The sequence below is a fragment of the Enoplosus armatus genome, chromosome 4 (assembly GCF_043641665.1).
Source record: "Enoplosus armatus isolate fEnoArm2 chromosome 4, fEnoArm2.hap1, whole genome shotgun sequence".
Taxonomy (NCBI): Eukaryota; Metazoa; Chordata; class Actinopteri; order Centrarchiformes; family Enoplosidae; genus Enoplosus; species Enoplosus armatus.
The window spans coordinates 27267625-27534051 of record NC_092183.1 but is presented as its reverse complement, the minus strand read 5'-3'; the positions used below and the strand labels follow the sequence as shown (position 1 = coordinate 27534051).

At 42.9% G+C, this 266427-nt stretch overlaps 4 protein-coding genes and 1 pseudogene across 9 annotated transcripts; 1 reads left to right on the top strand and 4 right to left on the bottom strand.

The window, feature by feature from the left end:
- Positions 1-4227: 4227 nt before the first annotated feature.
- On the bottom strand, positions 4228-33142 carry loxl2b (lysyl oxidase-like 2b). Its single transcript, XM_070903942.1, has 14 exons — positions 33077-33142; positions 30218-30577; positions 29832-30007; positions 17917-18128; positions 14677-14893; positions 12504-12687; positions 9743-9894; positions 9232-9399; positions 7933-8098; positions 7248-7488; positions 6037-6152; positions 5786-5922; positions 5571-5682; positions 4228-4408 (listed from the first exon to the last, which is right to left on the bottom strand). Exons 2-14 carry the CDS (start codon positions 30564-30566, stop codon positions 4338-4340), a joined length of 2301 nt encoding a protein of 766 aa, XP_070760043.1. The 5' UTR covers positions 30567-30577; positions 33077-33142; the 3' UTR covers positions 4228-4337.
- A 5465-nt stretch (positions 33143-38607) lies between these two features.
- On the bottom strand, positions 38608-43033 carry cyb561a3a (cytochrome b561 family, member A3a). Of its 5 annotated transcripts, none has more exons than XM_070903947.1 (7): positions 43017-43033; positions 42250-42406; positions 41277-41481; positions 39466-39674; positions 39190-39344; positions 38930-39098; positions 38608-38834 (listed from the first exon to the last, which is right to left on the bottom strand). In XM_070903947.1, the coding sequence occupies exons 2-7, from the start codon at positions 42385-42387 to the stop codon at positions 38808-38810; spliced, it is 903 nt and encodes a 300-aa protein (XP_070760048.1). In that variant the 5' UTR covers positions 42388-42406; positions 43017-43033; the 3' UTR covers positions 38608-38807. The 5 variants fall into 5 exon arrangements, with proteins under 5 accessions (XP_070760048.1, XP_070760046.1, XP_070760044.1 ...); XM_070903945.1 differs by lacking the exon at positions 43017-43033 and adding an exon at positions 42904-43003; XM_070903943.1 differs by lacking the exon at positions 43017-43033 and having other exon boundaries at positions 42250-42657.
- Positions 43034-51043: 8010 nt separating this feature from the next.
- hdr (hematopoietic death receptor) lies at positions 51044-59427 on the bottom strand. Of its 2 annotated transcripts, none has more exons than XM_070904217.1 (10): positions 59303-59427; positions 56816-56969; positions 56470-56598; positions 56252-56363; positions 55997-56088; positions 55689-55784; positions 53713-53753; positions 53311-53565; positions 52654-52690; positions 51044-52382 (listed from the first exon to the last, which is right to left on the bottom strand). In XM_070904217.1, exons 1-10 carry the CDS (start codon positions 59324-59326, stop codon positions 52045-52047), a joined length of 1278 nt encoding a protein of 425 aa, XP_070760318.1. In that variant the 5' UTR covers positions 59327-59427; the 3' UTR covers positions 51044-52044. The 2 variants fall into 2 exon arrangements, with proteins under 2 accessions (XP_070760318.1, XP_070760319.1); XM_070904218.1 differs by having other exon boundaries at positions 53476-53565.
- Positions 59428-76282: 16855 nt separating this feature from the next.
- Positions 76283-232508, bottom strand: unc5db (unc-5 netrin receptor Db). Its single transcript, XM_070903772.1, is given in 19 exon segments — positions 76283-76544; positions 78580-78758; positions 80927-81091; positions 83226-83375; positions 87801-88028; positions 95036-95207; positions 104313-104397; positions 107715-108077; positions 112075-112260; positions 115008-115040; positions 116481-116645; positions 122626-122793; positions 123580-123760; positions 133525-133628; positions 135831-135974; positions 159428-159643; positions 222675-222720; positions 222722-222798; positions 232424-232508. Coding segments are annotated over 19 exon segments (3009 nt in total).
- Positions 149627-150789, top strand: LOC139283703 (piggyBac transposable element-derived protein 4-like; annotated as a pseudogene).
- Positions 232509-266427: the final 33919 nt, after the last annotated feature.

Below are 266427 nucleotides of genomic sequence, written 5' to 3'. Positions count from 1 at the left end.
TGCTAAGTCAAAGGCATCTGGCAGTAGTGGAAAGTAACACAGCACATTTACTCCTGTACTGTAACTTTGATGTATTTGTACTTTACCTGTGTATTTGAATTTAATGCCACTTTAACCTTCTACTCCACTACTTTTTAGGCTGATATGGTTTTCAAAGTTTTGTATAGTTTGTGGACAGCTGTGGCTCAGGTCGTCTCGTATCAAAATCTAGTAATAAGACTTTATTTTAGTTTATATTGTGTTCACTCAGCACCTATTCCTAAAATAAGGTTGTGTGAAGCTGGGGCCATGTGTTGTTCATACTGTTTGCTCTGACACTGATGGCAAAAGGCAACTTGCACAGTGCACAGAGGACTGTTGGTTGGGGGCCATTAATAGGCGCCCAACAACATATTCTTAACTGGTTAATCCAGCCATGCATCCTGGACAATCGTGGGGATTTTATAAATACTAAGTTCATGTGTTTCAAACCCCTTCAACGCATCCCATTCTCCTCTCAAAATACTCCTAAAAACATACATATTTAAACAAGATTTTATTTCCCAGTATGAATATCTACATGCTGGTTAAGGTAGTCCAAATATTGGAATCTGCCTATAAAGTACCCACCATGGGTACATTTTTAATTGTATAATGTTAACATTAAGATATAACATGGTAGGGACGGTGGGGATATGGCCCCTTCCACTTTTCTGATTACCTACCTCACCACTAATTTGATAGTAATTGCATATGTGTCTAAATCAAAGTTAGCCCCGTCACGTTCCCTCTGGATGAGAAATAGAGTTTCTGTTGGTGCTTGTTGGCTTTGCCCCCGTCTCCTTCACATGCAGCGATGTGACGGCTGGAGTGCCCTTTGAATCAGAAAGAGCTCAGTCAGAGGAGCGAGCTGGAGACGGTCCAGGCTGCAATCATGAGGTCATGGTGCTGATATCAAATGAGACGCGTTGGTTGTTCAGTGATAGGAAACACACAGCTGTCCTGGGCCGGGCCAACTCACTGCAGACCAGGAACTGTAATAGTCCTGCTAAGGTTAGCACTGTACAAACAGTTAGGCATATTAACGTTATACTAGAAGCTAGTACGCTTGGCTAACATTAACTGTCCTTGTTCTCCTCATGTCGGAATTATACTAAATCCCTCTGATGTAATTGGTAAAAAACAATTTATCCCACGTGAAAGACACAATCAAACCTATACCCTTGCGTGCACTTTCCTCTGATAATGAAAATAAAATGAATATAAACCACACTGAACAGCAAAGGTTTGGTTGCTCCGTAACTCAGACCTTTATTATAGCTTAACACACAAAGCACACTGTTTCTTACGCTCAGTTCAAGTATACTGTTAGTATACATAATGTAGCTGTTCAACATGTACTGTGCCCTCAGAAAACAGAGGGCCAGTTTGATAGCACCATTATAAAAAGTACCATAAAATAGGATTCACACACGCTATTGTACGAAACGTAATCTTTAGTAAGTAGACTGTAAACTGTAAAAAAACAAAAAAAAACAAAACAACTTCAATAACAGTTAAAGTTACTCGTGTTTTGAAAAAGACACAGGGAGAAATGCTCTTCTGTTTCTGTTTCCTTGTCCATGGAAAGCAGTGAGAGGAAATGGCTGAAGCCTTCCTTTATTTGAGAGCATGCAACTGTAGAACAGTCCTATGAGCTGACACTGGCAGTGGAAGGCCTACGACACACTTCAGGAACATATAGATATGAGTTTTAAATGTATTAATCAGTTAATATTTTATTATTCGAAGGAAGACAAATGACAGGGACGCAGACACACAAAGTAAACAAACTTGCTCCGGTAACTGTAGCTTACAAGCCAAGGACAGACAGCAATTTGTTAGCAGCGGTGTTGCTAAGTTTTTAAGCTGTAAAATGTGCTACAGCTGACAAGCTAGTTAGCTGCCTACCCTGCAAACCGCCCTGCTGGTTAGTCGCTCGTTCAGCTAAGCTAAGGTCCATGCCTGTACAGTAGATAGGAAGAAGACGTTGGAATAAGAAAGCTAGAAAGCTAATGTGAGGAAGTCTTTCGTGTTGTTTCTGGCTGTTAGCATACGATAGATGATTTTTCTGGTTTAAGGCCTGGTCACACCAGAGAGTGGTACAGCACAATTAGTCCGTGCATCTTAATATTTGAAATATTTGGTTCTAGGAGTATAGTGACTGTACTCTCAGAGTTGGTTGGTGTGCTGCTGTAGCTGCCTGGTGAGCTAACCGCTAACGCTCTAGTCAGTCACAGCTCCCCGGAGATTCTCTTTATTTTCTCTCTACTGTTATGTTCACTGCCCCCTGGCATTTTGTTCACAATTTTACACCATCTCATTCAATAAATAGGTTACTGAAGAGGGAAAATAATGAAAAAAATAAGCTAACAGCCGCTAATGTCAGTAAAAACTAATAACGGTCAGTTAGCCAACTCATACGCTTATTAGCTTAGCACGGTCTCTAACAGGATAGTAAGTTCATATGGTTTATTCAAAAGATGTATTTGCACCATCGACTATTGTCTCATTAAACAATTGTTAAATGGTGGGGGGGGGTAAATAAAACTGAATGGTGCAACACAGCTAATTAGCTACGATAGCTTCCTCCATTTTGGACTCTATGGCTCTCCATCCCCTTAAAGGTCAGCACTGTTTTAAAGATGGCAAATTTGCAGGTCAAAGTTCACCACCGAGTTAATTTCGGTTGGACTTAAAGTGATATTTTCGAACAAATCTGCCATTTGCTCACAGTGTCATTTCAGCATGACATGGTTAAACATTCGAGCATAGTTATTTGGGAAATTATATGACACAACTTCTGATGACACTTGCCAAAAAAAGACTATCAGACTGAAAAGCAGTGTTTCACTGTCCTGTCTGGTGGAAAGTTTCAAGTCAGAAGTGAGTCGTGTCCTACCAGTAACTGCACCCTGTGGTTATGTCACGGTGTACTGACACACCCTGAAGTACACTTCTACATCACTGCGGCAAGATGAGAGATGAGATGAGTTTTACAGTGTGTTAAATTGCTTTTTAAAGATGGCAGATGAATATAGGATTTTTTTTGTAAAGGCCCTAAACAAGGAGAAAAGAAACATGAGGTCTCATTTTAGCTTCAAAGGCAAAATATTGCTACATATCTTAAAGAAAGAAGAGTTATGAATATATCAGAACAACAAGACAATGTCCGGGAGCTGAAACTGATCTCAGTCAGTTTGAAAAAGCTTCCCCAACTTACTAAATTTTGCACAATGACTGGAAGGCTATACAACAGTGCTGGTCAAAACTAAAAACCTGTTAGATAATGCACACTAATGTTAATTATAGATAAATCTGTGAGAAAAAAATTCACCCAAATTATTATTTTTTTTCTGGACTGAGATTGCAATGTGACTTCCTTCAGGCTTTATGCAAAGAAACAGTCTTGTCCATGTAGTTTCCAGAGCAACTTCAGAGAGTATATGCTCCAGTTATTAAAAAAAATTAGTTTTGGGGCAGTTTAAGGCACTTCAGCATGTAACGTTTCAGCCTGGTGGTGAGCACTTGCAATTGGTGACGAACGGGCTGTTTGCTTTTTGAGGACTTGCTAGTGCCACAGCTTGAACTCCTCAGTGAAGATGTGAAACGTGTTCCTTCAGCTTAAATAACTGACATGCAAAAGAAACGCTCAGTCTGCCTGAGTAACACAAACTCAGTGTATGTGGACTTTAGTGTGTAAGAGGCACTTTATGAAACCAGTGAGAAGTGGTAGAATACTGCATTTATTTCCAAACACAGGCTGCTGGTGCCGTTATCGATGATTCCTCTCAATCCTCGGGCGACCTGGCACCGACATCCGAACTCTCCGGGGGCTTTGCTTTAAACAAAAAGCGCTGCAGCAGGGTTCTGTTAAAGTGCTGCACTTCAAAGAAGACACATTCTTGGTGACATTCTCCAATGCTGTTGCACCTTGTGTAAAACACCCTGCCACTTCCCAGCAGGGTTATTTCATCACTCATTCAAACCAAAAAAAGTGACAGGGCTCGCGGAGTGCTTCACTGTTCTCTTGATCTTAACCAGGGGAAGACTGGTAGTGTTAGTAAGGCTGTAGCTGCCTATGTTTGGACAGGAGGGGGGATCAAATATTCTTTCTACTGGGGGGGGGGGGGGGGGGTGTGTGAAAGAAAGCTGCTGCCTCATGGATGAGGGAGCATATAAAAAGTTGGTTTGACCAGGGCAGGGCTGGCAGGAGGAATCCACCACAGATGGAGATGTGTCGTGGTCGGTGGGTTTCAGATGGTCTCCCTGCCGGCGGGGGGGCGACGGCCTGTCGACTCCTCTCCTCTGCTTTGCCTTTACCTGTGGGTCACCTGGTTGTTGAGGAGGCCTGGGAACGTCTGTTCTGTTTCAGTGCTTAATGAGCCACCTGGCAGAGACAGACAGTGACCACTGATCAAGTTCTATATTGTCTCTCATGGCTGCTAGCAATAATACTGTAATATATGTATAATACTAGAAGCTTCTTTCTTGACTTAAATAAAATAATCCTTACTTGCAAGCTTTTTCAAGAGCTCTCAACCGCATTCCACAGTCTTCATCAGAGCATGGAGTCATACTAAGACTAGACTAAGGTTATAATCTCCTCTTATCATAAGACCAAAGTTTCACGCAAGTCATGTGACGACAACTGAAGCGACTCCATGATAACTGAGGAAACTCCCGTCTGCCTGATGAAGACCATGAAACGTGGCTGACAGCTAGTGCGTTGACCTTGAGTTGAAACTGTTCTGTCAAATACAATTTCTTTTTTAATATCATTTATATATATATATATACAATTTCAAATACGTTGTAAATAAATATTGTTAAAAAAAGTAAAGTAAGCAAAAGTATTGAACAAATTGCACAATTTCACAAATAGTTCAAAGTTACATTGACCCCCCCCCCCCCCCGAACATAAACACTACTTATACGTTATATTAACGTACATCACCCCTGTCCCCCCTGCGTTACATTAACGCACCCACCCCCTACTGGACACTTTACTTTATTCTTGTCACTGCACTGTTGTTATTTATCTTATCTTATTTTTATTTTTATTCTTATTCTTATTTTAGCTTTTATATTCTACTTATTTGTTATCAAAACAATAGCACCTTCAGACCACAGCAAATTCCTTGTAATGTATGTTACTTGACAATAAACAGTTTCTGATTCTGATTCTGAAGTTAAACTTTCAGCCACTGCTCCTTTCAGACAGTGTTCAGCTTCGATTTTTAGGTTGTTTTTTTTTTGACAACATCTGACAACATTTCATTTTGAGTAAGAATGTAAAACTTAAACGATATAATAATTATTACATATATAATATAATACGTTTTGTTTGTTTCGGCCACCACTCAGACTACTGGTGCAATGCATTGGCATGTATTTTGTGTTCTTAAAACTCACTGTTTCGTTCCACATGACCCCTACAATGCACTAAAATTGCGTTAAGTACTTATTAATGACATCAATTCTTGGATGATCCATATTAAAAGGACAGTAGATGTTACAGATATTCCTCCATATCATTTGCGAGCTCTTACCATTGTGGCAGCTGTACATCCACACACGATGGCCGTCGTATCGACATCTGCATTTCATGATGTTGTTGCTGTAGTCCGACTCGGGCACTTCATAGTTTGGATTAATGACTATCTGTGAGACGGGAGGACACGAACAGGTCAGGGACGGCCGTGAAAGGCTGCAGCGTGTCTTTGTATAGAGACAGAAGAACAAACGGAACACGGGACAATGTTACCTGGAAAATGTAATCTCCAGGTTTGATGTCAGTTATGTCGATCCACTGGCAGTCGATGTCGTGCCGGTAGGTGTCCCAGCAGCCCACGGTGATACCCTGCTCCCCAAAGTTAGCACACTCGTACCTCTTTTCAATACCTGCAACAAAACCATGTGGGAAAAAAAGAAAAGAGTGTTTTTGCCACACTTGTGAAAAGTAACAGCTTGTTCCCATCTTGAAATTGAAGTAGGAATCCTATTGTTGCTTCTCACCTTCATCACACTCTGAGTCCTCCAGGCAAAAACTTGCTTTGTGTCCCTCTGCCACTTTGGTCCCATTCAGGGTGAACAGGTCATAGAGCGTAAACACCTCCATGCTGTGATAATGCCTGCGCACACAGACAGAAACGTGGTTTTACAAACCTAGCCAGGCTGAAAATGCAGTACAAGAATAGCACTTCTTGTTGTCTACTGCAGCTCGAGCTGAAGAAAATGTTCTTTCAAATAAGACAATCGCACATAGGAAACCTGTAATCCACAACAAAATGGTTTGATTTTGGCCTGAGACGCTCCACAACCACAAAAATGTGGGACTTTTTGCGGCACTATGTACAGTAGCTTTAGCTTACAGTGCACAGTCAATTACAGGGCGGCAGAACATATGGAGGGGAAAAGTGCTCCAGAAACACGGCATGATGGCAGCTGAGTCATCTCTCTTTCCTTGAATTAAGTCTAATTTGAGATGTCATTTGTGAATCACTCCAACGTCTCCTTCAGTTATGTCGGAAAAACAACGTTTTGTGTGGAACAAAGTTCGAAGGATGCTTGTGCTATCTAATGAAACTGTGATTTATGTGTTTGGAATACACACTGGTTACAACTGCTTATGCAAATTATCTGTGTCTGTGATTAACAGAGCTATTGTCTGATAAATGTTTCTAAAGATATGAATCTGCCTGCCACCGTTTCCCACAGGGCACACATGCATTTCACTTTTTTAAATATAAACTCTTCCCATCACTGCAAGTATTGAATTGAAACATTTTATTAGTTTCTGTTAGTAGCCCGTCCATCATGCAACTCCCCCTAAAAAAAGTGCCATTTATACATTTCTGCTTATGTGCTGATTAAAGTAACAACATATAATGTGTTTTAGAGGTGCTGGTTGGCACGTTATTGAACTTTGGAGAAAGCCAGGCTAGCGGTTTCCCCCTGCTTCCAGTCTTTATGCTAAGCTAGGCTAATCGCCTCCTGGCTCCAGCTCTGTAAGTATCGCACAGAGGCGAGGGCGGTATCAATCTTCTCATCCGACTCTCGTAACGATATCCATAACCATATTTTCCAAATGTTGAACTATTCCTGAAGCAGAATGCAAAACATTCCTCTGGAGGTTTAACAGAATGACACAAAGATTGCTACTGTGGAATGAACATACAATGAGATCAGGGCATATAAAAAGAGTCCTTGAACTCTTTGACACTGACCTGTGGCAGTCGTGCCACACCCAAGAGTGCCTGCCGGCTTTGGGCCGGAAGTCAGACTGGCCGTTGTTGTGGATCTGGGAGGAGAAGCGCAGCAGGCGGCGGTAGGAGTTAGCCGGCACCTGGTTGGAGGAGGAGGACAGACAGTTCTCCTCGTACGCGCACTGCAGCATGAACATGGGCCTGTCCTCCATGTAGGTGGTCTGCTCCACCACCTGAGGGTTCAGCACCAGGTCAGGAGCCGCTGTGGACGGGAGGACAGGAGGGGGAAAAAAAAGCAGACGGAGACAAAACTTATTTAGAAACACGGAGGAGTGGCTCGTGTCGAGTAGATGAGCGGTTTCTGTTTCAAACCGCAGAGCCCTCTTTTGATCCGGGGAGGGATGTTGGAGTTGCAGTTATGCAAACATTCCTCCAGAGGCAGAAATCATTTCATTTGTTGAATTAAAACTCAACATGCAGAGCAGAAGAGTCACAGCTTCTCAGTGTCAACATGTGAACTGACAAACTGAATGGCAAAGGCTCTTGTCAAAAGCATAACTAAAAGTGAAAACATCAATTAACTTCTTTTCTCTACTCATTCATTCATGACCATTCAACGTTCAGGATCTTAAAGGGGCAGCAGACACCTTTTTTACCTCTCAAAAGCATTCACCGTCAACAACATACGCATTTTGGGTTGTCTTACTCTCGGAGCAGGAGACTCCGGCGGCGTTGCGGCCGCCTCCTTTGGGGCAGCTGAGGTGGGCTCCGTGGTGCAGGCAGTGGGACAGGGACATCTCAGTACCGGAGCAGCGAACGCCGCTCATCACCACAGCGTCGGCACTCACCTCTCCTGGCCAATACCACGTCTCCTGGTGTGGAAAACACGAGCTGACATTAGGGTGTCGTCCACCTCCGACGCACTTTGATTCAATGCAACTCTTTCCGATTCCACACATATTCAGGGGTACGTTTAATCCCACAGACTTTTTCAAAAATGGCACATACTATAATCCACTTCAGATATGATCATGGTGCTTCACTGATCACAGCCAGTCGATGTGGTTTTAGTTTTATTTTGCAGGAGAACTTCTTACTTAAGCACCATGCTTATATCATTATTGCTTTCTTATTTTGTAACTTATACACTTATGTTATTGTCACCACTAGCACCTCGCTGGTATGGCACTAGAAGCAAATGATGGTCCATATTTATGCTTTAAAAAATACTAAAGAAAAAATCAATCCTAACTTATAAATGTTTTAGACATGTAGATCATTTATTTCAAGACAGCAACCATTTGGTCCCCTTATATCCTCTTTTTGAGGATATCAACGGGAATGTTCACAGTGATACCAAGAATTGTAGTGAAGACAGGTGATTCTCCACAGTGACCACTAGAGGGGCCTGTGTCTCCATGTCTCTAATATACATCTTTTGTGACATAACATTAGAGTACGTCATAGTAAATGCACCCCTATTACAACAGAGAGCCTTTCTCATTCCTGCCTCAAGGTAAACCTGACATCCTATAATCATACAGAAACCATTATTTTACAGTCTCCACTCATGAAGCTCTGCTCTCCTTTCCACGGCTCTGCAAACTCTTTCTACGGCTGTCAGTATGAAAAGAGGTGCATTTCACATTGTCTGCCAGTTTGAAAATGTCAATGAACTTTCATTTCCATTTTAATGTTGGTAGCAAATCTACATGAAAAATACAGCCATATACTTCCATGTATTACATAGCAGAAAGATAAATATAACAAATATAAGCAGGTACACAAAAAGTGTCTGAGCCAATGCCACCAGGACTGATCCAAAAAACCTTTCAAGAGAACATTAAACACTATACACACCGTTTGTTGTTGTTCTTAAACATATTTCATATTGACTTATTTCATAGGTTGTAACATTTGAACTGAAAGAAAAAGACAGTCCTGCTACGTTCAGAGCAAAGCCAAACAGGCTGACTTCCAACCCGCCGGCTGCTGTGACTCCTACCTGGAAAGCGTTGCTGGCGAAGCCCAGGCCCAGCTGCCTGCAGACCACCATGGCCTCCATGGTCCCCCAGCCGTCACTGCACACCGTCCCCCACACCAGAGAGCCGTTCTTCTCCATCAGCACCTCCACGCGGCCCTCATAGGGGTTACGGCCTCCACTCAGACGCAGCTACGGGCATGAAAAAAACACAAGAGGCTAAATCCACACTTTACTTTCACATGAATCTGTAATAGTATGAACAAGCTCATACTGATGGCTGTGATATAGATATATATGAGGTGGTCTACAGACCAAACGTGCATAAAAGACATGGAAAGACAAAATCTAGTCTCCAGTTGTAGTTGGTACTACAGATCTATTAAAATCATTCAAATACTATATTAAAAAAAAAGTAAAGATTTATGTGTGTGTGCATTAGAAGTGCTGTTCCGTTATGCAGGACGAACTGGTCCACATTGCATTTCGAGTGTGTGTTGCCGCAGTGTTTGACAGAAACAAAGCTGAGGCCCACCGACTCCTGGAAGCCCATAGCAGGGACGTTACATCTGACGGCCGCGTCCTCCTCATGGCTGCAGCCGAGAACCTCCTTGTTGAAGAAACACTCTGTGATGGACTTCTCAAATCCAGAGCACTCCACCTCATTCATATGCACCGGGCCCATACCTGAAAAACACGGACAAAAGAAACTGCTCGGAAAGGACGCTCGGGGTTTCTTTTTCGCTTCCCATTGAAACTGAGAGCGGAAAAAAACAAACCAAATGATTGTTATGGCTGATAGATGTGTTGTGTCTTGATTTCATTTCATTTCACCATTTCAAAATACAGCTCTGGGGTACAATCGAAAAACTTTTCGAGAGGAATAGTTTGCATTTTGGGCCAGCATGCAATTCTCCATAAATCCACAGCTAGTTAACTTTTTATTTTTAATCTGCTGCTGGCTGTAGCTTCATATTTAGCAAACAAACATTGGAGTGGTATCGATCTTTTCATCTGACTCTTGGCAAGAAAGTGAGTAAGTGCATTTGCCAAAATAAGAGGTTCTCTACTAATTATTTATTAATTAGGTTATCTGTATGCTTCACGTATGCTATGTGCTAATAAGACATGCCTTCATCTCTAATGATCTTGCTGTTTATTATGGTGTACTATTTCTGAGTTTTGTTTTTCTCTGTGAAGGGTTACAGAGAGCCACTGATGAGAACTCATGATGGAAAAATGATTTTGGAAAAGGAACATTTTCCGTGTCTAATGTTACTGGAATGTGCAGCATGTCCCTGTTTGTGAAGAAGGAAACATCGCCTGTTCAGAAGTACCATGCTGTATGTTTTTGCCGGTTATTGCTACACCCTGAGAGAAAAATGCACTTCCATAATGTATCCTGATGAAAGGTGAGCAAGGGCTTTAAAACACTGTATAACACTGCTGAGTGTGTAATTTAGAAGTGGGTCATTTTATTTGGGTGGAGGGTCCCAAACCTCCAAAACCTGCAGTAAAAGTCTCCATGCAGCTGGTGATAAAACCCTGCTGGTGCAGTCTGGGAAGAGACTCCCCAGTGGCTTCTTCTGGGCCTATCCTAAACCCCCAGGAAGCACATTCTTTGTCCTGTATTTTTTCAAAATAAAATGCCCACAAATTTCAAAAAGTGACACCTAATCTGGCAAACAAAGAAAAGAGAAATGTTGGAATGATTGCTATCAGGAGTTATTTTCAATTCATCTACCAGCACAGTTAATCTATTAAAGCAGGGTGAGAATAATCTCTGTGTGGTCACAAAAGTAAGCTTCTCTCTGTTGTCAGGGAAAGCTACTGGCTAACTGGCATCTGAACATTTTGATAATCAGCTGATCTAGCTATCCCCATTAGCCTACAATTTGGAGTTAAAGCTGCACAAATCAATATTTTAATATTATAATTTTTTATCTTATTTCATTTATTTATTGAGTCCAAAAATCTGGACGAATAAAACCAAAACTAGTTGTATTTAAACAAACCAGTTCTTATGTTTTGTATTCAAACTTTAAAGCGGCTCTAAGCAATATGTTTATGTCAACAATGGATGAAATGACTGTAAGTGATGTGAGAGCTGTCGCTTGTACTGACGAACCCATAGAGAATCATGGCCTGGATCTTCAGTTCCCCGCAGCTCTACGGAGCGTTTTTAGCCTCCTTCAGCTCAGTGTTTTGGCTTTCGGGCCCACAACTGTGCTGTTTTGGTTCACTCTCTGATCGACCTCTGACACAGCAGCTAGGGCAGCTGTTTGCAGCAAAGAAAAAGCTTTGAGAAACCCATTACACGCTGTCTGTCTGTTATTTGGTGCTGCGCAGGTAAAGTTAGCAACTAGCTGGTGAACATAGTGGAGCATTTAGCAGCTAAAGAGCCAGATATTTCCTTCAGGAGCTGGTGAAGACCGAAAACAGAGCTAAAGGGAACTTAAGCATTGGAATTACAGTTGTCAATAGATGAATTTAATAGATGGAACGTATTGCTAACATATTACCATAACACCTTTGTAATGCTGTATTGTCAATGACACCACCAATTGGCCCAAAACAGAATTCCACGTATAAAGAAATCCACGGCAACGGCAAGCCACATTTTATGCCACGACATCTGAACAGAGAGTAATGGGTTAGAGAGTTATCTTTCAGCACAAACACTTGTCTCTAACTTCCAAATGGAATACACAGGGATCTTCACAAATCCTTGCAGAAAGATACAAGCTCACACCAGCTCAGGAACGGACTCCCAGTCCTCACGGACCTGCACCACGTAGCTAATCCTGTTCCACCGAGTCAAATCACTTTTTACCATCAGGTCTGTGAGTTCATGATACTCTGCTTAGTGGCACACAGGGGCGATAGGAGGAGAGCGCTTAAAGGATAGAATTACTGCCTGAAATGTTTGGGATATGTGGTTTTGCTGCACAGTCATAACCTTCCATCCTGCACCGTGTAGGCAATATACATGGACAGTTGTTCCAGCAAGGAAAGTTTCAGGTCTACTTCAGGTGTGCTCAGCCCAGGCTGTTTATTTATGCTTTTCCCCACTTGTTGCATTACACAGCTAAAGAAGGTGTTGACTTAGAGTTGGAGTAGGGAGCAGCATCTGTTTTAGATTAGGCTTATCTTAATGTTTTAGTTAGATTCAAAAAGCCCTTTGTCATCCCTGCTGGGAAGCCCCCAGTTCTGAATGTGCAGCAGGGAGCGGCTGGAAAAGGAGTCCGTTGACTTTTCTTGCACAAACAACTGCGAAAATGTAAAATCCTGTATACCTTGTCCCAGGCGACCTCCAGACAGCGCTTCTATGGCCGTACCGAAGCCCAGCTCTCGACACACCACGGTGGCAGACAGCAGGCTCCAGTTGTCGTCACATATGGTGCCCCACTCTCCGTTTTTCAACACCTCCACCCGGCCCTCGCCTACGATGGCCCCACCACGAAGACGGACCAGCGGTTGCTGAAGAGGAAAAAAACGGAGACATTGTGAAAGGCATCGCTGTAAAACCTGTAACGCTCAAATTCTAAAACCACATATTTAGGTTATTCTGGTCCTTTCACAAATAACAGACTTTGCTTAAAGTTTGGAAGCTCCGCTCTTCCTTCTCTGTGATGAGAAAGCAGAGGCAGCAGGCTGGGTGGCTTCATGTTTATAGAACATGCTATTAATGCTGCTCTCCCATTAACTGTTTAGACGAACTGGAAGTGTTTCATTTTACAAGTAAACACATTAGTTTAATCGGACTTACTGCTATTTGTAAGTAAAGCCCAGATGTCTTAATGTGTGGGCCCTGTTACATCCTTCCTCCAGCTGTATACATCCTCCACATAGTGGCATGAACGTTAAAATCTTATGAAAGTATTCAGCGTCCAAATATGTGACAAATAATCCTATAAAACAAAACAGTAAAAAGGATAGCATCCATTACACTGGGATACATGTATTCCAGATATATATATCGTTTTGAAATAGAGCATGATTAAAGATTATCTGAACTATATAACACCAGCTGAATACAGTTTATACAGGAAGTACACAGGAATGTTTAACTATTGTTAAAGAAATAGGATGCTTGATTATAAAATACCAACTGTATCCACACTGAAGCTCATTGCTGAAATAGGACAGGAGGTGTCAGCTTTGACACCAAATGGTCAAGTATCTGGTTTTGGGATGCAATTCCGCTGAGTCAGACATGCTTGAGCACGCTGGAAGATTCGGGTCTTCTGGTTTCAGTTTCCAGTTCATCCCAAAGGAGATGGATGGCGTTTCAAACTGAGAAAACCATTTCTTTACGGACGCAGCTTTGCATTGTCATGTCATGAGGGCCTTCCTCAAACTGTCGCTTCCCTTATCTTGTAATGAGGTTTCTTGCCCAAAACCATCACCAACATCCCCAGACCAAACAGTCATTCAATGCACACCTGGTGAACAGCTGCATAGGAAAATGAAGTCATGCGCAAAAAATGGTTGAAACACCTTTTTATTTTTTTTTCAACATCCCCAGACCAAGACAGTATGTGAGTGTCCACATACGTTTGCAATAGCTGATACAACACCAAATCCCCTCCTAACTGAAGCACGTTTGAGATAGTTTCAAATGTGATGTCAAGGCTTTGCATGAGGTCCCTTCAGCTGCCACGGCTGCAAGACAAAAGCAAACATTTCAGCACATTCTCCATCCTGGATTCTCAGGTCTGAGCAGAGAACAAAGCAGAGAAATCGGCCTCTGTCTGAGCTTTCAACTGTCAACTGCATGGTCCTCTTTTGGAGCGACTCAATGTGTGAAAATGGCCCTAATGATGCAGTTTAACTGACTCTGGGCCCTCGCTTTGTGCTCAAGGACATTTGAGAAGAAGAAAAGTGAGCCGACACTGGCGTTGCTTCCTGGAGATCCATGTTTTTCCTTTCCCTGTCCCAAGAATTTTACTACATCGTGTCATCTTTTGAACCCCCGAGACGACGATAATTCATTTGGATGAGAAATGTCCAAAGGAGCCACAGCTGCAGTTCACAAAGTGACGCTGAGTAATGGACGTCGGCATTGGCTCGACGTCCAACCAAAACATTTCAGTCGCCCTCCCTCTACACGAGAGCCAATGACCTGACCTGAACTGAACTGAACTGAATCAGCACAGCTTCTTCCTATATCAGCTTTGTTTAACATTTCAGTTTATTGACCCCATCCGCAGACATCACACATATTTCATATTGCCACTGACAGGAGACAATACCAACTTCCTGTTACAGCGGCTCATTATACAAAGACAATTATTTCTTATTTGTCTAAAGTCTTTTTCATGTAGAGTAAGAACTGGAAAAGCCCCAGTCTTAATTTGTGGAGCCAAATGAATTAGTTGTGTGTTTTAGATTCAGAATATTCTAGATGATGACGACAGGCATTCATTATTTTAATGAGTTGTTTGGCGACTTCCATGGGGACTTTACCTCGTGCCGGAAGGCCTTCCTGAATCCTGCCATGGGTGTCGGGGCAAAGGCTCTGCCGGGCACGCAGCTCACCACCACGGGCAACCCTTCGACACAGGTCCCGTTGGACTTGAGTGATGTAGCCTGGCCCAGTTTACAGCTGGACAAATGGGCTTCATTGCCGGTGCAGTTCACAGAGTAGTCCCAGTAGGTGGGCTTTCTCCGGCGAGCAAACATCCTGGACGGGAGGAGGAGAGGGAAAGGAGATCAATAAGGTCTTTGAGGGGATGAGAGGTTAACCGTTTTAAACAAAAGGAGTTGGTGGAGACCAAGACAGAGCAAAAAAAAGAAAGTGATAATACGATGTATGGTACATGACCAGATATATGACTCCAAATCAAAGCTAATGTTGCTCTTTGTCTGCTTGATGTGTAAAAAGGCAACTGTCTGGCATGACAACTCGGAAGGCCATATGTCAATCATGTGTGTGATGTCTGTATTCCTTTTTTCAATTCATTTTAATACAGTTCTTTGATTTGTACCCTGAAATTTGTGTAGACAAATGTCTTATTTGACTAATTAGAATGCTTTACCTTCACCATAAAACTAGACAGGGGCAATGACATTTTCACATTGTATAATTAATACAAAAAGTGAGAGGCCTTCCATGTGAACTTGAACAAACTGAGGTTAATGACTCTTTCTGAGGTGCTACTCTCTTCCTCTCCATTTGTTAGTGAGCCCACATCGTGTAGCCTACTTAATGAGCCTCGTCTGCAGAACGGCCTGTCCCGTCCTTGTGTCTCATGTCTGAGGTGTACGTGAAAAAAGAAAGAAAGAAAACAAAACAAAAAAACGGATTAAAAATGGGACAGGCAGCATTTGTTTTTCATCTAGGAGCTGGCGAGTGGGAAGCTGCAGACTGGAAGCTATCCAAAGCTTCTAAGCCGCAGCCAGAGGACTGGCTCTGCTATCTCCTCGAATGCAATATGAACACAGCCATGATGCATATCAGTCAATGATTGAATAAACCGGTAGTCCCGAGGCTGTGAAAGTTGACTTGTTACTCTACACTACTAATTCTCGACGTAATGATAATGCACACAAGGTCGATCCATCGATTATACATGCCAACGTCAATATGTTTGTCATGGTTACTGCTACTCAGCCTGTGAAAACAGTTCTGAAAGAGCTTTGTCAAATCTGTAGCTCCAGTGACACTTGATGTGTCTCGGCTTGGGCTGCAAGTTTATAACAGAAAACCTCAGTTGCAAACTCGGTGCATGGATTTTGAAAGACAGGAATATTTACCGGGCAGGGAAATACTAAGGGCAAGTGTAGAGCAGTGGTCACTTTTTTTTTCCAGTAATGGGTGGTGCACAGGATTACAGTTAGAATTCAGTAATGTCTCCCCGGGAGTTATATGGGAGGCTTCATATCATGTTAGTGTACCGCAACGGCTGGATGTATGGGGAGGCAGCTAGCCTCTGCTAAAAGAGGAGGATACAGCGTCCAGTAACTCCAAAGTTCTGTCTTCACATTGTTTTCGTCTCGGCTGGCTTGCTAGCGCTAGCTGCTGGTCTAAGATCTAAATTCAGGAATCATCTGGTTTCGTTGTAGCTTCACTGCGAGGACACACTGGGTGCTAAGCTAGCTGTCTGGTCTGTAAATCCCTCCAATCTGTAGTTTGGCTTCTTTTCAAACCGCAACGTCTCCTTTTCTATTTCTATGTGTGTAAAATATAAAACAATTTCGACTCTTTGACTCTGTCTTCATTGTCTGGCACAAATCTCGCAAAAATGGAGGCGCATCATCACTGTTATCTGTTTTACTGAACACATAATATTATAATGGTACAACACTGAGGACACTGTGGCTTGAAACTGAAAATCTCCAATTTAGAAAGCTGCCCGAACATTACAGAGAGCCATGAATTCTTCAGCATCAGGACAAACTCATGAAACTGCAGACGACAGCCTGTAAAAACATGCTGCACGTTTCATGGGGCGAAAACGGGAGCAGGCTGACACGTAGATGGAAAGTCAAGGAGCCGCCGCGCTCTGCTGTGGTTACCTAAAGCAGAGGGAACCTCCAGCCCAGCAGACTGAAAATTCAAGGTTAACTTGAGGGCTGGAAGTTATATTATTAACCTGTGGCCGTTTGACTGCAAGCTTCCTCATGTAAGCAGGATCTCGACCCCTCAGCAGCCGCTCACACATTACGACATCTTTGTGGAATGCGCCGACGTCGGATATACAGGAGTCAGGTTGGGTTTCAACGCGTAAGGGCCTGTGATGTCAAGCGTATGATCCACACAGTGGAAGACATACGACTCAAACATTAAATGTTCACATTCATGCAACATCTTAACAGTACGAGCAGTCCTGGAACTAGAACGTGGAAGTTCTAGTGCTAGCACCTGAAGGCAGCACAGAGGGTGGTAAAAGGTTAAAAAAAAATACAGAACATACAATATTAAGCTAATTTTGGTCAGGGCCCTGGTGAGCTCACTAAGCTTTAAACATTGAGTGTCAACTTGAGGTTGGGAAAGTAACCCACCACGTAGTGAAATGCACACAAAAGCTCCAGGTTCTTGCAGAGGGATATGTATAAGAAATCCAAATATAGTTCAAGGTGCATAGTCTTAAAGCTGCACTAATCAATATTTTTTTATATTAACAATGCATCAGAGGACTATGAGTACTGTGTGAGGTCTCAGCTCTATGAAGCATTTTAACGTCTTTCAGCTCATTGGTTTGGTTTTATGGCCCGTTATTTTATTGTTCACATTTTAATAGCATTTAGTGCCAATGTGCCAGGCTGTACTGTAACTGAACAGAGGCCGTGAATAATATCTCATAATCATAGGTAAAGTGTATAAACAAAAAATATCCATGGATAAGAAAAGCAGGAGCCAGAAGAAAAAAACGAAATGGCCAGTTGAAATCCTGATTCGGGAACAGCCCTAGTTTTTGCATCCATGACAGGCACAGAGGGTGACTGGTTAACATGTAATTACCAATTTGAGGGTGTGTTAAACAAATAGGGGGAAACAGATCAGAGTTGACTATCTGTCAACTCCCCCAGAGGCAGATTAGCCAACAAAACACTGATTCACAGCATTCAGTTGGCGGGCCACATCGTTCCAAAATACCGTGAATGTACATGTATAGGTGGCGCCTCGATCGATGGATCAAACCTTAAATCCCCTTCTGCTCTTTGAGCTCCCCAGGACCACACATACAGCAGTGGAATACTCACTTGTAGACTCTGGCATTGTACTTCCTCTCCCCAGGGAAGCCAAACATGCCACAGATGACTCGGCTGGAAAGCTGGGTCCACTCGCTGTTACAGATCTGCTTCCATTTGCCGCCATCCTTGACCTCCACGTAGCCCTCGGTCACGGGGATCCGCTTACGGTACGATGACAGGATGGCTCGTATGCGCACGTCCTCCACTTGAATGTCAAGGTTCTGTGGATCAGAGATTGAGAAATATATCAGTTTTGCACAGGGGCTAAAGAGAGTGTTTTCAGTTTCTGGCTAGACAGACCTCCGCAATCTGATGTAAACAGGTTATACATATACAGCATTTCCTGTTACATAACATGCAATCAAAGCTACCCCCCAGTCCAGACTGCAACCACAGCTGCTCAGCTCTGTGTGCGCTCCTTGTAAATCTTCCCCAGGTTGCTCAAACCTTTTACTGTTTTTTTGTTACAGTAAATCACCTTATTAATGCTAAACACTGTGACCGGCTGCCCTGCGACTGGTTGTGCCTTTGAAAGCCAAAGGTATCAGAGGGTTTCCATGGTAACATGTGCAACGCTTTTTAGTGTGCCGCTGTACAGCAGCCAGTAAAAGGAAAAATGCACAAACACAGCATTGTGAGTACACATGCAGTGGGAGGCAATTAAGAAGCTGCCTTTCCTTTCCAGACGCCGCACGTCTACATCATCATCGACCACAGGCTGGAGCAGCACAGGCCTTGGACAGTCCCATACTACATAGACAGAACACCACAAGTCATTCTGTGTTGGTGCCCTTAAAGGTTTTACTTTGGCGAGCCCTGCTGCACGACTTCCCCTTTGAGGAATGATAATGCCAGAACCCTCCATATGTTCCTATAGTGGGTTCCCTCTGGTGCACCCTGCTGCACATTCACAACGCTAAGTGATGAACGATGACTTCCTTAAAGCCACTGTGTGTAGAATCTTTATGTGATTTTGGCATCTTTCTAACTATTTTGATATATATTTTTGTTGGTAGTAAATGGAAAAAATAGTGCAGGTTAAATGTCCATGCTTGTCTTTGACTTTTTGGATACTACCACTGGGGGGCGCCAACATCTGAAATGATCACATTCTAATCTAATTAAAGGTGGGCTTGACAACATTTCTATTAACAATGGATCAAATTAATAATGAATAAATATGAATTGGCTCGTAGTGTCCAACCCACAGAGAATCGTCCCCCGACGCTGCGGTTCCCCTCGGTTCTAGTGGGCTTTTTTTTTTTTTTTTTTTGCATCTTTCAGCTCAGTTTTGTTTTTATGGCCCACAACTTTACTGTTGGGTTCACTCTTACTGCTGTTATTATTCCTGTTTCCAGCAAATAAAGCGCTCTGATAACTGTGCACTGCACCAAACAGCAGACAGAAAACTGGAAATGGATTGATTGATCGACAAAGTTCATAACCAGACGGTAGACGTGGTGAATAGAGTTTGGAGTTGGTTGAGATGAAGAAAAGAGTTACAAAGAGAGCGAGTATTGAGCTTACATTGGTAACAGTGGTAATGTTGTTCTGTGTCTGCTAGATGTGTATATAGGCGACTGTTTGCTAACACATTCGCCATAACAACTCCATAAAGTGATATTATCTCAGTGCTCTGTTTACAGCTTCTTCTGCTGTCGCTAAGTGGCCGATAGTTTTATTTCATTAAAGCTCCTTTAATCGCACAAAATCTTCCATCATGCACCCCCCTCCAAATCTACATTAGTTGCATTTTACTTTGCGTAAATTTTACACATCTATTTTAGAAAAAGTTCAAGAGCCAGCTACATGTGTATGGCGTAAGTTGTAGTACTTTCGTAAGTTCGTATAAGTTTACATTTGGTACAAATGGTCAGGGCTTACAGTGAATTATAAGCATGTGCTTAAATGTTAGCATGGTGTCACCCAACATGGTCCCTGCTCAAGTGGGTCCCTGTCTCATCTTTCACTTTCACTATAGTAAATCTGTATAAAATGTTAGCATGTGTTTTTTTTTAAATCTTAGTTGGTAACTGTGATAGACCAATCGAGAGTGCTTGACTAATGATTGACTTCCTCAGTTAAAGGCCTGTAAGCTCGCAGGCAGTGTGAGGCTGCCTTTCCTCTCGGGACCTTTTTGCAGGGATTAAATAAACATTTTCCTCTCCCATAGACCAAACCAGCATTCTTGTGCTACGTGACAGTGCAGGCTGAGAGGAGGGAGCTCCGTCTGGCCAGGGCGGAGGGGGGTGGAGGGTGTATGTTGCTGCGCTCAACAGATGGGCTGGTACAGATTCCTCTCATATACAGCCAAGACGAACCTAGACATCGAATAATGAGAAAGGAGGGTTTCCCAAATTGGCAGATGCCGCCAGAGTCAAAATTACAAATCTTCCAGTCTATTTTCTATTTTCTCCCAAAGTTAACCACATTCATAGTCAGAGGCAACGAGGTCTGGACTGCAGAGGATACCAAACTGTATGAAGGCTGAACTCATGGAACGTGATAATGACCGGAAATGCAGTGATGGTGACCTTGTCTGGATCTACTGGATATACAGTACATGACTTGGTGGCAGACATGCAAAAAAAAAAAAAAAAAACAGCCAAACGTTGTGAGTCAGGTTAGCAAGGAAACCCAGACTGTTTAAACATTTAACCAAACAGGACGTTGGGGTACTGACAAAGATTGCTACGGACATGCTTGTACTCAAATATCAAGATGTGAATGTCTGATAAACGCAGAAACATAATACTCTCTCATTTGACCCCAAGTCTTGGGGTGACAACATGCCAAACCTTTATTGGTACGTATAACTCATATAAGAGTCTGAAAAAACAGCTATTTGTTTGGAGGTCAAAGACCCAACTTGTTCCTTGGTGGGTTCACGTTAATTCATTTCCTGTTTATCAGATGGTCCTTACGTGTCAAACAGCCATTTGACTGCAGAAAAAGAAGATATTTCTGACATGTGCGTCTTGTTTCGGCACACTCTGGGGAAAGTGGTGGGAGGGGGGGCTTTCCTGAGTCTTTGCTTGTCCAGGAGGAAAAGTGGCACAGATGGAAAAGCCATTAGTGGGATGAGTTGTACGGGTTGGGTGAAGGGGCCTCAATCTGTTGCAACTCAGCTCTGATTCTCAGAGGCTACTTCGAGGTTGGAACACACATTTTTCTATCTCAAAAGCTCCTTTATTGCTTTTCAGCCTTCGATTTGGAAATACCATCACACTCTGGTCATGAAATCTCCGTCACTTCACTTTACCGGACTTACATATGCATGGGAAGGAAGTCACAGGTACAAGCGGCAAACCATTCTTTCCTAAAACACTGCAGCTGTCATGTAACATCAAATTAGTTGAGCAGTTGGGCTAAACTGGCTAAAAGATGCTAAATCACTCCATGGAGCTGAGGGGCTATATTGTTAACAAAACAAATATTGGTTCATTCATAATCTTTGTGTGTGCATACTAAATAATTATCCAGCAGTGATCAGAAGATGGCAGCTGTAAAGAACCACATGAGAATATTTTGCATTGAATGCAATTTGCTGAGATCACGCGTAAATGAGTCTCAGCATCCAGACTTTATTTGACCAAAAACATGTTGCCATGACTTACGGCTGCAACAGGCACTTACTGAAGTGATTTAATGCCAGCTTGTCTGAGAACCACAGGACATAAATACAAAGACAACTACAGCTGGGGAACAAGCTATGAATCACATCAAAGCAGGAGAGTTGTCGCTATTTCTTAAGGCGGCCACAGACTGAAGTAATCCTTCATTAAAGAGTAAAAACAAATGAATCAATCAATCAAACATCGTTAAATTGATGAACCTACACAGTAATCATTCCCCTATTCTCTCCCTGCAAATACACACTTTCATTTTAAGTTTTTAATTTCAGCAGGTCGACACTTTGTTAATATTTCCACGATTGATGATTGGAGTTTTGGGGAATAACTTGCAACACGTACTGTATGTTAAAAACCAACTAACCCTCATAACATCGTAGGCAATATGAACGAGAGAAAGGTCCTACAGTAGGTGGCCCATCTGTCCCTGTGGAACGCAAGGGCAGCATGGAGGGCAGATGGTTAAAGAGACCATCTCTACATGTATACTATCCACAAAGGTTTGGGGTGATTGGCCCATTGGTTAAGTTACCTGTCATGAACAATTACAGGAAAGCGTCTCTTTGAATTTTCCCTTTATTTCCCAAGATTCTCTTGACAACAAGCCTGAAACAACAAACATGCCTCCTGGCGAGGTTTTTTGGCATGCTAAAACATAGTGTTACAGTAGTACCATAGTACCATAACGTCAGCAAAGTTTGTGAGTTTGTGAAGCTTGTTACGAAGCAATAGCTACCAAAGGCTTGCTAACATTAGCTAACATTAGCCACCACAAGCTGCTGGTCGTACTAGACCAAGTAGCAGCAAAAGTGTGCTATGTATTGGGTTCAGAATTGGGTCAGATTTTTGAAGTAATCACTCTTTTTTTCCATAATGGCCATCAAGTGATGCCTTCCAAGCACAACTTCACTGTTGTGCTAGACAATATCTATTTTTTAGTTTGCCAAATGACTGTCAACACTAAGAGTTATGTTGCAAGAATATTCAACTGAGGCTGATCTTTTGGACCACTATTTAGACTTCCTCTCAGTTGGAATGACAACATGTCTCAGATCAGGAACCTGTTTCTGTTAAAAGAAACCCTTTTCAAGTGTTCTCATACTGTTGTTATGCAAAGGGTTTCAAAATGGCAACCCTGAAGGGCAGGTTCTTTCTAGCTACACTGGACGAGGGGAAGTCCCTGAAAAAGGGGGGACTGCCAAAAGACCAAAAGCCCATCAAATATCAGTCCTGGTCTTTCTCACTCCTTACAAGTCACTCTGGACACAAACCACGGTTATGCACTTTTGTTTCGGTTACCTTATCTTGCCCACAGTCGTCTGTAACTACTGGAAGACGAGTGAACCCAGAATACGCCTTCGTTTTTGGTTACACAGTATATAACTCCTCTACAGTCCACAGCGCAGTAAAGACTACATTTGCCAGCAAAAATAAAGTGCAAGGAGCTTAGGAACATATGGTTCCAATAGAGGAACAGCAACTCTGTGCCAGCAGAAATCACCTCACATCCACAGACAGCATACCAAGACACTGGGTTCATATACAATGAGGTGTTTAGTCGCAGGCCTCTTTCTAAGAAACTGAATGACCATGCAGTGGTTTTCAGGTACGCCTACTGCCAACGAGTCCCTATCTGACCGATCCGGACTTCAAGAAATGAAAACACGTCTAATTAATATCCAGACTTTCTTGAGAACTGATTATTCCGCCAGCTGCGACACAAATTAAGGATTATGCATTTGCGGAGATGGTGTTTACAGAATGCGGAGGACGCTGTGTCGCAGCGTGCGGTTCCTCCTTCAAAATCCATCAAAAGAGCTTTTGTTAACAAACTGAAAGCAGATGTTCCACAGCGTCGTGACAAACCCCGAACTGGGGCGTAAATTACAAGGACAATGATTGAATGGAAATGAACTGCTTTTATATGGCATTAAAGCTGAAGTGACATTAAAACATGTGGAAAATAAAGACGCACTTGGGAGTGATTTCAGGGTACAAGGACCTGGCTTTTAGTCTCATTTTGTATTTCAAAGTTCTTGGCATTGCAAAGTAAATCATTATTGTAGCTGACAAACCTACTAAATACACAACAGCTGTTCAGACAGATGTCCAAATATTCAGAAATGAATCGACACTGCGGCTGTGTTTTTTTCTGTATGTACAGGTATGGCAGGATAGATAAGCGATCTGTATGTGGAAGGTTTTCTGCCCAAACACAAAACCTTTGTGTGCACACAGGTGGCACTGAGGTATGAAAGCAGGGTTCCATTTGCCAAAAAAAAAACCCTGCATACACAAAGAGCAGTTATTTGTATCACTGTGGTTGTATTTGTCCTTTCCAATGTAAATCTTGACATTTGTAAACAGATCTTATCATGCAGTATCTGAAAAATGACCAATTGTCGCCTGAATCACTTTTGTAGACAGGTCCAGTGAGGTTAAAAAATCTCAACGTGGGAGTGATCACCATGTTCACCATCTTAGTTTAGCTCTTTAGCTTGCTAATATTTGCTAATATTAGCAGCTTTGCAGGTATTTAGTATTTGACAAATTGTAACTGAAAGGTCAGGTATCGTATAACTTGTTACAGTTCATCCCGAGGGGGACTTGAATGTCTATTCCAAATTTCACGGCAAAATCGAAACATTATACTCAAAAACCACAAATGTCAATTTCATGGTGGCACTAGAGGAAAAGTCAAGTCGTCTCGGGGTGTTTGTACAAAATGTCACTGCAAACCATACAACAGCTGTTGAGATATTTCCGTCTGGACCAGAGTGATGGACCAACTGACATGCTAGCGGCTAATAAAAAATCCCAACTCAAGGTCCACTTATTAGCTTTTTTCCAGAACTTGTGACCGGAGTTCAGTTCTCTGGTTTGTCCGGTCTTCATGATGACTGTGCGTCATGTTTGAAAGCTCCATAAAAAGCTAGTAGGTGGACCTTGAGTCAGGATTGCTTTGTCAAACAGCAGTAAACTTTGATGCGTGACCGTTAAGCCACCATGGACGAGAAGTCCTCAAAGTGCAATGAAAATGAAATGATAACAGCTACTGAGCTCACAGGTCAACAACGCCATTCACTGATGAAGACCTTGTGACAGGTTGAAGGCTCCATGAAAAGCCAGTAACTGGACCTTCAGTTGGGAATGAGTCATCAAAGGACTATTTCAAGGCCAAGATTGAACTTTTCTGCTTGGTTTTAAATGTGAAGTGTATACACTGGCCGGATAACAAGTGCACACATGGGACACATGTTACACGATGTGACAGAGAAAAGAAAAGACGAAGAACAGCTGTGGAGAGGAGCCAAAGAGAAAACTAGCAGACAAATGACCACGCCGCATTCCTCTTCAACAACACAGCCGATTAAATGTGACAAATCTGTTCTGCAGATGACTAGGAAAGCATAAAAAAATCAAAGGCATTTTATCCCTTTGACATGATGGATGCATGTTTGTCAGCCTCAGAGAACAGTTTGGATTCTTTCTGCCCGGACACAGTCAAAAGTCCTAGAAGACCCAGCTCTGCCCCGGAGTGTGATCAGATCCTTCACGCTGATGTCACGTGGACAGCTTCATTTTAGAGTCTCCAGAGGCTAAACATGCAGCCCGCGTTGCACCGTGGGAATGTGATGCCTCGGGAGCTTTTACATAGCTGCAGAAACATCTACCAGCTATGTGAAAAATAACGAAGCCATTTTGAGATTGTGACACGCAGGGCAGCCATGTGTTAATCCAAGTTCATAGTGCGAACGTGCCGAAGAGGCTGACGAGGCAATTTCTGGCGGTTTACAGGGAGGTTTACAGGGAGGAAAGTGGAAGATTTGACATCAAGGCCTCAGAGGGGAAAAAATGACTAAAGAGAGGAAAATGGGAGTTGTAAACTCTGCTTGGGGTGACTTCATGACTGCTTGTAATGTACTTATGGGAGAGGGAGCAGCGGGGGGGGGGGGGGGGGGGGGGGGGGCAGCAAAAGAAAAAAAGCAGAATAAAATGCAAACAGAGAGGAGAGCTTTGGTTCTATTAATCTCCCACAGTCAGGTTTCATCGCTACCTGTTCTGGCATGACACCCACAGAAGATTTGTCGGAACAAGAGAGCCGACTGAAGAGATAAACTGAGCAAGGCAGCATGGGATGTGGCCTACAGGCATCTGTTATCACGAGATCTTCTTCCACTGTCCAGAACGTTCATGGTGAGCTACGCTTACATGTTGTGCGGGCTTTCAGTGAAGGTTTAGAAAATCAGATAACAATAATGTACGGCTATGAGCGCACAGTAATAACTGAAGGCGACTAACGATTGTTTCCATCATCAATTAATCTGCTACTACTCACCTGGACAATAAGAGGGCACAGTTTAGGGAGAATGGGATTGTGAAAAGTGACTGAGACACGTTCCCCCAGTGGAAATGCCTTTACAAAGCAGACCAGACCAGTTTGTGAGGCAAGATTGCACAAGCTTTTCTAAAGCTTTTGATGACTTTTAATTGAGGACGTTTGCACCAAAAACGATCACAATACTCCGCCCTAATTACATCTCTCCAGTTTTTCTTCACTGCTGACAGACGTTTCTGTAGTGCCCCATTGTGCAGCCAGTCTCCACATCAGCTGGCATTGCCCCATAAAGTCAAATGAGAATATTCCTCTTTCATTGGCTGCCCCTCAGAGGCTTCTTACTGCTGTTTTTGTCCCTTTCTGAGTGTTGACTTGAATTAATCAGGCTGAGAAATGTGACTGCGTCCCTGTTCATATCATTTGGATAAATGAGGCAGCCTGTTGGACCTGGCGTGGAAGTGGGCACAGCCAAACATCACATTTCATAAACCCTGGAATTTCTTCATGTTGATATTGGTTTGAAATGGAATGCAATGCATGCGTGTGCTCGCGGGTCAGACATCAGTGACTCTCAGCAGCCACTTCTGCACGAGTTGGAAATGTTGCGGCGAGGCAGCAGACTTCCTCAGAGCACGACAGGAATATATAAACATGGGGTGTCAGTCTGTGTTGTGTGACTGTACAGCTGACTGAGACACAATGCTAAATATGCAGTCACTGGAGGAGTCCGGTGCAAACCCTGCAATGATCTCCGCTGGCCACCAAAGGGCAATTTCACGGAACAAGTTTTCAAGTTGCGCCAAAAAAGCCGGCAACGCTCGAAATGCAACGCTTTTACTTCAACAATATGGGAAGACAAAGCAGTCTCAGAGAGGAATCTGAGCGCAGATGTCAAAGGTCAGCGACACGCGCATGCGAGGCTTCGTGTTTCACCTCCCTCTTAGCTCACTCTCTGGGTATTTCCTGTGCGGCTGACTGGCTGGCCGTTGTGCTGAGGTTACCAACACCTGAGAAGGCAGCGGTGCCTCCTCGCGCAGGCTCCTAAGCACCCTGAAAGCCTACTAATTATGCCACACCACAAAACCCCCAGCGACATGTCGTCATGGCTGAAAGTGCCTGGGTGAGTCGCCAGATTACCACTTCCAGATGATATGGTCGGGCCCGGCTGTGTGGCATGCGAGGGGAGCCCGCGTGACTTCTTTTAGTGAATGGAAAAGCTGACTCTTTTTTTTTTTGTTTTCAGCGACTATCTCAGGTTGAGTCCAGACGTCTAGACCTCTCCAGCCGTGCTCTCTGGAGATTCATAATCTTTACAGTTTGTCTCTGTAATCGCAGGAAGTCAGCTAGATATATCCGTTCCCACAATGCAGCTTTAAAAAGGGGAGCTCCACTGATGTTACACATGGAGGTCTGTGTACAGGTCTACTGCTGTACTATGTGAAAAAAATGTATTAAATCTGTTGTGGCTCCAGAGGGAGCTGTGTGAAGCCTGATAAATGTCCTCAAGTCATGTGTGGAGGAAGAAAGACGTGAGCTCACCAAACCTCTGAAGCCCGCTCCTCAACTCTGCTTGAGGCTAGCGGCTCCAGCCTTATATTAGCCGCTGCTAGCAGAGCACACCCGAAACCTCCCACCAAACTGTCGGCGATTCAGTTACATTGTGGGCAATGTATGCGCCAGGATTTGACATAGAGGACGAGGAATGCATGTAATAAAAAAAGACGGCATCACTGGTTCTGCTGCAGCCGCTGTGAGTCAATGTTACAGGAGTGCAATGCGAAATCGGCACAGTACTCTTTTAAAGCACTGGGTAGATCCAAACTTTAGACCTGCAATAACTGATATTTTTTTGGCCACTTTGGGCCAGCGGAAACAAGTTGTGAACACAACATATATACATATCATCACCTTTTAAGATGAACATGTGAGCTAACAGTCACTTATTTACACATCCAGTAGTTACAGAGCAACATTATTCTCTCTCTTTTAGCTCTGTTTTTGGCTCTTCAGCTGCTGAATGCTCCACTGTGTTCACGTTGCGAGCCGGACAGCTAAGCAGTGAGCTGAAACTCACTATAAAGCTCCGTTAAGGCGAGTTGAGCTGCAGGGGTGATGATTCTATGTAGGTTCATCACTATGAGCGACCCCTTTCACACTGTTTTCACACTGTCATTATGAAATATGTGCTTTAACAAACTCTACAGTCAGAGGGAGGACATCTGACAAGCTCAGGGAGTCCGTGAATAGCTTTTCAATTCAAGCCAACCATAACAAGCCCTAAATCCTGCCAGTTGCTTTTGGAAAAGAAAAAAAAAGCTCTGCTGAGCTGTCCACACATGTCTTTGAGGGCATTATGAAAAATGCTATATTAGTTTCTAAACTCTCCAAAGAGGCAGGGGAGTGGGACAGAACGAGAGAGCGGGGCAGAGAGTTAGCTCTGGTCTGCAGTTTGCTCATAACATTGGTATGTGGATTCATGAGGCCTGCACACTGAGCAGAGAGATAACCCTCTGCCTGTGGTGGCAATTAGCTCGGAGCTCATTGGCCGGCCCAGACAGCGACGCTCGGCGGAGCCTTTCAAACGTCCGGCCAGACAACTCTGACAGTTATGACTGCAACACCTAACAATTACCAGTTTAACTCCACTTTCACTGACACACTTTCACTGCAGGCTATTTAGAGAGGACTGTTATTAAAACAGAGAGCCAGGACGGTTTATTGACTTTAAGTGTACAGAGCTGTTTCCAGCCAATAACCAGGAAAGATTTATGATTTAAAGCGGCACTGGGAGTACTATTAAGACTGTGACAACAATTGTGTAATGTTTTTTTGTGACTCTGGAGGAGCTTTGTCAAGTCTGAAAGAAAAACTCCAGTGATGTCATCAGGCTTATCTCACCCTGGAGCCTACAAATGCTTATAGAAAGCCTGCGCTACAAACAAGCACCTACCTCCGGGTCTAAGGAGTGAAGCCAATACGGAGGTGCCTTAAACCTGCGTTCTTTCTAATGGCCAGCAGGGCGACTCCACTGGTTGCAAAGAGAAGTCCGATTGTGTAGAAGTCTATGAGAAAGGGACCCTACTTCTCACTTGATTTATTACCTCAGTAAACATTTTCCTCATGAGTTCATGGTCTCAGTCGTTAGTTTCAAGTCTTCTTCAATACAATATGATGTTGATTTTGTAAATTATGGTCCCATTTAGAGTAAAATAGACAAGATAGCAGGGTATGCTTCAGGGCGTGGCTACCTTGTGTTGCTACCATGGCAACCTGTCAATCAGGATAGAGGCGTTTGGTTGTACAAAAAGACACTCTAAGGAGTCGGCCGTTCATTTTTTCCAGTAAGTACGGTAGTCCGCAAACAAAGTTGCATCATGGGAAATGTAGGATCCAGCAGTTTTGGATTTCTGGATCGATCTGTTTTTTTTTTTTTCACATTATAAAATGCTGAGAAGAATTCTCTAATAAATTATGAAGTTGATGAGAAAATGTATTATGTAGGTGTTAAGGCCCTAACAGCAAAATAAAGTTCTAATATCCATCACTGATAACAGCCTGTGAGAGAAAACTTTCTTAATGAATAGCTGTGATACCTTGTGCACACCAGGCCAAATATGGCATGAGCATTGGGACTTTTTCCACAACGGTTCAATATGACCATAACTAAGGTCTTTGTACAGTAATCGACGCCTATGTCTGAATGACAAAACATCATGACTTTAACAGACAGATGAAGGCAGTGATCTCACCGAACAAGGTTATTTTAAGCGGTGTTTATACAATAGGACTAAAAGCCCAGCTGTCAGCGTGCATCTAGCAAAGTGTCAGCAAACAAATGTCCTTTGGGCAGACAGTAAAAAAAAAAAAGATGTCATGACAAAAGGCCTACAAAGCCTTTTGGGCAAAACAAGTGCTTGATGGAGTGCGCAAGGTTTCAGACACTGCAGGCTCACCTCTACGTGGTTGGGCAGGGTGTTGACAAACTTAAATCCCGGGATCCTCTTGTCGCTGCACACCACGCCTACGTCTTCACTGTGTTTGCAGTCGGAGACACCAATCCCGTTGGAGGGACACAGCGCCAAGGTCTTCTCTTTGCCAGTGCAGTGGAGATTGTCGAACCAGATGGGTCCTGACGAGACAATAGAGAAATTCATCAGAGCTTCCATGGGGAGAATTTTGTTTCCCTTTAGTAGTGGAAACAACAAAGGGGAAATGGATCTCTTTGGAAGGCTGAGCTAGTTTTCTAACCCCTCCAATGAATAATAGTCATGAATTGAAAGGTCATGCACAGGGGTTACATCACTATACCGCATGTTCAGCAGTGCTTTACTGTACCTACCTTCTCCTTTTCCATATTTCGAGGATGGCGACCATGAGACGGCTTCCAGGTAGCCCAGCTCCCTGCACACCACCTGAGCGGCGTGGATAGTGAAGTCGTCATCACAGACGGTGCCCCACTCGCTGTTGTAGAAAACCTCCACGCGGCCTTCGTTGTGTTTCCTCTTATCCCCTGCCAATCGGAGCTGAATCCTGGGCGTGTCTGGCGTCAGCTGCGGGGCGGTGTACTGTTCCTGCTCGGGGTCGGGGTAGCCCGGTGGGTATCCGAGGTGTTCATGCTGGGCAAGGGCCAGCTGTAGTAGCACTAACAGGATGGCAGCGCGGCAGGGCAGGCGCTGGGTGGGCAGCATTTTGGTTGGAACTGATGAAAAGACAGAAAAGAGAGGAGCACTCATTAAAATTCTTCAGGTGGTTCTTCACGCTGGTACTTGCTGTTTATAAGAGAGGAATCAGACTGAACAACAAGTATGGGAGGGGACATTAAAGGGGCACTGAGAACCCCTAATGATGTCATCTGGGTAATCTTCATCTGGGCTTGAAGACTGCAAATTTGTAACAGAAAGCTTGTGGCACAAGTTTGGGAGTGGTCATTTATCAGGCATGGAGACAAAAATACACCATCAGTTTGCATTATGGGACGTGTAGGAGTTAGTGTTTTTGACACTTGACCCACACTTTCGATTAAAAGTCTCGATATCTCTGCCTCTGCAGCTTTGATTTTTACCATTCCTTTTTAGATCTGTCTCTTGTGAGTCCCACTAAACGTATGAAAGTACAATTCTAAATTGTCAAAATGGCCCTTTAAAGAGCCATCAATGATGCGACCCCGCAGTTCCCCTTAGCGTTTTAGCATCTTTCAGCTCATTGTTTTGGTTTTGGAGCCCACAAATGTACTGTTTTGGTTTCCCCCTCTCGGCCCTCATCAACGTCATTTCCAGCTACAGCAGGCAGCTGTTTTTAATGAAAAGGCTCTGATAAACCCACTGCATGCTTCCTGCCCAGCATCAAACAGCAGACGTAGTTTAGCGGCTAGCTGGGGAACATAGTAGAGCATTTGTAATATATCAATAGATGATATCCATTCATCAATCCATTCTCTGTAACCACTTATCCTGTGCAGGGTCGGGGGGGGGGGGGGGGGGGGTCAACAGATGATATAAATAAGCCAAATATTAATTTATGTGAAACAGTTGCGCAATTATTAAAAAACTGTAGTTTTCTTCGGGTTAAGTTTGGAAAATGATTCCAAGAAAAGTTGGACTCAAGCCTGAAACAGACACCTGCAGGGCGATGTAATGCCAAACTCCCATAGGAAAACACTGATATATGGCTGGGCCTCGGCTTCTACCCTACCTATAAGGAGAAAGAATAAATCACAAATCCGAGTCAAAGCCTGATGTAACCAAGAGTTCATGATCGGACAAAAATGCGACTCAAAACACGCACACAACTGAAAATCACCCGCTGACTCATCAACAGCTGTGTTTCCACGACCCATTAAATGTTAAAACCTCGAAAATCGTGTGCTTTTTGTGTTGAAAACATCTGGCAGGAGACGGATGATCCTTCAACTGCAGGGTTTCTACTTTCCTCATTGTAACGTGGCAGTGGTTACACAAGCTAGAAACAACACGCACATTACAGAATGAACAGATGGAATGAAGCCCGCAGCCTCTGGGTCTGCTTACAATGCGTCCGTCCAAACAGCCATGTTGTCATGAGAAAAACATGGCACGTACACACAGAACTATGTAACTATGTTGGTTCAAGTAAGGCAACACATTTACGTTTACATTGCCAGACCTGCTCGTTTCTGAACGCATTTCGAGCTCAAAAACACAAATGACCTCTTTCATAACATCTCTACAAACGTTCAGGGAGGATGAGGACTGGATGAGGCTGCAGCCATTTAGCAGCGTCTTGTCAAACAGAGCAATGTAAGCAGTATGTTCTGGCTGCCCTTTTCTTTAAGCACAGAGCAAAATACCAAGAGACCATGAAATCTGAGACCTCTGCTGCCTTTTGCTACTGAAACACTGACAGATGTTTCTGGACTAAAGAAAGCAAGCTCGTAAAGGATGTCTTCAAACCAACACTACATAGACAAACCCCTCTTTAAAACCGCTTATTGTCAGCGTTATCATGCTGTAAGGGTGGTCAGGAGGGCTTATATATACATGTGTATGCTTTCACCGTCATGGCAGCCAGACACACGGGTCCCACCTGCTGCTGGAGGGGATCTATGCTTTGGCAGAAAAGGTCAAAATGTCACTTTATAAGAATGTCAACTGCTCCTCTCGCGCCCTTTTCTGAAGCGCCTGGCAGGAGAGCTTCGCTGGCCGGCAGACACAGAGGAAAAGGGCTGGACTGTGACATTTTCTCTTTGTCCTCCAACACCTTTTCCAAAGCCATTCTGATCAGTACAAGAAAAACACAGGGCCTGATTCATATGAGGAGGTATCGTAGGTAAACATCAAGGGCTGCAACTAGTGATTATTTTCATTATCGATTAACCTATTGGTCATTTTTCAGAAAACACTGGGGGGAAAAAAGCTCATTACAAGCTGAGAGAGGCCAAGGTGATGCCTTCAAATCGGTTATTTTGTCTGACCAACAACCGACAAACAAAATCTATTCAAATGTCAAAAAGATGTATGCATTATGTAATTCCAGCACGTTTGACCAAGTCCTTAAAAACTCCCTAATACTAAGACAGATTTTTAGAAAGACAGAGCAAACCGAGATGCAGCCACTGAAGAAGACCACAAACGCATCATCATCGCTGGCCATCACATAGACACAGAAAGTCTGAAAAACAAAGGCTGCAGCTTTCACTGTTCCATTCTCTAGTTGGACTTACGTTCCTTCTCGCGGCTGAGGACCGTCCCTCCTGAGGCTGCAGCAACAGACACAAGTCAGCCCGCTGTGTAGGCTTCAGACCGGAGCCCAGAGTCGGCCGCTTCTTCTTCTCCTCCTCCTCCTCCTCTCTTAAACTTTCACTCCTTCTGATGCGGCCGGTCTCAGGCTTTGGACCGGAGCAGCGGGGGCCCCGCCCACTGACGCCCACCTTGGCGATGACCTCACCGGAGATGGCCCGGGACGTGGAAAGTAGCGCGTCCGACCTGAACACGGATCTGATAGTTCTGCGAGGACAATGCTGCCTTCGGAGACTGTCGGGAAACAAACAGCTGTGAAAAGGGCCCGAAGTGCACGACCATGGAAAATAGGGGGAGTGGGGGAACATCTATATCCTGGTGATTCCAGTAGCCTATGCGCAGTATGATATGCATAAACCAATCCAGTTTGGGGGTCAAATATATTTGTTTGAGGAAATTCAAAAAAAGTAAGCGTGTCCCTTTACCTTCATTTACACACTACACTCGTTTTAAAAGGCCAATTTAGAGCAGCTATAATTCATTTGTAGCCTATATCAAAGTCGAGATGACATGAAAAATTCCCTCTTAACCCTTTTAGACCCCCCCCTCCCCCCCCATTCATACTGTGCACCTATCTAACAATATATGAAAAAAAAAAACAAAAAAAAACAAACAATCAATTTCTTTATATTCTTTTATCAAAATCCATTTTCTTCAATTTCAATTTTCTTCCTGTAAAACTAAATATGACGTTGATGTAAGAACTTGAACATCGTGATATCAGCTGATTGGTTTATGAGCTCTCCCTCCTGCCTGTCAGCGCATGCGGCTCTCTGCGCCATTACGCACGGAGCAGAGGCTGGAGCACGGAGCCCTTATTGTTTCATCTACTGTGTGTGTGTGTGTGTGTGTGTGTGTGTGTTATACCGGACGGACCAGGGTGAACAAATAGCAAAAAAAAAAAAAAAGTTAACGTTAGCAGAGATAGCAGAGACCAAAAAGACTTAAAAAAATATATGGGACTTTAATTCATCAGGTGGCCAAAAATGCAACTGGGAGTGAATGCCAAGATTGCTCCATATCCACTGGACGCATAAATAGACAGCCGTTTTCCAATTAGTTCGCCACAACAGCATAAAATATGAAAACGAATATAATGTCTTATGGTCGCAGCTTGTTTCTGCTGCCCCCAAGTGGCCAAAAAATCTGCGCACGCCACAGCTTAAATGTCTTTGATGAAGTTCAGCCCGACAGGCCTCAAATCAAACAAATGAACAAACAGTGTTAAAAGTCTATCACCACTTTTATGCTCCAAAGGAAAGTCTGTCAATAAGTTATGGTTTATTCCCACTTGTTTTCTTTTTTATTACAATGCTAAATGTAGCTAGCAGCACTAGCACGCTAAACGCTATACGTTCATTTCCTGTCCTTTCATAGAAGTATGATATAATCTCTGAGTCTTTTCAGCGATCATATATGTACGCCCCCCCCGGGATTTCTTTCCTCAATTTTGGACATATTAGAAAAACCTATTTTATAATTCTGCACAATAATTTCCTCGCTGGATTAATTATTATCTGTATATACCAAAACACATTTATCCTTAAAAAACTTTATCCTCATGGAAATAATCATCATCATCACTTCATCACTTGCATCAGAGTTGCAGTATTTCATACTAACCGTAAGGTACCATGCTTTCTTCAGTCTATGACGGTGGGTACGTGCAAAGAAAACGAAGCAGGAGTATGAATTTTTGTTCTCTTTAAAATGTCGCATCGCTCCCTCTAAACTCATTAGCGGTAAGACATTCTGAATATGCTTTGTTGGATTTGCAAGTGCTTTTGGCTGGAAGATGACAATTAAACTAATTGGAGCACGTTCTTATTTTGGCTTCTGTCTCGTTTCAGAACTGAGAGGCACAGAGCCGAGACCCACTTCTAACAAGTGTCCATCAGACACACATGTAGTTAACTGATATTTTAATTCATTTGTTACTGTTTATTACTTAACATGTGGCACAATACATTGGTAGATAGTAACATTAACAAAAAAAAAATCACCTTTACTCTCCATACTGTCTGTCTCGGTTATGTCACATCTCTGGGGGTTATACCACCCTCTCCAGTCATACATTTGTCTTCTACTATATTTCCAAAAGTACATGAAGGCAACTTTGTCCTGCCGTAGGAGGATTTCTGCCAGCCAATCTCTTCTCCATTTGGCACTCTTTGGAAGCAAATGTGTACACTGCATGTAGTTTAACACTGATTACAAGTATCCCTGAAGTGTTACTGGAGTGGACGCCACTCTGCTGCCACCTTGTGTAAAACCAGATGTGGCAAACTTTGTGGCACACTGGCCAAATAAAACAAATTCACTTAATGTTCCGCTTGATGTATGAAATGATGTGTTAGGCCGCCTTCTCTTCATCACAATATTAACAAGATGGATCATTAGTGACTCTGCGGTGCAGCTTTGGCAGTATATTGCTTTTTTGTGAACAGCAGGAAATGAGCGTGTGTTGGTGAGGATAGCTGTGGTTGTCTGAGGCAATACAGATCAAGGCTGCACTACTGCTGCGGTTCTGTTTTGGGTTTGTTGTGGGACTTCCCGAGCACTAGTCTCGCCTTTCAGAAGGCAGCTTTCTTCTTCATCTGCAGCTTTCATTGAGGTATTTGTGGCATCTGATGATCAGACTTTCACTCTCAGCCTTTGCTGCCATCAGTGGAGATGATGGCAGCAGTGGTTCACACAGCGCTGCCAGAGTTACATGAACTCTCTCCCCTCCTTCACTTCTGCACAGCCGAGTTGTCACAGAGCCCAGGGTGCGGCCTTCGCTGTCATCTTTCTCGTCAAGGGCAACATGCCACACAAATTGGCATCCTACCTTTGCTCTCAGTTTCACATTACACAGCCATTATAATCAGGCAACAAGCTAGGTTGCATCTTCCACATCCAGATGCATGGAGACAACCTGGACTAGAAACATGACTTGAAATGGGAATGACTGAATAAAAATATATATCCTGTATATAAACAGATTACTCATAGTTAAAGGATTGGACAATTTCGGGAAATATGCCTTTTCACTTTCAAGACTGAAAGCGGGAAAACAGCTGGCCTGGCACTGTCAAAAGCTAAACAGAAAGAGCCTCCCAGCACCGCTAAAGCGCACTAATTAACACATTACATCTCATTTGTTCAATCCGTACAATAACTACAAAAAAGTCTTGGTTACAGAGGAAGTTATGTGCCGGATGATTTCTTGGCCAGGAGCTGGAGTCTAAACCGGTGGCCGACACACGGTTCCAGGGAGTCACTACGCCAGGTTATAAACAGTCCACCACTGAAACACATCCATGTTCCCCTCAGGATGATTTGTAATAACTTTTCATCTTTGTCCAATACGTTGGTTTAGGACCACATACCTGCTAAACGAACGACATCCCCATCAGCCTCAGCTGTACTTTGTGCTTAGTACCAATTAGCAAATGTTAGCATGTTAGCACACTAAAATGAGATGGTGAACAAGGTAAATGTTACACCATTGTCATTGTGGGCGTGTTAGCATGCTGACGTTAGCATTTTGCTCGAAGCACCACTGTGACTAAGTGCAGCATCACAGGGTCGCGTCTAGACGTTAACCCTAGATTAGTGAAACTCTTGCACGCAGTTTGGTTGGTTGGTTAGGTTTCGGAAAAGATCATGGTTTGGGTTGAAATAATAAGTCAACTTTGACTTGTTTCTGTGTTGATGCTTGAAGGCGCACTATTTTTTACGCCAGAACCAGGCTAGCTGTTGACCCCTTTCCAGTCTTTAAATTAGGCTAAGCCAATCGGCTAATTGTTCGATATTTACCATACAGACACAAGAGCAAATAACTGCTCTTTTAGAAATTTACAGAATCGCCACGTTATGAATCATCCTCAAGTCCTTCAAGGTTACAACCAAGTACCTGACCTCCTCCAAGGCCTTCCACGATACCTTCCATTAGAATAGGAGCTCTGAATCTACACTCAGTGGTGTCCTGCTAGAACTCAAAAAAGATGGAGTCTGTCTAATGTTTGTGTCAGTGAGACGTCTGATGTGTTTCAGTGGTTTCACTCACACAGTTCCATGTTGAGCAATGTGGTGCACACAGACTTCCCCCCTGGGCTTTTCTCTACTTCTGTCTTTTGTGGCTTTGGCAAACAAAGTACTTCAGCAATGATTTGAACTGGACAGGCTGTCCAGAGTTTGCTGTCAGTTGTGGTGGACCAGGAAGTGTCTGGGAAGAGAATCGGCCTAATCACACCAGTGGCCACCTTCTATGTTCAGTCCTGTTATGTTTCGACCATAGAGCCAGCTCATCCCATAGTTGAGGGAGACATTGCAAGGAGCCTTGAGAGGATGTTGTCGGCAGTATCATTGTTTTGCCGTTCTTCTGCTCACAGCACTGAGTAAGAGAGATGTTTACTCAGACAGCCAGATTGTTGGCTTTCATTACAGTTTCGGGAAGATGAAAGCTGTTTCCATGGTTTCCCGGGAAGACCTAAATGAGGCTCGCTTCAAGCAGGTGGCCCCAAATGTGATAGGTTCTTTCATGTCGACTTCAGACGATTTATAAATCAAAGCGCATTTATGACCGGATAGTTCGGGAAAACCACTGTAAAGACAGAAAAGGGTAAATATTTTTCTGCAGCTGTTCATGGTCGACATGTAGAATACAGAATCAAGAGGGATGGGAACATTTCAATTTAAATATTTGTGCAAGACTTCATATTACCGTGCAACTGCAAACTCCAACCAGACAACTAACAATGCATATTCCTACAGTTCCATACTAATTCATGATGGCAAAAGAAGCGGCAGTGGGCATTAAGTTAATAGAAAAAGCAACGTTTGGTCCTAGACCTTAGTCAGGCATTAAACTCTCAATATGAAACCAAACCAGATTGAGATCTTTTTTAAGCTTAGTAACACACATCTGTGGTCAAATATGGCTTTCTTCAGCCACAGAAATACCTTTACACTAGAGTGACAGGCTGAAACAACCAATCGAAAAAAAGAAACAACTGGCAACTTGGCAATACAAAATAAGTAGTTTAACCAACAATGCGTACATTTTATGCATGTACTCTTTGATTACAGAGGAAGTTATGGGCCGGATGATTTCTTGGCCAGGACCTGGAGTCTAAACCGGTGGCCAGGCATGATTCTAGATATAAGAGTTGTTAAACTTCGCAAGTACGACTGTTTAGAAAAGATAAAGACAGGGAAATGTTGCCACATTAAACTCAAAGGTTTTAGATGATTTAAGGGCATTACAGCCAACTCATAATACTTGTTCCTGCTGTTGTGTGCTAGCTAAAAGTGTCCTTACGGGAACAGCATCACCCTCAGTAAATACACGGTAGTTAGCAAATCCTACAGCATATTGTCACAGGCCCAGCTATAGCTTTACTGCATGATGTAAAAGCCACAGTGCATCATGGGAGAGATTATGCAGCGCAAGAGAGGACAAGGTCATAGCTTTGATGAAACACATATTTTTTTTATTCTTTGGGGAAAAAGCTATCTTAAATATCATTTTCAAATAAATATTTACATCCATTACATAGATAATCCTCACACTGTTTAGCTGCTTGTACATTCAAAATAGAACTTTTTTTTAGGCCACTTGTCATCTGTGATGGTCGAACTGGTTTTGCATGGACAGGTTTGAAATTTCCTTCATTCATTTTCTTCTTGAAGCAACGGCTGTGGAAGAGCGTGGATAAGAGCGATTATTACAAATACTTGATTATTATCCCCTAATCTCTTATATTGCATATCGACTGCACTGATATTCTCACCGTGTAAGCCACATCCCCAGGCCTGGAATCTGGTCGCTGCCAGTTATGGTTGGACAAAATCTTGAGGACGACCAAGCCGAAGGCTACGATCAAAACTCCTAACGAATTTCCTATCAAAGCCTCGGATGGAAGGTTAGCATATGGCTGAGTTCCACTGTCGTTTCCTTTGCTGCGGAGAAACACATTTAAGAGGGCTAATTTTATCAGTTTATCTTTAGAGAAAATATTAACAACAAGTGTCGCAGAACGATGGCACTCACAGAGCAAAGAAGAGCTTCTCGTTGATTCCGGAGATGCAGGACGCGATGCTGAGCGTCAGTATGCTGCCTCCCATCCACACGTGGACGGGTTTCAGGAGTCTACGTAGTGATGTGGGGGAGCAGGGCAGGAGGAAGCCAGCCACACCCACCACCCACTGGATGGACCAATAAACAGTAAACACAAAGGCAGACGACCAAAGCTCAATCATATCTCAGAATGAGGAAAAAAAGAGCCATGCCACCTTATTGCACTTGACTAATCGAGTGATTCTGTACCTGTATGGCGAAAAGTGCTGTCGCTGTGAGTCCAATCCAGCTGTGCAAGGAGTAGAGGTTGGGGATGTTTTTGGCGTTGTGGAAGTCAAACACGGCACAAAGCCCCACGATCGACAGGACCAGGGCGAGGAGCATCAGCGCAGCATGCAGCAGCTTCCAGGGGAGTTTATTCTGACCCCAGGTCAGGGGGACGCGGTACAACACGGCTCCTGCAACAGAAACGAAGCAAAATGTGTTTAAAACTGATGCATCAACATGTTCCTTTGTGCACTGTAGTTGTATAATGTCTTGTGTGGCATAACCCTGATGGTGTCATTTTTTAACAGAAAGTCTGCGTTACAAACTGGAGGCATGCATTATGGGAAATGTAGGATCTGGTGCTTTTGGAGCTTGACTCATACTAGTTGAGATATTGACTGTACATCTCAGCTTTGTTTCAACTGTATGTTTTATGATTGGAGTGACAAATAAAACTTAAACATAAACAATACCTCACCATGTAAATGAAGTGTAGCAGAATTTCCTTATTTTGACAAATCCCCTCACAACCCCTTACCCTTACAGGAGGTGTTTCAGTCGCATTCTTCAGTTATCCGTCTCATGCACGTCTGACAGAACAGATACGCTTCTATTTTAATCAATCCAGCTGCCCACACAGGCCACATGACAGCTCGCATCGACTCGCACCTGAAGTGTCTTTTTGCGCTTTAAGTCTTATTTTGTTCTGTTGTGACTGCATGTTGGGCTCTGAGCGCTGCCAAAACATCGGTGACCTACACTCAGTACTGTGCCTGAAGGCATCTTGTGTAGACACAGACAGAGCGCTGAAGCTGCTGCTCACGCTACGACTCATGCGTAGACGCGCTTGTTTGATTCATCTTGCAACCCTGTAATGTAATGAACTAATGAAATGAAAAATGGGATCGAATCCTCTATGGAGGGTCCTGACCCCCCAGGTTGGGAACCACTGCTTCAAACAATAAAAATCATATCATACAAGGGATCAGTATGTCATAGTGTGCGTGGAAAATGATGTGTCTTATGGTCACTATGGTCATCTAAGTCTATGAGATTCCCATTTTAAGTTTAAGTTTGTCCTTAGTTAAGTTTATATACTTTATATATATATATATATATATATATATATATATATATACATACATAGAGAGAGATAAAATTCAGGAGAAAAAACAAACAAACAAAACGATGGACTCACACATGTGGAGCATCATGACATGTCTGCAGTACATTTTACACTTATCTGTTGACATTTATTACCACTGCTGTCTCAATTTGTGACAAATATCAAAACCTGCCCTGAGGGGCTGCCCTGTGTCCACCCACCATGCATTAATTACCAACTTTGACTTTTCGACACACTAATGCGTACACATTTAGGCAGCAAAGTGCTCCCAAATTGGACTTCAAATGTGATTTTATTTTGCAGAAGTTCCTACCATGTGTGGAATGATTGTGTTCGCGCGAATGCATCCAAAAAGAGACGGACAGATAGTAGCCATCATTACGATATCATATAACCATGGTGGAGATGCATTACAGTTCCTTCAATTTGATCACATTGGACTTAACATCAGAAAATAACTGACTGCAATCACTGAGGTGTGGCACTTTAAGCAGAACAGTCCCTGTGAACGTTACCTCACATCTATGATACTTAAATTATACACCTGGTCTCTACGAAACCTGTCATGTGTAATTACCTTAATACACTCTGACTATCACAAGGAAGAACAGAAGTGGGAAACAGAAGTGAAACCCCTGTACGATCCAAATTAGAAAAAGGCCCTCACCGTTGCCGTACAGCACAACCAGGCCTGTTACCATCAGAACAGGGTGCCAGTTGAACTGCAGGGCCGAGCCGTCCCAGGCGAAACCGCCGCGCCACCGGCTGTTCCACAAACACACGCACACCATGCAGGCCAGGCCCAGGCCCAGGCACAGCAGGTAGCATATGTAGAAGCTCACGATGGACCTCATCCTGGAGAGATCTGCAGGCTAAACCAAGAAAAACGACCAAATCAGAGCAGACAGGGCAATCCCGACATGAATTAGTCACTGCCAGTAAGCACTGGTTGGGTCATTTGCAGGTCAAAGGGCATCTAAATATCTAGATTAAAACTGGGCGGACTTTGGTTAAAAAGTGTGAGGTCTTTAGACCTCTGGGTCACAAGAGTTCACAATGGTTCACAATTCAATAGCTATATTTTAGTGTATAGCAGATACTAAGTACACAATGAAATATAGTCATTTAATTGCTGTTGAAAACATGGCACCTAGATGTCTAAAAAACTTTTCTACTAAACCTGGCCCGGTTTTAACCTTGGCATACGGAGTCATGCTGTATGCACCAAATCAATATTAAAGACCTTCTTGCTCGTGCTCTGTCAGTTGCGATGGATAAAAGCAGCAGCTAAAAGCCACAGCTGAATGTTAAAGCTGAATAAAATCAATATGAGAAACAATACAAATATAAAAAGCATGTGAAAACTAACCGAAACAACCTTGTAAACAATCACAACTTTGGAAAACTAAACTGCAGTAGAAGTGGCTGGATGATTTGTCAGTCACTTCTCTCACTGCCACTATTTCACTTTACATCACATCAAAGTCAACACTTTATCACGAGCTGGCCTTACCTCGTCCACAGCCGCTGTAACGCTGACAGCACTTCCTGCTCTACAATACTGAACTCAAGTCCACATCACGCAGCAGTTATTGCTTGATCTCATGATTTCCCCTGGTCAATCTTTGACTGATACTCACAGCGTTGTTTGCTCTCACTTCGTGTTTCTCCGGCGCAGCGGAAGTCTCACTTCCACATTCGGTTGTGTTGAGGTGGCCGAGGGGGAGGCAGTCAGAGGTGGAGGGACAGCTGGGAGGTGAGGGGCCCGCCTGCTGCATCTGCTGCCTGCAAATACGGCTGAAAGTGGGAGTGGGACACATCAGTCCGTTTGGGTGTGGTGTCATTACAAGCATCCAGCCAACAAAACATTTTTGCAACGACTTAAATTGGAGTGAGAGCTCAAAACCTTTGTGCCCCTTTTCAAACGTGATAAAGTTGCCAAGTTGGTGTCATAAAACGTCAATGGAAAGAGGCAATTGCTTTCTGGCAAAGGGGCACACACGCAGCGTACATCTTCAGGTCGACATCCATGTGACTTGTGACGCATTTAGCTAACCAGTTTCAACTTCTAAAACGTTTCTAGGTTTAAACCATTTTAACCAGCGTTACACCGAATTAAAGAGTGTAACACACATATTCACTTAATGTCACCATTTATGTTGCGGCAGGTGCGTGTCCTGTCTGAGGAAGGCAACACTGAATCTGCATGTTTTTCGTCGTCCCGAGTTACGTACTGCTGCTGGCACAACTTAGTCTCCACATTTTACGTGTTCACAAAGCGTGTAGTCGTGTACCTCATTTACAAACACTCCACACCTGTAAAGACGACTGACCGCCACTAAAATGTCGAGGGTAAAAGCCGCGTTTACAGGTGAAATAAACATTCATTTCAGGAAGAGACATTTACCTAACCCACTTCCTTATTGACAGCGCAAGGCCTTGTGGGAAATGTTGTTTAATCTGTCACCGCCCTGCACCACATTGTGTAATCAACACTATCTAATCATGATTCTATAATTCCACAATTGACTTGAATAAGTCAAAGTTCCTCCAGTTCCTCTGAAGCTATTTCCTTCAGCTCTGAACGGCCAGCCTCCATATATATATACAAAATAAGATAATAAAACTTTATTGATCAACCAGGAGAAATACGGTCGCTCAGCAGGGAAAATGAAAATAGAATTGAAGCGCACACATGAAATGTTAAAACAAACAATAAAACAAGGGAAATAATTAAATAATACAACAATAAAGCTGTAAACTGCATAGCCAATAAATAGGCCTGGGGTTGTGTAGACATATTATTGATGAAATCCCTCAAAGAACTGCTTTGGCTCGCAGGCTGTATGGTAGTTGGCTGTGTGTTCATCTGGTTAAAGGGACCCCACTGAAGGAAGGGGGCTATGGCTGCATGGTGGCTGACCCGTGGAGATCTGTTGTCTTTCAGCTCCACCTGGAGGCGGTATTAGTCAGTGTCTTATTTGCTCCTCCGTGCAGCAGTCTGCTCCACGCATGTGAATGGTCTTAGATGCTGCTCTCAGTGTCTCCTAAAAAGCACTATTTGTAGTTGTCTTTTCGGCACAAAGTGGACTCCTTATGAGTAAACATAATACAGGGAAACTAAAAACAGAAGAAAAAGTAGATTTATGGCTAAAGGTTTTTACATAAAGTTCCAAAAATTGTGCATTACTTAAACACATCACATTTATCAATTGCTGATGAGGCTTTCTTGCTCCCCTCCGCATTGTTTATTTGCAACCTAAATAATAACCTCTTAGGAGCCCCCAGGGGGAAAAAAATAATGTTCCCCCATTGACCCCCCATGTTTCTCCTCCTGTTTGTCCGTTGTGTATGTATTAGTTCGTAAACCGTTTGTGGTAACTTGATTAGGCTCACATTTATTTAGTAAAATGTATAATAAAGTCCTTAATATTTAACATGAACTCAGAGCCCCTCTATAAAAGGAAGGGCCATCACATACATGTATATATATGATATTGCAAATCAGCATTATGGGTCAGCTGTTTGATTTACTGACTGTATTATCTTTAATATTACTTACTAAATGTATTTTAATCGTCAATAATTGTATTTCATCGTGATTTTTTAGTTTTTTTTTTTATAGTTCAGTTCAGTTCAATTCAGCCTTTATTGTCCCATATGGGAAATTTGGCTTTGCAGCAAAAGCAGACTCATCTGTCAGTCAATTATAACAAATATAATCCTAAATGTCACAGATTAAAAGAGAAATCATTTACAAAGAGTAACAACAATAAAAAATAAGAAAGGCACAATAAGAATATCATGGGACCACTTCTCCCATTTTTTTCTCTGCACCAATGCTGTTGTGATTAATCACCAGTCAGACGCACCAGGTATGCATGCATACAAGGTAGTTCCTGTTATCTGGCTGCTTCACAGTCACAAAATAATGCCCACACCACGCATAATCCCCCCCGCCCCGGTTTGTGCTGCAGGTTTGTGCCGTTGTGTGTGGACTCTGTGTTGTTTTACTCCGCAGGTGCAGCAGATGGTGTAAGCTTTCCTGAGCTCGCATTAGCCGAAGCGCAATAAAGATGATGGCACACATTCAAATACAAGCAAGCTCTAACCACATTTTGCTGCAAAAGAGTGTGGGAGAAGCAAGTGCCTGGGTTCTCTTTTTTTTTTTTTTTTTACCTTAACCGCAATTTGGTTTCAACCTCAAACACAGGACCAGGCTGAATCATTCATACATCCGTTCTCAGAAAAAGTCACAACAGTTGCAGCTAACACTCAAATGAAACGGAAGACAATAAAGTAAGTGCACTACATAGTGAATAGGGTGATATCAGACACAGCCTTCATTTTGTTGCAGGGAGCAATAGCTTGAACCCATAGCCTTGTTGTCAACATGAGGTTGTCAGGCAACAAGGGAAAACACCTGGCCAAGGAATAGTCCAGCCCATTGCCCACAGCCCACTGAGAAGGGACAGAATACGAACGGCATTGGTGAGGGTTAAATGGAAACCAGGTGATTGTCTTTGAATGTCTGCGCATTGATTAGCTGGATGCAAATAACCGATTGCAGATTCTTTCATTTCCTGTCATCACTTGGTTTGGATTGTTTTTAGTTCCTGTGTTGACTGGCGCGAAGATCTCTTTATGTGATTTGCATATTCAAATTGGTTAGCTTGCCTGTGAAAGCACACCGTGTCACCAGTCTGAGTCGCTTCTTGGGGAGACTGTCCGATTCTGCTTGCGGCCCCGGTCAAAAAGCTCACCGTCCACACAGAAGTGTAGGAAATGCGATCGCCCACTGGGAATCCTACTGAAACTGACATCTGGGCTATTATGCTGCTGAATAAGTGGAATGAGCGATTCCTGTCCTGAAGCAAATGGAAGAGTCAAATCTGATGATGTCATACTGATCTACAGCGTGGAGCCACTCTGTTGGCAGTGAATAGAAGGCTGACTTCGGGAATCAGAAATTACCCCCTCTTATTCTGACAAAGTCATCCTGAATTCTGTCACAGTGACCTTTCCTACCTTTTACAATCTATTCTCCGCAGAGTTGTACATCAGTATAATAAATTCAGATCAAGGGACAGGGAAAATCTCCTCTTGTTTCCAGCAAAGGAGGTAGTATATTATACACTCTCTCCTTTAACTTCATATTTTAGAGCTGAATTTCACTTCTATTGTCCTTTAAGTCCTATGGAGTATCCCTGAAGGTCCAAAAAAGTAAGATTGAATGCCTTCTTATTCCCCTCTCATCACTGATTAACAGAGCTCTTGGTATGAAGACTGGCAAGCCTTTGTATTTCCTTCTTACTTGGCCTGAATGGAGTGATCATCATCATCAGCCTTCATCAAAATCAGGCCCTATTCACTCAAAATTGCACATGCCCAGCATCCTTTTGGAAGAGCACTTACATGGATGTGGGAGGAATTGTGTAAGATCATTCACTGTTTTTAATCTAATGAGCTATTCTTGCATGAACGTAGGTGCAACGGTCGTGAGAATGTGATTTCAAATTGAAGGGACTCTAACTGAACACTGCTGTATCATAGGTATTGTGTTGTGGGAATGAGAAACAACCCGAGAGTCCTTTTTCTAAGGGAACCAATAATAATATGGCCACTGGATGTCAATGTGATCCCAGAGGCCTTTTGGTACACGATCACTCACACTAGAGGTTTTGGGTCCCTGCCTCCAGCTCCATGAAGTCCTTGGCAGCTGTGGAGAGCCAATGGAGCTGTTATCACAGAATGGGAATGAATTCTCTGGAGTGGCAGCTGGGCTTCTTGGGGTCTTACCAATAATCACAGGAAACTGCAGTCGGATGACTGAAATAGTGAAGAAAGATGCTCAAGGAGTCAAAAGGTGTAGGGTGTTTCAGGGAGCGAGAGTCCTGTTGAAGGATTGATGAAATCAGATTTTAAAGCTACATGAATTGTTAGTTGTTACATTAATACTTTTTTTGGCCACTCAACATTGACATATTATCACCCCCTAAAGTGATGGCAAATGTGTTGGCAAACATTGGGTTATTTGCACATGAAGCAGATATAAAGCAAAATCAGCATTCATTTGGAGTCGTGTTTCTGTCCACCCAACAAACTTAAGCCCAATATTCACTTCCCTTTTAGATCTGTTTTGCTCTCCACCAACTCCTGGGGGAAAAATTTGGCTCTTTAGCGGCTAAATGCTCCACTATGTTAAACAGTTAGCCGCTAACGCTGTCTGTTTGTCGTTTGGTGCTGGGCAGGTCTTGTACAGTGGAGTTTTAGAGCTTAGCGCAACTGCCTGTTGCGACTGAAAATGATGAGAGCAGCAAGACTGAAGATAAGTAAGGTAAGTAAGGTAGAATGCAAACTATTAAAGGGTTGGCTCACTCGTATTACAAAGACAGATTTCTGCCTCAACTCAAATACAATGGAGGTCAATAGATTTAGTTGCTCAAAGCTTGGATAACCAGTTTGTTGGGACTACTTTCCACGGAATCAATTTTCCGATTAAAAACTGTTGACAGCATGAGACTAAATAATCTCAACGCGAGATCCTCACACTAGCTTTTTCTGAGCTTTCAACCACACCTCAGTCCTCATCAGCGAATGGAACGGGCTCAGGCGCTGTTATCACATGACCACATTTAAGTCACGTGATAACAGCAATATCACGAAATGGGTGACGGGACGCCACCTTGAACTCAGACTGAACTCCTGGTGATCCCAGCCAGTCCTTCTGTTCCGCACATTAGTATTCAGCTCAGCTTCGCCTCACTCTCAAAATCTGGGCATCGTGATGGATGACCAACTAACTTTCACTAAGCATGTCACATCCATCACTCGGCCATGTCGCTTTGCAATACATAACTGGGGCCCAGGGAAAGGTTCTGATCATACATTCATTCCTTGTAACCATTGGCCCGGATTTTCACCTTTTAAATTGCACATTTTACAGGCTGCATTCACCACAAACCAAATTCCATTCACTTCCATTATATTGTTATTATTATCATTATCATTATAGAAATCTCAGACATATCTCAAAACATGGGCACATAAAAGCAAACTATCTACAAGGCTAAATATGAGGTACCTGAGATGACAACTCAACCCTTTTATAGCAGTGACATGATCCAGTTCCTTTAGAATTATATGTGTGAACATGCAACAGAACAACAGTCTTGATTGCTTGCTGGGCGTCTACGTCTTGCAGTCGCAGTCTCTACTTTATTTTCCTGGGAATTGCAGGATCAGTTTATTTCTTTTTTTGTGACATGCCAGGCCAGCAGGGGCTTCATCCCCCTCATGTTTGCACCTGAGCTCTGCAGCCAACATGCACATCTTATTTCCATTTGCTGTGCTCTTTGTATATCACAGAAAAAACAGTGCGTGGTCTCTAGCAGAGGTCACCGTTCAAAATGGGGTTTGGTTGTGGAGCGGACTTACCAATGAGGGAAGCTGATATAGACATCGAAATGGCATTCATTTTTATTCAGTTGCTTTTGGCCAGAATACTGTACAGTGCCATACTCAGAAGAGCCTGCCATTAAAAGGCCACATGACAGACCGCTCTGTCATTGACAGTGTCTTCATATCCATGGTTGAAATCTGACAAGCAGTTTTTAGACAGTGAATTGGTTTCTGATTAAAGCCCAGGTGCTGAACACCATCATCATATCGTTTTCAGTAATCAGACAAAAAAAAAATCCTCCGAGCTGAGGTTCAAAAGCATCAAAGCATTTTAGCGTCATCAACTGAAGTCTTTGAAATGAACATTTATAGCTACTGTGTTGGAACAAGCAGTAGTGGCCACGACCTGATTGAAGTGGAGGGATTTCAAAACCTCAACACTGTTTCATAAAATGCAGCGATTTAAGTTGGTTTTGCCATGCTGGCTGTGTCAGTCGGGTGTGGTCTGCCATACTGGGCCAGAATGAAATATCTCAACAACTATTGGATGGATTGCCATCAGATTCTGTGCACAACTCTCCAGATGATGAATCCTAATTACTTTTTTAATCTGAGACTTTTCATCTAGGACCACCAGCAGGTAGTGGTGTGCGATACTGCAAGATTCGGTATCGATACGATACCAAGTAAATACAGGGCCAGTATCGCCGATACCGATACTTTTTAATAATTAAGGTTGATACATCATCAAATTGCTAAATCTGAATGAATTTTCATGACCATTTAAGTGTTTTTGTGATTTTTCCTTTGGATTATTAATTAGTTAAAACCCAGGACAGAATTTGGGGAAAGTTTATAGCTAAATAGAAAATACTTTATTATCATAATAAAAGTTTTTGTTCAGAAACAATAGAACAGTAACAAAGCAATTTCCCCCCATACATTGTCATGTCTGGATTTTTTTCTTAAATAAACAAAGTGCACAAAATTATCACTCGAGAACAAATTAAAACAATTTTTCTTTTTTTGAGGTAGAGTGTTCAGAAAGTACAATACAAAAATTAAATAAAATTTCTCCCTTCATTGCGCTTCTTTTCTGGATTTCTGGACTCTGTGCTGCTTGTGTGTGTGTGTGTGTGTGTGTGTGTGTGCTCGCTTGTTTGCCTGGCGCCGCTGAGTCACGTGACGGTACAACGTCAAAACACAAGAGGGGGGAGGAGGAGCACAGTGCGCCTGCTCCGCGCTGTGGCAGCAGCGGCACTTACACAGACACAGACAGACAGGTCGCCTCTTTGATGACACCGCAGCAGTGCATACAGGAGAGAAACTGAAACTAAAGTATCGATCAATATCAATACCAACGTTGGTATCGATATTTGGATCGATCCGCCCACCACTACCAGCTGGTCAACATTTTATCTCCACACCTACTGGGTGGATTAGAGCAACATTTTGTACAGACATTCATGTTTCCCAGACGAGAAATCCTTATGACCTTGTTGTTGTTACATTCACTTCACCACGACAATTGAGGGACAAAAACAAGCTTTGGACTGAAACTATTTGGTTTTGTTTACAATGAATATTATAGTCTCACAGAGCAGCTAGCTAACTACTAGGACTTCTTGTTACAAAATCACAAGTGAGCCTTTCAAACAGATCCCTTCAAATTAAATTCATATGATTCATTTTCATCATCCTTACTGCACCACACTGACATATTATGGATCACATTTTGGTGGTCTTGGAGGAATTCCTCAGATTTAGATGCATGTGTGTACAGAATTTATGTGTTGGAGTTGCGTTTGGATTCCTGTTTTGATTTCAGTGTGAACAGAAACAGTACAGCTATGTGTTATCCTTCATTGTGGTTTCCTACCATCCAATAGCATTTATACTGGATGATATGTATATAGGTATATATATTTTCTACTTGAAAAATACATTGAATGGCAAAGGCAGAGCCCCTTTTACAGGGCAGACTGATTTCAATTTTTGAAGTCAAACACATTTGTATTTCCTGTAACAAAGTATAATACGGCCAGTGAGCAGCCGAGCTCCCGGTACCTTCAAATCACCTTTTCCTGAGTGGTAATTTGGCTGGTACGCTAGACGGCCGCGACAGAGTGTTTGATCATGTTCTCAGCGAGCATTAGGTTTGATGCATGAGAGTCAGAAAGCTGATTTGTTACAGCAGAGGCATCATTTAGCTTAATGTTTCTGTGACACCTCTATCAAATGCTCCGGCTTTGAGAACACACCGTAGGGCTAGTATCTGAATTAATGTACACTGTTATCCCATCAACATTCATAATGGTAATGTGGGACAAAGACACTACGCAACCTGCTGAATGAGGAATGAAGGAGAAAATGAGGCAGCAAACTGCAGAAATGATTGGCAAGGGGCGTCTGAGCAGGTCATGAAGACAGATTAACGTGTGGATGTCGAATTTATGTAATTTAACTCCAGCTACAGGACCAATGAGAGGTAATCAATGTAGAGTTAAACATTCAGTTGTTCTGGCCAATCCCCTGATACCTGTCCCTGAGAACACCTTCGGGATGAACTTAACCACAGCAGAGAAAGGAGCATCCACCCATCAACCTTGGCCAGTAGCAGGAAGTGCTAATCTCTACGAGCTCAGCAGGACGCTACATGTCCCCTGCTGAGTCACGGTCACAACATGTAGCAGCTGCTATCAGGGCCAAAAGGTGCACAGTGCTGAACAGAGGTTGTATATGTGCTGTGTGATCGAGAGTATTGCTCAGTGGTGTTCTTAAGGCCTAATGTGCTACGACAGCGGGAGTCACAGCAATGAATAACAAGTCCTGTATATGACAAAACAATCTCACCTTGAGAAGTACTAAAGACGGAACATTCAGGAGTTCTCTGGCTTTTTATCCACGCTGTGGGCATGGCAACGTCGGCCAGTCCACCACTTTGGTCCTGACTGAGATGTCTCAACAACTATTTCATGGATTGCCAATTGAACAGTTAGCTCAGTCAGTAAAAAAAAGAAGTAAAGAAACAAAAAGGGGGAGGGGGTGTTTATTGTCATCATCATTATTACTTCTTTACACAAAGTTAACACTTTTGTTTTTATTCTTAAGGCCTTTTGTAATTCAGCTTTTGCACAGAAGCCAAGTTTTTGAATTGGATATTTCAGTGCCTATGAAATTACAATTATTCTGTAAAAAACACACAACAACAGTTGAACAGCTCTGTGAAACTAACTATCCAAATAAACAATAGGCGTACAAACACAAGACCTGCAAGTGAGAAGGAACGCAAAAACATAAAAGAAGCCATTCTGTAACACTGTGATTGACTTCTCAGGAAGGCAGACAAGGCACTTAGTACTACAGCGCATCAGAGGCCCCCAGTAGAACCTTTTATGGTTTTGTAAAACCTCCAAGACGTCATTGTTGTGATCACGATTATGACAGAAGCGTAACAATAGACCAGAAGCACAACACAGACGGGAGGTAAAACAAAAAAACAACACATGTATTCTCTTTGATCAGGTGCAAGTAAACCAACAGGCAGGGTGAACCACGATCAAGACAACACTGTCAGTCAATGAGTATACAATACAGTCAGGCAGAGAACATCCTATTTAAATAAAATCAAAACATAACTGCTCTCCACCATAATAAATTAATATACTTTTCATTATCCCATTCATCCCTCGACATTGCCGTGACGTAAAAATCAATAAGGTCTGATGAACGTCACAGGCGCTATGTGAAACAATCAACCTGTCTTGAGATTTGGGTTCATTTTCCTTGTAAGTAAAACACTCTTTGTAATGAAATACTGCACTATCAACACTCCGTGCAGACCTGAGGGGAAATAAATCCCTTTTAGTTTTTGGAGTGTGTGTGTGTGTGTGTATATATATATATAAGGTCAAGCAGGCAAGACCCTGCCTTGCCCCACCAGGGCTGTGCAGTTGTGCAGTACAGTAACGTGCCCTTACTGAAGCAAGAGCAGCTCCCGCAGAGCAGGCACTTTGTAAGAGTTTGAGCGACCACTATAGGTGGCCTTGTGCCGTGCTAATGACAGGTGAATACAATTCACCTGTCATTAATTCTCTGTACTGACCACTGTCAATAGCATTCTCCTTGATAGTCTCTGCTGTTTGCCTTTGATTCAAATCAAGTAATGTTTTCAGTAGGTCATTTAAGCTGGCTTCTCTGCCCTCTTTCTCCACCCAAACATTCAGCAATTCATGGATCCTGTCTTGATAGGGAAGGCCCTCTTTGCTTTTGACCACATTGTCATTAATGCCAAGGTAACGGAAGAATCTCTTGTGGTAGGTGATGTCCATTTCTTCAAAATACTCAAAGCATTTCATCAAAGACTCTACACCTGCAAAAAAAAAAAAGAAAAAAAATACAGAACTTTATTCAAGCATGCAGCCTCACTCAGATATGTAGTTCTCAGTGTAGTGAATGTTTTACATAAGTACACCTGACAGAATCACAACAACCAGAGTGTGGCATCAGTGAGGCTGAATATCCACTGTTGTTTTTAACCAGTGTGGCGGTGAGTCACACTGATCCATGTGCGTCTGACTTCTCTAACATAAGGAGGAGTCCAATGTTTGTGAAAATGAATGAAAATAAAAAAAACACTTTACCATTCAAAGGAACAAGCTTGGGGAATTGCTCATCTTCCTGAAATGACAAAAATATTAAGTTATTAATATCCAACGAAGTCTGTTGAAATTCTTCACGAGTCATAAATTGTAATCCCTGCCAAATGCAATGAATCTCTTATTCAGTTACCCATGCTCCCTTGCAGTTGCTCCAGTGAGTAGAGTTGAAAATCATTTGTTTGCCAAATGCAAATATATATTTTTTTCTTTTTACTATAACCGCTGTGATTTCCTGCATCAGGCCACAGTTCAAATCTTTTACCACAATGATGATGTAATAAATTGTGTGTCAGTCAATTTCAGAATAAACTCATAAGTTGTGCAGTATTCATCATTTCTTCAGCAAATACGGCACAATATGAGAAGGTGAACACAGAATGGTTTTGAAATAAAAGTCAGTGTTGTGTAGCTTTTAGCATTCTCATGTAGAATGATAATGCATTTGCGATATTTTAACGAGGCAGCTGTGTTGAACGGTTTTCATGCACTTTGTCTGTGTACTGTAGAGAACCAAAGTGGGGAAACTGGAGGTGGAGCACAGTCAGACCAGTCACCCGACAGCTGATGTTAAGACAGCAAAGCATTACGCGATAGGTGATAAGGAAAGAAGCAGGGGTGGGAATGAGCTGTTGCTCTCACCCTCCTGTTGGGCCGCCTGGGGAGCGTGGGACTGGCTCGGGGGGGAGGTGTGGGGTCAGAGACCGGGCCAGTTAAACTGTGCTGGGAGTTACTGGCTGAGCTGTTGAGGCTTTCACACAGCACTTTGCGCTCATCCTCCGTACCAGTGGAGGATTTAGCTCTCACCAGGGGGCGGGGCAGCATCAGATTGGAGCAGCTCCGCCTTCGGGTTTCTCCGTTACTTCCATCCTCAGTGGGACAGTTGTCACTGTAATGCTGGAGAGGATGCAGAACATGTTCAAACAGACATCCTTATGTCTTTATGTTGGAGAAAGAATCATATAAAACACCTTAATATTTCTCAGTCTACTGCTCAGTGGGTGCCATCTTTGTTCATTTATGTCATCTATATAGGTGACTCACCTGTCCAGCTTTCTGCCCGTCAGACGGATTCCTCTGAGAATCTGAACAAAGAGTGTGAGGAGAGGATTATGCAACTTCAAGAAATTACCCATAAGTCCACGAGCAGCTATTAGACTGCACTTGCGTGTGACTTGAATTTACATTAAGGGGTAAATCAACACTGAATAACAAAGAGCAGCACCTCTGGCCACACTAATCTGTGGGAATTTCACAGGTCAGCTCTGAAACCTGACCTGGATTGACTTCACATGGCTTGCCATGCATTTTACTTTACTTGCCAACAAGTGAAAGCAGTCCAGCTTCAAGAAAGTTTGGTCTGAATGATAACAGCACACCCTCACAGCCAGTGGTTTAAAATGTTTATCATTATGTGGGCCTACCTGCTATTATCCTACCAAGCCTTATTCCAGCATCGTCAGCAGTCGTAGTGTTAGCACATCATCTGCTATAGCACCTGCTGCTGTGTGATCGTCAGCTGAAACGATCGACGTCACGCCTGCCAGTTGCAGTCCCAGTTAAGCAGGTTTTTCTGTGACCATATGCCTCACTGCTACAAAAACATGCAGCATGTAGGCGAGGCTGTGACGTCACCGTTCATCAGTTTTCATTCCTGAGCCATTCACTGTTAAACTCGTTACTGTGCGATAGGCCCTGTGATTCTAATTAACTACAGTCTCACTGGGCCAATCACAGTCGACACTGTGGCCATATAGGGACACACATTTGAAAGGGAATGTTCTACCTGGAAAGCTCTGACAGTTTGTCCATTGTTGTGTTTTACCTAACCCACGCTCGCCCTGTTAGCGTGGCATATATATTGTAGCTTAATCCATGGGTGTCAAACGCAAATCAGAAGCCAGAGCTTGGCGACATGCCTCACTGGGCAGCGAAGAGCGGATGAAAACAGTACGTCGACATTGTAAAAGCAAATTCGGCTAGCGTCCGTGGAAGCACGAGCCACATAAACCATGCCACTGATTTACAACAGTATCACCTGAGTGTACTGCATGCATCACTGGAGTAAGGACAAACAAAGCACTGAAGCAGATTTAGACCTGTCAAAGCTTTAACAAGCGCAGTAGAGGCGTTTATCATCACACACGACAGCAAAAAAAAGTCTATTTAAAGTGCTCGAGTCCTGCTATAATGTTCCTTAATATGTGAAAAATAATAGCTAGCTATTTTAATCATTTATTAATTATATTTGCTGCTTTTCTTACTGCTGTTTGGGGGAAGCAAGCAATCTGATGCCATTGCCTTGGGAGTTATGAAATTGTGATGGGATTGTTTTACTATTTTCTGACATTTTATAGATTTAATGATTGTTGGAGAAAATAATTGACTGATTTATAGATCATGAAAATAAATCTTTAGCTGCAGCCGCAGCAACTGTTCACTTAATTAACTTATGTAAGTTATGACACGGGGGAACTGTTTGACTTTGTGGTTCCAACTGAACAGCATTTATTAATGATGCATCAGTACCCAGAAAGGTGTCCTGGTATATCAGTGTCTTCAGTTTCTGCATTCTACACCAGATTATCGCTAGACTTAAAAAGATCAGGCCCCGAGATGACACTTCATTTCCTGCTATAAAAAGAATGGGAGCTTTAGACTTTAGCAAGACAAGCAACTCCATTTTGGTTGTCCAAAATGAAAATGTGTCATACTGCACACTGCCAGGTCTTAATTTTCATTGTTCCATTTAGTGTATGCCGATCGTGGCGGGGCAGAAATTCAACTAAAGCCAATTCTTTAAAAAAAAAAGAAAAAAAAAAAGACATACATATGAAAATGGTTTTTAAACATAAAATGTTTAGTCACATTGAACAGCACTTTCCCCTCGTACTTATTTCACCATTTAGAAAACTCGGGAATGAAGACAAGGATTTGAAATATTTCCCAGCCAGTACGCAGTTTTTGCACATTTTAAAAGATGCAGCGTCACTTTGGTATGTTTTTCCATTTCCACCTACCTGTTGCTCTACAGCGTCTCCACATGTACACGCCTACTGCCACAATTACCAGCAAAACAGCAAACAGTGAAAGTGGCACAATCACCAAGGTATTTCCTGATTTAAAAAAAAAAAAACACAAAACATAATTGACAACCATGAGCACCATAACACATATAACAATCTGGTCATGATTAGGAACAATTGACTCCCTACTGAGCCATGTTTGCTAAAGAATGTCCGTGTTCAAGTCATATTTGTGGGCTGAAAATCAAACTTTTGAAAGAGAAAATGTGGGATATACTTTTAGCTTCCACTGAGACACATACCTGAGGCAGAGCCAGCGCTGGTCTGGATTTTCTTGCACTCAGTGTTGGTAGTGGAGGTGCAGTTCCTCACTATCTCTTCATCTTTTTTACACCTAGTTTGGAAGCAGGCAAGAAGGTGAATTGAAAGCATGAAGCAATTAAAAATGAGGTTGTCTTAGGAACAGACTCAAAAAAAAAAAAAGATTGTTCTCCCATCATTCACTTTGAAAGGACCAAACATCAGGCGTGTTGTCCGTCTGGTTTGCACAGACTCACCTTGAACACTTCTTGCACACTTCACATGCTTGGTCAGGAGCACAGAATCTTCCCGATTTGCACTGACATTCAGTATCTTGAGTTTGGGTACATCCCCTGACAATGTCCTGATCTGAGAAACACACATCAAAATGTTACGAGTTCATGCTCAAAGCACTTTGAAAGGGTTGAATATTGTTTTTTCCAATCGGTAGAGTGAAGCCGTCAAGCAGAATTACCTGAGCGACACTGTGTGCACTTGAAACAATGCTTCAGTCCATTGCTGTGCTCAGTGTATGTCCCATCGTTGCATTCCTCACACTTCCCCTTTTGTTCTGGTGTGGTGCAGGGTGATACCATACGTGTACCTAAGACACACACACACACACACACACACACACACACACACAAAAGAAATCTCTTAATACACCTACTTAATTGAGCCTTCAACTGCACCTGACATTCTAGCTAAATAACCAATCACGATCAAGCTTAACCTAGCTCTGGTGATGGATTTCTGAGTCGAGCTGGTGACAGAACTACAGTCTCTGTGGAGTAAATCAAGTGTGGCTCCATGTGGCTTACCAGCTTCACAGTTTAGACAGCAGATGTTGCCGTTCAGGTACTCCATGTCTTCTCTGCAGGCGACATCCCGCTGTGTCCTGCTGCCTCCCGGGTCAAGGCCAGACTGAGGAAACGCCCCCGTTGTTTTGAGGAGCCCGATCAATACCAAAAAAACCTTTGGCAAAAAGAGATGACTGCAGTCAACATGTTAAGGACAAATTATCTAGTTATTGCTTTCTCCCCTTTTTTGTTTTAGTAGCAGTTTTGATGATTTACAGAGCTGAAATGATTAAACAATTTATTAATTGGTAGAAAATGCCTAATGTCACAAAAACACCTAAGACTCATTGGCTTCAGCTCTGCCTGTTTTCTTAGAAAGAATCTTTGAGTTTTGGAGAGTGGAGTTGGACAAAACAAGACCTTTGAATATGCCAACGTCTGCTCTGGTAAATTAAAACGGGCATTTCTCTATTTGATAGACATTAGACCAAACAATTAATCAAGAAAAATATTGGCAGACTTACCACTAATGAAAATAATCGTTAATTGCGGCCCTAATTTTGATAATTGAGTACTTGTTTAAGTCATATTTAAGTGAAAATGAAAGCCATTCTCTGGTTCCACCTTCTCAAGTGTGGTTTGTAACCTGAATATCTTTGGAAGAAAATACTAAATACTTGAGTCACCTTGGACATTTTTCACCATTTGATGACATCTTGTAGATTAAGCGCCTAATCACTGAATTGAGAAAATAACCAGCATGATTCCTCACAATGAAAATAATCCTGAAAATGAAGCTCTCACCGTTTCTTTTGGTTGTTCATTTTATTTTAAAAAAGTGCTATACCTTAATAAATAATTACCACATTATTTGTTTTATTTATTGAGGATCTATACCGCTGACATGAGAAAGGCTCCAATAATGTTTAAAAACATTATTGTTTTAAATATTAATGTAGCAGGCATTCATCCTGAATGTGTTGGATGTGTTTTAATCATTCATATATGTGTGTGTGCTGGCAGTCAAAGTTCTAATAATCCAAATCCAAACAAAGATAGGAGTCATTTTCCCCCCCAAAGCTTCCTCGTTTTATGGATATATGAGTAAGAGGAGGATGAAGAAGACCGTGCCTGACCAATGGAATGCACTCCTGATCAGGCCACAAGCTAATAAACTGAGCTGAGCAGGTGGACGTGAGTGAAGAAGGGGATTTCCTTCAGACGTGCTTGAACTCCATTTTCACGTAGTGTTGTGAAAATCAGCTAAATGTCGTGAAAATGCCTCCTTAAAACTTACAGCAGATCATGCAAGAAACTCATGTCAAAACTCACACAAACTCATGTGAGGATGTGCCCAAATACAGTCAACACCTGGCCAGGTTGAAGGAATAACCAAATAAGGCAATCAATAGAGCAACACACACACACACACAGTTTGGCATACTTGAGGCATTACAGGCATTTTTACCTCCCACGCCTTCATTGATAAATTAAAATGGCGTCCTTAACACATATTTAACAATAACTTAAAAAAAAAAAAGTTACATTCCGCTGAATAAGAATAACAGAAATATATAAACTCCATTAAAAACAATTGAATGCAACCTTGTTTAGCGACGCAGAAATACGTAAGAAAGTTCAACAAAACAAATCCTCTGACTCTTTAGGAGCCACGCTTTAAATCGCATATAAAAACACAAAACGGCACTTCCGTTTGATCCCATAAGAAACTTTCTAGTGTAGTTTCCACCGTCGTTTACGCGAGGGGACGTGACTGCGTGATTCTCAAGCATTTCAACTGAGTGACGCTGTTGGGCGGATTACCACCGCACCGAATTGAAGAGAGATTACCAACAATTCATAAAATATCATTTGCCCCGGAATTTAGGAGTTGCACCTGTGCCAATTTCTGAGAGCACTTCAAATTGACCCCTTCTTAAGAGGAGATTGGGGCCGCACGCCAGGAGGGCACCGGGTTTAAAGTCTGAGCGTAATGTGGGTTTTATTTGTATATGGTTATTTCATAACAGAAAACAAGTCATGTTTGTTGGTGTTAACTGGTCCCCAGCTGTTCAAACTAGACTCAACTCACTATCGTCTCTGAGGGCAAAAAGAGTTTGAATGAACGAGTCGGTTTTTGAAGCCTCCACGAGGAATTTCGCACCTCCGGCCAGGCGGCGTGAGAGGGACTTTGACGGATAAACGAGACATTCTGCGAACGGGCTTGTGTCGCCACAAGGCTACAAAACCCCGGTTTAATTTCCCTCTGTCGAGAATCTCAGCCAAGTTACTTTGACCCACTTCCCTGAGAGCGCCTCGCCGCCTGGACACACACCGACCGAGAGTTAACTAGATGATGGAAGCTCGATGACGCAACACAACTACCAAGTCAATGGATTGTTCTCCACTTTCAGGAAATGCTATCCTCACGGGAGCGACACAGAACTCCTTTAATGACTCCGTCACAGCGCCCAGAGCAGAGAACGCCACCTTCTGAATGACACTTACCTTACAAACCCGGGACGCGGTCATGCTTCAGCGGAGATGTCAGACTCCACAGACTTAAGTAGACTCATTCCAAAACTTTTAAATCCTCTGACAGCCGGTGGCGCGTGCTCCTGACTCAAAAGTTTTAACGCAAGTGTGACGACTTGGAGGTAATGACAGTGACGTAGAGCTGTCGGCTGGGCGGGGCCACACCTAGTATCCCAGGGCAACCATCCGTCCCACAGTCATGGGGCCAATGTGCACAGAAAAACCAATACAACAAGTAAAAGTCCTACATTCAAAATATCCCACATATCCTTATTGTTATAACCTATAATATTTAAAACGTCAAAAACATACAATAAGCCCTTTGCCTCTACCAACCTACTGTAGACTGAAGAAAAGGAAAAGAGCTGCTTTCAGATTGACTGTATTGATTATCAAAAAGTAGTTGCACCATATAAAAGCATTACTACATCATAAAATATAGAAATATAAAATATTACAGTGAACAAAATATTCCGTGCACACAGTCATTAAAATATACTAGCACCACAAAACATCATTTCAGTCAAGATTTTGAACATTAAAATATCACTGGGCAATCCTCAGTGTTTGGAATAAATGTTAGTGAAAAGTAGTTATATTCGACCAGCAAAAACAAAAGAACAGCAGGCAAAAGATTTTCAATCTTGGCAAACACTGAAAAAGTGCTATTTACATCAATTCCATCATGTGAATGTGTGTTTCCATCTGTTTGACAGTTGCCGGTGTTAGCCCGATTCTTTTGTTGGAAGCCCAAGAATAAACTGGAGCAATGTTCAGTTCACAGATGTAAACTTTATTTCGGTCACAGGTAAAGTAAATGCAGCGCTGGGCTCGGAGTGACAGAGCTCTCGCAGGATCTCAGTCAGAAGGAGCCCCGATGTCCGAAAATGATTCACATTTATCTTCTCGGGCTGGGCCTGCCCTGTACAGAGGTTGGACTTACTGAAATAAATCATGTGTGGATGTTGGTGGTACGGCGTAAATCTAACTGATAAAATAGAGGAGTTTCAGCTATCTCCTGGTATGAAAACCAGTTCTAACCAGTCATATTATCTTCAAGGACGTACATTGTGCTCAGTAGAAAAGTACAAAACAAGATCATAAGTTCAGTGGAGAAATACAGAATACATACAATCAGAATACATGATAGCTCGAAACATAGCCAATTATAACACCGGGGTTCACCGTCGAAAGACGCAAGTTTGTGGTTTGCACTTTGCACATTGCACTTTGCACACTGCACTTTGCATATTGCACATCTGCTCCTGATTGGTCTGTCTGTCTGCCTGTCTAGCTGTCTATCACACACGCTATATATAGCCTACTTACAGCCTACGGCAGTTATAGTAACAACATTACAGACTGTATATATTATAAATATATAGTGGGAATTTATATTGTGTATAGTAATGCTTTTATATGGTGCAACTACTTTTTGATAATCAATACAGTCAATTTGAAAGCGCCTCTCTTTTCCTTTTCTTCAATCTACAATAGGTTGGTAAAGACAAAGGGCTTATTGTATGTTTTTGACGTTTTAAATATTACAGGTTTTTGGTTATTTTGAATTAGAAATTGTAGTTAAATGAACTTCATATCATGGTAACTCTGCAGAATTATTTTTAAAAAATGTGGCCAACCAAAACAATAAGGCAATAAAAAGTATGGGATATTGACTGAATCTTTAAAAGGCTCTATATAGAACCATTTTGTTTAGCAACAAAGAACCCCTGGCTGCATATATGCAGAAAGGCCACTTAGAGGGTTAAATTACAGAAAAGGTGGTATTGCACATTATTATCTTGTACCATAACATAAAAAAAATGGTTGTGTACCAAAATTTCACGACATATTCAAGCAGTATTTTAATGTAACTGGTTGAGGTGGAGCTCATCATAACTATTGTGGAAACTGTACCTGTAACTGCAAACACTTGTGTGTGGGTGTGCAGGGCCTTCCATTTGTAATCACGCATCATATTTCATATGTCGATCATAGATTTTGTGTGTAAAATCAAAGAAACTAGTAACTATAGCTGTCAGATAAATGTAGTGGAGTAATAAGTATAACGTAAATGTAGTGGAGTAAAAGTATAAAGTAAATTGAAAAGTACAGTACAAGCACCTCAAAACTTAGTACAGTGCAGTAAATATACTTAGTTACTTTACAACCCTAGTTATTGTCTTTTCACTTCATGTCTGCACCATGTATTACATTGTTTAGGTGGATGTCTGATCTCTGACCACATTCACAACAGAATGTACGGTGTGAAGGACTGCCAGAGCTGGAGGAAAATGATAGACTTTCACTGTCCCGCACAGCGCTGGGACCAGCTGGTCTATCACTGTTACGATAGTCACTGTGACGGGTCAGAGTGTTTATAACAATATGATATCATGACTAATAAAACTCGTCACACATTGAATGGAGCTGAAGTTGAGTGCACAGTGAAGACTCATTTGGTTTCAGTTACACTATTACTACACTCTACTATGCAGGATTTTCATATGGATCCAATATGGATGAGGTTCAATAAATCTGATATAAACAAGATTTGTCTGTGACATGGGCTTATTATTGTGTTACAGGTGAATTATAATAAATCGTATTATTAATAAAATATATATTATATAGTTAGGTAAAAAGTTGTATTTTAATGTTACATTACATTTATTTAGTTGACACTTATCTAAAGCAACTTACTGTAAGTGCCACCGGTAGCCAGTGCAGGGTGCAGAGGAGTGTAGTTTGGAAGAACTTGGGGAGGTTGAAGACCAGCCGAGCTGCTGCATTCTGGATGAGCTGAGCAGCAGAGGTCGGATGGCACGTGCAGGCACGCCAGCCCGGAGCGAGTTGCACTCGTCTAGGAACGAGATGACGAGTCTGGACCAGAACATGTGAGGAGCGAGCGTATCCTCCTCATGTTGTGGTGGATGAATCTGCAGGAGTGGGTTGTTGCAGCGATGTGAAAGACAGTTGGTCATCCCGTGTGTCACCTAGGTTCCTTGCAGTCCGGAGAGGTCGTAGAAGGGAGATGCCTTCCCCGGAAGGAAGAGCAGCTCAGTTTTTGTCGAGGTTGAGCTTCAGGTGGTGAGCAGGCATCCACTGAGAGATGTCAGCCAGACACGCAGAGATTTATGCTGCCATAAGACCACGGAAAAGACAGAATTAGTTGAGTGTCATCTGCATAGCTGTGGTCGGAAAAGCCATGTGAGTGAATGACAGAGCCTTGGTGTAAAGAGAGAAGAAGAGGTATTGATGAGGGTGGTGAGGAAGGGAAGGCGGTCTGGCTGAAGAAGGTGAGAGGGGATAGGGTCAAGTGGGCAGGTGGTTGGGCGGTGGGATGTTACCAGGGTTAGTACCTCATTGTGAGAGAGGGGTGAAAATGAGGTTAGAATGGGAGATGAAGGGGAAGATATAGGACAGATAGTGTCAGCAGGTGGGTGGGCAAATGAGGAGCGTGTGCCATCTATCTCTTTTTAAAAGGGGTTAAGAAGGCAGATCGGGAGAAGGGAGGAGGGAAGGGGGAAGTGGGGTTTGGAGAAGGAAGATTTAATTTTTTGGAAAGAAAGAGCTTTTAGTTGCAGATAAGGAGGTGGAGAAAGAGGAGAGAAGAGATTGAAAGGCACGGAGGTCTCGCGACCCTGCTGAGAGGTGAGAGGACAGAGAGAGAGTCCAGGGAAGAGGACAAATACTGGGATATTAAAGGTAATAAGTCAGATGTTAACTTCTCTGTCTGGAAGTCACAGAACAGTATGAGTGGGATGCCATCTTCTGGGATGTTTGACAAGAGGACGTCTAATTCCTCCAAGAATTCCCTAAGAGGACCTGGTGGGCGGTAGAGCACAACAATGTTTAATTCCACCGGATAAGTAACAGCGTGAAATTCAAAGGAAGAAGAAAGTGGAGTGTGGAAGCCGGTAGAGGGAGATTATCAACCCAGTGCCACCCCCTCTGCCGGCGGGTCTTTGGTGTGTGCGTGGGTGAAGGTGTAGGCTGAGGAGAGGGCTGCAGGGGTGGAAGTTTTCTCAGGTGTGATCCAAGTCTCAGTGAGAGCAAGGGAGTCCAGAGAGGCGCAGCCAAAGATGATCTGACTCAGCGGGAAGCTGACTGGCAGTTGTGTGTGGAGAGAGGTGGGATGGGTAAGATTAGAGAGGTTACACTGATGTTGTGAGCTGAATGAGGACGGCATCACTGGGGCGAAGTGAATAACTGTTCAGAGCGGTTCCTCTCTGCTGCCAGGCCCTGCAGGATAATGGGGAAAACAGACTATCGTACAAAGCCTATCATCACAAACTGCATGAAGTCAGCCATCATCACAGTTTTCAGCAAACCTCACTCTCCTGTGCGTGCCAGTTTAACATTATCTAATGAGCAGTTGTCTGCAGCACACAGATAATGCGGCCTGACAGGAAGGGGTGGCTTCAACTGAACATCCTCGGCCGGGATGTGGAATACGTGTTGATGCAGGCTGGAGATGTGATGGGATTGAAATAAAGCTTGTTCCTCGGTGCTAAGCTAACATGTAGCTGGAAGAATTTCAGCACCATTTACCCGTGTACGCTGCTGGAGCTTGTGTTTTTGATGATAAGGCTGGGGAGGAGGCTAAAACCTCTGAACCACGTTTTCCAAGATAAGACATGAATTTTGTGTTCAGACGGACTGTACTGCTTCCTGCTCATCTGTTGCACCGAGGTCAAGATCAATTCTAATGATATGGAAAAATGTTTTTTTCTTCTCTTACAGGGTCTTCTGTGTATACTGGGAGGAAGTTTATGTTGTGTGGGGTTAAGGGGATCTTTTTGACACACAGTGCAAGGGGATATGGAGGGCAAGCCCACATTAACTCAGTTTACTCTCCTTTGCACTGGAGGAATTGTACAAACCTTATCAAAAGGGAAAGAGAACCTGCAAGTCTGTGAAAGTACATTAAGCAGCACATGTGAAAACCTAAATCAGTCTTGTATGGTGTAAAGACAGATAGGAAATGGGCTGAAAAGGAGCAGCTTGCTTTTTAGTCGTTCTTTTGTCAAGACAGATGCAGCATCAAACAATTGTATGCGCAGTCACACTGAACAGAGCTTAACTACCTGTTAATGTGACACGAAATGTTAGTGTGCATCATAGTGATTAGCATCAAACTGATGGAGGCTGCATGATGATGGAGGCTTGTAAGAGGAAAAACAAATACAAGCCAGTGACTCTAAATCCACTGAAATGCTGTTTGTTGCTAAATATATTTTTTACATCCCATTCATCAAGACAATGAGTCACTGAATGCAGTATTACCCATTACCCATTATTGAAACGCAACGTAATTTGTTTGCTCGTGTCTTCAGGGTAACATTTGATCTTTAAGCTTTTTCTAGCTAATACAGCTCAAACAACATTCCTATTCAATCCAGCAGCGTGTCGTTGCACGGCAAAGTTGCAGAGGGGAGGCGGCTGAGACTCAGCAGGCAGAGCCGGGCGGCCTTCAATGGCAGGGCTGGCGGTTCAATCACCGGCCCCAACATGTCAAAGTATCCTTGAGCAAGACGCTGAATCCCATGTTGCTCCCGATGCTCAGATGTTTTAATAGTCCAAGCAGCCTGGCTTTATATTAAATAAATAAAGTTCTGAAATAAAGTTCTGAAATAAACTTCTGAAATAACCCTCAATTTTAGTTGTCTTCTCCACAGAAATTAATTCAGTGCAGGTATATTATATTTTAAATATATAAAAATTCTTACACCCTTAAAATCAAGAGGGCTTCATGGCCCCCTGTGGAGCTTTGGTGACCATCAAACTACTCCAGTAAAATTAAACATAGAGAATTCAGATCCTTTCTTGAGTACAAAAACTAATAATCAGTATATGAGGGAAATGATCCAGAAGGGTACAATTAGTAACCCTGCTTCTGTATTTGTTTGGAAGAATTTCTATATTGGTATAAACACAGCTATTAGCCAGGATTTCTTTTTCTTTCAAATAAAGGTGCGAGGGGTGACTCTGAAAATATTGCACAGGTGTTATCCAGTTAATTCAGGTGTTGTAAAGGCTAAATGTTGACCCTCTTTGTTCCCTCTGTCACCACACAGATGAGACAACAACTCATCTGTTCTGGGACGGCACCTTTAGTCAGACTATTTGACCTTAATCTCTTTCTCAAACAGAAAATTAGATGCTCAACTCAATTTACTGATGAAAGGCCTGTCAAGAAAATGTATGTTATTAATCTTATTTCTTTATTTGCAAAATTCCATATGCACTTCCAGCAAATTTGCAAAACAGAGACCCAATCTCACTGTCTTCACATCCTACTTTAAATCCTACCTGGACACACTAAAATACTGCACAAACCCTTGATTTCCTGGAGTTTACGTTGGCTGCCTGGCAACCTCACAGTGACTCTGCTGCCAGCGAAGAATAGTCCCACACATAAACTCACATAAAACGTCAACCTGTTGGTTTTTGTATGGATTAAACAACCAAGATATGACATGTGAATCAGTGAGCTTTAGAGATGCTGCTGGGTGGATTTTGTTACCTTTGGACAGTTTCCAGTCTTTATAGTCCAGGTAATATGTGAAAATTATGTTCACGTTTTCATAAAAGCATGAAACTTGGTACAATTGTACAGTTTGGGAACAACTGAACATTTTCAGGAATGGAGCCATCGCAAAAACGCTGGTGTGAAAGTGAAAGTGAAAGTGAAATTGCTTTCCGCCATAACCAAATGATGTGTTTTGCAGATCATATTACCCCTTGCACACATGAAGAGGCAGAATCAAGGATGCTACTCCATGTAGCGGATGCTGTATGAAAAGGAATTTAAAATATCCCCCCGTGCACTGTGGACACTGTGGCCACTGTGCATGTGTCAGAGCTGGACACTGAGGAGCTGTTGGTGGCATCTGGGACTGGCAAGAACTTCAGATATTTATATATGAAATTGTCAAGTCTCCCGCCAAGGTCCTGACAACTCCAAGGCCCTTCCTGTGTTCTATGGCTTCGCTGGCTTTGACACAGTATCTGCATTTGCAACCAGGAGCAAGAAGACAGCATGGGATACCTGGAATGCTGATGACGTGGCGAGAGAGGCCTTCACGGCTCTGTCAAAGGCTCCAAAACTCATTCCAGAGGAGGTCATTTCCATTGTGGAGCGTCAGTTAGAAAGAGGGGAAACGTACGTCTGAGATCATTGCAGTGACCTTCCCCCTGTCCATATACAGTATGCCACGCGTATCAGACGCAAGGCGCAGAAGGTGACCACCGACCCCTCTCACCCTGCTGGCTCCCTCTTCAAACCCCTTAGGGATCATTTGTGATGACTGCAAGTACCGCAACACACAGTCAGCTAGATGTAAGCTAGTTCACGCCATAGCTTTGCACCAAATATCATCTTTTCAATCCAATATCTGTGGTGAATGCACTTTTCGTGGCGTCAGGCCACTTGTGTTCCCTCCTTTGAGAAATTCATAATAGGCTGTGTGAACCCAGCCTATTGACGTGTGTTTACTACAGTGTATATGTCTGTCCACCCTAACCCTCCATAGTAGAGCTCTGTAATAGACTAGCAACCTGCCAAGCCTTTACCTTGCCGTTGCACAGTGCATGCTGGATAAGACTCCTGCCCCTCATGCCCCTGCACAGGACTGATAATGGAATCTGCTTTGATCTGAAGCATTCAAGTAATAGTTTGTGCTTAAACCTTTTGATTTCAAGCAGTTGTTCCACCCCTCCATCTTGGTATGTTAATAAAAACATCAACTTACACGCATTGTATGTCACCTTGGGCGCACAAAAGTGTAAGTGCTTTCAGGCTGAATGAGGACGGCATCACTGGGGCGAAGTGAATAACCGTTCCCAGCGGTTCCTCTCTGCTGCCAGGCCCTGCAGGATAATGGGGAAAACAGACCATCGTACAAAGCCTATCATCACAAACTGCATAAAGACAGCCATCATCACAGTTTTCAGCAAACCTCACTCTCCTGTGCGTGCCAGTTTAACATTATCTAATGAGCAGTTGTCTGCAGCATACAGATATGCGGCCCGACAGGAAGGCTGCGATGCGGAATACGCGTTGACGCAGGCTGGAGAAGACGTGATGGGATTGAAATAAAGCTCGATCCCGCAGTTTCAGCCTGTTGGTCGCAGCGCTAAGCTCACTTGGAGCAGCAGCAGAACCGGTGTTGCAGTTTTGATGCCACAGACCGGACGGAGCTGTTCTCGGCTCATAGTCAGAGACGGGACTCGTCGTTGGGTGACTGATGGGTTCATGGGCTGCCAGGCACACTGAGAAATAGTGACTGCAGGGATCATGCAGTCAGTCTGTGAGCCTACTGTGCACTGCTCATCAACATCTTATTCTAAATTGCACAATACAACACCGCATTTCTGTTTTTCCAATTTCATTTCCACAATCATTCGGAGTCAACTGCGTGTGGAAGAATTTCGGCAGCGTTTACCCGTGCACGCTGCTGGAGCTTGTGTTTTCGATGATAAGGCTGGGGAGGAGGCTAAAACCTCTGGACCACTTTCTCCGAGATAAGACGTGAATTATGCAGTCAGACGGACTGTACTGCTTCCTGCTCATCTGTTGCACCGAGGTCAAGATCAATTCTGGCGATATGGAAATATAATTTGCTCTCTTTTCTTACAGGGTCTCCTGTGTATACTGGGAGGAAAGCCGTGTTGTGTGGGGTTTTAGCGAATAGGGCATCAAGCCTAATAAAAGTACATTAAGCAGCACATGTGAACCCTAAAACAGTTGGCGTAAAGACAGGTAGGAAATGGGCTGACAAAGATTAGCTATGACTCTATCCAGTGTGCGAACAATAACATGGCTGTCGGGGGAGGTGGCTCTTTGTTTTGTTTTTTTAAAGGGGGCGCACTTGCACATGCCTCAAGGAGAGGACTGACATGTGACTCTTATTGCAAAGAAACATTCCTAGCTGCAAGCATGTAGGCCTACCATCAAATCTGATATATAATAACCACATCAAACCTCTACATGGGCATCAAAACCAAACATCACCGTATGATACAATACAGCCAATTAAAGCAGGGCACAGTATACTCTGCAGAGTGAACAGCACAAATAAGACACAGCAAGAAGAGCCCATAAACACACAAATGTATGAGCATTAAATCAAAAACAGAACTGCTTGCAGGGGATCCAGACCTCATCAACAACGGTTAAAGTCACATACAGATGATAATTTCTCTGTACAAAGCAAATGCGAGGGTATATAGCAACACACACGCGCATGAGCACTGTAAATCTCAACAGAAATAGGCCAGGCTGCCTGCAAGGGATCCAGTCCTCATCAACACCCATCACATACAATACGGTGCTAACAGAGAACAGTTCATCGGGAAGAACTCTTACCTTAAAACACAGGCCTGGGATCAGCTGGGATCTTTGCTGTTTGTCCGGAAGCCCATGATGTGGACGGGCGATGACCTGATTTAATGTGATGAAGGACGTTGGGTTGAATCTCTGAGAATGCTTTTTTTTTTTTTCTGATCCTTGAATCAAACTGGCAAGAATAGCATGCAGGGAGGTCTGTTTATTAAAGCGAATTAGTGATGAATCGCCCTCATGCATGAATCATACATCAATAATGATTGATTTTACACATGATGATGGAGATACAGAAAAAACAGACATTCACGGCAAAAATAGCATATTGTCAATATTGTAGAGACGCAAAGTTTCACAAATCATGTTTCCATGGGAGCTCATGTCTTATCAAGAGGAGCCAAGCCCCCCCTGTAGCTCACACCCTGACTCTACCACTGGTGCTTTTGAGTCGTTCTTTCGTCAAGACAGATGCAGCATCAAACAATTGTATGCGCAGTCACACTGAACAGAGCTTAACTACCTGTTAATGTGACACGAAATGTTAGTGTGCATCATAGTGATTAGCATCAAACTGATGGAGGCTGCATGATGATGGAGGCTTATAAGAGGAAAAACAAATACAAGCCAGTGACTCTAAATCCACTGAAATGCTGTTTGTTGCTTAATATATTTTTCACTGTATTTCTTCACTCAGGGGCCATTCATCAAGATAATGCAGTTATTACAAATGATTACCAAAGGAAAAACAAAACAATCTCATTTGTTTGCTAGTGTCTTCAGTGTAATGTTTTCTCTTTAAGCATTTTTGTCGAGCTAATACAGCTCAAACAGCATCCCTATTCAATCCAACAGGTTGGCGTTGCACGGCAAAGCTGCAGAGGGGAGGTGTGTGTGTGTGTGTGTGTGTGTCTCTCTCTCAATGAGAAGCAAACTGTAAATCGCGTCGGATAAAAACGCTATATAAATGCAGCCAATTTAGGGATGCTTTATTTATCCAGTGAAGCTTCTCTAACAGCACTGCTCTCTATGGAGTCACATCTGGGAGCTGTCCAGCACCACCAGCACCACCAGCAGTCTGATCTGTGGGCTAAAGGCCTTGCTCGAGGGTGCACCAGTGATGCTGATGTAGAGGCGAGCACTGCTCTTTCACTCCCCCCCCCACCTAAATTTAGGTTACAGACATCTAGACATATTTTACAACATATAAAAGTACACTGCTTTGAATAATCATTTGTGTCTCATAGAAATTACAATAACTGGTTGAAAACTCTTGAAAGCACATGCACTTCTTCTCACAAATGAAAAACAGCACTCACTGTATACAGTAACTCGAGGTTGTACTGACCATGGACTATGCTTGTTGTGACCAGCGTATGTTGAGTGAAAGCACCTATATGCTCAAAAAATGTAATAAATGTTATTATTAAGACGCTGCAATGGATAGGGGAGAGATATCAAAATAGGGGCCCCAAACTTTTGCATAGAGCCACCAAAAAGCTAGAAACAGCCCTGGTAGCGATTAATGTAGGCTGGAGCCTGTCAAGGAAGTTCACAGGTTTAATCCAGTAGCCTGTCACTGTTGTGTAAGTGGATATTAGTTGGACAAACCGGTCCTTTCATCAAGCCGATTCATCCAACCAGGGTCCTATATTGGCTTAAATGCTGGCTACTCTGCTAATGTTAGTAGTTGGAGCGACAACACGCAGTAATTCCTGTGCCTCACGGCCACACTGTGTAAGAAAATCAATGAATACTCTCATGATTGTTGCATTAATGTTGCTGCTGTATTTCAGCGCTGATTGACTTCTTCCTTTTAAGGGATAACGTGTGAGGTTGTGCCATTCCTACAAACACGAGGCACGCAGTTAAATCATTTTGCTCCTCTGCGATCTACGCTTAATGGCCTTCATCCACTCACAAGCCACAAACCCAACTCTTGACTTTCAAGCCACTGGTGGTTTGGGACCGAATCCAGGACACTCCTCCAGTGTGCCACATTACTGACGCATTACTCATCCATTCAGGTGGATTAGTGAGCTTGCTTCCTGGACTTAGGTATGCACAGAGCACACAAGGTTTTTTTTCTGCAGTGACATTAGGAAATAGCTCCGGTGTCCGCTGATGTTCACAGTAAAGCCCCCACCTTCAGAAAGTGCAGGAGTCGTTGTGATGTCACTTGACTCAGCGTCGGTTGGGGCCACAGAGTTCGAAAGACGTGAGCTTGCCTGACCTCTGTGGCCCGCTCCTCCACTCTGCTTGAGGCAAAACGGCTCCAGGCTACATCATGAGCATTACACACCCGGCCCAGCTGCATTGTGGGTAATGTTTTAACAAAAAGAAAACACGTGGAACAAAGACGATGATATGTCTGGTTCTCCTGCATTGATTTTGATGGTTTTTAGACTTTCCAAAGTGAGTCCAACAATGTCACGAGAGCAAAGTCAATACAACGTTATATTGATTTAGTATTATTTTAAGATGTCTAATCCGTGTCATATTCAAACCGTGATAAAAACAACCGTGCACACTCATAAGGCACACCATTCTTGATCATTCTTGCTTTCGTTAGCTAAATATCTGTGCAAATGTTATGCACATGCAACAATTAACTCGAGACCATCTTGCGGTGGGATCACACCAGCCACGACGCCACATCGGGGTGTATTGGGTGCGACGGAACACATGACATGAGAGACGTGAGTTTTGCGAAACAGGTGAGCTGTGCCAGATTTATTCAACATGCCTAATGTCTTAGAGTGGACGGGAATGACTGAAACTGGGATACAGTGATCTGCGACTTAAAACAAATCTGCCCCCTGTCCTTACTTCTGGTCTTCAAACTCAACTACATACCCGTGAAGTTTGTGGACAGTTTTGTGATGCTATCATGTTGACAAAATCTGTACACAGATAGACAGACAGACACATAAACACCTGGCAAAGTACTCAAAACCGCTTCTGTGGTAGTTCCCGCTACAGTAGGTGTCTCCATGACGACACACTCACAAGGTGAAAACTGGTCACCAGCCGCGACAGCGTGTGGCTTTGTGCTGAGCTGCTAACATAAATTAGCCCACAAATTGTAAATCACCAACTTAAAAATGCATGTACACAAGAAGTCACTCAAGAAAAAAAAGAAATGAGTCATTTGTTCCCTCACATGAAGTTGTGCACACGTTATGTTCATGAACTCAAAGCTACACTAGCATCCACATGTGGGCTCTCCATTCCCCAAGAGGGGATGTTATCCACCCCTGCCCACTCCCTGCTGTGCTGGGCTTGATGTTTCACAAGATCAGAGCCGAAATGCCACAAATCGCCGCGGTACATAGTCTACATTAACACAACTTGTTCCGTACGAGTTAGATTATTTAGTTAGAGCTGAATTTACGGATATAGTTTCACTGCATGATGCAAAATAACTAGTGTTTAGACAGGTTGAGATCTTTAAACTGTACATTTATTTCCAAAAGGCTGCATATACATTTGCAAATTCTACTGTACAGAAAACATCCAAAATGTCCATAATTATAGATACAATATACCACAAAGCTGCCCTGGCATTTACCAAACATAGATGTTCAGCACTAGAAAAGCTCTGCAGCCTATTCAATATTATAATCTTAAATACTTTTTTCAACTAAGACCTTTAAATGTATGTCAGTATGATTAATTGTTCTTTTTTTTCATCCCCATCTGTACCCTACAACATTCACCATTTACAGTAGTTAAACAAGGCACAAGAATAGTGATATGAAGCTGAAGGCCATGCGTGGAGCAAAAGAAGAGCATGAGACCGACCAACTCAGGTGACAGGAAATCATGGACGCAACAGTGAACCTTTAATCTCATGAAAACAGGGTTAGTCTTACACCAAAGCATTATACACAGTGAGAATATGTTTGTGTACGTGTGTGTGTGTGTGTGTCTGTGTGTGTGTGTGTGTGTGTAGGCTCACTTTCAAAGAACAGAATTCTAACACATTTATGAGACACAGTGGACACAGCTGAAACACATCCAGGATGAAAGGTGAGTGTTGAGTGCGATGGGGCGTGCCGCACGGACAGGACGCTCTCGACGCAACATAAGCCACCGCTACGCGTAACAAAAGCACACATTTCCATTTTTTTTTTTCATTTTTTTTTTTTTTGGACACTCTTTGCTCGCAGGAATGAAAAGGAGAATCCAGTTAGTCACAATTAAGGAAACAATCATATTGAGAGAGAAAAAACCCCAAAAAACTTTCACTTACCAGCTTAAATTACATGAAAGATGAATATAATTCGATTAGAAATGCATAGAGATGATGCAGAGAAATAAAAAATGGCAGGAATGGAAACCATTCACATATATCAGGTCAGAAATACTCAATAAGTCACCGTGTCATTCCTGATAAACCTCCAAAGGACATATTCATACATTAAGCTCTCTCAGCTTAAAAAACAGCCGACGGAATTTCAATTAGAATAGAAATGTTTTGGGGTCTGTGGGCGAGAAATGAGAATTGTGGGTTGAGTTTATTTCGCCGACAGTGAGAACTTTATTCATGTTAATTATGTATATCAATTATTCAGGTCTCTGATTTTGTTATAGTATCCAATAGCGTGCCAAAAGTCCCAGAGTTTTCCTCTAGCTCACCGCCTTTGACTCTCAATACAGCTGAGATTCAAAGAGACTGTGATTAGTCCTGATTTACACAGCGAGGTTGGGAAATGCCACCAGGTTCACTGATGTTTACCATAAAAACCTTCACCTGGAGGATTCATGGTACGTGAGTAAAGAGTCACTGCTGTGCTGAACAAGCCAGGGGTGGCACGCTTTGAGTGGCGGCAAATGCGATGGCATCGTATCAGGAGCCAGGCTTCCATCCAAATGTGGCACAAACTTCAAACCAAATTCACAGAAAACCTGCGAAACGAATGCGTCTGTCCGAGACCAGGTGAACAGCTGGCGGCGCCAACTCCCCAGTCAGGTGCCATTAATTCACTGCAGAAGAAGAGGGCGCGATGACGACGCAATTAAGGAGCGCCATGTCAAACCTCAAACGGTGGAAAACAATGTGGTCAACGCGATGGACATGTGGGGTCATGGAAGTGTACGGTGTACGCATGTTTCATGTATTCATTTGAGGAAAGTGGACGTTGAAGTTACATGTACGTCATGATTTAGTCTGTCGCCATTGCACTTGCATTTTGCTTTCATCGATTTGTCAACTTTTCTACCTCAGCCTTGTTTTTTCCCCCCAAATTTTTGGTGTTTCCTTCCTTCACATAAAAACAGGTGGTTTATAGGTTTATAATAATGATTTACAAGACCAGTTGTCCAGTTGTATCGTCAAATGTATTTGGGCGCAAAACCAACATTTAAATCCAATATAATCACCTGTCCTCCAGCTCTGCTGCTCGTCTTCGCTGGAAGTACGTTCAGTCTACGGTGCTGGCTTATAGCAGGCAGAGAGCTGTACCCCCCCAGTGTTTGCATAATGCTACGAGACCAGTTTAGGAATGTACGGGTTTGCTGAGGTCCCAAATGAGGCTAATCTCCATGTAGCAAACGCTTCAGACAAAGGAGCAGATGTGTGATTGACTGTAGAAAATTCAGAAATGTCTTCCCTCCTGCTGTCAGTCAGCTCTGTGTGTGTGTGTGTGTGTGTGTGAGAGAGAGAGACTGGCTGGCTTTCCTCTGTTTGAGTGTAAACTAGCGAGCCTACTATATTAGGAAACCAGAATATACTTCGTATACTTTGGTTTGAGTTTTCGGCCTCTGCTAAGATATGTCACTGATCTTTTTTTTTTTTCCAGTGTCATTTCTCAACACTGTCAGCATCACGAATTCCCCAAGGGTGGAGGCAGATATCTCAAAACCCTATTTGAATGGCTAGACACCACCGGGGGTTAAGTGAGAGAATATGTTCCTGCGTGATTTGGGGTGGCCTTATTTACCCAGCGTGCATCTCTCTGGCAGAGTGAAGGCTGCATGTTGCTGAATATATTCAATGTTAAAATGTGAATAGTTTGTATTAAGATATTATAAATTCTTAACTCAATGACACCACGTGTCCTCGAATCACTGGCTAAAGCTCCAGCTGGTTCGGTTGGGTACAATAACAAAATCAGGGAGCGTGTTTAGGTTAAAGGTTTAATGGTTTTCTATTAAAATACGGCAGATTTGGCTTATTTTGGCCGCCTCTTCGTTTACGGCGATTCAACACAGAAGGTCATACAGGACTGTCGGCCAACTTTTCATTCACCGTCACCCAAATATGTTTTTGCTTTTTTTTTTTTTTTGATTTCGAGCCTCACATGCCCAGAACACCCTTCCCCTTATCTGTCTCTCAGTGTGATGTGTGTTTGGTGTTGATTTGAACAGATATGTGCAAACTCATAGTCCATGTGACCTCTGTAGCCAAGAAATGTCCGTGTGTGTGTGTGTGTTCATGTGAGGGGAAGCCGTGGTGCGGGTAGTCGGGTGTGTCAGGGCCTGATATGAGGTCTATGTGACGGGTGTTAATGGTGGAAATTGGGTGATAAGAAGCAGCGATACGCTCCCTGCGGTGCCAGGAAATGATGTTTTACAGCTTCCTCCCTCTCTATCTCTTGGTGGAGGAAACTGCAATGAACTGTAATGCTACGGTTAGAAATCTCAAAACCAGGCCCGACACCCCCCCCACCCCCCGTTTCACACATGGGAAGTCACCCTCTGACCACGCTGTCCTTCAAAGTTAAACTGGGGCTGATATTATATATATATATTTTTTATGATTTTGTGTATGAATGATGAAACACTGGCTGTCCATCAGAAGTTCCATATTCTCAGAACTTCCAATATACTATTCTTTTTTTTTTTTGAGAGAGAGAGAGATGGACATGGGAGAATTCAAAGATACTTGGCTTTGAAAGTTCACAATCACAACATTTAAGCAATCAGCAGCTTCCTTTTAAAAATATAATATTGGACGTCAAAAAAGTAGCTTTTAAGTCCTCATTCATTCGTAGACTCTGGGGATATGGTGAGGGGTAAAAAAAAAAATCCGATCTAGTGTCTCTGAATTGACGCCACAGTTGTATCACCTTATTTGCATACAAGAACTTTAATGAAAATGCATCCAGCCGCCGTGTGGGCCGCTGGGAAAAGGAGGGGAGATGACAGGGACAGTCCCAGGGAAAGGGGGGGGGACAAAAAAAAGGAGCTCCCATCTCTTCTAACACCAATTCAGAAAATAATGGGCACAAAAGTTCAGGAAATAACCCCACAATCCCTCCTCCTCACCCACTCACCAAAATGAACGTACAGAGGGGCGGCTTTAACTTCAAATAAGGAACAAATGAATGAAAGATTAGCTTAAAAAAATCGAGTGGGACGGCAGAAAAAGATTTACAGTCCATCCTCAGACGGATCCTTGAAAGAGAGGGGTAGATCCACAGCAAGTTCCGGCTCACCTCGACCTGTTGTGATTGGTCGGCACGTTGCCCCCTCGTACCGCCCCCTCACAGGCAACGTGATGACCTTCCCGCGCACCGCCAGCGTGTTGTCCATCACTGGCCGCGCATGTACACAGATACATGCCTCAGTTTGTCAGTTTTCACTCACTGTTTTCTCCCCCCTCAGCCTGTGTATTCAGGAGCAGAGTCCTCCGTCTTCTGATTGGTTCGTTTGCCCGTTACGCACAGACTGCCCGCCTCTATGTGATTGAAGTCGGACTCCGGCTCATCCGGGTCCTTGAGGGAGCTTTTGGAGTGGATCTTGCCAATCTCCTCGAGGGCGCTGGCGAGAGAGTCAAGGTCGGCAGTGTCCTGGTGGCGAGCCTCCCACAGGCTGAGGATGACCGCCGACGGACTCCGCTGCTTCGCAAAATAACCCAGGTTTCTGTAGAGGGGCACACGAAGTTGGATTAATGAACAACACAGGGAGAGGTCGCTCTCGGGGGGCAGAACGCAGGGAAGATGTTCAGTGTTGGCTTCAGATATGGGCTGCATCCTCGCTGATTACGTATGCATTTATCTTGTAATGGAGTCAAACTGAATCTGTAAATAATTCCAGTGGTTTTAATTTCCTTTGAAAGTGTATGGAGTGGGATTTTGATGGACAGAAAACAAGGCCAGTAATTCTTCTGGAAAACCAGGCCACAAATACAATTTTTTTGTTTCAAAGAGCTGGTCACTGTAGGTTTGAGCAAACGTTCCTCATACAGAAGCATTTGTTGGGGACTATTTTCAGCAGTGCATTAATACACATGCAGTGCTCCAGTGAGCATATACAGGCAGCAGGACGGTGTATGTGGGAGTAAGCATGTGTGTTCATGGTAATGAAGGAACTGTGTGGCTTTTAATAGTTTAATAGTTTTTGGACAACAATGGAGCTCTACGGCACAGAGAAAGAAGAGATATCAGGCTTTGGAGACACAGACACTGTAATTATACTGTTAATGGGATCAAATCATTGTTGGTTTGGGGCTTTTCATTGCGTTTGTTGACAATCAGGAAAATATAGAATATCAACAGCCTTTCCTTTTATAGTGGGATTCAGTCAGTGTGGAAATCTATATATGATGTATATACATTTTGGGAATATATTGTTAATTTTGACAGGATCAAATGATGAAACATTTCAACAACTGCAAATAAACTTCAAAGCATAGATAAATACAATATGAGAGCCCAAAATATGTGCTTTCTAGGTTTCCAGGAGGGGGAGGTTTCCACCTACAGCTAGGTGAAAGTAAGGTAAAAGTAAAGTAACCCCTCGTACTGTATTTCACACACTGGTTCCATTGTCCTGTGTAAAATGGAAAACACGTTGCGATAATTATATCTATTAAAATGTATACCTAATTAGAGAATGCACCGTGTGTGTTGTGCACATGTCCCACAACACTCACAACAACAACAGTCCTAAATCAATACTAATCAAACCCATATGGGTCCTTGGGTGCTCTTCATTTGACTACAAAATCTACTTATTATGCTTGTAATTGAAAATGCATTGAGCACGAAATGTATTGGTACAGTTAACAAAACTCATCTGGTTTCAAATGTAGGTAAAACAAAAGTATTTTAAGGCCATTAAAAAACATAATCAAGAATAGAATTACCATCACAAAAGATGAGCAATCACTGGCAAGCACAGTTTGGTTCGGATTTCATTCTCAGGTGCAGCCAAAATAAAATAAAAGACAGCTTGTTGCCATGCCAATACCATGCCTTTTATGTGTCATTGTGAATCCATTAGGGGGCAGTGTTTCCCTGCAGCTCCTCGGTACCTCAAAACCATCCAGCAACATAAAAGGCCGCAGCCATTGGTCACATCAGGCTCAGTTCAAAGCCGCCCAACTTGGAGAGGAAAGCTTATCTGGATAATTTGGAATCCCAAAGGACTCTTAGATACCAGCGTCTCATGAATCATGCACTTAACAGGAGATTATAGCTGCCACAAGCTAAGACCAAATATAGAAGCAGAGACAACAACTGGATTGAGTAAATATGAGCATAGTGTCTCATCATAAATGCTAATTTTTAGTTGATAAAAAAAAGGACAAATGGGTGAGAAATAAGTAATCACATATATGTCAGACCGACTGATGGCCTTTGCCTTTGATAAGGCACTACTGTTGTTTGGAAGGATCGCATAACAAGGCCAGCACCAAACCACAATGCACATTATGAGCAGCACAGCATTCAACAGACAGTACGGTTAAATAATCAGTCCTGTTTACTGCAGCTGAGGGACAACATGAAGAATAAAAGGGACCTCACGGCGAGCTGCATATGAAGCCACATTCACGAGGGTGTCAACACTCACAGGGTCGTTACTGTTCTCGGCCACGTGTGCCCGCTGCGAGGCCATTACGACAAGGGGGGCACATATCGTGCCATCTCAGAGAGGATGCACATCATACACTCACCGATCTAAGTGGAGTTTCTGGGCTAAGAGTTGCCAGTCCTTGCCCTTGGCGTTGGCAGTGTCGAAGGTGGCACAGATCCTCTGGCGGATGGACAAGGGGATTTTGAAGGCCTTGGGCCCCGTCTGGGACGTGATGGTGCAGTCTGTCTGCATAAAAAACGGAACCGACTCCTTTTCAGTCTGGAGGAACGGAACAGAAACAGACTATAATCAGACCAGGGTCAGGTAGGATTTGTGAATGTCGTGTCGTGCTTCTTTTAACCAGCCTGGAGAAGTTTCCTGGGTCAGACAGGTATGTTTAGCATGTTAACACATCAGTACATAGACTGGGACAGAGGCGGAGACATCTGGTCGCCTCTCGTCTTGTGGTCAAAATAATCTTTTGATTATTAAACACTCAACCCTGCGGATTTTAAATGTTTGGAGTTTGCTCAGTTCAGGTGAACTGAGGCTGTGACTGAATTCAGATCAGTTACAGTAGATTCCAACAGTGACCGGTTGGCTTGTATATGTTAGAGCGTCTGCCTCCTCCTCTTCCACTGGCCAGAACCCCTCTAACCACCTCACTGGCCAGCCAGGCGAACACGCCTCTAACTCATTTGTTGGTCTAAATTTCTATTATTTTCCATTTTACTGATTGGCTCCCAGACATGTCACACAGTTACTTTCACTATAAGCAAAACACCGTACAAGAAACACACTCAACACAGTCATATGTATTTGGAACGTACTGTAAATATGAGCATACACACACTGACAGCAAAGAAATGGGTTCCCTATCAAACTTTGCTGTACTGTAGTCAACAGGAATCCCAGCTGACGCATCCTTTGCTCTACTTCCACAAAGGAGCACGCAGACAACGTTAAAGCCGGCTCACGTGCTAACAGGTGATATGCCTTCGGTGCTCGGGATTTAAGGCCATTTAAGTGTCACTTTAAGAACACATCAGAAAGAGTTTGGATGCTTTTTGTCCCTTTCTTCCAACAGGATGTGCCTTCTGTTCCTGAAAGATGCTGTCAGTAAGTCACGCTATTATTAGCCTAGCCGGGCTATTATTAGCCTTATAGTAATGTTAGCTTTTCGCTCAAGTGGGGCAGCAGAGGTGCTGGACTGAACAGAACATTCGTTCTAGTTTAGGATAAGGTTATGAGTGTTTCGTGTTAGTTCAAATTAGTTCAAACTTGCTTTTAGGAAAAAAAGGGTTAAAAGTGACAGCCCTAAACAGGATAGCAATGTGTGTTTCTATCCACCAGGTTTTTTTTTAATGCAAATTTCAAGATGCACAAAAAAACCCTCAAAATATCGCAAAAAAAAAGAGTTTTCACGCTTGGCTGAAGTGGAAAAGTTGGTGTATCGACAAAACAGCAGGTCTGTGTGGGCCGAAGAGGAGACTGTGACAATTCTCATTTTAACAAACAGAAACGCCATCATGTTCTTCTTTCACATGATTTGTTTCACACGAGTTTTGAGGTTCGACTGGTGCTCTTTGAACCGACTGCAGAATTAATGTCTCTAACTGTTAACAGTAATGTATGAAAACCCGGATTAATTCACATTTTATTTTGCCAGTTTTCTGGAAATCCAGTTACACAGTGTGCTAAACGTGGATGAAAACTTGGTGCTGTGTATGCAGATAGGTATCCATCTCCATCTCAAAGCGGTCATGTCTGTTTACTGCATGTGCCAAAATGAATGTGGACACGATTTGAATTCTCCTCACAGCTCCTGTAACTGCCGTGATTTCTTCTTCCTCTCTCACAAACCCTAACTGGTCGTGCAGGCGGGATTAAAACAAACCGTAAAAAGTAATTGCAAATAATATTTCACCTGTGTCTGACTGTAATGCCACGAGTTTATATAGTGCTGGTGGCCTTGAGGTAGGACGAGCACGCTTGTGACTGGTTGTGAAAAAGGCAGTTGGGTAAAATCAATGAGGAGCACTCTCTTCTGCCTTAACAACTCCTGTCAAGGTGCTCTTGAGTGAGGATTTCTACCTCCTCGCTGCTCCAGTGGAGCTGCTCAGCGCCTGACAGAAGACTGTTGTTACGGCGGGCAGCTCCCAGGTGTTACCGCATGTGAATGCGATGCAGGCTATTTGCTGGAACACATGCCTCCCTGGGCAAATAAAGGTTAAAGAATATGTACAGTAAACGTGGCGAACAGCTGCATCTCTGATGGCCATGTTTAGTATAAATCTGTGGAGAGAAGAAAGAAAGTAAGAGTGTCCTCCTTGCTCTATAAATACACAGTGTAAGCTCAGGAGAGCTGGCCCTGCTGTCAGTGGACACACTCCAGGAAGGTTATACACACACACACACACACACACACACACCGCCTCCCGCCTCACCTCGGCCACAGCCGTGTAGACCTGCAGAATCTGCTCGTGGCCCTTGACCTGCCGCACGCTGATTTTGCAGGAGAGCTGGGCGGTGGCAGGGCTGTATCTCTCCAGAGAGAAGGCACAGTGCAGTGGCTGCTGGTTGCTGCACCACACTTGGGGGAAGGAGAACTCCTGAGGAGGCAGGAGAGGGGGCATCAGAAAAAAACAAGCACAAACACACGGCGGCGTTGACGCATGCTCCAAAACGAGACGATTCGGCTCCCGTTTTCCTGCATGTGGCCACGCTGTCACATGCACAGCCACTTGCACACGGCAAGATAAAAGGTAAGAGTTGGCTTTGAAGTCTCGGCGGCTTGATATATTTATGCGCGGAAATAACTATTGTGGAGGAGAGAAAGGCGAAACCCTGATATCATTTGCAAATATAGCCTGATTCCCTCGTACAGTAACTCTGATGGCAGGAGCGGCTCGCGGGCTGAGCACTGTAAGACGTGGGAACGACGAGGAACAGAGAAAAGATTGCCTTTGATGTATAATTAATTTCCAGAGAACGGGCACATCTGTGGGGGAACGTCCTTGACCTCTGCGAGTCTCCGTCTCTGCCACATCTGCATATTAAAAGTGACCTGTAAACGATGCTTGGTGAGCCGACTGATGGCTTAACCCTTGTGGCTTTGATCTTGGCTGCCCAGTGCAGCTCACAGCAGCAGATAATGGAGTCTGGGAGCGGTGGCCGAGGAGTTGGGGGGGGCTGACGGACGTGGAAAGCTCGGATGCTCTTTAGTACTAAAAGCTGACTTGATGTATGGCACGACGCTCGACTATTATTCTACACCTGCTCCCCCAAAGCAGGTTCACGTTGCCTGCCTGTCGTCCTGAGGCCCTCATAAATAAATATATGGAGGGGGTGGGTGTCTTCGAGACGCAGAGCTTTCACCCTGCATTCAGATCTTTAGGCAGCAGCAGCGTGCAGCGGGGACACAGCTCAGCTGCTCTGCAAATGGCAACAACAGGTACAAAACGGCATTCAACGCCTGCCGTGGTGCGTTTCATCCAGTGCTGTTTGCATCTTAAGGCTCCTGCAAGCAAAACAAACACAACGCGATTAATCCCAAGTCACGTCCGTCTTTACGATCCCCAGGAGAGAGATGTGGGTGGCAGCAGGAGTCACGCTAAAGGAGCAGTTTTAAAGCACAAAAAACGGTTACACACACAAACACGAGTACGAAGTCAAAGCCAGACGAATGTTATGAGCTGAGGAGAAATTATTTTCATCAAGCCAGACTCGACTTGACTCGTCTTCTTTGTGGGAGCATATTCGCAACAATGGCTACCAAACCTCACTGCCTGACACACTGCCCCTGAAGGCTGCCGCTGTGCCACGTCAGCGTCCGACGGCTTACAGTGGCTTTTAAAACGCAGCTGCGCGCTAAGCTGGACCTGATGGCTGTGTCACAACGCCATCATTTACAGTCTGGTTGCATTTTGATGATCCCAAAAATGCATCTTCATCAGCCGAGTACAGATGCTCGCCATACCTTAGAACATTTGGCCCCTGCAATCCTAACGATCTGCTGCCGTATCAATTCTTATTTTTGTAAAATATGAAAACGTGGAAATCAGTCTGACAACACATACAGGAAAAAGACCATACTAATCACTTAATAACATTTATGAATGCAGACTTGATAATTCATTGGAAAGTAAGAAAAACACAACCCTTTAAATAAAATCTGATTATTTGACTGAAAAGTATGTTTTTTTAATAATTCATAGAAAAGAAAAAAGGTCTGTTTGTCCTCAAAGAAGCGCTGGTACGCTGCCTCTTCACACTGAAAGGGGTCTGCATGCTGCTTTGCAAGAAGGAGGTTGAATCTGAGTGTGATCAGAGGAAGCGTGAGTACCATTTAGCTTTCTGTATTGGACATTTTGTGAACAGTTGTGTTGTTTGAAAATGAGACCTTCTAATTGGTTATTCAGTGATCGCATAACTGTGTCAGCAATGTGTGGGTTATCATTGTTATTGCTGTTATTTATTATCAGCATCGTTTTCTTGTTTTGGCATGGCTGCTCGGGCTGGTGTATGACCGGTACAACTGGAAGCTTGGAGAAGTGTCTTAGGTTAACTAAACCCATTAGTTACAGTAAAGCACATCCCATAATATACAAAGTAAATATAGCAAACTGGAGAATCTCTCAAGCACGAAGACATCACAGCACTCCACACGCCACCGCAATGAGCTCTTAGCGGCAATAAAACAGGGTCAGATCAGCACATTAGCATCCGTCACCATGCCACGGCTACCTGACATGTGGTAAAGGGTTTGATGCTCCACAGGAACTGGGGGACATCCTGGATGGACACCTGGAGGCTGAAGGTGTTCGCTCGGAAAGGCAACATCTTTGGCTCCTCGAGGAGCTGACCCCCCCTGGTCTTCTCTGCAGCCACCACTCCCTGGAGGGGGGGAGGAAAAGGGAGAAGGGAGAAGAAGAGAGAGAATGGAAGGAAAGGTGTCAGAAAGAAAAAGGGGGATAAGAGAGAAAGGCAATATAGAAGAAAACACTAGGAGAAAAGAGATGAACGTGAGAGAAAACTAAGAACACAAGAATCCTTTGCTTCGCTTTGAAGACACACCACGTTTGCATATCAGCACCAGCACCTGTTGCCAATCCTTTCCTCTGTCACATCCACTAATTGACTCATCACAAATATTAACACGGAAACAGGCCGCCAAGAAGTGACGTCAAGCCCCTAACCCGCTGAACAAATCATACACAACTTGTGCTCACATTAGCATCGCATTTGCGGCCCCAACATGACAGATTGAAGCTTGAATTTGATGCCGAGGGGGAAAAAAAAGCGTGCGTCGTGTGTGTGTGTGTGTGTGTGTGTGTGTGTGGGGGGGGGGGGGGGGGCAAACGTCCATCTCCCAAATTGAATTTGTGATGATGAAAGAGCACTTTGATTGTGGCTTGCAGGTATTCATCTGTCATCATTGTTCAGTGTCCCGGTGGGATGGTTCCGTGTCTGGCCTGTCTATCCTTAGCTATCTGAATCACAAAGGGAAGAGACTGGGAACAGAGCTGTGACTAATGCCAGGCCACGCTGATTGATTCTGACTGAAGTGCCCGTGCTTGTGTGTGCGCGCATGTGTTTGCAGAAAAGCGCGGCCGGGGCGTATTGCTTATTGTCATCGCTGTAGGTGCAAAGACAGTCAGTTATTGGCAAAATGCAGATGAAAGACGTTCATAGGAAAATCAACGCTTTCTTTTTCGTTGCTTTTCAGCTAGCTTGGATCTGTGTTAACATTCGCCTGTTTGAACTCGTCCGAAGCTGTCTCGGTGCCACGATTGAAGTCTTGTGTGGACTGTGGCTGTTGCCGATCTGCCGTTTGACACGTCGCACATGATGATGATGATTGATCGTGTCTTGGATGACGTTCCCCAGCTAAGGGAGTGTTGCAATGGCAGCCACAAATGCGAAATCCAGACAGAGGAATTGCAAAGTTGGTGGCGTGTTATTTTGTGAGTCCAGGGTCCCAAAAGTAAAAGTTTTCTGCTTAGACAATGTTAGGCCACTGATCGCTGAGCAGCGGCACGTTCAGTCGACCAATCAGCAGCCAGATGGAAACGCAAATGAGTTGTGAACATGAGTCCCTAACAACCAATCACTGATCGACATTGTCGGCTTGATACTATGCCTGATCCTCACACAGCCTACATCAAGGTTTTAAAATCAGAGGAAGAGTTCGCTTCATATCGATGTCATTATTATTATATTATTCATAGCATCTTGAAAGATTTGCATGTGACGTAATCTAGCAACATCAGGCTTTAGCTACTTTCCTTTGAAAATAGTTCCAGGAAGTTCTTGGCGGGCAATTAGAATGCGTAAATATATATGTATGTATATATATATATATATCTATATATATATATATATAGATATATATAACAATACATCAATGGTAAATACAGAGAGCCAGAACAACTCCCAAAATGCATTTCAGGTAATATATAAGAGAAATCCAATTACCTAGCTCCCTCCTTTGACAGGTGAAGTCAGCATGTGTTAATGTGAAAGGAATTCAGTCTCACAACACACAACTACAGAAGGGAAATTAATTATGACAGATTTTTTTCAACCTAATATGAAATACATATATCGACACGTTTTGACTCATCTGAAGCTGTCCTGATGGCTGTGACCGTTTCCTGATCTGCTGTTCAACACGTGGCACGCAATGTTTTACAGCTGAGCACAACGTCGACCAGAAATTTGAAATCCAAAAGTTGAATAGTGTAATCACAAAATGACTACTGAGATGAAAACCACTGTGTTCACCATTTAAAAAAAAACAACAGATTTTTTGTGTGTTGATGATTTTAGAATTCAGGACGTTGTAGAAACTATCATTCGCCAAGGCTAAAGGCTAAAGGTTGAGGTGAACAGTATTTTCTGGTAGCATTTACACGGGAAGGTAAAGTCTGTCAGCAGAATACTAATATTGGTGGTATTTTCAGGTAGGAAGCTTGTGTCCATTGTCTCTCTGAATGCGGTGACCTTGGAAAGGGAGGGGCATTATTTTGGCCCATTCCTAAGCAACAAGACTTGTCTTTGTTGTTACAGCTGACACAAAAACCCCCCAGCATTTTTGGTGGTGAACTGAATGTTTATCTGTTCATTTTAAAGTGAGATGAATGAGTCTTTAAAAAGTGAGTCAATTTGGATATAAATATTCAGAAAATGTGAGTTGTTGAAGGGCCTCTCTTTTAAAAGAGACAGCAGCATTGTGCAGTATCACAGACTATATCAGAAAACTGCCAATCATAATCCTGCCTTGGTCTTAGCCGAAGAAAATGTCTCCCTCGCTTCAAGTGTTTGCCTTGCATCAGGCTTCCTGTTGATCCAGAAGTCGGTCTGTGATTGTTCCGGAACTTGGAAAACACACAGCAGAGATGTGGTGCTAATAGACAGGAGCCCAAGGGACGCGCAAAAAGTCTGGCATCTGCTCGGCAGGCTGGAAATTCATAAACCAAATCCAGAATGCATTTTAAAGCCAGCTGCCACTGACGGCTGCGACATGACAGAAAGGCGGTCGGGAGGCAGAGTCAGTCACGAGGCTCGCGGGGCTCTGTTCAGCTCGGCTCAGCTCTTCTGTTAGTCTAGTCCCTTCGGGGAGGAACGGGAAGCTTGATTTCCCCAATGTTCACTGATGAGATCTCAATGCTTAAAAACCCTATAGGTCGCTGAAGGATAATCAAATCAAACAAGATAAAAGAAGAATGATTGGTTAACATTTGAATGGCAGTGATTACAGTACGGCAGCCTTTGTCTCAGTCTATTAAAACCTCTGGAAGAGAATCTGTCAGGCTGTTACTGAGTCCCCACTATCAGCTCCGCAGCATTGTTTCGCAGTAATGAATCTCACATGGTTTAGCTGGTAGGCAGCACATGCTGAGGTCCCCGTTGCCTCAGACAGCCCAGGCAAGAAGCCACATACACACAAGATGTTCAGTTTGAATCCAGGCCATGACCTACAATATGTACTTCCTAATGGAGTAGAAATCGCTAAATTCCTCAAATGTTTGTGAAAGAGGTCAGGGAGCCAAAGTTGTGATGTGCACTTGCAGAAAGATTGCTGATTTTGCTGCTTTGAATCCTGAACTGCTGGTGGTGTCAGGCTATGCAGATAGTTTTGTTTTAATTTGCCCATATTTTGAGAAATCTGCCTCTGAGATTTCTGCCTCCACCCCAATACAATGGAGGTGAATGGAAGTTAATTTGTGGTGCTTACAGCTTTGCTCTGGATAATCTACAAACATTACTGTTTCCAGTTTATTCCTTAGTCCCTATGGAAGCTTTGGACTTGGTGTGTTCTGTGGATTATCCAGAGTAATGTGGACACTGGAGCAAGACATTGCAGACGCAGAGCAACATCAGAATTCATTTGGAGAATGTCAGTCCAATATTCGCTATCCTTACAGGTTTTGATTACATCCTCCACCAAACTCCTGAGGGAAATGTCTGTCTCTTTAGCCGCCAAATGCCCCACTATGTTCTCCAGCTAGCTTTTTTTTCTCTCTTTTGCTTAAAACAGCCACCTGCCACTGGAAACGAGGCTGATGAGAGCCGTGAGAATGAACCAAAGCAGTAAAGTTGTGGGCCACAAAACCAAAACAATGAGCTGAAAGACGTGGAAACACCCCGTAGAACTGAGAGGAACTGCAGGTTCGGGTGATGAATCTCTGAGGGTTTGTCCCTGTCAAATTACACACAGTCATTTCATCCATTCTTAATATGAAAACGTCGCATAGTGCAGCTTTAAGTCTGGCCTGCAAATGTTTTGCCATCAGCTGCAGGTTGCAAATGTAACTGTGAGGGTTTCGTTTTATATGCGACAGTGTGCACAACGTTACAAAGGGCTGCACTTTACACGACACACATTCTGCTTTTGCAAAACGGGTCGTACGAACTTTGACGCTGATGTCATTGTCAAGTGCAGCCAAAGAACTAACTACCATGAAAAAGTAATTTCCAGGGTAAACAAATGAACTCAGGCATTGGCAAAAGGAGTAGATAGTATTACCCTTCTTGCATTCTTGACCACGTGAAGTCCAGAGCTAATATGAAGCATTAGGGAATGTGGTGTTTGTAAGCACTAGCATTAAATTAGCTTTTGCCCTATTAATTATCAGTTTATAACCTGAGACTTGGCTCATGAAATCCAAAGTATTTGCTAGTTAAGCCGTTACTTCTGGCCACATCCTCTTTATGAATACATGAAAACTGTGGGGAACTGTGAAACACAGTGCTGCTGGAAATAACCATGACTCAACCTCTGTTGGACAAACACAGAAAAACAATGAGACACCCCACCTGAAAGGCGTGTGGCGTGTCGTCCACACAGTACACCCGCAGGCTGTAGCTCATGGAGCCGGCCTCCATGCTCCCAAACACAGCCAGCTTCAGCCTCTTGACGGCAGCCTGCGTCAGGGGCTCGCCCACCAGGGCATACGAGCCCGGCTGGTCCAACAGCAGGTGGCAGCTCGCCGAGTCCATCAGGCAGTAACAGGAGGTGGACTCCTCCTCCGCCGACATCACTTCCTGCAATAAACAACAGAGGTGGTCCCCATGAAGACAGAGTGGGTCTCTTTCTGATGTTAGCAGCCTAAAGCTGCTTTTGGCGAAAGCTGACCCCATAACTCTCAGCTAGAACACATCACAATAAATATTCTGTATTTTTCACTCTTGCATTTGTTCAGATAGATCAGATATCTTCTTTTACTGTAAGATTTGAAAGCGTTTCTAATTATATATTCTGAATGATTTTTCAGTTTAGCTTCAGGAGATTATTTTAGCAGTTTTGAAAGGAGGAAATTGTCCTACTTTAAGATACTGAAATACTGGCTGCAGTGATACTAAACAAAACTGGTACTATCTTCAAATAGTTGCCTGTTATCACTCATCTAACTATTCTTATTCTCTTTACCGCTGGGAATAAAATGGAGCCCCAAAAAAAGATCATTTGCATTTTAATATCAACTTCTTATATTCAAACACTCACTACAAAGTTCTTGCACCAAAAAGTCTTATGGACAGGCTGAGCCAGAACACTGAAACACTTTCAAACAAATCTGAGGGCACACTGTATATATTCAACATTTGCGCAAAAATAAACCAAAATGCAGCATATGACAGTCACTACTGTGATCAAATGTCAGATTACTATATATATATATATAGATATATATATATATACTGTAACGAATCTGTGAGCTCATGCTTTATTTGCTCTGGCAGACGCGTCTGGCCCCCTCCCATTCAGACAGATTTCCATCTGGCCTGATTCAGGTTGAGCCATTCACAACCATTTATCTAATGTGGGGCGGGTTTAAGTGCTGTTGAGGCATTTTCTACCAAACAACCAAGATGGCTGCCGCTGATGTGGAACGTTCTGGATCAATGGGTCAGTATTAAAGGAACTGGACGGTAGTTCAGGTTACGTACAAATGGCAAGTGTTTGCTTCTAAATCCTGTCATGCCAAACGTCTGTGTATTATGTTGAACTAGAAGCCATGTGAATTGGATGTTGGAGCTAGCTACCTAGCCTGGCAGCCTACTGCTACGTCGTGCTCTGATTGGTTGTAGCGTCCAGTTGATAACACAGTCTGCGCCCGTTGATAACGCCCCTTGGAAATCGACAGTGAACTGAGAGGTTCCAGACTAATATTGCACTGGCGAATTGGTTTGCCGATGCAGGCTAATCACCTGCACTAATCAAGAATATTTGAAACCTCAGAAAGATTCAAACTGATATTCACCACTGTCATGCATCATCTGACCAAAACTCATAACTGTACCACTTTCAATAAGTATGCACAAAGGCTTATCTTGCACATGTTTACATTTGTATGTTTATTTGTATTGGTTGTAAGCCACTGATTACAACTCGCATTGCATATCAATAGGTAAACCTGGGAACAACCTCCAATAGTCGCGAACAAACCGACTTCATCTTTGTTTGAGACTTCCCAGACCTGCATAGGAACCCTCCAACATGCTTTAGCGCCTTGTGTTACTCCAAGCCTATTGCAGAACTAAATATTCATGCCCAGAGCTACATAGATGGCAAATGAACATCTGTATACAGTAGAATGTATTATGGATCGAGTTCTGGTACATTGCTGTTGAATAATGGTTAGGTAACCTAACGCAGGCTATAAGCAGTCTCCCGAGAATGTGAAAAGCCATTTCCTACATGAGTGATGGTGTTAGTACATGACAGAACACAAAATAGTCATTACGAACAATATAGAGTGTTTTATTTATGAGATGACAACAGCAGCTGGGTAGCACTTCATTATTTCCAACTGGAATTAAGGAATCTTTTATATCCTGTCTTTCATTTCTTTCCCTCCCTTTCCTTCCCTTTCCTTCCAGTCATTAGAAATTGAACACAAGACATTATAACAAACCCAGCAGGAAGTGGGAGTTCTATTGTACCTATGGGAGGTGATGGCAAGCCAAAGGAAAAATCTAAAAGTGCTAACTAAAATCTGTGTTTTTGCAGCGGGTGAGTGTTGAATGCTGTTTCAAGCACTCTCGGTTGAGCTCATTGTCGTGATGGAAATGAGGAAGTGATGTGTCACCCATGCCAGTGAAAACTCATTTCAAGGGAAACATACTTGAACAAAAACCTCAAATAATATAAAATGTATGAATAGTAAAGATTTGTTTTAACCTACTTGGGAGCCAGAAGGTGAGGTTTGCCTGCAGTAGGATACTACAGGGAGAGGCAGGCACCAAGTGCACCAAAATCAGCTTCATATGTCCTCCCGTCGTTTATCCCAACAATCTCACATCATCGTCGCACAGCATGTTGCAAACCCCCATCCCAGCAAGCGGATGGATGCCCATGAAATACATGTGATTACGCAATTTAAAGACAGGCTGTGAGACCAGACAGTGTGCTAAAACCCAGCCCGAGGAGCAGTATTTGTACCCTTGCAAATAATCAACAAATTAAGCGGCAGTGTGGCGATCAAAAGTCAAAGGTTTGCCGGCCGGCATGCCCTGCGACGCCGAGTCAGGATACTCAGTGTTAAAGATTTGTCGAAAGGTATTGCGAGACAGGTAACCAGGCACTGTATGCTCAATGAGACGCAACATACAATGTGACCACTCCGTTCAGCCACATTCATGTCAGGTGTTGGGAATCCTCCTGTGAACACTTTGTTTTGTACTTGTGCTTTGTGCATCCTCATGAGCACGGCTTAACACCCTGCAATATGGCACTGAATAATAATATCGTGTGGCTGGGAGTGCTGAGGAGGTAGTGCGTTTCAATGACAGCTGAAATAAGGGTATTTTAATGGCACTGTGCATTTGCAGGTATTATGCATCGTCAAAACCCTCCTCTTCCTCTCTTCAGGTTAGACCTCACTGGTAAGTCATTATTTCTAACCAAGAAGCTCTGAGGATCTCTGCGCCCTTTTAATATTAGAGTAAAATCTCAAAGAGACATGAATCTTGTATTTATTCATATCCCCCTCTGGTCTCCTTCCCTTCCTCATTCGCAACACTTGCACATCTTGAGAAATTGTCCTCTTACACTGAAAAGAAATCTGTTTAGCAAACCTAGAACACTTCTGAAAAGCAAGGTTAGGTAAGCATGAGCCTGAACACAAAGGAACGAGGAAAAAGGATATACAAACTGACATGAAGTGGTGACACCTCTGTAAGCAAACAAGACGTCGGCAGAAGCGCTCTTCAAAGCGACATTAATCTCTGGCTGGATGACCTGGAGAGAGTCGACATGGTTTCTAATCTGCAGGAGCGTCGGGTGGCATCTCGGGAAAGATTACAAAGATATGGAGGAAGATTGAACAAATGAGGAGAGGGACGATAACCTGCAACCTCTGTCTACTCTATTTTGGCATCCACTTATGTAAGATGTCTCTACGATGTTAATAATAATGTGGAAGAAGATTGATATCAATTTCATGTCTGTATGTTAGCCAGCTACAGTACCTTTGGGCTTGACTTTGGTGTCTTGAAGCCAGCTCACTTTAACCCGTTTACATCACCATGGTAACCTATAATGCATTCAATTACTGTGTTAAATTCTCATTTAAATGGGGAGTTGAATTCAGCAGTTCAGCGGATAAGTTATAATAAATGAGTGAGTGAGTATTATAATTGTTGTCCAGTCTTGATTACCGTCCAGCAGATTGATTTAGCAGAGGTGATTTATAGAGAGAACAAAACACAGCTGTTTGAAAGTGCCTTTACCTTTAATTACAATCAAATATTGTTGTTGTTTTGATGTATTCATTAATTGTTTATTTAATGTCTGAATGGAATCTCTAAGCAGATCACTTAAGAAAATAGTGTGTCTCATTTTAAAATTCAAAACATCGAAAAAGCTAGCCTGCATCGGCAGACCAATTCGCCAACGCAAATTAGTCTGGAACCTCTCAGTTCACTGTCGATTTCCAAGGGGTGTTATCAACGGGCGCAGACCAAAACGCCTCTGGACGCCGCGACCAATCAGAGCAACGAAACGTATGACGTAGCGGTAGGCTGCCAGGCTAGGTAGCTAGCTCCAACATCCAATTCACATGGCTTCTAGTTCAACATAATACACAGACGTTTGGCATGACAGGATTTAGAAGCAAACACTTGCCGTTTGTATGTAACCTGAACTACCATCCAGTTCCTTTAATACTGACCCATTGATTCAGAATGTTCCACATCAGTTTCTTCCATTTTCAACATGATTTCTGACAGAGATTATTTCAGTGTAGAGAGATTTGACTCTCTTATTCCATCACTGTAGGTCAGGATAACATGACAATAGGTGGCTCACTTATTCAAAATACTTTGGTCAGAAAAGCCCAAGCAGCTCAGTTAACTGAGCCAGGATCAGCAGTGTTCAGAAAGAGAGAACCGATTCAAAAACATATGTCGTGGAAGACTGATAAACTCTATGTTTAGCCTCACTGGTCGTAGATGTGCACTGAGAGGGGTTTAGTGTTATGTTACATGCTCTAAACATGATTGTCTGCAAGTGTGTCTGCTTTGACAAGATAAGATAATTGGAACCAGGACTAAAAGACTTCTATATATATATATATATATATATATATACTGTATATATATACACAAGGTTACCAAACCAAACCTGACAAACTTCAGGAAGAAACTGGTCCTTTAATTGAAGATGAAGGTCCATTATGTTGCCTCTTAGCTCGAGGTAAGACAGTGGTGCATGCAGAGGCCACTGCAGCTCTTGAATATTCTTTACAACAGCAATCTCCGCCGCTTAGAAAAACATTATTCAGGACAAAAGCAGACAATGTAGAAAGCAGGCAAATCCGGCTGGTTTTCCTCTAAATAACAAGCTCTTTTAAGCGCTGACAACCACCACAACAGCCAGGGGCAAACCTGTGGCATTCATTATTCTGACCCATGCTCGGCTTGCCAAAACTTTACGTCAGATTTACATTTGCATTACCGCCTGACTGATTCTTCTCTTCATTATTCGCCACCGCCCTTCCTTCTCTTGTCTTGTTATCATCTTGCTGGTTACTGCTCAAAAATACAAGCAAATAATGCAAAGTGACGACAGCGATTGGGCTCGTTATGTCTTTGGGTTTGGGATTAAGCTCTCGGGACTTCATCCCGACTAGCAAAAACAATCTACTTCACTGGGGGGTGGGGGTGGGGGGGGGGATTAGAAGCTGACATTGTTGGAAGACATTCACATGAAAAGCTGGGAAAATACAACGTGTCCTGTTCCAAAGCATCAGAGCGAAACTAACTAGAAACGCAACGGTTATGTTAGGTGTCGATGCTGTGTTAGGTGTGTGTGGATGGATGTGTGTGTGTGTGTGGGTGGGTGGATGGATGAGGGTGGAGGTTTTCGAGGAGGTCAATGTCAGCAAAGAAACAATTTCCATGACTCTCCTCCTGATTGCCTCACATCTAAATTCACCGTGCCATGTCTTTCCTGATCCACTAATCGATACTTCCCTTGTCTAACGGCCCCTTATACCCCCCTGCTGTAACCCCCACCACCACCCCCTCTGACTGACAGCAGCCATGCCTCTTCCTGGCCATTACACGCTGTAATTGTTTCTTTTATTTTCCTCCTGCCGGACCGGCAGTGTTACCTTCATGTGGCCTTATGTCACCCTCTGGACCCGCAGAGAGCATAAGGCCGGATCAATCAGCTCACCCACAAAGCCCCAACAGTCCTTGCTCACACATAACTCACCAGTCACATGTGACTAACTGGACATTTTACCACATAAAGCACATACATAAAGGTCAGCGAACGGAGGGAGAAAACAATGGGCAACGACCCATGGCGTCTTGTGGCAAAGAAAAATTACTTTAACGTCCATTGAGAGTGGCATCCACTCACTGTATGGAATGGTAAAAAGAAAAGAAAAAAAAACGTGGGGAAACAGATCATCAGGGTGTTAACAACCGAGTAAATAACAGTCGATCTTGATGTTTATTGACAGTCGACGTCATTGCCTCTACCAGCGAGTAACACTGTACGCTGTGCTCGGTCCTACTAGCATTCAGATGCCTTAATACCAGCTAGATTAACATACCATCATCTAATCGGACAAATATTCACACACCTGCTGTGTGAAAATATGCGAAATGAAAGAAGATTTCATTCCTTTCAATAAAGATCACAGGGATTATGGATATCGACAATTAAAAGCACCATGGAAGTGGACCAAAACGACAGAGGAAGAGAGAGAGTTTACATTTTATGGCTGATGGCTTTCATATTTCAAGGCATTCTTTGACAAACGGCATTCAGATGTGCATAAGAAGGTGTAATATGATGAGTTGTAAGCCGCTCATGAAATGATTAATTCAAATGACTAAAATCTGTCAAAGCTCATTTGGAGCTGTGTTTCGGGCCAGCTCACAAATGCATGTCCAATATTCACTCTCATCAGCTCAGCTCAGTTTTGGTCATTTCCATGTTGGTTGGGTGTTAATTCTCTGTGGTTTTGTCACGACGAGCGACCCCACACTACACTATACACAGTCATTTCATCAATTGTTAATATAAAAAAACATTGATTAGTGCAGCTTTGAGCTTTTTGACGACGGAAGCCTTCTGCCGGTTGAGATATTTGCTGTAGCTGCAATAGCTAACTAAGAAACAGGCGTGACACAGGTGATCGGTGAATTAGCCACTGTTATTTAGGGACTATGTGCATTGACTCCAGCCCTCAATATGATGACAGTTTTTATTTTTATGTGGTGACTGTTCTTTTCTAGTGTTTACTTTGCCTACAAAATCAATGCATCTGCACTTCAATATCATTTACAGTCTAGTCTTGGGGTGCAGCAGCCTTTGCACTGCAAGCATAAACAGTGGAAGTGGAGTTTGGTGTATTTTCACCCTGCCTTCATTCCTGTTGACATTCAGCTACTACAACAACAACAACAAAAAAAAAAAGAATAGAGCCATTGAGGAAAAAGACCGAGGAGAGCCAAACACAATGTCCGAGCCGAGCTGAGCTGAGATCCTGATGGGCTGTACTGTACTTGACAGGTGTGGGCCCTGCAGCTCTCACCTCCCATTTGCTGTCCTGGGTTTTCCTCTTGAGCTGGATGTTCCAGTTCTCGGCGTCCACCTCGGCGCAGTGAGCGATGGTCATAGCGACGGGGCAGAAGAGGTCCAGTCCCGGAGGACCATACGTCACCTCTGGGCCCAGGAGGATTTCACAGCCTTCCAGTGTCTGGACACTAAACACAGTGTGACACACACACACACAGAGAAAGAGACACACACAGATACATAAAAAGTCCAAGTTGAAAGACATAGCCTGTGTGCGGAAGACTCTGTTAGACCGTCCTGTAATTGTGCCTTTTGATGGTTCCTTCTATTCAAAGTGCTTTCCAGCTTCCTACTTTTTGCAGGTGTAACCCAGGTTATTTTTAGTTGCCAAATTACGTGCATTCCCTGAATGCACCGTTAGCAAACTAGCGCAGCGTGTAAGTGTAAGTTCAGTTTACCCTGCATACGCACACACACAGTCACCGGGAGCACGTTGCTCAGGCAGGTGTAGAGGAAGACTCGCAGACGGGGAGAAAGATCACGAAGCGAGACACTTGCCGTGGGACTGGACAGGTGAAGCTGGCAGTGTTTATCAGGGGAAACCTTTGTTGTGCTGCGGCGTGACTGTATGGAAGAGCGGTTGTCGGCGTGGAAAAAACTTGTCGTCATTTCTCATTATCCTGGTGAGTTAGCTACACAAGATAATGAATTAGCATTTTCAGTTCTGTATGGCATATTTGAATTTTATTTTGTTTTGCTAGTGACATTTTACTCAAAGAATTAAGCTCAACCAAAACCAGTCAGGATGAAATTGAAGTATGTTGATTCACACGAAGCACAGTGTGTTGCTGTGCTATTTAGCTGCTCGCACTTGTTGACTAATGGCGGCCTGGTGGCTAAACTTAGTGCAACGTGCACGGCTAGTTAAGCACGTGTAAGCAATATGTGTGTATTTGAAAGGTGTTTAAAGTTAATGTGTGTTGGAAGATGTAATGGGCCAAAATGTGTGTTATTTTGTAACTTTAAAGGAGGAAAAAGAGAGTTGTTACTGAAATGTTTGTTATTGTTAATGCTCTCTATGTCAAAGTAAGAAATATTATAGGTACTGAAACTGTGAAAATTGAATATACATTGACTGTTCTGCACACTTGTGCAGGCTGGGTTTTTTTTGAGGGACTATTTTTTGTCTATCTATTATTGCTGGTTGGACCATCATTGCTGCTTGTGAGAGCCTTGGAGATGCTTGCCCCCTTCCTGAGGGGTGGTAGCAGCCCAGTCAAGGCGATCTTGTTCAGAAAGATCACATTTTTTCCATCTTTTTTTTCCTGAGATCTCAGAGTTTATCTATTTTTGTTTTTTGTTGGGCCCAACAATCAGTTTTTATTGAAGGGACACTGAAACAGACTAAAACAAGGAGGTTTATTAAGAACTGAGGTTCTTGTACATGTTTTGTTGAAAAGAAAAAACAATTATGTTTAAGGTACATTTTGGAAGTGCAAATGAATAACCTTCTATAAGTATATTTTCTACTCCCTTAAGATCAGTTATTGTGTGTGTGTTTCTGTGTGGTGGAGGTCTTATTACTGAACAGGTCTGAAAAAAGCTACTTTATCTCTGATAAAAAAATAAACCTCTCACTCGACGAAAAAAGGTGAAACAGATCAGCCACATTGTGACTGTCCATGGCCGCCTTGTTAAGATTGTAGGCTGTGATCATCATGTGGCTTTCCATATTCAACAGTTTCTAATTATTATCTCAGAGTTATTACATGTACTTAATATCTCTCCTTGAGCTGCAGCTGAAATGAAAGAAACTCTTGTGGACTCTTGCTCCTCCAGTTCAAGTTATTGCTACACAGCCGGGCTGCTGGAATTAGTTCCAGCGCAGGTGAAAAAGTCACTGCGGTTTGCCGGCGAGTTGGAGTGTGCTCATTAAAAGCGGCTTACAAACAAACAGGTCTTGCCAGTGGATGGTAGCAGCAGCAGCAGCGGCGGTTGGTTTTTGAGAAAAAAGGGTAGGCGGGATCATGACAGAGGAGATCAGAGATCTGAGAGTGTTGATTTGTTAAGACTTCCTCCTTTGAATGAGAAGTGATTTATTTAACTTACAGTACGCTACACAATGACTTAATACGTCAAAAGTCAAGAATGAGGAGGAATGCCTGATGGTCTAGTACTGGATTAGTGCAGGATTCAACACAATGTGCTGTAAAAGATAGCCTGCATGTAAAAGAACAATCATTATTCCAACTTGAGTCTTAGTTTTGTCTGAGATCTGGAAACACAGCGACATTGCTGCAACAAAGTTCAAAGGGGCATGAAACGTGAGCGGGCCCGATCATCTAAAGCACATTATTTGGAGGTAAGGCCGAGTCCAGAAAGACAACAGCACTGTGTGAAAAACAAAGTACCCTCATTCATTTCAATGAGACCACTGAGTTGGTTTAGGAAAATGGGCAAAATGGGGGTTAGGGTTAGTAGATACGACAGTGCAGAGATAGAGGGGTATGACATGCAACACAGGTCCATGGCTGGAAAACTGGACGTTGTGGTGGCACCTTAACCTTTAGGAAATCAGGACGCCCCGTCTAGCAAAAAAGTTTAAGTTGGCCCGATTGTTTCCGCAACGCAAAGCAGCTTCATTCTGAGTCCATCACTGAGTCCAGACTGAAATATCTACACATCTACAGACATTCATGGTCCCCAGAGGATGAATCCCAAATGACTTTGATGAGGTCAGAGTATTTGCTTTTCCAGTAAAATGTCTCTACATCTACTTGATAGATTGTCATAACATTTTTGTACAGATAATCATGGTCCCCATAGGATGAACCCTAATGACTGTAGTGACCCCTTAACTCTTCCTCTCTCAGGTCAAAATGTGTTCATATTTTTATTTATGACCAAATTCCTGCAAAACTAAAGACAGTCCTATAAGCCTGTACTTTGTACCCGACAACTACAGCAAGTACGGTAAGTCAAGGTTGAACCAGGAAGTGGGTTTCCAAACTGTGACGGATCCTTAGAACTGAGAGTTTTCTCTTCCAATGAGTTTGGCTAACTTTGGAGGTTGGTTTATAATTGTCTAACTGCCTCTTGGCTCGTCGGATGTCTATTTAGGGATGTCGCCAGAGAGCTCATTGCCTTTCTGTAAAAAAGGAAATAGTTGACTCGTGTTGCTGTGTAGCTCGCTAGATACAGCATGGCACCAACACCATAGCGGTTAGGGGTTTGTTTCTCATTGAGTACAGCCATGCTACAAATGGATATTACAGTAGCCTATCTGAATTAAAAGCTGCTTCATGGTAAATGCTCTTTCTGGCTACTGACACACACTCCAGACTTCCCAATTACCGCCTCAACATCTGACCAGGGGGGCAGGGGGGTGCAGGTACTACCTCATTACACAACCACCTCACCCTCTTCCTATGTCTCTTGGCTCACAGTCAGTTTCTCTGTTATGTCAACAGCAGCCCTGACTGGTCCGGAGAGAGCTCTTGATTCCTCAGCCAACAGCGCTGAGCCTGATCACACATTTAATGTAAAGTGTAGGCGAGGAGCAGATTATCTGCTCCTTAAGTAGCCTGCAGCTCAGGCCCGAGAGTCCGGCGGTGAACCTTAAAGAAGCACCCGAGGCTAGCGGCCTCTTCTTAATTCCACTTGTCATCACGATGAAGGGCTCTATACGGCAGCTCCTTGAGCCCCTCGATGAGGTGCATTATTCAAAGTGAGCGATGACTCACTCATCGGGGACCCGGGGAGCCGTGCAAAGTGGCAGATTGGGCCGGCAGAGGAGATGGCGGGGCTTAATAAATGCACACATTAGCACGCGCCATTAGCTTCACCTTTATTTGCTTGTAGTCTCCCACCTGTTTGTCCCACTGTGCTTTTGTCCATTTTTAAGTTGAAGCAGACACCTTACAGTATGCGGCGCATGGATACATTAATCAAACAGGCGTGCGGAGGTGAAGCTTCATGCGTCGCCGCCATCTCCAGCAAAGATAATGTAGTTTAAGTGCTCCTGCTATGATCATTCATAACACCTATCTTCTGCCAGTGTCTCCTTTTAACAGCAAAGCATTCATTAAAACAACTTCAGTAATCAAGGAGTGACAACGTTACTTGATTGAAGGAACTTCTCTGTAAAACATTAATAATAAGTTAAACTAATCACCGACCTGTTTAAAAAAACATCACCAGGCCCTGTGCCTTGATTGATAATACCATAATAATGACTATCCAACTAACTTTGATACCACTTCATCTCTAATCCCAGACGTTGCCGTACTGCAACCCACTTGACTTGGAGAAAATGAGTGTAAGCAACAAGGCCAATCACTTGAAACAACCCACCACGCTATTTGGTCACTTGTCATTGAGAGTGCTGCTCAGATAAAACCAAAAATAAACGTCTGAAATCACTGAACATGATGAATAAATGCTTGAAGCACTTGTGCTCTTGGCATGCAGAAAGTGGTGCGCTTTGCCAAGTCGAGGCATTATTGTGTATTTTTTCAGACAGTGACTCTCTTGAATCCAATCCAGAACAAACATTGGATAAAAAAGTGAGTGTTGAGTGATCATACATTAGTAGTATTACTACTACCACTATTAATATTGACCATAATAATACGTGACATATGCCACGGACAGGATTTGAGTGTCTTGTGGTTTAACTGCTGTTTCAGAGGCTTTTCCATCCCGACTAGAATAGGATTCTCAATGTATACATATGCCCGTGTGTGTGTGTGTGTACATGGATGTTAGCTGAGTCATGGGTTTATTTCAACAGAAAATGGAAAAGAAAATGGAAAAGATGTCCTTTTTGATCCCCATTCCTTTAAAACAAACTTTTAAATGTTTAAAGATCCCATAGGTGGTACTGCCTTCAAACCTTTAAATGTGTCATTAATGCAGGTTTTTTTATTTTGAAGACATGGTTGATTTGTGGTGGGGCCTTAGGGATTGTTAATCGATGTTGGGCGAGTCAGCCCAATCAGTTTTCACTTTATTTAACGCAAGTTATCTCAGAAACTTAAAGGCTGAACAAGCACATTTATTCTTAATGGAGGATTTTCAATTCTGAATGCTCTATGAGCTGTTGTCTGGCACCACCGTCAGTCCAAAATGAAACGTTTGGCATTACAGATCAAAAGCAAATTTTTTTTTTGGATTTCCATGATGTGATTATTTCGACAAGTACAGGGGAATATCGCAATCTAATTAGCCACGAAAACAACTAGTGTTTTTGTAAACAGCATCCCCAGCAAAATAAATCAGAGCAGAGTAGCAAACGGGACGACATGCTACTTGAATATAATAAAATATATGTATTAAAAACAGGGGAGATTAGAAATCGAGACATGTCGCCAATAAATAAAGAGTTCTTTGGGCAGTTGAGTTAAATGAAGGCCACTATGTCAGAATGTACAGTAAGTTTACTTCTTTGAGGTTTCAGTTCTCTCTCACAGTGTTTTTGAATAACTCAAGAATAAAAAGTGTGTGAGCACTAACCATAAATCTACAGTCTACATAAAATTATGAATGGGATGCTTTTGAGCAAGTTTAACTAAGGTATTAGCTGGCTATTACATTTCACTTATTCACAAAGAAGTGCTGATGTAATGAGAGGGTAAGCCATATAACATGTTGTCCTCAACACTCTGTAGATGGATGGATTCATTCCTCTACCTTGGGAACATTTCAGATGAAGATGGATCTCAGTTTGAAGTTTGACGGCTCTTATTCCTGAAGTGTAACGTCACCTTGGCGGGGACATAAGAGTTGTGTGCTCTGGACTGAAACCACGAGTGATGTGTCCATCCAGAGATGTGAGCTGTGAGACCTGTGGACCATGAGAGCTGATGGCTTAAAGCAGGAGCTGCCACTTCCAGAAAAAAACAAACAAAAAAAACCAAACAGATCAGCCGGGCCAGCCGACCGCGGGCCTGGACTCTGCCTAGAGGGCCAGGCATCCAAGCAGGAAGCCATGTCACGCCTACGCACTGCTGCACTTCTACTGACAGCCATGTATATTAGATCATCATTTCAGCCCTCAAACTCTATAGAACTGATTCCGCAGAGCTCTGAGAGTTTCCTTCCTCTGATTTATGAAATCAAACTCAACCAGAAGCATCTCGACAACAATAAATAACCTACAGTACTGTGTCCCGAAAGTTCAACTGGGCCTCTTTCATCAAGCACACATATGGAAACGAGTTTCATCATTAAAAGCTCTTTTCCTACCAGGACAAAGCTGTTTCTGCCTCAGTGGGTTGAGGGATTTATCTTACAATACAAAGTGCTCATAAAACCTCGGAGGAAAAAGGGAATATGTCTGACCTAAGCAAAACCAACCCTACAAAAGATTTAGATGGGCCTTTGAAAAGCTCCAAGAACTCATCTTTTAAAAAAAAAAAAAAAAAAAAAAAAAGGGTCAGGGCGTGGAGAAGTAGGTTGGACAGGGATTGGGGGCTGGACGCTGCGGCGTAGGGAAAAGACAGGAAGCAATTCTCTGCATGTCCTCTGGCCTGCCAGGATGCAAGACAGTGATTGACAGCTGGCGAGATGACAGGCACAACAGACCACAGGGAGAAATATGGGTGTCTACAGTAAACATCGCTCCGCTCACACAGTGCGGCAGACAAAATAAGCCCTCGAAGAGCACCTCTGTGGTCAAAAACCAAACGCTGTCAGGTTGGAGCCCGGGAACATTTTCAAGCATTTCAAAAGGTGGAAAAACCAGTGGGAGAAACAAGGTGCTTTGTGCAGGCAGCTGAGAATCTGTAACAGGGGATGAAGGAGGCTCAAGACCTTCTTGTAAAGATTTATAAAGGCATCATGGATTACACATGCGCGTGTGGCAAGACCTATTGGTTCATGGGTTTCTATGTACTGTATAGCATATTGTTGAAAACAAAGTAGAGCTGCTCTGCATGCTTTGAGGTCACTAGAAAAAACATGTCTCTCTGTCGTGACAGGCGTAACTTACTCCTTATGGTGCACCTTTTCATTTTACCGCCCGCCACGGCGATCCACAGCGCCCGTCATTCTCACCCGCTAATGTGTGTGCTTTTTGTGGGGTTCTCCTTTCTTTCGCGTGTTCAAGCGGAGCGGTGTGAATAAACAGTGACACTTCAGAGGAAACTGGAAGCCCTTGTGGCCCTCGCGGAAGAGCGTGCAAACCCCCCCCCACCCCCCCCCCCCCCCACCAAGGAGAGAAGCTCAGTCCATCCAAGGGTCATTACACAGCTGTGAGCAGAATACATAATGCTCGTGCAGCCGAGATGAAAGGCCTCAGGAGACGTCTGCGCCTTCCATTCCACGGTGCATGTCCATCAGTGCACCGCGCTCCATTCATCGCGGCATTCATCATCATTTAAACAAGCTTCCCGGGTCGTGACTCTCTCCCAGAGTGCCACATTGTTGACACCGAGTGGAGTACATAACTACATATAGACTCTCGGCAGAGCTGCGGGGACGGTGGAGAGGATTGGCAGATTGGAGGTCTGACTTTGCTTCCTACGAGCCTGTTGGCTAAATGAAAGACTCTATGGCAGAGGCCCCTGGGGGTCTCGCAGCGTGAGTTTCTCCACAGCGGCTGGGACATCAAAGCCCAGACTGCCACCTGTGAGGGGCTTCTGGAAGTGAACACCCATATCGTGACATCTAGAGGACTCCTATAGGGAGGGGGAGATAGGCTGCGGCGCTCGCTGGGCCCATCTGTCGGACAGCCTGCTGGTAAACACAAAGAGACGAGGGGATGGCAGCGGGGAGGGTCAAACACCTCCCCTCTGTATTTCCCACAAATACATGTATTATTTATTTTATAATACAGATGATGACTGCATTGAAACATCTCATAGTTAATGTTCTCTGCCAATATGTTATTGTGAAAACTACCACTACCACTAATAATAATAATAATAATAATAATAATAACATAGGCAACAATCAAAATGATTCAAAAGTAGTTTTTTTCTAGGTGAACTTTTAGCAGCCTACTCATGACGGGTGGGCAACTAAAAACTAATTGCAACGATGAGGCTGCAGATACTCCAATTCTTCCACATTGTCAACAAATCCCATGAAAAGACCCCACACCAACACTGTATTGATCCTACTGACGAGTACTGTGCGCGTGTATCAAAGCCTGTTATATCTTCTTCCTCTGTGCCATAGAGCTGCATTGTTGTCCAGAAACCGTTAAAGAGACATCAATGAGCCACACTGTTGCACTGGGTGACATGTTCCTTCATTACCATGAACACACACTGTTGTTTATTTTGACTCAATCCCACACATACCGTCCTGCTGCCACAAATACTCTTTACATCTGGTTCTGGAGCCACAGACAGGGTTAGGGAAGACATTAAGTATTGAGAGACAGACTGAAACATTATTGGTTTGATCTTTCATGGGATTTGTTGATGTTGAAGAATATAGCAGAACACCAGCTTCATACTGAAAAACATAATTACAAAGGCCCATCACAAGTGACCAGAATTCAAAGGGATGTCTTCAAACGTCTCATTTTGCCCGACAAACCAAATTCTTTAACCCTGGAGTGACATAGTGCACAACTATGAGGGGTAATATTAGATTCTTAAAGAGCAGTCACATATAACACATTTTGAGCAAACCCTGGGCACTGCAATTAAAGAAATATTTCAAAAACAGTTTCGAGATCAAATAGTAATAGTTCTTTAGCAAGTGGGAGCTGCAAACATCTGCAAATTCACTATGTATGATGGTGTGAAAGGAAAACCATGAGAAACACATGAGTAATATACTCTGTACTACACCAGCATGTTCTGTTTGGCCTGCCATCCTCTTACAGTTTTTAAAGACAGTGACAATAAATCCTCTAATTTATCTCTAAAGCTTGAAAGTCTTTTTTTAATCTCATACTTGGAAGAAAGGATGAGTGAAGCAGGCATGATGAGAAATAACACAGGCTCACTCAGCTGAACTCAGCACAGACAATAAACAGTAAGAAAACATCTTTTTGTCATCGGCGGTGAATCTAATTCTGCTGCAATTAAGCCACCAATGACAGAACGCATCCAACTTTGTAATGTGCTTCATTAAGACAACGAAGTGTTGGGAAGTGAAGGTCTTACTGACTAAACACTGCAGCTGCAATCGGATAAATGGAGGACGGTAAATAATTAGAGAGGGGCAGGACAGTGAGGACGAAGGATGGAGAGTCAGGGGAGATGGATGATAAGATAGAGGGAGACTGACACACAGATAGACGCTTGAAATGATATTTGGGTGAACTCTGGCCTCACCTTGCCTCTCCCTGATTGATCACCATGTACATCTCCCAGGACATGTTTTCAGCCACGGCTCCATGAGGCACCAGCAGGCTGACCCCTGGAAAACACACACAAATGTGTCAACAGAAGCAACTCCAGCAGCCTGACAGTGAAGGGGAAAACAAGGGCTTACAGCATGTCGTACATGCAGGGGTTATGGAAATATTTAGGAGAGCTTTACTTTACTTGAATGAAACTGTGGCATATGAAAGACTGAAGTGAACCAAAATCAGGTGTTCAAATAAAACTTTCCAATATGGCAATATAGAAAAAATGAAACATTTATCACAGCACAAGCAAGCACTGATCATCTTAAATATAAAAGAGTCACACAGGACTGGGCACGCCCAGAGAGTGCTGCAGGAACGAGCCCTAAAACCAGGAAATGAGTTTGCATTTTTACACTTCCAGTTCCCTCGTCTCCAAGTCAATGGGTTTTTGGTTAGATGCCTGAAATAAGGTCTGTGGTTAACACAAGCTTAAGAGTTTCCACCATTTTGGTCTACATAAAATACATCAGTGGATACCCCACTCATGAAGTTTGAAGCTTTTATGTGTCTTTAAAAAGGTGGTTGCTAACAAGCGGCTAAATGAGACTACAGAGGTTGTCTTCACACCGAACACGGAAAGTCATCTACTCACTAGTCCGCCTTTACTGCCTTATTGTGTTTATACTCTATATCTATCTATCTATATATATATATCCATCTACCTATATTATCTTACAAGTTGGAAGCTTAGTGGTAGTGATGTTGAAGTCCCGTGACTGTGGTGTAGTTTGTTTATAGCCTAACATTTCTGGAAATTTTGGTTGCAAAAATACGTTTTTTAGGAGGCTGAAATAAAAAATATTGCTCTAAAACAAGAAGTTATTGGCTAAAATGACTGAGAGGTTGTATTCCACCATGATCTATTATCTAAGTAGTATATTTTGGTGCTTTTAGGACTTTTAGAAAGAAAGAAACAAACTAAATCCATCCCAGTCAAGGTTCGCCTGATTGCTGCGTAAGAGCGAATGGGCGCAGAACACAGATCTATGCATCACCATTTGATATGAATTAAGTTAAGTTAACGCAGTTTGTCTGACACTGTCTGGAAGAATTAAAACAGTCTTTCTATTTACTGTGATCTCTCTCGCTCCACTTTTGGTGACGCAACATCTTTCAAGAAGCGAGTGGAGATTTCTGCAGAGCGTCGCCGCCCGCCGCTGTTGCCTGACACTATTCATCTGCCTCTGTGTGAATGGAGACGCATTGTCGTTGAAGAGAAGAGAGAATATAAAAGCCCTGCTTTACAAATAAAAAAAGGTTCAGAGGGGCAGAGTGGGCGATGACAGATAAAGATGGTCTTTGGCAACTCTATAGAAAGTGAATATCTTGTAATACCTCAGCCATCGCTGAAATGTGCATTTTAACCAGTTTGTTTTCATTAAATAAACACATGTCGGTGGAGGGTGCAAATAAAAAAAAAAAATAAACGAGCAAATGAAGAAAACATCTTCTCCACTCTGACAAAACATACACATTCAGAAAAAACATGCTGGGAAAAAAAAAGAAGAAAGATGGACCGAGGTCACAAAGGCCTTGTGGAGTGTTCTTGTAAACAGTATTACTTTCAGTGTTTGCCACCAAAATGCATGCTGTGTATGCCTGAGGCAAAAATTACAGTGAACGTATTTTATTTCTCATAAAACATTTGAAAGAAACAAATCTTTTTGGAACATTTTAGTGTAAATCCTGTATCATTTACATTTTGTCCATTTGTATGCGTTTTCTGAAGGCACTGGGCCACTGTGCTGACCTGGGGTCTATTTCTTCCATAGAAAGTAGTTCAAATTAAAATGATTGAATGTAGTGGGGACATTGTTTCTGGAAAGAGACGTTGCTTCTGAACTTTTTTTAAGTAACAATTCTGTTGACATCGCTAACAATGCCAATCTCCATTGTACTGGGACGGAGGCAGATATCTCAAAACTCTGGCTTCTAACAGTAAAAATATCTACATGGTTAGATACTACTAGGTGAGTGGGGAAATATATGAATCCACTCAGAATGTTCCTAGTTTGGTTCCATATCACTAAGGTGACGAGGAAAGCTTCAGTAATCTGCAGTGAAGTGCTGCGTGCGGCCGGCTATTCAGTCCAATGAATGGCGGTCCCTGCAGACAGGCTGTGAGTGCTGCACTTGACAGCGGTGACTCCTCCACTCAGACCCTCAGCCTGAGGGACGACCGCGGGAGGCTGATTTCACTTCACCCCTCCACACTGGCCGAGGGCCACCGCTACGTACACGAGGACCACAGAAGAGAGGCCCGTAAGTGCGACGGTAAGCGCTGACCGCTGACCTGGTGACGACTGCAAAACGGCCAATGCAAAACTCCTCCGGTCGCTCCACTTGTGTCGGCCGGACGTGATGACAGCGTGACCCCTGTTTGCCTGAGTGAGCCTGCTGAGGATGTGGAGGAATAGCAGCCTCGGCAACGGCACTGACGGATCTTAGCAATGGCTTACAATATACATGGCTAAGGAGTGTGTAGGTGCACTAATAGAACGTGACCTCTTAGTGAAGCACAAACTAAAGTTAAACTGTTGTGGCGTGTACATGACTTACCATATCGACATGACTATGTGTTTTCTCACATTTCAAGAAATTCTTCTTAAGAGACTCAATTGTCAATCAATGTTCTCATCGTTTATTCCCTCAGTCTGAGACTGAACCCTGGGAGCTACTATAGGGTTCTTTTGGCAGCCAATAACACATTTATTTCCAAGTGCAGTCAAAAAAAAAAGCTGCAAATTCTGGTTTCAATGGTGCATCCTTTTACTTTATTGATTGTTTCATTCTCTGATTGTCCCCTGGCAACCTATTTCTTTTGTATGTTAAATGGCCTTGTGCTGTTTTTATGTTTTGGTGATCTGAAAAAGACTTTCCACTTTGTCAAAATACAACAATAACGTCTGTTCTATTGTCATTATACCATTTCTGGAAGCCACTGATTTGGGCGGTGCACCACCTTCTAGAGCAGAGATAAGTTCACTGCACCACTTTTTGTGTGTATGTGTGTGTGTGTGTGTGCCAACAAAACACAACAAAAAAGGGGACTGCTCCTTCTTGATGCAGCAGAGAGTTTATGCCAACAACAAGCAGCATGGAAGAGGAGAAAAACTGGTGGAAAGTGTTAGATTCTGGGGAGGCGGTGCCTCGTGCTCAACTCGTGATGGCTACCATAATGAGAAGTTACTGCAGCCTCTCATTATGGAAACCGAGTGCACACTGCTTTTCATTATCAACACACACACAAAAAAAGATTGGGGTGGTGCTTTTCCTGTTAACAAACCCAGCCCTGTGCTTTTAATCTACTTCCTGTGAAGCTCACCGGTGTTTGGCACCACCAGGCGTCCGCCGGGCTGGCCGAACACGCCGGTAGTCCTCAGCTGCTCTTCGCGGGGGCTGAAGGGCCCGTTGAGGGTGAGCAGGCCCTTCTTGCGTCCGTCCGCAGCGCTGCAGTAGTCCCGGCTCAGGTCCCGCGGGAAGGTCTCGGCCGGGGCTTTGGCGTGGAACTCCGCCCGCTCGGCCACGCCTAGTGAAACCATGAAGGAGCTCTGGACTTTGACCTTGATGTCTGGCAGGGGGTCAAAGAGCTCTTTGTCCGCGCCGTCCTGGAAGCAGAGGGGGGTGCTGTATGTCCGTCCCACAGTTAAGTCAGGCTGCATCGAGGAGTTGAGAAGCAGCGGGTTGCCTACAGAGACGGGGAGATAGCACAGCCACACAGTCACCTAAAAGCACGGGACTCGCATCACGTAGGGAACTCGTTTGATTAATGAATCAAAGCCCAACCTCCGTGTTTCCTGAACAGCACTCGCATATGATAATGAAACTCCCTGGTATCCCAGATACAGCTAAATAAGGTCAAGATTGCTTTTCTTGATCATTCATTTCGTGATTAAGCAAAACAAAAGCTGCAATTTTAAAAGGCTAAGAAGCTTGCAAAGAATCCCTTCGTCCTTCATGACAGGAAAAAGATAAAAGACGAAAGAAAATGTGCCACTCCAGTTTGCCTGGATTGCATTTTATCAGGGGGCTTCTGCCTGCAGCACAATACAGTAGATTACTCTGCTGTACTATTTCACAAAAAGCCGACATAGCAGATTTGAGATTAAAATCCCCTTTCATCTCCTAATTCCTGGATATCCTCGGGTAACATGAACTCAGGTTTAAAGAGCCGCATCTCTGGACTCCTTCGACTGAAACGCCCTGTGCCTGACCACCGAAGCTCCAGCACCAATTAAAACAACATGCCCGGGCAGGCGACCAGTGCATCAGAGGTAAGGGAGCACAACCTGGACAGAAGGTCCAGGGCTCGGAGCCACGGTCAGAGCGTTAGATTTAATTACCAAGCGCGCACACACAGCTTGATCTCCATAATCCATCTGCTGGAGTCAGCTCCTCTGGACAGCGAGTCGTCCTCCTGAAGGACGGGAGGGAGGGCCAGGAGGGGTGTAGGTGACTGCTCTGTAAATGAGGGGAGTCCTTCAGCTCCCAGTGTGGACCCGACAGCCTGTGGAGGAGGAGGGAGAGGGGGGGTCTTCATCTGTGGCCATTAGGTGTGACGACGCTGCCAAACGGAGCGGGGGAGCACGCCGCATCGATCTGGCAGACTCGAGCGCGCGGTGCCCCCAGACGAGCCGTGCCAAGATAACGGCGAAGTCACCGAGTCCTTGCTGTCCAGCTGTTGCCTGGCGAGGGGTGCAGGGCGGGAGGCTAATGTTGTTTTATTTTTAGGGAAAATCGTTAATTACCGCGGCCGTGATTTGTGATGAGCATGGGGTGTGTTGGTTTAGACTTGTTCTTCAAAACTCAACTTTTCCTGTTGTTTTTTTTTTTTGTTCTTCCCAACAGAATTCTTGGCATATTAACATATGGAACATGAGTCGGTCATTCATTAAGTCTATTACACTTTTCACTGCAGACACAAAAGGAGCTGACTTTACTTCCTAGGTTTAAACACACAATGCTGTCCTTACATGCAAAGTGCACTGCACTAAATCACACGGTCAGACACCTTATACGGACATTATTTCAGTTACCAAGTGTGCAGATCACTGAATCCATACATGTCACGTGTATGGAGGTAGAAGAAAGTCAGAAAAAGAAAAAAAAAGAAGAAATGCAATTCAGTTCCTTTTGATTTAAAACTTGTGTGGTTGATACAGACCACGAACAGTAAACTGATGCAGTGGAGGTCAAATCCATCATTTTGTCTGGTATGAATGTTTGATTTACTGTTACATGAGTCATTATAGATTATAGATGGTAAGATAGTACAGCATATTCAATAAATAAAATGAAAAAAATAAATAAAAGTCACTCTCCATCATTTCAAACGCTGACTTCTGCTTGTTCATACAGTATTTGTTTGCTCGGGGAGACTACCACCACAGACTCTGTTTCGGCTTAAGAGCATTATTTGATAATGACTATTTCAGTTCAAAATGATTTCAACTTAGCTATGAACATGCACAGTGCTGATACTCTGATAAACTCACTGATAGATGGGGGACCTCCCCAGACGGGGGAAGTAGTTTGGTCGCCCGTGCACAGTGACAAACAACAGACGATATAACATTCTGCCACAGTGGGAACACTAACACAAAAACTAACAGATATTCCAAGAGGACATTGGTGTCGCTCAGAAACTCACCTAGCTACTAAATGATGTATGACTTTTGTTTTCATCTTCTGAGGCCAAAAGCAGGAGCAGCGTTTGGTGCTATTGAGTTTTGAATACTGAAACTGAGATAGTGAAAAGTCCCAATCAGAGTTTCCCAGAGATGAAAGCTTCGCCTTCTAACGTCTTGTTATGTCTGGCCGACGGCGCAAAACCCGACGGGAAACAGGGAAAAGCGTGAAATTCTCCCCTTTTGAGACTTGCTGTCCTTTCTCTTTGACAAGTGGCTTTAATGATTCATCCATTATCAAATATTCACCAAACCCATTGATCTGCTGATCACTTCAGCCCTAACAGTGAAGACGTAGGTCTTATTTCAGTTTATTTAATATTGTTGCAGGGATTGAACCTGTGACACGTGTCTTATTGCTTATGTAGTCCATCTACTTGGCCAGCGTGACCCGCAGTTGCACCTGCATTACTTAAATTGTACAAAGCATGCGCAGATGTGACGCGGATCAACATTTTCATTTTCATTAATTGCCGCGAAGATAATGTTCCGTGAAAAACGAAAAGGCGCATATATCATTTCTAGGCAGTCTAACGGTGATAAAGAACCTACAGGCGGCTCTGGCGGATACTCCGGCTCTCGGCAGCCCGGTGGACATTACCCTTCTGCGGCTGACATTCGATCACTGCTAAATTTTCTCCCCTCCGGTCGAGTGGAGAATGATCTGATTATCGCTTGAGTGTGCATCTTTAAGAATGGCGCGGCGAAAATGGAATGGCAGCGGCGAGATGAGAGAAGTTAATGAAATGTACCTCAGGTTGAATACCTTGAGGGATAGGTTTGGAATTGGGCCTCTGATTAAAAATCACTCAGAGGGAGAAGTAATGCGGAGAGACAGGGTCGGGTCCGAGGACTCATTCAGCACTGCGGCTGTGGAGAGCCATCCGAAAGCATTTAAGCACTTCTTTAAGAATTTAAGGCGGTTTTTTTTGGGGGGGGGGGGGGGGGGGGGGGTTCGCTTGTGATTATTAGGCATGAAAGAGCTATTGATTTGCGATTAAACACACACGTTTAGAGGAGGAACGGTTTAATTTCCTGCTATGTTTATGAAAAGGATGGTACAATGTTAACAGCGGAATCATGGCAGAAATAGGCTAATACAAAATGCCCCAACAACTTCCTCCAAAACAAAGTGGGGCTGAGGAAGTGCTCTACATTTCACGGGGAGCCTTGGCTGGGCTGATGGAGAGGAAAATGGAGAGGAGTGATTGTGGCCGGTGGAGGGCACAGCAGGCAGGCTGCGGGGAGAGCTGGCCTATTTAAATAGGATTGATGACCTGCTGAATGTAGACCCGGCTCATATCACCTCACCGCCCCACCCCACCCCCTGTTTTCCTCACACCCTTCCAATTGCGTGACAAGGGGTGGAGCTTGACCGACTCCCCAGGCCTTGGGGGAGCGGGGGGGGTGTCACAGCGTGGGCTTCTCGCAGGGCTGTCACCGCGGCGGTGAGGATGGATCGCCCCTTCCCACGACGGCTATCACTTGCGCTAACCCAGAAGTGTCAGTGACAGTAATATGAATGCCTGTAGCGAGGCTGGCCGGGACAGCCGCAGTCACATAACCAACAGAAGTTATTGCTGTGCACAACAAAAATTGAATTGATGTTCACTGTTCCATACCCCTCACATTTATCCATCAGTGGTTTAGGCCGGTGTAATCTGATGGAGGAGATTGGTTGCCTGACAGTCAAATGTGTGGTCCGTGGGGAGGGGCTGAAGCGATGCTGGTCTCTATCAGAGATTGATTATCTCCTGCTACACAATAACAGAGGAGCTGGTCTGTCAAAATAGAAGGACGGGTCCTTTCACTGATTATGGAGGTATAAATCCTAAGCAGATAGGGAGGCAGCGCGCCATGCTGCTCCATGCTGCTCCATGCAAACAAATGCCATCAATCACCGAGGTGGCCCTGTCGCAGAGGTCTTTGATGACGCTGCCTTTTGGCCTTGTGGTTGCCGCCGCGTGTCAGCATGGAGCTGATGGCACTCTCTCTTACCTTGCCGCGTGGTCTTGAAGTTGAAAGACTGGAAACCACCGGCGAGCGCCGAGGAGTCGATGACGTCCACGCCGTACTCGCTGTGGTTCTTCCTGTACAGCATGACGGCCACCACGAGGACGGCCACGGCGATGATGCCGGCTCCCAGGCCCGAGTACAGAGCTACGTCGTTGGAGCTGTCCATACCTGAAGCACACAGAGACACATGAACGAGGAGAGCTACCGTAAATTCTCACGTAAAAGGCAGCTATTCAAATAATGGCAGGGTCTCAAATAATAGCCGGGGGCTGCACGAACACATAACGGCCAGACGCTAATAAAGGCTGGCTATAAAAAAAACATTGAAGGAGGATTACCTGTAGCCTAGCAGCTCACATGGTAAAATGTAGTATAATGTAATATAATTTCCACAGCACCTATTCAATACAATTCATACTGTAATGAATTCCAGTCATTTCTTCTTTGCTGTACTCCTGATCGTCACTGGGGAACTCAACTGTTTACAGGTTTACAGGTCTGTTTACTGGGGAGTACTCCTGCGCATGTGACTTCGTCTCTGTTGTCGCTTCTCTTTTATTGTTTGATTCTTTTTACTGTACAGACTTAGTTTTCACAATTTTACCTGGGAACCATTTATGTCACCTTGCTCTGTGGAAGGTGCTATACTACGTAAACTTTACTTACTCACTAGCATAACACATTCAGAACCCTGACCAAGTTGCATTGTGGGTAATGTGGGCACCATGCAAGGGTGCACTGAATGAAAAAGACAGTATCTCTGGTTCTGCTACTTACACTATTTTGATACTTACAATACAATGTTACAGGAGTGCAATGCTAAATTGGGTACTTTTTAGGAAGTTATCGTCGTCAAAACTCAACACTTCCTGATGTTTTTTCACATTAAAAGCCTACCTATAAAGGGAAGGCCCGGAAAACTTTTAGGAAAGTGTATTTCATTCATGGTAGCTTAATTTGGCGTAAAGCCGCCTCCACCTGCTGAGGAGGCTGAGGTCCTTCGGTGTGTGCAGGAAACTGCTCCGGACTTTTATGCTGTGGTCTGCTGGGGGGGGGCAGCACGGACAGGGACAGGAGGAGGCTCAATAGACTGATTAGGCGAGCCGGCTCTGTTCTGGACTGCCCGCTGGACTCCATTGAGGAGGTGGGGGAGAGGAGGATGTTAGCCAAGCTGACATCCATCATGGACAACACCTCTCACCCCCTGCACGAGACTGTGGGGGCCCTGAGCAGCTCCTTCAGCAGCAGACTGTTACAACCATGGTGTAAGAAGGAGCGCTACCGCAGGTCGTTCAGTCCTACGGCTATAAGACTGTTTAACTGCACATAAATCTGCACAATCTGTACATACTTTATATTTTCCGTGTATATATTTTTGTCCCCCATATTTTTTATATCTGTATTTATTATTTGTATATTGTTTTTCTTTTTTAAAAAAATACTTCTAATTCTTATTGACACAGTGCTTGTCTGCTGTGTGTTTCTGCACCTTTCTGTCTTTGCTGCTGTGACTTGTAAATTTCCCCACTGTGGGATTAATAAAGTCTATCTTAATCTTAAAAGTGTAATGCCTGACGTGACTCTTGCTGTAGGAATTAGTGCTACATTATTCTGAATATATACACTGAAGCAGGGGAAATCAGGAATAAAGGCCAGGCTCTCTTCTGCCACTAAGGTAAATACAGGCCCCGGTCACTATTTAAGAATCTACTGTGAGTAAACGGGTTCTTCTGAGATTCCTCCAGCAACAGGGTCTATTGTTTTTTTCCTGTGATGATGGCAGCATTGCCAAAAAAGTGAAAAGGCTCTTTTAAGTGTTGCACATAAAACAGCCTTGTCTTTGTTGTATTAATAAAGACCCAGAAACAGTGAGGAGGGGATGGAAGAAAGGCAGTGGAGACAATACTGTTATTATGTAGACATTCAAGGTCAAACACAGGCAAGAGTTACAATGTGTTACACTGGCTCCAGCATGGGAATGAAACAAGAAGGATGGAAAGTGGTAAGATGGAGCAGACCATCTGTCTTATCTCTCTATGCTACATTATGCACCACAGATAGGAATAAATGAACATGTCCAGCCGTTACCCTAAACTGTTACATATCACACTCAAGCTGCTAACATGGGGGGTGATTAGCTTAACTGCCTTTAGAGCCACCGGTCTATATCCAATAGCTATGATGGATATCTCACAGGGCAGGCAATCAGGGCCCATGCGGTGCAGCCGGTGGTCACCAGTCGTCGCGAGGACCAACCAGAGGAAAATGAATTTAGAGTATTCCTACCAGGGCGATCACTCGCCAGATACCAGCTCAATGCACTCCCCGCTCAATCATTCCGGCTTTCCTTAAAGCCTGCGAAGAGGCGGTCGGCACTAATGTGGCAGGCTAATGAAAGCACTCAAGCTAGCACCTGACAATCACTTTGCCGGGCAAACTCTGACAAGTGACTGAAAGCCGCCACAGGATTGTGAGGACAGCGCCGTAAATTGGTCAAATTAGCTTGTTTGCAATGATTACAACCCATTAATCCTCCGCAACATAGCACATGTTCACTTGTCACAACCAATATATCTCCTGGCTCAAAGTGGAAACACAGCTGTGATGTCATGGTTGTCATAAAAGTCGGGCGCCTGAATAATGACATGAATGCGTAATGAGCCCTTAGTGGGTTAAAACAGGAGACGCTCAGATCAAAGTGGAACAAAGGGCGGCAATTCATGATGCTTTCGGTTTCCAGAGTGGTGCACTGGGAACATGCAAACAACTGTCACTCCCTTCTCTGCTAACTTTAAACTTGGAATATATCATCTCTTGCCCCCAGAATTCAGGGCATGACATATAAGTGGCAGGTGGGGTCGGCGGTGGGGGTGGGGGGGGTTGAAGATGAAAGAAATCCACAGAGGAAGACTCACTTTGAGGTTTAACGTCATGTAGCAGCTTTCGATCTGCAAAGACAGAGAGATAGAGTGAGACAAAGAGGAGAGAAAGTGGTGATTAAAGTCCGAGCCTCTGTGAAGTGACTAACAAGTGTAGTCTCAGAGCCAACACCCTGAGCAGAGAGAGCCTCTTCTGCTGACTGTCGACGATCTACAGTGTCTGATAATGGCCAGGTAGGCATCATTACTGTCCTCGTATCACCAGAGATAAAGGGGGTTTGAGGTGCAAACTTCTTCAAGGCTTGGAAATTCCTCCGAGTGGGCTAATAATCTCCCAAACACAAGTCCATATAAAACAAGTTGATCAAGTCACACTCTTTTCTACTGGACTTTCTCCGAACGTATAATATGGAAACCGAAATGATAATCATGAGCACATTCTAGTAGGGATGAACTATCAGAGGAAAATGTGATTTTTCTTTTCTGACCAGTATAGAGTGCTGCAGCAAGGAGTCCTAATACCAGGAAATGAGTTCGCATTTTTACACTTCCAGTTCCCTCGTCTCGAAGTCAATGGGTTTTTTGAATGGGTTTTTGATTGGACGCCTGAAATAAGGTCTGTGGTTAACACAAGCTTAAGAGGTTTTCACGTTTTGTTCTACACAAGTCAGTCGATACCTCACTCGTGAAGTTTGAAGCTTTTACGTGTCTTAAATAAGGCGGTTGCTAACTAGTGGCTAAATGAGACTACAGAGGTTGTCGCGGACAATAAACGTCTTCACGCTGAACAAAAGTCATCTACTCACTAGTCCGCCTTATTGTGTTTATACTCTGTATCTATTTGTCTGTATATCTATATGTGAGTGGCTTTATTTTTCTAGGGAACAACCTTTGGCCCGAGATAACATGGACACCAGCATGCAGAGAGCAGACGGCAGCCAAGACTAATATTTTGTACTTTGGCCAACTCATGGAATTAACGTTGATTAGCTGCGTTAATTTGCGCCTAATTGGGGCAACTTTTATTGAACCTCGTTTCCACATGAATATAAGCCACAGATAAGATTGAGCCGCTGGGGATTTGAACACTGCACTCAAATCAAAAGTTTGACATAAAAATTGTATCGTTCAGCCCCATGCTGTGGTCAGCATTCCTACTAGCGCTCACACTAGTGTGTAAAACATTCACAGTTTTAAGTCATTGCACGTGCATGACCCCAACAGTGCAATGACATTTCATTCCAAACGTCAAGAATCATTCAAGAAAGAATGGCTGCACTTCTTACCTGTGACAGATTCAGCATGACATCCAATATGTCAAGTGAGCGGCACACAGGAGAAAGAGCGCTGACATTATCATGCACTGGGCATCTGTGTCAACACACACACACCTCCTGTTCAAACATGCTCGTGATGATGTCATGTTTCCGTGAGTGTGTATATGATGATGAGGATGATGATAGGAAAGTAATGAGGATGATGATGCCTGGCAGGGGAGAAAGGCCTTACTCTGGGTACATAGTCCATCTGTGCAGTTCTCAGTGGCCTCGCTGTTCCCTTCACACATCTTGCCTCTGTGTCTGGGTGCTGGGGAGTTGCATTCCCGACTCCGCTGCTTCTCGCACTGGCTGCTGCATACGGTCCATTGGCTCCACTCGTCCCAGCCTCCGTCAACTGCAACAGGAGGATATATATATATATATACACGTCTTTGACAAAGATTAACAGACATACTGCGTGTGTCTGCACACACACCAAAAAGGCAAACAGAAGAAGAAATAAGTTAAGAAATAAGCAGCTAAGTTAAGGCAAGCCAAAGAAACACAAATTGACGTCACAGCTTGATTACCATTCATATTAGAGGCAGGATGAAACAGCTAGCAAGCTAAATTCCTCTTATTTCTTATTTTGTTTTACATTACAACGAGAAATACAGCATTCATTAGTTGTTGGTAGTTTTAACTTTGTTCAGAGCCAAAGGGGCTAGCTGTTTCCCCTGACTCCAGTGTTAGCGTTAGATGTAACTGCAGACAGTCTCAACTTTCATTTTGGTGCTATACTTACACACATCAAACACTTACATGTTTCGTTAGTGGGCACACACACACACACACACACACACACACACATTCAGTGTGATACACAATGCACAAGGTGATGCGGTGGTACAGCTTGAGCCCGGGCTTGTTTATATAATGGGATTTGATGCAAGGCTATGAAACCAAGACAGCCTGGTGCATGCTAATAGCTGGGATTCCTCCGCTATGCTTTGTCATCTGATCAAGGAAGAGCTCACCATGCTTAGCTTAAACACTGGGGGACCATATGGCGCCTGGAGATTTTCTGGCAGCAATCACGATGCCCATAATACACCCTTGTGGGCGGTGGAGAAGGTAATTTTCCTTTGTAATGTTCCACAGGCCCTACCTTCCCTCCACATTTGTTTGTGGTTTCTTCTCAGCTACTTGAAATGCAACCGATGCCTTTGTCTGTTGCGGAGAGAATGCCGAGTGCCTCTGAGTTTAACCGCAGTCGCTGGTGAGTGTATGCATATTGTTTCTCCTGACAGCTCCCCCATGACTTGTTGCTCTGAATGAGCTCATCTGCCTACTGGTAAACAGCAGATACAATCTGACAAACTGTAATGACCGACTCTGAATCACCTCGTGGGTGCTTTTCATAATCCAAGCTTCATTTTCCTTTTTTTTTTGCTTATCTAGGTTCTTAAATTGGCTAGTCACCAGGTCCTAATTAATCTGTTTTGGTGACATTTTTGTAGCTAAGCAGACACTACTTTGTGCCCTTTTCTTTCTTGGTTGAACCTCCAAACACACCAGAGGATTTTAGTTTCTACAAAACAACCTTCTGTGTTTAAATTTTTTTTTTCATGAACTCCCTACACTGTCATATTAAAAACCGGCAATAGATAGTAACCCAATGGATATTTATAAACCGAAATTGCAAAGAAAAGATTGTTACTGTAGCTGTAAGAGCTAATGATTGCACCTGTTAGTATATATCTTGGCTTCAAGCCTCTGTAGCGGCAGCCCTCAGTCTCATCACGAGCCAAGTCTGCGTTCAGAGCCCATTGAAGAAGCATCCTTCACTGTTTTATCTCTTTAAACTACAACCACTGCGATCTTTAAGATCTGAGCAGCCAAACTGAGCCAGGAGAGATGAACACACTTTGGACATGTGAAACACTGTCCTGAAGCCATTGGTCAAAGTTGTCCTGTATAAATTCTTCACTGATCTGTATGTGATGCATAAAACAAAGCAAAAGTTGTACTGCTGCTGTACTACAACAGGTCACGAATATACAGCTTCGGTTTTAACAAGCGATTTCCTGACACTGCTTGGCCTAGCAGTCTTTATCAAATGCTACTTAAAAAGGAGAAAAAAAGTGCATTTGGCTGGAACCTTTTGGATTTGGGGATATTTTCAGCTGCTGATTTGGTGTGCTGGTGAGTATTTAAGAACTCAAGATGGCCATGTTCACTGTAAAGAAGGAACATGTCACCCGGTGCGTTTGTGTAGCTCACTGATGCATTTTGATTGTTGGACGACAACTTATCCTTTAAAGCGAGACTATCTGACTTTTGCTAAATAGCTGCCACTGCGGCAGTCACAAGCTGAGTGCGCAAATCGCTCCCTGTCTCCTACTTAGCCTGTGACAGATGTGAAGATTATTATCCTGCAACATTACACTTGATGCATCGGCGCAACGGGGTGATGATTCATATGTGTCAGAAATCTCAATTTTCCTATTCAAAACATGGTGAGCGACTGAGTGCGGAGATGTTTATCTGCGCCTTGCCGAAACGGCAGCACAAGAAGAGAAAAAGTCAGCCATGTCAGTTACGCAGCAACATCTACATCGCCAATGTTAGCTGACATTTAGCCACCATAAACTGCTGGTCGTACCAGACCAAATAAGAGTGTAGCAGTGTATAAAAATGAGCAAGGGTGCATTTTATTGCGTGTGATTTTTTATTTGTAATTTGTTTTCAATTGTAATCGCCCATAATCCTCCTTACATAAGAGATTATGGCATCTGGTACATTGGGGAGCCTGAGATCCCTCACCTGATGTCTAATTAGGTGTAGGTGTCATCGCTACCAACACACAGTGGGACTATACAGTACACGGTCTGTATCGCCACAACATGAGCCTCATCTCTATTGGTATTCTCGCCTCCCTTTGCCGCTTCTTGTAAAGTGGCAATCTGACTCTGACCTCATCCACCCTCCGTGACCCCCCCCCCCCCCCCCCCACACACACACACACACACACACACACAGTCAGACCATCATTAAGACAATGTTCTGGGCCAGCTTGTCAGAACCCGGACGGGCTTGTCAGTCAGCAGCTCAGACAGCGGGGTTCATCGCAGCCCTGCACTCCGCTCTGCTCCTGTCTGCCCCCCTCCTTCCTCCCACAAAGACATGGATCAGCCCTGATAACAGGGCGACACCCGCCGACACATCCGTGAGGCCTCCGGGCCACGGCGGTGGCACAGGTCTGCTTATCGCCGCTTAAATAGGCAGTTCTCACTCCTCTTCTTTTGCACTTCATAACCCCCCCCAACACACACACACACACACACTGCAAACATAACACACCCACCCCGACTCTTAAGGCTGCAATTAAGGTTGACAGCTTTAATTGGCAGCGAGTTGAAAACTTCCATCCCCATACATCAGTCAGGGTCGAGAAATCCCTTTTTTTTTTGTTTGAGGCTACAAGCCGGAAAGTGAGTTTTGAAGCACCTTGAAAAGCAAAAGCTGAGTCACTGTTATTGATCACCCATCTCATCAGGGGGTTTTTCCTGCACAGAAATCCAAGGCGGCCGACTGTGTCATTTTCTGCGCCACCTTCATAGAAAGGTGCATGTCACTGGCAGTTTCAACTAGAAACTGTGTCTGTGCATAAATGTAAAGCTTGGGTGTAAACGTTAACTAAGCACAACATAAGAGGATGACACCCACTCACCCATATTGATTAAAAGAATGACAGTTAGCACCAAAGCTGAGAGCTGGAGTAAAATATCTGGGGGGGTCTCAATTCCACACTACATACTCACTCTAAGCACTGAACAAACGACAAAATAAAAGTACATCTTACAAAAGATCTTTTGCTTTCTCTTTGTGAAGTTTAATTGGTAGTGACGTTCTAAAGTCGCAGTTTGATTGACGTCCGATGTTGCACATAATGAATCACTGAACCATCAAAAAACATTAAAGTATGTTCTTTCCTTGTATACTATGCTTTACTTTTGGTTTTGTGTATGCGTTACCGGAGAATGTCTTGTTATATTTTGGGATCTTTAAATCCCAATTAAATTGCAGTTAACATTAAGTTATTAAAAATATAGTCTAAATGTAACACCATGAATCCTCTTTTTAACTTCATTTACAAACATGTGTCGGCATTCTCTCCCCCCACCTCACTACCTGTTCCACATCTCTCTCTCTCTCTCTCCCTCTCTCTCTTCTAGCGTTCCCTGTTGCCATTAAAACTAGACCCGCCTGTCTGTCCCCATCTGGGCCTTGGCAGTCTGACACCTCACAAACTGAGCAGACTGGCACGAGGCCGGCTCGCTGGATGACCTCGCCAAACTTCTGAACCCCAACCTCCGAAAAAACAAGACAATATGTGGAAGATTACAGCACGTATACTGAATGTGCGACGCTGTGCTGGGGCGGAAGGGTCCACGGGGGCCCCCTCACCTGCGCAGAGGGGACAAGGCATGTAGATGCATTACACACCTTTGACATGTGCTCGCTTCCTGCCTCTGTTTAGTCACTTACTAGTCTGGCACCTTTCAGGCTGACCCTTTACTTGTATTTCTCACGCTACAGGCTGATTATGCAGGGAAAACACAGCAACCTTATTTCTGAAGGCATTGCTCAACACGTAACACCGGATTTCACAGGCAGAAAATATGCTCACGCTAGATGATCATGCAAAGGCACACATTTAATTGACAAATGTATAAGATTTCAAGTGGAACAAAAATGGCTCGCTCTGCCTCACCTCATTTTGCCACTTTTGTCTTTGCCTTCTGGATTGAACCTATGACGATCAACCTATGAGTCAGTTGTGTCTGTCTGGCAGAGCTTTACAGAGAGAAGGTTCAAAGCTGATAAAAGTTCACAGTTTGATTTAACTGGTGCCACGTGTCTCCTTTTAACTGTTTTATAAGCAAAGCAGCTTCTTTGGGATTGCTTCCAATGACCCTGTTACGACTCACAGCTGAATGCACACAGCAGGGGAAATGAACTGTAGATGTCAGGTTATAAATATCAACCATAACTGATTTTGTCCTGCTGGTTTAGATTTAGGTCTACATACACAGAATATTTCAGGGTGAAATAGTCTCGTCGACCAGTTTTCCAGAGCAAACCTCTTAAAATTATTTGTATATACAATTCATTCATTTGTAAGGAGGAAATACTTACTTTGAACATATCTGTAACCTGTTCAATGCTAATGCAAAGTGTTGATATTGAAGGTATCGACTTTTAAGTTGGTTGTCACCTCGATAAGGATTCCTGGATCATAACTGGCAAAGCAAAGTTGGAGTATATAAATGTATTTTGGTTTTTGTCTAGAGTCACCTCGCTTGAAAGGCAAAAAAGGAAAAGCTACACAACAAACTAAGTTCTAAAATAATAACTTTAGCTAATTTGTGTCAGGTAAAGAAACAAAAAGATGAACATAGCTCGCTATTACTATCTGCAAAAGTATCCTATACCATAAACACACGTCTGGCATTTGTGACAAACCAAACTGCCGGAAAATCGGTTTTGTGGACAGACCTCCTGCCTTGACAGACAGACATGCATGCAGGAGGCGCGGCTCCCCCATACCAACATGGCAGCCACGTAGACGCAACATGAGGCACCACCAAAGCTGGCTGCGGGAGACCTGATGTCTTTTAGTTGCTACCAGGAGCCAAAAGAGCTGGTTTGGGCTTCATTTATCATGAAATGCGCAGGTTTGTCCGCACGTTGACGGGCCTGACAGTAAAATTTGCCCCCGGGGATCAATAAAGTATTTCTGATTCTGATACACTACTCACAGTGCTCGACAACGCCCTTCTACTCAGAACAACAAAGTCCCTCCATTCCCTGTTTGCTCTTGTAGGGTACAAACTCATTTCTTCAAGAACTTCCTCAGCTCACCTTCTCCCCCTGAATCATATCCCCTCTCTCACTGCTGCCTCCTCTAGTCACTTGATTTTGCTTCATACTTCCCCTGTTCTTCTTTTTCTTCTTTTTACTTTCTCCCATGCAGCATGTTCAATCCAGTGGTCCAGGGATGCCGTCAGGTCACTATGGATCTGTCCCTTGCAATCCTTATTATCGGCTGTAATGCTAATGAGGCGGGCATTTGAGTCACTCTGGATATCAGCAACGTCTGACATGTTAATGTGGGTGACATGCTGTAACATGCCTTAAAGACCTGGCTCCACAGCATGCCATCTGAAAATCAACCACTAAAATCCTTCATAAATCAAATGTGAAGAGCCTTAATCATTCTCAAGCAAGTGCTGATGACTTTTGACACCCAGAGAATAGTAAACTTCTGTAATGTATGTGTGATATTCCTAAGCAGAAATGAAATGCAGTGAGTTTTAAGTGGGACTGACTTGGGCAGAGTGCATTGCAGGTGATCTTCTGCACGGACATGCCCTCACAGAAAGCCCCGCCGTTGAGAGGTGCCGGGTTCGTGCAGGTCCGAGATCGCTTCTGGACACCCCGCCCACATGGCACATTGCAGGCCGACCACTCCGTCCACAGGGACCAGCCGCCGTTCACTGGAGGGGGAGTTCAACAAAGTTGGGAGAAGAGGAGGTAGGGTGAGTGCACAACAGCGCATATTACTTTTCTAGAACTCAGTTAAATACTCTAGCAAGAGCTGGGGGTTATTAATGATTATGCAGGCTCCGAGGCACCGCAAGGCAACAATGCATAACGTCTGGAGCAGATTGAGCGCGGCACATTCATTCTGGTGGATATACAGCTCCCTCTGTCCTAATTGCCAGTTCAACGTTCCCCTGCACTTGGATTAAGATAAAGACGTGGGACTGTGTGGAAGCAAAGAAAACAGCCATTAAACGGAGTCGCCATTTCTAAAGGCGACACTGACTCACACTGGTCGACAGGTTGGAGTCGACCACTTAGCGCTCTGACTGAAGCAGCTTACTCTATGATCTCTCCGTTTGACGTGTGTGTAAGCTAAATATTTAGCAGCGCTATTAAAGCGGCTGAACCCACATTGCTGGAAGGCCTCTGGCAAATAAATACTTAATAAGCAACACTCCCTTTAAATGAGATTAAGACACAGTGGCTTATTTCCTTTCATAAAGTACACATTGATTTTAAATGAGAGGCAGTAAATTGAGCCGTTGAATAATACATTCATCGGAATAGAGAGGAAACATTGCTCTTCTGTGGGAACACGGAGATGGGTCTGTTAATCACTTGTGTAGGGGCGCAGGAAAGCAAACAAATTGATCTGAAGTGCAATGTAAACAGTGTGTCGGCGCACTGTAGCGCGCTGCAACGGGCAGGCAACAGCGGCAGCAGGGAGGACAGCGTACCGAAGACTATCACAGTGGCCGTGGCGCTGCGTCTCTTCGCCACGATGTTGCTGGCCAGGCAGGTGTAGTTGCCCGAGTCGGACAGCCGCGCCTCGTTGATGATGAGGTTGTGGTCCGCGCGGGTGTCGATGTTGTCGTCGGTCAGGGAACTCAGCAGCTCTTCGTTTTTCAGCCACTCCACCTGTCACGAGAGGAGAGAGATCAGGAGAAAGGAGACTATTAAAGGATAATTTTGGTTCATTACGACTTGGTAGGACGGAGTTTGAAGCCCACAGAAATCCCAGATTCTCTAAACCCCTTTGCAATGTAATAATGGAAGGAATCATTTTACATAATTTGTGCTTCCTTTCACAAATAAGCTGACCTGGAGGTTTGGTGAAATCTTTGTAACAGAAGTCCTGCATCACAAACTGGAGGCATGGAGATATGTGGCAGTTTGACAAGCAGGGGGTGCCTAATGAAAGATGCTATTGAGTTGCATCATGGGAAATGCAGGATCCAGTATTTCTGGACTATCGACTAAAAGCCAGGAGGTCTCAGCCTCTGATACATTGATTCTGAACTTTTTTAATCTGTCTCCTGTGAGTCCCTCCACCTCTACAGAAGTGCAGCACTAAAGAGTGAACTGTTTGTCAACTAGTCACGACTTTATAGGCGGTTAAAGCGTTCACACAACTCGCAACAACAGTTGTATTGCAAATTTGCTTGGTTGCCCAAATGTCTTGTTTCCTCCTCCCTCTCGAATTTGGACTCCTTTAAAACGTACTGATCGCAGGTGTCATGCCCCAGTTTTGCAATTTCAAAGGCGGAAGCTTTAACACGCGTGCTATGTCGGTGCTGCTAATTTGACGGAGGGAGATCTCGTTTTCTCGACAAATGGCGGTTTTGGGCATGCATCGACAGCGAATGAGGCCATGACTTCTGAGCGAAGTTCAAATCAAATCACACCTCCCAAAGAGGGAGGTGGATCCACAACGATAAATCTGTGTGTAGTCACTGTACACATTCTGAAGCCCCATTTGGACTGGATCTATTTCCGCGTTCAGTGATTTGAATCCCGTCTGGAATGCATATGAGGGTCATTTTTCACCCCCACCCCAGTAATGATTACAGGCACAATTACTTGCTGTTTTCCAACTAATTCCTGTAATGTAAATTCCAGATGTACTCTAAAGTGAAAGAGCTGCTTGTTGTTTTTCAGTGAGAAATGTTGAATCTGGTCAGTCAATACCAACATATAGGCCTATCTGTGAACCAAGATGACGACGATCATCAGGAGAGCGAGAGCTCACCAAATGGGCTGCTGTAATGTCCACTACAGGTCGTAGTCTCTTTTGGCTAGTCCTGCTCAGCTATGACAGACCATATCGTGTAATTTGCTGATGGTTGAGGAGCATAGTGAATCAGGGAGGCTATGACGGCAGGCTTCCCCACCCTTGAGCGTTGCCATCCGGAACAAATATAAACACCTTTTCCTAAAGTGGCACTGAACCCTAAAGTGTCACTTTCTCAGAAGATGCAGATCTCATATTTAGATTCACTCCCCTTAAAGCTGCATTGGCACACGTCACTGCAGGTCAGCTGCACCCTACGGGCCCCGCCCCGCTGTATAACACACAGCTAGGCAGCACAACCGCCGACACTAAAGCCATTAGGAAGTCAAAAGCAGCACTATAACCAATTACCAGCAACAGAGAGGGAAACTAATTATGAATTACAAACTTAGTGACGCTTTAGTGCTTCTACCCTGGTAAAGGAGCTGCATCGCTGCGTTTGCAAATTACATTCAATGTGTGGCAGAATGGGCCGGGCTGATGGATTTATAGGAAGCGCGCCGGCACCCTTTATAATAAACAACACCCAGGCTGGATGCAAATAGGAAGCCTGTGGGCACGCAAACACAGGGTAAATAGAAATGACACACAGACCCGGGGGATGATGGATTGTAGGTATATATTGACACGAATAAAAATGATAATGAACATCATGACACGGTAATCATTTCTCACATTTCCACCCCTATTTGAGTCAATCGCACCACTGTTAGCAGGAGTGGGAATTGTTCTTTTTTTCGGAGTACGATTGCGGCTGCTTCCCCCGTTTTGCCTTGAAGAAAACTTGGAAGCTGATCTTCAAAGGCTCCCGGATTCTTCTCCACAATTAAAAGATAGCCTTTAGCGCGGGGCGTCATCAGAGGTAGAGCGCTTTGCATCGCAGATACATAACGAAATAGAGAGACAGGGGGGACGCAGTCTAATTTCTAATGATTAAAGTCGTCTGTCACTGAACGGGTGTCGCGAGCAGTGGCACCCCGATCGTCCAACCCTTTATGTATTTATTTCAATTTTGTCCTGGGAAATGTGTGACTTGAAAGAGGCAATTAATGTGTGGCACGAGCCAGCCCTCGCAGTGTTTGGGGGGGGGGGGGGGGGGTGTCTGCCGCTAACAGTCCTCGGATAATGATGAAAAGATTCACCGAGCAGAAGGGAAGAGAGAGAGAGAGAGATCCACAAAGAAAGGGAGAGAGAGAGAGAGAGAGAGAGAGAGAGAGAGGAAGGGGAGGAGGTGGTGGGAGAAAAAAAAATGAAGGGACAAACACAAATTAGCCCGGCGAGTGTGTGGCAGAGGATGTGAGAAATGAATTGCCTAATTGGCACATTTGTTTCAATTAGGATGCGGTCATCAGTGTCAGCCTTGACGGAGGGGTTTCCAGGCGGGGCCCCCCCACATCAGGGCTTCCTCGCAGTGATTTCAATACCTGGACCGCCCCTGAAGGTCACCTCCTCCAGCCATGCACAGGGGCCAGGTCCTCTCATCGACTTAAGTACACACACACACACACACACACAGCTCATTCAGATGACATTTGCTGATGATTAGATGCTGAGAAATGTGGCTGAGCCGAGGGGCAATTAGAGGACAGAGGAGCAATGTAACGGGTGACACGGCGGCCATCATGGAGACTTATGAGGAGAGCGCTGATCAAGACCTCGCCAGCTGACGCAACCCCCCCCGCCCGCTCCTAGGTCTGACGGTCATTTGATGTCAAGGTGACGCAGTACAAATGCTGCGCTTCAGTGCTAGAAAATAATCTGCCTGCTGCTGAGTCATGCTTAGGTGTCATGTCTTCGGGCGACCCTCAGCCGGGTTGGGCGGACAGAACTTTTTTTAATTGCCGAGTATCTCATCAACGCAATTACATGGATTACGCGCCTCCGTCAGGCGTGCCCCGGAGACCGGGGGGTGGAGGCGCCGGCGGGACCCGCTGAGCAGCATATCAGAAACGATTCTTTGAACTCAGCATGGCTCAGTGTGTTCATACGGACAGCAGGTAGAGTCGGAGGGGGGGGGCTATCTGGGGCTCAGCTGTGCTCTACCGCTCCGGAGGTTAATCAGAAAAGATACGGGGGAGAACACAAAGTGGGCCTGCGTCGCCCATCCGCCTCCCCTGTTGCTTCCCAAATGCCACCTTGCCTCCCCTCCGAGCTGTGTGGCACTGCATTACTATTCCACCCCGATCTGTCTTATCTTTACCAAATAAATAGGGGGAGCTCCTGTTTTCGGCCTGGGCTGGGGGAAAATGGGGAAGTTGAGGTGGGGGGGGGGGGGGTGTAATTGCTTGGCTTAATAATGAAGCTCATCATCTGCTCTCTAGGAGACTTTCTCTGACCTATGAGAAAATAACAGAGGGCGCTCGGCGGAAAGCAGAAACAAGCGCAGCGGCAGGCAGGAGGTGGGACGAGGAGTTAAATGCTAACTTGTTTTGGAGGAGCGCTGCAAATGTCTTTGTGAAGCTCGACAGAGAAGCGCTTGTATCACAGTGCAGAAGCATTTAGTTGATTCCCCTTTGTGCCGTAGCCCGGGCTGTCTACCTGAGCTACTGTAGATCAAGGGGATTCATCTTGGATTAAAGGCTTTCATTCAGGGAAGTTGAAATTGGCTCCCAGTTTGGCTGTTCATTTCACACTTTCTCTCAGAGTAACCTCTCAAAAGAAACTCATTATGCAGGGTTCTCATGGACTCCTTTCTGCCAGAGTTAAAAGATCTGCTCTGCATTCACACCCCCTGATATCTGTGAAGTAAAAGTGGGGGATTGGTTTTTCGGGCGAACCGAAACGAAATTACAAATAAGCCGCTCCTACGTTCTATTAACCATAGGCAAATTACACTCTCTGCTCCTTGGATGCGACGCGTGAAGGTATTTTTGTAGCAAAACACTTGAGAATTTGCATGTTGCAATTTACACTCACAGACAACACTCAACACAACAGTGTCCTAAATTTGAATTAACAGGAAACACCCCAAGTATTTGTCTGTTGATTAACTGTTGAACGGATGTCTGAAGACGTCTGCGCATTAAAGTGGAAGCCTGACTCAATGCGAGGAGACAATAACTGGTGATTTAACAGCATTTCAACGTCGAAGGTACGTCGAAGGTACAGACAATGAAATTAAGTTTCATTGTCTGTACAATTGTGATGTCCACATTCCATGCAGTTTTAGTAGATTTATTCCATTAAAACTGCAACGTTTCACATTCCACACAGTCAACAACTGCAACTCCAAAAGGGGTGTAGCTCTGTAGCGTCAGGGCTGGGGTCAGTTCCTTTATTTTAGGGAGAGAGAAAGACACGTTTGCTTTTTTTGGATTTTTTAGTTCAAGATCAAATTTGTATCACATAGTTATAAAACTAACATAAGTCTTTAAAGTTTAAACTATGCTTTGAAGAGTGAGAAATAAAAATTGAAAACACAAAAAAAACCAACAAATATTTGGATGTCTCTAATAACTGTTTCTGAGTTTCTCAGTGGAAAACAGATCAGTACTCAGGTCAGATAAAAGCCTAAACATTTAACATTTCCATCAATGTCACTAAAATTTGAACACTATTCTACTTCGAAAAGGTGGAATTTATGGCAGAGCTGTTGTATTGGACCGCATCAGACTGTACAGGTGTACTTAATGGTGTACCTAATAAATTGGCCACTGAGCGTATTATCACCTCATGATGTAGCTATGGCCAGCTTGCCAATGTGTTAACAGTTGCCGATTTACAAATCCATCATACGCTTAGCAACATTAGCATTCACTTGGAGCGGTGTGTCTCTACAGTACCAGCTCCTGCTGGATGTTTCACTTAAATTCTCCGGCGAGTTGCTAACTTTGTGTATTTGGTGCTGGGCATGGTGATGTACAGTGGGATTATTGGAGCTTTTTTTCTCAAAGCACTGTGGAAAACAAGGCTGATGACAGCGGAGTTTGCTCGCCTGAACACCAAAACAACGAGCTAAAACAGGCAAAAAAAGGCCCAGCAGCCTCATGACCAAAACAAAAGCTTGAGGCACGTTTCCTTTTTTTATTCCATTTTCTTTTCTTTAACATATTTCTTTGAGTGCCACTCTGTTATTACAACCTCTGTCACTTCAGCCTGTGAGGATGCCGTCTCGCGCTTCCCAAATGGCGATTCGACATGCTCTCACTTTTACTCCCGTTGTTGTGGCACATGTGGTAAAAGAAGCGATTTGGAGACCTGTGACTCGAAGATGCTGCAGAGAGACAGCTAAAGAGGTGTGGGGATGACAGTCCTCCAGCGGGCAAAAAGCTGTTTTTTCCTGTCTTTTTCTCAGTTATCTAAAAAAAAATTGTACAAAGCTGTCATCTCATGCTGAGATGTCTTCCAATGAGTTATAGTCTTAGTCTTGTGGTGCTATACAGTGTGTGTATTATTTGTTGATGAGTGTAGCGGAATTTAAACACAAGAGCTTTGAATCGAGTTGGCGTGGGGTTCTCACAAAGAGAGAATGGGTTTGTTCAGGGGCGGGTTTTGGGATTAATTACTGTGATATATTGCATAGAGCAATACTGCTTTACTGAGGCCTACAATGTTTGCATTAAAGGTCGAAAAAACATTAAAGAAAACCAAAGAAAGTCGAGGTAAATAACTTTAAAGGTCCCATATTATGCTCATTTCAGCTCTATATTTTTATTCTGGGACTCCACTAGAGCAGCTTTGCATGATTCACAGTTCAGTAAAGTCCTTATTTATCTTCTGCTGGCCCTTCATGCAGCCCCTCAGTCCCCCCTCTGTCTGAAACAAGCCGTCTTAGACAAACTGAACAACCTTCAAAAACTTGAAGAGTAGTCCTGAGCAGAGCGCTCCAATAACTCAGACAGACTGAGCGGGTGGATGAGCGTCCCTGTACTTGGTGGGTGGTGCTGTGCCTGGAGCAGATGACCTGCTGGGGGGCGTGGATGAGTGACTGTATAGTTATGACATCACAAACTTACAGAAGTCCCGATGGCTTGTTTAAAAGCAAAGTTTAGTGGATTTACGTCTCTAACCACAAACCACACACACAATTAAAACAAGAAATAAAACAAAGAAACAAAGCATCTAAAGATGTTGAGACTCTTGCCTCAGGAACACCGTCCTTTTCTGTCTCAGCTTTGATAGATGTTCAATTGCAGCTTCTTTTAATTAGAATACTAAAACAGAACTGCACACTGTAGCCTGTGAATCAAAATATAAATGAATACATTTTTCGTTCTTTAGTCCTGAGTAGTGTCTACGTGGCTTCCTGTCCCAACAAGCTCCAGTTTATCGATCTCTAGGTATCCTGAGAGGCAAAACCCGGGCCAAAGAAAGTTCAAAAGCACTCACTGCCACTCACAGCAGCTAAAGATTGCTTTGAGCGTGCGATAATGATGGAACCTAGATGAACATCAACACTTTTATCAACTTAGATCATCTTTCATCAGAATCAGAAACCGTTTATTGCCAAGTAACATACATTACAAGGAATTTGCTGTGGTCTGAAGGTGCTATTGTTTTGATAACAAATATGTAGAATATAAAAGGCAAAATAAGAATAAAAATAAGATAAGATAAGATAAATAACAAACAGTGCAGTGACCAATATAAAGTAAAGTGTCCAGATAAAGTGTCCAGTAGGGGGTGGGTGCGTTAATGTAACGCGGGGGGAAAGGGGTGATGTACGTTAATATCTGTTCCAGATTCATCTGGATGTTGGCAGCTGGACAGCAAGTGGACAACATTTAGAGGGCGGATCAAGCTAAAACTGTAAGGCCAGGAGGGGGACAAAAATAGGATTTTGGTGAGTGAGGGGGACATGTCTATCCCCAGTGGAAATGACACCCTAGTAATTGTCAGACCGCTTGCAGTCAATCCTTTATGAATATGTTAAGACAGCTACTTCCAGTCAGTGATAAAATATACTTAGCTGAATGTGATGTTTGTGTTCATACAGGAAACAGCTACTTTATGGGTTAGCTTCATCACCTCCAACATGCATACTCCATGCTGACATTTGAAATAGCACTTCCAATGGATATTCTAAGGCGCTACTGTTGAAGTGTTACTGCAACGAGTAGTCGATTCATTGATCTGTCCATCTACAAACAACTATACAACCACAATTTCATAGTCCATTTAGTCGTTTTCTCAAAAACCTGTTTCGCTTATTGTTACTTCACTTGGATGTTTGAGCTTCACTGCGCAGAGTTTGACACTATTAGGGTGTTTTCACGTTCCTCTGCTGACGTGGGGGAAAAGCTTGTCTGTACTCACCTTCAAATAGTCAGGTGCCCATATGAACATTGAAAGTGCTTTTGCTTGCTGTAATCAATTCTCCTGTTCATACTGGACATCTAGAGATCCTTTCCTGATGCAAAACTAAATTGAGACATCCACTTGGGCCACAGGGAATCGTAACGGGAAACGGGAAATTGACAAAAGATAACTGATAACAAAAATAACCGTTAGTTGCAGCCCTACATTATATATTCGAGGAATAATAGAAATGTCTAACGCCAAGTGCTGATAATCTCATATCCAGTTCACACTGACTCCAACAAAACCAAACAGAAAGTGATATAAGCACCAGAAAAACATCTCAGATGTTGCTTGACCTAAGCTTACGGTCTAAAAGGGACAATTAAGTGGATGGAAAGAATGGCCGTGAATCGCAGTGCGGTGGCACTTCCCTCATGCATAAAGACCTCCAGAGTCAAGAAGGCATTCATGCTCAGAGTCGTGCTCAAAGAAACTGTTGCAATACAAAATTCAATACAAAGCGATTCCACCGCGAGTGACTGGGGGCTCATTAGCTCACCCTGACACCCTTGCTGACGAGGCTGATTTTCCAAATGCACCCCTTCAGAGGCACAGTGTTTTCACGCTGCACTCCAAACCGCAGGCTCACCTTCTATCGGGGGGGGGGGGGGGGGGGGGGGGGGGGGGGGGCGGTTTCGCCACAGTAGCATCCGTCCTGCAGCCGCACTCTGAAACCTCACACTACCAAACTCATGGACGCCATCTCAATATTTTATGGACGAGGTGCGCTGATATCGACCCGGGCTGAGAATATCTGCCGCGCACTCTCTACATTATTCATTCCCACCTCTTGTGGCTGGGCTCATTTGTGTTGACAAAGGACTAGATGGGAGGCTGTGATTCGGTCTGTACTGCTCAGATTCAACTATTTTTATCCCTGCGGCCGCGCTGGAATGACATCAGTCCTCCATTTCCACGTTGAATCATTTACATGGCACAGGGCCGGAGGTTGACCTCCACTTATATATGTTCCCCGCACACATCACTTATACGTCCATTGTTCACACTGATTATCACTGGACCAAATATAGAAGCAGACAGCATTTAGAGAGGAATGTGACATTTCTTCACCGAGACATTTAAATGCTATATTTGCCCCACAATGTCAGTCTCGCCGGTTGATCACACAGTGAGAAACAGCTGCTCTCCATCTCACTGGGAGCCGCCATTCACGCTGCCACCAGGCATGATTTAAATGCCAAAAGCAATCAGAGCATCATTTTCAGATATCAGCCTTACTTTACCGTTTACTGGTGACTTCCAGCCACCGCGTTATGTTTAAGGGTGCTCCGATCAGGATTTTTGGGGCCGACCACAGATTTGGGTCTATTTATCAACTTAACTTTATTTACCTCAACCCTCTGATGCACAAAATATTCAAAACCTTTTAAGACACGTGTTCATTTTTTTGTATTTAATACATAGCTGAATGTTTCTTTGTAATATCCTTTTAACAAAATAGTGGCTGCCCCCAAAATGCCCCTCAGACAGCCTGAGTCCGCCACTGGATCGGGATGTCAGTTTTCACCATTAGGACGGTTGTGAACAATAGTGATAAACCCCCCCCATTGCCAGTGTCAGTAAAGGTCTGACACTGGCAATGCAGAGGATTCATTATGGGGTTATTTTGCCTAATTTTACATGTACATACATAAAAATATGGTATATTTTACGGAAACTTAACTGGGAAACCAGTGGAAATCAATGGATAAAATAATCAGACAAGAATATCTGTTTTTTTGGCAATAAATGGGATACTAGTGTGCTTGGAAACTAAGCAACCAAGATTCCAGACCAGTAAAAGATATCTGACATCTTGGACGTCCACGTTGCAACCAGCAGACACAATGATGAGATTCCCTTTCATGACTTTTATGTCTTCAGCTGCGGATGGCTCAAACTACCGAGCCCAGTAGGAGAAAGAGATCCTGACCCACTTTAAGCCAGATGTTTCTCCCAGTGTAAAATCACGAGACTCACAGGGCTACATTGAATTTGAGAAGAGAATCTCTGAGAGTCTGATGTCTACGTTTGGTTGATGCACTATACAGTTTTTTGGGGGGAAGATCTGATTAAAATGTACGCTGTGAATCCTCTTCACCTCTAAATCTAAATGTTTATGTGCACTTACCGCTGGTATCCAACACAAGTCTGTCAATCTGTTAAAGGTCAGAGAGAGCAGAGCTGGAGGTAGAATCGGGCAGAGAGTTACTCTGGCAGAATGAGGATGGCCACTCTGATGCAGATCTCGTCTGCTCAGTGGGAGTATAAGCTTCTCCTCTTTCAGGAGAGGATGGAACAGCAGCCTTACCTCCGCCACAGGCACTCCCTCTGGAGGGCGACAGTGCAGAACGATCATCCCGTTGATTGGCACCTCCTTCCCCTGGGGGTCCTGCTCAAAGTTTTTCCTCAGGTCTGTGTGGGGAGATAAGAGGCAGCTGTCAGGTGTCAAGTGTTACGGTCAGGCTGGCCTCAATCCTCTTCAGCGGCTAGCACGCCGGCCTGGCCCCCCTCCCCCACGACCTTCAAAACCCACTACAACCCGCATAGGATAGAGAGGATCCCATGGCCCTGCGCTAGGTAATCTGTTGACAAGGGGGTTTGGAGGATACACTGGATGGAGGACTGCTCTGATCATCCTGCGCATTCATGTGCATACAATAGTGACGGATCGTGTTCTGCCCATTTTCCACACTGCCTTTGATAGGTTACTGTGCTGCTGCTGTCCACTTTAAAATGTCAGCCTTTTTGGAACAGTAGGAACGGGCCTTTGAAACTTCAGCATGGCTCATGAATGGGTTTAATGTCCCCTAGGATCATGAGAGATTCCCTGCATATGAAGGGACCTGAACGCAGGAAAGGAACTCTACAGTAGTGACTCAAAACCTCGGTTCAGCTGGCAGGTAGGTGAGTGCAAAGGAAGTGCAAACACAATGACACGCAAATCCTAGCAGATAAAGATTTAGACGTCATCATCTTTGAACCCAAATTCTTATTTTCTTCAAAGCACTGGAAAAGACTGCTTTGCTTTCTTGATGTTTAAAAGTAAATGATTTCTCTCAGCTCTCTCTTCAGGGGCCATATAGGAAATCAAGTAAAAACACTAAATCCAACAGAGAGGCTTCTAGACAACCTGTAACACCCTCTGGCAGCAATATTGGATTTGGACAACACTGGGTGTGAATAGCCGATTGTGTCCAAACTTTCGACAGCACTGGTCTCTGGGAATTGATTATTTCGCCACTGATACATCTGATTCATTTTCTCTTGAGATAGTGTGAGCTTGCTGTGTTCACACAGTCCAAACCGAAGAGAAAAAAAAGGTCTTGTTGTCTTTTCACTCCAGTCTGTTGGGGGTTAAAGTCACACGGACAGACATTGTAAACCAGTTTTGGTGACCTGTCATTCTGCATGATCATAATGCTACTGGGACCTCTGGGGGAAAATCAAACGTTTCTCCCACTGACTGACAGCTGGTCACGCTTTACTTGCACTGCACTTGAAGGCACTTGTGTTTATTTGATCTATTTATCTTCTGCTCTGGTGGTCACAACTTTTAACATTTAACTCATTCAAGGGTCATACATATCGCTGTCACTTAATCCCGGCCTGTGTCGCGTGTGCACCGTAAAAGGAACGACGGTTCAGTTGCCTCAGCAACCTCCTGTAAAAGGGGTTAAATGGATTCAATTCTCACCCGCATAAATCAACGTAAATAAAAGGACAAAGTTCACTTAAAGTCCAACTGAAATCACAATGAGGCAACAGTCCTAAATCATGTCACAGTGATTCTGCACGTTTTTGCAAGCTAAGGTGCAGGACAAGACGTGTCCTTTGTAAGTCAGACAAGGAAGACATCAGCTACAAAGCTAATGTGGATTGTTGCTTAAAGTGCGTCGCTGTTTATGTCTCAGGTTGATGTCTGCATGTGTCAGTGTCACCATCAGCATATGATAGAATGGTGACGGCAAAACACAGTTTAAAATGAAATTATTTGATGGGCTGTATTCAAAAAATGTTCTCCAATTATGTAGATGGAGAACCATCACCATTCCATCTGGCTAATGCATTATTAGACTAAAATGTCAAAAATATAACATTGACCCTCTTGGATACTGATTTTTTGAACGTGCAATTTTATTTCAGTTGGTCTTTAAAACAAATACGTTCAGTGTGAACACAACCTAAGCCTACTGTACCTAGTCGACTCATCATATCTGTCTTGGCGTAAATACATTTGATTGGCATTGTAGCTGATTTAGTGCACATGAGCCTCAGGCACTAGTTTCACCAATACCAACACTGGTGGATTTGTTTGGCCTTTTAAAATGAACAGCTTGTTCGGGCCAACGAAACTAAATTCTTTGAAAGCTACAATTTAGGATGTGATGTAGACAATAAGGCCAAAGACAAGACAGTTTACCTGGTCTTCTGACTACCAGTAGCTCATTCTGTCAGGTAGGAAAACACTTATTCCATTCGAAATATTAAATTTTTTCTTGCTGATTTTAGAGATAACATTTTTTTTCGCCTCTGGAACGCACTGCACATGCGCGCATCGTGAAAGAAGCTTTGTGACACGGCTGCCACTGCTCACTGAGGGGTTTCCATACTCACAGGCGATGCGGACAGTAGCCTTGCGACTCTTGGAGGTACCCAGGTGGCTCCAGGCCACACAGAGGCACCAGTAGTCCTCTGGGCCGTGGAAATCCTCCACCTGCTGGCGGGACACGTTGATCATCACCTCGCGCACCTTCAGCCCTGGGACAACAGAGAGGATAAAGTTAGAAACTATATACGCAAAACATGTAAGATGCCTAGAGCTCTGATAATAAAACAGCCCAAACCCGACCTGAAAGCTGATCCTGTCAGGTTTGGGCCGGTTAGTTAGGTAAAGCTCTGGATCAGGTTTGGATTTGGTTAGTTAGGTCACTGACATCATAGTGAGTTTAACACTCACTTCAGGTTTTATCATTTTCAATGGAATTTCAAGAGAGACATAGCCAGTGCATTGAATTAGCTTGGTGATGTAATTCCCCCTGAAATAAAGCAAAACCACTCTACAGGGAAGTGTTTCAGGGGAGTGTTATGACCTGGCTCAAGATGGCCACAACAAAAGGAGAGACACACACAAAGGATTGAAGATTAAAGATTTTTATTAACTTAAATCAAATTAAAGCCAAAGATAATATGGGGTATGAAAATCAGTAGAGTCAGTGGTGTGTGCGTGATGCATGCGTGAATCATGTCTGTGCAAGTGTTGCGAATGCAAACTGATGTGTATTATTTGACACTACTCAGAAAAGTAGTCTTCTCATAAAATGATATACAGTACAAAGTTGCCACGTATGCAAATGTTCCAGGTGAACAACTAAGCAGATGTTGGGGCCCCATACCTATAAGATTCATTATTGTTTGGATGAGGTCTCCTTGGTATGTAGGAGTTATGGAGGTCTCTTTTCCTAACCCCTAGGCTGCTGTGCAAATAACTTGTCTATCATTGGTTTTGGGGTACTGAGGGACCCTAGGGAGACATAAGTTTACAGACTCATGTGTTATAGTAGGATCCCATGTATGCCTAAATGTATAAAAGATGAGTTTGAACAGTGTTCGAGGCAGCAGTACTGATTCGGCTACGGGTGCTGTACAGGTCAAGATGCGCATGCCTGTTGATCCTGATCTTTGATGCAAATAAAGAATATTATGTGAAAAGTCAGTATCAGCGGAGTCTCCTTCCATCATCGAATCATCGCCTACATCTGGGGAATGAAGAAGAAATTAACAACACAAACCAAATCCTAAAGGGGAAAACTGAAACACCATAACAAAAACCACATGTGTTACCTGCGGAGGGAAGCAGAGAGTGATAACAAATCAGCCAGCTCTTTTGTAACCTGGGAACACTGGGGCCCACAGGTGCTCCTGATCACACCAAGCAGCCACTCACACAACCAATAGAAATAGACCACTTAGAGCCGCCTTCAAGATGACCTCAGGGGTCATCACCCCCCCCCCCCCCCCGGCCCCCATAAAAAAGGGGTCCCAACAGGATCACCAAAAGATGACATCTCCAAGACCAACTCAAATGGTTGTACACATTGCAGCTATAAATACCTTTGCTTACCTAGCTTTGGTTTTGTGAAAACGATTTTTGAACCATCAAGTTCAGATGAGAAAGACGTTCTGAGTTTACCCGCCACGTTCATCAGGCTAATATTGAAAAAAGATAAAGCTGATACGTTGGTATGGACAGGTAAAGGTAAAGGAATAATAAACAAGACTAAGGCTCTACAGCTATGCTATGCTCGCGGCTCTTTGAGAATATACTTTGAGGTTCTTTGAGCAAAATGCTAACACACTTTTGTTAAGTTAGTTAGTTTAGTTTGCTAATTATCACCAAACACGGACTACAGCTGAGGCTGATGGGAATGTCTTTAGTTTTGCAGGTGTTTGGTCATAAACCAAGTGTTGGACATGACAGAATTTTGGCCTGGTGATGGCGCTAGATGAAAAGCCAGAGGATCAACAAAGTTATTTACAATTCATCCGGAAGGGGAACATGACAGCCCGGCCAACCGACAGACCATCCCTCGAGCCATACCACTATCATGGCTAACAATATGGCTTTGAGTCTCCAGTCAGGTTCAGTCGGGTCAGATGCGTTTACAGGCGGGATTAAGGCCTTTGTTTTAGGCACGTGCAGAACTGCAGTTCATGGAGAAAACTGAAATAGGAAAGCCCTGCATTCTAAATAAGGGTCCTTAGAGGATTCTTAATCAATACCTCGATATGTTTAGAGGCTTGCGTCAGTGATCAATGGGTTTTACAGGATTAGTTATGCATAAATTCTTAGGAAAGGCTGACACACTTCCTAAATCAGTGCCCACCCCCCCCTCTGCTGAGCTCTGAGAGCATCACTAAAGAAATTGGCAGAAACACAGTCCCTCAGGGGCCTCTACTGTATGTTTTGAGCGCTCAGTGCTGCTAACAAGAGCAGAGCTAAATCAGCTGTAGCAGAATTAGCATTAATAATTTGGACTACACTTAACCACTTCAAACAGACTCGCTGTGCAAGAGACACCGGGACAACATAGCATATTATGAAACACAAAAGGGATGAAAAACACAGCATGCTGCACAATGCTCTTATTCAATTGAATGCATTACAGAAGACGAAGAAAAAAAGAAAAAAAACGCTATCTGTTTCAAAATCCTCTTAGGCAACCCGCTGCAAGCCCCCAGTCGGAAATGTTCGTCACCCTATCATATAGCTTCAGATGGGTTTACGGCACCCATTTTTAATCTGAGTCATCGGCTTAGGGCCTGTCACATATGTTTTCTCACTGCTCCTCAGAGCCTTTTGCAGCCTGCAGGCCTTATACCCACGGCTGGATTAAAGGCAAGGGATGTGCAATTTGCTGGGGACCGCAAAAGACCAATACCATGCCTGACTCCCCTGGCCCTTGTGCATGCACTCTCTCTGATAAATAACACTTTAATCTGACACGCTCTTACTGAAGTCAAACAGCCTCATACTGCGGCTGCACAGCTTGCGAAGCGCTGAGCAGACTTCCGAATGAATACCAATTAAACCCGAGTGAATGACAGCGGGGCTGCGCCGATGGATCCGTGCTGGCGTTCGCCTTAAAATTAAGAAATGGAGAACATTTGGTGGCGGGCGGTCTCCACTGTGCTGGGTATAAATGACAACAGCAAGAGAAGTGGGCTTCTTCCTCTTTGTCACACCAAACACTGTTGACAAGTCGGGAAATGCTGATACAAATTAGGCGGTTCGTCTCGGTGGCTCACTGCAGTGCATTCGGTGACTGGCGCAGTTTAGATCGCGATTGACGGACCTGGAGACAAGAAAGGCCACGTTTAAGTGGAGGACTAAACAAAGCGGCAGCTTTATGGTTGGTGCTGCCTTGTCGCAGCCCCTGTAGAGAGAATGAGACACCAGCATAATTCATAATTTCTCGAGCAGCGGCAGAGAGCTGGGCAAGTGGCAGCGTATGTGTGGGAAGAGAGACAGCGGAGAAAATAATGACTAATGACTTTCCATGATGCCCTAAAAAGTGTTTGAGAGAAGAAGAGGGGAGAGAAGACAAACAGACTGATGGAGAGAGAGGGATAGAGAAAAGGCGGCGGTAAACTTTCTCGACAGAGCGACACATTTCCTGGAGTCCAAACCGGCGTCGGCAGGTGGTTTGCCGGAGAGAGAGAGAGGGAGACGAGTGCTGCCACCGTGTCGTCTGTCAGCCCTATTTGTTTGTAGGCAGAATACTGTAGACAGGGCTCATTAGAGTACACCACTTGATCGGTTCTCCTCCCAGATCCCCACCTTGCGCTGCGCAGTTTCCTGAGTCGCTTGATAATCCACCCCCCCTCCCCCAAAAAAAAAGCCTGAATCACTCCAAGAAAGACTGGCAAGATGGCTGAAATGAGAAGTTTTGGGCTGTTCTGAGAACCAGAGCTGTAGCTCTGCTAGCTTATTAACTTGGATGTGGGTGACAAGAACTTCATTAAAATGTTGCATTAGGATCATTTCTGCTTAGAAAGTTTCAATTCAGAAGAAAACTTTTGCCCCATGTCATCTCTCTCTCTCTCTCTCTCTCTCTCTCTACATTTCTCCTCTGGCTCTGTTCTGTTAACCATCCAATAAAGGTAAAATGGGAATGGGGTCCTGTCCCATAGATCAATATTAGACTTTTTAGAGAATGGCAATATCTGCCCAATGTACTGGCAAACCCAGAAAAACTGGTCCAGTGGCTCTGAAGCAGAATCACTGTCTCCCTCACTTGAAAGGCCCTGCCCTAATTTTAAAGGTGATGTTTCATTTAAATATCTGTTTAGATGACATTAAAGAAGCTCGCAAAAATAAAGGCCCACTCTAACCCTTTGAACACACTCTTACTGCTCAGTTTCTACTCTACTACTAACTTACAGCATAGTCACTGCGTAGTTTAGGTTGCCATATATTCTTACTTTCAGGATACATTAGGCCATTCAGAAATGCCCTCACTCGGCATGTGAGGGGTACTAGACACATTCGAGGACACTTTTCACGAAAAAAGAAAACTTGCATGCAATTTAAAATGGTTTGGGTTTTTTTTTTGCCTTTATGTCCAGCAGCAAATATCTGTATATGAATAGTTCAAGGAGATTGTCGGTGTTTTTAAGGAAGACACTGAAAAGATGTGCACTCTAGCTGCAGTGTCATTATGCTGTTATTTCCTTGCACAAAAAGTGTGGAGAATTCAAATTTCAGTCAAACAGAACCATTTTTAATACATTTTCTCCCACCTGTACTTTTAAATTATTATTATTATTTTTTTTTTTACCAATTTTGAACTAGGTTGGCTTTTGTCCTGAGTTGTGGCCCTTCAGGTTACCATTATGCTTGGGTGATACAAACAGGAAGTATAATTTTCAGCCTATATTTGTTTTTTGGTGAATTTTCACCACAGAAACAGCAGCTTCTGTGCACACTGGAACCACTGAGGTACAGACAACCATCAACTGGACTGCGTTTGATACGGAGGAAATAGTCTAAATCCAATGATTATGGGGCAAGATTTGAAGTCACCCAGAATGCTTTTCCACCACAGAAAGCTCGAGGAATGTGTACAAAATGAACGCAGCCATTTCCTAATCTACGGCCGCTAAAGCAGCTGAGGAGAAGGAGTACAATCTCATTTAACAATGCAATTCTCCTACCAAAGAAGCAAACTGGTAAGCAGCGATTGTGTGAGAGGAGGTTTCCAACAAAAATCTGTGTTTACTCCGAAGAAGCCATTATCAGGGCATCTGTCTGTGCCGCGGGCGACTGCCACAGACTGTACTGCAGGGGACGGTTTCCTCCCATGTGATGTCAGCATGGGGAAAAAAAAATTGAAATCATTTCAATCAAATGTTCACCCAATTACTCATGTTCATTTCGCCAGTGGGGTGGGTGTTACTAGGAAAACTCAAAAACAGAAGACGGGCTGTCTCGTAACAATCTAACATTTTACAATAAGATTTGAGTGTTTGGCACCAATATGGCTGCCAACACAAAAGAGATTCTGCTAACAAATCAATTTGAGAAGAAATGGAAGAAAAGCTCCTGTAAAACAGTAAATAGGTAGAAAGGTATACTGTCAGACTTGGTTTGGGAGAGAAGCTCAGACAGGATCATCACAGAGGGAGACAATCCTCACCAGAACAAATGATGGCCTGGGTTCCTCGATCAAAGTGCTCAGTAGAGAAGGCAGACATAGCTTGACGTATTCTTAACTTTTAGCGGACATTTTGGAACAAACCTGTCGTTCAGGTAAGAGAACTTGTTGCACAAAGGGTCAATGAAAGGGGTGATTGAAATAAAACATATCATTCACACATAATTGGATCAAACCAGCCATATTAACCAGCATGGAGGATTAGGGTTTGGGTCCCAATACTTGTTCCAATTTGGATCATGTCCATGTTTGGCCGAACACGTGGATTTGGTAACCTAAAAAAATGTCCTTTTCAAATCTTTCACCTCTCCTCACGTTATTCGTTACGTTAAGTGTCAGATCAATATTTAATCACTAGTTCAAGTCTTGTGCTGTTTGCCTCATTTTCAGGCTAATCACAAAACCATCAGAAACTGCAGTCCTTTGGCCGTCTCAGCAGATCTAGATTTAACCTTGCATACCTTAAGGTATTCAAAAGTATTTGGACTCAATATGGGGATTCAAATTCAATTGAATCATATCATAGCCCTAGGGATGACAGACCACACTCTACACCAGAGTCATGTAGAGATCTGCATCACTTAAGAAGCAAAATTCATCAATAAATTGAAAGGAGGGTGCACTTTGCTAAGTGTCCTCAGGAGGAATTTGTAATTTCGTGGCAGCAGTTACTCTGCTTTCGCACATAATTAAGGCCTTAGCTTACCAAGCAAGCATTTTGCTGGGCATGTATACCACAGTATAGGACTGTGTTCTATCATAGACATTATATATTTATAATATATGTATTGTTGTGATGCTTGTCTTCTTTTTACCCTAAAATAGTTGTTTTAAAGATCCACACTGTATAATATGTATGTAGTATGAATTCTGTATCTGCGTGTACTGAAGCGACAGTACATCACAAGACTGGCTGAAATGTTTAATGTTCAATATTTAGAAGGTTTTGAACGATTCCTGTTCACCCAACTTCTATAATAGTCAATAAATAATAAAGAAGTTGAAGACGTTACAGCAAACGTGGTGGCTTGGTTAGTTCACTGGTGCTTCAAGTAGGCTTAAGAATGAACTGGTGGATTGTGATTTCCTTGATAGAGACCTGATACTTTTGGATAAATATTGTCATCGTGTGATATAACAATGTTTTACAAATAATGAATTTCCATGTCAACCTTTAAATACATGTTTTATTTCTATCTTTAGCATAAAGAGTTGTGCCTTTTACCGCTTTACCTTTGATCAATTCCAGTTCTTTATTCTTTTTATTTACACAATACATAATACATAATACTGTAAATAAAAACAGGTGGAGGAAGATCTCTGCAGACAGCCCAGACAATCTTCATCATCAAGATGGTAGGGCAGTTTGCTTGGTGCCTGTGAGGCAAAATCCTGGGCAAAATCATCGTCTACTGCTTGCAAAGCTTAATTGCTGAGAGCACACCACTATCTAAAACGACTGTCAGAAAGGATTCAACGACTGAGTGAAAGGCCTAATATCAATAAGCTCTGCCTTGACGCTTACATTAATGAAATGAAATACACATTATATTTTTACAACAGCACATCATTCAGCAGTGGCATGAGTAGGATGCATCAGTTCCATTATCATCATACCATCCGAAGCCTATGTATGTAAATTCACATGTTCGGTGAGGAAATGAAATCAGCTGTTAGCTTCCATGTCTTGGAAGCAGGGAGTGAGATCGCTGCTAACCTCCAGCCAACTGCAAGTAAATTATGACGGTGGCTGCTGAGTTAGTGGGTTTGACAGGTACCGGCCATCAATCAGAGCCTCTTTTCTACTCGATAAACCTTTCTGGCTGGTTTGGAAAAAAACAGGGACAGGGTGCTATTATTTGATTCACCTTCCACTGTGGCCGGTCAGAAAAAGAGTTCGCTTCTTCTCCTGCGGTTATATCAGTCGGTGAATTTATGAGACAAATATGCAAATGATGTGATCATATAGTCAGCTTGAGAGGAAAATGGACACCCCCCTCACTTCACCCAGCAAATCACATTCTGTTTGTATATGTTAAACACGTTCTTATCAGCATGTTTCTCTGTGTCATCTCCTTCAGGAGCGCTGCAGATCCCCGTTACTGATGCATGTAACACTCAACGGACAGGTGCCCTTATCTCCACTGCTTGTAATGGTCTGCTGCACTGTGTGCCTGCATGCTCACGAAAGCTAATCGCACTGAAATCACAAGCGCTTTATTTATCAAGAGCTTAACATGTTGCCACTGGTTACATTATGCGTTTCCAAAGGTGTTCTCTAATCCATAAAATACAGTACAAATACAGTTTGCACAGGGTTCATTTTGCATAACCTGAACATGCACACTGTTTATCGGCAGCTCTCCAACTCTGTTCATTCACCTTGTATTACATTATCTACAAAATTCTACATGTTGAAGTCAAATTCCAATCCTGTCAATTCTGTATAAATGAAATGCATTCAAACCTACTAACAGTGCAATGAGAGAGATTTTATGTTAAAACGTGGAATCAAAATTTCTCTCCCCATCTGCTGCAGAAAGGGCACCTGAAGCTGAACTCTTCTCAGTATGTTGCTTAAAGCTCAGGACAAACCTAAGGACGAGCTGAAACCTACAAAGATTGGACAACTGGAGGTGAGTGAATGTTGCAAAACATGAACAAAATATTTGTTAACACTCCATAAGTAATTTGAACGCTGCACATGTTTTTGTTTTTGAGCTATGCCAATTTCTATCGCTTTTAATGACGCCGTCGAAAGATAGAGGCCTGAACTTTCAGCTGCAAGGATGAATGAATGCTGCAGTCGTCATGGTTTTGATTTTAGATCCGTTTAAACAGGATTACGTGAACAAGGACTTGGAGATGAAGGGTTAAAGATGTGCACACTTTGTTTCAGCGCAGACATTCAGAGTTCAGAAATATGCACCATGTTACTGATGAACTTCACGTATTTGGACTTTGCAATGAATTCAGTAATTACCAGTAATATTTATCAACTCCACAGCGTATCTTAGCGATTGTAGAATAGGACAGCTGGTCTCCATCTTCGGTCTGTCACAAAGCTGACACTTCCGTCTTATCCGTCTTGCCCATGTGCTTTGCCGGCACTTGTGTGCCACCCACATGCTGCGAGAGTCGTAGCGGAATTCTTCAAGTCAAACTGAGGACGCTACACTTCAGATCTCAGAAAAAGCATTAGCACATTAGCGTCATCCTCCATCAGGGTCTCATTACGTCCGCTCCAGCTCACCAAGTGAGGGCTGCTTTCCACAGCAGGACTTAATGCTGACAGAAGTACCTTGCAGGTACTGTTCTAAAAAACTCCCTACTGTTCCGTAACTGGAGCACTTAAAAGTACTGAGGCTTTGTTCAAAAATGAATCCCCAAATTAGCCACCATTTCACTCTGCCCACATTCATATTGCATACCAGCAAAACTGGCTCACACACAGACATGCATAGATACACATGTGCATGGAGGCATTAGAGTCTATTTCACCCATCTCTTTGGGGAAGGATATATGATAGCACATCATTTTTTATTCCTCCCAGAAAAAGAACTTTTATCTTCCAACTCCATTAGGCCCTGTGCCCAATCCTTAGCTCTGTAACCAGAGACAGTCCCAACCCGCAGCCGTGTCTCCTTGAAATGACACCCAATTTCAGGCCTGCAAAACGTGAAATCAAGCCCGACGAACCCAAAACATACCGCTAACAACAGACACATCTTGCAATGTTATGAGACTGAAGTGACACTATACTCCGATGGTGGGAAACAGCAGCAATTAGAACTACAGTGGCTCATAAACAAAGAACAAGGGGTGGTTGTTTAGTATTTCTCTATCTGCGTCTGGATGGGGAGCTAAACGCAGATTGATGCATCGAGTCGGCCCACTCAAGTGAAAAGTCATCACTACCTTCGGTATTTTCTCTGCAACTGGATTCAGCAGCAGTGTGTGCAGGGAGGAGGGGTGGGGGGGGGCATTTAGTTTATGTTTCCACATTCATCCCTTTTCTGTTTTTGCTTCAGGTGGCATTGCGAAAGCTTAATTTAATTTTAGTGTATTTTTAACACAGAATTTGTCTAAATTACACCCATATTAGAACTAATTTTGTTGTTATAGTCTACTGTGGTGCAGAAAACAGTGGGGCATGGGTACAACCTTTTGTTGTATGTCATATGTCAACCCCCCTTCTCTCTCTCTCTCTCTCTCTCTCTCTCTATGTCAACTATCAAATAAGGGCAAAATTTCCCCCAAAAACAGAAGAAGAAAATTGAGAACTTTCCAGCCCTGCTGAAATAATGCAGCACTGGGAGGCTCCTGGAGTTCTGCTTCTTCACTTTCTCGGATAAGTGTCGCCGAGCACCTTCCCAAGGGTCAAAATTGGATATAAAAACACTAGCGCATGCATCGATACTCCTGTGACGGCTCAGGTATTAAAGCTGAATCCGCTGACTCATCAGCAGCGACAAAGGGCTCCTTTTTCTCGTAAAAAAAGATAAAAAAAAAGAAAAGAAAAATCCAAACCTTTACGGCCTAGTCCTCAGCCCTGGCAGCAAACATGCGGTAAGGCTAAATAAAATCATCTCTGGGAAAAAGAGAAGTTATAACCCCCCAGGAGTCTATAGTGGTGGTAGGAGGGTGTGTGTGTGTGTGTGTGAGGTGTATTGTCCGGGCCACATTCGGTTAACAACCCCATTAACTGGCTCACAAAGCAACCCCGGGGCAACCATAACATCAATCCCGGCTTTAGAGGCCATTATGTTTCACCCCGAGATATACGCGGCGCGCTGGGAAAGCGAGGTGAGGCTGCGGCGGCGGAGTGGCTATGGAAGGGTGGTGAGGTGTCACCACCCGTTTGCCAAGCTCACCCCTCCGTCCACCCGGCGACCCCATCCTGACCGCACCTGTACGCATACACACACAGACAAAGCTCCAACAAGCCCCCCGGGGCTGCCTGGCAGGTGAGGACTGAGACCCTTTATCTGCTTTAGTCAGGGCTTCGCACTTCACGCACACACACTCATACCGACAAATACACCAACACGTGCACCTTCTGAGCTTTGCAGACACACACTGTAAACACAAGATAAGCATACATATATGTGCACCAACACACACACACATTAGTACGTACAAACACACGCGAATCAAGTCACACACACAATATACACACCCTTACACACAAGCACTGTCTCATTACAAATGTGCACGTGCAATACCAATACAGGCAGCACAAACAACAAATTGAACATATACCCAGATGGCTGAACTGCACACTATGCACATTAACTCTCATACAAACGCATGACATGACAATATAAATACTTACCACACACACCCACATACACACGTGATGCGGCTTCTGCAGTGTATGCAGGCGCGAGCTTTGTTTGCTCGCTGCTCACCGATGATAACATTCACACTCCACAGATGCTGGAAAGAAAGGTCAATGACCAACCCCCCCACCCCCCCCCCCCCACCCCCCCTCCTGCTCCATGACTAACTATTAAACACCGGGATTCTATACGGAAACATGTTTGTGTGCAACTCCAAGTGCTTAATAGCCAGATTCCTCCAAGGGAGGCTTAACTGCCTCAATTAAAATCACATAAAGGAGAACGCGCGAGTCCTAACAGCATAAGCACGTCTCCTCTTTTAGAACAAACAAGGATAAAGAGTTTCCCCCTGATAGAGTCAGGTGGATGCTGATTTTCTCTCACACTCCCAGGTTGGAGGCAGTAATCACGATTAGGGAAGTGCCAAGAGAGGCGCCGCCGATGAGTGATGGCTCCCCCCGCTGTTCCGGACATATGGGTGGGAGGGGAGCGGTTTACACCCAGCACCCAGGGGATCAGTCAGCTCTCCCGGCGCGCGCCCCGCTGAGAGTCTCAAAGATTTGGTGAGACCATGGCAACCGTGTGTGGAAGTGCAGAGGGTTTCTTCACAATAGGAAATAGGACGGGGTTTACTTCAGGGGACGGAGTTGAGAAAGAGCCCACCTACACTCAGTTTACTAATCTCCTGAGGCTGACATGAATCTTAATCATGTGGAATTCTTGGTTTGCATTACAGCGAGCAGCATCCAACAAACTGTGAAGATGGGATGCTTTTAAGGATTCTTTTCTTTCGACCTTGCTGTATGTTGATCCCTGAACCCTTTATTTCATAGATAGTCACTGCTTTACATGCACGAGCTCAAATTATGCATCAGCACCAAACAGCAGGCAGAGAAAGTTATACAGGATGGCTAACATAGTAGAGCAATTAGCGAGCAAGTCTTTTCCCATTGGAGTTTCCCTCTGGCCTAAAAGATCAATCAGTTCATATCAGTTAACGCAGCTTTAAGGTTCGTTCAGATTCATTGTGAAGCAAATTACAGAGGTGACACAACTGCATCCAAAAAGGCTGAAATTGAAGCATCTATTTGAGTTGAAACCCACAAACGCTTGCTGCTCATGCTGCCAGTCAGTACATTTATTGTTTATGGTGAGGTCACATGGACTGCACAGTGGACACAGCTGGTCACAATTTTTTTGAATAACAGTAAACACCCTCTACAGGTGAAAAGTTGCGTGCTGTGGGCTGTATCAACGCTCACAAACGTAATAAGTAGCTTCTGTGTTAGCAAACCTGTCAGCAACCGACCATTTTCTCCAACAATTTGTGACTTTAAGCCATTTATTTCTGTGCTCTTGGAGGCCAATGTCAAAGAGGTAGAGTCTACAATAATGATCTTGTCTTCCAAAGATATTTTTCAGAATCAGAAATACTTTATTGATCCCCGGGGGGAAATTGTATGACAGCATCACTATTTCTTTGCCCTTGGACCTTCCTTGGGAATTTTGCTGTAATGTTTCAATTGCCTGCTATACCACAAATTCCGTGAGAAGTGATTCACTTGTTCCATAGAAAATAAAAAGGCGCAAAGTTCTCCTTGCAGCGCCATAAAGCGAGGCGAAAATTTGCTTCACGCTCGATCTGAATGTTCCATTACTGTTCATGTTCAATAAATGTGTCCTGGTTTTTCATAGCAGATTCCAGTAACTGTAGATTGAACCTGCCAATATTCTGTATATTCTCCTGCAGATTTTCATTTCTTGTGGTCATCATGGGACACTTGAACTCCCCACTGAATGACAGACGAATGAAATTCTTTGGCTGCAGCTACTTATGGCAGGGTGAGACAGATTCCATAACAGGCTTTACAGACTGACACCCCAAACACTGAGTCAAATCCTGATCCCATATTGGTCTAAGCCTTAGTAATATTCTTTTCATAGAGCTCCCTTCATATTTCTTTCCCTCTCATGTCTCAGATAGATATCAGCGGAGTTATTAGAGAAGAAGGCATGAAAGATAGATGTAAAAATTAGACAGCTGTACCAACTTATCCAAGCTCCAATAGACAGATTCACTTGACTAATAATGTGTCCAAACAGCCCTCTGATGAAGTGACTGGCATCATATGCATCATAAGTACTCTGCATATGATTTTAATGAAAGCACCTGTCACTGTTTTTATTCGACTGTGAAGCAAATGATTCAGAAACTGCTGAGAAGTCAGAAACTCCCCAAAAACACCAACCAGGAAATCTTTTGAAAACTGGGCAGCTTCTGCGGTTCTGCTGTTCCTTAATAATATTCTAATCCAGCACCAGCTAATGGCCAAATACACTGAGTGGAGACTTGCAGCTGAAACATGCCTAGGACCATGGTCGCATTAACATGCTGGGGGGCCCAGGGGTATACATTTGATGTTGTGCCACTACTGACCCCAACTATACATGGAAGCTTCATTACAAAAACCAACCAGTACTCCAATGCTGAAATAATACTTCCTAGCTGCAGGTTTTCTTGTGTGCTGCTTGAAGCAATTTGAAAAAACACAACTTTATATAGGAATATGCACCATGTGAGCACATAAAAGAGTTCACTTACACACTGTTGGTGTCAAATTTGACCTGTTTTGACATTTGACAGCAGTAAAAACACCCTAAATGCCATTCTTTTAGCCTGGAATTTGATTACTTTTTCGATAGTGACCCAAAATGCGAAAACATTTGACCTCTATCTATTTAAATGGACTTCAAGGAAGTAAAGGAAAATGGTGGTTTTAGGGATCTGGTCTTCCAAGATGAGCAAGCAGGCAGTGATTTGGAGGCAGGATGGGTGCGGAAAATGTAATTCAAATGACTCCAGGACCCACAAGACTGGTTACTTCCCAGGCATCAGACATTTTGTCAACTTTCCAGCTCTTCCTCCCTCCAGCCATTGAAAAAACATCACTGAAATGACAAACATGGAGTGGATTAAACGGTACGCTCAAAATTGTAAGACCATGGATGTGACTGACCTACATGTCTACATGGGACGTCTAATACTGACCGGTGTTTATAGGTCCCGAGGTGAGGCTGCTTCTAGCCTTTGGAATGCTGAGATGGGAAGACCAATTTTTTTCATGCCACCATGTCCCTGGAAATGTTTGCTACCATATCGTCGGCCCTCAGATTTGACAGCCGTGAGACAAGACCTGCGCAGCGGGTCACTGACAAACTGACAGCAACCAGGGATGTCTGAGATAAGTGGGTGGATCAGCAGCCTCTCATGTGCAACCCTGGTCCTGAGGTCACAGTGGATGAGAGACTGGTTCCATGCCTGTCCTTGTATTGTTAGACTAGTTAACCACTGCTTTAATATACACGTCAGCCAGTACATGCCCAGCAAGCCAGGAAAATATGGAATAAAGTTATGGGCAGCCTGTGATGCACGTTCCAGTTATGCTTGGAATGCAAGTATATACTGGGAAGCCAGATGGGGGAGAACAAGACATGCTAAGAAGACACAACTTGACCTGTGACAACTTCAACATCATGAGCTTGGTCAGACGCTCCCGAAGTACAAAATCACAATGGTTGGCACTGTGAGGTGGAACGAGCCGCAACAAAGGGGAGAGACGTCTTGTCTTCCAAGTTTGCTTTCACCCATGACAACGCAGTTGTCTCGTACATGCGAAAGAAGAACAAGAATGTCATCCTTATGAGCACGTTACATTAAGGTTACATTAAGGCAGCCATCATCCGCGAACAAAATGCCAGCAACGGAGGAGTGGACAACCTTGGACAAAGTAACAGCCACATGCAGCTGCAAGAGGAGAACAGCCCGCTGGCCTCTCGCCATATTCCACAACATCATTGACATATTGACCTACAATGCCTTTGTCGTACGGAGTGAGCTGAACGCTACCTGGAGGGCAAGCAAGAGGAACTGGAGGAGGTTCTTTTTGGAGGAGCTTGGGAAGGCCCTTATGACTCCTTTTATGCAAAGGCGGCACCACCTTCCCCGCACAATCTGAACCTGGCCCTGATCAACAACCAGTCCCAGAAGGTATGGAATATGAACACTATGTATGGATTAAAAGAATAGGGCCACAATATTAGGAAACTGCTTCACATGATTCGTAACCCAGCCTTATCTGTGAGAATGTGGTGACCGTATTCTACAGATATCTTATAATGTTCAGAAGACATGATCAAACTGCTGTACAGTGCACTGAAATTGAGCCAGCAGCGCCAAGCCTTTGACAATGTATTTCCATCACAATTTATAGAAGTCTTTACAGATATAAGAGTTTTAGCTTCAAGCCTGCATAAAGCCTTTTGTGGAAATGTTATCTAATTTTGCCATTGTCGGCCGGCCTTATTAATTCAATATGCCTTAGTTAGCATAAAAATAGATGGACGAAACCTTTTTAATAACAAGAAGGCATTACTAGAGACTTCATCAGTATATTCTCATAATTGCATTGAGCTGCATCGAGTATTGCTGTGCATGTGGCCCCTGAGAATAAAGGAAATGATCTTGATTATTATTTCTGTCTTCTGCATATCTCATCCTGGTCATCTCTCGGCATTGTTAAGCTGCTATAATATGTCTGACTGACCTGACCTGGCCTTTGCTGGAACTCTGTTTAATGCGTCAGAATCGGCGAGAGCAGATCAGTCCCGTCTCGCAGGAAAAATCCACCCGCCCATCCTCTTACACTGTCATATATCATCAGTTTGTGAAGTGCATTTCAGAGGTAGTTTGTGGTGAAGTGTCTTTGGCGCCCCCATTTCCACTTAATCTGCCTCATCTACTTCACCTCTACATTTCCCAGAATGCCTTTCAACAAGTGGTGTGAACTTGCTTGCCTTCAATCTCATGAGGGGGGTTTGTGAGCAAACAAATATATTTTTTGCTCACCAGCCGGACCCCTCTGTGAATGCTAGGGTGTGCCTGCTGCCTGGCCCTTGCTCAAAATGCCAATTGCCTTGTAGCTGCATTGCATTCTGGACCAGTGGGTCCGTTGTGGGTGGAAGAAAAGGTATCTGTTTTATTTCTGTGATGGATTTCTCCCTGTATTGGTCCAAAATGGTGGGCCTAGATAGAAGAGGCTGAGGGATTCACACAGAAAACCTGAAGTTTACAGTCACAAGCAAAATTTACAAGGTGGGTATGTCCTTAGATTTCTAACCACATTTAGGCCGCAAAGTGACATTCAAATGAACTTGCTAAAATTTAATCTGCAAACAGCTGCTGACAATGTTTTTTTATAGATAGGACTAGAATAATCTATAAAAAATGCAATCAGTATCATGCACACATTTTGCCTGTCCTCAGGTGTTGTACTGTACAGCACACAATGCAGATATACCCGGCCCTCCCTTAGCGTCTGCTGCTGGGGAACTCAAGGGCATTGTCAGCTTTATCAGCGCCTAGTGATTCATCAGGCTAGTTGGTAAATAAGAGATGCTATCAGGTGCTCCTGGTGGCATTGAGGGCCCATGTCCTAATCAATTCTTCACTGATCTCCTTCTCTGATTAGCCGTGCTAATCCAATACACAATATTGCTGTCTATTACTGAGCCAGGACAAAGCTTTCCCGTTAAGACCGCCCTTATCTGTGGGTTTGCGTTTACTACTGATACAAGGCGGGCCCATGCCAGGGGCTGTGGCGAGGACATCCTCAGGCTCTTCTAATTGCTAATCCACTTGGACCAGCAGATAGCAAGGAGGTTTCACTTGGCCTGGCAGCGCCGCAGGCAGTTAAGTGTCGGGGGGAAGAGTACGTTGAGCTAAAACAGCTCGTAATTTTTCGGCTCCCTTAAATGGGAATGGGAGATTTTGGAGTGGCACGTATAATGAAACAGGTTAGAAAGGGCTGTCAGTCAGTAAAGAGCGGCGATGGCAGCAGGCACTTACTGACGCGGGAATGCTGATGAACAAGCCGAGCCTAATTTGAGTTAATGAATATGAAATATGCATCAAATTTCCCTTTCAAAATGATCTGCGATGAGCATAACGGATGGAAGAGGAAATTAATCTGCATTAACTAGTCAGTGTTTAGCTTCTAGAGGCTGATTATACAATGGATGTGATTCTTAAATGGTAATGTTACACACATTAGTCCATAGACCTCTGAATTACACCGTCCACACTCTAGGTAGCGAAGGTAACTACTTATTATTTTAGATTGCTAATTTTAAAGCTCTACCTAATTTGGATAATTCCGGTGAATTAAACTTAAATTAGCCTGATATATAGGATCTAAAAAGATTGACTTGGGTGCCCCCAGTGGTTGTATCAAAAAAGACACTCTTGTAGACAGCAATATACGTCATTGCCCCCCCATAGCCTCCATGGATCTGATCTGAACACTGAGGTGAAAGAAACGCATAGAATGCACCAATTCTCTGGTTAAAAGTTTCACCTCTGACCACAGTCAACATCACTGATGTGTGTGGTTGGTCAGCAGTGTGCTAGGGGGCACATTTAACAGACCTATACAATGTGTTTTCCTGCTTGAGATTACATGTTGCAATTGAAAACACAGCGCTGAATGTATTGCTGCTCAAGACGTTGAGAACTGTGAGTGCTCGGTCATTTCAGTTCATTAGTCATGCACCTTTATATTACTCGCTTTGACCAACGAAGCGTAATCAGCCTCCCATTACATCTGCAGTGTGTCTCTTTGTAGAGTTAGTCCCGCCTCCCTCCCCTCAGCTTACACCCCAGCACCTGTCACTCATTTTGAGGAGCAGTCTACCTTAAAAAAAAAAAAACAGCATCCAGCCTGAGGTTAAGGTAACAGGCAGTGTTAGTTCACCAATAGCCATGCCTGTGGTTTATATTTGTCTGTCTCACCATGTGGTTTCCTTTTTTCCCCATTCTATTCAGATTCTCACCTAAATGCGTATCCATCACCGAACAATGACTATTTTGGAACATTGTGGCTTGATTGTGGTTCAGCGTTTATGCCTCATTCTGTGTTATCAACATTCACATACATACCGATAATCCAATAATAATGACATTAAAGCTCATTCATTCAACAACAGGCCTTTCATGGCGTACACATTTTGACGTAGCAGGAAAAGCACAGGTGTAACTAACAACATTAGGCATGTCTCATTTCCATTAAGTGTTACAATAAGCCACGACAGGGAGCCAGCATTCACAATACCAGGCACTTGGAACTGGTAAACCTAAATGGAATGCAGCACTTGTTAGTGTTGTTAATTAGACATGTGCTTTTCGTGCCAAGACATTTTTAAAACGTCTGCTGTGACTCTATATCACAGCATTCGTTGCATTTGTCATTATTATAACACTTTTGAGGCCAAAGGCTTTCTTCCTGAGTTTGTTTCATGACGCTATAGAGTCCATTTACAGGCCGCCAGGTCTTTACCCCCTTATGTTGAAATAGAATGACTCAAAGCACCGTCTAATTACAGTATTTGCACAAAGATAGCCACAAGGGTATCGCAGTAGCATCTCAGGTTTGAGGTGGAATACTGGAGGGAAACTGACTGCTTGTGGAGGAGGCGTCTCAGCCATTAATCACACTATCTTCTGGAGCATGGAAACAGAAGTATTAATAGAACCGTCCTTGTGTAAACAACTCAAGAGTAATGCCTTTGTGGACTTGTTATTATTGGACATAATCAGATAATTAAGCGTATGTCCTGTTTTGTTTGTGTGGCTACTTTTGCTAGCATCAGAACCAGAACCGGAGAGATTGACTCGTTTGTCAAACTGCTGAGAACTTTGACAGCCTGGGAGGTGTGCGAAATGGCGTTCTTTAAAACTTGCTGAAATATCATTGATTAAACGACAATACAGTGTGTTAAGAGCTGCTCAAATTCATATTATGGCTATGGATTAGAAGACTATGTATATTGTGAATGGGGTCGCACATAGCGGGCTAATAAACCCATGGAGGATAATCACTGACTCTGCAGCTCCACTCAGCTCTACGGAGCGTTTTAGCGTCTTTCAGCTCATTGTTTTAGTTTTCCAACCAGAAATTTTACTGTTTTGCCAAAAACTGCCACTAGCTGGTGAACATAGTTGAGCATTTAGCAGCTAAAGAGCCAGGGGTTACCCTAAGGAGTTTGAAAATAAATGAATGCTAATGTTGCTTGGTATCTACAGGATGTGTAAATAGGTTTGCTAACACCATCACCGTAACAACTGTTGTGTTTACAGCTTGTTCTGCTCCCCATAGTGGCCAAAAAATAAATGATTACTGCTTTAAAGTTATTTAATTCAGGGATTTTGTCCCACAAAAAATTAATAAAGAACAGATTTTTGAGAATTTGTGTAATTACAAATCAATTTTTGGACGTTTCTGCAAGCTGACTCAGTAATGTCAGTAACAAGGCAATACAGTATCGATCTAAAGTTTGCTAACATTAGCCACCACAAGCTAGTGGTCATACCAGACCACGTAGACTGTGGCAGCAAATCTCCTGAGTGTACTGAATTGAGCAAGGGTGTGTTTTAGTCCTTATGAATTCAACTTTGAAACCATTCATTTTTAAAAAAAGGTCCCAGAGTCTTGTTCTAATTCTGGAAGCAGAATTTTTACTTTGGTGCTTTGCTAACACAGCAGCTGCATGTTGTAGCCTAGAGGCAAAGCAAGCTTTTGGTACAGGTCCTCACTCTTATCTGTCAAATCCACTGATTAGCTTCCCTCCTGCTGGATGCTGGGTGTTGATGTGGCACATGATGTGAGCTGGCAAATACCACCAAGTGAACTTCCCCTTGTACTTTTCCTCTGCACACAGAACAGCCAACAGTTGAGGTTCCAAATTTCATTTTGCCATTATCAAGCTTACAACAATTTCACAGCACAGCAATCACACTATAATGAACTTCCAGAAGCAATTAAAGCCTCTTTCCTGTGGAGGGACCTTCATGAATACAAGAAAGACGGCTTTCTCACAGCCTCTAATCACAAAGCATTCCAGCCGAGGTGTCACATTGGCTTTGTTGTTTGCCAGAAATCCCTTCAGGAGGCCTCAGTCAGGTCCTCTAATCAACACGCTTCCACCTGACAAAAACTAATGGGACTTAATTGGTATGGCACGCCACTGCTTCCCTCACACTTCAAATCATAACCTCAACCTGAAACTCAAGTCAGAATGAGCTGAGCATGTATTGGCTGTAGACCTAGTAGAAACGGTATTCACACACGATTTTAAGGTTTCCAGCTGGTCTAACCTGAGGCTCCTCGTATCTCCCCAGTGGTTAGCCTAAGTCATGGTCCAAACATAGAATTACTTAATGCCTACTCAATTCAATTTCTGAACATGAAAACAAAAATAAACAGAGTGCAACTGGGGCTTAAACCCAATGAATAAAAAGAATTGCAACAAGTAGGTGCAAATTAGGCCTTAAGACTGTGATTAAAAGCATTGTGACTGCATTGAGAGCTGAATCAGGTTTATTGCGGCTTCTAAAATACCCTTTAATTTTCACAGCATAACAATTAATATGCCTAATAAGAGGAACAACAGGCCAATAAAGCAGGTGGTGACGGATAAAGAGCAGAAAAGTCAAGTTCAAGCCACACTGGCTTGTTATGGTTAGGTCTCTATTAATATAGTAAAACAAAATTTAAAGGGGTAGTCCAGTGATTTTTGCACTTGCATTGCACTTCCATAAAGTTGGGGAACTCAAAAGATATAAACTAGATTTTTAGTGTCTAGCATATGTCAAATCACCAAAATACATCCTAGATTTCCCATAATGCAACTTGGTAGTTTTTCAACCATTGGAGTACTCCCTTCAGAGTCCCATTATAGACATAATACAAGTGTTTTCACAGGCTGAGGAGTACTAACCATGATGAGTAAACTACACTTGATGTGTAAAATGCCCCCTATAATCTATATTATACTTTTGCAAGTTAGTGTTGTGTAGCTAGCTTTCTTGCCATCTCTTAAATGGGACAGAGTTAAAGAACTGTGTCAGTAATGATTTTCTTTTTGTTTGGGAAACCAACGACGGATGGTAGGAAACCAACAACAAACGGCGACATCCTAAGTCACATGCTTTGTTTCCCCCATCCATGTTTTAATGGGGCTATAACAACATCATGCTACTTCTGACTTTGCTCCTGACAGAAAACCATAGTTTGGGAACCATAGTTCAGTCAGTTAAAAGTCAGGTTGTTTCAGACATTTGAACAACAATGTTGCTTCTCTTGGCAGGACAGGACTTCATTCACTTCCTCTCAGGATTGGGAACCATTGATTTAAAGAATTTTGTTTTCTTAAAGGCCCTGACACCAAACCAATCCTATTTTCTCAATCAACTTACCATGACGGATGGGGTCCCACATAAACGCATATTGTTTTTCTGTTAAAGTTTGAAAAGTTTGGGGGTTTTGTTTGTGCTCTCTTCAGTGGTTTGAAGTGGGCGGGGCTTAATTGGATAAAGCTGATGTCACAAATGTCCATGCACCAATCAGAGTTTAGTGACATTTCAATCAAAATTTGACGACAGTGTTGGGGTTGCTTTGTTATGTAAAAAAATAGTTATTGGTGTTTTTCCCCCCTAAATTTCATTGTAACCTTGACTTATTTAGTCATGAATATTTATGTTATAAAGAAATACATAGGCTAAGTTTAGAAAGCAATTCAACCATTGGTACCAAAGTGGGCTTTTGACTTACCAAACTAGTACTAATAACTTGCAGTTAAAAGTATCAGCAAAATTTTTTCTATTTTCCTGCCAAATTGAAAAGTATTCAGCGTTCCCTCCCAGAATGAAATGAAACTCTCCACCCACACTAATGAAATTCTTTCACGCTAAGCTCTTTAAGGCAGGGTGACCCATAACATATACTCAGTGGTAATGAACTCTAAGGTAGCTGCCCTTAAATTAAATATTCATTTAAAAAAGGTTATTTAAGAGCAGAGAAATAATCTAATGTGCAATAAACTGGCATTTTTACAACCCTTTTTCTTTTGTAGCTGCAGTCAGGGAGGGACTACTGGTGTAGCACTGTTTCAGAGCATGTGATCATAACAGAGGAGCTTGTGAAAATCAGTCCTATACATTTCTGTGAGTGACGACTCATGTGAAACTAGCTGAAATTGTGCTGATGTGGTACAGTATACCCCTCCATCTTGCACTGCAAGGAGCTTAAAATAAGCACATACTGCACATATTGCTCAACCCAGCTATGATTACTGAAGCTGCTCTGCCTTTGTTGGCTTTTAGGCTTAAATCATCTGAGGCCACACTGATATTCTTACTGAAGGTCCATCCTAAGTAGCTGTGGTCGGGACCCGAAACCATCAGCATGCAGAGTGAAATGCTACAGTAATGCGTGATGAAAGACGTTTCCTGTACTTTTTTTTTTTTAAATCAAACTCAGAATGAAAGCCGGTGGCCTTCATACACTTCCTAAGGATACGAAATGTTATTGTGCTTTGCTGCTAAATTAAAATCTCATGTCTCACCTTATTGGTGAATGTAGGTGTTAACACAGAAAACAATGTCCACGCTCTTCTATTCCTTCTCTGGTGAGAATTTATTATTAGACTGTTTCCTCAGTGGATTCGAGTGAAGAATCTAGCCGAAGATGTAGACAGAGCTGCAGCTATTCTTCTCATCACTAGCATTTCAAAATTACAGAAAAGGATCTTTAAAAGTCCTGAAACCAATGTGGCATCTGCAAATTGCTCAGTTCGTCTGACCCGAACTATTCTATTTTCCATTTTATTTTAAAAACATGACTATTGTCTATGCATCATAAATATTTAGTAAATCTTATCAGTTGGCTCCTTGAGTGGGTGAGCAGGGTTTTTTTTTATTTATCTATTTTTTTTTACCAAAGACAGCTCAGACAGACTTGATTTCCAAAGTTAAAAGGAACTTCTCCTTTCTGCTCTTAACCCTCTACATTCATGGATTCATACAACTTAAAAAAAAACAAAAAAACACAGCAGCAAATCAGCCTTCGTCAATTCATTCTATCCACTGGGGATATGGAGATCATTTGTTTAATAGATTATAGAGTAATAATTACTGTCATTGTTCGTCTCAGTCAAATTTTGTTAAAGGTGCATCTACCTGTCACCTAGTGTTGAATGTTTTTCCTGTGATATTGAAGTGATGGCTTCCCAGGAATATATCACTCAGGGGAAACTGGGATTTCTCACCTTACAGCAAACAAAGTCTGACTTTAAACACAGATGTGTGAAGAAGTACTCATACATTCATTCTATTTTAATTTTTCCCCCCTCAGTTTTGTGGATATTGAAACCACACTGATCAGGGCATGAACGCTGATGATGTTTGGTGAAGATACAGTGTCAGCATGTTGTTCCTGTGGTTTGGGAAACAGCAGAGTTGTGCTTGGATGTTCAGTTGCAATGTTTACAGATTTTGCACTCGATTTGTTCATACATATAATTAAAAAAGATATGGACTGCAAGCTGGACTGCGACCTGCCATTTGAGGCTGGAAAGTAACTGGAAGAAACCACTGCAGCTGAGTAGTTCATCCAGTTACATTGCTATAATCAACACTAACCACGACCACTCTTTCACGGATCATCCCAGATCATCAGCTGACTGCTTCGTTACACCCTTGAAGGCTTCAAAACATTTACCTTACAATACATGTTAGCACTGGCGGGAAAAGCTTTATCTCACCGGTGTTGAGGTCCTTATACTCCTGGGAAAAGTGCTCATTCTGGTGCACCCATTCCCCATTGCATTTGAAGAAGATCTGTAAGGCGGGCGCGGCTCGACAGCGCAGCTTGATGGGGTTGCTCTTGACGATGTAGGCGTCCTCCGGCTCCTGGATGAAGTGCGGCAGGGTGCCCTGCACCGAGGGTAGGGCGTCGGGCTGGGCATCCCCTGTGGCACCTGCAAACCAACACCTCGGGTTACTTCATCATCACATGTCTCTCTCAGAAGAACAATATAATGAAATGAGCAATAGCTAGTCTGACAGAAACAAAGGAAAAAATACCTTTCAGCTGGAAACATAATTTAGCAGTGAAAAATACTTTCAAGTGCATTTTGTTTCACTAACAACAGTATAAGAACAACCGCTTGCGGATTTAAAATGATTGCTCAGTGGACAAGGCTTTGAATTGCCCATTCATCAAAAGCTAACATATCGTAGTGAGGCAAAGTATACACAGAGCACAATTCGTCCCCCATTCTAGCAAAACTTTTCTCCTCACAGCAATTTGCAGATGAATGAAATCAGAGTGGACCAAGTGGCGAGGAATTAGGAGGGGACTGATTACTGTGGAGTCTGAATACATCTTATCTCGGCCACAAGGCCTGGATTTTAGGTCCACACACAAACAGCCTTTGTGCTGCTGCCAATATTGCCACCGCGTTTAATGGCAATTTGCAGGTTGCCCCCCTTTCCTTTCAGTTTGCCGAGCACCCGGCCTAGTTCGCGACTATTGTTCGTCATTGATCCAAGCACAGTTTTGGAAACACCGATCTGAGAGATTGGGAGAGCGCGACTTTGTATGACGGATTTACTTTTCAGTTTGAAGGTAGGTCTCTGCCTCACACGGCGCCCTGTGCTCGCCTCCTCTGGGTTAAGCACTGACAGCTCTGCAGGCTGGGACAATAAGGGACAGGATGTTTGTGCTCCTGCCATCCCCGGGATCCTTCTCAGAATTACACCTCGGTCCCATCAAGGCAGCTCCAGCTAAGCTATTCAGTGCTGTAAAAGCCCATGAAAGCTATTATGCCCCACCATCAAATCCAATTCTGTCCTCTGAAATCGAATCGGCCCTCTCACCACCTCTCTCAATCAATGTTGTCCTTGTTAAATGGGTAAATGAATGGATGCAGGTGTAAAGAGAGGCCACACATAAAACAAACAAGCAGGGAGGTGAATGAATGGAAATAACATGCTGACATTACCTTCTGTGGGACAGGTAGATGTCTATATCATATACGAACGCTTCCTTTGGCTATTCCTACCACCATTATACCCTGTGTTCAATAACGTCCTGGGAAAAATGAAAAAGAAAAACAAAAAAAGCAAGGCCCTAACATGGCTGCCACAGATATTACAGTATTCTGATAAAATCCTCCATTAGGTGGCACGGTCAGCTACATTATATGCTAACATATAAACATTCATGGCAGGCAGGGAGATTTGTTTTGTGCTGTAAAAGCTGGTAAATGGGTGAAAAGCAGCGAATACCAGGGGTGGAAGTCACGAATTTCATTTACTCTTGTTACTGTAATAAAGTTGTTTTTTTGTGTACTTCTCGGACTCATAACTCAGTCAAACCAAAACACACAGGCATCACACACACACACACACACACACACACACAGCAGCTGCTAGTATAACCCACCAAAATGAAAATTTTACAGTAGTGCAACGCTTGGTAGAGTACCATTTCAACAGTTACACAGCTTTTATTTAGACTCAGTTTAGATTTAAAGTTGATTGTTTTTTAGAAAATACAAATAATATGGCATTATTTGATCCATTTAAGGTACATGGTAAAATATTACATTATTTTGTATATTTTGGGACCAGCTGAATGTATAAAAAGACGTATAAGAAGTATAAATGACAGTCTAACAACCTCTGTTGTACTGTCTTCCTGTTAAAGGCGGCCTACCTGAACAACACCTGTGACATACGGAATAAAAGACTTGTACTCATGTAGGTATTTATAGGCAGATTTGTATTGTGCATGGAATGTGGAGATGTGGAGCAAATTGGAAAAACATTAAACATTCAGGTACGACTGTGCAATGAGAATAATCAGCGCATGACAGGTTGAAAACAGTCCTACAAACAGATGGAGATTATATTATGCCCTGCTGATATACAGTATGATGGCAGGTGAGAGGGAGAAAGCTGCATGATGTGTTCTGGGGCAATATACAAAGTCAATTCATTATTTTATCTGTGTGGAGGAACTCGGGCAAGGGCGCGCATCTGATGCAAAATTGACTCCTGTCAGATTTATTGAATCTATTTCCAGCCCTGCCTCCATCCACGTTGCCTTCAGTACATTTAGAGCCAATTATGTATTCATGTCATACACGACATTTACAAAACAAACAACTATGACAAAAGAATATGCTGTGGAGAAATCAATGCAGCGACGATTTCCTAATGTTTGAAAATCACAGGCAGCCCTGTAATTTGAGCCAGAGGTTTGCTCTCAGGGGGACGGCAGTCTTTCTTTGTTCATATATATCGCCGCATGTGGAGGCAAGCCATTACACAAGCTACCACCAGCTGTTTTCCACACACACACTGAGGTTGTCTTCATCTCAGATCTCTCTGCTGTATAAATTATACATCCTCTGCGTCAAATAGAGCCTGTTTTTAACTTTTTCTTATCACGTCGAACAGTTTAGAACGACACCTTGCAGGTAATTATCATACCCATCTTTAGGCAAACTGTTGGATTTTCAAAGAGTGTCAGTACTTTGTCTAACTGGGTGCAACCTGTGCCTTGTATCTGTGGGAGAGCTATATTTAAAAGAATGGCGCCGGTGCTCGTCTGCACACTGTGCTGCGTCTCTGGCAAACTTTCTTAAAAAGTAAAGCAAAGTTTCTCTTGCTGAGCGCACATTAATAAAAAAAAGCAAGCTTATCTTGCGTCATCTTTTCACAGCAGATATTAAGACGTGACTATCCCATTAACTGTACCAGCAGCAGAATCAACATTTTGCTATATAAATATATAAGTGCTCTGCTTACAAATAAATGCAGATAAATAATGGCTACTATTAACTGTAATGCAATTTCAACGAAACAATGAGCATTAAATCTACTTTTAAATGGCCCTGTGAAAAGGAAGGAGGATCATTTGGGCAGCGGCCAAGAAAATAACATCCACACAATGTCTCTTTTATGTTTTACTGTATGTTATGGCTTCAATTGAAGGATTACATACTCCTCAGCGGATTAGGAGGTTTATGAACCTTCACAACACCAATTTTAAAAAGTCAAACATGCACGGTGGTCAGGTTAAGAACACAGCAGCTTTATTAGCACCTGAGCAGTTCACATTTCAGAGCTTCACACCTAAATACAGCCGCAGACAGGTGATGAATTAACGCTCAACTACAGTGGAAGCAAAAATGCTTCCTAAACCGCAGCCAATAGGAGGCTTCATACGTCAAAGTATGTGAGTATATGAGTTGTCAAAGTCAGGGTGATATCTCCCAAAGTTACAGACTTTTTAGGACAAAATTCCCTCCTTTGTGTTTCAAGGGACTTTGTTTCCTGGCTGAGCTGCAGTAGTTGGAAAGTAACACCGCGACAAATAACTCTTTCAATGTGCGAATGGGCATGGGAGTATTGTTTAAGATACACTTGACAAAATGTCCCCGATGGTTTCCTCTTAATATTCTGTAATAGGTCCCAAAGCAGTTTGTATACTGGATGTGCCAGGAAGGTATGAACAGGATTTAGACATCCTACGAACAGAATACTCAATTGCAGTGGATGGGGACCATGTACTAATCCTGATTGCTAAAGTAGATAGTTTCTTACCCACCACTGGGCAGTATTGCATTACTTAGTAACACATTACAGAACGTGATTACTTTTCCAGTAAGAATTTTAAATTCAGTAATTCCATTTCAGATACGAGTCCCTGTAATGCTCGTTACTTGGGGGTCGGCTTGTTTGCTGTCTGACTGGGAGTTAGTTGAAGGGTTAATATCAGTGTGGTCTCTGTGCCTTAAGTACAAATTTGAGGTAACCACGTATTTTTTCAGCGTGATATTCCTACAACTGGCCTCTAGCAAAAGGAGAATTGCGACTCCGGGTAACAGGAAATATAACTCCCAGTAATTCCATAGTTGCTTTATTTACGTCGCGTGTTCGTAGGTTTGCTGACGTTAGCAACTGAAAGTATACATTAGTGAATCATCTAGCGTTTGTCTTGATTAGAGTTGGAGTTTGCAGCTTTACTGTGAGGTTGGGACTTTTGGAGAGCCATGTGCAGTCACCAAAAAGCTGATTTCTGCTAGACAATGTTGTGCTTATTTTTCACTCTTTCATCATTTTGTTTCTTGTGAATCACTGGATGAATTTACTTCTTCAGGAAAATCACCTCTTGGTTGAACTAGTCACATTCAGTATGACTTATGCAACCTGTGATGAGGGTTTACATGTAGACATTGCTTCATTTTAAGGGGTCAAGTCAAAAAGTATTGTAACTATGCTATGGCCTTCAAAGCCACCACATCACAAACCAGTTGAACACCTATGGGAGATTTTGGAGCATGTTCGACAGCTCTCTCCACCACCGTCATCAACACACCAAATGAGGAAACATCTTTTGGAAGAAAGCTGTTCATTCCAGAGACTTCATTGTGTAAACTCCCTAGATGTGGCACCCATCTGTACACGGCGGCTTCATTCTGTACATTACCCTGTGTAACACACTGAATAACCCAATCAACTATTTTTAATGAATCTTGCAACCTTGGGACAATTCCAAATCTCTCCAATGACATCTTCATTTTGAGCTTCCATAAAAGCACTAGATTCATGTTAATGTCTACTATTATTCTCGAGACCTTCAAACCTTAGAGGATTACTGTACAGTATATTTGAAAAACAGGCGCCACCAGTAATCACTCAGATGGACAGTTTTATTTTATTAAAAATCGTTTCCTTTTTTGTGGTTGTTAGCCTGTTAAAGACTGATAATGAATGCCAGGAACAGAAGCATGAATGCTAGCGCTGACTACAGATCAAGGAAACAGCTTTTATTGCTTTCACAAATTCATATGGAAGCCAATAAAAGCAAAATTGTTCAACCAGAGAGAAACACTGCTTCAACATAATTTAAAGCACTAACATATTCAATGGTTGGGGCATGTAATCCTCCTCCATCCAGCACCTTCCTCACCGCTACTCTAATCAGCTAATTGCTGCTATGATGAATAAAAATAGTCCGACACTGCCGAGCCCTGACAAGCCTCTCCTTTCACTTCTCTTTTTTCACACTGCACAACAATTAATGATGCACCATGTCCTTTTCTCTTAATGTTCAAACATTCAGCACATTCAAAGGTAGAAGATAATTGGAACAAGGTGACAATCCACGCTCCATAAACCTGGAGTCGTCACGTTGGCTGCTCCACTCGTGGTGGATGCTCATAAATATCAGCCTTAATGAACGAAATGACTGTGGCGCCAATAAGTCACTTATTTCCTCATTACGCTGGTTAATTTTAACACTGCCTCTAAAATGGTCCCTCACCCTATCTGCTGCCAGTCACAGGTTTCCACCTGACTTAACATGAGGCTCAGTGCGGTGGACCTGCAGCTGATAAATGCCCCGGGTATCAATCTGCATACAGGGACACGGACGACATGACGGTGGTACTGTTGGCTCAGGCTGGCTGACAATGCCTGGGAGCCAAGGGACCAGGTTGAACAAAAACAGCTGCAAATCAACAATCTCTTAGAGACATGCCAGGGCAATAAGCACTACATGGTGTGTTTGGATACGCAAGGAAGGACTGAGACAGTACAGATTTTAATGATGGAGTGTACAGTCACGGAGCTGTGAAAGAGCAGCTTTGGACTTTTGGAATATTGACTGCGAAACCATTACTTAGGAAACAAGCTCTGCCAGTGGACCCTAGAGGCTGCCGTGTTCATTACAGCCCAAAATACAAAGGTATTGGACCACAAACAATATATTGACAATTTTGTGAAGTTGGTTCTGAGGTCATGGGGTTCTTGGTACCATGAATATGCTAAGCCAATCTCTATGTAAACCTGCAAAAAGCCACTGGGGCAGGAACTGGGACAATTCTCAAAGAGGTCAAGGTGACAATGGATTCTGCTCAGGGGTTTTCGCCTCAGATCTAAACAATGGGGACAGGCCCAGTCTTATTAGTTATAAGGTGACGTTTCTGCGTGAGGGTGGTGAAAAAGGAAAGCTCTCAAAATGTTCAAAATGGAAAGAGTTAATCTTCAAAGGGAGTATGAATGTACTTGGATTTTTTTGGCCTGATGGAGATGCTAAAGGGAAACGTCAGGTCATCAAAATAGTAAAGATTCATCCTTTGGGGACTAGGAACATCCGCTGTAAATTTCATGGAAATCCGGCCATCCGTTTTCAGCTCTAGGGATAGCAGTGCTGGTCAGTCAGTGAGTCCACCACTTTGTTCTGAAGATTTACATTCATGGTCCCCAGAGGGTGGATCCAAATCACAATGGTGACCCCCTGACTCCCCCCTGACAGAATGAAATGTCCCAACAACTGTTTGACGTTTGCCATGAAATTTAGAACTCGATCCCCACCCCCCTCGGCTTTTCATCTAGCGCCATCATCAGGTCAACATTTCAATTATAAACCCAAATACCTGCAAAACGAATGACTCAGCTGTACTTTGTGTTCAGAGCTAATTACCAAATTTTAGCAAGCTAACACACTAAGCTGAAATGGCAAACGTGGTAAGCAACAGTTGCTAAACAACAGCCTGTTAACATTGTCAATGTGAGCATGTTAGCATTAACATTAAGCGTGAAGCACCACTGTGTTTAAGTGCAGCCTCACAGAGGCACTAGCATGTCTGTAGTAATCTTGTTGAGAGACCTTGTCACTGACTAAAAGGTGGACTTTATTGACCATAAAGTGAAACCAGGTCACACAGATCATTAGAAATCCTCTGAGGATCATACCAAATCTCATGGTAATCTCAGCAGTAGCTGTTGAGATACCTTACTCTGGACCAAAAATGTCAAATCTGATGTAAACCTTGCAAATAACTACACAGAAAAGCTGCTACCAAATTCTCCAAAATACTACATTGGTGGGAAAAAAGGGACTTGGCAAGAGCTCAAATGAACGTGATTCTGAAACCATTCCTGTTTACAAAGGCAAATGTCATCAAACAAGGCCGTTGATGTAAAACGGGCACTGGTGTGTCTCAAAACCATGACCTGTTCTTGCCACTAGATTGACAGCTTGCCTCAGCATCAATCCTTTCCAAACCCTACTCCAATGGACACGGGAAGAAAAGGGTTCCTGAAAGATCAAGCTGACAGCACTATGCGCTTTTCCTTGCCAGGCCTCCTGACTGAGTTGGACATTACTATTTCACACAGCCGCTCCACAGCCAAAGTCCTTTAAAACCATGCATTCTCCCTCTCACATCTGCGAGATCACTGGGGACTTCTCATGGATTTCTTACAGGGGCTGAGATAGGCGGAGGGCAAGGATGAGGAGCGTCAGCAGAGTGAGTATCGGCTTTACATGGTGAGCGCCCTCTCAGCCTTTCAGCAGGAGGCCTCCTCATTTGAAAGGCAGAGAGTCAGGAGATGTCAGACTAATCCTTGACACTAAAGGAGAAAAGAGTGGCTGAACAAAAATGCAGCGAAGGGCTCTGCAGGACTGGGAGACCGCTGAATGAACTCCAGAATATAGGTGCTGGAGACACTGAGAGGACAGAAGCTGCGGTGAACACACACACACTCCCATATGTGATACTTGTGGGTTAGTTCACTGACACTCTCTCTCACGCCAACCTCAAGAGAAATCTGACTTGAATCTCGAAGGACCAGTAGTTTTGCATGCTTAGCTGTGTATGCCTTACATGATTGTCAACCATTTCCCAAAGAATATAATCTGTTTCAGGATACATTTCCTACTTTGCAGGCGTCCTCTGGTTTCAGTTTATTCCAGTAGAGTATAAAAGTGTGCTGGTTTTCTTAGCCTTCTATGATAGTAGACGGAATAGCGTTGGATTTTGGGGCGCTGGTCGGACAAAAAAAGGAATTGAAGGTGTCACTTTACTCTGTTTTCTTACCCGTCATCGACCAAACGATCAAGTCATTAATGAAGAAAATAATCAGCAGATTAATTGATGATGAGAATAATTGCAGTCTTACATATATGTAAGAGATGCAGCAATTATGTCACTTCAAGTTGAACCTTTCAGCATCTGCATAGATCCCATAATAACCAAAAACTGAAGAAAAAAAAAAGTATAATTATTGACATATATTCCAAAAATGTTATGTACATATTGTACAATAATTACACTACATGTGACTGTCTTAAAGTATGGAATCCCAAAGTTCAATATTAAATAACTAAAGAAAACATCATGAAATAAACAATTATATGAATGAATGATGTAAAATAAAATAATATAAAACTGAGTTTTATCACATTTGAATATTATTTGATTTATTTTTATTTCAAAATGGCTTTTTCCATGACAGTGGTGTTACTGTCACTGCTCCCTCAGCCAATCACATGCTCTTAAGCTCCACACCTGCTGCCAGATGTAGACAGTTAGCTGCTGTTAGCTAGAGCAATTAGTATTGAACACTTTGGGGCTCCACAGTAAACAGAAGCCTTATCCGTCACCTGACAACAACAGTAGCCACAGCAGCACAGCACATGACTGCTTCAAGAGCTGAAAGAAAGAATCTCCATCACTACAACCTTGATGAAAGCAGAGGCATCATGCAAAGGAATAACAATTAAGTTGGAGCATAAACAACAAGTGCTGTTTATGAAGAAAGACGTGCTAAAGCAACAAAAACACTGATGAGAGCAAAACCAACTGACACACGCTTTGGGAGATCTGGGTTGTCCGGTTGGTAATCTAGCCTTGCATGTGCTTCAATAACCTAAAGAATGACATTTTTGGTGCATTTTTGTTTTACTTTTAGACTACAGAGAGCACTCAGTCTAGTTAGACACAACAATGTACAGCCATGCATACAGGCATAGACAGCAAATCCCTTTTTCTTTTCAATGAGCAGCAACACAAAACAAGAGATATTAACACACGTGCCAAAAAAAAGACAATACTACACTACATGAACGGATATATTCATGCATGTTAGGGGCTAGAAAAACATTTTTCATAAACAGCACTACATAACAACTACTGAGGGCTGCACTCAGGACAGCCCAGGTGGCTGCAAGGATGCTGCAACCTTCCTACTTGGCTAATTAATACCACTTGTATGAAAGTAAGCAACATGGGACACGAACCTACATTTAATCTTAGTGTCAGTCATAAAGACAGTCCTAATCCTTAATAAAGTGAGGATCATCGATGTGATGATTTTGCGTTTTGGTTAATCGCCAATAGCAACGCACACAAGAAAATACAGGCATCCATGCACAGGATGTACACGGCTATATTTTTCATGTACACCACCATGCCCCCTTGCACAAAGACATCCGAGCAAAGCAGCTGCTTCTGCTAAGTAATAGAGAAGAAAATAACTCTTAGAGCAGCAAAAGATTTTCAATTTTGTTTTTCCAGAGGTGGTCTGTCAAATGCAGGGCCCCGGGGGGGATTAGACCCTTTGTGGGTGATGACTCAATGCGTGCAGCCTCACTGCATGAAAGACGAGCCGGCCACATTGTTTACAGATACACATTTTGTAGCATGACATTGTCGAGTAATACCCCCCCAACACGCACACACAAACAGCCCCCCGACTGTACGCTTCTCAGCGAAGCCTCTTACATGGCCTGTAATCAATTTTAAAAGGTTGAATGGTATGAAAAGCAATTACACGGCACATGTGTCCACTGTCAGGCAGCTGGCGAGGCTGCAGTTTGAGAGGTGGGCTCCCCAGTGATTACAGAGCATAGATCTGGAGCTGTGTCAGTTATAGGTTGTTTCTGTTGGATCCTCCTGTTACACCAGAGGCCCGAGCAGCCTTACAGGCCTGATTGACTGAGACAGCCTCTGACAGTTATTGACAGGCTGCTGCTCTTCCCAGAAAGGGCAACAGAGAGGGAGGGAGAGACACTGGGAAGCAAATCCCCGAGTCAAGGCTGCTCGCATATCCTGTTTCTGCTTAGTTTCAAAGTGGAACGCTTTCCTTTATATTATTTGAAAGCGTTTCTTATGGACTGATGGGTCAATATTGGCTGTTTATTAAATATCAAATATCTGCCACTCTTGATATCCTCCGCCGAGACTCTCCTTCAATGACCCCCACATAAGACATACAACAATCAAACTTGTGGGGTTTTTAGCTCTTTAGCACATTTTGCTCCTCTCATCAGTTTACGGCAACTTTTTCAATTAAACGCTTCTCTTGCTGCTCTATGTAACCTTCCGCTGACTGATACCACACAATATGTCTTCAGCCTCGGACGTTTAGGAAAGCCTCTTTCCTCCGAAGGAAATCCTCTGCTGCTCAGAAAGTGATAGCTTTAATGTTTACAGCAGTTTGTTTGGAATAAATAAATGTCAGAGCCCAACAGCTTCACTGCCTTTATTATAATAGTTAATGGGGGGGGGGGGGGGGGGTCCTGCTCTCAGGGGTAAATGCAGGCAAATATAGACAAATAGAAACAGCAATCCAAGTACCCCTCACTGCAGTGTGCAACTCCCCCACCCTTTCCTTCAGGTTTTTTTTTTTTTTTTTTTGCTGAGGTTGAGTCGAACTAACAAACGTAAACCAAAGCACATGTTGGATGCAAAGGAAGTTACACCTTAATCTTAACCTACCTACATCACCTGCTTGGACAGAAATATTATGTATGTATATTTCACTTTGTAATAGTGCAGTGGTATATTTTAATATAACAAACTACTGCGCTGATGTTAATCTGACTGACCGTTGGCAATAACATCCTTTTGCAAGGAACTGCTTACAGTGAGGGAATCTCTTTGGACAAATGGTCTGGATGTACAGTTATCTTGCCTTTTCTCACTGTAATGTGTTCTGGCTCTGAATGCGTCTTGTTGATGCTGACGGCCGTTACATACACATAGTGAGCCTACACATAGCCTACATGCGAGAGGTTAATTGATACTTAGAAGACTGTTTGCGGTTAAACTGAATATCTTCGGGTTTTGGACTGCGGGGTCAGACAAAACAATGTACATGAAGATGTCAACTCGGGCTTGAGGAGATTGTGACTGTGAAAAGCAGACTTTTCTTCCAAGAAAAAGAAGAGCAGTCATTTCAGCAAACGCCCAAAAGCGACATGTTTTTTTCCCATTACAAACCCTCTAGTGGCCGTATTAGCGTATTAATATGACTGCTGTCTGTTATTATAGAGCGACAAAGTCCGTGTAGGGAGGAAGTTGGGGTGGATAGATGGGTCAACAAAACATTGGACCTTAACATAGAGGACTGCCGTCCATTTCCCATTTCAAACCGACAGTCGACATTGGTTTCTTAACCATGATTGCAGTCGTCCCCTAACTGTAAGCGAGTGGTTGTTTGTGTAACCATGACAACGGAGTTCCCAACCTTAACAAAGTAGTAATTGTAACCCAAACCACGATGTTTCACCAACCCTTACCAAGAATCTGAACCACAGGGGCGTCAGATCAGAAAACACAGCTTTTCTTGTGTTATGCTAGTAGCGGATAATGTAGCCTCGAGCTGCTAGCCTCGAGCGGAGATGAGGAGCGGGCTGGTAAACTCAGTTCTTTCAAACTCCGCACACCCCAGATGTTTTTCAATCCCAAGCCCTAACTCACGCTGACTGAAGTGACATCACTTGAGGACATTTACCAGACTTCACACAGCTCCCTCTGGAGCCACAAAGGGCTTTACACAACTTTTTTTCAACTCCCCAACACCTGTAAACAAACTTTGAAAAAAAGAATATTTCGACTGCACCAATGAAAAGATGGCTGTGAGACACAATGCCTCATTATATTGGTTTTGGCAATGAGTCTACAGTCTGTTTAAGGGCAAACTTTCAGAGAACAACAACTTATACGCAAACATGGCCCACCAATGCTGTGTCTTGTGTTTTGGTCTGATGTGAAGGTTGGAGTTGTACAGAGAAGAAGAACAGGGTTAAGAGGCTGATATGGTCCACTCAAAGTCTCCTCCTATACTGTGTTACTGTCAACTACACACTGGCTATGCTTTCAAAAGATGGAGCTCTGTGAGAGCAGATTTACTGCTGCAACATCTTTACAGTGTTAGTATGTGAACATTGGCAAATACCCTGAAAGCTAGTGTGGTATACCATTAACTATGCCATTAACAACCAACCATCACTTGTAAATATCATCACTCAACCAGCCACACCATTAATAACCAGCATTATTAGAAAAAATGTACAAAATACAAAACAATTAGGAATTAAAAGGGCTTGGACATGCAGCCACATTCTCACCTGGAATCTATGTTGTCACAGAGTCTGCACATATTCAACCCATCAACAGTCCCTGTCAGGTCTTACTTGAGCTCAGCATATTTTCCGTGTCGACACGCTGATGGGTGAAATCCCATGAAACCTTGGAGGATCACAGGCCGTAGCATATGCTCCATGTTTTCACGAGACAAGGAGAGAAATTTCCCCGTCAACGTGCGTTCAGGTGTCGTCTGCGGTCCATGAGCCATTTCAATCATCCTCTCTGCTCAGGCTTCTCTGCTTGCAGCATCATCAGCTCAGTTAGGTGTTGATTAACCCATTAGAAAAAAAAGAATAATTCTGTGACTGAAAGGCAAAATTCATGCCAAGGATATAAATTATGGAAATATGAAAGTGTTCAATATTAAATGAATAAAAAAGGACACTATGAAATAAATTATCATATGAATAAATAGTTGAAAATGAATTTCATTTCATTTTCCTATTAACTGAATTTAATTGGATATCATTTTTATTTCAAGGTGCCCCCTTTCAAAAGTCTGTTTTTATTTCATAATGGCATTTTTTCTAATGATACTTTTATTTCATGTTGCGCCTATCACATGCTCCCTGATTCAGAATTACTTTCATATTGTTGTTGCTCTAACTAAACAGGAGCTAACTGGCGGAATCTGGTAGCAGTTGTTGAGCTTGCTTGCTTAAGAGGCTCATGAAAAGTGACATTAAATAAAAAGTGCCATCATGAAAAAAAAGTGCCATTATGACATAACAAGTGTCATTATACAATAAAATACGCCATTATGGAATAAAACTAAAATGCTGTTGTATAATATAACAAAATAAAAGTCCTATAAACCTCCCATGAAGCTTTCATGGTAATGAGTGGAGTCTTATTAACTCTTAAATTATTTTAGAAAATATTGTTTAATTTATATATTTTACACAATTCATTCATGTGGTTTTTAATTTCATAATGTTTCATTCAGTTATTCAATATTGACCTCTTTGGGGTTCCATAGACACAACTTACTTTGCCAAGAAATTGCTGATGCACATCAGTAATATCCAAAACAAAAACAATGACATCTTAAAGATGCCCCCCCCCCACACACACACACACACACACACACACACAAAAGAGGAGAAAAAATAGTTTCTCTATTAGAGTTACAGTTCACTGAGAAACGGCTTGTTAGCATTGTTAGCAGTCCTAATGGATACCGATGGTTCCACCAGTAAGCCGCGGGCTCATCAGCATTACATTTGGGTCTCATGTATAAACATGAGGTGTCTGCTGTCCTAATCCTCACAATACTGCTGAATCAATCCGCCCTTTATTAGACTTCAAGCCACTGTAGAAATGTTGATGCCAGAAATACTGATGACACTGATTTACATATTACTACAAAATCCATCCCTGCCATAGATTGTCTTGTAGCCGAGCTAACCTTGCTTTTATGTCTCCCAGTCTCATCAGATTAAAAGTTAATCCCAAGGCACAAAACAGGAATAGACAGGCGGAGGTAGACGTGTTGTCAGGTTGTTTGATTCGTAGACACCGACATGAGCCTTGTGCTTTAAAGAACTTTGTTATGTAATCTTAAAAGACAAATTAAATCCATTCTGTGCTCTAATATCCTTTGTTTGATGGTCCGAGGTGTTTGAAGAGCATTTTGTAGCAAAATTAATTTGCTTCTAGTCATTTCTCTTTGTGAAAATCAAAGACTTCAAATATGTTTCAGAGGTGGCAGATGTTATGCTTTATCTGCTGGGAAAACAGAAAGTATTATGGCGTGACACATTTTTATGTTGCGTTGGCACCGTACTGCAGCACACTGGATTTGAAATTAAACAATGACTGAGGTTAAAGTGCTGACACTCTGCTTTAATTCCAGAGTTGTTTCGTCCACATCACATTCACAGTGTAGCTCTTTTTATACATTCTGTCCCCCAGATTTAGGGGGACAGAAAGTAACGTGACAAGTTAACATAAACTTAAAAAAATGTATAATCCTTTGCAGTCAGTGACTGTCTGTGTAGTGACATCTACAATCCACATACGTGAGCAAACACTAAATCCAATTTAGCATGTTTCCCTTCTTGAAGACCAGAATGAAGGCAAAACGCCCCTCAGACCAGCAAGAAGTGAATCAAGCTCAGGAGACTTGGCTAGTCCAAAATCCCTGTCTTTGTTGGTTCAGATCCATACTCTTCTCTACTTTTTCTTTGAAGAGACAGTTTCAGATTTAAATAATTTTTTTTCATCTGTAATTTATTCAGATAAAATCCTTTTTAAAACATTTGGTGGACAATACATTATTTTATTACAGTATTTGTTTTCCTCGTAGGAGTTAGAAGAGAGGATTGATGTGTTAAGTGTGGAGCTAAAGCCTGGAGGTGATTAGTTTAGCATAAAGACTGTAAGCAAGGAGAAGGTGCTAGCCTGGTGGTGTCCAAAGTTTAAGAATGCGTCTACCAGCTCACTAAGTCATGCAGAAGAACAACAAAAAGTCTGTGTTTTTTAACAGGGAGTTACATGCTGTGTACATTTCTCGGTGAACAGCGGCCGGGTGCAGTGACTTCGTGGAGGTAGTTGCCTTGCAATGTCACTGACACCAGGAAGTCACTGCTAACCAGCAAAGAAATAGTTCCAACATGTAACTCCATGTACAACCTTGTTATTACATTTCGGTTGTTGTACTGATTAAACAAATGAGATTCAACATGCTAATTTGTGAGCTTCTTTCCTGAAGGGAAAAAAGGGATTTTGCAGAAAAACAATACATCAAAGTAAGTCATCAGAAAGAGCACTGTTTTGGTATTGGTACCAAAACTAAGATATTGTATCTACTGGTATTGAAAATGATAACCAGCCCTATTGGTTACCTTGTCTGTATGTTTAGAATCAAAATCTGAAGGTATATATATATATATATATATTTAAATAGCTGAATCAGTGCCTACATCTCTAATTTTAGCAACAAATCAGTTGATACTAAACTGTTCATCCACTACAGCTGCAAACACCTTCAAACACAATAAAACCCTGTGCGGACAGTCCATTTAGAGTGTGTAACATTTGAATAAATATAGACATAAATGAAATACCTGAGAGACAGTATCTCCCTAAACTGAGACAGTTGTACCTCGTTTGAAAATGCTAAAAGGTCCATGGCCCCTTCGGAATGGAACGCGTGTGGCCGACTGAATGGCTTTGATCATTCTTTCAGCGATGGCAAATGCCCTAAGCGTTACCCATGGCGTCTCCTGGAACATTTAAATCGAAAGGCCAGAAACTAATTACCAACAGCAACTGCCAGACAAAGCTCCAATTTCAACTTATTTTCCCTGTCAAACAGAGAGAGGGGGCGGATGCTGGAGCTTGTCAAACTCAAGACTCACTCTGCATAAGCCCCCCCCCCCCCCCCACACACACACACACTCCTTTATACTCTTAAGTGTCCAGTTCTCTGCTGTCTCCCGATGTGAGAGAAGTGCACCGCGGCTCAGCGATCGTGAGGTAAATTGAATCTCAAAAGACGAGAGCCATACGGTTCTGGCTGATTTATTTACAAGCTGGCTGATGAGGGCCACAGAGGGCCCACACTGGGATTCAGGGGAAATGGCCTCTAAACCCGAGCTGAGGCGGCTCTGATAAATCTTATTTAACACTCTGCTTTATACGGCGGAGCAAAACTCAAGGTGCTTCCACCGCAGTCGTACTCACAGTATCACAGATACAGACAGTGCACAGATAGTTTCTATGCATTAATGCAACCCTCTGGCTCTGCTGAATTTTGATTCCTAGTTTCTACTGTGGCACAACAGTAATTGGAGCATGCTGTTTTGCAGTCTACACAACATTTGGTTTTTCAGGGTCATTGGGCTTGAGCCTATGTAAGAATTCACAGGGTGGAAAGCAAACAATCCTGACAGGTCATGTCATAGACATCTCCAATGCGTCGTTCAACGTTTATGTCTGTGGATTGTAAAAGAAAACCCCTAAGTCTCATGTGCACACATAACGGAATCAAACCCACGACCTTTTGAGACTCTAAGATGACAGTCCTAACCACTTCATAACATTAAAGTATGCTTATGTAACTTTTGCTGAACTCCAGCCACTTTAGCTGCAAGTTGCAATTACAGAATAGCGGTAAATGCTCAAACGTCATTCGATTCATTTGGTCTGGACCAACAGAAAAAAACATACATTGTTGCCTTGTTGTAATAAGTTAACATTAACTTTTTTAAAAAACCCAACAAGGAGTGTAAACGTCTTTGCGCGGGCGGACCGGTGACTTCCCGCATTATCAAGGACATGGACCCATGATGGAACATCATAACAAAGTGCAATCCAGTGACTGTGCTTCAGTCATTTATCTTCTTCTCTGGTGATCTCAAAGAGCCCGTGAAGAAATGGGTGATTAGGAATATTATTAGGTGAAACTGCAACTGCAACTCATATGTAACAAATAATAATGGTGGACATGCTAGCAGCATGGCTCTAGGGATGTCAATGTCAATGTCGTTCGGTCCAACACTGTGGTCCAGACTGAAATATCGGCACGGATTGAGATGACATTCATGCCCCCCGGAGGATGAATCCTGCTGAGTTTAAGTGACTTTTATTGTAGCACCACCAGCAGGTCAAAGTTTTACTTTGTTCAATACTTTGGTCTACAAACAAACACCTGTAAAACTAATGCTATCATCCCCAGCTGGAGTTTGTGTTTTGCGTTATGTTAGCATGCTAGCATGCTAAACTAAGATGTATTAGCTTTCAGCTCGCAGCACCGCTGCACAGCCTCACAGAGTAGCTAGAATGGCTATTATATTATATAGACTCTTAGTCTTGTTCAATGAGGAGCTATCAAAACACATGGAGCATGAGACAACCTCAGCACACATCTGTTCCAACCCCTCTTCACTTTCTGGTGTATGCACTCGTGCTGACACGCATATGCTGTAATCGCTTATATAATTATATAGATGACTTAAGAGATCGCTTGCTTGTCAACTCCAATTATCAGCACATCGATTGTTCAAATTTAGGAGCTGTTGCCTTTGGAATTTATACTAATGTCACATGTCTAGTATCACACACCGTGATTGGTTCGGTTTGCGTTCGCACCATAAATTCATTGCACCAGAAGCATACGGAGACCAACCTTTTCAGGCTGCCAAACCTAACCCTAACAGTAGCACAAGCAGAGAAGAGTCACTCATTAAAGCCAGTTTCACAGCAATATCTACCTGAAGTTTGCTAACATTAGGTAACACTAGCCAACATAAGTTACTGGTCATAAAGTTAAGCTGCAGTGGCAGAAGTCCTGAATATATTGAACTGAGCAAGGGTACGTTTCATAGTTAATGAATTCAACTTTATCATTTGCAGGGAGATGAAGTGAGTTTTTTCTTCTTTCAAAAGTTGCATAGTCTCTAGTGTGTCAAGACATCATGATGACCATGGTTATGGAGGATTCTTACATAATGAATGTCTCCGAAAACAGCAGCAGGAATGTGCTGCTGGGCCCACTGCAATGTCACATCTGGAAGTAAATCAGGGGAAACTGGTTACTTTGCTATGAACAAGGAGAACTGGCCAAGATGAGAAGAAAATCTTAATTTGCTCCAAAAGCCAATATGCCAATCTCCCTACAACGAAGCATTTCGTCTTCCAGCTGTCAGCTCCGTCCCATTGATTTATGAATATATCATTTGGTAATTGATTGGGTGGTTTGCTGGAGGCCCTTGTTAATATTTCACTTGACCTCTCACCAAATTGGAGTTTATCATCTCTGACAGATGACTTCGCTGTGTGAAGCAATGCGAGATGTGAAATGAAAGCTGTTGCTCCCCTCTCCGTTCCATTAAAAATGCAACACAGAACCTGCCGGAGGTGAGGCGTAATGAGCGGAAGCAGGCACCTGGGTCCTCAATGGGTGCTGTTCATATAGGCTACAGCAGCGCTTTGTCTGGGAAACCTCACATTTTCCATGCTTCATCGCCAGGGGTTAGCGCATATCTTTCCCGCAGAATATAATTAAGATCCAATTGACAGAAGGCTTTGCATACGGATTAATCGGATTTCAGTGGCCTTTATATGAAAAAAGAATATTTATAGATGTATAATGTACTGTAGATGTACTACTTAGTATGTATGTGCATGTATATTGTATCATGTAATGATTGGGAAGATATAATATGTAGTACATCCACGTACGTGTAAATGATATGGTATCATGCAATATGTAGAAGGAATAATTATGTAATATATAGACGTGTGCTCCCATATCCATTAAAATGTGGATAATTCCATCTTCATTACAATCCATTATGAGCGGCATCACATTATAATTATGTAAAATGAGATCATATCATGAGGAGGCAGGAGGAGGAAGGAGAACTGACAAGCCTGTGGTGAAGTGTTCCCCCCAGCAGGGACGGGATGGTTACAAGCGGGTAGATATTATCTCCTCTGACACCCATTGTGTAGCCGACTCCCTCTGCAGTGGCACAGGCCTGGAAGCATTGTTGGAATTGATTTAGTGAACGGGGGCCCAATCTTTGGACACTTTGCTGCTATTGACTGCAGCTTCAAATCAGAAATCCGAACAGAACTCTGTCGGGGATTTAATTAAAACTCAAAAGAGGCAATGACTGACATTGCGGACAGGGTAGTTGCGAGAAATCAATTGTGCAATGCAAATGAGTTTCAAACCCCACCCCCCCTTTGCCTTCTGCTTCCATCATTTATTTATCTTTTTTTTTTTTTCTATTCCACAGCTTTGTGCTGAATTCTTAACTGGGGGCACAGCTCTATCTTTATTCAGCAGTTAAGACGATAAGGAAATGTTTTTAAGCTCATTACTGAAATGAGCCCCATTACGATCGGATTGCCACCCCGATTCATGCCATTCAAAAAAGCCTGTCAAAGATCCAATTACTGACAATATGAAAAGGAGATCTTTAAATGATAAAAATATACCCTTTACTATTCGTAATGTATGCTGTATTTCCAGGTCCATTTTTTTGTTTGCTGCAGTTTGTTTTGTTTTTCTCATTTTTTTCTGTGGATAACCAGCGAAATGTAAATGAGATGTCAAGATATTTCCAGCAGAGCTACAGCACAGTTTGAAAGCAGAACATAATTCAGCTATCTGAAACATCAACAGCAAACGTCAAGTTTTGATCTCAGTCCCTCAGAATGAAAGCAGTGGGTTCCGTCTAGAGTTGTCATTTTGCACCAATGTTAAAAAAATCATACTGGCAGAAATCTATCCTAGACAGGTGTGTGTTGGGGGTTGGTGGGGGCGGGGGCGTTATTCCTACTCCTAACGATTCCTATTACTTTCTCCACATTGGAAACCACTAACTGAAGATGTAGTAGATGAGGCAGGCCAGGGAAAAGTGAGCAAACCAAAAAGGCAAAAATTACTGTCGCCTGGCAACGCCAGCCCACAATTTTCACTTTGCTTATTGTAGTCTGGCAAGGCTGAATAGGCATATTGCTCGGGAGAGAAGTCATTTCAACTCGGCTGAACAGAAAGAAAATAAATGATTGACAGTTCTCTCCGTCGCTCCGACATCAGCAGCTAACTTTCATTGGATGAAGGCACGTCTCTCTGAGCTGCCACTGGTTTTTGCTTTTGACTGTCAACATATAAAAAAAAAAAAACCTGGTGGCCGTTCTGGAAATAAAAGTTATAATTAGAAAATTAAAAAAACAAATTCTTATTTTTCATAAACAATGGATCAAAGTGTAATGTGAAAGTATCATCTGCCAATTTAGAGCGAAAAGGAGAGTGAATATTAGTCTTGCATCCTGACTCCAGATGAATGCTAATGTTGCTCTACGTCTGCTGGTTGTTTATATAGGCAATTATTAGCTAACTTGTACTGTATATGACCTTTACACTGCCCCTAAGTGGGCAAAAAAAGAATGCAATCTTTAAATCTTAGTGGTATTAGTGTGGCACTGAAAAAGTTTCATCAAATAATACCATACTGTATAAAAGAAGTGGACGTAATTGTGGACCATAATTTACAAAATGAACATCCCGCTGTATTGAAGAGGATTTGAAACAAGCGAGTGAGACCATAAACTCAAAGGAAAATGTTTACTGAGGTAATAAATCAAGTAAGAAGTCAGGTCCTTTTCTCATAGACTTCTATACAATCGGACTTCTTTCTGCAACCAGTGGAGTCGCCTCCTGCTGGCCATTAGAAAGAATGCAGGTTTAAGGCACTTCCACATTGGCTTCACTTTTCAGAGGTTGGTGCTTGATTAATACACTGATAAATGGTTTTTTGGAGGTCTGATTGGTCAGCTGTTAAGCCCTGACCCCCACTTTGACTCTTGCTACCTGTTAAAGTACACAGCAGAAGTCGGAAGCAACACAATTTAATTCCAAAGACTTTTTCAATGGTTTTTAATTCCAATGAAGCTGAAATGAGGCGTGACATCGCTCTTCAAATTAAAGTGATCATAAAATTAAAACTGGAAATGTTAAAGCTGGAAACATAATAATAATTGGAAGGTAAAATATGGTAAACAGAGTTAGTAAATGGAACACTAAAAAGCGAAAATTTAAATGAATCTACTAATTCTTTTTTTAAAATTCATTCATGATACTTTGTCTTCCTCGGCCAACATTATTGTTTTAAACGTGCTGTATGTGAATATTTATATTGCGCTGATGAATTGAGGCTATCTTCTCTTTCTCTGCTGTGTCAAATAGTAGAAAATGGATGTCCAATGAAAATGCAACAAAATATTAACATTGCAAAAAAGAAAGAATAAGAAAATAAAGTTTGAAACGGCCAATTTAGTGATTTCGTCTTAGGTTTCTAAGTGCATAATTTAAATGAAACTTGTTTGAAACCATTTATAATGGCTTTTTTTAAATGTATGAAATTCTTGAATTGTGATTAAAAACCTTTTGTCCACTGGCACACCCTGCGAGGCTCAACTCATTCGCTGCTCGTTTGCAACAATGACAGAGATTCACCCATGTTGTTCATGTTGCAGTGGTCGAGCCCAAATATGACTGCAATTCAGTGAGGTTACTGCTGGTGGCACGTTTCTAGCATAATGGTCATTATCATAAATATGTGGGGAAAGTTCTTTTCATTGTTATTACCAGGCAGCTCCCCATTGAATAATGTCCAGTGAAAAGGGCTAGCCTTGACCTGTGTCACCTTCCCAGCAGCTAATAGTGCGTAATCATTGATAATTGGCAGCCAGCAGCATTTACAAAAGGGCCAGTGATTAATGCTAATTAAGAATGGAAAATGTGTGTGTGTGTGTGTGTGTTGTCATGTGCGAGTGAATATTTGTGCATCTGACCTTGCCTGTTCTCTGAGCCAGGTCCCGGCAGCTGAGAACAGCCTCAACAACCAGCCTGCTGCAATCAAATGAGCTGTTTCAAAGGCGGCTGGGCTGCAGCCTGCCTGCTCCAACACTGCCCCTGCATCACGCATGAAGTAAGAAAGAACAGCTGACAGAGACACAGAGAGAGAGAGAGAGAGAGAGAGAGAGAGAGGGGGGAGGGGGGTGGGGGTGGGGGGGTCTCTGAACCTCCTGATCTCTCCCATGGATCTGTTGATGTCTCCACTCTCGGAGGAGGAGCGCCGAGTCAGCACAGAACTGAATGGCAGACACAGAGACTGAGTGAAATCTGGCGGGTGCATCTCGAAGAGGAGAAAACAGGCAGGCCTGTTGTTATGCCTGTCAACGACGGGCGATGAGCAGTGCCGCGTTATTCGCAGTTCGCTCTGTTGCCATCGATACTGACCCCACGATTAGAATGCATAAGATAAAAGGTACACCCGAGAATGGTGTAAGATGCAACAGCACTTTGTGTCATTCTATCAAACTTCTTATTACTGAAGGCCCAAAAAGCAAATTAGGACATCAGGTCCTTTTCAGCTGTCAGCTAACAATTATTAAAAACAAGAATGTTCTGTAATCAATCCAAACACATATCATCTTTGATAGGTGTAGCATTAATAATTAACTAACTGACATCCCCGCCCCTCCCCTTTCTCACGAGTGGATCAGGGGTTGTATGGGTCATTGTGACATGGACCAGGGATTTCCACAAGGATACGGAGAAGCCAGCCCATGGGGGAAAAAGTAGCCAGCTAGGTGGCCAGCAGAATTTGGTGGCCTCTGGCACATTCTAATGCCGCTATTCCTTCATATCCACTGATAGGTGATCATATATATTATTGCAGGAAGTTCCCTTTCATCATAATTTACTTTTGATTTGGGGCATCTGACATTCGTTTGCAGAAATTTCATAAAGATAATGGCAAGTTAAATTAATTCGTGTTCATTCATATTAAGCCCATGAACGTCTGTGTGGTGTGTATGGAAAATGCACGTCCCCCATCTGCACAATCGAAATGAACATGATAAAGTAGCCGGCTGGACTCAGGGCTTATGGAGGGCTCTGATCATGGACAGTATTTACAAAGTAAATTAGCCGCAGCATGTCGAACTACTTCATTTGTACAAGAATGCCACACATCGCTGTGTCAGTTACATCCTGGCAGCAGCAGAGACACAGACAGGTGAGCTGCAGGGAAATATCTATAGCATGAAGCTCGTGAGCCGTGAAAAAAAGACGAAGACAAGCGGAAGCTTTTGGGATGGTTTAGATGACGCTGATGTTTGAGCACTGCTGTGTCTTCATTTTCTGCAGAAAAGTCTTGAGGAGGTGTCACCCACATCGCAGCTGAATAATCTCAGGTTCAAGTTTGGAAATAGTTTGCAGCAGGCAGTTGGGTTCAAACAGGGTGGCGCATTAATATGGATTTATTTTGTGATGCATTTATTGTGAATCCACCATATTTACATTTTAGGTATATATTGTAGTCTCAGATTTGGGCTGTGATGTAATATAATTTAAATATCTGTTTAAAACCAGAGAAAAAAAAAACTCATCTGATACACGCCCTGTCAATTAAGCAGGTAGATATTGAATTAAGTAAATGTTTTGCAGAGTCAAGCTGTTTATTCAGAGATAAATAAATGGATAAAAGAAATGGATAAATACAACCGAGGCCTGGCCAGAGATACCTCCTAGGAGCCCTATTTTATTTGACTATTTCCTTCTCTCTTTATTGTAATAATTGTTAATGCCCTCTTTTTTCTGTTTCTTTCTCCTTCTCTGTCTCTCTTCCCCTTGTATCCTCACACACCATCCTTAAATGTATCTATTCAATTTTCCTCAGGTACCTCCTGTTAAATCACTTAAAAGCTTCTCTGCATTTCTCTTCCCTGTTTTGTGTCGTCTCTTCTCTCTCTTGCCTCGTCACGTCTCGTGCGCGTCTTCCTGTTAATCACTTGTCTTGCACGAAAAAAACAAAAACAAAACACCCAAATCAAACAAACAAAAACTTCATGCCAAACACGTCTTTGTGCGGCTAACCTAGCGTATTTAACATGCACAGGAAGTCATTAATCTGAGGACTGGTTCGCTTCAATAAACCCAGCACAGCTGTGGATGCTCATTTGAAAATATAAATATTGCGGTGAACAGGTTTCCGCGCCGCGTCACTGCAGTCCACACTCAACCAGTATGTTGCTATTGGCAATGCAGTTTTCTTTACTGTGCTACACATTAGTGTTGAATATTACTCTGATCCTGTGTTTCTATCCTTTGCCCTCACTGCCTCTCCGTCTGGTTCAAAGCTCCCACTGTCCACGAGGAAGCACTGAACGTCCTCCGCAGAATTTCCATCTCTGAAGTTGTCATCTTTGACCTTCACGCCGGGTCCGCTTACCACCTCGCGTCATGAGGAGTGGCAGCCGTGCCGCGATGAACAATGTGCGTCTGCAACTGTCTTTTAAAGCGGGTTTAAGAGCCGAATAGGATTTCTCCACCATGACAGACAAAGATGTTCTCAAGACGGGGCTTTAAACGGCCTTAATAAAAATATGCTCGGCTCATGTTGGTGTGGACAGCTTTGCCAAAGGTTTTACTCCATTTCACTGACACTTAACAAGAGCCAGGAGAGGATCGCTTATTCAACATTACCTCTCCACTGGTGGCCTCATTATCTTCCATAGAGGAGCTGCTCAAAGGCTCTGGATACGGATACAGTATGAGGGGAGGACGGGTTTCAGCTTTGACAGAGTTAATGCTGTCAAACCAAAAAATATACCCATCAAAAGGTATTACCAGCTCATATACGTACAATTAGAGCAGCAGTGTCCCCAAAGACAAGTTCAGACTTAATTCAGGACTTCTTCTGCGTCTCAGCCAGACACAGTTTGGGCCAATATCAACAATTTAGCAATTCCGCGAGTGTCCAAAAAGCAAGCCTTTGGTGGACTGAGCTGAAGAAACAAGAAAGTCTACACCAGTGTTTGGCACACTGAGCCTTGTCTCAGCCCCGTGGAGCGTGTTTGAAGTAGCTACTGATGTGCTATTACTTATGCAGAGCAAGACCACAGAGACCACAAGCGGAGCGCTGTGTGACCCACATTCGGCAGACTTGAAAGTGCTGCTCGTTGCCAAGTTTAACAGAGGGCAAAAGGACACGGAGGGCACGGCCGTTTCATCTCGGCTGCACGGGGCGAGCAGCCAGTCCATACGTAACGCAGAGCACCTGAATGTTCCACGAAGAACGGGAAAGGGACAATGGTCTTTCCAGATGGTCTGCTTTAAAGAGGAAATCTTTGTGGCTCTTGGGAACATCTCTGGCGCTAAAGGGTCATTGCTTTAGTGTGTGGCCACTTACGGGACACTGGAATACAAATTAGATATTGGTTTTGTGCCAGAGTTCACTTTTAAATCACCCAAAAATGATAAGCATCAACCAAAACATTGCTGTAAGTCAACTGGTCTTGGTTGAGAGTTACCCTCTCAACCATTACTCTGCTGAGATTAAACGAATACGGATTTTTAAGTATTCATCTCTGGGATATTTATTGGGATTTCATTTATTAATTTGACGTCGTTTTTGCATTGCACCTCCAAGAGATTAGCTGTCAATCAAAGAGTGGATCTAATCCTGTCACACCTTTTCCTGTTTGTAAAAGTTCCAGTACTCATGTACTCAGGTATTGTAGTGCTCTACATCATCTACTCAGCCATGGCAGCGATCACTGCTCATTCTAACTACCCAATTCATCTTCTTTCTTTTTTTTTTACTTCTCTTGCTACTGCCAAAAAAGATGTAAAATGCAAAACTTCCCGTGGGAAGACGTCAACATTGGTCATTTGTTCAGACATTTAAACCTGTGTTTTACGCTTTACGCTTTCAGTAGCAAAGGCAGAAAGAGCGTGGTGGAGGAAAGCTCTTAGGGAGGAGATCGGAGTGGATGCCTGGGTGAACGAAGTGTCAGATTTTGACGGAATATTGTTGCATCGAGTCTCCTACCAACAGTTGGTTTCTTTTAACCACGACCACCATCTTTCTCGCGCCTTGACCAAGTCGTTTTAGTTGCCAAAATTTAGTCATAGAGGCGGCAGATCAGAAAAAGCTTATATGAATCATGTAGTCATATGTATTGGTTTTGTAATGGTTGACAGCCACTTAAAACTAAAAAAAAAAAATGTAATGTGTTGTTAAGGACTGAAGACATGTTGTTCCTCTCTTTCAGAGGATTTGTCTGGGAAGACACATCTCAGCCACACCTGTGCTTAAATGCTAAATGTTAACATTAACATGACAACATGCCCACAATGGCTATGTTAACATGCTGACGTTTAGCAGCTATGAAGCACAAATGTCATTAGCTTCCATCTAATAAGAGTTGTTGAGCTAGTAACAGCCAGGAAAATGAACAGGTGCGCATCACATTGCATTGAGCCCGACCTCAAGCACACACACACACAGCACCATCATCTCAGACTGTGAGGATGTTCCTCTCCGCCTGCTCTTTCACGAGAAGTTTGTTCTCTCAGGACGATCCCTCCCTACAAGGACGCGAGTATCGCCTCACGATCCTTGGATGTGATATTTAGCTGCAGTTTCTTTTTTTACGACCGCACATTGTGAGTTTGGAACATAAAGCCATGTATATAAAGACATGTAGCCTGCTTGAAGTACAGCACTGAGACATTAAACATCAAGCGTTTGTTATGCAATCTGCCCAAACTGTTACGTAGTCTATCCTTTTAAACTTTAATCAAGAAATCCATTTTTGTGCGGTTTCTTGGCATACCACAACAAGTGCAGTACCGGTTAATGATTAGGAATATGTAGCTTAATCCATTTGGGCTTTGAAAAAAAAGCTGATTATTAATATAAAAAAAAAACTGAGCTGGATGTAAATCAGATCACTATAGTTGTGTCAGACAGCGATGGAGAGAAGCGAAACTTATTTCCTGATATGCAAATGGTGCATATTGCAGCTTCAGTGTTTGAAAAGTGCACTTCATCAGGTCTTTTTCCAGCGGGGTCATTGAGTCGCCTAGACAACTGCTGTGATCGGCGCTGCGTCGACGGTGCCAACCAGACTCGATTTTCCTCCCTGTACGTCAGAAGCCAGTGCTGGCTGGCAGTCAGGGGGGAATTAATTACACACTCACAGATTCACAGTTCTGACTGCAAACACAATGAGTTCAACACAAACAAACACTGGTCAGCATTCATTCCCGTGGATGAATAAAACAACACCAGTCATTATCTACGCCTCTCATCTCATCCTTTGTCTCAGCTGCTCCACTTTGCCCAGAATTTGCTGACAGCCTTTATTGTGCCGCTCAATATCAGAGGCAAAAAAATGCATCCGATTTCTTCCTCTCAGCGATCCTACTGCCACAAGACGCTCAACTAACATTTAACTCTCTCCCTTGCTAATGAATAAATACATAATGCATCATTGTAATGTGAGGCATTTTCCCTCTGAATAGCCCAGATTGAAATAAATTGTTTGTGATTAACCCTATAAAATCTGTCTCTGTCAGGGTATGTCCCTGCAATAAACTCAAACGCTTGTTTATGATCCAACAAAAACACTACTGTGTCATTGTATACCATTGTTGCAAAATGGAAATGATTATAGTCTTGTATTCATTTGGCTCTCTATCATAGGCTGAAACACATGAAGCTTCATTATAGAAAGTCTAAATGAATATCATTAGAGCCCTCCTAATTACACTCTGCTCGACTCCCTGGGAGAAGCAAGGCCTTTGTATTCAGCTGAATTAACAATACAGTATCTCTTTCGAGCCATTTCACAGTTTCCTACCTTCATATCCAACAGGTTAGTATGGAATTCCACATTTGGATATGGCCATTTACCAATATTACCAAATGCTCACAAAGAGCACGTCAATCACACTGTAAACTCACGAAATTATTATTTCATTGTATTTTGGTGTCTTTGGTGAAGAAAAAAAAAGATTTAAAGCTGCACTAACAAATATTTTCATGTTAATAATCGATTAAATGAATATGTTTATCATAAAAGGGTTTGCTCGTGGTGGCAGACCCGACTCTGCGGCTTTGCAAAGCGTTTTTTGGCGTCTTTTAGCTCGGTTCTAGCTTGGTTCTTTATGGGCCACAACTTCAGCGTCACAGTTCACTCTCACAGCTCCCACCAGCGACGAAGGTGGTCACGGCTATACGGGAATGGAATAAAATAATGGTGAGTATGTAAATGAAGTGCATAACTCTAGACACAGAGAGAGCCTGCAGATGTGTGAATAAGGGTTTAGTAAGAAGCTTATCTTTAGCTTGTAGCTTATCTTAGCAGGTGACGTATGCTAGCTATACTCTTATCATCGTCAGCTCTGGTAGCTGTGCATGGGGTCGGTTCTATCTGGGACAGGCAAAAACACACAACAGAGTTAAATGCCTGTTTGGTAAATCCTTTCTGCCAGCGCCAGCGCTGCCCATACAGTGAGTGATATTAGGTGGACAAAGATTCAGTGTTTGGTCAGATTCAGCAGACATGGTCTGGAGCTTCAGCGCATGCAGCTGCAGAGCAGCCTCACGCTGCGTTCAGACATACGGACACAAAGAGGCAGGCTGTCTCGAGCCTCCCACTGAGTCCGGAGCTCTCGGCCATGTTTAGTGCTCAGCACATCATTTGCATACTTCAAATGGGCAGTTTTTGAGATTACCCCAATGAGGACCTTTACTTTTACGGTAGCTGGAGTTGGAGTCAGTCTCAGTTCCGTGCCACCTTTTGGCTATTTGAATCTCTTCTGCTGGCTCCTTATTTGACAATGCCAGCCATCCTGCCTCTTTGTGTTCGGATGTGCGAATGCATTTTAACTCCACCCACACACGTCCAGTAGGAGGAGCTCCAATTCCAATGTCCACATTTTAGTTCCAGTGCACTACTCGTGGACTATAATACCTTCATTATTTTTATATTCTTTTTATATTTTTATACCTAAAGTTTTACTATGTAGGAAGCTACACACATGCTTTATGCATACAGAAGGTCAGGACAAAAGAACAGCGTGTGACAAGTAACACTATTAGCACACTATTCCCTCTGCATGCCCTGCCAGGAAAGTGTGGAAGGGGCAGAATCTGAGACGGTTGTGTTGTTTTCCAGCAGAGCAGGGCCTTGGATCCTTCAGCAGAAGGAGCTTTGCTCTCCCCAGACACGCTTCCTGCACACGCAGCAATACTGGGGAACTCAAGCCTGATTGGAGAGGACAGGCTGGTCCACTATTGCCAGCAGAGGGTTCAGGATTCGGCGTGCGACGGCGTCCTGGCAGGGACATCGGTCCACTGGGCTCTGATTGGCAGCAGGAGCCAGCATGGCTCACTAGCAGCACACCTGATGACAGGGAGGTTCAGCCAGATAAGGCTGTCTTGACGCTGCCCACATGACTGCCAGCCATAATCATACATTCTTCTGAAAGTGCTGCCTGTACCCTGGGTATATCTACATCAGGCTGGAGGAAATCACTCTTCAGCCGAACATGGCTCTCTCCAGCTCAGTGGAGTGATGGACGGCCAAGCTGGCAGGACAGGCCGGTAGACAAATAGCTCACTCCCTCAGGCTCCTCCACCGCTGAGGACTTGTGACAAAAGCAATGCTTGACACCACGGCTTTGAAGCCTAATGGCATTAGGGTTGTGAGCAGACAGCTGGCTAGAGAGGGGCGCATGGAGCCTAGAGTGCATTATTAAGTGTAATGAATGTCAGCGTACCGAGTTCATCCAACACATCAGGTGCCAATTATAGAGGTGGGCCCCGATTTGGTTCTAAACTCAATGCACCGAGGAGGAGCTCCTTTGGCCTAACTGACATCTGCCTCATTAACGGGGAGGAACAGGAGGAGAAGGCTCGCGACCATCCTCGCCTCCAGGCCTCTGTGGGCCCTCACAGGGGCACAGGGATACACATTCTCCCCGCTGCGTCTCCACTCAGCTCACTCCTTACCTATTATTGATGAGGTGGAGGGGGAATGGAATATGAATGGGAGACAGCCAGAGTGACATTTGGAGGTGATACTCTTGTGCACCGTAGCTGGAGTGTTCGGCAGGGCAGTTCATTCATTAGTCAACGCTGAACAGTGCTTCAAATCTTCACGCATAAAGAGGTAAATAAAGCATTCATGGATATCATTGCCTTGGGCAGCCGGAGCAAACACTATTGATTTTTCGGGAGTGTTCTAAAATAATGGTCACAGATGTGTCAAGACATTCATCAAACCGTCTCTATGAGCCAAATCCTCAATGCAGTAAAAAGCCAATATGCTGCTCTGTTCTCTCAGAGTAATCGGAAATCTGTGCCAGTGTTAGTTGTGACAGTTTAGCTACTTGGTACAATACACTCTCAACCAATCACACACACACACACACACACACACACAGCAACCCCACAAGCACCAGCATTTTTCCTTTCAGAGAAAAACAGCATAAGCTCTCTTAAACTGTACGTTTCAAGCTTCAGTCTCCGCAGGCAGACGGGACACAGGGTAGATTGCGCCACGTAATTTTAAGATCACGATTCAAAACAATCGTGTCAACAAATCGGAAAAACACACTCTCCGAGCTGAAAAATATTGCACTGGCACTGATTTGCGCGTCCTCCCAAGTCTGCTGCAAACCAACAAGCCTCAAGGTGCATGTTGTCTACTCTTTCAATAATATGTAATGTACTCACCACTATAAAGCAGATTCTCCCAAGGCACCGCCAACTGCCTCACAATATATTCTTGGTCGGCTTGGTGGCACTGATTATTAGGCCGGTACATCACAGCAAACAACAAAAGCAACAACGGGAGGAGACGGCGCCCGTGGGGAGTTTTTATAACTGTCTGCACTGAGCTTTATTGGAGGAAGTATAACAGGTCAGCTGAGAGGTGACCAGATAATTTGACCTCAGCTGACCAAGGGAACGCACACAGGAAAGAGACAGTGGCTGCCATAATGGAGTGATCTATACATTGCCTCTGATTCACACACCCCCTGATCAAATAACCATCCGTCAACAAGGTAATTGGGGGGGGGCTCCAGAGATGGTTGTGGAGCGATTTTTTTCTTTTCGCTGTTTTGTTCCGACAAGTCAGAGGTTTCCACTGTCGAACATCGCCCACAGCGCGCCTTTGGCAATCAAAGCAACCTCATGTTGTACGTGTTTGAGTGACAGAATAAAGACGAGATGAATCTGTTGTTCCCATAAAGGGTGATTCCAACCGCTTCAATCAGATGATTCTGCTGTTTGGAGCACAAGATGAATGAGAATCGTCTTTTCTACATCTCAGGCAGCGCCGCTTAATAATCCCACAGGATGAACTAAATTGTTGAGGCTTTCGTCTTGGAGAAGCAGCTCCGTGCTGAACAACCCAAACTTCCGCTGTAGTAAAATGTAACATTAAAATGTAACAGCAATTATCTAGGCAGGCTTACTCACCTGATTGACGAATGGGCGGATGACGACACAGTGCCCAGCGCATAGCAGGAAGAGAAGAAGAGAGAGGGGAGAAAAAAAAGACATTAGCAATATTAACAACCTATCAATAGCCTCAAGACTGACAAATTGCTCCCACTTTTAAAATATGTCATATGATCTCATTAAGGGTCTGAGCCTCAGGCGCTGAAGAGCTGCATCTAGGACTGAGTGCAACCTTTTGAAAGCCCTGTCCGTTGTAACATTTGTACCATCAGCACTCAGCCGCGGTGTGACAAGGTCTCTGGAGGTCTACGAACGCTGCCTCTCTGCTGCAGTCCCAATTAGAAGGCTTCACCTGCCCAGCAGGGGATGGAGTTAGAAGTCCTCCATCTGTCAGACCTGTGCACTACCACGGTCATATCACTCTTCAGAAACGGCCACTGAGGCCAACAGCCAGTGCCTAAAAGCCTTACGTTTCGATGGCCATCACGGCTTGCTCGAAATGTTCACAGCATTTTGACAGGCTGCTGCTCTCACACATACACCGTAAATATTGCATGTCAGACAACTCTTGAGTACTCTCTAGTACAAGCAAACCGAGGGATTGAGAGTGGGAGGTGGATATCTCCTGGCAACTTGAAACCAGGGACGATGGAAAGTGCTCAGTACAGGTTTGTGGGGCAAGGTTGTGGAAACACTTTTGAGGAGCTCTAATATATCAAAAGCATCCCGGGGTGTCCTAGCTGTTTCACTGCCTTCTAAAACTCTGTCTATTTAATAATAAAGGCTGGTCGAGCCAGCAGCTAACAGTCGCCCACCTTCAAATTTAGTGAAGTTTTCCGTGGCATTAAGGCCAGCCTGGGCTGGAAGTAGGATTTTGGGTGGGTCTCCGGTCACAACCTAGAGGTGGGAGCTTGCTCCCAAGGGCCCGTTGGACAGTGCTGGCCAGTGACACATTGATGTATGAGCTCCAGTTTTTGCTCCCTCTCCCCCTCAGCACAGAGAAGCAGGTGTGCTGATCAGTGCCACTTGATCTGTCAGTCGGATGGATAAAAATAGCCTTGGAGATTGAGCTGGGAGCAGGACTCGCCTAACTCTTCGGTGGAAACTCAATTGACTTTCAGAGGCTCCTAGAATGTTCTTGACCACGGTAAATGAGCCAAAGTCTTCTCAAGGTCGAACGTCTTAAATGCGGCTTTTCGGTTATCTGCCAAGGAGAGCGGAGAAGGCTTGTCTTTCCATTAAGTGTCTGTAAGCTTGAAAGGAACACCCTTCCATTGATGTAACGTCACCACATAAATATGCAGTCAAAGTTATTTTCTGCAAAGACGTTCTAGTACTAATGAATTTTCTTTGCTGTATCACAAATGGCATCCCAGTTAATATGGTAAATACAATAACATACATAGGGACAAACTAGCATTTGTCCAATTTGCTTGATGCCATTGATGTGTATAGTATATAGTTTATAGTATATAAAGCCAGGCTACTATCCAGATTAATGCAAATGTTTCTTTGCTGCTTACTGGCTTTTTTCCTTCCTGGTCATTCACTGTCAGATTTACTTGGCATATCCCGGGCTATCCTCTCCTGCTGTAGGCTCTGAAAAAAAAAAAGCATAACTTTGCAAGTTTTCTCTGAAGTTCCTGATCAAGAGAGATTGAGGGCAGAGACTATAAGATGGCAGTAGAGCTGCGGCGTCAGCAGCTTTCATTGTGGGGAGGCTGAAGAGGCTCTGCTAGTTGTTTGAACAGCAGGCGGCTATTACACCACATGGATGCTCAGAGTAATTAAATGTGCTCTGTTCCCCTTCATGTTCCTTTCTCTCTTCTCCACCATGCCTTAAATGTGCAGCGATAGGTTTAAAGAAGTGTTAATGTCAATGTTGTTTGCTGAAACCCTTTTTCTGCCAAACGCAGCCGAAGTGTTTTATTCACTTGTCGTGGCCCCACATTTACAGCGGGGTTGATAAAAAGCACTCAACTGAACACGTGTGTTGGTGAGGCTGTATGATTAAGTCCTCCATTATGTCCTCAAGTGAATTAGTGATGTTGTAGTTACGTTCCCTTTGACTGGGCTCACTTTTAATGAGCAATTCTCTATTTCATTTCCACTTGACACGCTCCTATCTAACTTTGTCAAAGGTACAAAATGAGGTGCTGAGAAGAAGCTTGTCTAATTAGCTAGCCACTTGTAGTGGTCCCAGCGGCAACTGCCATTTTAAATATTGAGGTTCTTATTATGATCACTCTCCCCATTAACATAAAAGCAAGCCAACGAGCCATTTAATGTGGCTTCCTTAGTAAACACCTCGCAAAGTACATTCAGATGCTACGGGCTCAGCAGGTGGCTACGTCATATGTTAGGCTAATAAATGTCAAGCTCATAAATGAGATATCTGGCTGTCTTATGCATATGTTAAGCCGATAAATGAGAGCCGTGGTCATCACAGTCACTAGGCTACAGAGACCTCCCACTAAATCGGGCATTAAGTGTCTCCAACTTAAAGTGCTGATTCACTAAGTCCCTAGAGAGTTTCATTCATAACTTGAAAGGCCACGCTGATCCCAGATCCGAAAAAAAAAGACAAATATGCTCATATTCCATCTAAGAGGGAGATTAACGGCATTAGCAACAGACCCTAAAATAGTGCAGAGGAGACAGTCGTCTGTTTCCTGTTTGAGAAGAATATGCAAAAGAAAAGGCTGTCACGGGTGTCAAGAGCAAAATGTCTGGGTTTGTGAGGATTAAAAAACATCCAGCTACCTCAGGCAAGAGGTCCCAGCATTGAGGAAGAAGGATTAATTATGTGCATATGTAAAAGACATCACTTAAAGAAAGAAAATCTAGCCAAACGCAGCTATATGAATTGTCTGACGGAAGCATGTTCCACCCCCACCAGTCCTTGAGGATTTATATTTAGTATAACGTCCGCATCGCTGTAATGTGCTCATATAAGAAAAGAGATAAAGAAAGATGGGAAACGTCTTTGTGTCGAATATATTGTTTGTTTCATCACTCTGCTATGTTCATGCCCTGGGAATCTTCAGGAAGAATATTCAGGAGAAATGCTGGCGTGGAGACATAACATAAGAAGGAATCACAGAAGAAGGAATTAACTGTGTGTAAACAATTCCACAGTGGAACAGCCTGGAATACCACAAAGCAAGCCAAAAGCTATACTACATTGAGGGCACGAGAGCCCCCCCACCCACCCCCCGTTCAACAATACACGACAAGTGGGAATTAAGATGGCACCAAAATGGAGAGCACTTAATCTCTGAAGTGTTCTGAATGAAGTCGGGGCTTTTGTCATTGGCTTCTTGGCAAGAAGTTACGTAAATCATGTCCAATAGCTCCTGTGTCTTGGAAAATACCCGTCTGCTGCTTGTTCAGCCTGTGCAAAATAAGTTGACATGTTACCCCCGCATGACTGGTCCCGTTTTAAGGGTGGTCGGGGAAAGGGGTTGAGGGGGATATTTTACACGCATCATCTAAATTACTGTCAGGGGAGTCGGCGCGGAGGACAGAAAAATCCGAAGGATGCCTGCTGTAATTTCTGCAGAAAATAAATAAACCAAGCATGGCTGTTTAATTGCTGCCTCCGACTTGGCCCCGCTGCGGTCTTTGGGGAGCTGAGCTGCCGCAGAGCTGGATGGCCATCAGAGTAAAGAAGAAAAAGAGACAGAAGAAGAGAGGGAGGATGTGGTCACGGTGACTCAAAGGTTTAGGATTTAACCTGGCTGGTCCAGCTCCCCAATTCCAGTTCATACTTCATTGATAGCCATGATTTTGCCTTTATATGTCACCAAGGGCACCTCTGGTGGCTCTGTGGAGAGAGATCTAGGGAGCCCAGGGCTTTGATAAAAGACTGATATTGCAACGGAGACCAGCCCTCTGTGGAGAGGGCGTTGAATGAAACGATAACAGATGAGATATTGATTCAGCGCTGATTACAGCCACACAGGCGAATGTTGAAATATTGTCACCGTCTCATTCTTCATTATATCATCACAGCAGGGACAAAAGGACGGCCAGAGGCAGATTCATTCCTCTGGGAGAAATCCCGAGCAACGGTTTTCATGTCAAGGTTAGCTAAAGTGACTTTACTGTACATGACGATAGACTAGGTATCAGATTCAATTAGCTGGAACATGTTTGCACAACGGAGCGGCCCTTTAGTGGAATGGATAGAATGTGGTCTTAACCCTTCTGGGGTTAGAGGTTACGTTTTTTTTCTGGGAGCCCTTTACTGAAAATGAAGATGCACTCAGCATGTCTTGTAAGGAAATGTATGTCACACTAATATCTGCAGATGTTGTACATCTGAATGTCGTCATTGCAATGGGTAATATATATTCTTTCTTCTGCAATAGTTACTTTTTGTCCGGCTGCTATTGTACTGCTGTTTGGTCAACTTTCAGTTTACAAACCAAAGGCCTGCGACTGAGAACAGCGAGTCTGGATCCCTCAATAGAGATACGCAGCTACTCTTAATACAGGAGCTCAATAAGACGGGTCACTTATTGAGAGACAACAGGACCAGTTCTGACCAATTATCAGGAAGAAGCCTCCAAATATACAGACAAAATAGGGGCTGCAAAACAACCAGCATAACAACAGACGCGAGGGGAATCTGAGCATGGTGAAAGCATATAAGACACAATGAGAAGCCAGTGAAGAAAAATACATTTTAGCAAAAGTCTGAATAATGACAGGTCTGGACAGTTTGGTCAAAGTGGGGCAGTTGGTTCGAAATCGACAAAAAAATCTTGCTCTCTACAATCTTGGCACATGGCAACTACAGGATGGTTAAACCTGCAATGACTTGCTACTTGGGGGCAGCAGAAACAAGTTGTGACCACGACATTGACATATTAACTTTTAAGTTGAACAACTTGTTAGCAAACAGTTGCTTATTTGCTCATCCAACAGTTACAAAGCAACATTGTCATTCGTTTGGAGGACATGTTTCTGACTACTACATATATATATGTATGTTAATCTCTCTGATGACATATCAGGGTCATTTTATGATTTAGTACAGTAACTATATTACACATTGGGCCTTTAATTCTCCAAGGCGCTATGTGAGCACTAATATGTTCCTTGCTATAAAACACATTTTTCTATTTATGTTAATGGGCTGAACTGTCAATATCCACAGCCCAAAAGGCAACCAGCTGGAAATATTTCAGTCTCCACAGTCTTGGAACTTCAATAACATAACATAACAACATTCATATATATCATTTTCTCCCCTGTGATATTAAGGATGAGGTGATTCCTGGCCTCATTAGTTATTCATTGCCTCTAATGTCCGAACATCTAGTCAGTGACCACCAGTGATCCTTGCATAACTGCGACTGCCCGCATCACCCTGGCCACCGAAAAATCCATTCAGGCTGAAGTCCAGAAGCCTGCGGGGTCTCTATTCCAGCAGCTCTGCATCCTTTAGCTGATCAGCAGCTATTCAAGGTAGCCAGACCTCCTGCCTCCAGCTTATGCACTGGAAATCACTTCAATCTGTATGATAATTTGAGGCTCTCATCTGGGATTTGGTGTATCCGTCCAGTTCAGTGGCTAGAAAGTGTCAGATTGGTTGGTGATTTAATCTACATGATACAGTCGATGTAATGTACATATGGTGCAGCAACCTTCTGTGAAAAGCACTATATTAACAATAAATTACACTTTTAAAGAAATCAAAATCTGGTGTCTTTTTTTATTGCACATAGGAACCATACTCTATGTTCGAAGCCCGGGAGTTTTAGGGAGCCTTACAGTTCTGTGGTATAATACATGGATCATATCTGAGTTGAGCAGTGATACCATTTCAAAGAGTCTGAAGTAAAGACACAAAGCCAATCGTGTGCTACACTAACTGGCAAGAAGAACGGACTGCCCAAAGGATCCAAATTCTGAAAATGCCTTGAAGCAAAAAGGTCTCAAAAGAAAAGTGCAAAGATGCGAGGGGTGTACGTCCCGGCGCATCTGCACAAATCTCTTCAAAGCCAAAGCACCTGAGAGCAGGTGGATTTTAGCAAACAAGAAAAGCCCATTTGGACAATCACAGTGCAGCTCTTTTCTCAGAAGGGCTTTCAAAGTCTGCTCATGAGCAGCTTGCATGTTGGCTGGGAATGAAACTTTAATTATCTTGATGCTTCCATCCCATTCCTCGGCCTGACCAGCGATCAGGCTGGTTAATAGGGGTGCATGTTTGGACTGCCAGTGTTTCTGCGGGGTGAGAAATCTAAATCCCTGTTCCAAAAAATACTTTTTGAAGGAAAAAAATAGGGTGAAATATTTTGAGAGCACCAATTGATACTGAACATTTAATCATTTAAATAGCCGATACGTGACTTAAAGCATAATTCGGTAGTATTTTTGTAGTTTTGCCATAATTTCTGCCGATACATTGTACTCACTGAAGTAAAGGTAAAATCAAAAGTGGGCACACCCGAAATGTCTGCAATAATCCTTCATTGTACAGGAATACTGGGTCTGTGAACTGTTTTGGATGTTGAAACTGAAACTGACAGTTTGTGTAATAATTGTATCTGGAAAAAGCTAGGTGGACTTGCTAAGTATGGAGCTGTAGCCAGTGTGCTAGTAGCCTATTCTAGCATGGAGACTGGAAGCAGTGGGAACCAGCTGACCTGGCTCTGTCCAAAGTTCAAAAATACGCTATCAGTGCCTCTAAAGCTCAGTAATTAACATGTTATATCTCATTTGCTTCAGTACAAAAACAGAAAAGTAAAAATGAAAACAAGCCCCATGTCGTGATCTTGAATTATCTTTAAATCTGAGGCCACATTAGGGTCTGTTGCTGACATAGGGACACATTTCACACTGCCACTGAAATTGCAGTGCAAGAGTTTTGCTTCTTGATATCAAATGCTAATCAAAGCACACTACAGTAACATGATTAGATTGGGTGTAAAAATACAACTAGCTGTTGGAGAAATTCACTGCTTTAGGTGCATGTACATTAGCTCCCTTGGGATTTAGTTATGAAACATTATATATACTGTATATGTACCGTATGGTCTTTTGTATTTTCAGCATTACTTCCCACACAGCAAGAGTTTTGGTTTTATTCATGACTTTCATTTTACCCTGCTCTTGAAACCACTTTTACTTCATGTGCAGCACTTGCTGTTATGAATGGCTGTGTTGCACTTTCCGTCACTGTTGCCTTCAGCTTGAGTTCCCAAATACCCTCTTCTGCATTCCCCGCATTTCATCATGCCCGGCCCGGCTGCACAAAGCACATCCAATGGTAATTAAGGTCTGACAATTAGATTCAGCCAGCCGCGGTCCCGGTGACTTAATAAGTATAGACAATTATCGGAAATTAATATGATAGATGCCATTGTCTCCTGCTGCTCTGCTCAGTCAGATCTTGGCTTAGCTTCAGGTTGTTATTACCGAGTATGCATCCACTGTATTAGTTTGAATAATGACGCTCTCCGTGCGGCTGTTGCCGTTTCATCACACAGAATGTGATTATTAGTTAGAGGTGCTATGTTCCCAGCTAAACACACTCGGCACTCACCAGAGTGGCCAAGGTTGATGGCATCACTGCAAGGCTTGAACGCAGCGGGTGTCATGTGCTCGGTAAAGAAAATTTATAAATACGCCTCAACCTGGTTCCAAAGCGCTGTGAGAAAAACTACCTTTATGGCACAGTCGAAATGAAATGAAGGAAAAGAACTGGGGAAAATAAGAGTCTTTTTTTTCTACTGTGCAGTTTTACATAAGGCATTTCTTTCCTTTTTGGAGAGGATTTTTCAGAACACTGTGTGGCTTCTACAAGCAGCTTAAATCTCGGAGGAAATCACCTCCACAAGTGCGATTATACACTCAGGTTGAGATTCTGTAGAGCAATTTGCACTACAGAGTTCACTGTTTTCTAGCAGCTTTAGCTTTTGACACCTGTTGTCACACTGTGGTTTTACCATCTGGCACCCAATAACATTTGAAGAGCTATTCCTTGAGGACAGCAAAAAAAAAAAAACAGGTACTGAGGGACATATTGCTGCAGCTGGCTCGGTCTTATAATGAGTACTGTCAAGGATTTGCAGCACTGAACTTTTGCGCCCTGATCTGTGGCGGGTCACCGTCGAGTTCATATCAATAATTCATCACGCAGCTCAACTCCCTTCCCTGTTATGAAACAAATCTTGTTAGGAAGTGCTGCCAACACTGTCTCCATCTTACTACCCGACTTTATTTGTAACTCTCCCGGCTCAGACTGGAAAGTGTGGGGGGGGGGGTTTGGGAAAGATTAGCTGAGTTCATCTACATGAAGCATTTGTTTGGCAGCAGAGACAGGAAGGAAGCTTGGTGTGTGATCTGAAGAATGGAGACCCCCCCACACACACAATGGCTTACTTCTCCTCCCAGGGCTGGAATAGATGAGTTCATGAAAAGCAGATAGAGTGTGGACCTTGCTCTTTATCCTCGCAGTATGGCTCTATACAGCCTTCCCCCGGTTTATTGTGAAACAACCTGGAGCTGTCAGAGGCTCAGTGGAGACCCAGGGAGAAGAGGGCAGGGAAGTGGAACGCCGTGCTGGATGGGCTGCTCTGATAAGATCCAGGGAGACTCCTCTCCCTCCCCCTCTGCATCCCCCTCAGCTGGCAGCAAGCGACAGTAACCTTTCCTGTCAATGACAGTTGCTAAAAGCAGCGGGGGGATTTGGAGGCATTATGTTTGACTTCTTTCAAATTAGCACCATTTTTTTCTGTTGTTGTTGTCTTCTCCCGGCTCTGCTTATCAAGGTGGCCGCAATCAGTCAATGCACCGTGAATAATTACCCGCCTGGGGATACTGAGCACATGATGAACATTCTGTTAACACTTTACATAATGGCCAGGTAGTCATAAAAACCTCACAAACAAGTTAAGACGTGAACAAATCAAATGCACCACTTGACACTCCTTACAGGAGACTTCAAAGGTCTCGGGCCTTGAACACAACGCTCCAGTTTAAACGAGATCCATCCACCAGAGTAAAACAGGTCTAACAGCTCCCCTTATATTAGCGTGCTAATGAGGTCCCAGTGTGATACTTTTTAATGAAACCATCCAGGAGGCCAATTGTCCATAACTAATTATCATATGCTAATTGACACACCAAAGTGCAGAAAGAGGACTGATTTTGTTTGTCTGCACCTCTCATTCCTTATTTCTCTCTGTGTGTGCATTGTATCAAAAGTGCTTAATGAGTGTAATTACAGCTAAAAGACGGTGCAACTCAAATGTTTCTTTAATATGATTACCACTGCACTGACTGTAAACAACAAGGATCTGGCTGCATGTGGGTGTGTAATTTGGAAATGTACAAAATGTTAACATCCAGCTAATAATAACCTTGGGGGTGTACCTCAGGGAAAACAATAGCTTTGACTGTTCTCCAGTCAAACTGAAGTGTGATTATTATTTCGATCACAGCGTCTCGCTCTGTCTGCGGTGGTCTTGATAAGCCAGGTGTAACCAATTCTTCTTGCAATATTGCACATTATCCTCATTTGCCACCCCCGGCGCTCCGAAGTATGAAATAAGGTGAAGAAGAAATCTCCGATAGATCCCACTGATCTGAGAAAGAATGAACCCTGATGAATGGCACCGTATCAAATTACGCTCAAGTAAAAGAAAACATTGGGTGGCACCTGGCAATGGACCATATTGGTTCAGTTCTGGTTCAGCGTGCCAGAAAATGGGACAGGGACCACAAACAAATACAAATAACTGCTATTGCTTTAGAGATTGCGGCTGACCAGCTCTGCAAACTGAATATAGCAACAGGTTCTGGTTCAGTGCGCAACACAAAAGCGACAGTCCTGCTGGAAACATGTGGGGGAAGCTGCTATCTAGTGAGAAATACAACATCAAGATTGGCCTTGTCACGGCACCGGGGTGGAAATAATCAAAATTGGGGCGCACATTATGTCAAAGGGATGCTGGACAGGCTAACCAAACAGCATAGACCAATTAGCAGTAACGCATGGCGCCCATTTGTCTATGGTCCTTGTGTGAAAATCCATACCATCCCCACTACTCCACTCTGTCTGAGCATATACACATGTCCAGATTCTATTTCGCTCATTTAGGTGGTCATTAGGCTTGTGACAATTAGCCATGGACGATGAAGCCGGGAGGTAGGACAGAGGTATCGTGCTGGATCCCCATTAGCTCATTTGCCTAGGGTCATTAGACAGAGTGCGACGAGAGCCACACCAGTTGTTTGCTGCACGGCAATGCACATCGCAGGAGGACCGGGGTCGACTTTCCACACTCAGCAATTGGGGATATTTCAAAGTTAATGATTATGGTGCAAAGCAATTCTTGCGAAAAGCCATTAGAACAGTCAGGCAACGCTCGCTGAATTCTTAGTCATCTCCAGTGAGCAATTCCCCGCAGTTACTTCAGACAATGATTTTTCGAAGGGTTCCTTCCTAGGTTGTTGAACAATGTGAAGTCATTGGATAATGTCAGAGATTGAACCACTGGCCATGTCTGATTTGAAGCGTTTATATCGAGAGGCAAGAAGGATTCTCGGTTTACCTTTATGGAGTGTGACAGCTCATTAAATCAGAGGAGTCAACATGCAGTACATCACTGCTCAATTACATTACCAGAGACACATGCGAAGGACCTTATACTGCAGTAAAATGTATTGAGCTAAAAATAGAATAGGAGACTCTTTCTATATTTGGGGAAACTAATGACACATGCTGCCTCCAATGAGCATGCTCATTTAAACTCTGAGAAATACTGTCAGTGTACTTGTTCCCCAGAGCAATACAGACTTGTATGAGCTTGATGGATGGCAGCTTTTCATTGGCAATCTATCACGCCATGTCAATACATTCCAGGGGAAGAAAATATGTTTATGTTGAGTGTGCTGTGTGTAATGGATTTGTTCAATGAGGGGCCAGTGTTTTGTCTGTTGAGGAACGCAGCGGCGGACCGTAATGAGTTCACCATCTCCTGAACCTCAGGAAACCTGCTTCCAATGGTTCCCATTTCTTGCCTCCCAGCAGCACTGTGCCCACGCCTCCACCTAGCCCCGCTGATGCGGAGCTGTGGCTTCTGAGAAACATATTGACTGGCCAATCTGAGAAAAAGGCAGAATTTCAAACAGGTTCCTGAAAACTGGAGGCTAAAATCATCCATCACCCTGGGCTGCTTCAAACGCAGACATCAAAAAAGCTACCTCATGGATTGATCTTGGTGATCATATAATGGATTTCGCTAGTGCCAGACTGACGGCTGTAATGGGTTTCTATGCCGGCTGGCTATCGGAAGTCTGTCAGTTGCACCGGCGCTCTCCATGGAGCGCTCCATACATTTGCCGGAGGCTCCTTATACCTGCTCTTGGGGGACCATATACTAAATTGACTTCAGAAGCACTCAAGGAAACAAGAGAAAGAAACATCAGCAACTCCTGTAGGCAGAAAAACACTACATCTTTTTGTAATTTATATCTACCGTGCACAGAAGCCGCCATGTAGATTTTCTGCTTTGCTCAATATTTGCAGCCAATACTCGGTTCTCCGAACTCTCCACAGAAAATGACCATATTTAATAATTTACAACCAATTTGATACAGAATGTTCACCGAGTCAACAGCAGATAACTGGAGGCTGTTTTGCATTAAAATGAATTAGTTACATGTGAATCAAATTAAGCAAATGGAGCACATGACAGGATTATGTGAACGGCGTACTTGAGATGGAACAATTTCCTATGCAACTCTGAAGGCTGATTTTCCAGTTAAGTGAATGTCTGGTGCATTTGTCCTGTTCATTGACAGTAACCCGTCATTTGCGGCACTTAATCTAGCAGAGGACAGAGCACAGCTTTCAATTAACTCGTCAAATAAGCCAAGTGACACATCCATCATGCGCTGGGCTCTGGCACACAGTGTTTTTTTCCCCCCTCTCCTTAAAAAATTCAAACAGCAAATTATGTTTCACACCACAATGCTGGGGCACACTATGCATTTATCTCAAGAAAGAAAATAATCAGCATATCGGTCTATTTTTCCATACAAGGGGTCGACACAACATCATGCTCATGTTTTGTGTGCCCAATTCTTTCCTTTGCAAGCGTGGAACATGGAATCACTTGCTGTTTTTCACTTTGAGGACTTAAAATTCAAGAAACTGATCCCCAGTTCAATTTCACACCGCAGTGGTAATCACACTAGATATTTTCCCTCTGTGACTAATTGCATCAATCATGCACCTGATCATGCGTCAATCATGTACCTGCACGACACCCTGGATTCCCAGTGCAGCTGATTACTGCACACAGAGACCCAGCAGACAGCCCTGCTCAGTCCAGCTGGACTGCGAAGCTCGCTGGCAGGCTGGAACGAGGAGCATCGCCTCCTTCCGCAACAGCTCACATCCTCCTCCGTCAACCAATCAGGTTGACCTTGACTTGGCAGCACAGGGGTGCATCTCTCACCTTGAGATGGATAGCATCTCAGGAAAAGTGCGGATGGCTGGGTCCTTACTACTCAGACGAAAACCCGCCTTATCAACAGCCCCAGCGTCAAAGTGTCAAGGCCGTATTGTAGCATGGCTGCCAGCCACCAGTCATTTTTTTGGATTGCTGGGGGGGTAAAAAAGGTGAGCAATAAGGACTTGGCCTGAGGAGTAAATAAGAGATGAGCTAAATAAATAAGTGGAGGTGCTGGGATATTAATATTGCCAGGAGTCAGTGGTAAAGGCTGGCTTACTGACATACACAGCAGAGCCACAATTACATCCACTCATCTGCCTTGCCTCGGCTCTGTGTGGGCACAGAGCAATCAGGAGCACCTGCTGAGACGAACCGCGAGGCTAACAAAGTTTCACCTAATGCCTCAGACTTTATTTGAAAAAGTGCTTGAGTCGACTCCGTGCCGGAGGACGAATCCAAGCTGTCTTACGTTAATATCAGATGGCCACTGCTGCAAGCCAGCCTTCCACACACTCGCAGCGAATAAACCTCGATTCTGTTGCGCTCTCGTTGTAATCAACCAACATGTTGCAACACCAAGCCAGAAAGAATAAGCAGAGCACTGAATTGCTGTTGGTGGTGTGACTTGATTCTTTTCCATAAAGAAATAAAAAGGTGTCTTTTTTTCTAAGTAACTTTTTTGGCAGGCAGCCTGGACTTTTAAATAAATTAGAACATGTAACTCCACGGTCCCGTATGACTGAGCTCAAATCAGCTTAAAAGTTATGTTACATGTCAACACATCTATGGATGAATGGCTAAATAGGACAGATTAAAACAACACACGCAGGGCACAGTGTCAAACTTTGGAATGCCCTTTTATAACAAAACATACCTCATTGGGAGACTTCTGGATTTTAGCTTATCCTTCGCTGTCAAACCTGTCTGCCAGGCACACTGATAGCAGAAGTATCAGGGACTCACTTTACACAAATGATGTGCAGGTACTTCCTATGGTTAAACTGATGTGTGTTAAGGATGATCCACCAAATATTTCACTATTCCCAATATCTTATGAAGCAGGTGATAGAAGTTTTGAATATCCTGTTTTGTGCAAATATCTTTCAATCTGACTGCTTTCACACCAAAATCTATTAATTTAGAACATAATGGGGCATTCAAACTCGCATTAATATTTGGCTGGGATGAAATTATTTTAATTAAAAATATTAATACTAGTGCAATGTTGTTGTAGATATTTTCTTCCAAATCAATGTCAAGTCGGGAAATCTGGATGCTGACCTTGTTGAAAAATGTGGATTTCTATTTCTTTTTTTTCTAGCAGGAAAGAATAGATTCACTGTTTATCAAGGACAGACCTCTCCTTGACTCCTTTGAGAAAGAACTGCTTGTGTACAAGTCATCAAACCTACAGCAGATGTTTTTGTATATTTCAGATTTAAGAGCTACAAAGACAAAGAAGAACTTGAAACGAGCTAAAGCCGTTAGGTTCGGTGCTGAAATGCTCCAGTAACGTAAGCAAACCCCTAAAAAATAATTTTACAAGCCACCATTCGGATGCACTACAGTCTCCTCCACAACCAGCACAGCGAAAGAAAGCATTTACATGATCGCTGCCATGGAGTTTTGCATATGCTCAGAAAAGTCAATGCAATTTATGTCAGTAACGAATTTGCTTTAACCACTTAAACGTTCACTGTATGCTGTATTAAACATGGAACGTGGTATATTACATACATAACAATTTATACTTTAATTGCAGATCCATATAAATAGTTTGACAAAACAAATGGTGATTGTTTTTCCAGAGCTTTCAACCCTATGAAACAGCATTCTCCTTGACAACTGAGCAAACTCCATATGCTGATGAAGACCGTGAGATGAGTTTGAAAGCTAGTAGAGAAAGGCAGTAAGTGGGCATTGAGTTAAAAGACTAGTTTGACAAAAATTGCTTTTCGAGAGTGAGATGATAAGATTGACACCACTCTCATGTCTGCGCGTTAAGTACGGCGCTAGAGGCAGGAGGCGATTAGCTTAGCTTTGCATAAAACCACAAACTTTAATTGTTCTGTAAATAATTACTTTTTGTGCATAGAAAAAAAACTGATGCGATACATTGTGCTAATTGGTGACATTTAGTGCTGTTGAATTTGAAGAGAGCCAGGCTACTTGTTTGGCTCTGCTACCAGGCTTCATGCTAAGCTATATACTCATCTAACTCTGAAACAGCAAATAAGTGTATTTCCATAAATGTCAAAGTATTACGTTTAGATCGTTTTAGTTAATATCCCATCTTAATTATTAGCACCGAATTAGTTTAAAAACAATGTTGGGTGTAATAGAAATATAACTGAATTGTGAGATCCTCGTCAATAATGATAATAAATACCCTCAATCTGCCAAAAGGGGGCAACTGCCCCAGGGCCCCACATCGCTAGGGCCCTCAAAAGCCCCAGCTTTACTGTGTGGCATATGGTTTGAGGTAATGTGATTACTTGGAATTGTGTTTGGTAATATGGGAATATGTCCTACAAAAATCACATTACCAACTGCCACAACAAGGGCCTTAACGTGGGTCCTGCGTTATTGCCGGCCCTGTCCTGAAGAGGGTCCCTGTGAAAAATCTAGTTTCAAGACCTTCCTTATTTCTGCTGTTACTACATGCTGCCTAATCCTCGACAAATTTGTTTGTATCAAAATGACCGCCCAGCAAATCTGGGGCTGTATAATATTCCAGTATAAGAATACTGTACACTGTGCGGAGTGGGAGGGGTAAAACATTATGTATTAATAGGGTCCCAGCAGCTAATATTTGCCCCTGGCACCCCCAAGCAGGTTAATCAGGCCTTGTCCATATTCATGCATGTCATTTGATCAATTCAGGATAAAGGGCTTCCCATAGACAACCAGTGTAGTGTATTGATGAATCAATCCAACTGCATCACATTCATCGTATCAGAGCTGGATGACCAGCTGGGGTCGGCCTGACAAATCAGGAAATACATCAGTCCAGCCCCAGTAGGCAGAACTAGGTTCACAGCTAGAAACACAGCACTTCATCTCCATGTATTCATGCCGGTGTGAACACAACGGCCAGCATTGCAGTGGGATCTGTGACTCCAGATCCGACTGCGCTCTCGAGATTCAATAGGTTCCTGCAGGAGAGTGGGCCGCCTGCTGCCCTCTGAAGTGCAAACGATGAGGTCTGTAACACAAACTCTCTTTGGTCTGAAAAATGACTGAAGGATGGATCTGCAGTGGGCAGCACAAGCTCTTGAAGCAGTGCCATTAGAGTAATAATCTCCCAGTGCTGGACCTTCTGGAGCCTTTGACACCTCCTCTTCCTCATTATCCCCTCACTGATTTTCTCTGGTGGTGGTCCGCGGGGTTCGCATCCTTCTCGCTAAATTGGGAGACTTGGGATGTCTGCAAGCCAATTCAGCTTTGATGTTTCATTTTTAAAAAAGAGCCAAAGAGGAAGTGACATCCCAGTGGAGAATATTATGCTAATCTCGAAAATGTTAATTAGGCCCAAAGGGTTAATTTCTTCTGCTTTATCAACTCTACACTTTAATCTGTCTCTCAGTTAAAATGCTTATGCTGGAGAATGCTTAGAAATAATCAGTGTTACAAATTTCGAAACATTACTTTCCCTTCCTTTTAGCTAGAAGTTTCCTTAATCCTCCTTCTTTGAAATGTAATTGGTACAATCCCACAGCCAAGGAGTTCTCTCATCACGCCACAAAATAACATAATCTTCTTTAATTTATCACATAAATTCGCCAACATATTGCAGCATGTCTTCCTGTGTACTGCGCAGTGGCTTCTTTGTGGCACAAATCACTGGATTAAGAAGAAGAGAAGGTTAAGTATTATCTCTACAAAAAAATAAAAAATACAAAAAAAACTAAACTAAATCATAAAATCTGATATCTATTATGGAAACCAAAATAGATTCAGACACCAACAACGTAATTACATCTCATGCATCGAATTCACCATTGAGATGCAGCAAATGATACCTAAATGGATGATAATTACTTTAATACCAAGGGTGCTATTCTTATGTTGCAAATGTTCTCCGTACACAGGGAAATAATGAAGGAAACTCTTCCCAGCACAATGTCAGCTGCAAACAAGCATGTACCTGCAAAGTCAACGGGGGCCATGTTACATGTGAAACGCTTGATTTGACACACAGCATTACACTTGAGGGCGAATATGGCTCACAGCTCGTTTGAAGAAAACCAACGAGTGCTCTCAGCCCAAACGCACATTTACCACAAAGCCAGTGTCTCCCTTTCTGCCATTTCATCAGTGTTAATTCTCCCTCAGGCATGGGGGGGGGGGGGGGGGGGGGACTTTTTTGAGATGCGGGAAAGAATGAGCAGCTCTCACTACTCACCCTGAGTGATGAACAATGTCCTGACATGGCAGGTAACGGTTATGTATCGCCCTCCTTCCTATATGTGACACATTGAAATGATAGGCGTTACGGCGGGGAGTGATGGATTCTGCAGTGCAGCAGGAGCTTACGTGCAAAGGTTGAATTGTAGAGTAGGAATTCATCTCAAGGTTGGTCTAAAAGTAAAATTAAAGGGGTGTGGAGCTCGACTGTTTCAAGGTTATGTTCACATTAATTCATTTCCCAAGGTCTTGTTTTTAAGCTCCGTTAAATGGCACCATCTACAAAGGCAGAATTAAAGGGCTAAAAAATTATTCAGAATAGCAGGTTCTTTGAATTCCAGAGCTAAATTTGTGCTGTTGTATCTTTAGTGCAATTCAAAGAATTGTATCCTTTTGTTGCTCATGGTAGGATGCATACCCCTGCATGCCCTAAAAAGACCCAAGAGTATGGTAGAAACTTCAAATCAGATATCACACACACGCCAACATATAGCACATACGCCCACGCCGGCAGCCAATAACACTGATTTTGCGAATATCTTTTCATATCCGAGGGACTCAAGGGGATATGAAGAAGTACAAGGGAATTCAACGGACAGATCTGTGCAGCAATAAAAGAGAAGGTCAACTGCGTTATAATATCACATTATTTCAAACAGCCAATGAAAACAAAATTCCCAGTTTTACTGGATCGAAATGATTCACATTGGTGCTACAGCGCACGCGGAAAAGTGGTTATACATTACAGTCAATTAAAGGGACTGATATGAAAAGAAACAACAACAAAAAAGGTGAAGCCCGAGCATATACAGAGTGGGAGTGTCTGAGCTGCCTTTGTCTGCCATACTGGTCACTCATTATGCTTACTGCAGCTATGAGAACACCCAGACGTTCGAACATATCTCTCCCGCTTCTAAATCCAGACATGGAGTGCGCTTTCATCCATTAAAAATGATGACTGAGGGAACCAAACAGCCCCTCTTTTCACCGCCGCTACCGAACACTATAATATGGTTAAGCGGACATAATTTGCACCTGTCTCTTCCTGTCAATTTCTAAAGAGGGATGGAGTTGCACTCAGGCAGAGAAGGTGGCATCGCGTGGCTTGGAGTTCGGACCCCCCTTTCCTAACTCTCTGCAGCACTCAGCTGTAACTCACACTTTAATTCTCAAGAGGGGGAGCGCAGAAGTTGAAGAATGTATTCACATCCAATTGCAGCAGAAGGGGGGGGGGGGGGGGGGCAAACCAGCTCTGCAAATGCTGCTTCTTTAATGCCACTCCACTTGGAACTTTGGAGCCTAATTGCTTGGCTTGGCCACTTCTTGTAGACCTGTCCTCAGATCCAAGAAGAACATCTATTTAGACATCATCAGTGAGGAAATAATGTTCACATTCAGAGCTGCAGGCAGAGGGAATTTAAACCAACTGTATACAAAAGACGCTGCAATATTACTGCCAACCCCAGCCTCAGGGATTGGACCGCAGCCTTTGTGCTTTTTTAGGTACACAGATCCCTGTGCCCCTAATTGATTTTCCCTGATTCTTTAGATGCAGAGCCAGGAACAGTGTGCCATGGAACGGCAGCTGATAGAGTTAATTAGAAGTAACTGTTCCTGGATTAGTGATAAAAGCTGAGGAACCATTTAGGCAAAATGCACAAGCCAATTCACAGAGTACCATCCATTAAGTAAGTAATGTATCATAGTGGAGTAGTTGCTCTTGTAGTGTTTATCTTGACAATTAAAGTCCCTCCATTGTCTTAAGGATTGGAATATCCCAGAACAGCTATATCATAATAAGTTGTCTGCCCACAGTATAACATCGCGTTAATTATAAGTTCATCAATTTCCATAGTGGAGAGAGAGATGATTCTATACGCCTACGAACGCTTTGTCATAATAAACTTAATTAATGCTAGAATCACACAATGCTACACTTTCTGTTCACACAGCACTTAATCGCAGATTGGAGCTTTAGGTATCCAAACATTTCTCAGAAGCAGAGCTGCTCTGGAGGCAGAATGAATCTCTTTGTTTTAGTTAAACCTCAACGGGCGCAGTAATGGAAGCACAGTTTATTTCAAAGGGGCGAGAAATATAGAGTGGCAAAATATGCAGATACCAATGCGTCTAGGACCATGACACTAATGAACTTGGAAGGCGTTCAAAACCAGGACTGCCTGCGAGTACGTAGAGGGGATTGTTTTCAGTCTGAAAACTGAGGGTATATAGAGTGCCGAAGTCCTGACGCCACCTCCTAGCTCGTCGCTGTTTCACTAGCTTCTGTCACTCAATGCAGGGTTTCTCCCATGAGTCTGAAAAAGGGAAAACATGTTCATGGAGTATATATCCACATTTAAAGTTAATGAGTATCTACTACAGCACTGCCTTTTAGATTTGGAGCCTTTCTTGGTTTCAATAAAACAACAATTTCCTCCAAGAAAAGTCAGCTCCTGTGAAGTTTTAGCAGCGAGGCAGTGTATATATTATGCATCATTTTTCTTCTATCTATCTATGATATCTACCAAGCCTCTTTTAGAATGTCAGTGGGAAATGGTGTTCATCAAGGGCCACTAAAAAGAGGAATATCAAATAAAGAACAATATTAGATCATCGAAGGTTTCCGGAACACATACGTTTTGGCTCTTTCAACCAACCCGGTCTCCGTAGATTTATGTTCATATTGGACGACTCTTCAGTAAACAATTTATGTCCAATGTCCAACATTCAGTGCCAATCCAGGAAGTAATATTACATGACGTTCATACAGCATAGCTATTAGTAAGGTAATGCATTTGCTTTTGACTGGAGACTGGGACCAGCAGTTAGCATCGGCTCTTTATTAATATTTAACCATGGCCCACGGTCTATCCATAATATCCAGATTTTCCCTTTTAGCAACAACAGCACTAGGCATAACAATAGCTGTGCTTTCTAATCTCTCGTGTTTTCCATTGGGCTTTGCCATACTTAGCCACAAAAAGTACAGTTTTTTTTTAACTCAACCATCGTTACTACATCCAAACAGCTCTGCCTCACAGTCTGCCAAACCCATTCATCAGTTAGATCTCAAAATGGTGAGAGGACGTCACTAACACTGACACTGGGGCACATTGGAGCACATTGGGGCACACATGCTAAAAGTGAATGGGGTACAAGTGTGAACTTAATGCCACATGTAAACTAATGACAATAATGGTGAACTAAATTTTGCACTGCTGGAAAAATTTCAGCCTCATCTGTCTTCACTGTCAGGGCGCAGCCTGCACAGAGCAGTGGGAGCTGTGAGCAACCACAGCCCACTTCACTCACCGCAAATGCCATTAGAAAAACATTGCTCTCATCATTCAGATCCCACCCCATGGCCCGAGTGATGACGGGCACTACGCCAGAGTGACTTGCGCACAACCGGGGGGATTACAGTTAACTGGACAGCAACTGCACTGCCTCTTGCATCTTTAACAAATGATATTAAAATGGTACTTAGCAAGAGCAGGTTAGACCAAACGTCTGAAATGGCTGTTCTAAAACATTTCATCAAGCCCTCCTTGGCTTGTGGACAACAAATAGCAGCGATATAGAGAGCACAGCAATAAATCTTTGTCATTTATCTCAGCACCGAGGGGATATTTCAAATAATTTAAGTCTAAGGTCAAGAGGTTCTGCTACATCACCACATCGTTGCCTCTATCTCTCTCTCTGGTAAGAGAAACAGGAGCATAATAAAGCAGCCAATGCACAAGAGGAATATTAGACTAATGAAAAGCTCTTTCCTGCCTTGGCTGCTGGCCCATCTTGTGTACTGCCTTGCGTCTACCATTTCACAGCATGGAGCTGTGAAATGGAATTCCGTTGGCAAAACAATAAAGCAGCCCCCCATGATTGTGCGTCATGCAGTTTAGCTCCACAAAAAAAAAGAGTGGCAAACAATGATGACTCAAAGGGAAGTGCAAAGTGTAATATTGTGTGTGCATATAGAATCACTCAGCTGTAAGTAGCTCATTTCAAAGTGGCGCAGTGCATCATTCTGCTTGCCCGACAAAGGGACAGGGGTCTTTATGTGCCGGCATGGTGTTGCGGCAGCATCTTGGCTTTTACAATGAGATGAAGGGCTCTGGGAAAGTGCAGCAGGTCCTGGAACATCATGACATTGTGGATGACGGGAAAGGTGGTAAAGCAGTAGGCCTGCCTGTTTGGAAATATGAGCAAAAAGCAAACCCCTGCTGATCATGAGCCAAAGCTGACAAAGTGTCCCTCGCTGTGGCCTGCAGCACATGGGGTGGAGCTATGCCCAGGCAGAGAAACACAGTTGGAGTTGGGTGAAGGTTAAGGTAGACTTACAGAGAGTGTCATTTGTTACTCCACCCAACAACTGATATTAGCCAGACTGTGGGTCCTTAGACAGGATGTTTCATATTATCGGGACCTAATGGACAACTCTTGGCCTCGGTGTGGCCCTGTAGAACAGACATGAGAGTTGCCCCCAAGACCTCAATGTATCGTCTAGCTCTGAAAGATCACTGATGCCCCTTTTTGACCACATAGTCCTGAGAGCAAAGGAGCCCCGGGAATTAAACTCGGGAGCTGAGTCAGGAACTAACTCCTTTTGTGCACTCCTGTTTGCGTTTCCACCTCATCTGAAAAACTGCGACGAAAAGGCTGACAGAACAAAACAACAATACAGAGACACTGTTATGTTTACTATGATGTCTCCAAAACAGCCGGCTGCTACTTCCGTAACCAACTCCCAGTGGTTTCTGGGCCTTTACAAAGTACTGCCCCCAGAGCAGGGACGATGGTCCAAATACAGGTAGAAGGTTCCTGCGTTCCTGGAAAGGTTCCTGCAGTGGAAAAGGGCTATAACATAGCTGAGCTCCTGTGTTCACTTTGTCAACACTTTGTCAATGAATCCAAAAAGGTTCCAGCTTCTCTTATGTGACGATTTGCTGCTTTTCTTGTTTTCAGTGACAGTACAGTGAATAGGTTTTGGACTGTTGGTCATACAAATTTCATAGCAATTTCAATATGTCAACTTGGTCTCTGAGGAACTGTGATGGCCATTGAGAAAATAATCCACAGATTAATTGATAGTGAAAATAATCCGATAGAAGAAATGATATCTGGGTGCACTTCACCTAATGCACAATGGAAAGCGTAATGCAGTGCATATGGGAGAAGTGACTGAACACCACGTCTTTGAAAATCAGGCACAAAATCTCAAGAAAGTCCAGGCAAATCTGAAGCTAGCACTGACATGCCCTCTGCATCTGAAGTATCTGACTAACTGCAGTGGCTGTGAGATAAGTGACTGTACCCTGTAATCTGACCATCTATGAAAAGTCATGTCACACTGACGCACAATGCAGCTGTCCAATCTTCCGGCTGAGACGCGCAACTTCAGAAGCAAAAACCACCAGGCTTGCAGTCCTTCCGTTAATAATAGTTTCTTGTCGAGGGCAGGCATTGGCATGGTAATGCATCATGTCTTACACAACGTATGCCATTCCAGATCTCGGCGGTGCAGCCTTGGCACTTCTGCTGTTTTATTAGGAATTATCTGCAGTCGATTAATAAATGTCACACCGGCTGGGTCCCACAGGACAAGGGGCAGAGAAGCACGCCCTGATAATGAAGGGGTATCCATCATGTCTGCCAGTCAGGACGCCGCCACTGCCACTGCCACCCAGACTCATGACGTGCACGAGCAAGGCGACAGTGGCTAATAAGGATGACACTGTGAACACCTGGAACTGTTCTGATGATGAATGCAGGAGACGCTTTGATTACTTTGCCCATTATGGCGCACAAACATGAAATTCATTTGTCAACATTGCTTGTGCCTAAAATGGGACTTTTTATGATTTAACCTAACCTTAACCTAATATTACAGAAATGGTAAAAGACTCCACTTAGGCTTCAAAGTTTTGGGACATTGACATCCATCTTGCGGCAAATCTATTTCAGGAAGTGAATAGCAAGAGCTAATAGATGACAAGTACCCATCCCACTGGCAGATTTGATAATGGGGAAAAGGGGTAATTTGGTAATAGTTTAAACATCCATCCTCTACAGGCATACATTTAGATATATAAACCAGGATTGAAATTTATAAGCATAAAAATGCTTTTACCCCCACAAATGAATTCAGTCTAAATCATCCGAGAACTCTCAAAGGACAATGGTATAGCGAGCTGTTTTTCCGACATGTCATGAATAAAAAAGGCCTGTGGGCTCTTAACGGCCTGTGGCCTGCTGCAAAAACAGAAAGCTCAGCGCTCGTTTTCCCCCAGTGCTCCAGTAATAGGCCAGTGGAAATAAATGTAATCACTGCACTTTGTTCTCCCCAGTGATATCATTTCTTCTTATTACTTTTCACCCCCTTCGCCTCTCAGGCCACCATCAGAATCTCATTTGATCGTATTTACATTCGCTCTGGCTCCGAACCCCGGTGATGCTAAAAAGCAATTACTACTTCAAGTTGCCGTCTGCCAAAGAGAGCCACACAAGATGTCCTTGCCAAACTGCGGAGGATTCCTAGCCGATCTGCGGCTGACATTTAAGCTCTTGTCTTCTTCTGTAAGCACGGTTCACTACATTTAGAAGCAAAGAACTGATTATGACAAACATGGCCTTTAAAAGAGGCCTTTGACCGGGGACAATCCCAACAAAGTAACATTTATCAGAGTTTAATACCAGAGCCGCTCAAAGCCAAGCAACAGAGGGATATGCCATTTATCAAATTAGAACATCATCTGAAATCTCACAGACTGTCTGGACAGGAACCTTCATCAGCCTCATGAATTGAGACTGAAAGTCAAAACCGTAAATTCTGATGAAAGCACAGACCTGCACCTGTCTGGATACTAGATTAAAGGGGCACTCCACCAATTTCACACATCATGTTAGGGATATTTTTTAACAGAAAGCATGCATTACAAACTGGGGAGTTTGAAATTCATGGGCATCGAATAAAAGACGCTACTGAGTTGCATTATGGGAGATGTAGGATCGAGATTTTTTTGGGAGCTTGACTCACTTTCATGAGTCTGCTTTCTGAGCCTAAGTTCTCATTTATAGCATAAAACCAAAAAAGCTAATTGTTATGGACCTGCTGTCTTCTGAACAAACATTTATGTTTGACGCTAAAGAATAAAGGTACTAATGGTACACTTACTCAGCTTTTTCTGAGCTTTCAACTGAATCTCACTGTGTTTATTAGTGAATGGAGCTGGCTCAAATGTATTATTAGTGATTATTTGGCATGATCTGAAGTCATGAGGAGCGTCTTTTCTGTATAGCCATTTTAGGTGTATGTCTCCTGGAAAGATCTTTCTGAAGTCTATTAAAAAACTGCACCCTGATGACATCACAGTGACATCACCAGGGTTATCTCAGATTGGTCTTGGAAACTACGTAATTTTGACGATTGATTGCATTATGGGAAGTGTAGTACCCAGTGTTGTCGCTAGGTACTAAAAGTGAACATCTCAGCTTCATTTTTTGACCATTCTTTTTTTTGAATCTGTCTCTCACAAGTCCCCCAACTTTAATCTATTTTAAAGAGAGTGGGAAAACAAACAAAGGAAATAGAGGTTGAGGAAGACCAATGACTTTGTGTCCTGTTGTTTTCGACAGTAACTGATTCATTTCATCATTTCATTCAAGTTACATTTCAATTAACACGACCCTGCAGCAAATCATAAAAACATGATGATGTAACACTTTGTAACAGCTACTGGGTGATGTAGCTGATGCTGCCATGAAGGGTGTAACCATGAAATTGAAAAAAACAGCATCAACCTTTCCATTTCATTTCCCTCCTTGCAATGCCCATACCATTAAATGTAAACTCTTAAGCAACCCTGTGCCCCATTGATTGTGTTGCTTTGCAAATGGAGATTTAATTACGCCGCTCTTCCAAGTGAGCGCAGAGCAAACGACGACAAACTATCAATAGTAGGCTGCTCGAGGGGCCAGATGCAGCGGAGGATAAGCGAGATAGCCGGACCTCCTTTGCTGTGCACTCTTTGTTAAATTACCCAAGGTTAGTGCAGCGTACTAAAGGCGACTAAAGCAATTAGTTTTCCACCAGTTGGTCAATTGTCAGAGTCTGCAGGCGGAGGAACCATTGTGTATACAGCGCTGTTTTAGACCAGATGGCAGCAAACAAGAATCATATCTGAGCATGAGCAGTCACGCTGTAGACAGTTTATGGAGTGGTTTTTTTTTGTTGTTTTTTTATTTTTTTTTGCCACTAGCTTTAATGGATTGTGTGAACTAACATTTCTCATCTATCGTTTTAGATTTGGAGGCCAATACGCACATCTGAAGCCTCCTGAAGAGCTGCAACATGCACTTGTTACAGTACAAGTTCTGATCAAGAGCAAAACTCCCATCTTTATCATCACTAGAAGAGCAATAAAAGAGGCTCTTCCAATTAATGCTGCTCTTACAGTCAGTGCAGCAGTGTCTTTTGTGGCACTTGATGTTTCTAAAGCAGAAGCAGCTCATGGGGATTATGATAAATGACACGGATTTAAGGTTTTATACTTTATATTTTATGTAATCCATTTTGCCTCGTCTGGATATTTGTCTTATTATTTTTTACTTGTGCCTTTTCACTTCTCTTGAATAAGAGACATGTGTTTCTCTATTCCGGCCCTCCCCTGTGGCGGATAGAGGCAGAACTAAATGTGGAATATTCCGGATGCCACTGAAGTGCAACAAAAATGTCTCGAAATGGTTTCTGAAACCTTTTTGTCCCGCAATTACCATTCTGCTTTCCATACAGCCCTGTGGGCCACTCATTACTCAAGGACTTAAGGTAGTGATGGACTACTTCAATTTATTCCACACAGTCTGCATATACAGCATGCATCTATCGAGTTACAGTACCTCACCATGGATGTTGAGTCTTTTCTAAAGGAAATCAGTAGTGACATTTTATGACTGTGGTTTTATTTCCTGATATTCCTCCACCACCTATTCAGGCTCTTCTAAACCACTGAACAGCCACCTGGTGTACAAATTCCAACTGACTACAAATCTCACTGTTTGTCCAAGCTGAATAGCCCTGTTTGATGGATCTGTCAGCTCCAATCAATGCTTCTGCATTAATTAGGCCTGATTCAAAATTCATATTGCTGCAAAACACCACTGATGCATTAATAGACGAGTGCCACTGCCCGTGAATCGCGTTGAAATGTTCCTCTCCCAAACTCCTGCTCCATCCAAACCCTCACACTAATGGCGGAGTGTATCCTTGCTAGCGGGTGACGTTAAAAGCCTTTCAGTGTTGGGAGGTGATTTCTGTTACTTCGCAGGAGATCTTTCGGCTTGCGGAGCGGATATGGACTACCCATGCTCCGAGCATATAGGGGTTTGGCGAAAAGAGACGACTCATATCTCAGTCTGCGTCACTCTGCTGAGAATATGACATTAAATTGCCATTCTCAAAGACCAAGGGAAGGTCTTGTTACTCATAGCAGGCATGCAATTATTCGCACGTCAGTGGCTGGATATTTACCACAGGTCTCTAGAGACACTATATATATCATTTTTCTTTGTCTTAGCCAATGAATGTGATTTGTGAGGCATTTATCAAGTAATATCAACGAAAAGATTTCAGCATTGTAAATGCAAAGATTGTTAACCCTTTGAATCCTGGGCTGTTTTAGGTCCATTTTAACTGCCTTTATTTTCAGGCTTGCAGCATTGTCACTACATGTCTTAGGCTACTCAGAAATGTTATCAGCTTGCACTGTGCATGTGTTCTGGGACAGCTTTTGTGGGAAAAAAACCCCCAAAAAACCCAGCATATATCAGTACGGATGAACGGATATAGGAGAGAGTGATGTGTTGATGGTGTAAAAGACAACTAAAAGCAAATTCTCATAGATCTTTCACGCCTATTGTGATGTCCCTTTTCTTGTAGAATGAATATTTCCATCAGTTTTCCAAACCAGGGTTCCTGTGGTGCTTTGAGTGATTTACACTGATGTTCTATGAGTCTGTGGTGGCCAGTGCTATCCTCTATGCTGTTGCATGCTGGGGCAGCAGGCTGAGGGTGGCGGACTCCAACAGACTCAACAAACTGATCCGCAAGGCCAGTGACGTTGTGGGGGTGCAGCTGGACTCTCTGACGGTGGTGTCAGAGAGGAGGACGCTGTCTAAGCTGAGGGGCATCTTGGACAATGTCTCACATCCTCTCCATGACGTACTGGTCGGACACAAGAGCAGCTTCAGTGGGAGACTCATTGCTCCCAAATGTACAACAGAGCGCCACAGGAAATCATTCCTGCCTGTGTCCATCAGACTGTTCAACTCCTCCCTCTGAGTGTCAGACACTCAGGAAGAGACTGGAAATCTGTATCTGTATCTACTTCACCTGTCATACACTACCTCACTATTTATTGTGAATGTTTAAGTGCAATACATGTATAGTGCAATACATATATAGTTATACACTACAGTGCAACACATCCATACATATATATACATTATTACTGTATATATATATTTTTTTTACCTCACTTCACTTAAATACTGTAAATGTGTATATTTTTTATTTTCTATTTCTTATTTTTATATTTTGCACATACCTTTAGTTCTAAATTATGCTATTTTTCTACTCTGGAATGGGAGCACCGGTACTGTACAATTTCCCCCCGGGGATCAATAAAGTATTTCTGATTCTGATTCTGATTCTGATACACGTAAAGGGAAATGCTGTCGCACAGACATTGGGTCTCCATGGACAGTCATGATGCACTGGCTACTAGCGGTTCCTGTTTGCACTGTATCCACTGACAAAAAGGCGAAAATCACCTGAATCTGTTTTGATATCGAAGGAAACACCTAAATGTAATGATCATTGTGTGGAAAACGGGATCTCAACTCCAACTGCATCTCATAGTCTCCATGCGGGAATGTCATTATTACCAGACACTGGGGAAGACCTGTGTCTCTTATAAGATTTTGTACGTGAATTCCAGGCCGTTTCTTCGTGATAGACATTGAACGTACTAGTACGTGCACGATGGAAGTAGAAATTTCAACTGGTTTCTATTTTCAGCCTTTAAAAATGCAGATATGTGTTCATGCTGCTTCATAACAATGTAAATGCAACACCTATGACTTATAAGTTGTTGGGTTTTTTTTATCCGTTTCGCCATATAAATTACATGACTAAATTCAGGGACTATAGATAAATCAATTCCAAAAAGAATTCCCTCGTTGCCCTAGTTATTACTGAAAATGCAACGTAAAACCGAAATATTTGCATCTCAGTTACAACGAGGAGTACTCTGTTTGAAGTCTCAAAGACATTCTTCATTTATGGATGTACATATACAGCCATGCAAAACAAGTCACTCAGGAACATTCATCAGATCTGTGTTGTTCTCAAATGGCATGTTCCCTGCCAGCACAGCACACAATACGTGTCAAAGGTGACGGCCAGAGGGAGTCTCTATATAGAGCACTTTAAAGGACCTGCAGATAGTAAGGGAAGCATGACTACATCATGACCAAACGCTTGGTCACTGCTGATCATTCAATTAGCAGAGGGATGTCTTCAGACAGCGTTCATCTGGATGGCATTTTACGTTAGAAGCTGCAGTAGGAGGCACGCTGAATCACACGCACACCAGCGGCTGACATGAGATGTTCCCAAACAAGCAGCCGCTCCGGGCCAGAGCTACAGAGCACGCCACATTGTTTCATAACTGCTATTAATTCAAACTAACGCTAATGCAGCTTAAAAAGACAAACAAGACGGCAACAAAGAGAGCGTTTTTTTGTTTGTTTTCCCCGGGATTTTGTGTGGGCACAGACCACAGCATATCAGCGAAGATGCAACATGGCCCATGAGGTTGAGATGAATACTTGCTGCTTTACATGGGAGGGTTGAGTAATCCGCAGCGGTGCTGACCCCGAAGAACTCCGAGATTGTATCAAAAGCCAAAATGAGTTTCAAAAGAGAAAATTTCAAGCATGAAAAGAAGGCAGTAGGAGGATGCCTTAGGCGCACGCGGAACTGAAGAGTTACACAGCCACTACCCGCCAAGACAAAGCAGAGCGGTGCACAATCCAATATTCAGATTCTAAATGCTTTACCAGGTCACAAGCCAAGCTGTCAGGACCTCTCAAGTCAACAGAAAACAAGTGAGAGAGCCTACTGTTTGCCCCATCAAACTCCACACTCATTAAAACACAGAGGCAACGGACTTAGTACGGTGCAACTCAAAGACTCAGGCATTAGTCAGCGATGAATCAGGCAAAAACATTTGTTGTGAGCAGCCAGTGAAGGGTTGGAGGGGGAACACATGCCAGGTGTTTCATCACCTTCCAGCAAAGAAACTCGGGAGGAAACAGCAGCAGCTGTCTGCTATCATCAAAACATGGCTGCCTCATTTTCCTGTCCAGAAGTCTATCCTGAAATATGCTGAAACCCATTGCTGAAAACTAATGCCTGACGTTCTCCGACTCGGTGACAGGCTTTAAATGTATTTTGATATTACCCTCCGTTTCGCAGTGGCCGCGTCTGTTGAGAGGCTGCCCCTGATCGCTCGTCAATCTTGGGTTGATACTCGCGGCAAGTAACGTCGTTGGAGAGACGTGGCTCGTGTGGCTAGTGAGCAGACGGGACTGCCAAAAACAGACAGAGCATGAAACAGAGGCGGCCGAGAAGGTGCCTTTGAGGAGGAAGGCAAAAGGAGCTTTCTAAAATATTAAAAATGCATCAATATGCCACCGTCTAATTTACTGTAATGCTTCTGTGTCGTGACCATAAAGCATGGTGGGGCGACCGGTGGCCTCTATCTCACCCCAGTGGCGTTCTTTCTCAAAATGAAGACAACAATTCTCATAAACACTGTTGCTTGTCGCCCTATTTTGCCCTCACTGAATTTATTCACTCTCATCCATTCCCTAAAAGCGTCACTTCAGCACAAAACCAACAGTGGAATTAAAGAACACTTTGTTTGAAATGTTGTCATTTACTGTCTTAACGTGAGTTCGATAGGTCAATTAAATCTGTGCGTATAATGATCGTTTTTTTTTGTTTTTTTTTACACATTGTATCAGTGAATTTAGGTGGGTATTTTAAATACTTGTATTATTTAGGTGGCTTGACCAACAAAATCTGAATGTAGTCGCTTGTACATGTCATTGCCATAGCAACAACAAAGTCATGAAAACAGTTCACAGTATGGAGAGATATGTACATATATATATTTCTTGGTCTGCTGCTGGCTCTTTTGATTGGCCAGTCGGTGCTGCTAATTTTAGATTTTCAGGCATCCTCATTCTAAGCTGATAGAGACTTTTTTGGTCCTACTCTGCCTCGGCCCCCTTCAGAAGACATGTGCTCAGAGAAGAAATGATGTGAAGCTGCCATAATGCAGACTGAAAAGTTTCAACTGAAAGCCCCAAACTGGAGAAAAAGAAAAAAAACAAAACTTTTCTAATGAGGAAAGTTAGTTTTGCCGCAGAACAAGCCAAATTCAGGTCAGTCAGCCTATCAAACGCAGAGCCCCTGTTCAAAACTGAGGCTTGGCTGTGTGGGCTAATCCATGTGTGGCAAATGTATTTACACGCGTTAACATACATGAACTTATATTGCTGAGTGAAACATTTACTGAAAGTTTTGAAAAATCAGAAATGGTTGATAATAAATAAAAATGTTATACATTTCACTAACAATTTCATGCACAGTTAACATTAAGTTAACCCTTATAGGAATTGTCTGCCTAAAATATATAAAAAAAAGGACTATTATTGATTGTTAGACCGCTGCAATGAATTTGGACAACATATGTGTTACATGTCAGACTGCTTTGAAATTATGGAGGCACCATATTCTGTGACCACAGTGACTAAAAAGCTTAGTCTAAGTGCACATTGCATATATTGGTGTATTATTATTGTTCATATTCGTGTCATTTTGTATTCTACATCCAGCAGTTCAGGAAAGTTCTGCTTCTACAGTCCAGTCAGTGGAAATGGTTAAATCATTGGTTATTTTCTTTTTTCACACGATTGAATCATTTTACAAATGACATGTTAGAAAATAATGTTAATGTGATTTATATCATAGAACAGATTCATATATAAGAAATAACTAATCACTTGCTCATGTAAACAAGCATTTTGTTAATGATTATTTCATCATGGACTGGAAAATGTCATTAATTAGTCATTTACAAATGTAAATACTTGATTCTCATTAAATCTTGACCAAATGATGAATTACCTTTATCGCTGACACCTTTTGTTTATTTCTATCATTAATGTCCTCTGTTTATAGAGGCTTTTTTGAATGGGTTTTTGGTTAGATGCCTGAAATAAGGTCTGTGGTTAACAAGCTTAAGAGATTCTCACGTTTTTTTACGTCAGTAGATACCCCACTCGTGAATTCTGAAGCTTTTACGCGTCTTAAAAAAGGAGGTTGCACTCTATAACATACAGCACAAACATGCATTCTCTGTATAGTACATACCTGCATGCATAGATTCACTGAATAGTTATTCCCAATACTTATTTTGGCAACTGAAACGAAGCACCTTGGCATATCAGTACAAGACAATATGCAAATCTACTAGATACTGTATACCTAGTATAGGCAGTACTTTTGTATGTTTTTATTATTCTATTTTCAGATCAACCTCTTGCGATGTCCTCATGTTGTTTGCTTTGCTTTTTGTGATTCATACGTGACTTAGTAGCTGTATCACCAATTTCATATCGGTACCCTTAAGATCTTCAGATAATTAATCTTATACCATGGCCACTTACAAAAAAAAAGGACGGAGAAAAGAAAAGGATTTGTTTAAACGGTAGTTGTCCTTGAATTGAGTTAATGTTCCACATACAGAGGCTTTAAAATAACTCCTTTTAATAAGGAAATACATCCGATAAGCTTTTTTTTTTTTTTTTACATACATAGCTCTGCCATCGTATTGAGGATAAACTGTTTTCACAAATCACAATACACCTACTACTACTATCCTTCCCTGGCTTTTTCTGCAGCACCTGTGTGTGTGTGTGTGTGTGTGTCAACCACTGATACCAAACCGCGAGGTCCAATGACTAACATGTGCCCACCAGCGAGACCGAGAAGTCCTCCAGGCAGGACAGGACACAGCGAGCTGAAAGCTGAGACTAACGCTCGGCAGTCCATTCATCACAACTTGTCCTTCAGCGCTCTTCTGTCCCGGTAGGCCTGCTGCTGCACCATGGATCAACAGAGGACATGTTTGAACAGCTGACCCAAGGCAATGAAAGTGGGTACAGCGACAGCAGCGAACCATCAGGGTTGGCATATCACAGGCCATACATCAGGCGTCCAAGAAAAATACCTGTGATCTATGCATTGGAGAGGGTTTTCTGCAACTACTGGCCTTTCAGTGGAGGCAGCTCACGTTGCTGGGTTACTGTCCTGGCTGCTTTCTTAGCTAAATGAAATCTGGCCCCTCACTCTTTGTCTCTATGCTCTCTGATTTATTCCATACTGGATTTAATGCAACAAGTCAATAACAACAGAGACCCGCAAAAGCTCACATCAGCCAAGTTGTGTCTTATTTGGTCATACATACAGCCATGCTGTAGTAGTGGTAGTGGTGCTAACATCAGCATGAAACAATGCTCCCAATGACAGCATGAATATGCTGATGTGTAGCAGGCATAATGTTTACCATGTTCACAATCTTAGTTTAGCGTATAAGCATGCTAACATTTGCTAATTAGCACTAAACCTAGTCTCGCAGAGCAAGACCTTTCCCCACACTTCAGAGAAAGGTCTGCCTCAACCCGTTATCATTCTGGGATGGTGGGGAATTTATTTCTTTAAACCAATCACAACCGTCCTGGGTGCTGCTAAGCCCGGGATGCAGCGACGATGCCCTCGCAAAATGGTAACAAGCAGATAGCGGAAGGGGAGGAGAATGCCGACTGAAATAGAGCTAAATGACAAGTCAGGTTATCACTTAAGTTCTGAATGAATGCCTGTACAAACTTTCATGGCAATCCAACCAATAGTTGTTGACACAATTCCCTCAGAATCACAAAGGTCAACCTCATGGTAGCACTAGGTGAAAAGTCGGGGGGGGGGTTAAACCAAAGTAATCAGAATACTTGGTCTGAGAACCATGAATGTCCACACAAAATGTTTTGGTGCCAATCCATCTAGTGGATGTTGAGAGATTTCAATGCATAAGTGTTAACTGTCACCTGCTGGAGGCTCTACAGGTAAAGTCAGGGGATTCATCCTGTCAGGACCATGAATGTCTGAAACCAAATTTCATAGTGATCCATCCAATAGCTGTTGTGGGAGTCGACCGACAGACTGACTGGCACTGCCATCCATACAGCCGCTAGCACGGCTCATGAAAACTAAAGGTGGTGGACCCCGTGCAATATACAGATTAATGACACTCCTGTACCTTGGTTCCAATGGATGGATTATGTGAGAGAGTCACTCAGAGACTCCAGTCACTCAAAAGGCCATTTACTTGAGATCGGCTGACATAGATTTCAGCCGCGACCCATACATCAGTGGGACATGTTTTTCGTTAACAATATTGAATTCTCTCCGACCTGATAAGATGATGAGGCCTCGCCTTTCATTTGATTCTGGTTCTGCAGAAGCTCACTCCCAGATGCTACCAAATACAGCCAGCAATGTAGTATAAATAAAATTTACACGGGACTGTGTGTAGGTTTCCTAATTATTATGCGTGCATGCGTGTGTGCATGTGTGCGCAGTCACACACACACACACACACACACACACATCCCCCAATACGCCGTATGGCTGCTTGGAGGTTTGCTAAATAGGATGCTATCATAAAGCAGCCTTGTAAAAAGCTCATCTGGTGCACACCATCTGTAAACACAGATATGAAGAAGTTCATGGAGCCCGCGCAACCTGACACCTCTAAATTTGGAGTACATATATTACCGCTCCAATGTAGCGCCTGCATTTGCACGACAGCAAAGACCAAACGAATGTGGGGAGAAAACAAACACACACATCAGCGCTGACTTTTATAAAGGCGGTGCACTACTTGTACTGTAGAGCAATTACTCTCAAGCTCCAGCACAAGTGTGATTAAGTGTTTGTCGCAATAAATATGTGTTTATTTAGAAGAATCTTCAAAGATTACACAAATTAATATGATTTTCAATGAACAGTTGTTTGAGCACAGTTTTGTATATCACTTTGTTATGTTTGTGGTGGCTGTTAAACAGATTATCACCCCAAAAATTACTTTTTTCTACTTAGCTGTTGTTTCCATCCGTACTTCTTTTCTATTATTTATGATGTATGAATATTCCACAGATATTTACCATGTAATATATTTTTCTTATGCTGTCTGGCTGTTGTTTTGGCCCGTGCACTTCATATTACCGGCTGTATGTACACTAAACAATGCCGACTGAATCAAGATTGGGCCATTGTCGCTCTAAATTTGCGCAAAAATATCAGCTACATGCCTTAAATGCATACATATTGAATGAAATATCAATTCAGATGTCTAGAAACCTTATCACAGAAACAATACACCTTGTCTCCAGCTCTTTTTATAAAAGGCAGAGTATGTTCTTCTCATCATTATACAGTACAGTGAATCCTCCGCCTACCACATTTAAATCCCAAGTGTTTGTCACCCTCAGGGAGTTCTTTTGCAACTGTTGAGAAAACGAAGAAATCACAGGGAAAAAAACGTGTCCACACGTATCATTCAGGGCTCATACACAGATTGCTCGGCTGCAGCGTGGACAGGACGTGTGGAATGAAGACATGTGGCTCGAAGGGCACAACTGATTGAATGTCCTGACTGAGACGGACGGCGGGTATCTGCAGCTTTGTTACGTGATTTAGCACTGTGGCTGAGTGGGCCTCCTCAATGTCCTGATTGCCGTCCCCTCACATTAAATGGGACGGAAACTGCAGCGTTCATCCAGGACAGATTAGGCCACCAAGCATTTTCTGAGGAATTCTAAATAACAGTCCGCAAAGCACACTGATTCTTAGGAAATGGTAGTTGAGCGAAAAAGAGAACCTAGATTACTAAAATGTCAGTATTTGATGCTGTTTGTAATTATTACATCATCATGTATCATGACAAATATTTCCAAATCAATCGGCTAATGGTGACGTCTTTAAATTTCTGTGACTGTGACTAAATATTGACACAAGGTCCATTTACCAGCTTTTTTCTGAGTTATGACTTCCTTTTTTTTTGTTCTGTCAAATTAGTTCAAGAAAAAACTTTCACGCTCAATTATAAATGCCTTGCTTTGCAGGGCGGGAAGTAACAAACTACATTTACTCTCGTTACTGTAACAAAAATCTGTCATTTTACTTTTCCTCGAGTACTACCTCAGGTGACCCAAATCAAACCTCACCTGTGCAATAGGCACGTCGGGGCCGGCTAACATGCTAACATGCTCATGGTGGATCCTCTAAGTCACCTATATTTTGAGAATGAACAAGCAGAGAAGTTGATCCCAGAACAGTAAATAAACTTGCAGTAACTAAGCTAGTACAGAATCAAACTCACTTATTGTAAATCACTGTAGTGTCAGCAGCCACTGTGTTGCGCGCTATGCCGTGTGTTAAAACTGTGCAGTCTCAGCTTTAATGTGTGTGTTTGTGGGCTGCAGTCGCCGTGGAGTTTATACTGTTTAGTGTCAGGCTAATTAATTTATGTGGCTTAATAATGCTAGTTGCACCCTCCGTGGTCTCCATAGACCTTTTATTTATTGTCAGCCATTTTCGTTTAATTGTCTGAGTTTTGTTCTCTTTCTGGTTAATTCTAGTGAGGCTATATAGAGGAAGGCGGTTGCATATTCATCATTGATAATCAGTTGTATGCACGGGCTGCAAAGTGCAAAGTAGTACCACATAAGATTTTGAGTACATTCGAACTAACCTACTTTTTACTTTTATCCGAGTATATTTTATCGTTTTCTTTACTTGAGTAAAATTCCTTTAAAGTACTTTTCTAGTTTTAGTCCAGTCATTTTCTTTTCCTTCCCTTTGTCCAACCAACAGTCAAAAACCTTCAGATATTCAATTTACAGAGAAAATCAGCAAATCCTCACATTTGACAAGATGGAACGTTAAAAAAAAAGACAATTAATTGTTCATCAAAATAGTTGCTAATTAATTCTCTGTCCGTTGACAAATCAATTAATCAACACCTACGCACGTTTTTTTTGTTACAAACATTGTAAAATGATGTTGTAAATCACCTAGCCTAACAATGACACTGAATTGCCATTAAGGCTTCACTTAATCATTCAGTCGGATGTCATGTTCGTCTTAGCTACACACCATACTGGTTGTCATCTTGACCTCACAAATTGGTGCTGGGCAGGTGGTGTACAGCAGGTTTATTGGAGCTTTTTCCACTAAAAACAGCTGCCTGCTGCTGCTAGAAAACTGTTGGGGTGATGAAAGTGGTGAAACAGAACCAGAACAGTTCGAGTTGCGGGCCGTTAAAAACCAAAACAATAAGCTGAAAGATGCTAAAACTGTAGATAGAGCTGAGATCAGGTGAGTTTGTCATGACCGGCGACAGCTTTTACATCACACACAGTCATTTCTTCCGTCGTTAATATAAAGATATTGATTAGCGCAGCTTTAATGTTTCTCATGTGGGTCTGAGAAATGTGCTGCTATGTGTCGGCTAACAACAACCTTTCCTGTCATGATTTCTCCGGCTCGGGTACCAGGAAGATGACATCCCCAACAAAAGGTTTCGGAACCAGCGCTATCGGACGCCCTGGATACGTCGGGGCCTTCACAGCGTAAACCTACAGATATAGATGACGCACAGTAGCGGGAACAAAGTTGAATGTCTAAGTGCCATTCAGCCACACGGCGGACAGGAGAACCCAACGGGCTGCGGGGCTGATTGCTGACTACATTAAGCCTCTTAGGCAGCAGCATTGACGAATCCACTCGTTGAAATGTGAAGGTAATAGCCTTGACACAGCGAAGGCATAACTCACCGACTGTACCTGCAAAGTCCCCAAATGACAGCAATCCCAAGTAGGAGCCAGTCCAATACGAACGAGGACTTTGCTTTTATTACCATCATCATTACTGTATATCATTTCTGAATGTACAGCCATTTGGTTTCATTTAAATGTAAATCTGGGCAGTGAAGTGCGCACGTTGTCACCCACGGCAGCCTGACTATGATGATTCATTCTGGGATCGGCAGGGAAAATATTAGAGCCCCTTTACTTTCTCTGAGGGAAAATAACAGATTTGACCTTTGTATGTTTTCATGAAAGCCCTGTACACAGCAGAATAAAAAAACCTTGAGATTTCTATTTTCTGCTAGAAAATAAAAGTAGCCACAGTTTTGTGCATCCATTATACCCCGCTGTCTCTCTTTCTTTTCTTCTCTTTCTCCTTTCTTTTGCCCAACCTGAAGAACAACAATGAGGTACAATCCACAGCGCAAGGCCAAGGGTGAACTAAAGCCTGGGGAGAGTCCACGAGTCCACGTGTCAAGCAGGGTTGCAGCGACAGAAAACAGAGAGGCGCAGCATCACACGCCACGTGTGCAATGGTTACGGAGCTACAAGATGCCGTTTGCTGCGAATGTTTGCCAAATGAGGCGGCCACCAGGGGCCTCGTTCCAGCGAGGCAAACGTTAGCAGCTCCACACCTTAATCTTCTTACATATTCTTGTCATCATATACAGCATTAGGAAAACTTACTGCGGAGCCTGTTGAATTAGTGGCAAATGAAGTGGATGACATCAACAATCCTAAATCAAATATCAGATAATCCCTTTCCACATTATTATTATTTTTTCTCTGCACACACCCGCTCTCTTCCTAAATCACACACACACACGTCACAAGAATTAATCATCAATTCCCAAATAAATATGCCTGCGTGTGAAATGAAATCAAGAAGAGCCTCATCAGGAGCCAGGTTATGAGGGATATTACATGTCAGTGCACTCTGATAGCCTTTTTGCATATCTGAGTAGGGCTTCATCGGGTGATAAACACATGCTAATAACCAATACCTGATCTGTAAGGACGTCATGTTTCCTCCTGCCACTCAGGAAGCTGGATAATGTGTTTCATGACCAATGCCCCCCTGGGCCAACGCCGTGCTTACTCACTGCCGTGTTACTCAGGAGGAGCACCTCCTCCGTGACCCCATCGCGTGAGTCTGGTTCCCAGCCAACGAGGCCCGCCAACATCTCCATTGATCCTCGAGAGCTTAAGTCTCGTCCGAGTGCGAGCTAGCGCCGTCGGGGGCCGCTGTGTTCGCTGCTGTGTGGTTCATGGAGTCAAACCTTGCGGGGAGAAGTCCGTGTGACACCTTGTTGTTACGTCCATGGCCTTTGAGACTGACGTGACATGCAGAGGAATGGCAACACGGCCAGGGCCTTAGTGCTGAGTGTGAGGAGCCGGAGATGGCACCAACTGTCACTTTGATCCCTGCAGACACCAGGGAAGCATTCACGGAGCGCTGTGTGACACTTTTATGCAGCCGCATCGAGAGCTAAAACGGTCAGTTCATTAACTGATGAGTCGCTGGACAGAGCGCATCGAGCATTCAGGCACCATTCTTTAAGCAAAAATACCAAACATCCTGTGATTTCCACTTCTGAAATGTGGGGGTTTCCTTGCTTTCCTCTGTTAACTGAATATCTTTGAGTCTTGGACTGATGCTCAGATAAAACAAGGAACATGAAGGGAAGTTATGATGGTGATGGACATTTCGACTGTTTCTTTTTTTTTACGTACCACATGAGCTGAGTCCTTACCGCAGCAGTTCGGGCTCAAGTCCGGTCCGGGTTGGAGTCCGGCCCGGGCCCTTTTGCCCCCCCCCACCTTTCCTGTCTCTCTACTGTCCGATGTATATAAATGTATGTATATAAACCCTTTTGAAAATATTGATAAAAAAGTAACCGCTGGTCAGCTGATTGTTTATCTATAAATATGAGCGCGTTCATGACAAAAAGAACCAATAAGCGTACTGTTAAAGTACCGGATCGATAAGCAGTATCGATAATAATAGTAGCACTGTTAAAATCTTAACGATACCCATCCCTAACCCATGACCACAGGTGCATTCAGTTATAGAGGGCCCGCTCTCTGGAACAAACTGCCCGATGATATAAGATGTACCACAACTGTGTCGTCTTTTAAAAGCTAACTTTAAGACCTACCTGTTCTGTCCGGCCTGTGGCTAGCTAGGGCCTCTCTCCCTCTCTTTCTCTTTGGGTGTGTGTGGGCGGGTATGTTTATGTCGATGGCTAAATAATCTTTATGGCATTTTTTTTTTTTTAAATATTTAAATGTGTTTTCATGTTTTATTTTGTTCATGTTTGTTGTGTGAGAAGCACATTGGGCTTACATTGCATGAAATGTGCTATAGAAATAAATTTGACTTGACAAAAACAACAAAAGTCTCTTCCAAGTAAGAAGCCGCGCACTGGGCCCGTTTGCCCAATACAGAATTCTGCTATGACTTCGCACAAAGGAGGTGACAAATATAAACAATGAATGAAATTTTAATTCAAACTGCCTCCAACAAACAACTGACTCACAACTGATACATCTTTTGCCTCTTTGAACCCTTGGGTTTTGATTCCTTTGGTGTACAGTAGAGCGACGTACGTGGGAAACGGGAGTCCTCAGTGCAGTGTCTCCTTCCAGGGTTACTGAAAGAAAACTCAACGTAAAAAGTGTTTAATAGCAACGAATCTGATTGTATGATCAGTCTTTTCTATGAAAAACACCTAAATCTAAATCACTGGTTACCCACGTAGGGGACAAAGAGGGGTTACAAGATTATTTACAGGATAGGAGAATAAATTAAAAAAAAACATGTATTTTTTCTATACAAAATGTTTTCTCTGTTGTTTTTCTTGGGAAATTCTGGCTAGTTTAGTCGAGATAATCCTGACATTGTCGTCGGGGTTTAGGCTTGAGGCTTGAGGCTTGAGCAGAAAGCCTGCATTACAAACAGAAGTGTGGGCTTTTGAAAAATGTGGCCATTTTCAGGTATTATGGGAATTGTAGGATCCAGCACTTCTGGAGCTTGGCCTGTACTAGGGACTGAAAGTCAGGACATCTCGGCCTCTGCTGCTGCAAATTTTATGATTCCTTTTATTTTTTTTTTTTAACTGTCTCTTGTGAGTCCACCAACATTATGGCGGAGCAACAATAAATAGCTGGAGTACCCTTTAAACTTCTCATGGCTCATAAATATACTGTACGCAACCTGTGCCGATGGGGATTGAGAGACGACATTGTTTCATTTGAAGGGGTCCCATTGGTTGAAATGCATAGCCACGTTGGGATTATTCGTTTTGAACCAGTGGCCTTTACAGTTTGGGCAGATTTTCATATTTGTTCTACAAGACATGGCGCCTCTTTCCCTTCCATGAAAACAAACTCAAAACAAGTGAAACTGGATCGAATAACATACTCTTCTATTTGATAGTTGCGTGCGAGCTGCGTACTAAACTCCCAAAGGCCTGGCAACTTTGGTGTTTTGCGCGCAATACACAAACAATAACGATAACACCATCTGACAGATTCCACCAGATGCACCAATACGATGAAAAAGCTAAAGTGCTCAATCTAACAACCATGTTCTGCGACTGTGGTGGCGGGCAATGGAGTCGCGATGCTGTGACCTCAATCTATTACTGCTCTCAGTTCACCTGGGGGGGGGGGGGGGTGTACCATCACTGTACACCACTCACCTATAACCTGCATTAACAGGAAGAATCTGCTCTGTGCCGCAGCCGTTGCAGTAGGCGGAGAGCGATGAACAACACTGACAGATGACTGAAAGGCAAACATATTCTTGTGGAGTTGTGTGCTTGAGTCACAACGTTTGATTAAAAATGGGTGAGTTTCAGTGTAACAACTCACTAAAAGCCTCAGCCACGGAAAAGTCTCTGCATCAAATATCACTTGGTGCTTTTTCTATATCGGGATAAAAATCCTTTTTTTCTTGATTTTTGTTCTCAATTTCAAAAAAAGAAAAAGAAAATGAAAAGCACAACATCAAACTGGGACAGACACAGCCCCCCACCCCACCTATCAAAATGTGCCTTAAAAGTGCATGGCAACCCCCCCCCCCCCCCCCCCCCCCCCGCCCTTTCAAAAACACCGTTTGAGGTGCGTCGGGAGCACAGTGCCTTTCTTATCTTGTGCTTGAATTCAACACAAACGGCTGCCCCTGCGCCTTTCCATACCCCCCCCCCCCCCCCTCCTCCTTATTTCAAAACACACTGCACCCAGTTCATGATGATACCGGGGAGTGGATCGTTTTAAAACGCAGACAGACGTCCACAGAACGAGCACAGTAACTCCCAGAGAGAAGGAGGGGGGGGGGGGGGGGACGCGTTGACATGCCTGTTGCACAGGCCTGCCTGTGTTCGAGCCGACACTCCTGATGATGGATTCATTAAAGTCTGCGAGGACAAGCAGCATCTATTTGCGGGCGATATGACAGAGATGAGAGGCAGTGTGGGAACTTGACAGTGTGAGCTGTGGCTTGGTGAGTCAGTGCCAGAAGCTCTGCTGCGCATCGGTGGAACACAGAGCCCAAACTGTGACAGCAAGTCCGCGGATGAATAAAGACAAACCCACGTTGAACACTGACTGTGCACGTGTCCTCAAACCTCCACCAGAAACAAAAAATCCCAAATCTTAACAAACACGGTACAAACGTGACAAGCGGTGCGTAACCGCGAGCATGGCACGAGGGGAACGCTCTTTTCTTTTTCTTTTTCTTTTTAAACACGCCGGGTTTAAACGTAACCATGCACGCGCGCGGACACAGCCCTTACCTTTGGAGATGACGGACACGGTGCAATAAACCAGGAGCAGGAGGCCCATCGTGGAGAGGTAACGTCCCTTTGTCAGCGCGCCCATGCCTGCCGACCCGTAGCTCTCCACGGATACGCTATCGGGGTGACGGCGCTCCGGATCCCCGGTGCCTCCTCTCGCCTCGTCCGAGCTGGACGAGCCCCGGCCGCGCAAGTTCCTCCTGGAAGCCGTGAAAGGGGACCGTTTGGCGCTCTGGCAGGAGGAACAGAAGAAGTGGACGGCTCGCGGGCTGGACTGTTGCTCGAGAGGGAAGGGGCATCTTCACTTCACTTTTGCTGCGCGAGTGTGCGCAGCGGGCGAGACGTGCGCTCCGACTTTACCCCCCTTTCCAAGCATCATCATCCCGGAGCCTGCCTCGTGCTAACCAATGGCAGAGTGGGAGAGGCGGGGAGGAGGGGGCCGGGCTGTAGGCTACATGTAGGCCTACTCACTCAAGCATCTCCTCTAACTGTGATGCAGCAGTCAGGGGTCCAATACGGCGTGGTAGGTTCAGGGAACACTGGCCGAAGTAGAACAAAATATAGGAGGCAAGGAGTTCATTTCACTTAAGTGGTAAATGTGACAAAGCTGAATCTGATATTCCAGTGAAATGTGCAAACCTGGTTTTAAATTGAGAGAGTGTAGCAGTGACCAACTGATGTGTGGTCAGTGTAATTAATAAATGATTATTCCCTCTTCAATCAGAACAGAGCACACTGGCCCTCAATGCTCCGACTGCCAAGTAAGAAGTGTTTCTTGGCATTCTTGTCCTGTTACACAGTCATAATTAAAAACTACAAAATATTCAGAATTATTTGGGGCACAGAATGAGCCTAGAGTTCTGTCACTGTCACAAAAATCTTTAAAAAAAAAAAAAAAACTGAATAAATCTAAAAACTCCCATGATGAAAGTGGCCCTGCTGCAAAGATGGATCACCAGCTGGGCGAAGTGGGCAGCCGCCAAGGGGTCACAATTAGTTTGTGGTTATTTGATTAATTGCAAATTAGTTTGGTAATACTGTATGCACCACTCGGCTCCTACTGTATTTTTTACACAATTTATAATCTTCATAATGTACAATAGTAACTCCAAACCAACTCAGTATGATGAGGGATTTAAGCAATGGGCAGCAAAAGCAATTACAAGTCGATGTGCGCTAGAGAGAGTTAGGGGATCCGTGAAGTCTACAAAAACCCGCAACTGAGGGATTAATACTGGAAAGAAGTCTAAACAGATCCCTCCGAGCACGTGAAGTGGTATGATGCGTGACATTAGATAGCTGGATTCTGTTTCACACCCAAGGTGAAAAGTAAAGGTGGATTTATCCTCCTGTGTTTGTGTTTGGAGGATAGGTTGTAGGCCACGCGGTACCTGACAGGCGCCTCCTCAAAAGACTTTAGTACGTGTCACGGCTACGGCAGCCACAGAGATGTGGAGACCGGAAGAGCTGAGGTTGGTGGGCTTGGGCTGCTGGACGTAAAAGAAAGACTCGTCCCCTTTTTAGCAACACATCTAACAAAGCAAATATTCTGCGCTCTCTGTGAATGAATGAAAGTAAACACAGCGATTACACGGCCGCAGCCTCCTATTGAGTACTGACACAAAGCGAAATAACATGTATAAGTTCGTTGGATATAAGTGCAGTTCTATAGGTATACGTGCAGCCCTCCACTCTGTATCACAAAGTACATGAAAGGATGTAAACACAGATCCAGAGGGATCGCATACAATACAATGCATGGAGTGAAATCTGGCAGCGAACAACTGTCATATTCCCATGAAAATGTAGTGAAAAGATTGAACCAAATTTACAGAAAATCAGCAAAGAAAATGCTAATGAAGGTGTGATTTCCATCCACCGCAGTTATGCAAATATTAGGAGATGGTTCGAGTTGGTGGCGCCAATTCTGCAGTCCAATTTCATTGAACCAGAAGACGAGGGCGCAACGAGATGACGTGATTAAAAGAGCTCCAGTCAAGCCTCAAACTGTGGAACACCACATGGAAAACATGGATGGAAATATGACATTTCATCTCTTCAGTGGTGTTTACGTCCAATGCCTCATGTACATTGCGAGCCTAGTCTGTTTCCACTGCACTTTGTCGGATTTTGTTTTTATCAGTACACCAACTTCTCCACCTCGGCCAAGCGGGAAGACTTTTTTTGTGATATTTGAACTTTTGTTATCGAATTTCCGGCCACTCTGTTGGATGGAAACTCACTTTATAGCAGTTCCATAGATGTCATATATGTTAAAAAAAGATCAATTGATGTAGATCACTCTTGTGTTTTGTTTTGGAAAAGCAAGGTAATTACAGTGTTTGGGGTAATGGTAGTTCAAGTGCTACTTCTAATACTAGGATATGAGCTTCCTATGAGTTGTGTGGTACTGTAATGGCTGACTACTTGCTAGTAATTGTAGAAGATTACGAGATGCCCAACTGGGAAAACAAAGCCCCCTCTCTTTTGCCTTGGCGCTGAGGATTCTGTGTCGTACTGGTCATGTCACAGTCTATGTAACCACCAGAGCAACCTGGCTATTTGCAGTGTGAAATACAGACCTGTAGTCACACATGACCAGAACCATTTGTCTCTTCACGATTCGTGCTGCTCATTGTTTGTTTAAAATGTGTCTTACATTAATGACACAATAGAAAATAGAATAATTGCAAGAGAGAGAACCTTATGGCACATTTCCCGCTGTTACAATACATATTATGTGCAGCTACAAAGAATCTCCTGCTAAGATGCATCTGCTTTGGCTGTATATCTAATGTCCTTGTCTCACATATATCGAAAGGAAGGCTGAAAGACACTTTTTTTCCCCGTTTTTATCACCACATCTTTCATTAAGAAAAAAAAATACAGACTAAAAACCAATAGAAACTAAATATTATGCCTAGCATTATGCATATCTTTCATTTATAAACCTCTTTTTTTAATATCAAGTTTGGCATTCCTTAAAAACAACTGCAAACAAACACTTTCAAAAAGCCACCACTCTATTTCCTGTACATAATCTTTGCTATTCTGTCAAATTTTTCAGCAACTCTGCTGCTGATGTGCGGAATATCTCTGGCAAGCCTTCCCTTCCATCGAGCAAAGCTCAGGGTGTTTCGTCAGGAAGTTCTTGACCTGATTCTGTGTTGCACATATCCTGCATTTCGCTCTCATCTGACACAGATGTGATGTTCTGTAATCAGTGTGACCAGAGGAGACCTGCATAGAATGGCTTTACATTTTAATTTATGGATATGAAGAAAATTAGATACTGAGGCAAGCGAGCTTCACTACGTCTGATTGCACAAATTGGAGTTTGCAGTCGTTCCCATGACAAGAAGTACATCTTTATCAGAGACAACTGTCAAATGATGGCAGCTTGACTGAGCTAGTCATTGATTGGTAGTTGGCCAAAACTTAAATGTTAAATAATATGACATGAACATGTTTTCCTGGTGCTGAAGTAAAAATATCTTCTTTTTTTTACTATACTGTGTTAGAACATCTATGTAACATTACCTTCATATTGGATAATAGTTACAGCCTTGAATAAACGGTCAGTCAAAGGAAAGGAGGTTGAGGCTGAAGGCCTGCGTACAGCCTTGGATCCATCTCTGACTGTCTGAATGCCAAGTGTCAGAAGTGTCCTTAATATTATTGTTCACAATCAAAAGCATTCCAATCAAACACCGAAATTCTTGAACTTATCATTGACGTCAGTGGAAGTTTCTTGGAGTGCTTACAATCAATGGATGGTTCGCTAAAGCTGTGCATGGGGCTCTAATAAGAGCGATACTCAGCATTAAAAGACTTTGAAGAGTGGTGTATTTTATTGTTTTTGCTGCTACAAAAGCAAAAGAATAAAAGCAAACGTTTAAGAACTGACTTCCACTCTGTTTATTTGCTCCAATGTAACCTAACCAGTTTCCAACTGTAGTAGCCTAGCATTATTTCCAAAGGCAAGGAGCGTGTTATTAGCTAACATTATTTTGTGGGGTTACGTTACATTAGAAAAACACCTGTTTAGCTCTAAACATCCACTCTGTGGGAGGCAAGATTCTCGTACCAGTGCTCATGCTAATCAGTTTAGAGTAGTATTTATTTTATTTTATTTATTTACATTGTTAACAGCCACGACAGCGTGTTTTACAGGTGTGTGGTTGAGATCAAAATGAAGGCCGAGTTCGAAGATGGGTGTGTTGTTCGAGCAAGGGCGCCAGAAGTAGGGAAGGGGCACTTTACACCCAAGGCCTGCATTTCGTTTTAAGCCGCGGATCACTGTATCCTAGTGTGTTACGTGGGTGTGGTCCGACCCATGAGTACTGAGTACTCATGTAATGATGCAGTAATGACTACTGAGTGCTCATGGGTCGGAACGTCACCATGTCGCTGCTGGTGTGATCCCATCACAAGATTGTCTCTAGTTTGGTTTGGGGAAATGTACCGTGCATACTATCTACTGAAGCATACTGTCAAATACAGATCTAATCCACTGTTGCTTAAGTATGTTTCTCTATAGTTAGCATCCAAACGATCCAAGGGTTACGTTTGTTTATAAGAACAATGCTGCCTCTTCAACTTCATGTCTTCTACATGAATCCTCAGTTGATGAAAACTTTTCACCTCAGACATGCAGGTTTTGCCTCAGTCTCTCAGCATTATATAATGTAGCCATCATACTTAAGGCCCCTTTACCCGGTTCTTGTTTTGAAATAAATCCTCTGGAAACGTTAGCAGAAACGTCAGAGAAAGAGACTAACGATAAAACTCATGGAGTTAGTCAGTCGTCATCTCATAACGACAAAATCCACAGTCATCGGCTACAAATGAAACGCCTTTGTTTGTTTAAGACCCACTGTGTCAAAAATGACTAAAAAGTTTAAGTGGTAAATCTGCCACCGTTATGGGGATTAGTTTCTTGAATCCTCTGAACATCTGTCCTAATCTTCAGAAGCATTGTCAATATTAAAAACACGTAGCATCCATGAGGCACTCGGCCGAAGAGCACAACACATTGCAACAAATGAGATTTCATTACGCAAAAAAAGATGTTCTAGGTAAGAAACATTTACAAATACAAAGGAACTGAGAATTTCAAATGACCGCCTCTGCATGTGCTGACCATTTACATAACATAGCATCCTGTTCTGGACTGGGCACTTGTGACAGGGCTACAATGGATGTGAAAGGTGCACTTTAGGACAACACTTGAAATGATTCACCTCTTGTAGCTTTTCATTTAAAATGATTGGGTGAGCAATCAGTGTAAGTACCTCTAGCCATGCAGATAAAACAAAGTGGGCAGTCCTTTGTTTTCATGGATGGTGAAAGCTGAAAGAATGGTACACAACTAGTTCAACTATACTTAGCTGGAGTGCAGCAGTAGGGTTACTGTGCAGATTCATTTGAGTTCCACTGTAGTTCTACCGATGTGAGGACAAACTGTCTCCTAAAAATGATGGTTATATATATGAATCCCTTCCCAAGTCCAACACCAGCAATGAATCTATGTATTGTACACACACAATACTGTCCATACACAATTTATGAGATCAATTCCAAAGCCTGATGTATCTCACTCTACTATCTGTGCCATAGAGTTCCACGGTTGTCCAAATACCAAAGCTGTGCATGTTCCTTCATTACCAAGAACACACACACACTTTATTTTGAGTTAATTCCACATACACCGTCCATATGCGTAAGGATTCAGACCATAACCTAACCATATTCAATGGAAAACATAAGCAAACTTCACACACAGTGTGCACTATCGAGCAAGAGATGCCAGGAACTGCAAGATGAACATTAATATTCATGAGCAACACTTTTCGTCCCAAGCTTCATCTGGCTCACAATGAAGCACTGGAACGTATACCATAACAGACCCAACCTTTCAGTTTGGCTACCCATGAGCCAGGTGAGATCCACTTGCTGCGATTGTTATTTATAATTACTGAGGCCCGAAATCCAGATTTAGTTGGACAACAGAAAGCTTGGGTGGAGCTGTGATGGGCTCGGCAACCGCTATGTCTGTGATAGGCCGAGACATTTCACAATGGAGCAAACACACCCCAAAACTGTTCCTCTCTTTAAAGAGTAATCCAATACCAGGCTGTAAAGCAGTGTGGGTCTGTTTCACAGATATTTTAGACTAGTCTGTAGTGTCAGGCCTGTCTTATTTAGCTCTTAGATAGCTCTTGTTATGCAAGTTAGACAGTTTCACAATAATATAATAAAGACTGATTTAGCCACACTACCCCTTGACCAACTCTGAACCTAGAGCCGTGTTTCCATGGTACCAATGGGTGACTTGCAATCGGTGATCTGCTAACCAGTGGCACCAAATGGCAGGAAAGAGGTAAACATGGCTTGCAGTAATCTGTTGGAAACATACAGTTGTGAGAACACCGTCAGTCCTTTTCATTTGTCCAAGGATACTGTCCTGGTCCTGATCTGAAGAGTTCGTACAAGTACTGATTCTTGCCACATCAAGAAGCCAGAGCACCTCAGCTCTGTTATGGGTCTCCACTACACTGAGACTTCACGCTATTGGAAGTTATTTTGTATCGTTATACTCTTACTCGTAACTGTTGGATTCTTCCAGAAGATGAATGTTTTCTGCTGAAGTGAACAGCTGAGTGATTTGATGCAGTTGCTCGGTCAGCCAAGTTTTAATTTACCCAGAATTCTTAGCAAATGAGTCCTACTTAAGTAGTCAAGCACTAGACAGCTTTGTGCAGCAGATGAGTTTAGATGTCTATCTGGAGTCGGACTATTAGTTTGATCTAATCCATGGTCAAAGTCTATCTTTGTGAAACCGGACCCTGACTTCAACAACAGGGTTCTGTTGCACCTGTTACCACACCCAACATTGATGTCAGTGTACTGACACACCCTGGAGTACACTCTCACACTCTCACACTGTACATCACTGCAGCAGGGTGAGAAGTTAAACCACTAAAGTTCAGCAAAAACAAGGTTTTCAAGGGGTGCTGAGTTACTCTTCAAAGGCTGTGCAAACCTATAGTTCATCTACACAGGTGTTTGCACTTATTTTGGTGATTAGACCTCTTCTCATGGTTCAAATGGGGTGTAGTTTTCTGTAGTTTTCTTCGACCCTGCATTTAGAGGCCACCTTAATAAGACACAAGTTTAAGCGTGATGTTACTCAGAAAATAAATGGTTGGTCCATGGAGAGGAGATTATTTCTGTCTCTGTACAGATTAAAAGAAGTAAAACTCAAACACAATACAGCCATACAATACAGCCACAAACGAGAGGTCAATCATACATTTACAGCTCATTTCTTTTGCCAGTATTGAATGCTTATCTGAATCTGTCCATGGACCATGCTACTGTGTCGCCTGCAGAAGCTGGGGATCCCTGAACTAGAAACAATAAAAAAAATATTAGGCTACGATAAAACATAATTATGCAAGCAATATCAGGATTCCCACCTGGTGAACTGCTGCTGGCATTATTAAAAACATTCACGTAATCTGCAATATGAAACAGACAATATGGCTGAATTTAATTTACCTGATAATTGATACACTCTTGGTAATGTGCGAGACGATTTCCTGGGTGTACATTGAGTCAATGGTTTCTGGAGCAGGCTTTGGAGGATGAGGACACGTGGCACGATATAATGGAGCAAATCCAGGAAGAGGCTCAAATATCTGACCTTCAGCAGTCTAAAATTGTCTAATCTTTTCTCACCAGTCTGACCATACGTATACGAGTCTCTGATGTTTGCAGAGCAGGTTACTGTCATGCTCAAATCCCATCTTATTGCCGCTTGGACTAGTGTTGCTGTGCCAACACTGTAGCAAGAAACACGATTCACCTGGCTGATCTTGCTCACTTACATCCAAAGTGGGTGCTGGCTGAAAATCACACAAACGGAAGAAGAAAGAAACACGCATGCGAAACTCGAACCATTTGAAACAGGTTGTCTCTTTACATACACAGCTGTGGTCCACCTGCACAAGGGTTTTTAATTCTTTTGCTTGATTCGACCTCTTCTCTGGACAACTTTTAGCACTGTTATTACTACATACTGTGGTCTTCGGTGACCTCATGCTGCAGTCCCGTCACATGGGATGGATCGTAGCAATGTAACAATGGGAAAGATTTCCACGTTTACGATTTGCAGCCGTTACTGGACGGATGTATGATTACAGAGTTGGCCATGTTACGGTTAAAAACACTATGCATTGTGTGTAGCAATATATGTATACAGTATATATATACATATATATATATATTACAATATAAATTACTTGACAACAAAAACACTTACTTAGGATAAGTTGGTGTGAGTGTTGTTCACAAGTCAGAGACAATTATGGCTTGCCATAATGAAGATCTGAAGATGGGGAGGTGCAAGTGTGGCATCTCTGGTGGAACGAAGGACTGCGAGATGTAGTGCAATCATTTCTGAGTGATGTAGCTTTTTAAAATGTTGCTTGTTAATGGAAACTCCCAAACACTGGCAAATGAAAATAATCCCCAACAAATTTGTAGTTTGAGTAATGTCTGCTAAAAACTACAGCACCCAGATTTCTGTGCTACAAAAAAAAAAAAAAGAAATTCACAGATTTTTGGGGGTCTAGAGGACAGAATTACTGGATTTTCTCTAAAAATGAAGCAATGAAGACCAGGATCATAGTTTAGTTTTTTAGACAGTAAAATAAAGTGACTATACGTATTAACATAAATAAGTGGATTTAGTGTTAATTTGCACTGTAAGTAAAATGTAAAAATGCTGTATAACTCCTATGTTTAATTGATAAAAGTAAGGATGTTGAAATATAACACCTCTGAATTATATTTGCACAAATCTTTATAAGAAAATGTTTTTGAAGCAGTATGAGATTTGTCTTCAATTTTCTTCAGATATGGCAAAAATGATAAGGATTTATGAGCCCCAAAAAAGTCTCTTCTCTGCTGCTCGTGCACATTTCTACTAGACGCGGCACTGAACCTGCAGACAGCAGTGCTGCATATACAGCTGCGGCCCTGAATGCATGACTCATTCTCTATTTTGCGCCATCCAACGATGAGTCTACTTCATTTTATCACTGGTTTAATTATTAAAATTTGATGCAATATTTCCATCACACTTAACACTAACAGCTGCATTAAGAAACTGAACACAGAGAATAATAAAGCCAGATATAGTGCGGTGTCCTCTCTGTGGTTGGTATTGCTGCTGCCTCTCTGCTGTGTGCCTCCACCTTCAGCTCTCCTTCCTGTATCGATCGGAAAGGAAAACGTTACCTTTAAAAAAAAAAAAGTACATATCACTTGTTTCCCTTTGTACTAGCATTTCCCAATTTAATGGTCATATACCGGTACATGACATGATACAGAAAGGACGTCTCTAAAAGTATAATCCATCGAAATTCGTTACAGATGGATTGATTCTGATTTCCTAGAGGGGTTTTGACGTACATAACAAAAGCTTTAGCTTTGTCTTAAAGAAAATCAGGAACATGGTTGTTTGAGTTTCATCATCTAATCCTCCCCGCTATCCGAGCCAGCCGCCCCTCATCTGAGGCTGATCCCCCACGCCTCCATTAGACTATGTCCGACTGAGCGCGACATGTAGAAAAACAGAGGGGTGATTGTGTAGGTAGGTAAACCAGATACAAAGTTAACATGTGTATTATCTTTAGGTATATCCGAGTGCAGAGCACTCACTGCAGTCACACATATCAGTCACGTACACTTAGGTAACATTATATCGTCTTAGATCAAATTAGATTCAACCTTGTTGTCATTGTAGAGTAAGCGCCAGGGAAATTAATTGCAGTCTAGCATCTAACTCTCACTCGTGTGACTCTTATGATATATAATATTGCGACTAAAATCTTGGACAGGAAGCTGATAAGAAATTAAGTATGTTTTAGGTGTTGATCATTTCATTTAGATTTTCTTAAATTAAACTTCTGCATAAATTCTTAAAAGAGCAGGCTCTTAAGGTGCTCGGTGACGTGGTGGTGCCTCTCAGGGGTTTTTGGCTCAGTAACTCAGGGGAACTGGCGCCTGGCGCCCCTTCGTAAATCCTCATTTGGACAGACGCCTTTTTCTGTTTTGAGGGATGAACATGTGGAACTCCTTACCCACAGAGATCAAACTGGATCACGGCTCTTTTTAAACTCAAATTGAAACAGTTATTAAAGAGGGATCATTGTTATTCTATCATTGTTTGTGTTGACTTGTTTCCTTGTTGAGTTTTCTGTGGATTTTAAAAGGCCCATCTTTAGAGGGGCATCGCAAACTAGCTTAGGCTATAAATGCTGTGGTATGTGCATCGGCTCTTGCTATATAGTCCCTATACAAACAAACACTACATAAATGTATAGAATTCACAATAAACCGATATGGAGTATGTAGAGTAGAATGAATGTACTTATTACATGTACGGTGTAAACAATAAGCTAGTGTAGTATGTACAGTGGGAAAGGAAGCGTGTATCATTGAGGTCTAATAAATGTATTGAATGCATTTCTTCATAGAACAAAAAGCTAATTTTAGAAAATATTTTATCTATATTAGCTCAGTAGCTGTGTTCTTCTTCACTACAACAAACTTTGGACTTTAGTTCTGTGTAAGATAACAACGTTAAAAAGCGTAAAGGCAGGGCTGAAAAAGTTCGAGGAAAAGTAGTTGAAATCCCCCCGAAACAAAACAGATGAATCCAAGTTAAGGCATCCGGCACAGCCGGTGACAGCAGCAGTGGCTCCGCAGATGACAGACAGGAGGACCAGAGCAGCGGATCAAGGGCCACAGCTCCCAGTGAGACCAGTGAAAAGACCAGTCAAGTTGAAAGGTTTAAGACAATCTGGGTTTAGTTAGCGGAATAACATTATTCAGCTCAGTCTTCTGCTCTGGTGTAATCAGAAATTCTAATTCGCTGATGAACCAAAGTACTCGAAAGCATTTTGTCAGTGGGATTAGCTCGGACGTTTCAGGACTCCGTCACAGAGGGATTCGGTGAAGATAGAAAAGCCACTTAAATGAAAATACAACAGCCACTGTTGCTGTTGTATTTACTGCTGTACTATTCTGTATAAATTCTAATCTCACATATAATCTAATCTGTATTAGTTGAGAAGTCCTGATTAGTCGTTTCTGATATTTCGTCCACTTTACAGCTTCACAAACAACAGTTGGAAAATCCCCACAGATTCTGAACCGACCCACTGTAAATAACAATTATAACATACAATTGTATCAACATATTTTTCATCATTAGTGTCGTCACATAACACTGTACAGGGGTTTCAATTTCATGTATCATTCTACAAATTGGGATAGTTCATTGAAGAAATCGAATCTGTTTACTACGAAAGTGTGACCTGGTGGATGTCCAGGTAAGTTTTGGTCAGCCGCTCCACTGGTGGTAATATACTGCACTGTTTCCCAAAATGCATGTGTGGCGCATATGCCAGCCAGGATAGGATTGTATGTACCACATGTTGTTTGATTAGGATGACACTGTTTGCCAACGTGGCTGATTTTGTTCTTGCATGTCACTGAATGTCCATTAATGCCTGTGACCAGGACTGTTTCACTGTGGTCCAAACACTGAACAATTCTAATAAATAGAGTCTTGCATGTATTAAACTCGAGGTTAATGCTGTAAAATGTGAACCACCCAACCGTCAAACTATAATAGACCGTTAAAAGACATTACTAATGAACTGAGCCACTGGTATTGCAAATGGTGCTTATAGGAATGAACAAAACCACATTGTCGAACCACCACCAACAGTATAAACTGTATTTGGACCAGTGGCCAGCACATCAACAAGCCCCAAGGGTCTGACGAGAGCAGCTTTACCGAAAACCTATCTTTTATATTCATTAAGGGTCATACCGAGCATGCACTGTGCCCTGGGTAGGAAGTAAGTGAGCTGTAACAGAGAGGGAGCACAGACAGTTTAGAAAGAAGAACAATGACAACGCTCCAATAAGACATAGTGGACTAGAAATATATAGACTAAGACTACACCTGGTGTGGTTTCATTACAGGTATCACCTACAGCAGTGGCTCCCATCATTTTAGAAGTTTATATCTGTATTTATATATTATAAATCCAGGCTGCTTGGACTATTGCAACGTATGAAACGTAGAAAATCATGATACGGACATTGCAATATCCACAGGAAATAGTCTATTCAATATTTTATACAAATTACTAGTTTTACACAAACGTCCTGCAGATATAGAGTTCATTATTTAGGTTCATTGTACAGTTAATTGTGCTGTGTTATTATTTTTTATGCAATGAATATAATGAAATATACATACACCACTGGTCTAAAGGACCGTACCAGTAGTTTTGCCGCTAGCCCTGACCCATTTATTCACTGATGCTTTCCAACACGCATACCATTTTAAAAACCACTGCTTCAGACATGTGAATGTATTTTGTTGACCTACCATTGGTTTCCATTCACTTCTATAGACACAAAAATAGTACAAATTTGTAAAGTCAAATATCAAGGATTTGGAAAATACTGCACATCACAATTTACGTTCAATGCCAATGTCAAGTGTAGTGGATGGATCTGTAGCTCATCTGAATTTCATAAATGTGATTGAACTACAGAACTACACAGTCTTTTATTTACCTTTCTTACCACTTTTACTTGCCAACTCAAAAGCCTGGTCTTTTTCTAAATCTAACCAAGTAGTAACCAAAACCTTCACCAAAGGGTGGCAGATCAGAAAAACAAATATATATTTTCTTGTTAAGTTTGGAGGACTTCTTGGTACAGCAATAGTATGGGAGTAAATATCAAATTGAAATCTAGAACTAAATTGCAGTGAATTATATATGATTTATTCCTCAAACACGCCACGTTTCAATAGAAATTTCCTCATACCAGCTATTATAATGCCAAATGTAAATAAGCTCCCTCCATCCACGAACACAACAGCAGTGTATTTTCATGTTTGAATTACAGTTTGAATTACATTTTTATTGACACAAACGCTTTTTTGTGCTGGCATGCTAATAGAGTATATATATATATATATGACAAATAACAAAATGCACAAAGAAACCGCAGGATGGAACGCCATTGGTCTTTTGATTCTCCGTTTGCCCATCGCGGGAACATCTAAAAAGAAGATGATTCTATTACCTTGTATGCAGGGACCTTTCAATTATTTCTGGAAGGTGCACTCTATTTGCAGAATAGTGCTACTCTTGGCATGTAGCGCTTGAAGTGTGCTCTTCCAAGCACAGGATGAATGACACTACTTACTGTATTCTTATTACCGCTCGCTGCCTCTGTGGCGGAGGGGGTAGGGAGTGATGCCATTTATCATGCTAGACATGGGGCTGTTTTTTTTTTTTTTATCAAACACATTTTCTTTCACGGGGAGTTCACAGTGCACGTCTTTGATGCATTTTCAAATTTATTGAACAGCCTTATTTATATATTTTGCCTCCACTGAGCAAGCTAGCCTGGAAACTCCCCGCACAGGAGTCACCGCCCTCGTCACTTTGGTGTCAAAAAGTATTGAGTGCCTCGTAATGTGGAACATCCTGTGGGGATAAACCTTAATTTCTTCAGAGGAAAACATGCTGAAAATCCATAAACAAACCGGCAGTGAGAGTACTTGATAGCCGGACTGCCTGAAGGCTTTGTCTATTGGAAGATTACTGTAGGTAGCCCCAGGAGATTCTGTAACAGATGAGGTGACTCTTGCACGCATGCAGATGTGACACATGCTATGCTTATGGATTTTCAATGAGAGGTAGACCATGCAAATCCTGGGCTTAGGAGCCAGGGTACCTAACAGGGAAATGTGTCACTTCACCCTGGCAGGTCGTTCTTTTAAATTTACTGCATAACATTTAAACTGATGATTTGCATTGCAAAGGAGCGAGAATTTTTTTTAACACATTTTTTGTAGTTTGGTGGAGTTTTATACGGCTTACTGAACAGAATTATGTCCTGAAAATGCACCACCCTCCCAAAATTTCGATTCTCTCTGCGTGGCGATGTCGGGCAGTTTGTTGCTGTCGGTCCACCACTTTGATCCAGAGGAAACATCTCAACAACTATAAATTGGATTATAATGATGTTTTGTACAGACATCAATTGTGGACAGAGGATGAATGCTACTGACTTTGGTGACCCCCTGACTCTTCCTCTAGCGCCACCAGCAGGTTGAAGTGTCTCAACAACCATTGGACCACTGTAGACTCTTGTTTCAAAGTATTGTTTAAAAACATGATCAGTTGACATTGACCGCCTCACTGATCACTGCCCAAAGGGAATGTCTCGATTGAAGTGGAAAGGAAAGGCTCAATTTTCTTGTGTTAGTATTCCACAGGCGCAGGATCAGTTTCCCCCCCAAAAATTGCACTGCATATTATACAACCTTTTTTTTTATATGACTATCAGTTCATTCATATTTTTATTTATTCATATTGAAAAAGCTGTTTTAATGTTTGTTTACCAACAGAACGTATCTGATTTGCAACCAAATGACTCAAACTCCATCTTCATGGAGTTCAGTTTTCCCCGAAACCTGCCCCGCCTTTGAGACATACAGACAATACAAACAATATACACAATGATCACCAGGCAGGCTCTGAGAAAAATGATGCTGAGCCCCACTGAGAGTTGTCCAACACGTCCAAGGACTGGAGCTGAGGACACATAGATTCCTGTCTGTTTGGCCTCACTCGGTCTCTAAAACAATTTGGCCTTGTTCCCACTCTCTCTGGCCTTTGAACTACAGGTGCTCATCCATGAGGTCTGCCAGATGCGACGGCACATTATTCTTCCTTAAAGATACGACAACCCACTGTGGATGGGAAAAAAATGAGAAGAAGGGGGAGTGCCATTTATCATGATCAGGGCTGCAGCTTTGACTAGCGCCATGTGGAGGCATAGGCGTTATATGGAGGACATTTTTCAGCAGGGAGGTGGTACACAATGTTCAGGGGGAGCTGCGGTAAAGGTGGGGGATTCGGGATGCGTTTTGACTGCTCCGACAGGAGGCGATCACGTCAGTGAAAAGGCAGAAATGTCTTTAATTTTAGGTGGCGATATGACGCTGTCTGTGGCGCTGATCAGAAAGTGCAACAGGGACCGACTATAGTGTTAAAGGGGGAAAGTCAGAGTTTTATTGCCCCTGAAATGAAAAGTCAATAAAAATGTGACTTAACTGTTTGTGTCAACTACAGGCCACTGTAATTTAAAGGCCTGTGAGTTGTATTGATTTGTTTCTAAGACCTAATGGTCCCAATGACACCCATAGATGATGGTTGAAGTGACAGAATAGTTGCCGTAATGCATCTTTAAATACAAAGCTGGTTCACAAAACATGACTGCATCACCAGTTGTTATGGCGGCAAATATTTTAATAGAAGTACCCACAATCCCTTCTGGTGAGTATATACAATATATATATATATATATATATATATATATTTTTTTTTTTTTATTTATTTTACAATTAAAAACACTTGATGGATATTTCATGAGGCTGATTCTCAAAGTTTTTAAACTCTATAAAATAAGATAAAAGGGCATTCCCCACCAGAATTGTATCTCTTGCTACGTGGAGAAGGCTTTGAAACGCATGTTCATGTTTGGGAAATAAAATGTATGAAATATAATTTGATAATTAACTGCATAAACACAATATACAAAATCTAAATTACTCAAAAATAGTATTTGGATTTAGAGACTTGTATACTATTCATGGGGTGGAGTGGGGACCAGTATTTAAAATGTCCTTGATGAAATGAAACAAACAAAACAGGGGCCTGCTTATCAAAACATTGCTCCATAGTGCCACTAGTGGTCAAAAACTTTACAGGGTCCCTTTAAGTATCCTGCCTTAATACATATTGTTGTCTTTAATAACTAATAATAAATAATTTAAGGAATCATTGGCAAAAGTATTTGCTTATGTTAGGTGTAAAACAAAATCCCATATTAGTCAGGCTGTAATTGTTATTACGGGATCTTATCCTGAAACTACACAGGTTGAAACACCGATTTCTAGCAGTCACACTACAAATCACTGTACCAATGCAAACACAATATGCTGTTACAACATGTTACATCAGGATGAAGAACGAGTTCGCACTCGACATGACAATGCTGTGTAGGTACAAAACTCCTTTCAAAGACCCATTCCGCATACGGTATATAGCACTGCTCATGAGCTACATATACAATTTTAACAGGATCTTAATCCTCCTTGACAGTTGGCTTGATACTCGAGTGTCAGATTGACAGAAAAAGCGGGAAATGCGTCTCAGTAACAGATACAACCCTTGTCTCACTGTCAGAAAGAACTCACACAACCAATTTGTTTGTCTGATGTTGAAAGCCAAAATGGACTGGGCTGACAGGCTTTCACTGGATTAACAATGACAGCAGCCGCTTCCTCAAGTCGGAATAAACAATTAGGTGGCAATGCAGTGTGGTTTCGTCTCTACTGTAGCATTGCAAGGAGACACCTGAACCCTGAATTGCCCTTGCAGAGACCCCTCTCATGTCTTTGCTTATTTTATCTACTAGCAAAACATCCAATTGCAAAACAATTTGGACAACGCACACATACACAGATCTTGACCGCAAACAAGATGCGATACACAAGGTAGTGTGTCCCTGGTCTGACTCCCAGTGGGGATACACGACACACAGCAGGTCCTGCCACAGCAGGTGACCGTCCCGAGAACAGATGTGCTCATACACATGCATACTAATGTAGAACAGTTGAAAGTTCAACCAGAGAGATTGCTTACTCTTCCACCTAGCCTCTAGTTACCAGCCACCACAGAGATGTAGTCACAAAACTTCACAGTTGACCTCAAAATGAAGGCAGAGTTTGGAGATGGGTGTGGTCCAAGCAATCTAGGCCTATCTTTACACCCCTGGCCCACATTCGTGTTAAGTCATGGATCACTGTTAATGGTCATTCTTCACAGATGTTTGCGCAAAATGCTATGTTAGCATGTGGCTGTGGTCCGACGCATGCGTACTGAGCACTCATGTAAAAAAGTAGAAATGATATCGAGGACTCACGGGAACCTCTGAAGGTCAACATATTGATGGGCGTCGCAGCTGGTGTGACCCCATTGAGAAATGGTCCTCAGTCCTGCCTCTCCTACTTATGCTAAGCTATGCTGCTAGCTCTCTTCTTCAATCTCCCTCTTGGTTTACAGACAAAACAAGTATTTCTTTCTCTTCGCCACATGTAAGCAGGATCCCATCATTAACCTATGAGCTCTTCGTGTAGGTCATGAAATATTCTTGTGTCTAGCTTGGAATAAAGAGGTGATGATGGGGGTATATTCCCTCCACGCAGAGTATATATACCTGAGTGGGGGTATATACTCTGAGTACATCATTATTATTGATGCATTAACATTTTATTGTTGTCATGGTAGAGCAAATATATGAAAGTATCATGTTTTTTTAAACTGATCATATGTTTTTCATGTAAAATGGTAACAAATAACTACAGCTCTCAGGTAAATGTAGTAGAGTAAAAAGTTAAAAACAGTATTTCCCTCTGAAATGTCAAAATTGTACTAATTGTATATTTGTATTTCTACAGAAATGTCATTAACCGTATCAAAACACGGTTTGACGTAAGAACATTTCAGGGATCATAACTTGAATTGCTCTATAGTCTATAGTATAGACTATAGAGCAATTCAAGTGACTGAGCAATTCAAGTGACTGACTGCGGAAATTCCGCAGTCAGTCAGTTGTACAAAATATGATCAGTTTCCGGATGATGAGAAAAAATCTATAACGCAATGCATTGCTGTGCAATTATTTCAAGTGAATTACTTTGAATACAGGACGTACTGCCATATGAACATTCAATACTGTGCATGAGACATTATTACTGCTTGCTAATACCACAGCAGGCCTCTGAGTTCCAGTCCAACCCGGGTCTGAGATATTACCCCAAGAGCAGCGGCTGTTCAAGATGAACATTGTGCCTAGACTGTCTCCCCTGATATCTGTTACACCACTTGAACTCCTCCAGCAATTTTTCATGTAGATAAATGGTCTTCAGTGCTTTTTGTGAAGAGATAAGAAAGCTAGAATTTGTCTTAAAAAAATTAGCTATGCCTCGAAATAAGGGTGGATGTGGCCTCCCTGATGTGTATCTTTAATATTTCTCTTACAGTGGCAGATACCCATTATCATAGTCACATGAAAAATGAGAGGAGGTCGAGTTGGGAATGACTAATGGAAGACGAGGGCAGAAAACAAACTATAAAATATTTATAAAGCTTCCTTGTACTGGCTTGCAAAGCACAATAGAAAGGCAGACCTCAAATTCACTTTTAATTAAAGCACTTCACAAGAAACTTATTAATGGGCCCTCCTGCCCACAAAGGAATCACCCCTTCTACACAAGCTGTGGGTAAAACTCTTGTAAATGGTGCATTAACACAGCACTGAGCTGGGGCATCTTGTACAAAATGGAGACATCATAGCAGTTAATGAGCTTCACATGCAATTTGGGCTGAGCGATAAAACATTTTTGCACAGTTTACAGCTGGAAGTTATGCTAACGCATGGCTTAATAAGGGTATTGGATTGGGATCAGAATCAAAAAAGAGCCGTGATAGCAAACTGGGGAATGGTCTCGGCTAGTGGAGGCAGTCCTCCCTGGGGATACTTCAGGCATAAAGGAACAATGGGATGTGGGTTTATCTCTCACCACAGATCAATGGCATGTGTGACAGTACAAACTATTTGTCAAGCTGTGGGCAATATCAAGTTGTACAGAAGCACATTGTGTTCAGTCTATATTTGCAGATGTCCTGTGCCTGTTTTTATTTAGCCAGTGCAGCATGCTGACTCACATTTCTCTGACAATCCCAAAAACATTAGTTTAGTTGCATTGAGTTTACTTTTTACATGGCATTTCAAACAATTACAGGGATATCAAGTGGGCAATGCAGTGGTGGAGAAAGTATCCAGATCCTTAATTTAAGTAAAAGCACTAATACCACAATGTAAAATACTCCATTCCACAGGAAAGTCCTGCATTGAAAGTGTTACTTAAGTACACTTAGGAAAATGTACTTAAAGTATCAAAAGTAAAAGTACTCAATTCAGCAAAGTGGCCCAGCAACTACTGAACTGTATAGGCTGCTGTGTTGAAATATACCAATACAATCTAAAAAAACCTCAGTAAATTGGCAAGACATGATGCTAATATGGTGAACCTTACCTTAGAATCTGCCTACTCCACCATGTTGACTGCTTCTGGTCTGGAATCATGACACATGAAACGATTAAAAAGTAATAAAAGTATTAAATGAACTGGACAGTAGTTCACGTTACATACAAATGGTAAGTGTTGGCTTCTAAATCCTGTCACACCAAACGTCTGTGTATTATATTGAACTAGAAGCCATGTGAATTGGATGGTTGCACTTGCTACCTAGCCTAGCAGCCTACCGCTCTGTCACACGTTTCATTGGTCTGATTGGTTGTAGTGTCCAGAGGCATTTTGGTCCATTGATAACGCCCCTTGGAAATCGGAAATGAACTGAGAGGTTCCAGACTAATTTGCATTTGCGAATTGGTCCGGTGATGCCAGACTGGGCAAATGGTGACCAGAATTGGAAAGCACCTGTAAGCACCACAAACGAACATCCACTCAATTCTGTTCGGGTTGGAGGCAGGAATTTCAGAGATGATCTCTCACAATCTCACAATCGAGGCAATAAAAACCAAAAACCTTCATCCAAATTACAACAACAAAAAAAACACCATATATCGTCATGTTTTTTTTTATTTGAGTGAACTTAGTTCATGCATTACATATATTCTTGATGTTACTGCTGACCATTTTTTTAAGCATACCAGAGGTTTTAGATTTTTGAATGCATTTTTCCATGGAGAAACAAATTTCCATCCATTTCTCTACAGTATGAAAAACAACTTGCAGAGACTTGAAAAGAACTTGCCTAAGATACAGTAAGTAATCCATCACAGTGAACAGCAGGTTACGTTTCATTTTTGTCAAAGTTACCTTACTGTTGTATGGTAATACAATACGGACTTTTCAAATCAGTGTGCACTTATAACAGCAACAATACTGTAACTTTGACAACAATAAAAGCAGACATTGTGTTCACTGTGATGGAGTTTCATGTCTCAAGTCTCAGTCTGTAATGAGATTTTCATACAGTAGTGAAATGAATGCAAAACAATAGCTGCAGCTGGAGAAAGACATTCACCATTTTCAAATGGTTTTCATTGAAAACCAGTGAGCACCGCTGGCCTGACAAGGACTCATTGACAAGAGCAACACGCTCAATCATCTTGAAGAAATCAGATTCCAAGAACATCTTTACATGTACAGAGAAAGAAAATTCAGTGAAATTGTTTCACTACAGGAAAACAGGACACGAAGCCTTTTCAAAGCCATTTAGATTACATCTTACACCAACATATTACAGCTTATACGGAATATCTGAATAATGTTCACCATTGCAAATTATTTGCATATGAACAAAGTAATTCAAAAGGAGACGGGGTTCACTGATCACTTTAAGGTTTTTGATTCTGTGTTGGTGTACATGTCCTTTTTATGCTTTCATTGTTTTATCTAACTCATTCATGGGGTTTACTTTACTTTTTTGTGCAGCCTCAGGCCTGTTCTGTGTGCACATACTCTGACATGCTATGTTCTTGTGTCAACTGGCTCACATATAGTGTGAAATAAAGTGTCAAATATCATAGGGGCTTCATAGGCCTTGCACCCTCCTCCAGTGCCAGTGCTGGTGTCACGCCTCTACCACTACACCACTGGACCTCCCGACCCCTTACAGATTACTCGCATTGAGAGGATCTTCCTCCGGTGCGAGACTCTTGGTGCAGGACCACCCATCATTGGAGCAGCGCTGGTATGGTTGCTGCTGGCTGACTTCCACCGGAGGAAGAATTGGATTCCTCTGTCAAGTCTGCAAGGTCCCACGCCAACAGGAACTCTGAAGAACTTTACGCAGGACCTGGCCACCAGGGATGCTTTTCCAACTCCATTCACCTTCAAGAGGGCCGGTCAATTGGTCTCCAGGGCGGGCCGGGATGTGCGCAATGTTTGATCCTGTGGTTCCGAGAGCTTAAACACCAAACAGGTAACATGGAACTTCGTTTACATTGTGGATGTCCACCTTAGCACAGAAGCACCATCACAACAGGCCAAGGCTAACAGGAGAAATCTGTGAAATTCAGCGGCGTTCTTTGACATACAGCAGGAACCTACAGGGATTATGGCATGCCGTAGCTGGTGACCTGGGGTCTTGGCATGGCTGACTCCCTCACTGGGCAAGGCCAGTGTGTTCAAGGTAGTCACGTTTGCCAGTTGCATTGCGATGATCATGAACAGTGACGACATTAGCTACAATCAACCGGGAAGTGTCATCCATGATATGGAATCGCCCCAGGCTAGACTGCAGAAGTGCTGTCTAAATTGCTGCTGCCCTGTGTATGTATTGTGTGTGTGTAGACTGCAACACACAGTGCCATTTTGAATGGTGGCACAGCCTACCAGAGCCCGTCCCACCACCCACATACCGTCTGAGGAAGAGCAGCCAGAGCAGTGGTATGAGGATGCACAGGCTGTCGAAGAGGAGGACATGGCACAGAGGGTGCTCCATTCCCGAAGCCAATTCCTGCTAGGCACGAGCAAGACATATTGGTCTGCCATGGAGTTGTCACTGGTCAACACCTATCAGCACAGGCAGCACATTGACAGTTGCCTGGAACACAAAAGAACCAGGAAGGCATTCGAGGTGAAGAAGGTGCAGATGTTGCAGAAGTTGCAATTTCTTGTGCTCTACTGTTGTGTTTATTTGTTCAAATAGCCTGACAGAACTCCAGAAGAAGTGTTCACCAGCTTGTAGTGTCTGTCCGGTGTGTGGAGCTGGGCAGATAGTGTGCAGTGGATCCATCAAAGCTTTCTTACTGAAAACAGCTGTCTGTGGAAAGCAGTGAGACAGAACCAAAGCTGTAAAGTTGCAGGCTGTACAATCAAAACAACTAGTTGAAAGATGCTAAAGCCCTCTGTAGAGCTGAGGGAAACAGGAGTGATAATTGTCTGTGGGTTTGTCACTACAAGCGACCCCTTTCACATTGCATAATCATTTGATCCATTGTTGATTAGTGCAGCTTTACAATGAGCATCCACGCTCTGCAAAGTCATTTCCTTTTAACCATACTCAAAAAGGTTAAAACACCATACACTTCCTCTAGTTATAGCAGTCAGTGAGAATTAAATCAGATTTGACAGAGAAGTAGTGATTACTTATTGAAAAAGAACAAACACCTTTGGATTACCATGAGTGGCACATTTTCACACTCTTCAAATGTACCTCATGCTGCTGCAGTGAAAAACTTATTGTCAAGATGATGTGGTTTACATTGAGGGTTTTTTTTATTGAACAGGTGTCAAGTGTGAAAAGGCCTGATGAAAAGCTCTCTGTGACTAAGTACCTCCATAACTACTTCTCCTGTCTGATGGTTTCATTGTGCGCTCAAGCGGAGCTGAATCATGGTTGCGTTGTAGCTCATATTTCTCTTTCATTTCATAACGGCCTGGGTAGAAATGTGTATCGTCTGTTTGTATACCTGTCTTTAGCGAGTTCACGATCACAACTATCACTACTAAATACATGCTGTATCAAGCCAAGACAAACACTGAATTAGATTTCGCTCATAACGGCGTCCACTGAAAAGACGCCCGACTGCTGCGCGTGAAATGCTGAGATGATGAAGCCAATCAGCTCGCCTCCGCGGCCAAGCTGGGAGAGTAGAAAACATTAAAAAATGGTGCAGTGGTTTCCTGCAAACAGGGGCCCATCCACAAACACCATGACTGCCTTTTATCCGTTGCATTTGGCAGACACACACAGAGAATGTTTTTCTTCCACAGTACACCTTTATGAGATAAATGGGAAGTACGAGTTCCATTACCAAACTTGACTGCGCTGTTAAAGCAGTCATTTACCTCGAGTTTGTTAGTCATTACTGCTCAGAGATAAAGGATCCATCTGCTAGATGAGGCAAGGATTCAGAAACAGAGCGTTTGTATTTTGAATTTGCTTATGTGATTCTCCAATAGGGAGGACTGATAACCACACACTTAAGTTTCAAGCAGCAAGTTAGACATGTACAGTACCTACAGTACTTCCATGCTATAAAACAATAATAGACTTTATGAAGTGCTTTCCTAACAGTTTACAGTGCTTTTGAAAGTCCAAATGAAAATGCAAAAAGTAAAAAAAATAAAGGCAACCAGGGAAACAGAAAATGAGCAGAATCAAATGATCTGAAAGGCAAACAAAAAAAAATTAAGCCAGAACAAAGTAAAAATACAAAGGCTGAAACTGTAAAGGCTATAAAATGAGTTTAAGAGACATGATGAGATGTAAATCCTTTCATGTTGGAACAACTGCAAAAACAACCAGCACATCTGGAACTAACAATTCAGAAATGCAACTGGGAACCAGGAGCACCTGAACTTGAAAGTAAGACATTGTCAAATTAAAGCAAGCATATGTAACTTTTGCTGAACAGCGCCCTAGCTGACACTAGTTAACATACTACTGGTCATACCAGATCAAGTAAGTGAGGCGGAGTGGTGGGGGTGGTGGATGAGCATGTAACGTAGATTTTGATTTATAGCTCAGAATTGGATTTGTCTCATTGGCAGCACCACCACAATACTACATGGTTGTATTGTGCATGATCAAGCCGTATTGTGCATTGATATGCTCCCCTGAGTATCTATTCACAGTCTGTGATATAGTGATGGCGGACCACGCACATACTCATATAACTGGAACTACATCATGGTAACTTCGATGTTGCCTTGTCTGATTATTGAATTGGAGACAACTCCAGAAGCAGTCGCTGGGTTTTATGTTGTTTCATTCTTGTGGATAGAGAGAGGCGATCACTGTGAGCCGAACGTCTGCGGAGGAGATGAGTTACCGAGAAGGAGAAGAGAACTCCAAGAAGAATCTCCACCGGCATAAGAAACTTATAGGAGAGAACACAAACAGCCAATCACAGTTCTTGTGGTCTCAGTGTGGCGTCTCTACCACAGCCCCAACGTGTAGCTACATTTTTGAGAAGCATCAAAGCTACAGCTCAGCTTTGACAGCCGTGTGTTTGCTCTGTAGCTCTGCCATAACCTCTTAATGTACAACTTATTTATTGACCACAACCTGATCTCCACCTAACCTTAAAGTGGACATGAAATGTGCATGTTTTGTCACTGGTAGTTAAAAGAACTTGTTAAAACCACAGATATGACAAACCTATTTTTGTAATTTCTGACTCACTGGATGTAGGCTGTTGAGATAAGTCTGTCACTGGCCGACTATTTCAGTCGGAACCCCCCCGCCCCATCTGAGTGTCCCCCCCCCCCATCCGAGGGCACCATTGTTTAGACATCCACTTTGTGTTCACTTGCCATTTAACCAAGTTAAAGAGAAACAGTTTGAGCCACTAATGTCTTGCATTCAACGTATCGAGGAATATGTCACCGAATCATGTTTCCATTCAAATGCTGTAGGTGGCTCTTTTTATTTTTTTTATCCTGTCGTCAGTCCGTTCTCTTGTTTTGGTATTTACTCTTAGGAAGAACTAGCTGTAGTGGAGAGACTGTGTTGATGAAGGGGATTAGCTGTAATCACGCTCCCAGATGTTTGTCTGGAAGTGAGTAATCACCAATGAGCGCACTCCAAGATGCCAATCCTGGGGGGAGGTAAGCCCAAGACGGGGGAGGATCTTAGCATTCGGAAAAGGAAAAACAAAAAGCAGGGGAGTCTTTGATGGGATTAGAGTCAAGAGACAAACACCGGGAAGAAAAAGCGGAGCAGCTTTATCTTTGCCATTTCTCTGAGACCACAGAGCTCGCTTTGTACACCTGGTAATTTGTTGATATAAAAACCACATCTTTGGCAAGTAATTACAGCCCTTCAATCACTTTCCTACAGACTGCTCCCCATCTCTGTTAGTTTAAAAGCTCCTCTGGGGATTGTAGTCAGAGTGTATTTAAATTCTATTAACCCAAATCACGTACCAGGACATGAACAAAATTGTTGTTCTGCAAGGAGAAAAAAAAAAAAGGAGCTAAATAAATAATTACACACCTAAATTCCAAAGCCTATCAGCATTGGCGAGTTAAGCCTGGCTCACTCTGATCCAAACCCATTGCGACACCCCGCCAGTTAGCTCTCCGGAGCCCAAAAACAGCGGAGGGAAGAGGAAAAAACAGGCAGTGTTGATATAGAGTTCACGCTGTGCTGTGGATGGTCTATTCTGCTGGGCCCCCAGCTGTCTCTCTTGGTTGATCTGAGCCCCCCAGCTGGGGTGACCACCAGGCTGCTGTTATCAAAGCCATCTGATGTCCCGCGCCGTCGGGACCATAGAGAGCCTACGTGTCCTTTTGTGAATATGTCCCTTCAGCCGTCATTCAAATGAGATGTGTGCGTGGCATGCTAATTATTTCCATTCATCTGGCCAGTGTGACAGATAATGCTTTAAAAGCTGCTTCAGTGACACAAAAATCAAGCTTGAATGCATTTCCCAATTCCAGGGAAAGACTGATTTAACAGTACTGCGGCATATTATATGCGTGGCCCGCTGCCTCCACAAGCGGTTTGAGATATAGAGAAATGTGACGTGGAAATGAGGATCTTGGAGTTGAACTGCAGTGTAAAGTAGCAGCAGGAGGAGCAGTAATGTGCAGGCCATCAGCTGGTCTGTAAAGGTTACAACCACAGGCACTTCACATGTGGCAAATCAGCAGGACTCATCTGATTTAAGCAATAAAAGTAGTAGTAGATGATTATTTAATATTAGTCACAGATTGAATAAAACAATATTAGACATGTAAACAGTTGAGCACAAATGTGCCAGTGAAAGTATTCACCTAAAAAAAAAACTGGCTCAGTGTGCCACTTAATAAATGAAACAAGTAGATTGAACAGGAACAATTGCACTAAACTAAAATGTATATGCTGACTATAAAAACAGATTAGACTTTGTAAGACTGTGATCTCACTTTCAAATTCCACGAGCAGGATCAGATTTTTAACAGTGAGCTTTGGTGATTAATTATATTTTCTATTCATAATTTCTCAATTATGCCCTGTTACCTTCCCAGAACTGTGTTCAGGAGCCCCCCGGTTGAACTAGATGAAGCCGGGCTTGCAACAAAACAGCAGTGGTGGAAGATGTACTCAGATCCTTTACCTTAGTCAAAAAAGTTTGTTGTTGCATTCAAAATTTTACTTAATTGCAAAATTTCGTCTTTCACATATATTTTCCTGTACTATTCTATGTATTAAATCATATTGTATATTTTTTTATTATTGAGACATTAACATGTAAGCGGCATCTTAATGTTGTAGCTGGTCCAGGCGGAGCTGATATTAACTACTTGCTGCTCATCTTTACCACCTGCACTTGGACTTCCACGCTTCACCGCAATGTACCATTGATCGGCAGGCTCATTTATATGCATCAGTATCCATGTGGCGCTTTGCATTGACCATTTATGGTTGAAAGTGGGCGTGTCGGGGGCGGGATATGAGGCTGATCCACGTGCGCACATTACCAGATCTGTGATTTATAAAGGGAACATTGCCTGCAGGTGTGCGTATGCAGTCTGATGCGCATGTACAATTTTAGTATGGATCCTACGCACTGTTTTATAAATGAACCCCCTGGACATTAAGAGGCAGCTCCTTCAGCTATTAGAGACGACCGACCACGAGTTTCTGCAGACAATGGGCCGGTAGTCATCTATGATGGACTGACTGAATTTCGAACTGCTGGCGCAGCATAGTGTGGGTTCAGGTACCACTCATTATATGCCTCCATGCTCACCTCACACCACTCACCAGACCACCTATTCATAGGGGCACACGCCCACAAGGAGGCCCTTCCAGGAGTACGATCCGCCTGCACTGAACAGTGATTACAGAGACTACACCCATCTGCAAAATCATCATTTGCACACTTTGAATCTTTGTGATTTGCTCTTTAATGCATGTTTATAGTTATTTGTTTTTGTCACTATTTATATTGGACACTTGTTTTTATATTTCTATATATTCTTTCTATTATATGAAAATGATTGATTTGTGCGGCTTAAAGTCTGATTTGAATTCATTTTTTGGATGTTTGGATGTTGGAAGCAATATGTTGAAGCTGATGACCAACGCTGACGTTAAATCCCTCTTGTCTGAGCTTATGTTGCTCCATAAATAAAGACGTACAAGGATGTAGAGACCTATGGTGTATTGACCCATAGCAATGAAAAACATCAGAGGCTTCACACCGTCTGTCTATTGACCGTTTGCTTTGCTGTCGCCGTCCATGCCCCTGAAAATCATTGTTGCTTTGAATTGAGGGGCCGAGCTGCCTCTCATCAACGTTAGCCAGAGAGACATACGACTTTGCTCTGAATCAGCGATCTGCGGAAACAAAGCAAGCTAAACCACTTAAAGTATCATCAATCAAAGTGCATTAAAGGAGGAAATCCGTAACAAAGCCCCAAGGCCTCAGTCTCCACTTTCACACTCCAAACCTTTAGCTAGAAAGGTGAGAAGACCTCACTGTGCTAATTGAGGCTGGCACTATGTTGAGACACCAGTAGTATTTCCTCCATCTGGAGATGGATACAGTAGAATGAGACACAGTATCCGCCACACCTACTCAGCAGGGTGTCCTGGAGGCATTAGTCCAAAGTTAATTTGAAAGACTCTGTACAAACCAACGACCAGGTGCATAAAACCACAGGATGATCATTAAGCCGAGGCTCATTTCCTCCTCTCAACAGCTGGTCAACTGATACTATAGCCACCCAGACATGAGGGGTGGTGCGGCACACGCTGGGCTGAATCAAATAAGCTGCAACATGCACTGGATCTGTGCAGAGGAGAATGTCGCAATGCTTTGAATAGCAAACCCAATTCCAAACTGTAAATTGACAGAGAGTAATCCCACCAATTCCAGGGAAAGATTAATGCAACATTTCTGTGGCATACTAAGTCTGCGCGGTTATTTACTAAACTGCAAGAGCTCAGGCGTTATTGCACAACCACGAGATGGAAATCAGGTTATTTCTGCATGAGGACTATATTCAATCACTGACCTTTAGAGCCCCAAAAAAGGGAGGGCGATACGATCCCCCTCATTCAAATGAACCTGTAATGGAGAGCCCCGAATAAAAGATGGATGAGATCTGCACTGAATCTCACTGCCACAGAGAGCTGCGTGGCTGCTCGAGCGACTTCTGAATCTGCCATCACAAGAGGCAGTGCATCGATCTTTCTCTGCTACCTCTGTGAGGAGCAAGAGAAGAGGAGGATTCAAATGTTAATAACCAGTCCTATCTATTGTGAAATAATGCATGAATCCAAAAAAGAATCACACTATACATACGTTTTTTTTGTATTTACACCGTTTCATTGCTCCTGTAAATTTACCTCATAATCTGCTGTATTTTTTTTTTCTCCTATTGAATCTCCTTATGCCCAGCCTTGTTTTAGTAGCTGGGGGAATTAACCCCAGAATGTCCTGTATTACCATTCATTTCAGGCATACTTGTTTTCTCTCTTTGGATAATTTTGTACATCTGGATGCCTCAGAAGCAATAAAAAGGACACTACCATGTTACTCTTTTCAGCTCGATACCCTTCATTCTATAGTGATCGTGCTTTTCATTCAAGTTATTATACTTCTTGTGTTGTCTAATGTCTTTTTTTGTCTGTCTTTTTATCTGCACATGGACTGAAATATATGGGAAATATATCAGAGTTTGACTGATATTTGTTATTTGATAAAGGCTAATATGCTATTTAAACTTTTCCATACTTTTTTAAATACCATATTATCAAACAAATATATTATATGATAAATATATTATCAAATAACAAATATTGGTCTTTAAGGAGAATCCAGTATTTTGTTCCAGAATCCAGTTTCGTGGATCATGGATAACTTTGATTCTGCATCATAACTTCAACTAACCCTTTTCAATTCAAGATCTTTAACGCTGCACCAATCAATATTTTTATGTTAACAATGGGTCAAATGACTGTGTATAATATGAAAGTAGTCATTTGTGAGGATGAACCCACAGGGAACTATAGCCTGACTCTGCCGTTCCCGAGTGTTTTAGCATCTTTCAGCTCCGTGTTTTGCTTCAACAGCCCGCATCTTTAATGTTTTGGTTAACTCGATGAGAGAGGTGACAACAGCTGTTATCAACCAAAAAGATCTGATAAACCCACTGTGCACTAACCCTCCAGCACCTACGGCACACAGACAAAGTTAGCAACAAGCTGGTAAGCACTTAGCAGCTATAGAGAATTGAAAGGAGAGTGAACATTGGACTCTCTGGACTATTTTTTCAAATTTTACTTGTTCATCAGGTTGACAGTGTACAACTGTAGTACCGTTTATCTGCTGGATGGGTAAATATTGTGTTTACAGCTTGTTGCCCCATTTTCATGGTTAAATCTTGAATGAATGTTTGCCTGTAAATATAAGCCTCGCTGCTATGGAGAAACTCTTGAGGAGCTTTTAAAGAATCCTGAGACACAAAAGTAGAGGAATTATTTAGAGCTATCACATTTATTTTGTTTGTTTTATTTTTGCAGCTTTGGACGTCTGACCTTATGCTTACAGTATTCTTACCAAAGTAATGCTGAGATCTGGGAACACAGCGATTGCTAAAAATAGGTCCAACGGGACAACAAACACGATCAGACAGGTTATAAATAAACCCCTTAGTCTAGCCAAGCTAATTTGGAAAAGAGCTAATTTATTACCCAAACTGTTGTAATCTGGCAAAATTTGACTTTTTTTTAATGTTGCCACCTTCCCTTCCGAGATCTCAGCAACTGACATGGTGAATGCAATTTTATCATAACTGGTCATCATAGCTTTCCTTTAAAGGCTCCGGAAACGTCGGCTCATATATTGAAATAAATACTAAAACTATCTATCATATGAAGTTTCCATTCCAAGTATGGCTCATATGGAATTATGTTTATTCCAAAAATGACAACAACAACAAAAATAAAACCCTCTGGCTGAACAGGCCATTTTCATTTTGGACCAGCATCCAGCAATTTTCCTTTTAGCTGTGGTCATGGGGGATCACATCACAGCTGGCCCACCATGATAATACCTAATATTTAATAAAAGATAAAGGAAACTGATCTCAAAAGCAGTCTAATCTTAGTAACAAAGTAACTACTTTTTAGGGATTGAACCCTCTATTGTTGTGGATGTAATAGCAGAAAACAGTGTATTGCAAACCCTGTTAGGCTACATGAGCTGTTAGTCCGGCGAGAAGAATGGGACGGTGGTCCTCAGTGGGACACTCTCTCTGTCCATGGACAATAGTTTGGCAGCCAACCAAGGCTGCTAATTAAGTAGTCCCATACAAAGTTAAATACAGAAGCCCTCTGCAAAGGTGAGGGGCTGGCCAATAACTCTGAGAACAAGGTCAATGTGCTCAACATGATCTCTCTTCATTCCACCCTGCTAGACATGGGGATAATCTCATGCATCTTTAATCCTGTTGTACTAGCTCGGCAGAGGAGATTGGATGTAGAGCACTGGAAAAGAGGGGAGAGCGCTCACACTGTAGAGCGATGAAGCCACATGCAGGAGAACTCCGAGGCTGTGCCGGCACATTTACATGTTTGTCATCATCCACTGCTGTATGCTTTAAATTCAAGCTGCTTTATCATCACAGACCCAAGTGCTAATTGCTTCTGTAAACCATTACACAAGCCAATAAACACAACTGCACTTCACTGCAATTATGAGGAGAACGCAAGAGCCATTTCCATTAAAGTTCAGATGGAGGGTTTCCTAATGTTAAACCAAACACTATACAATATATTTTTATCTTTGTCTTATATGATGCATTATATGGATGATTTTACGCTCTCATATCATCATTCCTGGAGTTGGTTTGTGATGAAATGCTGCATTTCTACCTTTTTGAGCGGTATGGCTCAAGGAATGCCAACTGTTGGATGTATTGCCATGAAATTTTGAACAGACATTCATGGACCCCCGAGGATGAAACCTACTAACTTCAGTGGCCCCCTGACTTTTCCTCGAGTGCCACCAGCAGGTTGACATTTGTGATTCAGAGTGAAATATATCTATCTAATATAGGTTTTTGTTGGATGGCCATGAAATTTTGTTTGCATATTCATGGTCCCCAGAGGATATTGTTGGTAAACCCCTGACTGTTCCTCTACCACTGTGAAGTTGACATTTTTGGATTTTATATAAATGTCTCAACAACTATTGAATAGATAATTGTGAAATTTTCCACACACATTCATTGTCTCCAGAGGATGACTTGTAATAACTTCGACCATATTAATATGGTCATATATTAATATAGCCACTATAGATGGTTTACTAATGTAATTGGTGACACAGGTTCTGATCCCTTAGTCTAAGGCAGAGATTCAGGGAGGAATGCAATCAGCCCCCCTGGGGTAGACAGATCAGAAAGCAGCGAACGTATCGCTGACATATGGAATATGCATAATGTCAAGATAAGACCAACATAAGTATGAGGAAAAAAACATTATACACACACAGTAGCTGAGAGAAGAAAACAACACAAGCAGCTGTGAGTTGCAGGTAGAAACTGCAGAGATAAATACGCAGCTGACGGCTTTGTTTTTCAAATGTGTCGCTGTTAGTTTTGATCAGCTGATGTTGCCCACGTGAATCACGTGTCCTGCATGACGGAACACAATGCATAAATAATGGGGCATGTCTTTGGACTAAAAAGGGCATGTCTATTATTTAAAAATCAACATGTCCTCTGGGTGTTTGGCATTCCGCTTCATTGAGGCTCCCGACAGTGGAGAAAGTGGTACTCTGTCAATTCTGCAATGTTTTTCTCCATGCATGATTGTTGACCATGGGTGCAGAAATGTCTCAAAAGAAGTGTTTACTCTGATTCTGCGAGATTGACAACCAGACATTTACCACTGATGCCTTACATCACTAAACATTTTCTGCCATCAACTCCACTGCTAGAAAAAACATCCAGACAGGACATTAAGTCATCTACAAGGAATACAAGCTGCATGTTTAACAGTGCTAAAATGTTTTAGAGTGCAGTCATCCTCTAACACATGCCATTTGACAGGAGCTTTCATTCAAAGTGCCTGATAGTACCATGAGTATGCACATATTTTCAGCATATGTGGCCCCAGTGGGAATCCACCCTTAACCCAGGCTTTGTTAAAGCAGTGCTCTCCCCTCGGAGCTACGCAGCGACAGTGTTTTACACCAACACAGTTCAAAAGTGTATCTAAAAGCACAGTCAGGAGTCTTTATGCGCTTTGTGTCTGGCTTGGTGCTCTATCACTGCAACAGATTCTTTTGCTGAAGATTCTGGCAAGGATGGGTCTGGGTTGAGATTCCATGGTATTTTATGGAATCTGAATCCCCCATTGAATCCATTCAAACCCCTATCAAGCTAAAAATTCAGAGATTCAATTGAGATCTGCAGTCACATTTTGTTGGCTGAGAAGGTATACAGAGAATACGTACGAAGTTTGGCCAATAGTTATGTTCAAGACCTGGAAATGAGATGAACAGCAGAAGATATGAAATGATGAATAAATACGTACATGACACTTAAAAATATCAGGTGTAGCCTACATTCTTTAAACACATTATTGTCATGAGCTGCTTTCTCTAAATACTGGAAGTCTTCATCCTGAACATTTAAAGCATTTAAAGCTGCAATACTTGATTGTGTTTTTTTGGCCACCCGGGGGCAGTGCAGCAAGATGTAAACACAACACTGACATATGCAGAGAGCACGTTAGCTAGACAATAGCTACGTTTTGTGTTTGGCAACTCTTATTATAGAATTCATGTCAATTAGCTCTCGTGTATCTGCCATTAGCGACGTTCCTCATGTCAACCAATGAAAGCGACGGGTTGGTGCCGGCCAACAACGAGAGGTCTGCCATTGGAATGTTTTGTACATTGTCCTTTGCTAGTGGAGCGAGGAGAGATGAAAGATTGGGTGATAGATTTATTCGCCTCAGAGCTTACAGCAAATCTGGGTATTTTGCCAACCTAGAACTGGATCCAAAAATCAACCGACTACTGGAACCAAATAAGACAGGATGGAAATCAAGACGGGAGGGGGAGATTGGAGGGGAGATACAAAAGAAAGAATCAACAACAAAGGAAGGTACGAACTTTTGAGCACTCAGTTAAACAAAGAAAGATAGGCTATGAAGTAATGCCATACTTTTATCCCTATTAGTTTTAGATGCTATGTATAATTTTCATACGTTTTTTTTCAGTTAATGGTTGCAGATGTGAGCTGAAATGATGCATGATTATCACTTTGATGTAAACTGTTATTTTTGGTATACGGCCCTTTGTAAATGTCATCGTCTCATTATATTTTGATGTAGAGTGCACTGCAGCATTTTCCATAATCGTTTGCTAATTGCAGTAAACTATAACCACAAATTGTTATGGTACAGCCAAAATGCACTCCAACAGAGCCAGAGACGGCGATTGCTCTGTGCTCGACACGTCTGTGTCAGGTTAATTCTCCCTCCTATTCTCCAGGAAATAGTCAGACAGTCATTACTTGGGAAGCTTCAACTGTGACCGATATCAGTCAACAAAAGCGAGCAAGTGTTTGATTTACCTTCTCTGCAGTGGATTCTGTGCACGACTGCCGTGGCCACCATCAACTCTCACTTACTTTAAACATACTTCAATGATGCCTTGAAATAGCTCTCCCCGGAGCTCATTTTATTAACTTGACAAATCTTCCGCCGTTCCACTGCATCATCACCCTCCATAATCTCTCACAGCATGGGAGATTGGGATAGGAATGATATTTCCAT

Bases quoted from the DNA above. Each gene is read 5' to 3' on its own strand.
- loxl2b (XM_070903942.1), bottom strand. From the start codon at position 30,566: ATGCTGCCCACCCAGCGCCTGCCCTGCCGCGCTGCCATCCTGTTAGTG. The intron at 12,688-14,676 runs GTAAAGTCCCCA...TTTCCTCTTCAG, and splicing joins GGAAGGCCTTCCGGCACGAG to CAACCGCTGGTCCGTCTTCG. The intron at 9,895-12,503 runs GTATACAGGATT...CGTGTTTTTCAG, and splicing joins TGGAGGTCGCCTGGGACAAG to GTATGGGCCCGGTGCATATG.
- cyb561a3a (XM_070903943.1), bottom strand. From the start codon at position 42,462: ATGCTTGTAATGACACCACACCCAAACGGACTGATGTGTCCCACTCCC. The intron at 39,675-41,276 runs GTGAGGGCCTTT...TTTCTGTTGCAG, and splicing joins GGTTGTGCTGTACGGCAACG to GAGCCGTGTTGTACCGCGTC. The intron at 39,099-39,189 runs GTGAGTGCCATC...GTTTCTCCGCAG, and splicing joins GAGAAGCTCTTCTTTGCTCT to CAAAGGAAACGACAGTGGAA.
- hdr (XM_070904217.1), bottom strand. From the start codon at position 59,326: ATGACCGCGTCCCGGGTTTGTAAG. The intron at 56,089-56,251 runs GTGAGTCTGTGC...CTTCCAAACTAG, and splicing joins GTGTGCAAGAAGTGTTCAAG to GTGTAAAAAAGATGAAGAGA. The intron at 53,754-55,688 runs GTAGGTGGAAAT...CTCTTTGTTCAG, and splicing joins GAGACGCTGTAGAGCAACAG to ATTCTCAGAGGAATCCGTCT.